We start from the raw sequence: 288,358 nt of genomic DNA, 5'->3' as shown, positions 1-288,358 counted from the left end.
GGCTGGTGTGCAGGTAACCTTACCAACTGCCCTTGTCAGGTTCTCAGCTAATAAGTGGAAAATCTGGAGAGGGCGGTTGCACGATGACCTTTATCACCTCCATTACTCCTGTTACCACCGTAAAAGGTCTGGGCCGGGATCGAAGTCGAGGTCAATATGCAAGTCGTGCAAACCACTTTGGTTAAGGTTGTAAAGCAATTGGCTTGCGATGATAGCACAGATTTTATACTGACTCATAACAGGGAAATTCAAGCAAAAAGAGATCTCTTGCTACAAACAAGATATGACAATAGCGATCAACAAAATTGTAGCAGAAGAATGGTACATATAAAACATTGTGCAAAGTTATTTGTTCCAAAAGAGTGATAGTGCCAATTTGAAAAATCGGTACAAAATTATCATTTGGCAGTTTCACAGGATTAGTAGGTGATGAAGGCTCTATAGATGAAAGAAAATACAGAGAATAAACAATGTGATCGGTGGCACCACTGTCTATGATTCATATATCATTGAATGAAGAAAAGATAGAGCCACAGAGATTACCTACGAGATTGGCCAAGTGACTTGAACTACCTGCTTGTAGCAGTTGCAGTAGTTGACGGTGTTGGTCGATTGTAAATTGAGGGGCTGTAGTGGATGTAAGTTGGCTGATAGAAAGAATTGTAGTGGTTTCAACGTTGAAGGTACGTGGCTTGTTTTGTTGTTTTGGATAGTCCACGAGTTTGAAACATAGGTCCTTTGTGCGACCATCTTTGTGAGAATAATCATATTGCAACAAGGGGCATGTACCGGTCTTATTTTGGGCAGTATTATGGTTTGCACTGGGTTTCACAGGTGCATGAGACAAAACCATAGCAAAAGTTGTAGCTTCTGGTGTAGGGATATGTAAATTGATCTCACAATATTGTTCTTCTTGAAGAACAATAGAGTAGGCTTTGGCAACAGTTGGAAGTGGATCGATGAGTGAAATGTTACTCCGCACCACATTGTAGGACTCATTATGACCCATAAAAGTCGTTCTTCTTGAAGAACAATAGAGTAGGCTTTGGCACCAGTTGGAAGTGGATCGATGAGTGAAATGTTACTTCGCACCACATTATAGGACTCATTATGACCCATAAAAAAATTGCAGAAGTCATTCTTGTTGGATATAACTGTTGAGATTTCTAAGTGCCCCACAAGAACATGGGGTAAAAGAAGTGAGAGAGGCTAACTCATCCCAATTATTTTTTTAAATTGAGTGAAGTAAGAGGCAATTGAGAATTGCTCTTGTTGGAAAGTGGCTAAAAATTTATTGATTTGAAAAAGTTGTGGGGCATTGCTAGGTGAAAATCGACCTCACAGGTAATTCCACATTCATGTGTTGTAGAGGCAAATACAACACTCTTTGTGAAATCTTTAGACAAGGCATTAAGAAGCCAAGACAATATCATGTCATTACATCTCTCTCCATAAGGAAAAAGATGAAGAAGAAGACTCTGGTTTTCAATATTTTATTGATCACCATTTCAGAGCGAACATGATCTGGATCCACAATCTAGCTATGTAACACGGATCTGTGTATGAACAATGCATCCCACAAAATGGGTTTCTAAATGATAGTGAGCAAGTGAGGTAGTTTTTTTAAGGGAAAATATCTCCATACCCCTTATTTTTAAGTTTCACTTCACAATAAACCCAAGATTTTAAAAGATATCTTGGGGCATTAAAATTGCAGATTTTATTTCTTCTTATTGCGTGAACTACTTTAAACTTGATTTGTTAGGCCAAAAAAAACTAAAAAGACATGTCTTTTCTAAAAGCCATCCTCCCAAACTTCTAGAGAGAGAGAAAGGCTTCATGGAGATAACCTCTCTAGAGAGAGAGAAGGGCTTTATAGAGGTGAGAGATTACAGGGATGAGAGCGATAGGTCTTTGGAAAAACATGAGAGGAGAGAGAGTGAGAATGTCGTTTGGGGTATATAAGTGAAAAGAGAGAAATGATGGGGTTTAGAAATAACATGTCGTTCTCACATTTGTTTAGGTTAAAAAATAGGTTTAAAGTGACTAGGGGGTTAGAAGATATCTTTTGAAATCTTGGATTTATCACGAAATAAAACTTTAAAACAGGGGATATGGAGATAATTTCCCTTTTTTTAGTAAGTGCTGATTTGTTTTTTTCTAAGTTAATATCAAGATTCAATAAAACCACCAATCAGTTTTAGAATTGCCCGAGTCATATGGGAATTGGGAGGTGGGTCGCTACACTACCTAGATTGGCCCCAATTCTTTCAATTTTCTATTAATTATAGGACATGGTTTCTATCCGGCCAGCCGCATATTGTAGAAATGCAGGCTTGGCAATAAATATACTTTTTAAGTATAATTTGATCTTAATTTTTGGAGAATATATAATCTTTAACATGAAGATCATAAATATGAAAAAAAAAATATTTTTGAAAGTAGAAATAACAATTATATCAAGGAAACACTTGGACCGTTAGTTACACTTGTTTTTAGATGGACCCACTATTTGCATCCATCTTTAAGATGGATGCTTTATACCTCTACCTCGCATACTGTAGAAATGCGGTTCAGCCTGCATGAAACAATTTTCCTTACTTCTAACTTTATTTGTTATCTGAATGCCCCAAATCCGACCATCATGATCTGAATTGGCGATCCTACTTGAGTTTTTTGTGGAGACATTGGAAACCATACTTTAGTATATGGTTATTATTAAGGTAAAAGTTTATATATAGCCAACGCTCTAAACAATCAAATTTGAACCTATCTCAAAATTTTTACTTGAAGAGGTTGTTTTGATGTTCAAATATCTTCAAATTGATCATCTCGACATCAAGAAGCATGGACATGAGAAAAAATTAGATTTCAAGTTTTGGAAATAGTGTATTTTGTAACACATTTTTGGACCGTCAATTTTCAAGATTTTCAAGTTTTCATAGATATGTCGATCTGCATTATTTTTTAAGCTTTAAACTTTATAAATAAGTATAAAAAGATATTTTAAAGTACACAAAGATTTCCAATATTGAAACCACATTTCTCGATACTATTTGAAGGTAGGCTCTAATTTGATTGTTTAGAGCCTAGGCTCTATACAAACCGCACCCTATTATTAATTCTTGGAACCTTGTTTTTTTTATTTTTTATTAAATCAGAGGTGAGAGTGTTCCAATATATACTCCTGGCCCAAATTTGCGAAGCAAAAGATATTATTGATTTCGTGAGTGCGAAAAGATTACTTGTTTGCCACTTGATTATGATACTTAGTCATCTACAAGACTACAACGCAATAATTTATTACATGGACCATCGGTAATGTTTTCCTGAATTTAGTGAATCGGACAATGAAAGTAGTACTGCACAATTTGAATTTGAGATATCAAATCATTATACACGACTCTTGAGTAGACATTGGTTGAGTTCGTAATTGCTTGAGTTGGAGTGAGCAGTGAAAGAAAAAACTTAAAGCGGAAGAAATGAGAGAGAGAGAGAGAGAGAGAGAGACAGAGGGAGGTGGAGCACGGACAAAGTTTCAAAATACTATTTTAACCGAAGTATCAAAAAATGGCTCCGTGACCCGAATTCTCTACACACATATATGTGTCAGATCGTTGGATCCGATCGGAGAATAGGCCGAATCGGTATATTTTGTGTCAAAGAAATTTTGAAAAATCATTATAAATTTTTAAAAATAATATTCTTTTAGCTTCTAAAAGAAATTGAGAGTGATGCATTATATACTTTTATTACTTTGTAAAAATAGATGAATACTAAGATGTTTTCCTGTTTGGATGTCTATATAATTATTAATTATAATTAATATTATAATGTTACATCAAAATAATTTTAAAATATTAAAAAGCACTTCCATATTATAAGATTAAAAAAATATTTTTTCATATAAAATGAAATAGTATCATATCAAAGTATCAAATAAAATAATTTTAAAATATTAAAAAGCACTTCCATATTATAAAATTAAAAAAATATTTTTTCATATAAAATGAAATAGTATCATATCAAAATATCAAATATTTATTAATTCACTTTACTCGTCTAAAATTATCACCAACCTCACTAACTATAATATTATATGTTAAAATTGAAATTGTTGGTTTATATTTTATAACTATTTTACTATACAAATAAGACAAATCTAAAATATCTTATAATATCATTTAATTTAAGAAAATTATTTTCAACTATAAGAAAAAATAAAACATTGCATAATTTAAAATACAAATAAATTAATAAAAAAAATACAAGGTTTGGTTAACAATGTATAATGATTGATATAATAAACATGATTGATAAATTATTAGAATGGGTAATAATTTTAGAAAAAATATTATAATTTTTTAAAATCTAGTTTTTTAAGTTTCTTGAAGAACTAAACTTGTTTCTTTAATCCCATGAAGGAATAGTATTTTTTTTAAAAAAAATATTGTAGTAAAAGTTGTTTTTCAAAACCCGGATTGGTACTATGGGTGGAGTTTTTATTAACTACAACGCCGTCGAGTATTTTTAGCAAGGCGGTTAGAAAGTTCGAGTGAATAAACGGATGACGTTGAGTCTAATAGTATGTATATGCATCATAGGGGTTGATTTTGTATATTAATTTTTAAAATTAAAAGTTCAAAGGAGTTTGTATTTTATTTTTAAATAATTTATATCAAATCCTTAAGTTTTTTTATGCACAATTATTTTTCTCCGTCTCTCTATCCATGACGAGCTATCTCTTTATCTCTCATTCTAGAAAAACCCTCTCGATCTCTCTCAATCTCTCTCTATGTATGTAGGTTCTTGGCGAAATAATGGATGCTCTCTCGCTGCAAAAGCTTAGGGTCTCTATGCAAAATCTTGGGTGTTCATCTCTCTTTTGGCCCGTACTCCGTTCACTCTCTCTATATATGCCTATTAGGGCTTCAAGGTGTCCAAAAAGATATAGAGACTTATAGTCTCACTGATGATATAGTTTTTTTAAAATCTAGTTTTTTAAGTTTCTTGAAGAACTAAACTTGTTTCTTTAATCCCATGAAGGAATAGTATTTTTTTTAAAAAAAATATTGTAGTAAAAGTTGTTTTTCAAAACCCGGATTGGTACTATGGGTGGAGTTTTTATTAACTACAACGCCGTCGAGTATTTTTAGCAAGGCGGTTAGAAAGTTCGAGTGAATAAACGGATGACGTTGAGTCTAATAGTATGTATATGCATCATAGGGGTTGATTTTGTATATTAATTTTTAAAATTAAAAGTTCAAAGGAGTTTGTATTTTATTTTTAAATAATTTATATCAAATCCTTAAGTTTTTTTATGCACAATTATTTTTCTCCGTCTCTCTATCCATGACGAGCTATCTCTTTATCTCTCATTCTAGAAAAACCCTCTCGATCTCTCTCAATCTCTCTCTATGTATGTAGGTTCTTGGCGAAATAATGGATGCTCTCTCGCTGCAAAAGCTTAGGGTCTCTATGCAAAATCTTGGGTGTTCATCTCTCTTTTGGCCCGTACTCCGCTCACTCTCTCTATATATGCCTATTAGGGCTTCAAGGTGTCCAAAAAGATATAGAGACTTATAGTCTCACTGATGATATAGTTTTTAATAGAGCATAATAAAGAACTAAAATTCATGTAACGGGCCCCAATTAATTAGAAAAAAGCTAAAATAATGATAATGATGAAGTCTTCAAGATGCTATTGGCTTTTCAAAGATCCGAAAGATAGGTTTTTTCGATATTTTATGTGAAAGAAATAAATTGTATTTGTGCTTGTTTTTGTAGTCCTTTGAGACTGTATTGTTTGTAGATGGGAGTACATCTTTAGAAACAAATAGGCAACTTAAATCGATGTGAGTTAACACACATTAAGGTCTGAGCGTTATCTGATCCAGATCACCTAAATCCGGATCAGAGCACCAAGTTCTTAAACACTGATTTTAGCTGTGTATTGATGGGTAAAGGAACTTATCATTTTGACCATCAAGTTAAAATACCATTTTGCTTGAGTGCCTGTATTGATTGCCCTAACTATGAGTGTGTGTATTGATTAGTTAAAGAACTTATCATTTTGACCATAAAGTTAATACTATTTTGACTGTGTGTGTATTGATTGCCCTTAGTAGTTAGTGCATTTTGCTCTCCTCTTTCTCTCTTTTGTCTCACCTCTCACTGACTCTCATCGGCTCTCGTCTCTCTCCTATTCTGTCCTTTTTCTCCCATTTGCTCTGGTATCTGTCTAACCTGTTTTCTGTCCTCTCTCTCTCATCCGCTCTCGTCTCTCTCCCCTACTCTATTTGTTCTCTCCTCTCACTTGCACATCTCCTCTCTCTTTCTCTCTGTATTTTGACCATAAGAGGGGAGCAATAGGAGTGAAGAGAGAGAAGACAAAAATACTATTTTGATGGTGGATATATGGATTTATTGCGCTCAGTACATTTGCTCTCATCTCTAAACAAGTTTTATATAGCTTAGGATAGACTTGAAGACCAAAAAAAATAATAATTAAAGTTTCTTATAAAGTTGAGAAGAGATGGAAGGAGACTATCCTGTACCATATGGGCTTGTGCTTTTCTTTAAAAACACGTTATTGTAGGGAGAGAAAATGTGTGTTATATTTCGGTTACCTTATAATAAAGTTGAACTACCTTAATGAGAGAGGTGTTGACCTCGTGCATAAAGGAGGAGTTTCTAGAGAGAGAAGTGAGCTTTTAGTGAAAAAAACAATTTTTCAATGCTTCGTATGGACAGAGTGGTTTGTTTTTTTATAGAAAAGTGATTCTCTTAAAGATTTTGGATGGCATCCCATTTGTAGAGAAAAAGTCGGTTTTACACAACCCTCATACCTCTGTATGGTGTTGTCCATAATAGTTGCCAGAAGTAAAGCGAAGGACTAGCGACATGTGTGTCAGTTAGAAAAGGAGTTTAATGATTATGCGACTAAGAAAATGTGTGTTATATTTGGGTTACCTTATAATAAAGTTGAACTACCTTATAGAGAGAGGTGTTGACCTCGTGCATAAAGGAAGAGTTTCTAGAGAGAGAAGTGAGCTTTTAGTGAAAGAAACAATTTGTCCATGCCTGGTATGGAGAGAGAGAGAGGTTTGTTTTTTTATAGAAAAGTGATTCTCTTAAAGATTTTCGATGGCATCCCATTTGTAGAGAAAAAGTCGGTTTCACATAGCTCTCACACCTCTGTATGGTGTTGTCCATAATAGTTGCCAGAAGTAAAGCGAAAGACGAGCGACATGTGTGTCAGTTAGAAGAGGAGTTTAATGATTATGCAACTGAGTTTTATCGATAGTTATTATTTTACTTTTTGTATGCCAAAATCTGTTACGTAACTCACATTGGTGTAGTGAATTTCAAATTTGTCATGCCTGTGGATATAATCACATATGTGACAAATCACATAAATTTTTATTATTTCTTTCCTATATGTTTTCTACTTGTTGGTTCCTTATTGCGGGTTTTATTTTTCCCGCTCTTTATTTTGTGAAAATTGACCCATCTGGTTTTGAAGCTTCCATACAAAACATGTATATTCCCTCTTAATAATATAAATCAGTCTGCCAGAAGGTGAATCAAACAAATAACGCTTGGAGATATCTCAACATAGAAGATCATAACAATCTCGTCGATTTATTGCACTAAAATGGTGAGCCTTCAAAGCACTAGAGTTGCCTTCATTTAGAGAGAGAAAATAATTATGAATTTTGGAGAGGAAATTAGGAGATTTTAGAGAGAGAAAATATAAGTGAAAAAATCGGATAAGGAATTGTTACTTAATAGTAATATAATGGCATATTTATTTGAAAGTGATTTGGATTGAGAGGTGCAATTCTTTATTGGGTAGTTGTGGCGGTTTAACTATCCAAGTATTATTAAACTCCACTCTCCGACCATTCATCTTTCAATCAAGGTTTGAAAAAATGGATCGGCGACCCGCATCGGCCACCCCAAAAATCATGTCAGATCAGTGGATCAGTGATCCGCTTCGAAGAATCAGGCAGATCAACGGATTTTGGGCCAAATGTTTTTAAAAAATTTCTTAAAATATTGTTTTTTGAGTTTCTAAAATAAATTGGGACTTGTGCATTATGTACTTTCATTATTTTATAAAAGTACTTGAATATTGAGACATTGTTTTCCTGTTTAGATGTATGTTAACCATTCATTCATATCACTAAAAATAAAAATAAAAGCTTATAATAATTAAGAATATAAATACAAATTTCAAAATGGAACATCTAACAACCAAATTCAACCTAATATCAAAATGAAAGCCGGTGTCATTTTCAATCTTTATCCCGTTGATACATCTTATTGAATTCTCTAGACAATTTATTGAGTCGATTCATGTAGGTCTCAAAATCTTCAATGCTGACCTGACTATACCCACTTCCCCCATGGTTAGAGAATTGCAACTCGCCTTGCCCGAAGTCCCCAAAGTTTGTCCAACCCTTGTGATGGTCCCCACTCTCTTGCTCACCCTCATACTCTTGCTCGCCCACACTCTCTTGCTGCTAGATCTTAGGCTGCGTATATCTTGTTTTAGGGTTGCCTCAAAATAATAATTTCTCTCATTTTGTGTCATACCCGCTTTCCACTCTCTTTCAACAGGTTCAGCACCGCCTACTTCCCCAACAAATTGCTCACATGTCGGTGGGGAACGTGCTCCTACTCATGCCCCTCCTCCTCCTCCTCCTTGGTCATCAACATCTTATTCTTCACACTCCTCACCGACTGCCTCGAAGAATGCTCTCTTGCCCAACAATTGCGGCTCTTCTTCCACTAACCACTGGTCGGCTGTATTTGCGATAAATATCACATCCATATCGATCGAGCTATAATCCTTAATTTTCTTACCCAAATGTCATCATCAAAGCTTGGAAATGTAATGAACGAAAACGAGCTTATGAAGTCTCTACGAAGTCAGCCGATTTCTTATAAGGGTGTGTATCCACTTGAATATACTCCAGTTCCGCTCGCATCCAGTAGCTGAACATGTCCGGGAGAGCACCTTGATTGCTATCATTTTCAAGTGAGGTGCATCTCCACCATGACTCTGCCACTATTCACCTAAAATAAGATGTAAAGTGCATCATAAGAAAGCGCAAAATATTTAATAAAGAAAATGATGTAAAAGAAGACGTAATTACATACTAAATTACCTAGATCCATCATACTACAACAAACCATGGCAAGTCTTATTGCAAACGAGCCGTTTATTTTCCTATACATAAACATATGTGAAAGACATTATGCTTTACTGCTTTAATTATGCATCAGGTGCATCAAGTTAATAGAATTTTTATGGGCTATAACAACTATTAAATGTTCCTCACTCAGTTCTGCTAATTGATGTTTATGGTTTCTTTCCATCCTCTGAATCATATATTTCACCACCTTGATTTCATATCAAACTTTCAATGTATTCCACTAGAATATAATATATTTATCTATATAAATAATGATTTGACGACCATTTGTGCAGGGGAGGGTTTTGTGGCTTGACTCTCGCCTAAATAGCAATTTGATAGGATCCATTTCTTTACCTAACATATATATATATATATATATATATATATATGTGTGTGTGTGTGTGTGTGTGTGTGTGTGTGTGTGTGTGTGTGAATATGATGGTTGCCTTACTAACTGATAGCTACAATGTTTGTCCAACGGTCCACATTAAATCAGGGTCGATTTGATGGTCATGATCTTATTTCTTAATATAATTTCAATAGTTTTCTACAAATCCACACACACACACACACACACATATATATATATATATATATATATATATATATATATATATATATATATATATATATATATATATATATGAAAAATGATGTCATGTCACTATGTCATTGTAATATAAGGAAGCCATTTTCTAGAAAACCATTTTTGGGATATTTATATGATATTAAATTGATTTTGATAAACCAAAATAATAGTAATAAATCAGTATTGGTCCAAAAAGTAGAAGGCAACGAATCGGGGCAAAACCGTGGATCGCTGATGCTTAGTTAAGTTAAATAACCGTAATATTTCAGTTTAGCTAAAAAAATTAGTGAAAAAGCAAGATAGTTAAAAATGACATATGAAAATTTATGATTTGTAATTCTTGTTGGGATATACTAAAACCTTTAAAGAATAATTTAGTGCCTTTAATTTGTATTATTTTGGGGGTCCTACTTAACAATTCTTAGTCTAAATTTAGTAAAATATAACAATAATGCTTCCTTCTTTGTTTTTATGCATTATTTGTACAGGAGCATATAGTGAAACCACAACAACAATATTAAATGCAACAATTACATTAACAAAATGACAAGAATCATAACTCAAGGTATAGGAGTGCTGATAGACAGAAAAACACCGTTAGTAGAGATTGCAATTAACAAAAATATAAAACTCAAAATATGTGAAACAATAGTCTACTCAAATTACTTTATTATATACACTATTTTTTTTTCAAGAGTGTTCGAAATTACTATAACAAATGTGTTTATTCATAAATTTATATAAGTGTTCAAATAACCCTTAGATTTCCCTAGTGATTAATTAAAAAAATAAAAAAGTTTATATAAGGTTGCAACCTTATACTATAGAAGTAAGGTGTGCCTAAAAAGTCCAATAGAAAAAAGTGTTTCGAAGTTGGAAATATCCAATTGATCATCTCGACCTCGAGATTTATGGCTATAAAAAGGAAAAAAAAATTAAGTCTTGAAAATAATGCATCTTCTAACAAGTGATTTGGACCATCTATTTTCAAGATTTTCAAGTGTTTATAGATTTACTCAATTTGTACTTTTCTCAAATTTTGAATTTCATAATTAGAATCGAACATGTCATTGATAGGTTCCAGACACCAAAATTGTACCTTCCAATCAAATTTAGAGTTGCATGTTACTTAGTATAAGGTTGGTGCCTTAAACAAACCTCAACCCTTAAAAAAAACATTTCCAGTTCAAAATTACTTAAATATGACATCCACCTAAATGGAAGGTCCAATTAAAGGCATTTATACACGTTTGAACCATTTATTAAAAAAGGAAGGACCATTTATTTTTAAAAATTAAAGCAATTTATCCTCGAGTGAGACAAAAATGATCTGAATAGTATTTGAAAAGTCAACGATATGGATCAGAATAGTGTGATGCATATCTAAAATTGTTCCAGACGATGCGTTTCCCAAAATATATTGAGAAGCAACCGTTTCTCCCCAAAACCGGCCGACTCGAGATGGTCCGACTGGTTATGTTAGAGAGGAACCAGATGCTTCAATCAGTTCCCCTGTTTTCAAGCCAGTTCCCATGTTTTTCAATTTTCTAATTTGTAGTTATTAAATTTCTCACTTTTTAAAATTAAAACAATTTATCCTCAAGTGAGATAAATTATTTGAGCAGTGTTTGAAAAAGTGACAATATAGATAAGAATCATTTGATCTAGATAAAAAACAATTATAAAAAATTTGATTCCCAAGATATAGTAAGAATTAGTTGTTTTCCCCCAAAATTAGCCAAGTTGGTTAAGTGCGTATTGAATATGTCATAGACTTCCATATTCAATCTGTCAGTCGCATCAAGCGGTTCTATTTCAAACCAGTTCTCAGGTTTTCAAATTTCAAAATTTCTAATTTGGAGTTCTTAAATTTTTAATTAAATCAGTTTTCATGTTTTCAATTTTCTAATGGAATTGTCTACAAAGAGACTATTTATCGTTTGTACAAAGAGATCATAATCATTCTTGCCCAGCAACGTTGCAGCGGTTCCCAACGCATGGTATTTAACTTCCATCCCACTTTACCTTACTCGCATATCGTTGGATTTATCACTTTTTATGAGGGCTTTAGCTTCCACTTTTCTTGAAAAAAATAAGTATTAACTAATTAGAAATTTAAAAAAATTAATATGAACTCATAGGGTATTTAAAAGGGTGTTCAAATAATGTCGATAAATATCGTTTCAATATTGAAAATCTTTGTGATAGCCTTCAAATATATTTTTATATCTAATTATAAAATTCAAAGCTTCAAAAACAATGTAGATCCAGTAGAGCTATGAAAATTTGAAAATCTTGGAAATTAACCGTCCAAAAATGTATATAAAATGCACAATTTCTAAAACTTGTAATTCATTTTTGTCTCATGTCCATGCATATTGATGTGGACATCATCATTTTGAGGATATTTGGGCCTCAAAACAATATCTTCTAGTGAATTTTTTTAGGTGCGCTATAATTTGATTGCTTAGAGCCTCTCACCTATGTGAACTTTTTCCTATTAAATAAGAAAAAAATACTTCTAGTTTATTGAATATTTAAAAAATAATAATAATAATACTAGCTCATCGAATATTTTAAAAAGAAAACAACAACACTAGCTCATGGGACACCTTTAGTCTATACACCCACTTCAAAATCGTTTTTCAATTGACTTTATCAATTATTCTACATTGCAAATATAAATTTATTTATTTATTTTTCTAATTTTATTAAAAAATTATTGCAAATTTATATTTCTAAGTTCCATATTTTTTTTGGGAAAGGGCTAAGGTCATGGTGGTAGTACCGCACACTCTAGTCACCACATTGTGGTTTCCATTCCCATCAATAACACCACCTCACTAACAACTTCAAAAAGCTAACTCCTAATATACTTGAAAAAACAGGTAGAGCTAGTCTTCCCCACTGAATTACCAAAAAAAAAAAAAAGTTCTATATATTTTTTCTATACCGATTATTACATATTAGATTTATTATTTGTGAGGGTGAAACCCTTGTTTCTCTCTCTAGCAAAAGGTCCAAAAATATTATAAACTTCTTCTTTTGGTACTATATATCGTGAGTAAGAGAGATTTATTTTATTGCAACGAGTTGCATTTCAAATTTCACTTGACTATAATTATTGCAGTGGATAATAAATACTCAGATGTAAGACAGGTTCCTAGTACTTATGTATTTTTAATAAAATAATAAAAATATAATGCAATACTACAATTTTTTTGAAAACATAAAAAAAATGGTTTGTTATTTTTAATAAATTTTAGTAATTTCTTGAAATTTTTTTAATGATGGAGCCTGCCAATTCAGCCGATTATCTGATGCAGATCACCGATCCAACCCGATTTTTAAGATGAGCGATCTGGATCATTGATGCGTCTTTTTTTAAACCTCGGAGCTAAGAGTAAATTATAATGGATCCTATTAGACGTTTAAGCAAAGATGCAATTTGTATAGAATCAAGGCTATAACAATCATGGTAAAGCACACCTTCAAATAGTGTCAAGAAATGTGGTTTAAATAGGGGAAATCTTTGTGATAGCCTTAACATATATTTTCATATCTAATTATAAAATTTAAATCTTCAAATATAATGTTGATCGAGCGGATTTTTGAAAAACTTGAAATGAAAAACTTGAAAATTGAAGGTCTAAAAATTGGAAATCTATTTTTTTCTTATGTTCATGCATCTTAAGGTCGAGATGATCAATTTGAGGATATTTGGGCATCAAAACAACATCTTCTAATAAAAATTTTGATGTGCGCCCTAATTTGATTGGTTAGAGCGTCACACTTATATAAACTTTTTCCTTTTATATATATATATATATATGAAAATGTGCTGAGATTATCCTACTAGCTCATATCTACATATGAGCCCAACGGTTCATTGTGAATCTGGGCCGACTTGACGGTCACGACCTCATTTTGTATTTTATTATTTTTTTTTTTTACAAATCCAAATCAATTGAAATTTTAGAGGTCTATTCTTCTCATCAAGGCTCAAGTGATAAAAATATTTTAAAAATAATTCGTAAGAATTATTTTTTAATATTTTTATTAGATTTTTATATTTTAAAAAAATACACGCCTAAAATTTCAAGTGATTTGGATTTGTAAAAAAAATTAAAATTAAAATACAAAATGAAGAAGTGACCATTAGATCGGCTCATATTCAATCTGGGCCGTTGGCTTATATGTAGATATGAGCTAATGTACTAACCTCAACATTTTCCTATACACACACACATACACACACACATAAGGATAACATAACATAAAGTTTTGAACCGCTTTTAGGTGGAGATATTGATTTTACCATATCATAAGGTCTTTGTCAACCATAAAGACATCCACCACAAATATTACATGTTGAAGACTGCAGATAGTGATGGTGCGCTAAAATTATAACCATGGAACGACATTGTGTCATTTATAAAATACAATTAGCCTTCATGATTTGGTATTAAGAGTCTCACTTGTTAAAGTCTTGATTTTGAGAGAGTATTTTTGCATCAGTTTGAATTGATGATGTATTTTATGGCAATAAATATTGTTAGCCTAAGTGGGAGAATGCCAGAAAATATTTTTATTTCTGATCTAACAATAATTATGAAAGGCAATATTGTACACAATTCAAGTGAATTGGTTGTGTAGTATTAAGATAGATCATTGATAATCATCTCCATTCTCTCGTAATGATAACTCCCTATGATGGATTAAGGTTAAGAAAACAAAAATAAGAAGACTATAATATGACAGTCCCAGCACTAGCTTATTCTCCATAAGAAAGCTCTCCATCAAGTTTAAAGGAGAAAAGAAGTAAAGGCGAGTTCACTTGCTCAGGGATCAAAACCAAGAGTCTTTTTCTTCATGGCAGGTACGTTAAGATCTATTATTTATATTCTTATTTTATGGTAATCATAAACATAGCTGCGACACAGATTTACATATTTTTTTAGTTTCTTAAATCCGTAAATTTGTAGTTAATTTTACATCCATGTCCATAGGGCGCCCTTATTTCACTTTGCTCTCTCTGGTGTTGAGTTTGGAGCATGCTATATAAGATAAATACAGGGTTGGAAGCTGGTGCACCTCCCATCACAATCTTATCCAAAGAGTTTGGAAGTTCATGGTTTGATTATTTAATTTTATGCTTAAAAATTGCGTAGTTAGAAGGCAGTGTGGCGTTTGTGCCTCACGTTAAGTAATTAACCTTGAAAGCAAGTAAACTATAGTTTTTTAAGTTGTATTGGCGTTTTAAAGGAATCACTAACCTTAGTCGTTATGAGATTCCATTTTGTTGCCAACGATGTTGAATGATTTAACAACAGCCATCTCATTATGTTCATTGCATATGTTTGTGAGAGAAAAAAAGTTAAGTCCATGGGATTTGGGCCCGTACCATTTGATGATAAAGGTGTCAGAGACTTAAGATTCGAAAAAAGGTACTTCAGTGGGGATTTGGTCCCTTATTTTTCGATGAGAATGACATCAAAGACTACATAGGGTTCGTTGGTACTACCACTAAAGCCCTAACCCATTCTTATTTGTTTGTGAGGGAAGCCTGAGTCTTAATTATTACTTGAGAAATTTATCGAAATATTTAGAAGGGATGTAGTATTTAATATGTTACCCATTTGCGATGATTACAAGTCAAAAGTGATGCGTATTTTTGGCGTTATTTTGAAATTAAATCGAAAAAGATGGGTAAGTTGTTATATTGTTCGCCTCCAAGAGGTTGTCATCATCTGAACTTTATCCCAATTATTTAGAGTTGGCTTTCATCTCCATATGTGATAAATTTTCCATATTACTTTTGTGGATAATAGGGACAGGCTATTATGTGCCTATTACAATCAGCTATCCCTTCACAATTAGGGCTGCCACATGGACCATGCTGGGGCATATTGGCTGGGACTAGTTTGGGGTTAAGACCAGCCACAAGCCTAGGTAGGCAGGAATTAGGGCAGGCATATGCTAGGATGAAATCGGCAATAATATCTGGGGTGGCAATGGATCCGAATCCGACTCGAGATCCATCGGGTATACTTGATATGGGTCTGTGTATGGCTCTCGTGTTTGGACTCACGAGTAGGATCCGAGTCCTACAACATGGACCCGAAAATTTTTGGGTACAGGTCTGGGTACTAGTAGACCTACCCCATATCCGATCCGGGGTACAGGTCTGGGTTCTAGTGGACCTGCCCCATATCCGACCTTGGACCCATTAGTATTTATTATTTATTTTAATTATATATTTAGTATATTAGACCTGGGGGTACAGGTCTGGGTACTAGTGGACTTGCCCCAAATCCGACCCAGGACCGATTAGTATTTATTATTTATTTTAATTATATATTTAGTATATTAAGTAGTATCCGACAGATATCCGACCCTGGGACTCATTAGTATTTATTATTTATTTTAATTATATATTAAGTAGTACCCAGACCTGCCCCATATCCGATCCGGAACCCATTAGTATTTATTATTTATTTTAATTATATATTTAGTATATTAAGTAAATAATGAATAAGTATTAATAATTATATATTTAGTATATTAAGTAAATAATGAATAAGCATTAATATAAGAAAGGGTTGGGCCTCGTCCTTCAACATATTTATTAACCAGGACCCTCTTAACGAGAAAGACTTATACATGCAGCCATGTGGGCTTTATAATCTTCTTTTATGTATTTGATCAATACAGCGATTTAGAAAACGCCGAGTCGAACCGGACTCGCCCGGTTCGACTCGGAATTCGTGAAAAGGGACCGGATCGGTTGAAAAATCGGAAATCGTCCGGTTTTAGAGAGAACTGGACGATTCCGCACAGTGACTCGCCGATTCACTGTACGGAATCAGCGAGTCCTAACAGTGAATCGGCGAGTCCGTACGGATTTTTTTTTTTTTTTTTTTTTTTTTTTGTAGTCCATGATAGATTTTTTTGTAATACTTGATCGATTTTTTTGTAATCCATGATCGAATTGTTTTTGTTTTTTTGTAATCCATGATCGAATTTTTTGGTTTTTTGTAACCCATAATAGAATTTTTTGTAATCCATGATCGAAATGTTTGTTTTTTTTTCTTGTAATCCATGATCGCTTTTTTTGTTTTTTTTTTTGTAACCCATGATAGAATTTTTTGTAATCCATGATCAAATGTTTTGTAATACATGATCGAAATGTTTGTTTTTTTTTTGTAATCCATGATCGAAATGTTTGTTTTTTTTTTGTAATCCATGATTGAATTTTTTGTTTTTTGCTTTTTTTGTAACCCATGATAGAGTTTTTTGTAATCCATGATTGAATTTTTTGTAATCCATGATCGAACTGTTTTTTTTTTTTTTTGTAATCCACGATTGAATTTTTTGTTTTTTTTTGTTTGTTTTTTTTTGTAATCCATGATCGAATTTTATGTAATCCATGATCGAATTTTATGTAATCCATTATCGAATTTTATGTAATCCATGATTGAATTTTTTGAAAATTTGTGATTTTTTTTTTTTTAATCCATGATCGAATTTTTTTTTGTAATCCATGATAGAATTTTTTGAAAATTTGCGATTTTTTTTTTTAATCCATGATCAATTTTTTTGAAAATTTGTTATTTTTTTTTTTAATCCATATTATTCAAAGAGAAAATGAGAGAGATGATGATTCTGAGGCCACCCTATCCCAGCCATATTATTCACATATCGAGTCCCAACAGCAACAGTGTAGGGATGAGCACGAAATACTGTAAATTAAATGCTGAATGGCGGTTCATGCAGGGAAAGAACATATCAATATTCGCATATTCATTCAAAAACATGAAAATTCTTAATGGAGTACCCTCATTTTTTATTGAATTCCTAAAAAATAATATTTATAATGAATTTTAATAATTTTTTCGAATTTTTTTTAAGCTTTATTCTAACCGATTCACTCGATTCTCGATTCGAATAGCCGATTCGCCAATCCGAATCGATTTTTTGAAAGCCCGATCCGAGTCACCGATCCGTTTTTTAAACCATTGGATCAATACCATCACCGTCCCTTTTACACGGCGGTGACTTTATGCGCCTCTTCCATGTAGAATTAATCTATTCGTAAAAGAGAGACATTGTATGTGGCCCAACTGCACTTATTTTGAAGTAAAAATTGACCTTTTAAGCTGTCAGTTCATCGCCTCTTCCATGTAGAATTAATCTATTCGTAAAAGAGAGACATTGGATGTGGCCCAACTGCACTTATTTTGAAGTAAAAATTGACCTTTTAAGCTGTCAGTTCATCATTAGACGATGGGACTGGTGGTGGGTTCGTTTTGGATACTACCCAAATGGAAGCATCATGACGATGCATGGAGTCACGGTGGAAGCATCATGACGATGCATGGAGTCACGGTGGAAGCATCATGACGATGCATAGAGTCACGGGGGATTGATTCCATACACGAGCATAGAGTCAGTCGGTGCGATCAAACGCACAAGGAAAGCTGTAAATACCCTGCGTACAAGTGGGTCCTGGCTCCTTAGTATCATCTAAGGAAGGGGTACGTGTACTATTTTTTTGGATCTGCCGGGTATAGGCACCGGTTTAAGTAGGGGTTTGCAAGTAATATTTCAGGTCAGGATTTAAGCTCGGCGGGACTCGACTCATACCCGACTTTTTACCACCCCTAGCTGATATGAAAAAAAGTACCCTAGCTGATATGAAAAAAAGTAGATTTATTTTGGCTGGTCATATGTAACACAGACCCATTACTGCGAAAGCATACCTTATAGTTATTCACGCTCAATACTAAGCGTGAATAACATTCTACAATATATATTCATGCAAAATGTATAAGCGTGAATAACATTCTACTGTGAAAGCATACCCTATAGTTATTCCTTGTGAGCACGTTTTTATTTGAAATTATGGGGTTTGTCTAAGAACCACCATGTGATATTTTTGAAAATCAAAAGCTGAGTCGGTCCTTAAAAAATTAGATCTTTCCCTCTAAAAATTGGATGGTCCTTATTCAATTTTTAGATGTTTATATTTCTTTTGAGCTTGAGATTTCAAGCACATTGAATGGCCGAAGCTAGACGTTTGAAAGTTGAAATCATAAAAAATTCCTCTCCATTCTCCACTAATGATGCGATTAAAGCATATTTGTGGCGAAATCGACCGCATGAGGTTCATTATCAATTAACTACTAATATAATTTAAAATAGATGCAATTTCTATAGGACCTAGGCATTCATAAAAGTAAAGTAAAGCTTTACCGTCGACTGAAAAGCACATTGGTAATCGAAAATCTCCATGATAGTTTTAAAATTAATTTAATGAAAATTTGAAGCTCAAAAAATAATATAGATCATACGGATTCATGAACAATTAGCTTTAAGCTGAAATGGACGGTTTAAATAATATGTTATAAGACATTATTTTAAAGGCTTGAATTCCTAATTTTTCTCACAATTATAATAGTTAAGGCCAAGATGATCAATTTGATGGTTGTCTAATTCTATAATTGTTAGTACTTTTTGTTTGAAAAATGCATAAGATTATTTCAAAATAACCATTTTGGTTTTATTGTTATTTCCTAAAATGCTTTGTATAGAGAGAAAGATGTGGGTTTGAGTCCCAAATTAAAGAGGAGAGGGTTTGTTGAGGTGTATTTAAGAGCACGTATTCCCATCCAATATGCTCTAACTACAAAGGAAAGAGAATGTGCATGTGCAAAGCACGAAGCGTGTAATGGGTATGGGCACATGCGTGTGCAAGGGCGAGTAACCACCTGCAACTTATATTTGTTAGGTGGTTTATGTAACCACCACAATACTAAATGGTCAACCTCTTGGTGCTCTATAACAAAGGCCCTCCTACCCATACAATTTTAAGGACTTTTAACCTCTTAACATCACACCATTCTCTACAATTCTAGCAAGCAAACCATTGGGCTAAACTCTCTCTCTGTACTTGATTTTCTCTCTTTCTCTGTGTTTCTCTCTAATACATCAAGACTGGTGTTTCATGTGTTGGGTCCAAGTCAAGTACATAGTGCTTAGGAACATTGTAAAAGACCTATGTGTTTTTTTGTATCCTGAGGACGAATTACCTTTCTTATGCATGTCCAATACTATATTAAAAGGGAGCAAATATCGTTTTGAGATAGCGCTCCTGCGTGCCCGAAAACAAGAAGAGTTCGATATCCTATTTTTGCAATCATACCATTTTCTGCCCCTATTTAACCCAAACCAATTTCCAACAATAATTGCAATTTTGAGTGATTTGTGGCGACGTTTACTTATTTTGATGAGGGTTGCAGCCAAAACATCTTCCATTTAATATAGAACCAAGAAAATTTCAAAAAAAAAGTCTATTGCCACCATCCGATGCCTATCACTAAGTTTGTTGATGGTCCAAATTTCCGCTCATCACATCCGTTCATGTAGGGAACAGTTGGTGGTCACCGGATTTTATTTGGATAAAATTAAAAAATCGATGGGGATGGAAAGGTGAGGAATTCTCCTTAACCATATAAATATAAATATAAATATACAACACAATATAATATAATATATAATATATTTTATTAATAACATATAACATAATATAATATATAATATAATGTATTCTATATATTTTATGAAAAAAGTTTATATACGAATGCAACCTTATAATGTAAAACTACGGATGCCCCTCAAAAATTTATTGAAAAAGGTAGTTTTAATGTTGAAAAACCGTTTGATTGATCATCTCGACATCGAGATGTATGACTATAAAAAATAAAAAGATTTTAATTCTCAGAAATAGTGCATTTTACAACATATTATTTACACCGTCCTTTTCAAGATTTTCATATGTTTAAAGATCTACTTGATTTTAACCATTTTTTAAATTTAAAATTTTATAATTAGATATAAAAATAGATTTTGAGATAATCCTAAGAATATTTTACATTAAAATTATATACCATAATAAAATTTGAAGTTGACCTTACCTCCACACCTACGGATGCATCAGTATGCCAACTGCAACCATATTTTATTAATGTATATAGTATTTATATTATTATTTACTGTATTCTATAATTTTTATAGCATATAATATAATTTTTATTATAATATAATATAAGATATTTATAATATGTATAATAATATAAATATTACATATTATGGTAATATTATATTATAGATATCATATCATATTATATTATAGGAAGAAATACAGGCTTGACAATAAATATATTTTTAATATAATTTAATTCCAATTATTAGAGAATATATAATCTTTAACATGTAGGTCATGAATATGAAGGGAAAAAAAAAAAAAATTGAAAACTAGACATGCTAATTATATTAAGAAAAAATTTGGACCGTTACACTTGTTTTTAGATGGACCACCTATTGGCATCCATATTTAAGATGGATTCGTTATACCTCTGGATCACATATTGTAAAGATGCGGTCCAGCCATATGAAACAAATTTTCCTTTTTAAAAATTTGAAAAAATGCTTTTAGAAAAACAAACATGCCCTTAGAGAGAAAAAGAACAGAGAGGGTTATCCTTCTCTGAGAGAGATAAAGAGAGAGAGAAAATTAGAAAGTTATCATTCTTCTTAGAGAGAAGAAAAAATGAAAGAGAGCTAGTGATTCTCTTCTAAAACATTTTCCTGGTTGAGAGAGAAAATGAGAGAAAGAGAGAATATTTTTCAAAGAGAAAGCCTCTAGCAAGAAAAAAAGTCTCCAAGAGAGAGAAGAACATCAGAGAGGAAAAACCTAAAGAGAGAAATTTCTAGAAGAAATCAGTGATCCTAAGAAAGTTTATTTCTTAAATGGCTATTGTAACTATTGAGTTAAATGTGGATTTGTCTCTTTCTCTTGTGGATGTAGCATGAAATGGTGAACCAAGTAAAATCCCAATACCAGTAAGTTATTTGCATTAATTTGCATGTTTTTCCCACTTGTACACACACATATAGACTTTGGCATATGTTTTGCGTCACATATATCTGCGTTTAATTGCACACATCCACATTCATGCGAGATGGCTCTGTCATGATCGATTGGTGAAAAATCAGCAGGGGTTTATAACATTCACAACTATTGTGCATTCATATCAACATAAACAAGCAATGAAAATAATATGGCATCAAAGCAAAAGCATGGAATGAAAAATACAGCAGCAAACAACCAGAAAAGTACAAAGATTTAACATGGTTCAGTCACAAAACGTGACCCACATCCACGGGAGAATAGTGCGAGGCTTCACTTACTAATTTCAAAAGATTACGAGAGAGATCGAGTCTCAAAGTTCCAATTTGCAACAGTTTTAACTCTTTCTAAACAAGGCCTAAAACAATGTTCAAATACTCTAGAACTGTGTATTTTTTCTCTCTACAACAGGGCTTGTAACAGGGTCCCAAAAGTTTTAACTCTCTCTAAACAAGGCCTAAAACAATGTTCAAATACACTACAAATGTGTATTGTTTCTCTCTACAATAGGGCTTATAATAGGGTCCCAAAACACCCAAGTGTATGCCCAAAAATCTCTACTTTCTCTCTCTACAAAATGGGGAAAACAAGACCAACAATAAACCCTACTTATGCTCTCATTTTCTTCCTTCTCTATCTCTTTTCTCCCTCTTAAAACAAAGAACAAAAGCCCTTTTTAAACATGAGAATCTCAATACCCCCTAGCCCTTGGATAAAAAGCCAATCCAATGGCCTAGAATAAAAGAAGAAAAATTAATACAAAATAGAAAACAAATGAAGTCCAAACCTTACATGCGTGATTTGGCTTCACACTTGCAACAATCTCCCACTTGAAGAGAAACCACTAACCCTCTAAAACAAACACCAATGTATCATTCTCCATCATCTCGAGGTTACGTCTCCTCCATGAGCATACTTTGTTCATCGTGCGTTGTGTTTGTACTTCTAATACGAACTCCACCTTCTTCAATACTTGCATCCTCGAGCTCTTGGCGCCATTCTGCATGCACACATGCTTTAGATGAACCATTGCTTATACACCTATAAGTACAACCAGTGGTTGATCTCATATTACTGAGATCCTTTGCATCAATCTCTCCCACGAAGCCTTAAAAATCTTGGCAATTCATGCCCATACTTCTTAAATTCTGAAGTATCCATTTCACTTCATTCCAACATTTTTTTCCCAATTTAAATACAAGCCAATTAAGAAAAACACAAACAAGTGAAATGACAAGTTTCATACAAATCATCGCAATGATCAAAATCAACTTTAGAGTGGGATGAAACACTCCAATCACATTAGCCATTCCTTCACTAAATTTAGAACATTGGTTCAAAATAAATTCATGAGAAGCTGTCGGCTTCACATCCTCTTGTAAGAGTTCTAATTTTTGCCAATTATCTTTATCAAGAACTTGCTTTGTAACATCAAGTTCTTCCATTGTCAAACCATGTGCCCTTTGTTGAACTTTTTCTTCTTCTACAACCAAATTTACCCTTTCGTTTATAACTGTGCACCCTAACAAGTTGTACAAGTTTCCTTCTCGGACTCCCTTCATTATTATCAGAGCCCCCTTTGAAACTTTGAGCACTCCACCTTATCCGGTAAATTTGTATCCTTCTATATCGAGAGTTGGAAGTGAAATCAAGCTCTAATTCAAGTCTGATACATGTATCACATTTTCAAATCTACGAACCATATTATCACACATTTTTATGTAAATATTTCCAATGTGCAAAATTTTACAAGCTCCATTATCATCAAGATAAACAAAGCCACCATCCAGATCTGTGTAGGATAAAAAAAATGATCTTTCTGAACAAACATGAAATGAAGCACCAGCCCTCAACTATCTTTATTAAAAAGTGTTGTGCATGCAACACTAAAAATTACCCCGTCTTCACCAGATACCGTACTCGCTTTAGCATGGCCATCAGTGCCCTTGGCCTTTTGCTTATTTTTCAAAGCATAACAATCTTTCCTTGTATGACCAGGTTTCTTGCAATACTAGCAAGTAACATGCTTGCCCCGTAACTTGGATTGGCTTTTGCTATGAGATTTACCCCTTTCATTTTCAAAGACCTCAATTATGCAGAAATTGAGTTAAATTTACTCACATGCGATCTAATTGTAGCATCTTCTTTCATTTTCAAAATAAATACTTTTTTCATTGCATGCATTTTATTTGAACTAGAGGATTGCTCAAAAGATTACTCTAGAGATTGCCAAAGCTCTTTAGATATTTTATATTGACAAACATCAAATAAAATTGATAGTAAAATACATTGACCCTTTTCCTCGAATTGGCCTTTCCAATTCTTTTCCAACATTATAATATTCTATCATCATTTTTCATATTGGCCAATTGCTTTGATTTAATTTTTCAAATTCCATTACCCTTTCCATTTTAAAGAAAAATACATCAAATAACCACAATAGCAAAAACCCTTTCTTCACAAACACAATGAAGAACAAACCCTAAGCTTTGATACTAGTTGTTATGATCGTTTGGTGAAAAATCAGCAAGAGTTTATAACATTAAGAGTCATTATGCATTCATATTAATATAAACAAACAATGGAAACTACACAATATTAAAGCAAGAACATGGAATAAAAAATCCAGCAACATGCATTCGCATAGCACAACAATTTAATGTGGTTCGGTCACAAATCGTGACCTACATCCATGGGAGAATGACGTGAGATTTACTTACTGATTTTTGAAGATTACATGGTGAAATTGAGCTAAAAAACATTAATTTCCAATAGTTCTTTCTCACTCTAAACAGAGTAAAAAAAACAAGGCACCAAGAATACTAAAAAATAAGTTCTCTATGACACTTTCTCTCACTAGAATAGGGCACACAACAAACCCACAAACTTTTTCTCTCTAAAATAAAGCATAAAATTGCCCTCAAGAGAAAGCCCAATTGCAGTCCAATCTCTATCTTTTTATTACTCTTTTCTGTCTCTAAACAAAAGGGTTCAAATCCCTTTAAAAGAGTAAAGCTCCTACAACACCGCAAATATTTGATTAGTTGCAATCCAATTGCCGCAAATAAAAGAGATAAAAGCCAAACAGAACACTCACATGTGTGATTTGTCTTCACATATGTAACATATAGACGGTGGAGGTTGGTGCATCTCCATTACAATGTTATACAGAAAGTGTGAGTTCAAGGTTTATTTATTTGATTTTATGATTAATAGTTGCGTAGTTAGTGAGGCATTTGTGCGTCACATTAAGTAATGGGGTAAGCTTTCTATGTTTTTCCTACAACATAAAACTTATGTAGTTCCCCTTATGCAACCGTCCATTCTAAATGGAGGGCTAACATTGCCCAAATCACAATGTCACGTCTCTATGCTATTTTAATTATATTTTTTTTTGTCTGTAAACTATTTTGACACCAAATTTTGGATGTCCAATCCTATATTAAACTAGCACTAGCAAAAAATATATAAAAAATATTTCCAATAAAATAAAATAACCAAAATACCTTTGAAAGTTTCAAGGGGTATTTTGATCATTATATTTTATCAAAAATTTATTTTTAATATTTTTTATAGGTACGCCCCAATGAGAAGATGCACATACCAAATATCATATTCATACAATTTGTATAAAAAAAACTACAAATAAAATACTTTTGAGAAGTCGGATCTAAGATCAAACGGTGAGTGACTCTCTTGATCAAAATTAGACGGCTAGATGATAGGAAAAACATAGATCTTCTATGCTGTAGGGGAAGTATAGAAACCTTTTCCTTAAGTAATTAACCTTGAAAACAAGTAAATTATCGCTTTCTAAGTTGTAGCCTTTGGGAAACAAAGTGTCATATTGGGCTTTTGGAAGGAATGAAGAACCTTAGCAGGTATGAGATGCGTTTTTGTAGCTAGCAAGGGTGAATGATTGAATTGCAAGATGAAGCTTAAGAAATATATTATAAGGGCTAGAGCTTCACAAAAAGGGCTATAACCCGGTATTGGTCCCGCCTAAGTAGGGTCTCAGAAGGGATGTGCTGGAAACGGTCCTAACCTTTGGCTTATGCATAAAGTGGCCACTCTCAAGACTCGAACCTGCGTTTTTGTGTAGACTACCTGAACCTTTTACCGTCACACTAAGTGATGGCTCCTTAAGGGCTAGAGCTTCATGTTTAATAAAAATTGAGGATGTAAGAAATGAAACCAAGTCTCCAAAAGGATGGAGTTGCAGTACAAAACTACGGTATTAGACAAGCTAACAAGCACTTCATTATGTTTATTGGATGTGTTTGTGAGGAACCTTTATTACATGTGTTTATTATTTAATATGTTACCCACTTGTCACTATTACAACTCAAAGTAATGTGCATTTTTGTGGTTATTTTTAAATTAGATCAAAAGAGATGGGTAAATTGTTATATTTTTCACTTCAGAGATATTGTCATCATCAGAGTCTTATCCCAGGTCTTTGAAGTCAGATTTCACTTTTATAGGTATGTGATAAATTTCCCTTCTAAAAAAGGGTTAAGGGTAGGCCCAAAAAGACATGGTTGGAAGTAGTGAGGAAAAAAATATTGAAACTTGTAGCCTTACTAAGAGTGTGGCACTTGATAAGCAGAATGACAGATCAAAAGTCGTGTAGCCGACCCCAAATAATTGAAAAAATGCTCTGATAATGATGATAATGATATGCTAAGCTCAAACAAGTTTCTGGCCACGCCAATAATTGCATTGGCCCAAACTGAACAGATATGTAATATATATTTATGCAAAATATATATGCATGTATAGCATGCTACTGTACAGGCACACCCCACAGTTATTCCTTCGGAGAAAAAAAGTTGCTGGGGAGGACATTTTTATTTGAAATTTTGGGATCGGTCCAAGAACCACCATGTGATATTTTCGAAAACCCTAAGGTGAGTGGGCTCTTGAACACTTAGATTTTTCCCTCTAAAAGTTGGAAGGTCCTTGTTCAATCTTTTCAGATGTTTATTTTTTTCAGCACATAGAGCCTATTTATGAACATAGAGTTTGTGATTTCTTTATCCTATTATTCATTATTATTCTTTTTTAAAGGTTAAGGTTCGGGTTTGAGATAGATGGTTACATCTCCAAGGCTTTTGGGCCATTTTAGCTGCGCCAAAGGTAGGATTTTTCTCATGCATACTCTCGAAAGAGTTATGGATCACTTGATGCGCTTAGGTCGCAATACGTGATACTTAAATATCCAAATTTGTTTTCAATAGTTGTACTTACAATAAGGTACTGCTCCTAAAAATTTCTTTCGAATGGCTGAAGCTAGATGTTTGAAAGTTGAAATCAGTGATTTAAAAAATGTCGGATTAGGATGGAATCGCTTGGTCCGACCTGGAAATCGGTCACATCATGCTGATTCTGTTAATGTATAAGAAATCATCGAGGGTCTAGAAGAGAACCAACAATTTGCTACATTAAAACGTCGTTTTGCTATAGTAAAAGCCCCGATTCATCGATTCAGGCCGATTTTTTGCCGGTTCACTGTTTTTGCATGCATTTTTTTCCCAGTTCACTATTTTTCCACACAGTAAGATGGCAATCCCAACCACCAATTCTCTGATCCAAACTGGTTTTTACGATGCCTGATCCTAGTCACTTATCCTTTTTTTATATTATTGGTCGAAATCATTAAAAATACTCTTTCTAGCTCTACTTCCTACTAATGATGCAATAAAAAGCATAAGGGACATAATAATATGGATATAGTTACAGCAAGGCCTAGGGTTCATAAAACAAAGTAAGGCCTCACCTAGGATCCTCATCTGAAAAACACAACACTTTGGCCATCTGAAATTTTTATGAAGGCTCTAAAATTAATTTCCAACACCAACTATGAAATCTGAAATTCAAAAAATAGTATAAGGCTTGCAGATCCATGAACAATTTGTTTTAAGGTGAAATGAACAGTTTAAATAGTACGTCATAAGACACACTATTGTTATGGCTTGAGTTCTTAATTTTTTTTTCACAACCATAATGGTTAAGGTCATGATGATCGATTTGATGGTTTTCTTGCTCCAAAATTGCAATTTTTAATGTTTTGTGGCGAGGTTTGCTTATTTTGATAGGGGCTGTAGCCCCATGAAAACATCTTCCATTTAATAAAGAACCAAGAAAATTACAAAAAAAATACTATCGCCACCATCCACTGCCAATCACAAACGCTGTTGAGGTCCGAATTTCCGCTAATCACATCCGTCCATGTAGGGAACAGATGGTGGTCACCAGATTTTATTTGGATAAATTAAAAATGGATAGAGATGGATAGGTGAGTAATTCTTTTGCTTAATATAAAGGGGAGCGAGCGAGAGAAAGAGATAGCAGGGAAGACCAGCATGTAACACCGTGCCCCAGTTATTTTGGGATGGACATCATGGCAGTGTTCGTAAAATCGTATCGGAACAGTTTGGTTAACATGGGTTTGAAAGCAATTTAACTCGTTTAACTGGTAAACCGGTTGATTCAACGCAATTTAACTCGTTTAACTGGTAAACCGGTTGATTCAACCGCTCTAACCGGGCAAGTCTTGAACGATCAAACAAGTGCTGAAAAAAATAAAAAGGCTGCAAAAAAAACTTTACTAAAATATTAAAAGCATATAAAGAATGTGATTAAAACAAAACATACTCAAATGAAGTTGAAAATTATTGAAAAAAAATGGATTTTAACAAATCGATTTGTGCCTAAGGGTATTTTTTAAATTTTCTGAAAAAGATAGGAAAGTATGAAAGTGAGTATCAATAACCACAATTTTTTTAAAACTTTACCATAATGTAAATAATATTAAAATAGTGTTAAAAAATACTTGACTAACTCTTTTTCTAAAAAAGATGAAAAAAAATTAAGTTATATACATTATAGACCATTTTTTTTGTAAATACATAGTAAATGACATATTGGTTAATAGATCTAATAGGCAACTAAATCGTATATGGTGCATTGGTTAGTGGATTTAATAAAAATAATTTCTTTACAAGAACTTTCAACTTCAATTCATGTATTTAAAAAGAAAACCGCTGATGGCTGGATTCGAATCGCAGTTCATACAAATTATAGTTGCCAGTGCTAACTAATACACTATTCAAAAATATTTGATATAAATATGAAGTAGTATTCTATTTAAACTTTAAGAAATCGGTTGGTCACCAAAACCGCCCAAACCGGAACCCCCCACTGGCCAGTTCCGATCTAACCGAGCGGTTAGCGGTTAGATCGACTGGTTTTGTGAACACTACATCATGGTAGTAACACCGTGCCCCAATTAAAAGTCACAACCTATATTCTCATTATCGCATAAGACCATTTCTAATACGGGTAGGGGCCTATAATCCCCACTTATCTAAAATAAAAAAAAGATGCTTACCAAGTACAACCAGGAGTCTATCTGGAATGCAAACACTTTTGTTATTTTGTCATATAGTATTATACTAGCAAGATTATGTGTGTTGCACATAGGAATAGAATAAGTGATCACATAAATTAACATGTGTAATAGAGAGTACATAGAAATGCAATGAGCATTCACTTAACTAATCACATAAATATGCAACATTGGAATACCTTTGTATGCAATAAGAGATAATATAGATGATCACTTGATTTGCAATGGGAGAATGCATAGGTAATGTGTGTATAAAAATAAAAATAAAAATAAAAATAAAATGTTTATTTTTCAGTTGTCCTTTATTGTCATAATATATTTATATAGGGATAATGTGGTCTACACTAAATATGTATTTATATATAAACCCTTTTGGGGTTTCATTCCTCCTTAATGAGAATTGATCGAAATTGTTTCTCACTCTCGACTTTCCTGAGTTCTTCATCTTCTCTAAATCTAATATGGTACTAGAGCTACAAAGATCTGGTCATCTCTTCTCTGTTGTCGCTCACATATCGTCTTTTTTGTGATGGTCAATAATCAGATAATTTCTTTTTTTCTTTGTGACTTCCGTTTACCTGGAAAAAATTATGCTTTGCAAATCTCATGATAAACAAAGCTTGTTGACGTTCTTGGTGGGCACCATACTCTCTCTCTCTCTCTCTCAACTCCTTTAGTTAAGCAACCTGTTTCTTTTTCCCACTTCTAAACACTTTTTATTGGGCCCCTTTTCGTGCAAATCCTGTTTCTTTTTCCCACTTCTAAACACTTTTTATTGGGCCCCTTTTCGTGCAAATCCATCCCCTTTTTCGTGTAAATCCAGCCCCTTTAATATTGTTACTTCTATAACCAGCAAACATTCTCTCTCTCTTCATATATCTTTGCTCCATCTTCTCTCTCTTGGGTCTCTTTCAATGTCTCCTCCTCTCTCAAGGGTTTCATATAACGTCTTTTCTACTTTCTCTCTCAACTTTTCTCATATTAAAGTTTTAATTGCTTTTCCACTTTCTCTCTCAACTTTCCCCATCTCGTTTATCCTTCAGAATCCTCAACATTCTCTCTCTCTCTTGTCCGCACTTATCTTTTTATTCTCTGCAAATCAAGCTCTAACATCCTCAAAAGCCTCATTTCTCAACCCACTTCTTCTTTTGTTTTTCTCTCTCTCCTACCATGGAAACCAAGAATCATACAAAGAGTGCTACGGCTTATAGTCTTTCCAGATGCGAGGCTTTCTTATACCCCAACCTACCGATGAGAATGGGCGCAATGATTGGTTTGCTATTGACAGTAGCGTTGTTACATGGATAATGAATTCATTTGATCACAAAATCGAGTGCAACATTACATATCAACCTAGTGCCAAAGCAATGTGGGATTATTTGAAGAAGATTTACTCTCAAACAAACACCGCTCGTCTCTATGCAGTTAAAATAGAAAGTGTGAAAACCACGACAAGGGGATTTCACTGTTCAAGACTATTTCAATTCACTATCGGGCCTATAGAATGAGATGGACACGATGGAGACAGAGTCACTTAACGATGCAGTTACTAAAACAAGAAATCAGACTTGTTTATTTCATTTTTTTAATGGGATTGTGATCAGAGTTCGAAAATATGTGAGCATCTATCTATCACTGCTCTCCTGCTTCATCATTAGATGGAGCCCTCCCATATCTCCTTACTGAGGAGGCTCATTTAAGCTCTCTTGAGATTTGCAAATCCAATTCACCAGACATCACTAATGTGGCTTTAGCTATACCCAATAACTCTAACAAGGGTTTCAACTTTGGCCAAGTACAATGCAACATATGTTGACAAAGAGGACACATCACTGCACATTGTAAGAAGCAGTATTTTTGCAAAAAGTTTGGTCATGTAATTGCTGATTGTCGAAAAAGACCTCGGGCTCATAGAAAGGCTTCTATACGTGGTTCTACTCAATTAGCTGTATTGGCCTCTATTCTTAGTTTAGTCACCATGGAGGATGTTGTTTCTGCTGACTCCCACTCTTCATCTACACCTACATCATCTACAGTTCTTCCATCCATTCTAGGTTTTCCCTTTATTGCTCAAATACACTTCAGCAACTTGCTTATGCCTTATCAGCCTTGGGCTTTTCAGGTAATTCAATTGCTTTTTCAAGTACTTGGAGCATCTAACCATTTGACAGGACAAATTTCTCACTTATCATCTATGACACCTCATTTTGGTAAAATGATTTATTTTACTGCTAATGGATCTCCTCTTCATGTTACCCACTTTGGTAATACCACTATCATGGTCTATCTAGTCATTCCTTGTTACTCAAGGATGTCCATCATGTTCTCAGCATTCTTCTTAATTTGATTTATGTGGGCAATTAGTTGACAATATGTGTCGTATCTCATTATCTAATAAAGGTTGTGTGGTGCAGGATCAAGCAACCGAGAAGGTGATTGGGAAAGGCACTAAGAAGGGTCATCTCTTCACAATTGACTTCAGCAACGCTCCTTCTCACCTTTCACATGCCCTACCTGTTTTCCACATTTCCCTCACTTCTCATGAAATAAGCTAATCAAATTCTCTCTGGTATGTTTGGCACTGTAGGTTAAGTCATCCATACTCTCAAAAAATTCTCTCCCTTTTGAATTCTTGACCTTTACCTGCTGTCTTTTCCAATAAAAAGGTTAATAAAGATATTTTGGGTGAGAGTTGCGAGTTGGCAAAACACTTGGCTCTACCTTTCCCCCGTAGTAATAGTAAAAGTACACACCCTTTTTTTTTAGTGCACTCTAATGTGTGGGGGCTTGCTTTTGTTCCTTCCATCAATGGTTTTTCTTATTATGTGATATTTATTGATAATTTTACTAAGTACACATGGGTTTATTTTCTCAAACTTAAATCAAGTGTGTTCAGTGTATTTAAAGACTTCCATAGTATGCTTTAAAATCAATTTGAAAAAAATATTAAAGTCTTTTGGTCAGATTCCAAGGGGGAATATCTATCCAATAAATTTCATACATATCTTCGTATACGTGACATTATTCATCAACGTTCATGCTCTCATACCCCTGAATAGAATGGAGTCACCGAAAGAAAACATCAGCATATCCTTGAAATTGCTCGCTCTCTTCTTATAAGAACTAATTCTCCAAAGAATATGTGAGCTAATGCAATCTCCACTACTGTGCAGCTTGTTAATCTTCTTCCTACTCCTGTTCTACAAAATGTTTCACCTTTACATAAGCTTTTTAAAAAATCCCTTCACTACTCACATTTATGTGCATTTGGGTGCACTTGTTTTCTTCTTCTTCCATCTCTTACACGGGATAAACTCTCACGTAAGTCTATCAAGCGCATGTTTGTAGGCTATGCAACCAATCAAATGGGATATCGCAGCTTTGATCCTACTATTAATCATGTGAGAATCTCGCGACATGTTACATTTTTTTAAATTTACCTTTTCATCAACACCATTTACACCCACCTACACCCACATATACACTTGATTTTTCAATCCTCCCTGGATTCGACATTCCTAGTCCTGAAGGTTGTCACTCAAATGAGCCAGCTCATTATATTGCTGATCATATATCATCTCCAGTTGTTGATCTTCCTACTATGCCTCAGCAGCTTCAATGGTCTCTTCGCAAGTATGTTCCTCGTAATGGTCTTAACTTGCCAGTGATCAACTCATCGCATACATGTTTTCCAACAACCACTACTAATCCCTTCTTTCATGAATCATCTTCTTATTCTCAGGCATCTAAACTCCAATGTTGGCGCATGACGATGAATGAGGAAATTGCAGTTTTAGAAGCTAACCACACTTGGAATTTAGTTACATTGCCCCCTAACAAGAATGCCATTGGTAGTGAATGGGTTTACAAGGTTAAGTTACGAGTTGATGACACTCTTGACCGACACAAAGCACGATTAGTTACACAAGGTTACGTCAAAGAATATGGCATTGATTATGAAGAAAATTTTGCACATGTTGCTAAGATGACTACAATTCGTACTCTTCTTACACTAGGATGAATTCATGACTGGCCTATCTAACAGATGGATGTCAAAAATGCTTTTATTAATGGAGAACTTCAAGAGGAAGTTTATATGCGCCAGCCACCTGGGTCTGTTGCTTAAGATACGTCATTGGTCTGTTGACTTCGTAAGGCAATATATGGTCTTAAACAAGCTCCTCGTGCATGGTTTGAGCATTTTCTGGTTGTTATTCTTACAACTAGTTTCATTCAAAGTAAACATGAGCACTCCATGTTTATTCGTACTACAAAAGATGGAATTTGCATTGTTTTACTATATGTTGATGATATTATTATCTCTGGAGACGATTTTCCTTCCATCAAATATGTGAAGCTATGATTGCAAGAAGAATTTCAAATGAAGGACGTTGAGGAAGCATCTTACTTCCTTGGCCTTGAGATCACTCGTTCTAAGCGTGATAATTATATTCATCAACAAAAATATGTTGTTGATCTTGTTTCCAATACCCGATTGAATGATGCGAAGGTTATTGCTACACCCATGAAGCTCAATGTTAAACTTTCTACATATGTTTGCGTTCCTCTTCCTGAGCTTACAATGTATCGTAAACTTGTAGGCTCCTTCATCTATCGCCCTATAATATGCCCAGATATTGTATATGATGTCTATGTGTGAGCCAATTTGTTTTAGATCCTCGACGACCACATCTCTCAGCGGTTCACCGAATTTTGTGCTATATTCGAAGCACTTCCAATCGTGGATTATTTTTTGCCTCCACATCCTCTATAGATCTCTCTACATATGCAGATGCAGATTGGGCTGGTGATCTAGACACTTGCCGTTCCATTACAAGATATTGTGTATTTTTTAGATCATCCTTAATATCATTGAAGAGCAAGACACAAGGCACAATCTCCAAATCAAGCGCTGAAGCTGAATATCATGCTATGTCATCCGTTGTTAGTGAGATTATTTGCGTTCGTGCTCTTCTCAATGACTTTGGTATTACTATTTCAAATCCCACACCGTTACATGCGGATAACCAAAATGCGATTAAAATTGCATATAATTCAGTCTTTCATGAGCGAACAAAGCAAATTAATGTGGATTTTCATTATGTTCGCAACCGCTATCTTGATGGCACATTATCTCTCCCTTGTGTTTCTTCTAGTATGGAAATGGCTGGTATTTTCACAAAATCAAACACACCATGATTTTCTAGTGGACAAGCTAATGCTTTCTTCATGTCAGCTTGGGGGGGTAATAATGTGTGTATAAAAATAAAAAATAAAATGTATATTTTTCAATTGTCGTTTATTATACAAGTATATTTGTGTAGGGTTAATGTGGTCTACATTAAATATGTGTTTGTATATAACCCTTTTAGGGTTTCATTTCTCCTTAATTAGAATTGATCAATAAAGTTTCTCTCTCTACACTTTCCTGAGTTTGACATCTTCTCTAAATCTAATATCATCATCTGAGCCTTTTCTCGACTATTTTGGGGTCAGCTACACAAATCATGGTCTACCATTCTGCTCTATCAAGGGTCATACCCTCAGTGAGGCCATAAGTCCGCATATCTTTTCTTACTACTTCCAACCATGTTCTTTAGGGCCTACCCCTTGTCTTTTTTTAGCCTTCCACGTGAACCAACTCATACCTCCTACTAGATGTTGTATCGGTCTATGCTGCACATGGTCAGCCCATCTAGGTCTACTTTCTCTTATCTCAGCACCTTTTGGATCCACCTCTAAATTCTCTGAAATGTATCCTTTCTTAATTTTATCCATTCTTGTTTTGTCACTTATCCATCTCAACATCCTTATCTCAGCTATACTCATCCTATGGATACGTTGTTTATTGACTGCAAAATATTCCACCCCATAAATCAAAGTTGGCCTCATAGTTGTCCTATAGAACTACTTCTTCAGCTTCATTAGTATGCATAGATATGCTATGAGCAATATATTTTGATTTCTGTACATGCAATGTGAAAGGAAAGTATATATTATCTACCAGATTAATATGGAAAATGTATATGTAATCAGCATATATGGGAAGGGTAAGTATCATATTGTGTATCTTTTGGTAAGTGTGGGTATAGTATAGGTGTCTATGATTTAGTTTATATTATTGCCATATGTAATTTGTCTATAAAAGACAAGTTTGTATATTTATATGTTTAATGGACACTAAGGCTCTTCGGTGAAACCAGAGACTCTTCACATAGTATCAAAGCTAAATTCATCTTAGTTGTGTCCCTTCCTCGACCCTAAAGCATTGTCGCCGATTTTCAAGACAAGTTTGTTGCTCATAAAGTTGGTGCAACTTTTGTCGAGTTGTGTTTCGACTCTCTGCTGAGTCGTGTTTCGATTCTCAAATTTGTGTCTCTACCAAGTCGTTTTCAACTCTCTGATATATTTGATCTCCTCCACTGGTTAAACTATTTTCGCTACTTTTCCTTTGCACCGTCTAAACACAAGTAGCTTTTCTCTTTTTTTGTATCGTGCAAGTTTTGTACTGTCTAAACACCATTGGCTTTCATCTTTTTTACATCCTGTAAGTTAAAAGCAAAGAAAGAAGACTTTTGTAAAACAAAAAGGAGTTTTGTTTTGCACAACCGAGGACCACATTGTTCTCGTTACAAAGTGAAGGACCATATTGTTCACCCATGCCACATGAGACTACACTTTGAATTTGATGATAAAGGAGATCCTTCCTTCCTCGAGAACCAATTATGGAACCATCAATTGCTCTCTTCAGCCCCTCAAATCTGTCTCCTCAGCCACTCAAATCTAATATGAAACCCTGTCTTTGTAAAACCACTTCTGAAAAATCCCATTGAAATCTGATCTGTGAAAAATGGCCTATGAAAACAACTGATCTGCCCTATTCGAGAAACTGCCCTCTTGCTTGTTTTTCTGAAATCTCATCCAGCCACTCTAATTTGATATTGTCATTGACCCTCTAAAACCCTTTTGAAAAACCAGCCCCAAAAAGAAAAAAATTGTATTATGCCCTTCTAGAAAACAACCCATTTGCCTTTGAAAAATCATCCACTTTCCCAGTCTAAGCCAGATCTATCTGAGTAAACCCATTGAAAAATTGTCAAAAAAGAAGAAGCATGCATTATTCTGATTTGATCTTTGCTCTGTCTCTTCTTGTTTGTAAGATCGAGTCTGTTACTCTATTATACGATCATGTTCTTTGACCATCTGAAACTCAGCCTAAAAAAAAACCTCTGAAAATTATTGTGTGATCGAGTTTTTTTATTGTTACTTGATCATGTCTGCTCTAATATGTGAGCCGCTGAATGCGTCTCAAATTCATATCGAGTTTTGTTGGCTCTTCTAAGTGCCATTCTGTTCTCCCAGTTGTCTCAACTCCTTTTATCTAGAAATTTTGTCTGATTGATCGAGCCTACTCTGATATGACCCTCAGTTCCTAAGGCTTATTGATCCGCCGTTACTTTTTGTGCTTGTTGTTCAAGCAATCTGAGCATGGCAACCACTGCTTCTACTGGTCACGCCATGTACTTGAAGATTCAACTGCTAGTTTCCACAACTTGGTGTTCAAGTTCGAGCTGCTCTCTCTCATAGCATCTTGAGTTTGAGGGGGAGTGTGAAAAGAAAATATATATTATCTATCAGGTTAATATGAAAAATGTATATATAATCAGTATATATGAGAATGGTAGGTATCATACCTTGTATCTTATAGTAAGTGTCGGTATAATATGGATGTCTATGGTTTAGTTTCTATTATTGTCATATGTAATTGTCTATAAAAGACAAGTCTATATAATCATATGATTAATGAAAACTGAGTCTCTTCAAAGATACCTGAGACTCGTCACATGCAAGTTGACAAAAATATAATAATGTTGAGTGGTAAATAACAAATAATATAAAAAATTTGGTTTATATCGATTTAATAGAGGAATATAAAAAAAAGGGAAAAGTTTATATAGAGCATTGGCTCTAAACAATCAAATTAGAGCTACCTTCAAATTTTCACTAGAAGATGTTGTATTGATGCCTAAATATCCTCAAATTGATCATCTCGACATCAAGATACATAGACTTAAAAAAGAAGTAGATTTCAAGTTTTGGAAATAATGCAACTTGTAACACATTTTTGGATTGTCAATTTTTAAGTTATTTGAGTTTTCATAGATCTGCTCGATCTACACTATTTTGTAAGCTTTAAATGCTATAATTAAAGATGAAAATATATTTTAAGACTAGTAAAAAATTTCCAGTATTGAAAGCACATTTCTTGACACTATTTGAAGGTGGGCTCTAATTTTCTTGTTTAGAGCTTGGGCTTTATACAAAACACACCCTTAAAAAAATGAAGAAACAATGTGGATAATTTTTTAAGTTGTAACAAACTAGAAGAAAAACAAAGGAATATTCAAAAGGAATAGCATTTTTTATGAATGAAATACTAAATTAGTTATTGACCTATAAATGTGCTCCAATGAAGGATTAAAAATGTTCAAAGAAAGAAAATATAGTGTATGGTACATCCATTTCATCATGGATCTTTAGGCTCCTTTTTTCATTTGGTTATCCTGGAACATCCGAGATGTTTGTTCTAGCATATATCACTGCTGTTTAGTTAGGAAAATTGTTTAGCAACTGAAGAAACGCTAGACCTTTATTGTAATCAACCCCTATGGAAAAGAGCGAGAATTAAGAAATGGACGGTTGAGATTCTTGGAAGCGCTTGCTTGACATTTGCAGCTATCAATTCATGGCATTCCTCTTTGTAGGGAGAGATATATCAATTATATATCAAGCACGTTTATCAACTACTCCAACAAGTAATTAGTGTATTTTCCATGGAACATCAAGTAATATAGACAATTATTATTTCTAAGAAGAATTCCAGCTCAACAAATATTTAAACAATTTTCCAATCAAGAAGAGATATATATGTAAAAAGTTTCAATTAAAAGTTTCCAATAGAAAGAGAATCACTAATAAATTTCCATACTTAATATAATATATTTTAGAAATATAAATAATATTTTATCTTTTATATTTCCTGATAGTTTTTTCTTTTTACACTCAAGATAATATAAACTTTATAGTATTAAAATTTCTAATTTTGATGTTTATTTTTATGAAAAAGTATAGAAAGAGACTATTTACTTGTGATACAAAAAGGTCATAATCACTATTGTATGTTAGATTTCAAATTGGGTGGTTGAAAGAGTGTTATTGATTAAACTCAAAGTTCCAAAAAAAAAAAAAAATCATACTCTGTGATACACCCCAAGATATCCAATTTGACATATAATTATGAGAAGTAATTGTTACCTCCTTGTAACAATGACAAATGGTCTCATGGTATGCTATCCGTATTTCTAAAAGATAAACAATATTGTTTTTAATAATTTCAAAATAACATAAAATATGACCTAACATATGAGGCCTATAAAATAATAAAATAGCATTAGCTCATTTTATTTAATGATCTTATTATGTATGAAGTATTTGGGATATATGGCTTCTTTTTCTTTGTTTTCTTTTTTAACGATTCATGAAACTAACGTCTAGTATATATATATATATATATATATATATATATATATATATATATATATATAGTTGTCTTCTAAATCTTCTCATTACCCACAAATATTCAATGCTTATTATATGGAAAGGCCACGCCTCCATTTCAACTAATTGTAAACTTTTTTTGTTTTTTAACCTATTTTAACCTAATCAACTTATGAATGAATAGAAATTGGACAATTGTATTCTATCATAATTATAAGGATGATACGTACATATTAAATGAAAAAGCAACGTCATAACAAACTGCTATTATATAGTCAAAACCATATTACATGCATACAATATCACAGGAAAATAAACCATATCAATAACAGCGTAACAGCGTAACAACAAGAACAATATATCAATGTATACTCTAACCATGAGATTATGAAAGAAATAAAAATAAGGAATAAATAAATAAATAAATAAATATATATATATATATATATATATATATATATATATATATATATATATATATATATATATATATATATATATATATATATATATATATATATATATGCGATAACCATCAGACCATGAAAGAAATAAATATATGTATACGATAAAAACATCAGTTAGTGCTAGGTCCAATAAACTCGAAAAAGATCTTAACACTAAAAACACTGAGAAGAAAAAAAAAAAGAAAGAAACAAAGAAAAAAGAACTCTGAATTTCTACATCAAGGTCATAGAGAATACAAAAATAAGTATAAAAAGCAAAGGGAAAAAATTACCGAATGATTAGATAATGTTATAGCCTCTTTTGTTGTTGAGCTTCAGAGAAGCTAGAGAAAAAGGGTTTCAAATAAGATATGAGAAGCCAATATGAAGATAACAGATTATTACTAATGTAGGAAACATTTGTTAAAATAATAACTTAAATTTTAGGAATTAAAAACCTTGAAAAGGGAAAATGTGTAAACGAAGCTTAAAGCATTAAAAAATCAACACTTAAATATATAAGGGAACAAAATTCTAGTTTTTACTTTCGCAATAGATATAACCTACTTTACTTGGGATACTTTTTAATTCTAAATTTTAAATTTAGAAGTTAGCAAAAAATTAAAAACTTATTCAAAAAATCCAAAAATAGCCTTTCAGCATACTTGAATTTGTAATAAAATTTAAAATTTAATGAAATTTTCGATAGTAAAATAATTAAATAAAAAAATAAAGGTATTATCTAAAAGTGCTAAGAAAAAATATTTTTTGGTGAAAAGATGAAATTACTTTTGATAACTTTAAAAATTCTTTAAAGATTAGTCATAAAATCTAGAGTTGGTTTCCTTTTTTAGTTTCTGGTAGAATATAGTTATATCCAAATATTTAAAAATTTGTAATAAAATTTAGAATATTTTGTAATTTTACAAATCATGAAAACACAAAAATAATCTTATTTTTTATAAAAATTAAATTACTAAATTACAAAAATAAAGCGAGTACTATTTAAAAGTGCTAATAAAAATGATTACTTGTGAAAAGAAAATTTAGTTTTGATGAACTTTAAAAATTCATTGAAAGATTTGTCATAAATGCAGCTAATTAGCATAGAAATTCCTTATCTATTTTATGAAGAACTTTGGTTTTAGTGATAGTTTTATGTCAAAGACAATGTTTTTTATTTAAACTTTTTAAAAACTATGTGAACAATCTTAAAAAAATCATAATCAAATCGTAATATAGGATGTAAATAACAAATTATTAGAGGAATTACCCTAAAGTCGTACTTATAATTATTTATGATTATTAATATTATTAAAACTTAAACATGTAAAATACAAGAAGAAAATTGATGAACAATAACATAAAGCATATGCACAAAGTTGGAAGATACCTTGTTATTGTATTCTAGCTCCGTTTCTCACATATGGGGAACCAAATTTCATGAACTAGAAGAAAGCTACTACTTTTACATGATGAGTCAGGATCCTTCGAATGAAGAACTTATGGTGGAAGAGAAATTTTGCACAAATACCTTGCAACAACTATTGTCTCGTGAAGAGAGCATGTGAAGACAAAAGTCTAGACAGACTTAGTTGTAGGATGAGGATTCAAATAATCATTTTCTTCATTTGTCTACCAACAACAAAAGAAGAAATGACAAGCTTTCCCTCTTGAAGGGTCAGAATGGGGTGTCTATGTCTTCTGAAGATCAAATTCAGGATCATATGGTTGGCTACTTTGAAGAATTACTGGCACAAGAAAGTAATATTGACCTCAGTTTGGATGACCTCTTTCTTCCTCTTTCGACATTTAGTGAAAATCACGGTAGGTAGCTCATAAGAGTGGTGTTAATAGAGGAAGTCAAAGCTTGTATTTGGAGAATGAAAAGTGAGAGTGCTCCAGGCCCATATGGCTTTACGGTTGAATTTTATACATTCAGTTGAGAAGTAATAAGAAAAAGATATTTTTTTAGCTCTTCATGACTTTTTCACAAAGGCAAGTTCCAAAAATAGATTAATTCTACATTTATATACCTTATTCCAAAATTCAACTCTCTTAATGTCTTGAAGGATTTTAGACCAATTGGTTTGTGTAATGTCCTCTATAAAATCATTAGCAAACTAATTTCTAATAGATTGAGAGAGGTACTGCATACTCTGATTGATCCCAAACAAGCTACATTTCTAAAGAGGAGATTGATCACTAACAATATTTTGATGGCTAATGAGTTAATTTCTATGTGCCATAGAAATTCAGCCAGGCCTAAGATGTGTCTTCAGCTTGATCTAAGTAGTACCTACGATCGAATATCTTGGGACTTTGTACTTATAAGGCTGCAAACTCTGGGTTTCTCATATCTTTTTGTATCATGGATTCGACATTGTATTACTTCCCCCTCATTCTTAATGCTTCACAATAGCTCTCCTAAAGGTTATTTCAAAGGTAAGAGAGGCTTACATTAGGGTGATCCTTTATCTCTATATCTCTTTATGTTAGTGATGGACTTTTTAAGCAGGCAACTTGATCATGCAGTGCTGCAAAGATCTCTTCCTATGACTTTTCCTTCTAGATGTGACTATAGGGTATCTCATTTGCTCTATGCTAATGATGCACTAATTTTTTGTGAGGATTCGTTAGATACAATAAGACAAATGAATTCTATTCTATCTATTTTTGAAAATTCGACAGGAAAAATTTGAATGTAAATAAAAGAAAAGTTGTTTCCTTTGAATCCTCCATGAGTGCTAAGCATGCGATTTTGAGGGAATTGAGGTTTGGCGAGGGATCCCTTTCGGTAAGATATTTGGGGTTGCCTTTGTTTCAAGATAATCTTAAACATTCTAGTTACCAAAGTCTGGTGGGGAAGTTTATTTGAAAGATTGGATCTTGGCAAGCTTTATCTCTTTCTTATGCAGGCCGGCTACAACTGTTGAAGTCAGTGCTTAGTTCATCTACAATTTTTTAGTTCTTATACTGTATATTGCGCTGGCGTACATGTAACTTGTTAGAGAGACTTCATCGGAACTTCTTATTTGCTGGTTCAACTCACAGGAAGGGTACTTACCTAGTGAAATGGAAAAATGTATACCTGTCATTGGAATAGGGGAGACTTGGGGTTCGTGATACGGTGGAATTCAATAATGCAGGTATGAAGAAGTTGGCATGGAGAATTTTGGCTAACCTGTCCTCTCTTATAGCCAAATTCTTTAAGCACAGGTATTTCAAAAATAATTCTATCTGGGAGGTGGACAAAATTATTTTTTCTATGCATGGAAGGACATCCATTTTGGGGTGTCCCTCTTGTGCCATAATGTTCATTGGATCATTGGGGATGGTATATCAGTTGACTTTTGGACAGGCCCTTAGTTATCAAAGTGATCCCTTCTAGAAGACTATGGTGCTCATATGCAAACTGACCTGGCTGGCATTGCTAAACCAAAGGTTGTAGATTATCTGTATGGCAATCCGCAAACCTGATGTGCCCCTTCTACTTCGACAGGTCATGTAGTTAGAACATGGAATCAGTGGATCAGACTTTGGAAGGAAGTGAACGATGCTACTATCCCGTTGAAACCTCAGCCAGATATTTTGGTTTGGACTCACTCTTCAAGTGGATCCTTCTCAATTCGGGAAGCTTGGAACTATATCTGTCTCAAGGGTTCCTCTTAGCCAATTTTAGGAATTTATGGTCCTCCAGGTGTCATCCCAAGGTTAAATGGATCTCCTGGCTGAGCCTTCATCATCGACTTCCTACTTCTTTCCTCATGCAATAGAAGGGCATCACCCTTTTGCTCTATATGTCCTTACTGTTTTTCTAATGATGACAATATATGTCATATGTTGCTTGACTAGCATGGTTGTTTCAACATCCACGGCATTTTAAATTAAATGTTGATGGGTCCTCACATTGAAATCCAAGGCGAGCAGGATGAGGGGGTATCATTAGAAGGGATGATGGCTCTTTCATTGTTATCTTCTCCATCCCCATGGGCACCTGCGGTTTAGAAGCAGGTGTCGATTTAGCTATTCAAATGAATTGCTTCCCTCTCCAAATTGAAAGTGATACTTCCTTGATGGTTCAAGTTATACAAGGTAGCTGTAAATCTCCATGGGTACTTCATACCAAAGTTGCTAACTACTAGTTCAGACTTGAGAATTATCCGTGGCTCATTTCCCATGTTTTTCGAGAGGCCAATATGGTGGCCGCTGCGCTGGCTAAAAAGGCTATAGTTTTCATAGAGGCCACCATTTGGCGTTCGAGGCCACCAGACTTCTTACTTCTCCTCCACTGACTTACCCAAAAAAAAAAAACTCGAATAAATTGAACACAACTAATCAACAAAGAAAAATAAATCCAAAATACAAAATCCTATAGCAATAAACAAATAGACAAGTTCAAAACAGAAAAGAATAATAGATACATATCCAATTCTCTCAAATCTCCTTGCCTTCTATTTCATAAAATTTCCTTCCATGTCCATAAAATTCTCTTAAAAACTTCTCTCCCACAGTTTTCATCTCTCTCTGTTATCCGCTATCTCATCCCACGTATATCTCTCACTCTCTTCAACATATCTCTAACTCCTTTTTCCTTCTATCTCTTTCTCTCCATCCCCCCTCTCTTTTTCATCGCTCTCTTATCCACTATCTCATCCCACATATATCTCTCTCTCTTCAACATATCTCTAACTCCCTTTTTCTTCAATCTGTTTCTCTCCATCTCCCTCTCCCTCTCCTTTAGACATTGGTATCTCTCTATGTCTTCACTTTTAAAGATGGGGGGATGTGTCACATCTATCTTACGATTTTTATAGTATTAGGGTCCCTTCTTACTTTTGTGACATATATCAACTCTTAATTTTTGCTTAATAATATAGAGATAGATATGAATGAGATTGCACGAGTGTACACATGCATTTATAAAATATTAAGTTTGACCATTTAAAAATTGTAAATCCAAATCGAAATCAATGTATCTGTATCAAGAATCAGCCCGATTCTTTGTAACTTAATTATCTTTAATAGATGGCTCTTTGCAACTATTTTGTTCTATATCTTTTTAATTTTCTACTAGATCGCCGACCTGTCCAGTAGCCAGTTCAACAGCTGACCTAGTATTTAATCTATTGTGAACATTTGTTGCAACCGATTTCATAATTGGAAGCTAGTAAATTCCTAGGATCTAGATGTTTTGAAACTCTGTAAACCAAATATTTTGATGTCTGCAACCAGAAAATATTGGTTTGATAACCTATGCAGAGTTCTCTGAAGTCTGGGAAGTCGAGTTTGATTTAGAATTCTAGAAACTTAGAATCCGGGAAATTAGTTAGATTTAACCGCTTAATTGAAATTTTGTCGAAGGTGTAAGCCAGGCAACGAAAAAGGAGCCCGATACTTCAACCAGAGGAGCGACCGGTTGGTTCACCAAACCACAACCGAGCGTCAAAATCATACGCTCAGGCATGACAACTCTTAACCAATTAGACAAACATTGGATTAAGCTACAATTTAGGCATCCATACTACTCATCCTCATGCACCTATTAAAGCAATAAAAATACTTCAAAAAATGGCCCGAATACACCGTAATCTTTGAGGGGTATCTTGGTTATCTTATTTTGTTTGAGTATCTTCTTTTCTTTTTTTTTTATTTTTTATTTTTTGATATATGCTTCGAATAAGGTGAATATGTATGAATATATGACCTAAACTTTTGCAATGACCAAATAGTCCACATTGTAGTTCAATTAAATGGTGATCAATCTCAACCATCCGATCTTGATCAAATGATTGATAGCAGATTGTAGACATCATGATCCTGATCAAGAAAAATATAAGAAAACCGGTATTCTCGAAGCATCCACCTTAAAACCTAAACCACCGCAAAACCCCAAGAACCGTACCTAGTATCGGACTGGCCGATAGAGTCTGGAACTTTGAAAATTAATTGGAGGCGCCAAAAAAAAGCCCCCAAAATAAGAAGAAATTGAAAGTAGATAGCCCTGAATGGAAGCAATGCCTATGGAAGGGATAAGGTTGTCGAGAACCCATGACTATGGTAACCCCAACGTCAATAGTCACGTTGCACAGGAGGTGACTCAAATTGCCAGATTCAAAACTCAACAGACACCAAGGAATGCGAACACCGACAAGTGATGATCAGAGGTAACGACATTGGTAGTTTGGTTCACACCATTATCACAATCAGGTTTTGATTGATTGAGAGTGTTGTCAATCGACTAACATTGGAAGGTGTAAACTGAACAATAGATTTGCCATCGTTACCCATAACGACGGTGCCCCTCTCAATGATAGTGCTGCTAGTAATGACAACTTCTGATTGGACCACGCCTAATAACGGATATCGAGAAGGCCAGATGGTGACGGGAGAAGGTCATGATTACCTCAACAAATATTGCAAATGGTGCCACAGTAGTACCACTAGCATTTAGCCCAATTTTCTCACTAAACACGCACCTAGTGAAGCCAACGATGGTTCTACTATTGTTTTGCATCTTACATGCCACCGCCCAAAAGCACGTCTGCCGTAAAATCAAGGGTCACGTGTTATACATCCCGTCCAACAAGACTGCCAATGTCGTTAAAGCGGTTAGTAGTAATGAAATAGACTGATGGTCCAGATTTGATCTCAGGTTTCACAAGCAATTAGATGGAACACTTGCCGATAAATAGGGACTCGAACCCCCACATTTAAATGATCAAATTCATAACTTTACACTTAGATTCTGTCGCAATGAAACCAGACTCTATCAAACCCCACGCTGAGCCTAGATTGAGATCTATTTCCAAGACTTGAACATCTATTTTTTCTCATGTCCATAAATCTTGAGGTTGATATGATCGAATTAAAGGTTTTTCAACATCGAAACCACCTTTTCTTGTAAATTTTTAAGGTGTGCCTTAATTTGATTGTTTAGGGCCTAGCCCTTGTATAAACTTTTTCTTTTTATTATATTATATACTAATAAGGGTTTTCAATCGCCTGGATATTATACCGATTTGGATCATCGACCACAATAGGATGACTCCTAAAATCGATAAAAAAAAAAGCTCATTAAGAAAGAAAAAAAAAAAAAGTGTAAGTTAGTGGGGATTTGGGCCTCTATCCTTTGATTAGAATGGAGTTAGAGACTTCATTATAGGGCTCGTTGGTACTACTGCTAAGGCCCTAGCCCATTCTTAAAAAAAAAAAAAAAAAAGACTCATTAAATACAATATTAAATAATTACAGGGAGAACGTATCCATAAGACCAATCGCCTATACCCCAATCCAAATCATCAGGTGTCAAACCCTAAGCTATTTGGCTTACTAAAGAAAAAATGCTATCGGTTCGAGGATTCTAACTTGGGACTGCATGAGCTCGACCTTAAAACTCTGCCCTACTAAAGAAAAAAACTTTAAAAAAGAAAAAAACAAATTCGGTCTCAAGATGCCATCCTCATATTGAGGGGCAATTTTAGAAAAAGGAAAAAATCCCATGTTGACCGACCTTTTTTGGTAATTTGGGGCTATATATGGAGGTATTTTGTATTTTCCCTAGTTTTTTTAGGGGCTACATGTAAATTACTCCTTTCATTAAAGTACAATCCAGTCATTAGACTATAATAGTCCATGCAATATCGATTCTTTTAGTAGTAAGAACTTCTTGTTTGCCTGGGTTGCAATATTTTCTCTTATTCATCGGACCGGACCAAAGTACAAGCTGGAGTAGCAACTATTAAGATTTCACAAGATTTTCTAGCCATGTTTCCTCACGTTCATATCGTGGAGTGGCGACAAGCATTAGAGGAGATTTTCTATGAATAGTAATCCCAGAGGATTCAGCCATGTCCAGACCTTGGCACCCAGAGGGAAGCTTCCAGTCGAACCAGTGCAGGAGATTCGCTACCACAAGTTCCATAGTATGCATGGCAAAAGAATATCCGGGGCATTCCCTTTGTCCGGCCCCGAATGGTATGAACTCGAAATCATGCTCTTTGAAATCAATGTCATTCTTCACAAACCTCTCAGGGAAGAACTCATCAGCTCTGTCCCATGAATCATTGTCCCTACCAATGGCCCAAGCATTTATGTAGACTCTAGTCTTAGCAGGGATATCGAATCCATCGATCCTAGTATTCTCCTGTAGTTCGCGTGGTACCAAAAGGGGGATTGGAGGATGAAGCCGAAGGGCCTCCTTGATTGCAGACTGAAGGTTTTCTAAATCATGAAGATCCTCTTCTTCAACAAATGCCTTCCCTTTTCCTCCCACCACTCGTTCCAGTTCTTCTTGCACTCTCCTCATCGCAACCGGGTTCCTGATGAGCTCAGACATCAGCCATTCTAGAGCGGTTGCAGTTGTATCTGTTCCTGCGGTAAGCATATCCTGCAGGGTGCACAAACCCATGTCAGTTAGTGATTAGGACGATATTTAACAGTGATAAGATCATATAAGCTTGTGTCCGAGCCACACCAGGATAAGAGCTTTGATGTTTTCCATGCTCAGAGGGACGCCATGGCCAGGATCTTTTTTGAGCTGCAACAAAATGTCCACAAAATCGGATTGCTGCTCGGCTGTCGGCTCGGGAACCGACTTGCCTAGGTGCTCTCTGATCACTTCATTGAGGAAGCCATTAAGGTCTTTGAAGTTTTTGTTCAGCCGGGCTCTGATCCCGGTGACGATGTCCACCCACCCCATTGAGGGAAAGAAGTCACCGGCACAGAAGACTCCCAACAACGCTGTAAATTCGCCTACAATCTTGCGAAAATTGTAGTTTCTTTGCTGTCCTCCTTCAGAGCTGTAACTCTTGCCTACTGTAACCCTGCATATTATGCTGTTAGTGAGGGTATAGAATAACTCACTCAGATCCACAGGGCCACCACCACAAGAGCAGGAGATGGCTCTAACCATGCTAGCCACCTCTTCTTCCCTTATCGGCTTAAACGACTGCACCTTCTTTATGCTGAGTAAATGTAGCACGCAGATCTTTCTTGCTTCTGTCCAGTAATCACCATATGGCGCAAAAACCACATCGGTCCTTCCATAGGATAGGCGATTAGCGGCCACAAGGGCCGGCCGACTCGCAAACGCCAAGTCTTGGGTTTTCAACACCTCCTTCGCCATTTTAGCAGAGGAAATCACTAGGGAGGGAACATGGCCTAACTGTAAGAGCATGAGTGGGCCATGTTTCCGCGACAAACTTGCTAAGGATCGATGGGGTAACGACCCTAACTGGTGCATGTTTCCGATGATCGGAAGCCTGCGAGGGCCTGGAGGGAGGTTTAGGCTTGCAGTCTCTTTGGTGCTCCTGTTCCTCAACAGGAGCAACAAGATCACTATCAATATAACAATGGCCAAGCAGGCCTGGATCCATGGCCAAAGGGCATCCATATTTTGCTTGGCTCTTGCTGGTGTTGAGTTTGGAGTTCCCAGCTGAACGATATGGAGAGAAGCAGGCCTTTATAAACAAAATAGTGAGCGAAAAATCACAAAACCCCCTGTAGTCAGCTTTCTTTACAAATTCCCCCCAAGCAAAGTTCTGTGGAAACTTTTACCTTAAAACCAGGTTTTGTAGCAAAGAACGCAAAGTAAAAAAGTCATAGTTTGAAAAATAAAAATACCTTTGTCCATACATAAAGACGCCACGTTCCTATAGAAGCTCAATCACTAAAGATGATCCAGCACATATTACTATCGAACCATAACCCATATCACATTAGCTATCGAACCGCATGCAACTTATGCCAGACCGAAACATCATAGCACCGGACCGACATAATATACTACCAGACCGCTTTAGGATTTGCCGCATCATAGGCCCTGCAAGAAATACTACCGGGCCATATAACAAATATGTTGGACCATATGGAACATAATGTCAAATCTTGTGGCAAATAGGCCCGACTGTATGGCCCATGTTACCATACCGTATTTACAAGTGCTGGACCGACGACATTCAGCAATCAAGGGGAGAGCAGTTTAATTCAAAACACTATGACTTTTTAACTTGGGTATATTTGCTATAAAAATTTGTTTTAGAATAAAACATGCTATAAAAAAAATTGGTTGAGATAAAAAGTGCAATTTGGGGTTATCAAAATTTTCCATATAATGAACTAAGGGCAGGGTTTATATAGACACAGAAGCAATAAATAATCCACAGGGCAGGGGTTTATATGACAGCGATACAAGGTAAGCTAAATTAGTGAGGATAAGAACGGGAAGCCTAACTTTAGAAGCTAATTTTGAATTGAAAGGTGAACGTTATCTGTTGAAAGGGAACAAGTGCAGCGAACCCACAGCTCATGTAACACTCTCTCTCTCTCTCTTACACATGACCTTTGTTTAGTCTAGGGGCGGTCCGAGGATTCCAACCTTTGACAGCCGCAGCATTGCCCCTAAAATTCAGGGCAGTGCCCTCCTCAAGAAATATAAAAAAAATAAAAATAAAATGCAGTCCAAAGCTGATAACCTAGGATCGAGAGGCAAATTTGAAAAAAAAAAAATGCCGTGAGTTGACAGACCTTGTTGGTCGTTCTCAAGTATTCAGGGAGCAAACTATATTTTAGTATTTATTTTAGAGGCCATACATAAATCGCTCATATAACTATGTTATTAGACATCCAACAGTCACATGTTGCATATGTGTGTGAGAGAGGCATGCGTGAACCTCTATTCTTATTCGGGAAATTTATCAAAATGCTTTTAAGGGATGGGCTATTTACCCATGTCAATTTGTTACAACACAAAACAGTATGTATTTATCAGAGGTAAATTGTTAAAGGATGTGATTTCTATAATGTTGCAGCCTTAAACAATCCAATTAACGTGCACCTCCAAATTTTATCATAATATGTATTTTTGGTATTTAAAATCCTTAGGATTATCTGAAAATCTATTTTCATATCTAATTATAAAACTTTAACGACTAAAAATGGTTAAAATGAAGTAAATTTATAAACATATGAAAATCTTGAAAAAGGGCGGTCTACATAATGTGTCGCGAAAAACACTATTTTTGGGACTCAAAATCTTTTTTTTTTTTTCAAATTCATACATTTCGATGTTGAGATGATCAAATAGAGGATTTTTTAAATTAAAGTAACTTTTTTCTGATGCATTTTGGAGATGCAGAGGTAATTCTATATTTTAAGGTTGCAACTTTATATAAACTTTTTTCCAATGCTAAATTGTTCGTCTCCAATAGATATCTTGATAAATTTCGTTATTACTTTTGCCAGTCGTTGGGTACGGCTATTATGTGCTTACTACGGTCATTTATCCCTTCACCATTTGGGTTGCCTCATGGACCAGGCGAGGGCATATTGGCTGGGACAAGTCTGGAGTTAAGACCACCCACAGGCCTAGCCATGCCCGAATTAGGCCAGGCCAGGCATATGCTAGGCTCAATCAAGTTTCTCGTCCAGCTAATGCTTGCCGAGGCCAGCCTGAAAATTTATACAAAGTAAATATTTATGCAAAATGCATAGGACATGGTTTTTATGAGTCTATGTAGAAATGAGTCTTGTAATATCTAACATGGAGATCATGAATATAAAAACATAAATAAATTTAAATAAATAAAAATAATGATTTTATGAAAAAAACATTTGGACCGCTAGTTTCAATTGTTTTAAAATGGACCACCTATTTGCATCTATCTCCAAGATTGATGCTTTATACTTTTAGAGCCTACCCTACCCTTACGCCCTAGGGGCAAAACCGCATGAAACAATTTTCCAAATGCATATGCATGTATATCATACTACTTAGAGCCTACCCTACCCTTACGCCCTAGGGGCAAAAGAGTTGTTTGGGAGGACATTCTTATTTAAAATTTTGGGATATGTTTAAGAACCACCCCATAATTTTCTAAAAATCAAAAGGTGAGTGGGCTCCTAAACACGTAGATCTTGCCCTTTAAAAATTAGATGGTCCCTGTTCGATCTTTGGAGGTTTAAATTTTTTCAAGGTTTAATTTTTTTCAAGCACATCAAGATTGTAAATTTTATACTCTGATTTATTTATTTAAACTTTCAATTTTAGGTTAGGGCGTAGGTTAAAGATCAGATTACATCTCCAAACCTTTGGGGTCCTTAAGATACTCTTAAGCTACGATGTTTACACACAAACATGCCCTAGCCCATGAGGATCCTTTTTTTTTGTACGGATCATTCGATATTTGTAATTCGCCAAATTACCTGAGATTTAAATATCCAAACATGTTTTAAATATTTTGACTTACAATAAGGTCTCGATCCTAGATAATAATTTCTTTTGAATGGCTAGTGCTAAATGTTTGGAAATTGAAATCATAGAAAAAGTTCTGTGGTCTCTACTAATGGGTTTGATAAAAGCATATTTCGGTGTCTACAGAGAAAGGGACAACATACGGTTCATCTATCAGTCAACAACTGATTTTATTTAGTATAGAACCAAGAAATTTTTTATAAGAGATTATTAACCAAACCCAAATAATTGCGATACGGTTTGGATAATAATGATGATGACATCTAATGCCCATAATGGATGAAGTTGATGGTCCAAATTTCTACTCAACCCATTTGTCCATGTTGGGAAGAAATGCTAGTAGCCGTATATTATTTGGACAAAATTTAAAAATGATAGAGATGTTATTATTATCATCATCCAAACTTTATTCCAACTATTTGGGATAAAACCGATAAGAGATTATAAGTAAAAAAATTCTCCTACTAAATATGAAAGGGTGTGAATGTGTGTCTGAGAGAGAGAGAGAAAGAAAGACCTGTCAAGTAAGAAATTTTCTTCTCAAATTTTCTTTTCAAATTTGCTTCGGAGTCTTCTTTAGTTTGATGAAAAATACAAAGCAATTCGGTGCTTTGACCAATTCGGAGAAAAACTTCGGACCTTTTTTTAATTAATATAAATAAAATAAATAATATATATACAAATAATAAAAAGTTAAAATTAAAAATTTTAAAAAATTTTAAAAAACTTATGTTTCTTTCCTTAGGTTGAAGAGGCCAAAGCTTCGGCCAAATCATTCCAAAGTGAACCTGAATCTAACTGAAGTGGCCCAAATATGAGCGAAACGGCAGCACGAGGCTTTGTTACACTTGCGATCTAGGCAATTTAAAAAATGGAAAGAAAGAGAGAGAGTCGTGGCAACCTATGCAAAGTTCTAGAAAGTTTGATATCTCGAAACAAAAAGTTAAGGAAGTTCAGGAACTCTATAAGCCAAATATTTTGATATCTCGAAACAAAAAGTACTGGTTCGACAACCTTTGCAAAGTTCTAGAAAGTTTAGGACCTTGAATTTTAGAAACCTAGAGATCTAGAAATTAATCATTTTCAATTGATTAATTGGATTTTTTAATGGGTGAGAGGTGAGGTTTGTTTAACGAATGAGAATTCAAAATCATAGGCCCATTCATGGCAGGTCTAACAAATTCGACATACATCATATTTAGCTAAAATTTAGGTACCCACACCGCTCATCCTCATGGGCCTATAAAATTAATATAAACATATTTAAAAAGAATGGTCTGAATGTTGGGTTTATATGACTATTAAAAGCCTTATGAGTGGTTATAATAAAACATTTGATATAGTGGAACATAAACTCAGTCGGAGATATTATGTAAACAGTGTTTGCAGATACCGATTTGTGCTTGATGGTCTAGCCCAATCGGTTGAAAAAAACCCATTTTACCTGGGTATAAACTATAAACCGATAAGAGTTCTAATGAGTCATCCTTTATGAGGTCGGAGTATTCCCAAATGAGTGAGCCGAGGGATTGTATGACCCTTGTGTGTGATGGTGGCCTGCAGAGACGGGGGCCAAAGCCTCATCTTTGTACCATCACATGACATGCATATTGATAGATCGTTTCGAGAAAGCAAACAACCTTTTAGGGTGAAGCGTATGCATGTGCGAGAGATACCCATATGCATCTTAGGTGCTGTGGTCACATCAAGTCTAAGTGACATTTACTCATCTCAAAGGGAGGATCTGAAATCCATATACTAGGATTGTGACCACTTGGCTTATCGGCCAGACTTTAGTGACCCGCCAATGAGCTCCTACTTGGACTATGGATCATGGGAAACACTGAGTCGGTCTGATCAAACAAATGTGGTATGTAGTCTACAGTTCAATATGGAGTGTCACATGATTTGTTGATTCAATTCCTAATATGAATGAAAGATGCAGGGAGTGGTATGAAAATATCTTCATGGAAACAAGTTCGATATTTATAGTACACCATTATCAAGACAATGATACAGAAATAGCTCCAAATTCCAAATAAAAAAGGTTATTTCTTACTAAGAATGGGGACTAGATCCTTTAAAACCAAAGGTCACCAATACTAAAGGATTTTAAATCAAATCCTATCACTACTTCGAATATATAAAGCTTGGGATGAAGTTTTTGGATACAAGAATACAAAAAATTTACATAGCTGGTATATTCAGTTTAAATTAACTAAACCAAATGAATTTCGTAATTGGTTTAAAAAGTGGTTCCTTATATGGGGAACATCAAGCAAAATCCTATCTACAAATCTACAAATTTCACAGAGAAAATTCTCTTATTACAATAGTCAAAGTCTTAAAAGAGACTATCATATATATTTTATGACCTTATATCAGGTCCTGTGAATTTTAAAATGGAATTATCAAATATCAGAAGATCCCATGGATAGGTGGGATTATATTCCCGAATTAAGGAAACATATATGCATCAAATGGTGGGACAGTTATAAAAATGAATCCCTCAGTCCAGACAAAATAAAAATGAAACTTATACCTTCAGTTTCATTTCAAAAAGGAAAAATGGAGATAGCAGAATATGTTGCAATTTTACAGCAACGAAACCCTAAGCTATCTAAAGAAGAGCTTAAAATGAAGCTTTGGAGTGCCATAGAAGATAATATGTCTACCTCCACTCAAAGTGATGAACAAGAAGACTACAGTCCAATGAACGGCGATGACTGTGCAGGTATTGAATTTTCACAGAGGGGCCTGGACGACTCCACCCATATCCAGGACATGTGTCTTGTCACCGACAGACATAATACACTTTTACTGTAGCCACTCACGTTTTTCTGTAGCCACTCACCGACAGAAACTACTTTTATTGTAGCCACTATAAAAAGCCGACTAAAGTGGATAAGCATCTTGGAAAGATTGTCGGTGCGAATTTCAAAAGATTTCAAATCCGCTTAACTCCTCTAGATATAAGAAGAAGAAGCTGCGTTGTTGAAGATCATATTTTGGCGTCCTTCTCTTTCCTCTCTCTCAGTTTATGAGTTTGTTTGTTAGTCTATAAATATGTGAAGAATTGTTGAGTGCTTAAGATAATGTGTGATTCCTCTTGGAGTACAAGCAGTTAAAGTCTTGTTGTTGCTTTTCTCGTCGAGCCTCTATATTTAAAGGCTTGTTGTTGCTTTTCTCGTCGAGCCTCTATATGTAAGTTTTTCATTGTGCTCATATTAGTGGTTTAAAAAACGGATCGATGGCCTAGATCGGGCACCCCAAAAACCCATCTGGATAGGTGAATCGACGATCCGGATTGGGAATCGGCCGAATCGGTTGGATTAAACTTTAAAAAAATCTAAAAAAGTTATTAAAATTCATTATAAATGTTTTTTTTAGAAATCGAATAAGAAATCGGGGTACTACATTATTAATTTTCATTTTTTCATCAATATGTGAATATTGAGATGTTTTTTCTCTGTATGAACTTATTTTGACTATTAAATTTATATCACACAAAAGAAAAATCATAGAATTATCATGGATGAAATATATAATCATAGATGGACTATAATAAAGAATGGTTTTAATTGATAAAAAGTGGCTACCAAAATCTCGAATTGGTGGAGAACATTATATACTGAAATTGAACTTGTTGGTTTACATTTTATAATTATTTTATTATACAAATAATAACAAATCCAACCTCTTATTTTTTTACAATAAATATTTATTGTATTACCTTTGATCTTTTTTTTTTGACAAAAACTTTTTATTTCTTATGACAATAACTTTTTATTTATTTTTTTACAAGAAATGCTAGTCGTATTACTTTTTTTTCTTTTTTTTAACAAGAACCTTTTTTTTTTTTTTTTTTACAAGGAATACTTGCTGTATAACCTTTTTTTTTTTTTTTTTACAAGAACCTTATATTTTTTTACAATAAACTTTTATTTTTTGACAAGAAAAAGAAATTTTGTTGTATTTCTTTTTCTTTTTTTTTTACAAGAACCTTAAATTTTTTTTACAATAAACTTTTATTTTTTTTGTAAAAAAAAATTATTTTGTAAAAAGGAAAAAATGAATTTGTTTGTGAAGGAATGATTGCCCTTTATCCCACGACGTCCAGCGCCCAAAGCAATGCTCTAACCACCACGTCAAATGTTAAGTTGTGATACAAAGAGGTCACTCAATAATTATATCATATTTCTTTCTGAGCTATTACCTTGGCGCAATTGTCCCACATCGAACCCACAGAACAAATTTGGTAAGGTTAAATAGTCTTCTGCTACCAAAGGTAGTTGAGCGCGAAACACACGTAACAGTGTGGGTTTGTGATGGAGCACGTGTTTTTACCAATGGGTGCTCATTGTAGCTCGAAAATTTATAAAAATGCCCCTTGTGACTCATGAAGTCATGCGCGTGCACAGAACCGGGTGAGTCATAGTGTCATCCAGCAATTCAATGTACAGAATCGCCTGTTCTTCTTTAGAATCGGGCGATTCCTGGTTTTACAAAAGAATCGACACGGGATGATCGATTCCCGGTTTGAATCGGCCAATTCCATGCCGACTCGACAATTTTAAACCACTGGCTTATACATTTAAAAGCTTGTTCATGTTTTATGATAGCTTCTAGTCTCATATTTCTCATATATGTTTTCTTCATAGAAGAAATCACAAAGAAATTTGCTGAGCATATGATATATATATACCGGGTGAGTCATGGCGTCATCCAGCGATTCAATATACAGAATTGTCGGTTCTTCTCTAAAATCGGGCGATTCCCGGTTTTACAAAAGAATCGATACGGGATGACCGATTCCCGAATCGAATCGGTCGATTCCGTGCCGACTCGACAATTTTAAACCACTGGCTTATACATTTAAAAGCTTGTTCATGTTTTATGATAGCTTCTAGTCTCATATTTCTCATATATGTTTTCTTCATAGAAGAAATCACAAAGAAATCTGCTGAGCATATGATATATATATATATATATATATATATATATATATATATATATATATATATATATATATATATATATATATAATTCCCTGCTAATCTTTCTTCTATTGGTATCAGAGCATAGTTACTTGATTGTCATTAGGAAGTCTTTTCTAATTTTGCTTGAGAATAAAATATATGGCAGCTCGTACCTTTATCTCTGAGATTAAGAACATTCTCTTATGCACCGTGACTGACTCGCATACTTTTGAATATGAGTCAATTTATATTGCAAGAGAAATCTTTGATAGACTTGAGAGAGAAAGAGTATGATGATCTCTCTCTCATAAAGCCAGTCATGGCTATGAAAAAATATAATGAATTAAAGATAACAGAGGGTACTAAGTTCGTGCACTAGTCAAATAGATGGAAGACACCGGCATGAAACCGACTGAACCCATACAAGTGATTCATCTCATGAATTCACTTCCTAACTCATGGGAGACTTTTGTGTCATCACTTTCGTCCAAAAAGAAAGCACCGAAGCTGGAACAATCAGAGAAGAATAAACCAGGAGGAACCCAAGGCAAGCACTGACAATAACTGTAAGGGAGGCCATACACATGGTAAAGCATGTGTTGTTGTAATAAGCCCGGTTGAGGTCGATCTCGCGTCATCGGATGGTGGTGACTCGGTGTGGGGTGTAATAAGCCTTGTTGAAGTAATCTCCGCTACTCTTCACTTTTATTTATTGCAATCTTATTTTTATATTCTCAAGCATAGTGCATAGTTATTTCAATGACATCAAGTTTCAAGATCTTGGTTTCATTGTTATGTTGATTTTATTTAAAACATGTGTTATTGTAAAAAGACCACTTGTAAGTGATCTTTTGCCAAAACAAGAGGGATGAAAAATACATATATATTATTCCCCGGTAAAATATCACACTGGTCTGTCTTTCACTGAATACCCCCTTAATCTTTGAGGAGTATCTTGGTCATTTTATTTTGTTTAAATTATAATTTATATATATATATTTTTTAACAGATGCTCCGAAAGAAGCATGCACAGTCCAAACTTCATCAGGATTTGATATTGAAAAAAAAAAAAAGAACGATGAATACATGAGGTGTGTGTGGGGGGGCATTGGTTATGGTTTGAAGTGGAATCCCAGGTAGCATTATACCAACATATTTGGGGTCAAAGGATGGGTCGTGAAACATAGCCCTCATCGAGAGTAAAAAGAAATTTCGCTCGTCTATCTCTTCTCTGTCCTTGGGTTATTTTGTGGGTGGGTTGTTCGTTTTATTGGATTTTGTTTCCTATTTATCCGAGCAGATAAACAAAGAATTCATCTCGAGACCATAATAATGCTAATCTTTTTTATTATGGGTGTTGTTTGTATGAGGTTGCATTTCTAAATACAGTAAGGCGTTCATCAAAATCGATGTAATTTCGGTGTCGGGAATTCTTACGACGGATCGAGAGTCTACTTTCACCTCTAATTATAAATCTTTAAACTCCAAAAATAGTTCAAATCAAGTACATTTATAAACATATGAAAAACTAGAAAATAAACAATCCACATAATTTATTGCAAGATGCACTATTTTTTTATCCCGAAATCTTTTTGTTTTACATCTATATATCTCTATGCCGAGATGATCAGTTAGAAGATTTTTCAACATCAAAACAATATTTTCCAATAGATTTTGAGGTGCATCTTAATTTATAATTTAAGGCTGCAACCTTATAATTTTTTTCCTTTTATTATATTATCCTAACAAGGGTTTTTTTCTATAAAGCTTTCTATATGCCTTTAGGTGTACGGAATTTGTATATTCTAGCCTTTTCTTAGTCGTTTGATTTGAATGGAAGGTTGAGATAGCTTCAATCACAATGCCACACTCCCAATACCATTTATTTTAAATTTTTTCTATAAATCATATTTACACCATATTTGGGGCATCACACTAACGCAATTAGTTTCTATTTTATATTCTATTATTTCTTAGGAAAAAAAAATGAGCGTTGTGATTATTTTAGATTTCTAGTTTTCTTTAAGGTTATTTTTATCTTTTTTGTTTGTAGAGATTTGAGGGGTAGAATTGAAATTTTATTTTTTAATAGGTGTAAGGGTTCATTAGGAGACAAGTTACGTCTTAGGGATTTTTTTATATATAAATAACTATTAAATTAAAAAAAAAGTAAATAGCAAATAGCTTAGTTTAGATCTTGTAAAGAGATCTTTTTGGAGTGGATTCCCTTACAATCCATGAGAGCCTATAATCTCTCTCATTTCTCTATTTTTATCTTTAGTTTGTAATTTATTTATTTATTTTCCGTCTTCTAAGCATCAAATTGGTATCTGATCAAAGATGATCCAACCGTCACAATGTCACCAAAATTTGCTCATGCGGTCGATGAGTTAATACCACACATTATGAAATATATAAAGAAAACCATTGTATCTGAAAATTGTAATAAATAAGAGGTTGGGAAGATTGGAGGAAATCATTCTTCGTGAAGAAGGTGCTCACAACCGTGAAGATCTGACACCAATTTCTACCATGAAGACGAATCAAGTCCCGGGATCGACTCGGGGTGCCAAACCCAAATATAATGAGCAAATTGTGATGCATGAACCACAATCTGAGGAACATCCACATGATCTTCGTATCAAGGTCGATCTTCCCGATTTACACAAAGAAATCAGAAAATAAGTTAAAGTTTACATCCTAAAGTTCCACTATAAGTTGTCCATAGAGTGTTTGATCAAATATTTTTGAAGAAAACAAAGTGCTCAGGCATGTGATGGGATTTCATCACAAACAATCGGAAAGGCCTATGGAAGAGGTGATGTGCACAACAAACTCGAATTCAAGCTTCTTTCAACCCCCGGAGAATGATTAGATTTTTTTTAGGAGATGAAAAATTAGGGTTTGATATTCTTCAAGATTTCTACTTTTCTTTATTTTCGTTTTTTAGTCATAGAGATTTGAGGGGTAGAATTGAAAGTTCATTGCTTAAAAAGATGAAGAGTTAGGAATTGAATGGGGTTTCGTAGGTTTTTTTTTTTTTCTATGAATATGTAGCTATTAAATAAGAAGAAATAGTAAAGAGAAAAGAGTTTATTTTGGAATTTTTTGGGCTGGAATCCCTTACAGGTTCGAAACAAGGAATAATCTCTCATCCTTTTATTTTTATTTTTTAATTTATATATTTCTTTGCCATCTTCCTTCTATCTTCGTTTTGCAGAAAAGTTATCTAGAAATAATAATAATAATAAAATTGTGAAAAGAAAAAAAACCAATTTGGACATGGACAATATTTGAAAGGACATTTTAGATCCCAAAAAATGGGGCCTCTACCGATCCACATGGTATGAATTTTGTATGAAAACGCAAATATTTAGTGGACCTTTGGCCAATTTTTTATTTTGGGGCTCATCCATTTTTCCATAGAAGTGCCTTGATCGATATTTTTGGATAGCTTGGATTATTTGGTATTTGGCAGCAAAAAAAAATAAAAGGGCGTCTATCACGGTCATTTTGCACGAGGAAGAAAAGACCTCCGTTTAAAGGATTAAATTAAAAGAAACCAATCCTTTAAGATAAATAATAACACTCGAACCCTGTGTTAGAGCCTTAGGTATTCAAGAATTTAAGATAAAATACCAACACTCGAACCCTGCCGACACTCGAACCTTATTCCTATTGTGTTGGAGCCTTAGGGATTCAAGAATTTAAGATAAAATACCAACACTCGAACCCTATTCCCATTGTGTGGGAACCCAAGGGATTCAAAAATTTAAGATAAATATCAACACTCAAACGCTATTTTCATTGTGTGGGAGCCTTAGGGATTCAAGAATTTACGATAAATACCAACACTCAAACCCTATTCCTATTGTGTGGGAGCCTAGGAGTGTGGGTTAAGATATTTTTGTGTGAAGTTCCTTTAAAGGTCTAAGTTTGATCTTGTTGGGCTTGGGATGGGGGTTGGTATGTTGTACAGAATTAATAAGAAGTGTTAGGTTTGGTTTATAACGTATGGGTTAACCAAAGGGATTTAACAAGATTTCGGGTATGGAATAGATGTAGAGAAAATGTCCTAACCATGGATAGAGTTTAAAGGAAAGGTCTCCTACCTGAGATTCTCTCCCCAAAACTCAAAAGTGATGTAGTTTCACTCTATGGCCAAAATCTTTTCGTTACAAATGCATGATGGTAAGGCACTTTCATGGACGGACCTTTTGGATTATTGAAGATTGCAATTGGCAAACTAAAACTGAAATTCAGATAAAGAGAAAAACTGATCAAAATATAACACCGTAATATTTCAATTGCCATGCCAAGTCATAACAAATGGAGCATCATCCCACACGTAAGATATGGGGCTTTTGTTATGCGCAGAAGCTCTAAATCCGATGGGTTGACTTTTAGAAAACAAAGTACGAGAAATAAATCATGAAACACATTCTATAAGAGCACAAAGATTTACGCTTTTCACCCATAATGGCAAAATCCAAGGGCACAAACTGAAATCCACTATTATAATGAAAGTTTTATCAAAATGTTTTAAATGTTTTGAGTCTTTTTTAAAAAAGACTCAAAGATTTTTTAGTCTTTTTTGGGATAGCAACCATTACTTATAATACCAGATGGAGACATGAGAGCAATGAAAAACTAACCGTTTTTCTAACTAAAAAGGAAAACAATCGAAAATCTCAATGTGAACCGCCTCGCTACAAAAAAACAAGTCTCTCAATCTTCAAAGTCTACAAGAGGCATCATCACAATGTTTCTCTCCATTAGAAGCTGAACCCTTTCATCTCATGCAGAGGAGGTCATGCCCCCTCTCTCTCTCTCTCTCTCTCTCTCTCTAGAGAAAGCCACACCCTCCCATATAGTGACCCAAATAACACACACAAATTCTCTATATTGTCATCCCATATATAAGATTAAGAATTCACATCAAATAGGAAACTTCCTATAGATGTAACATAAATCTCAAAAGCCAATAGATATATCCAACAGTTCTAATCTTTTTGGATTTCTATCTCCTTTAGAAAACTTACCGATATTAATCTCAATCCCACATAATATGAGATTTCCTAATGTGAGTGATTTTGGATAGTACCAAATCCAATACCCTTTCACTCTCGAGTCGATCAGCATCGATTTTTTTTTTTAAGCTTCCAATCATGGCCTTTTATTCCGGGCTCCATAGCAGACCGGGGCATAACAAAACCTGTAATTTATGGATTTTATTAGGGAGCCCCCCTAACTTGCAATACGAGGGTCGACAGTTTATGCCCTGAATTGAGCTTACTTTGGGGCCCGACTTCCAGTTCCACTATTTCTGGCAATTTTTCAGTGTATTTGATACCGAGATTCAATTTGTACTAGGGAAATTTTGATTTCAAGGCACCTTAGTGGCAGTACCACAAAATATCCATGCAAACATACACTCCCGAATTCAGAGATGCTACCCATCCCCATCCCCATCCCCATCCCACTAAAATCAGCATAGCACCTCAGAATGTCATTCCATAATTTCTCATTTGATTCTATGCCAGTGTTTAAAAAATCGAACCGGACCATTTAACTGGATATCGGCTTGGAAGCGGTTTAATCGCCTAACAGGTAAACCGGCCGATTCAACCACTTTAATCGGGCAAGTCCCAAGCGGTCAAAAAAATGTTGAAAAAAAAAAAGAAGTACAAAAAAAATTTACTAAAATGTGAAAATCATATAAAGAATGATTAAAACAAAACACATTCAAATGAAGTTGCAAATTAATGGAAAAATGGATTTTAACGAGTCGATTTCTGCCTAAGGGTATTTTTAAAATTTTCTTTAGAAGATGGAAAAATATAAAAGTGAGTATTAATGAACAAAACAAATTTTAATCTTTACCATAATGTAAAGATTATTAAAAAAATGCATTACAAATCCAATTCCTTATTTTTGGGAATTTATATACACTTTTTTTTTAATATCATTTTTTAAATACCGGTTGATCAACAAAACCGCCCAAAATCGAAACCGGACAGTTAACAGTTAGATCGCCCAGTTTTGGAAACATTGCTCTACCCCAAAGAAGGTTTCACTCTACAAGATAGTGAGCGGGTATTTAGCTAGAACAATATCAAGAAAACAAAAAACTAGCTAAGCCATCAAGGATGAACATCCAAAACATGGCCTGACCCATCGGCAAGATTAACAAAATTATTATCATTTTGCAATTAGCGTAACAATATCACACTAGCCCAAGATTCACAACCAATGAAATAAAAGAAAAACAATCAGGATGGGGCCAAAGAAAATTTCCCTTTAAAATAGGAAAAATAGGGTACACAACATCATTACAACTTTCATTCCAACAATATGAAAATGGAGTACACAAAGGTATTACACTTTATACACATGTAATTGATTTTCTCATCATACACCTCTCTTTAAATAGAGGTTCTTATAACCATATTTACTAAAATAACTACTCACTTGCAACAATAATTTCTAACCACCTAATAGTTTCATAACTTCTTAGTACACAAATTTACAAATACAACCTCACTACATCACTCAGAATAAAATAACTAAAGATTAATATAATTTCTAAAAAATACACTTTAGCAAATTTAACAATGTTCCTATAATTTAAGTACATCGTGGAGTGGCAACAAGCATTAGAGGAGATTTTCTATGCATAGTAAGCCCAGAGGATTCAGCCATGTCTAGACCTTGGCACCCAGAGGGAAGCTTCCAGTTAAAGCAGTGGAGGAGATTTGCCGCTGCGAGTTCCACAATTTGTAGGGCAAAATGATATCCTGGGCACCCTCTTCGTCCAGCCCCGAATGGAATGAACTCGAAATCGTGTCCTTTGAAATCAATGTCATTGTTCATAAACCTCTCAGGGAAGAACTCATCAACTCTCTCCCATGAATCATGCTGCCTACCTATGGCCCAAGCATTTATGTAGACTCTAGTATTTGCAGGGATATCGTGTCCATTAATCGTAGTCTTCTCCCTTAGTTCGCGTGGTACCAGAAGGGGAGCTGGAGGATATAGCCTAAGGGTCTCCTTGATTGTAGATTGAAGGTATTGTAACTCATGAAGATCCTCTTCTTCAACAAATACCTTGCCTTTTCCTCCCACTACTCGTTGTAATTCTTCTTGAACTGTCCTCATTACGATCGGATTCCTGATGAGCTCAGACATCAACCACTCTAAAGTGGTTGCCGACGTCTCGGTTCCTCCAGAAAACATATCCTGCAGTGTGCACAAACACAGGTTAGTTATTAGGATAAAATCTAACAACGATGGGATTGCATAGGCTTGTGTCTGAGGCTAACCAATATAATAGCTTTGATGTTGTCCATGCTCAGAGGAACATCAAGACTTGGATCCTTTTGGAGCTGCAACAAAATGTCGACAAAGTCGGACTGCTGCTTGGTTGTAGGATCAGGAACCTCCTTGCCTTGGTGCTCTGTGATCACTTCATCAAGGAAACCATCCAAGTCTTTGAAGTTGTTGTTGAGCCGGGCTCTGATCCCGGTGACGATATCCACCCACCCCATAGAGGGAAAGAAGTCACGAGCACAGAAGGCTCCCAACAACTCTGCAAATTCACCTACAATCTTGCGAAAATCGTATTTCCTTTGCTGTCCTTCAGAGTAGTAACTCTTGCCTAGTGCAACCCTGCATATTAGGTTGTTAGCGAGGGTATAAAATGCCTCACTCAGATTCACAGGGCCACCACCAAAAGAGCCAGAGATGGCTCTAACCATGCTAGCAACCTCTTCTTCCCTTACCAGCTTAAACGACTGCACCTTCTTTATGCTGAGTAATTGTAGCACACAGATCTTTCTTACTTGTCTCCAGTAATCACCATATGGTGCAAAAGCCATATCGGTGCTTCCATAACATAGGCGATTAGCAGCGACAAGGAATGGCCGACTTGCAAAAGCCAAGTCTTGTGTTTTCATCACCTCCTTAGCCATTTTGGCAGAGGAAATCACCAGGGTGGGAACACGGCCCAACTGTAAGAACATGAGCGGGCCATGTTTCCACGACAAACTTGCAAAGGATCGATGAGGTAACGATCCTAACTGGTGCAAGTTTCCGATGATTGGAAGCCCAAGAGGGCCTGGAGGGAGGTTGAGCCTTGCGGTCTCTTTGGTGCTCCTATTCCTCAGAAGGAGCCACAAGATCTCTATCAATGTAACAATGGCCAAGCAGGCTTGGATCCATGGCCAAAGGGCACCCATATTTTGCATAGCTCTTGCTGGTGTTGAGCTTGGAGTGTGCCATATATAATAAATAGAGGGTGGAAGTTGCTGCATCTCCCATCACAATCTTATAAAGAAAGTGTGAAACTCCACTACAACTGTGCAAGGTCCAATTATTTCATTTTATGCTAAAAAATTGCCTAGTTGGTGAGTGACATAAGAAAATAAAACAACGAAACCATTGAAACGTTTGTGGGAGAAAAACGAGCCGCACCTGGCTTTGCTAGGGAATTAAGAAAACCTTTTTCTTAAGAGATGACCCGTTGTATCTGGCAATGGTAATGCTTTAACAGTTAGAGGCCTTAAAAAATACCTAGTATGAGGACTAGCTTTGCATGTTTAATAAAACTTGAGGATTCCTTAAACCAATTTGTCCTCAGAAGAGGCATTTCCCATATAAAACTAGGAAAAATTTTGTATAAAGTGTCGATATTATGCGGCAAAAATCCACTTGAAAAGGTTGTTCAGATGTCAAAAAAACCCCACAATTGAATTTTTTGTCTCCAAGATGAATCTTTATTTAAAGAAAAGAATTTCAAATCTTGAAAATAGTAAATCTTGTAACATATTATTTAGAAAGTTCGTTTTCAAATTTTTCAAGCATTTATAGGTCTGATAAATATAGCTTTAAATTTTGCAATTAGGGGTTAAAATAGATTTCTGAGTCATTGTAAGGTTTCCAGCACTGGAAATACGTCTTTTAGCAGGAATAAGAGGATTGCCTTTTGAGTGTTTACGGTTGACACCTTGTATGGACCGCACCAATACAACTATGTTATGTTATGTTCATTGCATGTCTGTATGTTATGGAGAAGATCACAATGTTGGTAGAACAATGTTGGGGGTGGTGAAGACGGCTTAATTTCATTCTTTCTCATCCAACTCATGTTCAAGCCGGTGTCTGCAGCTCGTTGTTGTAGGTTGAGGATGATAGTGTTTATGGGTGTTCGTTTCCGAAGCATGTAGGAGTGGAAATGTTGGAAATGTGGCCTATTAGGCCATTTTTTTCCGAAATTTTATTTTTTAATAATGGTAAAAAATCCATATTGAAGTATATATGAAATCCTATGTGGTTAACATGAGGCAATATTGTGTATTTGGATCCATACTTGGATCTATATTGCTTTAATAGGATGTTACACTGAAGGAAACCCGCAGCGGTGTGTTTGGATTTTTTGTAAGAATTTGTTTTCATGTTATAGATACACAAAATTTATTTAATTTTCAAATATCTTTTATCAAATTACGGAAATGCTTGGATGACATCCTATTATGGGAAGTCATTAGTGGATTAATGACAGGTTTAGCTCATTACATAGGATTAACAGTTTGATGACAACTTATTAATCCTAATTCCTGCACCTAAGGGAATTTAAGCAGGAGTTATCGTTGGATCTCAACTTCTATAGACCATGAATGTGAGAGTTACAAACCAAAATAGTTCTCTATAAAAAGAGATTAACCCCTCAAGAGAAATAGGCAGCATAAAAATGCAACATCTAAGATGAATGAGACTCATCAAAGAGGACTCACAAGGTTGCATGTCACCGTATAGCTTGGTCTATAGGATTTGGTATGGAACCTTAAGTCCCTCATGTGATTTAAAGACAGATTCAAGTAAGTTGTTTATCGATTTTATTTATTTGTCTTTTTCTTATTGGGATTATTGGGATTAATAGGAAATGGATAAAAGGGCATTTGGTAAAAGAGGTAAAAGAATCTAATACACAGTGAGATTTTATATTTAAAATGAAAAAGTTTATAATAGACCATATACTTTTAATACAAGGAGGTCAAAATCATTCTTGTCTATCAACTTTCAAATTGAGCTGTTGTGATTGTATCATTAACTAAACTCAAAGTTCAAAAGGGAACTTCTCGAACTTTGTGTGCATTTTAAGCCATATAATTTGATATCTAACAGATGAGAGCAATTGTAAACTCTTTGTAACAAAGATAAATGTTCTCATAGTATACAATCCCATTTAAAATACATATGATCAATCCCTAGATAAAAGATATGGGGATTTTGAGTTCATGACATTTAGATCTTGCCTGCCCAAATTTGATAGTCCCATGTTCAATCTTTGGATATATACTTTTTTTTAGGCACATAGAGTACATGATTTTCCTTTTCTTTTTTTAGGGGGGGGGAATAAAAAAAAAGGATTGCCCTTTACAATATCACGAAATGTGTTAAAACAATATACATTACGTTGAGAGGTCTATACATTTAAATTTCTATATTAATCAAATACTTTTACGTAAAAAATATCCAAATTGCCCCTATTTGGTATTGGAAAGCCAAAATAGTTTAGGGTACTTTGATAATTTTACTCTCAAAGAGATACTTCTTTCATTCATTTAAAGCTTTTTTTGAAATAAAATTATTGAAGCATTTGTCTTTTCCAACACTGTAATTTGTAATTTTCTAACCCCTTTAATGATATTATAATAAGGAAATTATTATTTTTTTTTTTGTTGCTGAGCAAGTTAAATCCCCAAGATTTTAGGTCCTAAAGATACTCCTAAGTTGAGATTTTTCCAAAATATGTTCCCAAAAGAGCGGGGAATCTTTCCCCTCATGGGCTCAGTACGATTCAATCTTAATGTATGGATCACGTGAAACATGTGAGTCAAAAAAGACAATATTTGAACTTACAATACGCACTTGATCCTAAATAATAATTTTTTTGAATGGCTGGCTCTAGATAATAATGACATGTTTGAAATTTGAAATCATAAATAAATGCTTTAGAAATATTTAGCATATGGCGTTGGTTACAAGTTACAACAAATGATCAAATATTTAGCATAGGGCGTTGGTTACAAGTTACAACAAATGATAAAATAGGTAGGGTTTAGCTATCAATTACCTACTAATGGTAGGGTTTAGCTATCAATTACCTACTAATGGTATTAAGTATCAGAAAAAAAAGGTTGACCACATTAAAAAACTATTTTATGTATAGTAATACCCTAATAAAATCCTATTTTTTATATAAGGAGGTCAAAAAAATGATTGTGACCTTGTCCCAAAAATAAATAGCCTCATAACATAACCATATAAAACCCACATAAATGTATAGACGAGAAATTCTCCAACTAAGTCCAATGGATGGCGCTTGAGAAGGAAGTTGTTGAAAATTCTCGATTCATGTTCGGCTATATAATCATCTTTTTAACATGTGTATCGAGAAGCAAATTCAGAAATTGATGGCCTTATCAAGAAGGGAGTTGAAATGCAGACATTGCAAACGTTGATGTATTAAAAAGTTTGTATTGATCCTTTAATCAATATATAAGTAACATTGTCTTAAAAAAGGTGAAGGAAAGAGAGAGAGAGAGAGAAGCATTTCAGATGAAATTATCTTGGCAAGTGATATTAGTGAGATAGCACGCGTTTCTACATTGTTTTATTAAACATTAAGTTTTGGGCTTTAAAAATTGTCATCATTTAATGCTATTTAAGTGTATATAAGTTGGATAGCATGTATTTTCACATGTGTTTTTGTAGAACATTAAGTATTGGGTTTTAAAAAGTGTTGATCCAAATCGGAATCAGCCAACTCATAGAAGGAATCAGCCTGATTCTCTCTAATTGATATTATTCCCAATGGATGGCTATTTGCAACTATTTTATTTATGGATGCGGTTTGTATAGAGCTGAGGCTCTTGTTGATAGTTATAAAAATCAGATATTGAGTTTTCTATCATTTATATTACTCTAAATAATGTAAAGCAAACCTTCAAATAATGTCGAGAAATGTGGTTTCAATACTGAAAATCTTTATGATAGCGTTAAAATATATTTTCATTTTTAATTATAAATTTAAAGCTTCAAAAATAGTGTAGATCGAGTAGATCTATAAAAACTTGAAAATCTTGAAAATTGACGATCCAAAAATACGTTACAAGATGCACTATTTCTAAAACTTGAAATCTAATTCTTTTCTCATGTCTATGCATCTTGAATGTCCAGATGATCAATTTGAAGATATTTTAGCATCATCAAAATAACCGTTTCTAGTGAAATTTTTGAGGTGGGCTCTAATTTGATTGCTTAGAGTCTCAGCTCTATATTAAGTTTTTCCATTTATTATTTATATTTTTAATTTTCTACTGGAACATCAAATTGTTCAGTGGCCGATTAAACTGGCAAATTTTAGACCATGTGGAACACTTGTTGTGGCCTATTCGAACATCTTTGCGTATTTTCCGCCACATTCAAAGCACTAAACCTTTGGCAATCTCAAAGCGTGGCTTGTTTGAATCGTAAAATCCATGTTATTAGGAATGGGGTTGAAGTCATAGTGGTAGCACCACTCGAGCCTCAGCTTTCAGTTTAGATTTTCATTCCCACTAGAGCATTCGAAAACTAGTAACTATTTCTAAACGGGCCGTAATTCCCACTGATCTACCCAACCACAACAGAACAACCCATGTTATCGAAGAGCGCATGCTTGCCACCATTCGTTATATAGTGTTTTACACTTTATAGTCCTTTCAACTCCACATGCTTCCTACTTTTGAGTGTAGTAAATTGGTTATCTATAACATGAAGCCCATAAATAAATTTGAAAACTTCATGTATGGATCTACTGCAAAAAAATGGTCTGATTTTGTCAAAATCGATCCGTTAGCTAGTTGAACAACTTAAATTAAGTTTTAATTAAATAAAAAATAGTAAAAAGAGTTTAAAAATATGATAATGCAATTAGCTAAAATCGATCAAATATTAATATTCACTAATTTCTGACCAAAACCAGTCCTAACAGGAGTCACCATCCCACCGGTAGTGATCTAACCGGCCTATTCCAGCTCTAACCTGCCGGTTTTGCGAACATTGGGTGTAACTGGCCAGTTCCAAGTTGGATCGGCCAAGTTTGCAAATATTGTTTTACCATTTGCATACAATGGCACACGCAGCTTCCAAAAACATGTCACCTCAACACGGTGGCACACAGTGGCATACTACATGTCACCTCAACCCTCCCATGACTATAGAGAGGGTAGAGATGAATAGTTCGTCCACCCAAAGTGGAAAATTACAAGACTAGTAAAAGGATAGCAAAAGGCTGCCATCGTCAATCTTGACATCAAGATGGATGGATATGAGAAAAAAATGGATTTCAAGTTTTGGAAATAGTGGCATCAATGGCATTGAGGCCTCTCTCGCTCTTGCTCTAACTCACTTGATGAAGAACCAGAGCACCCAAAGCCATGGATCAAAGAGATTTGGGTTTCATAAAGAGAGGGGGGGGGGGGGGGGGGGAAGACAAGATGCCAAGGACACGGAGGAGTGGAGTTCGCTGAGAAGTGCACTTGGCCTAATCCTTTTTCGGCACAAACTTTCTCTCTCTAGTTTGATCTCTCCCTCTCTTTAATGGAGATATAGGGTTTTGATTGCACCTTTGAATTTGCAGATCTAGGGTGTTATAAAGCCAAGAATTAGCGTGTGTTTGTTGGAAAGGAAGTTTCCAGCCCATTTGACTAAATTTTGCTATTTTTTGCTGGTTATAGCGTTTGTGGCCAGATTTTAAAGGGACCTTGACTGGATTTATATGAGGGCCTGAATTTGGAGACATTTGGTTGGAATTTGATGCGGTTTTTGCTGGAAAAGGGGTTTTTCTATTGGATTTGAGGCAGAAATGAGATTCATTTCATTCGCAGGGAGAATCACTTTGACCTTATTTGTTGTTTTTCCAGCTCAAAGTAACATTGGTTTTTGCTTATATATATATAAAAAAGGAAGAATACGAGGAAGCTTTATCAGAGAAGAGCCCCATGGATTGAGAGTGAAGTCTAAGGTTAAGGGTGTTATTAATATACTTGGTTGTCGTGCCTTCGTTTTCTTGGTGACAAATGATGCTCGAAATTGTTGCAGGGTCATTAGATGGAGTTCGTCTTATGTGCTTAAAGTCAATATTGTGGGTGATAATAAGATCATCTTTTTTCTTCATTCGAGTAAAGATACTGCTTTAGCGTTAAGAAACAGGTGTGTTCGGGTTAGAGGGAAGTTGTTGTCTTTGGATCTTTCGAGACCCCATTCGCATCAATCATATCTTAGTAAAAGTACTGCTTGGGTTAGCTTTCTTGATATTTCTATTCATGCGTGGTCCATCTCTACTTTTCGTCTTCTTGCTAACAAATATAGAGCATTTGTGACGTAGAGAAGTTGGCTTTTTCTGGAGTTGATCTTCGATCTGTGAGGGTATGTATCTAGAGGGGTTCATCATTCCTAAATTTTTAACTTTAAAAGTGGGGTACAGTAGTTCCAGAAGTCAGGGTAGAAGGAGCCATTATTAAAAAAGTTGAGAATATTGCTACTGAGCTCAATGGTAAAAATGGATGGCAAGAAGTGGTTAGCCATCGTAGATCTATGCCGTAAAACTCAGTTCAGATTAGTTTAGGTTGGAACGACCCTGAAAGTTTAGGCACTCTAAAATTTCAAAAGTTAAAAGTAAAGAAACGGTGGATCCCAACTGGTCATTTAGCGCCTTCTACGCTTGCGTTACATTCAACGGATGTTGACTCTCCTGAAAGTCTACAAAGGTTTGTTGAGGCTCCAAGTAAGGTATGTGAGGGGCTACCGAATAAAGTCATGAAGGAAAGAGGACGTAAAGTCAGTGGGACTGATGATGAGGGAGTGGAAGGGTCATCAGGCTGTCAAGATAAAGCTACGGGTTTATCGGACTTGCTGTACTCGACAGTACTATGCAATTGGGCTTTCTTGTCATTGGCGGTAAGAGGTGGTGAATGTTCGCTATCTAAAGCATTTCTTTATCTCCCTTACTGCAACTTAGAGCCATCGGGAAGTCCAACAAAGGGGAAGCTCTTTTGAGAGAGACGCAGCGACAGGAAGTGGCATCTCAGGTAGTGTTTGTTCTTCTCGTTGCCATGTATCCATTGTGTTTTCGCAGGGTTGTCAGGAAGAAGCGCGTCTCTTAGCGACTGCCTTTTGATCCAGTTGCAATTAACCCTCTGGCCCTAGTTATTATAGAAGAGGATGTCAAGCCAATTGAGGAGATGGAGGCAAACGAGAATGTAGAACCTGTGGTGACCTCTACTGAGGAGGAGAACAATCTTTCGGAAGATGGAAATCTAGCTCTGGCTACTTTGGACTCAGAGGATGCTACCCCACTTTCTATTATCAGGGAGGAGCAGCCTCTGCTCCTTCACCTATCCAAGGTTAAGCTAGGCTTCTCAAAGGCAAATGATGATCATGCTGATGAAGGATAGGATTATGCACCAAATCCTTTGCTAGACGATGATAGCAAGGCAGCTAAAGAAGTAGTGAGTTCTATGGTGTTTGATAGCGGCATGGATTTCGACCTTCCCATAGGGGTCGTTTTTAAGGATCTTATGGAGAAATTTAAGGCGGAACAAATCCAGAGGGGCTCGTTGAAGAAGCGAAATCAAGGTACTAGAGATGGGGGTGTCTTTGATGTCACTCCCATGAAGGACGTAGCATCTAAGAAGAAGAGGGGTAAAAGCCTTATGACGCGCACGCGATCGTCTGTGATATTATTTGTGTGTGGAAAACAGGCTAATGCAAGTGGTGTGGTGACCAGAGATGTGGAAGTTGATGAGGTTGAGTCTTCTTCTTCTTCATCGTCATCGGAGGAGAGTGATGGAGAAACTGTGAAGGAGGCACTGCTGCTTGAAGAATTCTATTTTGGGCCAAAGGAGGATGGCTCAGGTTCTTCTCATCCTTAATTTCTTATGTTAGTGTTGTCTTGGAACGTGAGGGGTCTTGGTGATCCCAAAAGAAAAAAAGATGTTTTGTTTCTTGTAGGTAAATATAGACCTACTGCTCTAATTTTACAAGAAACCAAAATCCCTAGCCCTACTTTGTCTAGGGTAAGGGAGGTGTGGGGTCATAGAGCAGTAGACTTTGTGGGTATTAATGTAGTAGGACAGTCGGGGGGATTTGGATTTTATGAGACCCATCTATTTTTCTTTCCCTTTCAGTTGTTAAAGAATACTTTTTCTTACTTGTTGGCTTTGTAGGTCCTCAAGCTGATTTTCAATGGGGGCTTATAAATGTTTATGGACCACAAACTTCGGCTCAAAAAATTTGTTTTGTTTCTGATATGTCGGAGGTTATTGCATAGTTTCAATTTCCTATTTGTCTTAGGGGGGATTTTAATTTTACAAGATGGCCGGAAGAAGTCTTGTTGGGGGTTCTATTTCATCTTCGATACGTTTATTCAATTGTTTTATTGAAGAAAATGCTCTTATTGATTATCCAATAGTAGGGGCTAAATACACTTGGACCAATGGAAGCTCTATCAAGCTTTCGATATAAAAAATTGACAGGTTCTTGGTATCCCCTGAGTGGTCAGAATTTTTTCCATTGGCCTCTGTGAGAGCTCTCCCTAGACTCTCTTCTGACCATCCTCCGATTTTGTTAACCTTTAAGGGTTGCTCTCGTGGTATTAGACCTTTTCGGTTTGAAATTGCTTAGTTAAAGGCGAAAGAGGTCTCAGAAATTATAAAAAACACATGGGAGAACTCAGTCACCACTAGATCACTTGGTTATCAACTCCATAAAAAACTGGTAAATATTAAACATAAACTCTTGAAGTGGAAAAAGTAAAAGTATTCTTCCGTGAAGTGCAAGATTGATGCGCTTCTACTCTCTATAGAGGACCTGAACTTTGTGATGCATCAGAATGGTGAATGGTCTGAGGAGTTGGCGGTGGAGAGAAGTGAAAAACTCAATCAGTTACAGGAGTTTAGGAGGGTGGAAGAAGTATACTGGAGACAAAGGTCGAGGGTCAAGTGGCTTAAGGAAAGAGCATTTGAACACAAAATATTTACATTCTATTGCCAATGCAAGGAGACACCAAAACGATATTTCTGGTTTGTCTGTAAATGGGGTTGATCAAGAGGTCAGTGAGGGTATGTCCCAAGTTGTTGTTGATCACTTTCAGTGGGCATTCTCTTTGTAGGTCTCTCACGTACCCAAGTTCAGCATGGTGGGTTTTAGAGTTATCCAACCTCACTTTATTTCGACTTTAGATAGGGAGGTGTCGATGGAGTAATTAATAAAGGCGGACTTTGCCTTACCTAGTGATAAGTGGGTCGGACGGTTTCCCTCTTATCTCTTTTTATAAGTTCTGAAGTCTTATTAATTCAGAGCTTTTAAAAATGATAAGGGGGTTTTTGAGGAGAGGGGAGTTGTTCAAGGATGTGAATTCTACGTTTATTGCTCTAATACCAAAGAAATCAGTGATAGCTACTTTGGGAGATATTAGACCTATTAGTCTGCTCACGAGCCTTTACAAAATAGTGGCTAAGGCCCTGACTGTGAAACTTAAGGAGGCCCTACCTTAAATCATTTCTGGACCACAAACGACTTTTATGATGGATAGATCGATCACTGATAATGTATTAGTAGCACAAGAATGCATGCACTCTAAAATTATTGATGGTAATCCTGGAGTGGTCAATAAATTAGATATGGAGAAGGCGTATGATAGAGTAGAGTGGAAGGTTTTACTTGAAATAATGAGAAATATGGGTTTCAGTAATAAGTAGAGACAGTGAATTTTGGGATGCATTTCGTCGGCACACTTCTCGGTTATCTATAAAGGTAGTCCGATTCGTTTTTTTAAAGCCACCAGTGGACTGCGTCAAGGAGACCCTTCTCCCCATTCCTCTTTGTAATTTACGCATAATGCTTCAGTTTAACGTTCTCCAATGTAATGTGTAATGGTCATTTTGCAGGTTTTCAGCTTCCTAATGATGGCCCTTACGTTTTTCATCTTCGGTATGCAGATGACACGCTTTTGTTTTGTGGAGCTTAGAGAACTGAAGTATCCAATATTGTTGTTTTTTTGAAGTGTTGTGACAAGGCTTTAGGCTTAAAAGTAAATTTTACAAAAACTAGCATGGTGTGCCTTAATTGCATAGAAGATGATGTTTCTCTTTTAGCTCAAGAATTTGGTTGCAAGATGGATAAGTTTCATATTACGTACTTGGGTTTACCTTTATCTGTTGGTAGTCTCCCCATTGCAGTATGGGACAAAATTTTTCAGCGCATTCAAATGAAGTTAGATCTTTAGAAGTTCAAATATTTGTCTTTTGGGGGCAAAATTACGCTTGTTAAGGCATGTTTATCAAACCTGCCTATCTATCAGATGTCTATTCTTCAGATCCCTACTTCGGTGGCAAAGAAGATTGAGTCTATGAAGAGGAACTTCCTTTGAGGATCTTCGATAGATAAGAAAAAGTTCTACCTTCTGCGATGGGATAGAGTTTGTACATCAAGGGAGGAAGGAGGCCTTCGCATCAGAAAGATCAAGTTGGTTAATTATGCTCTGCTCTGCAAATGGTGGTGGAGGAGTCTGACTCTCAAAAACTATCTCTGGTACCAGGTGCTCATTTCAAAGTATAGTGTTGATAAATTCGGCATGTGGCTAGGGACAATGAGAGGAACCACAGGTATGTCAGTTTGTTGGAAGGCTATTTAGTTGTGTAAAGGATTCATCCATAGAGATATTAGATGGTGTATAAGCAATGGAAGTAATATCTCCTTTTGGCATCATAAATGGGAAGGGCATTCTCCTCTAAAATTACTTTTCCCATTGTTGTTTCAAATAGTGGTTAATCAAGATACATATGTCTCAGCCAATTATGCTCGCCGAGGTGACCAAATAGTCTGGAATATAGATCTTCCATGTAATAGAAGTCTTGATTTGCTCTTCTCTCAACTTTATGGCCTTCTTAAGATGCTGGAAGATGTTTATATTCCTTTGAATGCAAATGATGAAGTGGCGTGGGAAATTGATAAGAATGGCCTTTTTTCAGTTAAATCCATGTATTATTTGCTCTTTCATGATAGGGTAAGATAGTCTAAGCCAATTCTTGCTCGGATTTGGAAGTGGCCTCTTCCTTTGAAGTTCAAGGATTTTTGTGGTTAGCGGCCCAAGATCGAGTGCTCACTATTGATAATCTCATTAAGTGTGGAAAGATTTTACCAAATATTTGCCTATTGTGTAAGGCGGATGGGGAGTCAGGTAACCATTTGTTCCTACATTGTACATTTGCTAGCCATATTTGGAGATGGTTTTTCGCGAAGTTGGGAGTTGCATTGGTAATGCCCCTCTCAGTAGTGGGGATAATAGAGGGCCTCTCAGTTCCACTTCCGAAGCTGGGGGCTATTACTTAGCAAATTGTTAAAGGAGTCATGCTTTGGGAAACTTGGAAAGAGAGGAATAAGAGAGTCTTCAAAGGGGTGACTTTGTCTTGTGAAAAGGTCTTGGATAGAATTATGCACTGTATTTGATCTTTTCTTTCGATTACTCCAGAGGGGCAGGATATCACTGAATTAGATGTTGGAAGAAATTTAGGTGATATCTTCCACTTGAATTTCACTAAATGTAGGCCTAAAGGGAGATGGTTTCCACCACCACAGGGGGTATATAAATTAAATTTCGATGGCAGCTCGATAGGCAACCCGGGTGTATCTGGCTTTGGAGGTAAGATTCAAAATTGGGATGGAAATGTGGTTCTTTCTTATGCAGGTCCTCTTGGTATTCAGACTACTAACTTCGTTGAACTCTCTGCCCTTCTTTTTGGTCTGCGTACTATTGTGGATAGGAAATTGGGGCATGAGTTCGTTCTATAGGGGAATTCTCTTAATGTGATATTGAGGTGCAAGAAGGAACAACTTCTCTCGTGGGAACTAAAACTGTTGTTGTTGCAAGTTTTGGATTTATCCTCTTCCCTCTATGTTTCCTTTGTTCACGTTTATAGGGAGGCGAATGCCTTGGCAGATTTTCTTGCCAAAGGTGGTACTACTCTTTCTGATGTATCTGTTTCGGAATCTGTAATTTCATTCTAAAGCAATAAAATTTCATGAACTTTCAATAAAAAAAAGGCTGGCATCAACCATCAATGGTTGGCAAAAGATAGTTGAGGAGACGTATTGGGTTGGTACTTAGGGCAAGTTTTCTATGATTCCCCTGCCAAATAAAACTTATATGCTTCCCCTTATTCAACCGTCCATTCTGAATGAAGGGTTAAGATTATCCCAATCACAATGTCACATCTCTACACTATTTTATTTTTAATTTTTTATATGAAATAGTTTGACACCAAATTTTGGGCTTCCAATCCTCTATTAGACTTGCACTTGTAAAAAATATAAAAAAAATATTCCCAATAAAATAAAATAACCAAAATACCCCTGAAAGTTTTAAAGGGTATTTTGGTCATTATATTCTTTCGAAAAATCAATTTTATTATTTGGTGCGCCCCAATGAGAAGATGACACGTACCAAATTTTATATTCATATAGTTTGTACTAAAAAGAAATAAAAATAATACTCTGAGGCGTTGGATCTAGGAACAAACGACTAGTGACTCACTTGATCAAAATTGGATGGCTGGATGATAGGGGAAGCGTAGATCTTCTATGCTGTAGGGGAAGTATAGAAACCTTTCCCTAGTATTTATAAGCTACTTGTTCTATATTATAATTTGGGATTGTATACTATGAGACCCTTTATCTTTATTACAAGGAGGTAACAATTATTTATACCCATTACCTGTCAAAGTGGATGGCTTATGCAAAGTTTGATAAAAACATTTTGAACTTTGTGTCTAGTCAATGACAATCTTATAACCATCTGATTTGAAATTTGATGGACAAGAGTATTTGTGGCCTCCCAAAGTAAATTGTCTCTTTATATGCTTTTTCATATAGTTTTCCAATTGTGATTATCAAATTTCATAATTCATCATTTGCACTCTTTTCTTGTGTTTTGAGTATCAATGTGAACCTAGTAGGAATGGAACGTTAGATGTCAAGTGAAACCCGCCTCCCTGACCCCTATGCCTTGAGCGGATTGCTCATATTCATTACTTGAAAGATTATTTGATTTCCAAACCCCATTTTTCATGCTAACTATATTTTCCATTTTGCTTCCTTCTGCATTAGCAAGTACTAGATATAACACAGTCGAATTTTATGCACTTGAGACGGGTATTTCATTGGCAATGGAATGAATTATAGACCTCTTGTTATTGAAAGCGACTCCAAGCTTATTGTTGATTCTACAAGTCGTCGTTGCAGGCCTCCTTGAAGATTGCATTTAATCTTGCTCTGATACTAATGAAATAAAGACTTTATGTGTTCTTGCCGGAGTATATATATTCTTTTTTTTTTCTTCTTTTTCTATTCTTTTTCTCTTTCTTCACGGCTTAGATCACTCACAAGTAGTCCTTTTACATTAATTCAACTTCAAAAGAAATAAAAGAAATAAATTTAGGATCTCAAAACTTGATGTCACTATAAACCTTCTTTTTAATAACCAAATAAAGACACAAACTATACTTGTGAATAATAAAAGACACAATGAGTAAATATGACAAGAAACAATAAAGAGAGTGTCATAAATTATCTCAACCGGGCTTCTTATACCACACACCAAGTCATCAGCTTCCGATGGCATGGGATAAATTGTCAACCTTCAATCTCAATCTCGAGAAAGCAAGTTTAGGCCAAACCCTCTAATGGAACAAGATCTCATTTCAATCACAAATCTCAAACTTAGGTAGAACCCCTTGATAACCTAGTTGAGAGAGATATCATCTTCTTTCTACACCTTACACCGTTTAGCCCTAACTCAACTAGATAGGAGAGAGATATCAAGACACCATGAGTGCAAACCCAACAAAATGGGAGAGAGAGTTTCCATGAGAGAGAGAGAGTTTCCTTCTAAGTGGGGCGTACCCCCTATTTTTCATAAGAGAGAGAGAGAGAGAGAAATTGGTGTAGAGAATATTGGATAGGGTCCATCCCTCTATATAATGTTTCAAGTGCTTTTAGGATTTCTTAGGGTTTTTTATAGTTTGAGATTGAATATGTACCCTTGATTTTGGGTGATTTGTGGGGTGAGAGATATGAGCCCTCAATTCCATAGATAGGCCATCAAGACTATATGAAATGTGCTACAACCTTTATCTCCTATTTCTTAAACCATTTTTCTATCAATTAAAATAAATAAAGAAAATATCAATTATAATATACTCATGCATAAGCCTCTTCACACATGCCTTATTTAATTTCAAAACTTCCTCAAAGCACAAGCTTTACAAAACATAGGCTATATTTACTCTCAAGTCATAAGCTTGAACATATAAAAGGAAAGCTCCAAGAGGTGGGGCATGCCACCCATGATGGCAACTAATGGGCCCTCACCAACTTGCCACGGTGGGCCCATGTGTACAAATGGGCCCCCATGTAATTTTAAATAATTTTAAAATCAAACAAATATTTTTAGCATTTATTTGAATATTTAAATCAATGTCAAATCAATATTTCTCTTTTTATAAATCCAAATTTTATGAATAAAATACTCAGATATCTATAAAAAATTCAAATAACAATTCTAAGAATAAAATATCATAAAAAAAAAACATAATTAACTACATTTGATAGGAAAATGATCCATATAGTTTAAAAATTAATAAACAAACACTGGGACACTCCACCTTCTACTATGGACTACAATCCACACTTCCTTTCTAAAACCAACCTAGTGTTGCTCATGACCCACACAGTTCATGTAGGGGCTCACTAGTGGGTCACCAAAATCTAACCAATAGGCAAGAGGTTGTAATCCCAGTATATAGATTTCAGGTTCTCCCCTAGAGACATACCAATGCCACCTAGACCTAATGTAATCCACAGCTCTATAGTTCATAGGGATTATCTCTCACACATATACAAGTTTCACCCTGAAAAGTAGTTCACTTTCCGGAAAACAGCTATCATATGTATATGTCGTGTGATAGTACGTGGATGAGGCTTTAGCCCCCGTCTTTGAAGGCCTGCATCACACACAAGAGTCACACGGTCCCTCGGCTCACTCTTCTGGGCATACTCCGACCTCATCTAGGGATGGCTCATTATAACCCTTATCGGTTTAATCTTTATACTCATGTAACATAGTTTTTTCCCAACCGTGCTGGCCTAGCACATCAAGCTCAATCCAGTATCAGCAAACATTGTTTGCTTAGTATGGTCCATACATGACCGCACACCCACTTAGTTCATGTTCCATTATATCAAGAGTTCAATTCCAAGTACTCATAAGGCTTTTAATGACCACATATACTTAACAACCTTCACCACTCCAAAAGATTCCCATACCCAAATATATCTAAGCTGTAGTTCATTCTTAGGTATGATAGATTCATAATTATTTTTCTTTTTTTCTTTTTATGTTGAATTCAGTGTAATTATTCAACGGTGGATGAATGTACTGCAATTTGTACAATCATTTATTGAAAGCCATCTAAGTTGAAGAATAATTTTATATAATGTGGTAGAAAAGGTGTTTTTAATTTTTTTATTTTCTTTTTCTACCCCACTTAAAATGTATTTTAAAAAGAACAATAAATTTAGAAAGAAAAAAAAAAGGAGCTACGTGAAGAGAGAAACAAGTGGCTATTGAGAGGCAACATCTGACCATTCTCTATCTATAAGTATCTCTCTGAATTTCCTTCAAGTGGCTATATATGGGAAAGGGTTTGGAGAGGCTTAGGTACCTTGCACGAGCTTCTCTTTCTCTAAAACTTCTTTCTCTCTCGTAAGCTTCCTAGTGAGCTGAGCACAAGGACATACATCTCATCTCTATGAGAGCCCTCCAGCATCGTAGGATAAGATTAAGCACCGTCTTCCCTCTCACAACACTTTCTCTCTCTAGATCATTTGTTAACCCTTATTTTGCAACAAGCTTCTCTGCCCTCATCTACAATATGCTGATGGAAAACACACTCCCAATGGTTTTCTCTCTCAAATCTCTACTAATTTGGTGAATTTGTATTATGATTTTATTTATATTTTGTATCTCAAATATTAATTTAAAGTTAGGGAAAAGTTTGCATGAGCAAGGAGAAACTATAACACATCATTTTGAGGTTGTTGGTATGATTTTATGTTTAGTTTTGATGAGTATATGCTTGCTGAAAATTAGCTTAGGGTTGCTTGGATGAGGTTTTTACAATAATTGCAGTCAATTTTGGGTTTTGATTATTTTGTGCAATGATCTTTGTGCATCATTTTTAGAGTCCTAAAAAAATTACAGTAAGATTTTTTAGAATGTTTTTTATAGGAAAAGAAAGGGTTATATGTTATGTGTTTGCTGATTTTTCTAGTTGAGTTCAGAACTCAATTTGCATATCACTATAGCTCTATTTACTTTTAAAAATCAGAAAGATCCACTATATTTGGGCCAACACATAAATGATCTTGTCTATGAAGGAGAAAAACAATATTACGTTCCAGTAAGGAAATTTCACCATCATTTAATGGTGTGGTTTGTATAAGGCTGCAACCTTAAATAATTAAATTAAGGTGCACCTCCAAAGTTTATCATGAGAAGCAATTTTGGTGTCGAAATTTCTCAAGATGGCGCAAGAATCTATTTTTGTTTCTATAATAAAATTTTAAACTTCAAAAATGATTGAAATCAAGCAGATCTGTAGACACATGAAAATATTGAAAATAGACAATCTAGATATTTTGTTGCGAGATACATTATTTTTAGGTCTTGAAATCTCTCTTTTTATCCATATCTATTATATCGGTATCAAGATGATAAAGTGGATGGTTTTCACATCAAAACAACTTTTTTCCAAGGATTTTATATTTGCACCTTAACTCTACATTTTAACTGTACATTTTAAGGTGTCAACCTGATATAAACTCTTTCGTTTAATGAATCCGAGTGTTAAAGAATAATTTCACGAGATTGGTTGTGCATATTTACTATAGAAACGGAAGATACAAACAATCAAAATTATCAACTCCCTACCTCAAACCTTGGATCGGTTGTAATGAGGCCCTCAAAATGTTTAAACAAATTTATACGAGCTCTTATGTGGTTTTGCACGTTTGCAACTCGATATAGGCGGAGGACCATACATAGCTTCATCGATCTATATTTAACACTCTAAGTTAATTTGAAAACAGCAATGAACATGGATCTTGAATTTGAAGAAAGATAGTTATGTATGAGCATGTATACTATGCTCCCTCGAGAGCATACTATACATTAACTCTTTGGGCAAAACGCTTGTGTGTCTTTTTTCTTTTTTTTTTGGGGGAAATTTCAGGATCCAATTAATTATATCTAGATTTTTTTTTTTCTGAAGAAAAAGAAAATTGTATTTTGATTATTTAGGTTATCTTGGATCTATAATAATTGTTAATGAGATATACCCTTGTTATTTTTAACCTCCATCAATCACAACAAACCGTCTTCCAAAAGGGATTTACCAACCAAAATTTCCTTTGAAGCCTGCAAATATACTCCATAAGATAAAAACCCAAGATTCACTTCCAACATCTGTCTAAAGAATTATCCTGTGGATTATTTATCTTGGCATTTTGGGCTCATGAAAAAAAGACTTCAACAATATTTTCAGCAAGGATTCGCAAAAGTTCATACATGGAATGTTCCCACACATGATTACTGCTGCCATTTGCTTGTGAGTGTTCATATTGTCTTATAAATAAATTTTTGAAAGAATTGCTTATACATGCTTGTGTTGACAATATGTTGTTTTATTAGTGAAGGCAAGGTCCAATTGATAGTCATTCAGACGACCATTTAATATGAAAAACATCATTATGTTTTTATATAAATAAACCTTCTCGAGATCATGAAATCTCTATACAAAAAATCTAGGGAAACTATCTTCATATCCACTCTTTTCAAGTATCATTTCTTGATAAGCCTAATGTTTCAAAAAATATCTTTTAATTCCTGGTCACATCAAATCTATTTTTTAACTTAAACAAATGTGAGAAAGACATGTTCTTTCTAAACCCAATCATTTCTCTCTTTTCACTTATATTTTCGCATATCTCTCACCCTCTCTCTCCTCCCGTGTTTCTTGAAACACCTTACCCTCTCGTAACCTCTCACCTCCATGAAGCCTCTCTCTAGAAGTTTGGGAGGATGGGCCGTTGTGGCCAAAACTCCGACCATATTCTCATCGAAAATGTTAATTTCCGGATCGATCTTACCCTAACCCTAGTCAGGGATTTCAGCGATGGATTCCTAGCTGGAGACTCATTCTCAGGTGACCGGTGTTGAATGGTGATAAAAAAAATCACATGATATATGTTTTTGTCTTTTATCATTTGTTTGGGGCCTTTTTTATCACTGTAATTAGGTGGCTTGTATAAAAGCAAAAAACAAAAGGGTTTTTTATGACACATGATTCTTCTTGTTCTTGAACTCCTCTCTCTCTCTAGAAAAGGGGCTAGGGCTTCCAGGATTGTGTTGACAAAGGGAAGGGGGCGCAGAAGAATCTTCTTGTTCTATTTTTAGGAGAAGTGGTATGAGCGTGTGTTGCTCATGTTCTTGGGTTATTCAAAAGCAGGGTAAATCGTGTTCTTTTGGATGATCACAAGGAAGGTATTTTTTGTGATGTTTTTTCATCAATTTTCTTTTTTTAAGATAACATTGTATCCCCTTGTAAATTTCTCTTTTGATAGTGGAATACTTGCCGGCTTGCCTGTGGACATAGCCCTATGGGGTGAACCACGTTAAATTTGTGTTGTAGTTTGTCTCTCTAATTTTTTCTCATGACTATATTTTTCATCTCTAATTTATTTTCTTAAATTGTTGCACACGATCCTTAAGCTTATTATTGGATCATCGATTTTACATACTTGGCATTAAGTGTGTGATATTTGATGATTGGTTAAATTAGGGTTTCAGGTATTCGGATCTTCAACAAGTGGTATCAGAGCATTAGGTTTTGTACAATATACTTTGGAAAATGGCGAGTAATCGGTTTGAGGTGGAGAAATTAGATGGACAAAATGATTTTGAGATTTGAAAAATTCAAGTTCATGATCTTTTGGTCCAATAAGGGTTATACAAAACATTACTCGAAAAGAAAAAAAACCGGAGTTTATGAGTAATGAGGATTGGGAGGAAATGGACCTTAAGGCTATGGCTACAATTTGATTGTGCTTAACAAATAAGCTTTTATTCAATATAGTAGGAGAGAAGACGACAAAGCGCTTGTGGGAGAAATTGAAAAGTGTTTATCAAAACAAGTCTCATACGAATCATATTCTATTAAAGAAAAAATTATTTAGTTTAAGGATGAAAGAAGGGACAAAAGTTTCTGATCATTTGAATACTTTCAATAACATTATTTGCGAGCTTGATAGTGTTGGTGAAAAAATAATAGATGAGGACAATTGAGTAAGTTTGTTATGTACTTTACCGGAATCTGATGATAATTTAGTGACAACATTAAGTTGCACTAAAGAATATTCACTTGACTTAAGTACGGTGACTAGTGCTTTGCTTGCCCACGAACTCCGAAAAAAGGCATATATTGGAGAACCGGAATTGAAAGTGCACTTTTCAAGTGGTCGTTCAAGTGAGAGAGGTAATTCCTCTCGAAATTTTTATAGATCTAAGTCGAAAGGTCGATCTAAGTCTAAAGGTCGAGAAAGAAGTTTGTTTTGTTGGGGATGGAAACTAATGAGTCCAAAAATGAGGGGAATCAAGGGGAGGAATCTGCATCTAATTTTATTGAAGAATAGGTTTATGTTATGGGTAGCAATCCCAAATTCCATCAAAATTGAATTTTGGATAGTGGTGCTACACATCATATGTGTCCACACAAGTCATGGTTTAGTTCATATGAACCATGTGATGGTGGTTCCGTGTTGATGGGAAATAATCAAGTAGTAGAATAGTTGGGATTGGTATGGTGAAATTAAGGATGTATGATGGAAGTATCCGTACACTTGAGCATATTCGACATATATCGGACTTGAAGAAAAGTTTAATTTCTCTTTCTTTATTGGATTCCCATAGCTATAAATTCATCAAACAATGGGGAGTTCTCAAAGTATCTAAGGGTGCTCTTGTTGTGATCAAGGGTATTAGAGTTGGGAACTTGTATAAGCTATTGGGAAGCTCCGTTGTTGATGATGCGGTAAATTTGGTAGTAGAGAGTAATGATCTTCCACTATGCTTATGGCATATGAGGTTGGGCCACTTGAGTGAAAAGGATACGGAGATTTTGATGAAGAGGAAGCTAATTCCCACCACAAAATTTGGGGAATCCGAATTTTATGAGCATTATGTCTATGGGAACAACATAGACGAATTTTCAAAGTCGGAAGCCATACAAGTAAGAGAATACTTGATTATGTTCACTCGGATTTATGGGGGCCCTCACCTATAATGTCATATAATTGTATATTATATTTTATTTCTTTTATAGATGACTTCTCAAGGAAGGTATGGGTGGCCACTCTTAAATCAAAGAGTGATGCATTTTTGGCCTTTAAGCATTTTAAGACCGAAGTTGAGAAGAGTACGAGGCGCAACATCAAACACTTCACACCGAAAATGGGAAGGAGTACAATTCCAATGAGTTTAAAAATTTTTGTAAAGATGAAGGAATCAAGAGACAGTTCATCACAGTTTACACTCCCCAACAAAATGGTGTTCCAGAAAGGATGAATCATATATTAATGGAGCAAGCAAGAAGCATGTTGAGCAATGCCGGATTAGAACAAGAGCTATGGGCCGAAGCCGTAGCTTTGGGGGAGAAAACACTACAAAAGGTATGGTTCGGAACTCCTTGTGATTATTTTGATTTAAAGATTTTTTGTTGTGATGCTTATGTTTTAATTCCTAGTTGTCAAATAAATAAGCTTGAGCAAAAATCAAAGAAATACATTTTTGTTGTATATAGGAAAGGTGTGAAATGCTACCGGTTATGGGATCCAAGTGCTCAAAAGATAATTACAAGCCGAGATGTGGATTTTGATGAGTCATCCGTGTTGACAAGAGATATAGAAAATGAGATTAAAAAAATGAACGAATCTCATAATGACACTCAAGAAATTGATTTTCAACCTTATGTCACATCATCTAGTGACTGCTATATGCTGGAAGAAGCACCCATGAATAAGTCATTGATGAAGAAGAGCAAGTTGGTTAACCAAGTGATTCCCATGAAGAATTTGCACCATCCATGACAAGAAGGTCTACAAGAGTAATTCGTCCACCCGAATGGTTTAGGGACTATGTAGATCCTGAAGTACTAAATGCTTTGGTTATTAAGAATGAAGAACCAAGCACTTACCAAGAAGCTATGGAATGGAATGATTCCATATCTTGGAAAAAGGCCATGGAAGATGAAATGTGAACTCAAGACTTTGGGATTTTGTAGAGTTGCCAAATGGTAGAAAAGTGGTTGGTTGCATGTGGGTGTTCAAAATCAATAAAGGGTTTGATGGAAGTTTAGAAAGGTATAGGGCAAAGCTAGTTGCAAATGAGTTTGCACAAAAGGAAGGTGTCGACTTTTTTGAAATATTTGTCCCAGTTGTCAAGTTAGACTCCATAAGGTTGGTGTTTGGGCTTGTTGCATTGCATGATTTGGAACTTGAACAAATGGATGTAAAAACGACATTTTTGCATGGTAAACTTGAAGAATAAGTGTACATACAACAACCGGAAGGATTTTTTAAAAAAAGAAAAGAAATGTGAGTGTGCAAGTTGAAGAAATCCATATATGGACTCAAGCAAGCATCAAGGCAATAGTACAAGACTTTTGACATGTTCATGATTGGTGTTGGATACCATAGGAGTGATTATGACCATTGTGTTTACATAAGGATTTTTTCTGATGGTTCTTATTTAATCTTAGTCTTGTATGTTGATGATATGCTTTTGACATGCAAGGATAAAACTAGGATTGATGAGCTCAATGCATCTTTGAGCAAGAGTTTTGAAATGAAAGATCTCGGGCAGGCAAAATAAATACTTGGAATTGAAATCCAAAAAGATCGACGGAGTAAGACTTTATCACTTTCACAAAAGAGTTTTGTGGAAAGATGCTTGAAAAGTTTGGCATGAACAAGGCAAAGCCGGTGAAAACTCCATTAGCTCCTCATTTTAAGTTGTCTTCCAAGCAAAGTCTGAAGAACGTAGATGAAAAAGAGAATATGGCTAAGGTGTCATATACAAGTGTTGTGGGAAGCCTAAAGTTTGTCATGGTGTGTACTAGACTAGACATAGCATATTTGGTTGGTGTCTTGAGTCGCTTTTTGGCAAATCCCGAAAAAGGTCATTAGGAATGTGCAAAATGTGTGCTTTGTTATTTGAGAGGTACGAGTGATTATGTCATGGCATTTAGCAAAGGCTTGGGGCAGATTTAAGGCTATGTTGATGCAAATTAGACCGCTGATCTTGATAGAGGAATATCAACTACCGGCTATGTTTTCAAGTTTGGAAATGGGCCGATAAGTTAGATGTCTAAGCTTCAATCAGCGGTGGCATTGTTCACCATCGAGGTGGAATACATGGCGGCAACCGAAGTAAGAAAAGAAGCGGTTTGGCTTCAAGTCCTTATAGGAGAATTGGGTATCAATTTTAAGCCCATGGAAATACTTTGTGATAATATGAGTGTCATTAATTTGGTTAAGATTCTCGTTTATCACAAGATGACGAAGCACATACTAGTTCGATACCATTATGTTCGACAAGTTGTTGAAGATGGTTTGGTTCGTTTGGTGAAAGTTGGAACCAAGGAAAATGTGGCGGATGTGCTCACGAAGACGGTTCCAATAGAGAAGTTGGAATGGAGCCTAACTTCTCTAGGCTTCACAAATAAGTAAAAAGGGAATTATCAGCAAGGCAAATAGGTGATTTACTATCAAAGTAGAAATTGTTGAATAGTGATAGAAAAATCACATGATAGATGCTTTTGTCTTTTATCATTTGTTTGGGGGCTTTTTGGTCACTGTAATTAAGTGGCTTGTGTAAAAGCCAAAAACAAAAGGGTTTTCTATGACACACGATTCTTCTTGTTCTTGAACTCCTCTCTCTCTAGAAAAGGGGCTAGGGCTTCTTGGGTTGTGTTGAAAAAGATGCGGTGAAGAAGAATGTTTTTGTCTTATTTTTTGGAGGGATGGTATGAGCGTGTGTTGCTTATATTCTTGGATTATCCGAAGTGAGGCAGTGCATATCGTGTTCTTTTGGATGATCATAAAAAAGGTATTTTTTGTGATGGTTTTTCATCAATTTTCTCCTTTTAAGGTAACATTGTATCTCCTTGTAAATTTCTCTTTTGATAGTGAAATACTTGCCGGCTTGCCCGTGGACGTAGCCCTACGGGGTGAACCACATTAAATTGGTGTTATGGTTTGTCTTTCTAATTTTCTCTCATGACTATGTTTTTCATTTCTAATTTATTTTCTTAAATTGTTGCGCATGATCCTTGAGCTTATTATTGGATCATCGATTTTATATACTTGATATTGAGGGTGTGATATTCGATAATCGATTAAATTGAGGTTTTGGGTATTCGGATCTTCAACAATATGGAAGCCAAACACCCTGATTCTCCATCCATCAATGGCTCCACCTCTGGTTTCACGACCGGATTCAGGCCGGCGTCAATTGTTGTTGGGGAAAGAGAGCTCTTCGGCTTCAAGATTTGCAGAGACAGCGTGAGGAACCATGGCCTCTTGCGCTGCTGTTTGCAGTTGTTGTACTTGCGGCCTCGTCAATCTCTTGGTTTTAGCCATGGTCAAATTACCAGCAAGTCTATGCAAGAGAGCGTTGAGGAGAAAGAAGCGAGAGAAAAAGGGCAAGAAGGATGTGCTTATACCTAATCGATCGGAGTTGCTGGTTCACCCTATAAGACCAGCCCCAACTGGGCCAGAAAATTGGCCGGAAATTGCCGAAAATTGGCCGGAAAAGTCATCGAAAAAGCAGGTGGAGGAGATGGTGGGAGAAGATGCACACTGGTTTTTGGAGGAGTATACAGTGAAACATTGCTTTCTCTCTCTAAATATGCAGTATCCGTTGCATTTCTCTCTCTCTAAATACACCGCAATCGCCGTCCTTTTTTTTTCATGTAAGAACTATAAACATTCTTTTTGTAAGAAAAAAAGTCCGGAGGATTGCTTTTAGTAAAGGCATATCTTTTTAGATTTATTTGGCTTAAAAAATACATTTAAATTAGCTCAATGGGTTAGAAGAAATAATATCTACAATTTTTATGTCCTAAAATATCTTTTAAAACTTCAAGTCTATTGTGAAATGAAACCTTAAAAACAGAATATATAAAGATATTTTTTCAAAAATCTATAACATTTTTAGAAAAACACTTTCATACTTCTGAAAATCAACAAAATCCAAAAGTGTGTTGGAATAAGCAGTCTCCATGTCATGTAACTTACCAGTGTAACACCAGAAACTAGGAAACAGTCACCTTATTTCGCAGAAATTGTGGATTAGTAGAAAGATTGGATTGAATTACTCGAAATCCTGCCAACAGTAAAAGAAAATCTTAGAAATTGAAAACAGTTCATAGAAGTTCATTTGTAGGTTCAAGCTTTGACTTACCAGAGTCATGATTCTTAATCTGAAACCAACTCTGGCAAATCTGATTAAGCAACCCACTCGAATCTCCCTTAATAAAATACAAGATTTTTAGGACAAGTGGCCTAAGGTCCGAGTGACTTCGGTAACTTTGAGCACGAGCCAGTGATTTTCTAGTTATTGTTTTTATTGTACAAGAGGCATTTTAAAAAATTTGTTCTCTTTCTTCACTCTCTCATTGGTTAGAGTGCTCCTTATAAAGAAAAAGAGCCGGGGCTTAAATGGTTAGTGCTTGATCATATGTAATGCTACGTCCTAGGTTCAATTCTTACAAAAGATAGGGGGCCTTTGAAATAAGGATACATGTGATCTAGCCGGAATATAATAATTTTTTGTTAAAAATAATTTGTTTTTCTTAAGTCTAGATCATTTACAAGTAGTCATTTTACAATATAATAACTTTAAATAAAATAATACAATAGGATCTCAAAAACTTGAAGCTATTCAAAACTACACTTTTCATTAACAAAGAAAATATACAACATATACTTAGAAATAAAAGATATAATAAATAAATATGGAACAAATGAAAGAAAGTGTCGAAAATTACCTCAACTAGGCTCAGTACATCCTATGTCGAGTCTCCTCCTTTTAATGGTGCTCGAGATCTTTGATCGATTTCTTGATTTCTCCTTATGGCAAAACCCAAACAATGCTCATGGATTTCAATCTAGAACCACTCACCTAAGGCTTCAATGCTTAGGTATAATTCAAGCCCTTTGGCTTGATCTTTTTGAGAGATAGAAATAAAAAAAGGAATGAGAAAACTATTAGCTCGGGATGATTTTTTTTCTGCCCACAAAATCACATAACCAAATCCTAGCTTGATTTAGAACCCATGAGAGATATTCAATCTTAACCTAACGTAGCTTGGGTCTGCCTCCTTTAGGATAGTTTGTGAGATAGAGAAAGGTAGGCTAAGGTGGGGCTTCACCCCATAGGCTTCTTGAAAAAAGAGAGTAACCTATGTTGGCCGTGACCCCTTAGAGAGATTAGAGAGAGATTCTATTTTAGAGAGAGAAGAGAGAGTAAGTAAGAGGTGTAGAACAAGAGAGGAGAATGATCTTTTTTATAGATTTATCATGCATTAAGGTTTGTCATAAAATCGTAGGAGCAAATATTGACCGTCGATCTAAAGAAACTTGTAGGATGGGACATTTGAATCATCCATTCTCTAGATCCACTATCAAGTTACTAAGAAAGGTGCTATAATCCCCTTCCTAAACTTATTCCCCATCAAATACGTTACATAAAGAAAATATTTCTTTACTTTCTCTAATAGTCAATATCCATTCATTTTTTCTCAATCAAACCTTTTTTATTCTCAAGATTTTCTAAAACCGCATATGTCATTCTTTTATTGCAAGTAGGCTTCTCTCCAGAAAAGAAAAGACAACCATGAGATGCTTCTAACAATATTAACAATATTTAGTAAGAAAAAGCAATCCCCTATGGTTGGGGCATGCCACCCTTTGGTGGCTACTCATGAGCCCCATCCAATTGTTCCATGTGATTTAAATTGGCCTCCAATAATTATGGAGGGTCCCACATATTTTGGAAACAATAAAAATTGATTTTTATATTTTTTGAAATCTCTTAATTTATTTAAAGGGTGTGGTTTCCATAATGTTGCAATCTTAAACAATTGCGCACCTCCAAATTTTATTATAGCACATAATTTTGATGTAAAATTATTCTTAAGATTATCTCAAAATATATTTTAATATCTAATTATAAAATTTTAAACTTAAAAAATGATTAAAATCAAGTAAATCTATAAACATATGAAAATTTTGAAAATGAACAGTCTAAATAATGTGTTGTAAGATGTATCATTTATGAGACTCAAAATCATTTCTTTATACATAGTCACATATCTCGACATCAAGTTGATCAATTAGAGGGTTTTTCAATATTAAAATAACTTTTTCGATGGATGTTTGATATGCATCCGGTGTTCTACATTTTAAGGTTGCAACCTTATATAAACTTTTCCTTTATTTAAAACTTTAGAAATGAATTTATCTTGATTTATAAATCCAAATGACTAAACTAAAATATTAGAAGATTCGTTAAAATTCAAATAATCGTTTTAAAAATCAAATACTATAAATTAATTAAATTAAAATAATTTTAATAGGAATCAGATTCGAATAGGTCTAGGATTTAATCAACGCATAGGAGCACTTCACTTTCAACTGTGGACCACGATCTACACTAGCTTTCTCAAACTGACCCGATGGTTCCCATAACCCACAGCTACTATAGGGGCTCAGGATTGAACCGTCAAAATCAATCAATGGGCTAGGGGACATAATCCCAATATATGAATTGCAGATTCTCCCCTAGAGACAAACCATGATCCGCCAGACCATAATACAACCACGACTCTATGGTGTATAGGGATAATCTCTCGCACATGTACACACTTCACCCTCAATAGTGGATTATTATCTCAATATGGTTATCTATATACATGTCGTTTGATGATACAACGATAAAGTTTTAGTCATGTCTCTATAGACTATTCATCACACAAGAGTCACACAGTCATTCGGCTCTCATCCGGGCTACTCCGACCTCATCAAGGGCTAACCCACTAAACTCTCCTTAGTTTCATCTCTATGCCTAGGTTCCTTGGGTTTTCAATCTTGGCTGAGCTAGCACATGAAGCCTAATGTGAGTATTGACAAATTGCATTTGCTTAGTATGATCCACAAAAGGATCACACTCCCATTGAGTTTACGATTCATTATATATAATGCCCATGTAAGCTCTCATAATACCACATCAACCCATCAGCCATGTCCCCACTGACTCACCCAAAAACAAAAAAACATGGATGAGATTGTTTCATATCATTAAGCATTCGTCAGGCGATCCAACATTGGTTATTCAAAGCATTGTTTAATTACTCGAGCGAGCCAGTTCGGACTCACTCGAGTAACTCGGCAGGCCCTAGTATCCCCAAGTTGGTTGTCCAACTCGAGGATCTTAAAAAAAAAAATTCAAAAAAATCATAAAAATTTCATAAAAAAATAAAACTATTGATTATAAAGTTTTTATGTCTTCTATTATCTTGGCAAAGATTGTAAAGTGTTTTGGTCATGAATACTTGATTTTACCTTTTCCCTTCTTTTTGGATTATTACAACCATCCGATATGAAATTTGATAACTTGGATGTGTCACAAAGTTCGAGAAAATTTATTTTGAAGTTCGAACTCGATCAATGAAACAATTGCAGCCACCCAATTTCACATTCAACAGTCAGGATTAATGTGACCACTTTGTACCAAAAGTAAATGGTACCACTCATACTTTCCCTTTCTAAAATACACCAAAGCACAAATTGATTTTTTTTCAAAATTCTTTTTTTTGCTACTTTTTAACCTCATTTTAAGATATTTTCCATTTTTTAAAATTTTTTTTTTTTTCATATTTTTGTGCTTTTCAACACTTTTTGGTTTTCGCCAGCACTCACCCCAACTCAAACCGAGTTAGTCGGACACAATCCATGTACTCGGCTCGGTCCTAGACCGAGAGGCCAGCACAATTCGCTCTTTCCAACACGACTCAGAGGAAATGCGTTGATAGTATACCAAAGGCCTTGTGATTGGGACCTTGATTATGCTACTACTTTCTCCTCAAAATTTCATAAAATGACCAATTTCTAGATCGGTTGTTTCACATTTAAACCATGTAATTACCCAAAAAATTAAAAAATACTCAAAATGTTTCGAACTTTTTAATCCAACCTCTTTGCGTGTTTTCCACTACTCAAAACCAAAAACTTTTGGCAATCTCGAAGTGTAGCTTATTTGATTGCCAAAACCCCATGTTACCATATCTCGAAGTGTGCACCCATGCCAGCATTCATTATACAATCTCATTAGTTTCTATTACTTTGTAATCTTTTCAACTCCACATGCTCCCTATTTTCAGTATAGGGAAATTGCCCCAACCTTTGCAAACTCTTCATTATTTTCATACATGAAAAAGCAACGATGAAATTTATTTGGTAAAATCCCCTCTTCCATGGTGAAAGTTCGTATGGATATTAAATTAGGATTATATACTATCACACCAATTTTATTTTGTTTACAGAAATCACGGGTATCCTTAGCCATGGGATGCGAAATTTGACAGCTCAAAGTGAGTCACATAGTTGAAGAAATTTTATTTTGGTCCTTATGGCTAGTCAATGAATCGTGCCCAGCCACCCACTTTCACATCCAATAGCATATGATGATTATATAAAAAACCACCAACTATTTCAAAAAACGGGTAAGAGTATAAATGGTCTTATTGTATTCATTTCCTGTTTAATTAGTTAGTTGTAAAGTTGAAACCGATAAAGCACTTCAAATAATAGAGATTCGTATGTTTGCGCCCATTAATTCATTTAGCCATGAAAGTTTGTTTTTCTTTTCTTGTTAAGTTTGCAAAGTACAACTGTTGAGTTCTTTTGTGTTTTCTTAGGTAATTGGTCGCAAATTTCACTCAAAACTTCAGGTATGCACCTGCCACCATACGTGACGAGTTTGGTGTATTCAAAACCGGTTGGACCAGATATTAGATAAATGAAAATATTTAAAAATATAAAATATATTAAAGAAAGTTGTTCAAGCTTATTTTACTAGTCTTACAAGTCAAAACCAGCCAATCTGACATCCAAAACTAATTAAACATTGATTTTGACATATTTTTTATCAAATTCAATTTTTACTTTGGCCCAAAAGACCGAAGCATGTACAGTTCAACTGTAGCATTATTTCCATACACTTATCAATGTAGTACAGGTGTATCTATGCACGTGAGAGAGATGTACCTCCCAATCTTTGTTTTAATATAGTGTTTGTGGTTCTTAAAGTCAACTTCCCAAATGCATTCTTTATATGTTATTCAACAGTCTCCTTCCATGCATGTTGCAAATAAATTAAAACTAATAAACCAATGAAATCATGATAGAATATTGGGTTTTTGTGTCATTCGCAAAACCTACTTTTGTAAAATGCGTACTAATTTAAACAAGTCTCACTTTGATAATACTATACTTACACTAACTATAAAATATCCTTACAGTTGTCACCCATCCAGGCTAATCTTTTGGGTTTTATTCAACAGTTAATGCATTGACTTGGGTATGATGCAGTTCACTTCAAGTAAACCCAAATAAAGGTAAAGTAGCCTAAAAAATTGCCCACCCTTGGTGGAGAAATTATCACAATACCCCTATAACCTTCAAGTCTTAAATGGCCACCTTTCCAATGGACTAACACAAATATGACACTGATATACTCTCCCCTCAAAAGGATTTCATAGATCACAGATCGTTTATAACAACCCCGAAACTCCTCCCCACCATCTGCTTCAAGTAGTCATAGGACTAGTTATGAAACTATGAGAGAGACGATTTCCTTGCTTCTACTCTTCCTTCTCCTTTCATCTCCTCTTTCCTCTTCCTCCACTCTTGAGTTCAGAGACTCTCTCTCTGATCTCTCTCAACAGAGCACCCAACATTGCTCAAATTTGAAATCCACAGACAAGTTCCTTTGCGAGCTCACTGGTGCAATAGATGCTCAAGGCCCACGCTCACCCAGTGCTCCCCCACTGCTAAATTCCACTTGCAAATTCAAAGAAGATTGTGTCTATAGCACCTACTACCCCTATGCCACTCCCCCTTCTCCAGAGCTCGAGACCATTCTCGATAAGTATGTAGCCATGCGTGAACGATGTCTAGCCAAGGACTCTGATACCCTATTGGACACCTTCCATTCATCTGAGCGCCCAAATTGCCAATATGTTATATGGAGGCAAACCAACGCAGGCTTTGGTAATCGAATCATATCCTTGATCTCCACCTTCCTGTATTCAATTTTTTCAGCTCGTGTCCTTCTTGTTGATTACCCAAACTGGAACGATCTCTTCTGTGAGCCCTTTGCAAGGTCCAGCCTTAGAGTCCCTCAGGGCTATCCTTTAGACTATAGCCTCGGTGCATCATACTTGCAATATCTCGATGCCAAGTGTGGATCACCAAGGGGTAATGCTGGTAGCAGTCCATGCAACCAGACAATTGTTCATCTCATATTAGACCATGCGTCTCCTATTCGTGAGTACGACTCTGTACTGTGCCCGTTGGGCTATTCAAGACTAAGGAACATTCCCTTTGTGATGATTAGGGATAGTAACCAATACTTTGTCCCAGGTTATTATGCAAACCCTGTGCTAAGACCATTGATGGACTTGCTATTCCCTGAGAGAAACATATTTCATGTGCTCTCAAGGTTCCTGCTCTTCCCTAGTGATGCAATGTGGGGTTCTATTAGGCTCTATCTTGATGTCCATGCTAGCCGGCGTGTGGGTCTCCAAATTAGGGAGTTCAAAATAGGTAAGTACACAACAGAATATGATGACAACATAGTTAGATGCTTAAGGGAAAGGGGTGGCCTTCTACCTAAAAGATTTAGGAAGAGAGTATGTGAAGATGAGTACTTGGCCATCCATGTCGCCACTCTAGAGAAAGGTCACGTGGGAAGAATGAACGAAACAATGAAGATCATTGAGGAAGAGACTGGGAAGGAGGTCAGGGTGAAGTGGCAAGAAGTCGAGAGTCGAGAGTTGCATGATCTTACGCAACAGAAAGAAGCCCTTATAGACATGTGGGTGCTAAGTACAAGTCATGTGTTGATAACAAGCATGGAGTCCACTTTTGGTTATGTGGCCAATGGTTTGAGTGGGGTGCCCTCATATTTCATAGACAAGGAGGAGAGTGAGAGTTGTAAGGTGAACCATGGTGTAGACCTATGTTTCCATCAGGCACCAAAGATGCTAGTTTGCAGCGATGATGAGCCTGTGAGATATAGAGCATATGATCTTTCTGTCAATTCTTCATGGATACGGCCATGTGTGGATCGCCTAGTTTTTGGATGGAGTTTAGCTGGAGAAGTTTCGTATCCATTGTAGCACTTTTCTGTCAAAAATTCTGATGCTTTAAGGTGCCTCCTGTTGGACCTAATCTAGAGACTGGCAAAGATCCCTCACAATTCGTTTATGAGATTATATTCTGAGTTTGCACTGATAAATATGCAAATAAGTGACTGCCTAACTACAAATGTCGAGTATTGGCGTGATATGATGGGGCCCGTGGTCTTAATCAACCTGGCCTATCCAGCTTGGAATTCACTAGCCGAAGTCATACCGGATCGGGAGGCTAGTGATTTTAGGTCAAAGCCTCCTAGTATTCCAGTGTTTTCACCTTTTTCTGTTATCTATAGCTCAGATCGACTATGGCTTAATAAAGTCATATCAGGGGGCTCGGAATCAACCCCCTACCGAGTCAGAGCCTGATTCTAATTTTTGAGACACTAGCTTCAATATGTAAGATTTTATTGCATTTCTCTCCTGTACTACGTATATTTCCTTTTGCTGGATGTGTGTTACTCCAATCCACCTGTTTTCATGATAAAAAAATACTGGTTTATCCTTATTTTCCTTTTATGGTTTTAGTGCATTATTACAAAAAATAAAGTACTATAAGATAGTTCTAGGAATTGCATACTTTTCGTACATGTAGCTTATAAAAACATACTACATGTCACCTCAACCCTCCCTTGTCTATAGGGGAGGGCAGAGACGAATAGTTCCTCCACACAAAGTGATTATTGCACGACTTCAAGACTGGTATCAACCATCAATTGTTGACAAAGGATGGTTGAAGAGACATATAACTTAGTATTTGTAAACTACTAGTACCATAATATATAGGGAAAATATCTCCTTATCCTCTATTTTTAACCTCCATGTCTCATGAGATCCAAGAATTGAAAATATTACTTGTAAGCAAAATGTCTCCATCTTTTCTATCTTACAACCCCCTGGACCCCTTTGGTCATAAATTTTTGACCCAAACAAACACTAAATGACACCCTATTCAAACTCCATCTCTCACTCTCTCTAAAACTCCATCTCTCTCTCTTCGCTTCTCAGTGAGTTTACCCGCCAAGGGGTTTAGCTTGAGCTCGAACACGAGCACACCTTAGTTGTGAGAGAGATGGATTTTTAGAGAAAAAGAGATGGAGTTTGGGTTTTAGAGAAAGATGGAGTTTTAGAGAGAGATGGAGTTTGAGTTTTAGAGAGAGATAGAGTTTTGAGAGAGAGAGAGAGATGATGATGTGAGAGAGAGATAAGGAGTTTGGGTTTTAGAGAGAGATGGAGTTTTAGAGAGAGAGAGAGAGTCATTTCATAAGTTGTTGAGGTCAATAATACATGGTCAAATGGGTTTAGGGGGTTAGAAGATAGAAAAGATGGCGTCCTTTTGCTTACAAGTAATATTTTCAATTCTTGGGTCTGATGAGATATAAAAGTTAAAAATAAGGGATAATAGGATTTTTCCCTAATATATTTTTCCCGATTGTGATAATTAAATGTCTTAATTCACTTACATTCTTTTCTTATATTTTTTAATGTTAATTTGAAGCTGGTAGAAATGGAACTCTAGATGTCAAGGGCATCTACAAGCCTGACCACCTATGCCTAGTTCCCATTCCTTAATTTATCGCCTGAATTATGATTTAATCTTCCAGCTCCCTTGTTATAAAGTGGTACCATTTCACAAATTGTATACCAAAATTTTGACAAATCTTCCTTTTTCCTCATTGATTTCCTTCTAGGGAAATTTAAATTTGGAACAAATTTCTTCCTAGATCCAAAAATACTAATTTTAGGTTAAAATGAAACAATGAAATCTGAAAAAATGAAAACTTTTACGCTGATAAAAGTGAAAGCATATGGTGCACTTTCAATGAAGCATAAACATGCATGAGTGCATGGACATACATAAATAAAAGACATACATACACATTTGTAATCCCGCTTATAAGCAGTGCTCATAAGCACACCCTTACAATAGGTAACAACATAATGTATCAAAGGACTCAACAATATCTTACAAGATCTGCATCCTAGCTTATCCATCCAAAAATGAAAGGTAAAAGATAAGGGAATCTGTAGAGGAAAGTATGAAAGAAAAGCTTAGAGCTGAAAAGATTAGTAAAAGGTCACAATTTAACACATCAAAAGATATATTACCTTCACCTCTCCAAAAAGTTCCTATATTCAGGCAAAGTAGAGATGTGTAACTGGAATTTTATGTGATTGCCACATACCAATGAGGCTGAAGGGAAAGTTTATAGGACAGCAGTGAGATCAGCTTTGCTCTATGGGGCGGAATCTTGGGCAGACAAAAAACAATATACTCATAGAATAATTATAGCAGAGATGAGGATGTTAAGATGGATGAGTGGCAAGACAAGAAGGAATAGAATTCGAAATGAATCTATTCGAGATAATTTAGGCCTGACACCAATAGGAGATAAAATGAAAGAGAGTAGACATAGGTTGGTTGGTCATGTGTGGTAACAACCAAATACAACACCTGTTAGGAGGGACGAGTTACTTCAGGTGGAAAGACTGAAAAGAGCAAGGGGTAGGCCCAAAAGGACGTGATTGAAAATCGTCCAAAAAGATATGGTGACTTATGACTTCACTGAGGAGATGACCTTTAATAGAGCAGAATGGAGAACCAGGATTCATGCAGCCAAACCAAATTAATTGGGAAAAGGTTAAAATGATGATGACGATGATTCAAGATATTAAACTTGTATTTTATTCTTATTTATGATTGATTTAGAATACTTTTCCTTCTTTTATATGCTCAATTCAGTATGATTATTCAACAACAGATGAATGTACTCCAATAATCAAATAGAAAAGTATACAAAGAGATCATTTACTTTAATACAAAGAAGTCACAATCACTCTTGTCCATCAGATTTTAAATCGGGTGGTTGTGAGTATGTCATTGACTAGACTTAGTTCAAAAAAGAATTTCTTGAAATTTGTGGCACACCCCAAGCTATCCAATTTGACGTTTAATGGCTACCAGCAATTGTGACCTTGTAATACAAATAGATAGTCTCTTAGTATACAATTGCTAAACATATTGTACCATCATTTATCGAAGTCCAAGTGTCGAATAATTTTACATAAATGGTCTTGTCTATGAAAGAAGAAAATAACATTATGTTCCAAGCCATTGAATGTAATGCAATAAACAAATTTCACTATCATAAAAAGAATCCAAGTGTTAAAAGAATACTTTCACAAAATGGTCCTCTGTGAAGATTAAAAATAAATATATGTTCCAAGCCATCTCTCTCTCTCTCTCTCTCTCTCTCTCTCTCTCTCTCTCTCTCTCCAATCACACACAGCATGCATAGGATTCTTACTTTACACTGTCCCCAAGATGAGGTTAGCATGGTCTTGCAACACCTTCCATGCTGTGTTGACATGCCTCTCCTCTGTTAGTGGCGCTCCCACTACAAAACGCAGTACAAATCTACCCGATAGCACCTGATTCATTGCATGAAGAACCAATCGAAACAAATAATTTTCAAAACCATATAACCAATAGCTACAATCACAGGAAACGAGTCATTTATTGCTTAACTAAGAGAAACTAAGGAAGCAAACCATTTTAAGTATGCCAATTAAACTCTGTACACAAATCAAAATGATAAATCTGTTATTAGTTTGGCCTAAATAAGTAACTACAACAAATACTAAAACAAATAGAACTTATTTACATAAAAGAAACATCATTGATCGCATTTCTTTTCTTGAGTACCTAATTGAGAAACTCGAATCGTGCCAATTTTACACATCGAACTGCAAAGGAATCTCACCGTATGGGTTAAAAACATAGCACCACTGTTATTCACAGCCTCCAATAGCTTTAAATTTAGTTTTGAGGCATCATCTTGTCCATTAGGCATAGGTTTAAGGGCAAAGCATACAAGTGCAAAAACCCTAGGCACAATAATCTGCACAATTCAGAAAAACAATCCACCAAATGATGAACTTAGTCAAGACATTGTTGAAAAATGTAAAAAAGACGCAGCAATCCATCCATTTAACAAGCATATAGAACATGTGTATGAAGATGATTTTACCATGCAAGCATCAGCTGAATATCCTTCCACTTGTGTAATAAATTACGACAGAAAATGTAAATTACTATAGAAAACTCACAATACAAACAATTAAACATATCTAACTCCATACCTCAAACCTTGTATCAGTGGCAATAAGTTCCTCAAAATGTTTAGCCAAATTGATATGAGTTCTTATGTGGTTTTGCAAGTTTGCAACTCCATACATACGCAAGACCATCCATAGCTTCAAAGATCTGTATTTAGCAATCCCAGTTATTTTGGAAACAGCAATAAACATGGATCTTGAATTTCAAGAAAGATTGTTAGTTATTTTACCTTTTTTTTGGCTGTGGAGAAAACCAAAAAGAATGTAACATAATTCACATATGTTAATAACGAATTTTAAATTAAACATTCACATAAAGGAAATTTCAGATCAGGAACTCTTTTCATAAAAGATGAATGGATAATGGTCCACATGAGATCTCAAAGACGATAAGAGGTTATTAAAAAGAATGAAATTAGTTGGTAGGAAAAGGAAACACTTTAGATTATAAAACACTAAAAGGCATGCAATGGAGAGCTCTGTCATTTTATATCAAACAACGTAAGCACATAAAGTCGCATGTTGAAGGTAAAATAGTCCATCTGGTACCACATCAATCTTAGCCATTTAGTCAGTACAGTAGCTAAAGGGTGATTTAGCGATTCAAGGGTTTAGTCAAGAATGAGGAGGCCCTTATATGGAATCATTCAGAAAGCAATAGCCATTAATTATCGACAGTCAAGGGCAAACTGTGGAATAGATGAATAATTTTTCAGAAGGGATATTTCAAGGCTAAGAACATGTCTCACAGTTGGACACATTCAGGATAGTTATGGTGATAGTAATTCTACTCACTCAACATCAATGCAAAGTCTTGTATAGACATCTCAGATTGGTTTAAGAAATTTTGTTATGTTTTCAAGCGTCGGCCTTTAACAGGGAACATCCAATTACTCCATGACCATTAAACCATCCAACTTTTGAAGCATTGCCCTTGATGTCTGTGTTGATAATTTGTAGTTAGAGGTCACAGATCACTGAGCATTTTCACCAACCTCCAAAGTAGTTGCCGTACTAGGAATTCAGCTATTATTTATTGAAGAGGCAATTTCTTAACAGACTTCTTTTCGTGTACTCTAGTACTCATAATGTACTTTATACCATTTTTCCCCATATCCAGGCACAGATCTAGATGTAGAAAACCTAAATTCATACGCAAACTGCAACATGTAAGTATTTTGTGTATGCTATTAACTGTAAGGTTCTCACTCATAAATTGAGAATTCCAAATCTTGAATATCAATTTGTGTAACCAAAGGATGACAATCCAATGCTAAATCTTTATTAAGAATCAACAATCCCTAAGGAAACCAGTCTTTTATTCTTTTGCAAATCAATGTTTTTAAATATGGGAAACCATAGAAAAGATAATCCTTTTCAAAGTGCACCCAGTTATTCCCTTCAAGATGGTAGATATTATAAGTGCCAAACAATTACAACAGATCATCAATCAATTAAAGAATGAAAAATTAATTACAGTCGATCAATATTTATGGACTAAGTGTGGTAAGGAACGTCTCTAGGAAGTCAAATTTCAGACTATGGTTTCCACCTGCTTATGCCTGTGCAAAGAGCACTCTATAACACGATATATTGAAAGAGTATGTCAAAACTTCATTTGCTTGTAATCCAGGAAAGGGTAAATTCGTAGAGGGAGACTCAATTCATCAGGAATTAAAACATGAACTTATTATAAAGGGTGTATTAAGATATACCAGTTACCTAAACCGTCTTCCAAGAGGGATTTGCCAATCCTTATAATCCACAACCAAATCTTCCTCTGAAGCCTGCAAATATACCCCATAAAATCAAACAAAGAATTATACTCCATAGAACCAAAATTTCCAACATCTGTCCAAAGAATTATACTGCAGATTGCCAATATTTATCTTGGCCTTCTGGGCTGATCATAATTTCAACAGAAGAATAAAAGACTTCTTTCCAGCAAGAATTGGTAAAAGTTCATATATGGAATGTTGCCGCACATGATTATCAAATTGTGTTATAAATAAATTTGTCATACTATTTCAAACGAATTGCTTAATATTCTTGTGTTGACCACAGGGTTTTTTATTAACAAGGCTCAGTCCAAAAATTGATAGTCATTCAGTTGACCATTTTAATATGAAATATATCCTTATTTTCTCTATAATGAACCTTCACGAGATCACAAAAGCCATATGCAAAACTTCTAGAACGTTTTTTTGCAAAATAATTTCACAATTATGGAAATCAAGAAGATCCAAAAGTATGTTTGGAAAAGTAGTCTCCTTGTCATTTGAGTTCCCACTTCTACTGTACTTATAAAAACTACATGAGAAACTTGGAAATGCTAACCTTATTTCTCAGAAACTCTGGATTCGTAGACAAAGATTGGATTAAATTACTTGAATCCTGTCAAGAGTAAAAGAAAATCTCAGAATTGAAACAGCATTATTCATAGAAAAGAACAAAAACTATTTAAGGAAAAGAAAAGGATATGAATAAAGAAAATATAACCTATATGAGACAATGTTTTAAAATGCGGCCGCATTATGCGGGATATGCTCGCATTCGCATCGCGAACTGGCGCATATGCGCTTTTGACAGATGCGGCCGCATATGCACCGCATCATGGCCGCATCCCGTATCGCACCGCATCTGTTTTTGCGGAAAAAAATTTCGATTTTGCCCCTCGGGGAAGGGCAAAATGGTCTTTTTGTAGTTCCAAAGTTTAGGGAAACTATTTGGGGGGTTATTATATCCCCTAAACGAAGATTTCCAGCCACTTTTGTGGCTTTTTTTGCATCCAATCAAAGGAAAAAAAAAATTTGGAGAAAACATTTTTTTCATCCAAATCTTCGATTTGGCTGTTGTTTGATACTTGGATGTTCATTTGATACCTTTGATTGCTGATTTGGAGATGTTAAGGTGAGTTTGTGATAAGAAATTGGGGATTTCAGAGACCGTGAAGAAATTGACCACTACTTCACAGAGCCGGTAACTTTTTATTCCTTGTACAATAATATTTTTATACTTATTTTTGGGGCAATATCTTCTTCCCAATCTTCTAATAACAAGGATCCAGCTTGGAAATATACTAAACTAAAAAATATGAAAGATAGAATTTGTGTGATATGCTTGCTCTGTGGAAATACTTATATGGGTGGTATTTTTGACAAAAAGAGCATTTAGCCGGAATTTCTGGGAATGTAAGAATATGCCCACAAGCTACAGATGATATAAAAAAGGAGATTAAAGAATATTTGGATAGATTGAAAAAAGATAAAGAGAAAAAAGAAAAGAAAAGAAAGGAATTACTTGATGATATGCAAGTATTTGATGACGTTGATGATGATGATGATGATATGTCTGAAGTTGCTATGAGGTAAAGGGGTACTCATACTCCAACCTCAAGAGAGAGGGTTATAAATATTGATGGTAGTGCTGAGAGAAGAACACCTCTCTGTAAGGGGCCAATGGATTCTTTTTTCACCCTAAGCCCCGAAATTGTGGTTCAGGAGAGAAAGAAAAAAACAAAACCAACCACAATTGACAATAAATATAAGAAGAAACAAAGGAAGTCGGTATGTAAGTGGATTGCAAAGCGGATTTACATGGCCGGCATTCCTTTTAATACTATAACTCTAGATAGTTTTGCGTGTATGGTCCAAGCAATTGGGCAATATGGCCCAGGACTTATTCCTCCTTTACTACAGGAGGCTAGGGAGCCCTTGTTGAAGGATGTTATATTTGCTGTGAATAAAATTTTGATTTCTCAGAGAGAAGGGTGGGAGAAATATGAGGCCACACTGCGGCTGGGCATTTCTTGACTTTGAAAAGGAAGCATATGTTTTGGACTCCTTGTGCAGCTCGCTGTGTTAATCTTATGCTTATTAAAATGGGTACATCTTTATTTAGTGGGGTGATTTCAAGAGCTATGTTTGTTGTTGGATTTATTTACAATCACACCATAGTCCTAAGCATGATGAGGTCTTTTACAAAGAAAAGAGAATTAGTGAGACCGGGTATCACTAGATTTGCCACGTCATTTATCACTCTTCGAAGCCTAGACAAGCAAAAACGTGCCTTGAGGACCATGTTTGCTTCAAAGCAAATGGTCAAAAGCATAACGATGGGAGAAAGGCCGAAAAAATTGTTTTGAATGCATCTTTTTGGAGTCAAATAATTATTGCATTAGCGGTGGCTCGCCCTTTAATGAGAGTGCTTCGACTGGTTGATGGTGATGCGAAGCCTGCTTTGGGCTACATACATGAGGTAATGACTAGGACAATAACTGAAATAAAAGATGTTTTAAAGGATGATGAAAATATGCGCAAGGCTATACTTGAAATTATTGATAGAAGATAGGATACCCAGCTTCACAGGCACCTCCATTCAGCCGGTTATTTTCTAAACTCATCTCTTCACTACAAGCACCCATCCATTGAGTCAAATCGTGTAATAAATGGTGGGTTCTTAGATGTGCTGGAGAAGTTGGTGCCAGACAAAGATATCCAGAGCCATGAATTGATTAAGTTCAAGTTAGTCTTGGGAAACTTTGGGAGAGATATTGTCACTCGAAATGGGGGCACTATAGATCCAGGTAAAGGCCAAAAGCCCAAAAATAATCTTACTTGTCTCTTACTTTATGTTTAGTTCCATTGTTTATTTTATACCCTTAATTTTTAACTATATTCTAAATTATAAAATATTATACAGCTGCATAGTGGGCATTATATGGAAGCAAGACACCAAATCTACAATGTCTCACTATTCGAGTGTTGAATCTCACGTGTAGCTCATCTGGTTGCGAGCACAATTGGAGTGCATTTGAGCATGTAAGTCCTTTACTCCTTATTCCTTAATCCTTATTTCTTGAATTTCAATTTTCTAATCTAAGATCTAATTTATCTGATTTCAAATTTCTACCACAGCTCCATACAAAAAAAAGAAATAGGTTGGAACATAAAAAGTTAAATGATATGGTTTGTGCAGTATAACGAGTGGCTTAGGGAGATATGAAAATCGCATGAAGCTAAACCCTATTCAATTATATGAAGCTGATGGTGATTCTATATGTGAGTGGACCATGGATCTAAGACAATAACGTGTGTTTGAGCATGAGGATCTTACATGGCTTGATGTCGAGCTAGCAACAGGGGCTAATGAAGAAGATCAACCTAACACTAGAGCACAAAGGAGTAGAGGAGCTGCTGGGTCTAGTTGCACTCACACATTAGCTTCAGAGGTCGAGGAGGAAGCTGACTCAGAGGAGACCGATGAAGAAGAATACATGGAGGTTGTCGAGGATGATATTGATGATGCGCATGACGACTCTCAAGATGACTTGTCTGATTGATATTTGAAAAAATGAAGTTCATTGTATTAAGTTATTATTTATTAACTATTAACTCTTCTTGAGCTTGACTTTTGATTTTATTTTGTAATATCATTATTTTGTGCTTATGGTTGTTGATGGTTGTGCTTAATTATAATTGTGCTTATGGTGCAAATTTGTGTTGATGGTTGTTGATTGTTGAATGCTTTATGAAGCTGGTTTCAAGTTTCTAGTTTCTATCAGAGGATAGTGGATAACTGGATACAGAATCTCCGACAGCTAATAGTTTTGAAGTTAATCATTAAACTAAAATACCTACTATCACCTTCATTTTTTCTACGCATTAACTATTTTTTTAGATTTTTTAGAATTTTTTTACATTTATTGACCGCATCATCGCGATGTACCCGCATTCGGGCCGCATCGAGCTGCATCGCCGCATCGGCCCCCCACCGCATCAGGGCCGCATCCCTCATCTTAAAACACTGATATGAGAAGATATTTCGTCATGCAGATGCCTACCCAAAGGATACACAAAGTTCACAGTAAACATAAGAGCATGATACAACATAAAGAAACTAATGCTTAAAGAATGCTTACCTTCACCCATAGTGTTGAGCAGTCAAAATTTGTAAGGAGCCATTTATGGGGATTCATATTGAATGAATCTGCTTCCTCAACACCATCAATGTAATGCCGATATTCCGGACATATGCAAGCACTACCAGCATATGCAGCATCTATGTGAAACCACATGTCATTGGCCTGTTAAGAGGTCATCAACCAACCAGAATTACTATAATAAAGAATGAGAACCATACAGAATAAAATCACTGCATTAGGATGGCAGGTGGTCTATAGTGAAGAAAATGAGAGCCACGATGCGTAAGAGAAACAAATAGGAGATATATATGTCATAATCCAATGTACTATTATGAAGCCACGGTCAATTGGCTCATCACAGTCTGTTGAAATGATGGACAGTCAGAGAAAGAATGGGACCCACCAGTGTCGTCACATCTTATTCTAGTGGTGGGTCCATTATTTATATAGCTAGTGCTGAGAATACAGTTTTTACAAAGTCTGGTTAAGAATGAATGAGTATATTTAAATATATGAAGTAATAAAATCATAAAATAAAAGAAAAATAGACAATAAAAAAAGGATGATTTCAAAGCAGAATGGAAATTCAATAGAACTAAGAAAGAAAGAAAATTTAATGGGAAAGAACCCACTCCAATCCAAAAACCACTTAAATCAACCTACATACTAGTAATTACACCTACTCCTTGAGTCCAAATAGCATTTAGGTCATGAAAATTGAAGGTATCATATATACTATGCATCTGTCTCCAGCAAGGTATAATCCTTAGGTTACTCTTAATTTTTGTTACCTTAGCGAGCCTTCCCAGTGCAGCCAAGGGATCCACTGCTGTAGAAGAGGTAGTACCAACCTGATAGGAACAACAATACCCAAAAATTAATAGCAAGTAGCAATGAGATTATTGATATTATGGAAGCTCTCTTCAAACATGAAACAGCATAAAAGTACTGGGCAGAAAAAACTTGCCACAATTGACTCATACACTTAAGTAACCTTGTTACTTGTGAGTCAAGAAAGGAGAGGAGAAGTTTTCACTACAAAGACAATGGAGTCCTTTGAGTTGACACTTTCGAGGGCACTTCTTGAGTGACTAAAGGAGGGAAATCCACGGGGCTTCGAGGAAAGTCAGGCTTGGGTTTTCATACCAAGAGGTACATACAAATGGCTTTTTATGAGCACACAAAAAATATAAATTACCACTTTGTAGAGAGCATGTTTATAAGAAGAAAACAAGCGCCCCATTTTCAAGCCAAAAGATCAATTAGCTGACGTGCTCACCACCTTTCTGAGGAATTGGGAAAAGAAAATTTCAGCTATTCATAGTTCATATCCAAGCTAGGAAGAAATGTAATCATCCTCTAGTATGAAGGAAACCAGTTTATTTGATGTTAACCAATTTCGACATACAAAGCTTCATGTTTTCTCCCTTAGCCCTTTTGGAATGAATACTCAGCTACTTGCAAACCATCAGGTATTTTCTTATTTAATGTTTCTTCAATTACTCTGTTGCCTGCAAATGCTACGTAGGCCTTGGGTTTGGCAATAATGATATCTCCTAACATACCGAAACTCGCAGTCACTCCACCGGTTGTAACCATGACAAAAGTTTAAGGACTTATTGTTGGAATATTATGTATAAGACTTTTATACTGGCATATCCAAGTAGTTGAATTCCCTTCTTATTTCAATATGCATATATTTAATTACTGGAGCCCTAAATCAGTGCATGAAAAGTTACTCTTTCAATCCGTCCCTCTCAAACATTAGCGTTATCAAATAAGCAAATATGGAGATCATGAAAGCATAATTTAAATAATGACAATAGAAACATATGAGAAGTCCTTACATGAAAAACAATTAAAAGATTAAGAAAAAAAAGGTACACATAATAGAGATGATCCCTTTCTTACCGTTGCACAAAGAAAAATAGGAAGCAAGCCAGCTGCAATGTCATTACTGATGGACTCAGAGGCAACCTCAGGAGAAAGGGCATAATTTGTCATGAAAGTTGCTTGCAATAGCCTACAATTCATTGGATTGATTCCTGCTATCTGGATGCACATAAAAGAATGCGTACCTCTGTCATTCAGGCTCCAAAATTCAGATATCCAGAAAAGGAAATTTATAAACAAAGTAAATCCCAACTTTCGAAACAATATAGCAGGGAAATGATTTCTCTAGGAATTCAATACCAAAGTGAAACTCTTAAAAGAATAGAAATTTGTGCTGAGAATTAATTGTAGAAGAAAACACAAGAACAGAAGAAAGGTAGCCATTAAGAAGTCTCCAAGGAATAAACTGCATAGTTACATGTCAACTTACAAAGATGGCATGAGACAAGTCCAAATGCAACTAGCTACAATAAAAGCATTGTTGAAAAATAGCAGTGCCTCTTAATAGGGTCTTTCCTTTACACAAGCATATATTTGTATCAATAAGCTGCCAGAATAGTATTTTAAGCTTCAAAATGATGATATAGAATCATGAATATAACATCGTTCTAGAATAAAGGAACTTTCCTTCCCACAATCGCACTGAGATTTGAAAATATTTAATAAACTTAATAAACTTGATAAAAGAGAAGAGTGTTCCCAAGCAATTCATAAACCACAATATAAGAAAGTAATAGAACCATATCACCTTACAAGCCTTTATTAAAGCAGAATGTGTTTGATCTGATCCATAAACCACAAGGTTCTCCAATAAATTTTGGCCAACTCTCCTTAACGCCTTGTCTCGTGCAGCCAATAATGCAACTAACATGGCTTCACTTGCTGTCCCCTGGATCACACCACCACCTTTCCCTACATTATTTCATACATGCTTTCATTAAGTATCTGAGAAGTGGAGAGCACCTGATATGCTGTTCTGCTTTTGAGGTCATTTATGATGTAACAAAATGGATTTGCTACAAGAACAACAAAGAAGTATAACAATATTACTTTACTACTAATACAGCTCTTGGCAAAAGCCAATGAAATTAGTTACTAATGGATACAACAGATAACAGATGTCCCGTAAAGAATCAAACAAACAAATAATGTACCTGGCTAGCTGCTCCTCGTCAAGCTAAAAGGATTATTTTCATAAATTTTGCAAAGTGAAAATGAAGTTGGCAAAATATAAGGAAAATAAATGTCTAAAAGGAACAAAAGATTGCAGAGTCATAGGATACCTGAGCTTGTCCAAAGATGATTAAAACATTGCATTATCAAATAAAGAAGACTATTATATTGGCACCTGTTGAAAGAAACTGTTCAGGTAGCTTCAAGACTTTTGCAAGCCAATCCAAGACTATCACTTCCAATTCAGTTGCAGCAGGGGAAGTCACCCAACTAAACCCCACAATGTTAAAACCAGCACTAAGCATTTCCCCAAGAAAACCAGCTGTGCTGCTATTCGATGGATAATAAGCAAAATACTTTGGGCTTTGCCAATGAGTGACACCAGGAATAATCTTGTGTCGAATATCTGGACATTGGAATCAATAGAGACATTAAAGCTGCCCCGATATATTTTATGAAAAAATAAAAAAAATAAAAGTTACTGCAACACATATATACATGCATATATACAGACATAAATGCAAACATAAATTCGATACATACATATGCGCACGAGCACACATGCACACACGCACACGCACATGCACATGCAAAGGCGCAAACACACACGCACATGCGCACACGCACACACACGGTAACATTCATGCACACGAACGCACACACACAGACAGGAATATGACGTTTTTGTGTTTTAATGGGTAGTATGAGAAAATATAGATTAATACAGAAATATTAAAACTATTAACTAACAACATCATGAGAATCATGCCCTTTGTTTATAACGAAACAAATCACGTTTAATCACAAATTGTCTTTGTCTTGATAAATCCCCCAATTGAGCTGGAGATTTGTGTCTGTGATGCTGTAGAACATCGTTGAACATCATAATTGGCTTGGTGCTGATCATCCATCAGCAAGCATATCAACAATTTGAAATTCCAAAGGGTTTGCTTCACTAATGTTAATGCTCATTGATAACAAGCTTCTAGGTATGTGCATGTGTGCGAGCAGATAAGGATTAGCGCTACCTATATATACCATATAATCTTTATGCTTTTTTATATGCATGTGTTTGAAGATATTAACTTATATGCATACATAGTGCATAGTGCATAGTAAGTTGTGCACATCTGCTTTCTGTGTGCATACATATATACATATCCCTATGTTTAGTGTGTGTGGGTTTGTATGAGTCAATAAATACCCATACATGTGCATAATCCTAGATGATAGAGCAAGCCTCTGATATGAAAGGAATAATCAGTAAACAGCATAAACAATACAACAAAAGAACAGTAGGCATCATGCTTCACTATTAAAAGAGAGAAACTTCACCTTCAAGAATGCTTTCAAACGATTCAGGCATATCGGGGGCTGAATCTGGTATAAGGTTTCGTAAGTAACCAGGCTACAACCAAATGAGTTCGCATGCCAATCAAAAAGTCATATACATCAAAATTCAGTATCTCAAAAGCTATAAGCTTCAAAATTCAATGATTTAAATTTTCTCTAATCTTCACAAGAGATTTAAATTTCAAATAAGCAGCCATGTAAAATGAGCAAAAGAACTTAATTCAAGAAACCAATCAATTCATTAGAAAGACTGTAATAATAAAAACAGAGAACAGTTACAAATAAAGGCAAACATATAGAGAACAAGGAACATAAGAAAAAAAGTAATAACCAACAGATAAGTAAATGGAATCAAAATGGATACTTTTTAAAGGTGCTCAGTAAATGAATTTGTAATACAAATGAAATCAAATTGGGTAATTTGCAGAAAAAATTACAAATACGAACAAAAAGGCTAGACAGAGAGAAACCCACACTTCTTTACGAAGAAATAGGTAAGTGTGGAGAGAGAAAGAACCCATGAAAAAGAAATAAGAAAACAGGGATTCAATGAAATTGGAATAGCCATAATTGTGAGGACCTGAACTTGGCTCCGCACAGGGTAACTCTCAATCTCTTTGTAATAATCAGAAATGAAATCCACCATCCTGTGACCGTGCTCCCTGAGTTCTTCAGCATCCATTGCCCTCATACCGACTTTTTGGACTCCATTTCCACACTCTTTCCCCTCCCTACAAAATACCCACCACATTTTGAATGTTTAAAGCCATGGATGTAGAGAGAGAAGACGAAGGATTGAACTTATTACACGTTGTGCTGGAATGAGAATGTTCAAAATCATGGTGGAGTCTAGAGTGAGAAGACAGAGAATGAACGTACATTGAGTTGCAGAGGAGATGGAGAATGGAGATTGATTCAGCTTCCTGCACGCGATGAGCCCCAGTGTCTTTACCGTTTAGTTTAAATCTTCTCTAATCACTATGCATGGCCAGACACACATGTATGGATGTGGTTGTTTGTATAAGGCTGAGGCCCTAAACCATCTAAGTAAGGCGTACCTATAAATAGAGTAAAGAAATATTGGTTCAGGATTGAAAATCTTCATGAGGTCGGATAATTTATTTTTTCACCTCTAATCATAAAATTTAAAGCTCGAGTTATCTTAAACGCTTGAAAATCTTAAAAAAAAAAAAAATGACAGTATAAATAATGTATTACAAAATCCACTGCCTCAATAATTAGAAGCCCAATTTCTTTGTACATATATCTCAAAGTAGAGATGATTGAATAAGGGGGTATTTCGATAAGTTTGATAGTTTAGAGCCTCAACCTTATATAAACTTTTTCCTATATGTATTACCTAGAGCCGATATATCATACTCCAAGAGTATAGACTGTACACTCAGGCAATAACAAACTTAGGATTATTTTGCCGATCTAAATTTTGGGATTCATTGACATCGCTGCATTATTATTCCGGAGATGGAAAAACTTTATAAAAGGCATCAAATTTTACCATAAAAGTAACTTGCACATTAAAACCTAGTGAAAAGGCCACTAACAAATTAGAAAATCTTCTTGCTAATCATTAGAGCTTTTAATTAAGTCGGATATACGAATATTGGTTTGGCATTCTACTTTATCAAAAATATACCTTTAGTGAAGTTATATTTGGACATTAAAACAATCTCTTCTAATGAATTTTAAAGGTGGGTTTTAATTTGATTGTTTAGAGCCTCAGCTCTATATAGACTTTTTCTTATGCGAATACCTTTTCGATTTGGGCAAGGTTTGTATAAAGTGTCGACCTCATTCTATTGAGGTAAGATGCACATCAAAACTGTACGGACCTTTTACTAGGGAAGTAAGGCGCATATGAACATTATTTCGAAAGATGTAGACTCAATGCCAAAAAAGCTTTTTCGGGTATGAAAATCTGTTGTCACTTCTAATTATGAAATTTAAAGTTAAAAAAATTTATTTTTTATATCCATACATTTAGAGGATGAGATGATCAATTTGAGGGTTTTTTTAGCATTAAAACAAACCTTTTCCGGGTTTTTGATGTACGCCTTACTTGAATTGCATAATAAGGTGGACACCACGTACAATTTTTTTTCAATTTTATAAACATGCATTTTACCATTTTACTGCTAGAGGCATCGCTCTCATTGTTTTTTTTTTTAATAGTACTGATTATTTTATGTTTTTTTGTTTTTTTATTTTATTGTTTTGAACTTATAATATCCAACTGATTGCTTTCTTTAGAATGTTGCAACGAACCTGATATGTCCATTCAAAACCTTAAAGAAAAGGAAAAGGCTTTACTTTCAATAGTAAACTAAACTGATCAACATAAATTATATCCTTTTTCTGGACTGAAAATAGATAGATACCAATTATCATCATCTCTCACACCCACGGAAAATGCCATCCCCTTAAAGATAAGAACACTCCATTAATTTCTGGAAGAAGTTTATATAGAGCTGAGGCTCTAAACAATCAAATTAGAGCCCACCTCAAAAATTTGACTAAAAAAAATTTGTTTTGATACCCAAATATCCTCAAATAGATCATCTCGACATCAAGATGCATAGACATTAGTAAAAAAAAGCATTTCAAATTTTGAAAATAGTACATCTTGTAACGTATTTTTGGACCGTCAATTTTCAAGATTTCCAAGTTTTCATAGATTTGCTCGATCTACACTATTTTTTAAGCTTTAAATTTTATAATTAAAGATGAAAACATATTTTAAGGGTATCACAAAGTTTCCAATATTGAAACCACATTTCTAGATACTATTTGAAGGTGGGCTCTAATTCGATTGTTACAAATTGCACCATTAATTTATTTTATCTTTCCTCTTCTTCTTTCTTTTTCCTTTTTTTTATTATTTTACTTTTTTATAAAAAATACAAAAGTTAACAAGAACAACAAATTTTTTGGACTAATATGAGCGTCGCTTTGCCATTGCGCAACCATATAAAAAAAAAACGAAAGTTTCAACCAATGGTTTAAAAACCGGATCGGTGACCCGGATCGGGCTTTTCAAAAACCGATCCGGATCGACGAATCGAAGATCAGGATCGGCAAATCGACGATCCGGATTGGAATCGGGTGAATTGGTCAGAATAAAGCTTCAAAAAAATCCGAAAAAATTATTAAAATTCATTATAAATATTGATTTTTAGGAATTCAATAAAAAATGAGGGTACTCCATTAAGAATTTTCATGTTTTTGAATGAATATGCGAATATTGATATGTTCTTTCCCTGCATGAACCGCCATTCAGCATTTAATTTACAATATTTCGTGCTCATCCCTACACTGTTGCTGTTGGGACTCGATATGTGAATAATATGGCTGGGATAGGGTAGCCTCAGAATCATCATCTCTCTCGTTTTCTCTTTGAATAATATGGATTAAAAAAAAAAAAAAACAAATTTTCAAAAAAATCGATCATGGATTAAAAAAAAAATCACAAATTTTCAAAAAATTCTATCATGGATTACAAAAAAAAATTCGATCATGGATTAAACAAAAAAAATCACAAATTTTCAAAAAATTCAATCATGGATTACATAAAATTCGATCATGGATTACATAAAATTCGATCATGGATTACAAAAAAAAACAAACAAAAAAAACAAAAAATTCAATCGTGGATTACAAAAAAAGAAAAAAATAATTCGATCATGGATTACAAAAAATTCAATCATGGATTACAAAAAACTCTATCACAAAAAAAGCAAAAAACAAAAAATTCAATCATGGATTAAAAAAAAACAAACAAACATTTCGATCATGGATTATAAAAAAAAAACAAACATTTCGATCATATATTACAAAACATTCGATCATGGATTACAAAAAATTCTATCATGGGTTACAAAAAAAAAAAAAAAAACAAAAAAATCGATCATGGATTACAAGAAAAGAAAACAAACATTTCGATCATGGATTACAAAACTGTTCGGACTCGCCGATTCCGTACAGTGAATCGGCGATTCACTGTACAGAATCGTCCGGTTCTCTCTAGAACCGGACGATTTCCGATTTTTGGGCGATCCGGTTCCTTTTTCACTATTTCCGAGTCGAACCGGGCGAGTCCGGTTCGACTCGGCGTTTTTTAAAACGCTGGTTTCAACAATAAGTCGCAAATTCATCTTCCCTGAAGTGGGTTGTCATATAATTTGATTTTCATTAAGAAACGACACTCGAGGAATATCTCTAGAAAACAAGAACGTTTTCTACAGGGACCAACTCTGTAGTTGGAAACAGCTCAGAGCATCAATAACCAAACTTGTTACATGAATCATACACAATTTGCTAGAAAGCCTGCCGAAAAGATCCACAATAAACCATATTGTAGGCGAAGGATTCACATACAAAATGCAGGCAAAGACCAAGCTACACCTTAGATCAACCTTAAGCTTTTGTTGATACAGGAAAGGACAATAAAGGCTCTTTCCGAAGTAGAGAGACTTGAAATGCTCTTGGACCAGTATGTAAAGGCCTTTCAATGCCCACAGAGCCTGAGAGTACCTCCTATTTTACTGGACCAGTATGCATCACAGATGTATCTATGATGAATCACAGCTCAACCCACTAAGAGAAGATTCCAAATTCATTGATGCCTCAACTCCACACTTATTTTTCACTATAATGATTGTGAACATCTGTTTCTGAAATGAACTTAATGATCTGTCATCATTACAAGCACTCACCAATAACAAATGGGGCAATTTGCATTATTGTCCATCATATTGGAAAATTGCCTCCAGCATAACTGAAAAATGCATTCAAAAAGGAAAAGCATGAAGAAAGGAAGAAGCCCTTTGCATTTCAACTACTAGTTGGATTAATGATATAAATCACAGGCAAATACAAACTTGAAGGAGAAAAAATGACCAGCGACTACACAGCAAAACTTTTCGGTTTCCACCAACTTTTCAAGTGATCATGAAGCATTGCTTTGCGTGGAAACCACCTCTTTGATTTTTCTATGGCAGGATGGTATTTCACAAGAGAACCCAAATGGCGTGCAGATCTTAGCCCCCCATAATACCAAAACGGCCTTTGTAGGTCAAAAGATCAATCTGTAAAATCATTGGCACAAGAAGGACAAGAACATTTTCTTGACCCTCTGGCCTATCAGCTGATTGGCACATCTTCTTCACTATCACCACTTTCATCACTGCATATACCACAATCAAATAAATATGAGAAAAGAACGCTTAAATCTGGTTTATATGGAGTAGAATTTAAGGTATTGTTACCTTTGGCAGAAAATTCAAAACTTGGACAATAAGAAGAATTATACCTAGTAACCAACAAGGTTTAAAGAAAAGGATCGATGACCCGGATCGGCCATCCCAAACACAGTGTCAGATCAGTGGATTGGAGGAATCAACCGAATTTGCAAGAACCAGTATTGAAAAAATTTCAAAAAGATCACTAGAATTTCTTAAAAATCTAGTTTTTAGGTTTTCAAAAAAAATAATGGCATTGTACCATAATTTTTCATTATACATAAATTATGAGAACCTGTCTCATGTATGAGTATTTGTTATCCATCACATTCATTTTATAGTCAAAAAAATATTTAAAGTGCAACTCATTGCAACGAAATGGACCTCTATAACTAAAAAATTTATAAAAAAAAAGAACTGTACAATAGCTTCGCTCCTTTTGATTTGATTGATAGAGAGAAAACAAGCTGCTGCTTACAAGGAGCTATTGTGTTTTTATTAAACCAAAATGGCAATCAGGGAAAAGCTATGACCGTCCATTTCTGCTTTCTCACACCACATTATTTTGCTATTCTAAAGCTTTTTCTTTTCGGTTTTTTTAAACAACCTCAAATTTCACATTAGTTTTTTTTTTGAAATTGCTCATCATATTAGTTAAATCATTTCTAAAGTCTCTCGACATGGTTATAATTATCCATGGAAAAAAAATCCTCTCCATTTCATGAGATTTAGCATGCAAAAAGTATATGTTGCCAAATGAGATTTAAGGTATAGCAATTAATATGGACAGATTTATAGTATTTGGAAACATGAATTTACAATCACATTTTAATAAAATTAGAAAAATACGTAAATGGATTTATACTTGCATTAAGGAAAATGGATAGAGCAACTTGAAAACAAATGTTGAAGTGGGCATATGGACTAAAGGTCCCCCACGAACAAGTGTTATTTTTTTTTTTTTTCAATACCCCATGTCCTCTATTTATCTGGGAACTTAAAGGAACAAGAGAAAACAATGTAATGATGTGTTACAATATCGTGATCATTATGCACATAATAGAAACATTTGTCAGCTTCTTTCAAAAATATAAAATTAAGGTGGAATACATGAACTAAATTTTTTGAAGTATAAAAAGTACATAAGAATATGTTTCAAAAGTTGAGAGAGAGAGAGCGCGCCAATAAGCTATACGCTATGAAAATTTTTCAAAAGTTGAGAGAGAGAAAGAGAGAGAGCTATGGGCTCCAAATTACCCCACATCAAGGATTTAACAAAGCCAAAGCTTGTATAAAAGCTTTAGGGCTCACACAACATCGCATGAGCATTTCCACTAGCAAGCTATCCATTCCTACACGTGGGTGGACCCACGAATGACTGTTTGTAAAATGCGGCAATGAAAAAATAATTTTGCTGGGGTGGGCTGCTGCCTCTTTGTTTAAAAAAGTTTTAAATTGCACATATAGGTAAATTTTGCCCAAAAAAAACTCGGTTTAAAATGAGTATGAACCAGTTGGCCGGTTCTCATTTGACCGAAATGGTCAAAACCAGCCAGTTCTATCAAAGAGCCAGCCGGTTCAAGCGGTTACCTGGCCGATTCCCGATATATAATGGGAACCGGACCAGCTCTGACGATTTCCGATCTGGATCGGGCGGTTCTAATCCAGATCAGTGATTTATAAAACCTTGGTAACAAATAAAGAAGTACCTATGCTCTGGTAGCTTCGATATGCGCCTTGCATCTAACCCTGTCATAAACTTCTGAGCAGCTTGAACATTTTCCCCTCCTGTTTGTCCATGGTACCACAGTCATATTCATCGTTTTATTTGAGAAGTTGAAACTCAAGGGGTTCAGACTAAGGACTACAAATAACTATAAATATTTCAAAGGGCATCAAGTCTCAAATGTTCAACAAAAACCAAGCAACTTAAGGTAAAGAAATAGAAATTGGTGAACCAACTTTTAACAAAGAAAAAGTGTAAACCCAACCACAATGGATATATATGGTCTAAATTAGCTGTTCCTCTTTGTGAAATATAAACAAAGTTCATAAGAGATCCTACCTTTTGTCAATTGGAAAAGATGTAAAATGCAACGCTCAGCAGCAAGGCGGACAGGTGTGCTACCATCCTTCAAACACAAGCCAAGCACAGGTCCCATAGCCGAAAGAGAAGGTGTAACCGCAAAAACATTTGCCTACCATTCACAGGAAAAAAAAAAAAAGATTACCATAAATAAAAATAATAAGAAAGAAAGCAAAAAGGAGAAAAGCACATCATGATCCAGTGGAGTATGGTATGCGGTATAGTATAAGTCCAGTACTCCGAAGGGGCACATCTACTGTCCCTCCCAATGCCGTATAATTGTACTTGGAAGCAAAGAAGCCTGATTCCCTTTGTTGAACCGTTTAACATACTCCACTGAATTATGGTACGGACACTATAACTCAATGGAGCCTTAGAACTTCACTCCATGAGAAGCGGGGTTGACTTTACCTTGACTGTTGATTTGAGTCCAGACAATGCCCTTCTCCTAACTTCGCTTGAGTCATCTTGCAAAGCAGATATCAAGAGAGGAACGAGTTCTAATGGACCAGAGGGCTCTTCTTGAGCTTGATATACTAGAAGTCTCCCTAATGCTTTTGTTGCAGTTTCACGAATAGGGAACTGTAACCACAGAACAATCAGTACAAAAGAAACAGAAAAGTGGATTCTACCTATTGGTTTGGTGGCTAGAAAGATGGAGCTACAAGTACCAATAACCAAGTTCCAATCGCATCTTAATCCCTCATAACACCAAAGAAAAGTCCTGGACACTTGTGACAAAAATATGAAGGGAAATTGTACTATAATCCAGTGACCTATGGCAAACACAGTCCAAAGGAATCATAAATATCAAATAAAATGATGGAAGGCAATGGAGAAAATGGGATCCACCATTGGGGGGCTCATATCCTGTCCTGCTAGATCCCACTCTCCATCATCATCCTGTAACTATATTATATGGTCATAGGCCAGTAGAATTAGAATTCACAGCTGCCTTCTAAAAGCAAGATGGTACGAGTAAGGACGAGAACAAAAAGAGGAAAGAAAAAAGAATAAAAAAGCCAAAAAAAAGGAATATAAAAAAGGCAACCCCTTGCATGTTCAAATGCCAAAACAAGATAAAAGAGGATAACATAGGATGGAATTTAAATATGCAACATGAATTTTTATACCTTATCGTCTTTCAAGGCTTCTCTCAAACAATCAACAACAGATGGAAAAGCGGCTGAGTGACATACTGCAGAAGGGCAGTGCATAAACATGGATGCAAATGCTATGATGCAACCATGTCTCACGTACCAGTTCTGCGTTGAAGCTAACTCTGTCAAGGTCTGCAACAGCTCTAAGAGCTCACCATCTTCCATGTACTGTATCCACATCAGTTGGAACACAAACAATTAAATATGAATCTAACCAGATAGAATAAAAGCATATAAGAAATAAGAGAGCAACAGGGGGACAGAGCGGTTTTTTCTATTTGATAAGTAGTAAGCAGTAGAACATCATGGAGAAGCAGAAAATTGGGAAAAACAACTTTTTCTTTTTGACCGATGGGGAAAACTGCAGTAGTGTAAACGGTTTTGATCATTATCACCAAATAGCCCCTTCCTCCGCTCCTACTTATTTGCATCATTAAGCAGTAGATCATGGAGAAGCTGAAAATTAGGAAAAACAACAACTTTTTCTTCTTGATCGATGAGGAAAATTACAGTAGTGTAAATGGTTTTGATTATTATCACCAAATAGCCCCTCTTCCTCCCCTCCTACTTCTTTGTATCATTCTCTTTTTGGTGCCTAAGATTCAGAAGAGTCCTTGGAGAAAATGAAACCAAGGACCTCAGATTGCCCCTGACTATGCTTTGTTCCCTGAAGTAGGGAAGGACCATCATATGGAGCCTAAACGGAAAAAGTGAGTTTTAGAATTAAGTTGTTTATATCAAGACAAGTTAATTGACAGCCCTTAGTTGCAAAAAATGCCAGGAAAATAAAGCCCCTCCCCAGCACAAACATTCATATGGCTGGCCATTTTTGGCAACCCACTGATCACTGATCATCTGCAAGAGAGGGCCTGCAAATTCTCAATAGGTGCAATATGTGCTGGAATCTGGAAGTGAATTTTGACCATTCCTGTTGCATTGCAAAATGGTGTGGTCATATTTATCAAATCTCTTCAGTTTCAGTTGGGTGACACCAGCAACTATTAGTTCTCTATCCACAAATGGAATTCCTTACCAATTCGTCTGCTGGTCCGTTACTCTGGAGACTTGCCATGAGGGTGTAAAGGCTCAAATTATATCATCAGAGATCATCAGAAACGAATTTTGCGGGACCTCAACAACAGATGTCTTAGCCACTAGCATTTGCATGCTTGATCATACAACCCAAGAATGAAGCAAGCAACCAGGTGACTGGGATTCCCCCTCCAGATGGAAATCATCAAATTTAATTTTGATGGATGTTCCAAAGTTATAACCCAGGCCCTATCAGTATTGGGGGAGTTTTTCGCGGACATGGCAGGTGAAGTACTCATGTTCTCGGGACCAGGCAAATCAGTAGACTAAAGGAGCTAAGGGTTTAGCCTTCCATCTGGAGTTGTATTTTGAATCCAAGGTGGGTCATTCATAATAGTTGAATCAACTCCTCAAATGTTATAGCATAGGTGAAGAAAAATCTCCTATTACTTGGAGATTCAACTCCTATATCAATGAAACTTTGGACAAACTAAAAGATTTTATATATATATTTAATTAACTTCTTATTGAAGTATTGTGTACAGAAAATGACCTCCCCGAGTCAGTGAAGGCTTCAAGGGCCCACTTAAAGTGGGCTATACAAGGAACTATCACGGAACAGTATCACAGAAACTGTACAATCTCTATTGAGTACAGAAAAGGTGTGCCACTGGTTCCTAGGAGGGGTGTGGCTGATTGACCCTGTCTCTGGCCAAGGTATCTGCAGCTGTGTTTGACTCTCACCAGATGTGTCTCCAAGTGATGCACAGGTTCCCGCTTAGGTGCAAAATTTTGTCGAAAACATTGGCCAGTCTGCATGGGTATGTGGAAGCTCCGGAAGCCCAACAGATTATATTTTTGGAGTCGCCTTCGACAATCAAGGAAGTGCCCCCAGCAGGAGGGCGAGGGTTTCGGCAGTGTTGGAGTCTGATGACTAATGGACTTGGAAAAGGAGAGTCATTCCTGTACAGTCTCCAATGGAGGCTGGGCCTGGGTTGCCAAGAGAGCAACCATCAAAGTTGAATTTTATATGCCCGGAATCAGGAGGTCTCCACAGGGAAGCAGTGTGTGTGGGTCCAGTATGCAGCAACGCTACACAGTTAAGAAGGAAGTCCGAGTGGGAGAAGTGTTTGAAAAGGCTGTGATTTTTTACCCAGAATATGACAAGGTCCGTCACTTGGTATTTTAATGCTTCCGAGGTCTTGAGCTCACCAGGAAATATCCGAATGTTCCTCTTGGTCCAGATCACCCAAAGGGTGGCTGCGACTGACGCCTTTCAAAGCAGGACGCCAGCTTTAGCCCAAGGGAGTGGGTGCAATGAGGTGAAGAAATCAGGGACATTTCTCTGAGTTACCCAATACCACCCAAAGAGTTGTAGCAGGTCCCCCCACAGGTCAGTGGCCACCTTGCAATGGATGAAGAGGTGAGGGTTCGTTTCTTCGGCTGTCAAGCACATTGTGCATCTATTAGGTATGGGTAGGCCCCTCCTTTGTAGCTTGTCCACTGTCAAGGCCCGCTCAGCTAGCATTATCCAATTGAAAAACAGGTCTTCGGCATAGAGAGGGAGGGGAGGGCCGAGGGAAGGGGTGCATCTAAAAGAAAGTGATAGAATGAGGAAACTGAAAAGATGCCAGAGGCAGCAAATGACCAAACTATTCAGTCATCACCTTTGAAGGGGAGGAATACTGTTTGGATCAAGGTGGACAATGCGAGGAAGTCGTCAATCTCATGATCAGCCAGCGGTCTCCTGAAATTGAGATTCCAACATGTAGAGGGGCCCAAGGTGTCAAAGTGATCCGCTACAGTCCCCTGAGCATTGCGAGCAATGCAAAACAGTTTAGGGAACGGGTGCACAGGGTTGGCGTTACCAGGCCAGAGATCCAGTCAGAATCTCACTCTGTGGCCTGATCAAGGTAAAAATCTTATGTTAAGTTTGAAGGTGGAAAGGCTGTGGAGGATGGATCTCCATGCCCCCGAGGGCTGGCTACCAATCCTTGTGTGGGGCACCCATTCAGAGAGGAGGTGATATTTGTAGCAGACCACTTGTTGCCACAGATGGCCAACCGCCACCACCGCTTGCCAAGGAAGGCATTGTTCCTTCTTAGACTACGAATACACAACCCCCCAAGGTAGTTAGGCAAACAAACCCTATCCCAAGAGATGAGGTGCAATTTGGAGTTGTCCCCATCACCTAACTATAGAAAATTACACACAAGCTGCTTAAATCAACGGTCAATGCGTGAGGGTATACAGAAGAGGGACATTAGGAAGATGATGACATTTGATAGAGTAGCCTTGATAAGTAAATCTGCCCACAGATGAGATGGACAGAACCTTCCACCCAGTCAGCTTACATTCAAATTTATCTATGAGATGAATCCATTGCCTGTATTTTGGCTTGCCAATGCAAGGGGATGTACGATGAGGGGAGTATGTCTACCTCACAACCCTATCTTTCGGCCAAAGAGGAGATAGTATAGGCGGCCACCACAATCATGGAGGATGGATCTCCATGCCCCCGAGGGCTGGCTACCAATCCTTGTGTGGGGCACCCATTCAGAGAGGAGGTGATATTTGTAGCAGACCACTTGTTGCCACAGATGGCCAACCGCCACCACCGCTTGCCAAGGAAGGCATTGTTCCTTCTTAGACTACGAATACACAACCCCCCAAGGTAGTTAGGCAAACAAACCCTATCCCAAGAGATGAGGTGCAATTTGGAGTTGTCCCCATCACCTAACTATAGAAAATTACACACAAGCTGCTTAAATCAACGGTCAATGCGTGAGGGTATACAGAAGAGGGACATTAGGAAGATGATGACATTTGATAGAGTAGCCTTGATAAGTAAATCTGCCCACAGATGAGATGGACCGAACCTTCCACCCAGTCAGCTTACATTCAAATTTATCTATAAGATGAATCCATTGCCTGTATTTTGGCTTGCTAATGCAAAGGGATGTACGATGAGGGGAGTATGTCTACCTCACAACCCTATCTTTCGGCCAAAGAGGAGATAGTATAGGCGGCCACCACAATCATTCTGGTTTTGCCCATATTCACACTGAAACCTGTGGCCAATTCGAAACATCTGAGGAAGAGAAGCAGGCAATCAACTTGTTGGCAGTCGGCCCTGCAAAAATAGAAGATGTCATCCGCATATTGCAAGTGGGAGATAGTGGGGCCTCGGTTTCCAATTTAAAAAACCAGCGGTAAGGCCGTGGTGATACGTCTCAATGGATTTGCTAAACACTTCCCCTACTATAGCAAAAAGAAAGGGGGAGAGAAGATCTCCTTGCCTAAGACCTCTAGAAGAGGGGAAGAAGCTTTTCAGAGAACCATTGATGACGAACGAGAAGAAAGGATGAGAAATACAGCCTCGGATCCATCTTTACCAGTGGTTTCCAAAACCCATCCTAGACATTGTTTCTTCGAGAATGGCCCAGTCCACATGATCGTAGGCCTTCTCCCAGTCCAACTTGATGATGATGCCTCGCTTTTTGGAAAGGTGGTGAGAGTGTATACACACTCTTGAGGCACCAAGGCTCCATCAAGGATCAGGCAGTCCTTCATGAAGGGCCCCTGGCAAGGGGAGATGATCCAGCCAAGTACTTCTCTAAGGCAGGTGGCCAAGACTTTGGAAAGTATCTTGTAGGAGCTATTGGTGAGGCTAATAGGATGGAAGTCCTTGATTTCCTTGACACCTTCAATTTTAAGGATGAGAATAATAAGAGTGGCATTCATGGCTTTGTGAATGATGCCTCTAAAGTGAAAACTCTTCAAAGAAGGACAGAATGTCACCACGAAGAGAAGACCAGAAGGTTTTAAGGAGGGGCAACCGGGTAACCATCCAGCCCCAGGGCCCTATCTTGTCCCAGGTCCGTGATGGCTTTCGGGACTTGTTCTTCAATGAATGCACTTTCCAACCATTCTGCCTTTCCAGGGGGAATAGAGATCAAAGCTACATCTGAAATAAGGGGCCTGGGGCCCTGTGGGGCAGGAAAAAGATTTTTAAGAAGTCCATGACAGCCTGCTCCACCTGGTGGGGACTATCTAGGGAAATATTTCCCACTTTGATGGGGGTTATACTATTCTCTTGCCTTCTACAGTAGGCTGTTGTATGAAAGATGGCTGTGTTGAGAGGTCCTCATGCTTAAATCACTTTATCCTAGAATGTTGGGCCCAATAGATCTTCTCTTGGTGTAGAATGGTCTGGAATTGGCATTTGTGTTGGGTTCTCTAAAAGAGTTCGTCAGGGATTAGGGCCCCTATCCTCCTCGATCTGGTTCTAATAGACAATGTATTGAAGTAGGGCTTCTTTCGGGGACTTGAAGTTGCCTGGCTGTAGACGACTCCAATTTTTAAGGGAAGCCTTGAGGAGTTGTAATTTGCACTGCAATCGAAAACCGGCCCCACCCGTGGACTTAGCGGAGAAGGATTGCCACCAAGAGGGAATGAGAGAGCGTGTTTCGGCCCCCTCAAGGCAATAGAGTTCGAAGCAAAAGGCCTTAACACCCCTAGGGACAGGATGGGTGTCCAAAAGGATAGGACAATGGTTTGAGGTAAGTTTAGGGAGAGCTAAGGCATGTGATCCCAGGAAGATTGACTCCCATTCGGGGCTGATCAAGTAGCTATACAGCTTGAAGAGGGAAGGGGTGGAGGAGTGGTTCGACCATGTGAACTCTGCACCTTGAAAGGGTACTTCGACAAGGTTGTGGCGTGAAATGAAATCTGAGAAGTTGAGCATGCATTGGCCGATGCTGTGATTTGAGTTCCTTTCAAAGGACCACCTGGTGACATTAAAGTCACCTCCTAAACACCAAGGGGAAGGCATGTGCACTGGGATCCTATCTAGTTTCTGCCAAAGAAGATTTCTGAGTTGAGGATAGCAGGTAAGAAGGGGTGGCGGGCATGGTGGTAACAGAAGGCTACTGGTGGGTGGTTGGGGACAGGAGCATGAAGGGGAAGGTACAAAGTGTGGTGAGTGGAGGACAAGAGGGGTTAGGGAGGTCGGGAGAGAGAAGAAGATAGGATAGAGCATGGTGATAGAGGGATGTGCATGGGAATGGGGTGAGGAAGCGGAGGCACAGTAACCACAGGAGGGTTTACAACAGTAGCAGGCAGTGGGAGAGAGGAAGGCAAATAGGGGGACGACCGACCTAGAGGAAGACAGGAAGGGGGGTTGTATTATGGGAATGAGGGAGAGGCCCACTCACGGATTGGGGGTAGGGTTAGAGGGGGGACGTACAAAAGGTGGCAGGGTTGCTTCGAGAGGGGGAGCAGAGGGAGCATCGCAGGTCTTCAGGGAGGTTGAGAAAGGAGCTATGGGTGGATCGGAACTAGGGGCGATGCGGCCCAGGAGGGAAGGAGAGGAGGGGAGATCAACATATAGGAGAGGGCTGGGGATGAAGGAAGCTAAAGGACAATGGGCTGCCTCTGTCAGTTGTCCAGGCTCGAGTTGGGAGCATGCAGCATTCAAGGTGTACTATTTGGAGGTGACATGGCCGAATCAGGGAGTTATTGACACGTGAAGGCAACAGGGATGTGGAGGGTCACGGGGTGGGGGAGGGGGAGGGATGTCACTAGGTCAGCAGGTGCAGAGGAGGTGGACGCGTGTCAATGAGGAGAGGTGGGGCACGAGGACCTGTCCACGTGTTGCGCAGTAAGGGTGGGGTTAGGGGGTGACTGACCCAGAGAAAGGTGAGTGGGGGGGGGGGGGGGCGTGTGTGGGTGTGGGGCTGATGAGCTTGGGTTCTACTGTTTCAATAAAGATTTGAATGGTTCCCAGAAGGAGGTACTCGATAGATTGCCAGTGCACAGAAAGGAACGCTCCACAGGCTTTGCTAACGAGTTTGAAAGTCTGAGGGTGTCAAGCATAGCTTGCGCTTGGGACAAGCATCCAGGTTTTGTTTTTCTCGCTCTAGAGTAAGGCCTGTGCCTTTGAAAGTGGGTTTAACGTGATGCAACGCCTTGAGGGCTCCACCCTCCAACCTGAAGTTGAAGAGAACTGCTCCTGAGGAGAGCTTGCGACAGCGCAGTTCTGGTTCTACCCATTTACCCTATTTTCCGATACCTTTGATATTGTCCCTATGAGAGAAGAAACAGCCCACCAAGGAATATTGGAGCTTCTTGCGGGGTTCAACGATGAAAGGATTGTCCAGGGTTAAAACGTTAGGGGGTTTACAGTGTGAGGGTTGGGGTGAGGGTGGGCACATAAATGACATCGAATGCGAAAAGAATATACTGTTTAAACCAAAATTTTGAATGTCGATACTTGCCTGTGTTTCCCCATTACAAAACTGTTACTAATTCCTAACAAACACCAAGTAATTATAAAAAGTGTGCGGTTTGTATAGAGCCTAGGCTCCAAACAATCCAATTAGAGCCTACCTTCAAATAGTGTCGAGAATTATGGTTTTAATATTGGAAATCTTTGTGATAGCCTCAAAATATAGTTTCATATTTATTTATGAAGTTAAAAGCTTCAAAAATAGTGTAGATCGACATATCTATGAAAACCCGAAAATCTTGAAAATTAACAGTCCAAAAATGCGCTACAAAATACACCATTTCTAAAACTTGCAGTCCATTCTTTTTTCATGTCCATGCATCTTGATGTCAAAATGATCAATTTGAAGATATTTGGGCATCCAAAGAACCTCTTCTAGTGAAATTTTGGAGTTAGGCTCAAATTCGATTGTTTAGAGCCTCGGCTCTATATAAACTTTTCCCTTAAAAAAATATATGGAAATTTATTCAAACAAATAAGTGATTGATCTAAACTAATATTTTGGTCATTGCATGATACATGTAAATTCAGAGCTTCACGATCATACCTGTGATATAATACCCAATACTCTTCCTGCTGAGTTTCGAACGTGATCATCATCAAGCTGTATAAGGTCCTTGAGTAGAGTATGCACACGAGACCTAAATGCACTGCTTACACTTTTACCAGCATGCTTAAAAACTCCCTTAAGAGCAGAGAGTACAGCCTCCCGAACTCCACCATCTGATGCCTGAACATCACAGAAACTAAGTAATATTTCTTGGGGAAGCATACACTTTTCAATGGAATAGGAAAAACCATGAAACATTTGGATCATCAGGTCTGATAAAATAAAGGATAGTAATGGAGATAATGGAAGAACAAATATTGGGGCCATTTCCTGCTACAGTGGGCCCTCTAAATCACCGTCCATTTCACAGAACAGTGACTACAAATTGGACCATGATTTCCCATTGTGCAATGGATTATAGCGTACACTCCACCACGTTATTACAAAAAGGACGGAAGTATACCAACAATTACCTGTAAAGTGGAAAGGAGATCATTCACTAAAGGATCGAGTCGAGTGCTGAGGGCACTGAGTTTTCCAAGAGCCAGAGCAGCAGTTGAACGCACCGTCCTACAACAGGAAATCAAACGCATTCAGGAGGGAAGTCTCTTCAGCAAAAGTCTAAGAAACAAAATAAAGTATAACAAACCTTGTACTATCCTGGAGGCATTTGATAAAAGTTGTTTGAAGCTGGGGAAGAAATGGCTTCAATGCAATCCCTCCTTTGCTTATTATGATAACCAGTGTTGTAAGGATGGCACTTTTAACCTGCCATGGGAACCTATCTCCTATTATCCGAATAAGAGGCCTGCGAATATAATCACAGTCTGTAAATAAGCTTTTCCCTTTGATGGGAGTGAATGAGCCATAAATGGATATGATAGAGGAAATGGAAACTTCAAGCACAGATGGGCAGAATAAAACTATATCCACACCGAAAGAGAGAAGCAAAGGCGAACCAAAAAAAAAAAAGGGTCTTTTCAAAAGATTTCACAAGTGCCAAATACCCAAAGGCGAGCTACCATACATGAATTAAAATACAACACATAAGAAGTGTTGAATGCAGAACTTTAAGAAATACAGGCTTACCCAAAACTAATTGATCACAAATTCTTTTAATTTTCTTTTTTATTTCACCTTTTAGGTTTGTTCAGTAAATAACTGCAGGCAGAGGGACATGTAAACAACAGAAATAACACGTAGTCAAACTATATTTAAAATGTTGGATAATTAACGAGAAAAAGCTCGGTATCAAAAAATTGTACACAACATGAATTTAATTTATTGAAGGAATTTTGCAGGCCTATAAGTACAAATTGAGGAGAAGAACAAAGAAAACGCAGTACATAATCCATACAGTTCATGTCATTTCAGTCTTAAATGTAAACATTATAAAACCTTGTTTAGGAATTATTTTTTCTATCAACGAATGGATCTTTCTCTTGAAGTAGTCTAACAGCCATCTCAAACTATAGAAAGTGCTCCTTGCATACCCTGTAATTGGAATGACAAATTCCTTTAAAGATTTTTCACCAGTCACATCAATCAGTTCTCCCAAACCCTGCGCAGCTTGTTCCCGCAAATCAGCTGAGCCACTAATGAGACCCTGGCAACAAAGTGGACATCATATCCAAACTTCCAGAAAAAAAAATAAAGTCCAATAAAATCAAATGATATGGTAATTACTAAGGCAAAAACGGCATTGAGGTAAAGGTGGTATGGTCATTAATTGTTTTGTAGCATTGAATAAAAAGAAGAGCACTCTAAATACAATGGCCGACAACTGATGTAGTACTTGACTTGTTGAGAGGATGTAAGTGGCAGCACAGTAAATGTCTATGTTCAATCTACTACAATCAAATTTTAGAGGATATGGGGACACTATCACTGGACAATACAGCATACGAAACAAAGAAAATTATCACCACAATATTCATTTGCACAGACATATATATATATATATATATATATATATATATAATGATAAAGCTACCAAAAGGTCGCATCGATAATGAATAATAATGAAGGAATCATAGCCGTCAGATCCTCATCGGTTGTTCAAAATACAAGTCACTATCTAAATTTTAATTTTTTTTCCTAGAAATCGGATCATGATAAAATTTTGGACGTATATACTTGACACCAGCTTGCAACATATAAAAACATAAAAATTTTACTTTTAATAATTTGAAATGACCAATCATCCCCGTCATTTTTCAGGGATATATTCGTTATTTTATATTGTGAAAAATATTTGTTTACATTTGTTTCTTCTGTGCCTGTGCCCTTATTTTAGTACACACCCAAAAATTCATCACGATATGATTTCGACAAAGACAAGATTAGAATTCAAATAGTCATATGTATTTTGAACCACCCGATGAAGATCTAATGGCTAGGATTCTTCCTAGATTATTATTCATTATAAGTGCGAAGTTATTGGGAGCTTTTTCTATATATAATGATCCTGTCAGCCCATGGGCTGACACCTACAGTTTCAACCAACATCCCAGATTGAATCTGGGCTGATATGACGGTCATGGCCTTATTTCATATTTGAATTTTAATTTTTTTTCTACAAATCCAAAACACGTAAAATATTAGGTGCACATTCTAATCATCAAAACACACCTAATAAAAATATGAAAAAAATAATTTGTAAAATATAATTTACGAAAATACTCTTGAAACTTTTTGGGGGAATTTTGGTCGATTTATATTTTGCAAATTATTTTTTTATTTTGTTTAGATTCTCCAACTTTTTAAGATTAGACATTTAAATTTTAAGTGATTTGGATATGTATGAAAAAATAAAAATTCAAATACGAAATGACGTTGTGACCATTGGATTGGGCCCAGATTCAATCTGGGTCGTTGGCTGACACTGTAGCCCATAGGCTGAGACGATCCTTTTCCTATATATATATATATATGGCAGATACTACAAAACGCCGATAAGCGAAAATGAAAAGTGATTTCACCTACCCTCATCATCATCAAAACTTCATCACACGACCACAATTGTCTGGTAGTGTTTCAATTTGCATTATTTTTTTACTAATTAGAATGATCTAAAATTTGGAGCGTGTGTACATCTTAGTGAGGCGCACCTAACAAAAATATGAAAAAAATAATTTGCAAAAATTAAATTAACCAAAATATCCCAGTAAATTTTCGAGGGTATTTTGGTCAATTTATATTTTGCGAATTATTTTTTTTTATATTTTTATTAGGTGCGCCTCACTAAGATGTACACACGCTCAAAGTTTTAAGTAAAATAAAAAATGAAAATTGAAACACTACCGGACAACCATGACCATGCGATAAAGTTTGGATGGCAATGAGGGTAGGCGAAATCACTGTTCATTTTTGTCTAAAGGAGTTGGGAAGAGTTTTCCTATATATATATATATGGGAGAATCTAAAGTTAGCCCGTTAGCTGACAGCTACAGTGTTAGCCCCACGACCCCGATTTAATCTGGGCCGATCTGACAGTTACGACCTCATTTTGTAACATAATATTTATATTTTTTTACAAATCCAAATCGTCGAGGCACACTTAATAAAAATATTTTTAAAAAAATAATTAGGAAAATATAAAGTGACCAAAATACCCTTGAAAGTTTTAGGGGTATTTTGGTTAATTTAGTTTTTAATATTTTTATTAGATTATCCTATTTTTAAAGAATAGACGCTCAAAATTTAAATGCAATTGTGACAATTGGATAGATCCATATTCAATCTAGGCCATTGGGCTTACATTGTAGATGTTAGCTAGTGGGCTAACTGTATATATATATATATATATATATATATATATATATATATATATATATATATATATATATATATATATATATATATATATATGAGTAATGATCCTATGAGACCCTCCCACATCCATGTGTGTAGGACCCCCAAAGGATCACCATTAAATTTGGCACAGATTTCTAGAAAAGTTAAGTCCCACACCCATGTAATAACTTTTCTAAAGATCTGTGCCAAATTTAATGGTGATCCTTTGGGGTCCTACACACAAGGGTGTGGGAGGGTCTCAGAAGATCATTACTCTTTATATATATATATATATATATATATATATATAAAAACCTGAAAATCTATTTCCGCTCCTAATTTGAAATTTAAAGCTCCAAAAATGGTGCAACTAGAGCAGATCTATAAGCACATGAAAATATTGAAAAGGCACAGTCTAGATAATGTTCACAAGATGCACTATTTTCAGGACTCCTTATTGATTCAAGGATTTTCAAGTGTCGCAACAACCTTTTCCTGTTGGTTTTGAACAACACCTACTTCTATAATATAAGCTAACACCTTATATAAACTTTTTGCGTATACATATGATTATGACCACATACTGAACAAACTTCAGTAGTATTTCAAATGTTTTCCAATATCTAGAAAATATCTAATAGTAACTATTCCTTTTAATTTGTGTGCTTGTTTATAGAATATTTTCCTGATATTCACATCATGTTCTCTTACAAAGGAAACCCAATAAAATTTATATTATGATATAAAATATCTTTTTCCTTTCTATAAGTTTCAATTTATTTTTTGCATCCAAATTTTCCTTATGGTACCTGGAGAAATATTGGTAGCAATGGTTGAAGAGCTTTGGGAAGACAAAGCCCAGGTATAAGAACAGGTCCACCCTGCACAAGAGGAAGTTATTTAGCTTTTCAAAAGTTTTATATCTCATAGACTTAAGAGTTTCAATACACACACACACACACATATATATAAATATACACCAAACACTTGGCAGCCATATAGGTAGAACCCAACCGCTATATCTTCATCGGGTTGATCAAAATATATATTACTATCTAAATTTTAATTTGTTTTTCTATATATCATATTGACATGAAATTTGAGGTGTATATACTTGACACTACTGCGCACCATATTAAAAAAAAATACTTTCAAGAATTTAAAATGACCAAATTACCCCCATCATTTTCAAGGATATTTTGGTCATTTTATATTATGGAAAATATTTGTTTTATATTTTTCTTGCACACATGATTTTTTAGTATACATGCGCAAAATTTCATCAAAATCTGATTTCTAGGAAAAAAGCTTAAAATTTAGATAGAGATGTGCATTTTCAAAGTGCCCGATGAAGATCTGACAGCTGGGATTCCATCTATATTTCTATTCATTATAGCTGCCAAGTATTTGCTCGTGTGTGTGTATATATATATACACATATATATATATATATATAAGGCAGTGATTTCATGCAATGGTTGTATCATAGTATAATGCAACAATGTTCAAAAATCATGTTAGGGCCATTTGTTTGAATCAAAACTTGAAATATACAGTCTTTTCATTCTAATGAACAATCACAAAAAAGAAAATTTTGAAAACGGAACCTAGAAAGTATTTTTTTAGCCCAATTAACATAGGCCGTCTATTTTGATAAAATGCTTAGATCCAGGCCTTAGAATAATTTTTTCTTTTCCAATGTTTTTAGATGATTTTATTATCATTAGAAGAAAAATGTTATAAAAGAAAAAATAGAGGTTAAGAACTTGAAATTCACCAAATGAATGGTCTACATTCGCTGTTGGAGGGACTCATTTTGACCATATCTAGGGTTCAAATTGAACGTTTTTTAGGGGATTGATTATTAAGATGAAGAGAGTATATGTGCAAAATTTTGGATCATACAAATACCACAAACATGGTTTTCTAGAAGTGTGGTTGCATTATAATATGATATAATCATTGCATGATATCACTGCTTAGATATATATATATATATATATATATATATATATATATATATATATACCCACAGTAAATGAAAAACAAATCCAGAGTCATATTACTTAAACAATGTGTACATAATGTAGAACTTGAGCATCCTTATGTTATATTGACATAGAAACTATCACACCTTTCTTTTTCTTCTCTCTTTATCTCTTGCAGTAGATATGGCATCTCGAACCAATTTGATATGAGAAGGAAGTACTTCTTTGGGCAATGAACCAACAACCCTCCCCAGCGCCTCCCATGCACACTGTTATATAAAAAAAAGAAAGAAGAAAAATAAAAAATGACGACAGGGCTCAAAGTGCAGTACAATCGAATGGACTATAGAAAATCATTGTCCACTAAGGTCCTTTCCATCCAATCAAATGTGCATGTGGGAGAGTGTGAACCACCAGAACAGGGAGAGCACCCTATGGTGGGTTACATACTCTCCAACAGTATTCATCAATTGTTGGAAGGCACTGATCCCAATGGACTTATGGAATTTCGTAGTCCAGTGGGTTATCTGACTCAAATGCTCATGGCGGAGCTAACCTCAACAGTAAGAGAATCTGAATCACTCAGCAAAACTATCAGGGTAGAGATCATGTTCGGGGCCTCATCAACCAAATATAGTTTACTGTTCTTAAATAAGTAACCTATCAGATATGCACAGCCTGTTCTCATTGAAGCCTGAAACAAGAAAACCAACATTAAATCCAAAGCAAAAGGAAGCAAATAAAGCATGAAAAAAGTGACAGTTAAAAAATTCATTGGTACCACACAAACCTGGCTATCACCAACACCTTTGAGTAGCTCTGAGATCAAAGGATCAATGCCGTCCTCATCAATGACCATAACCACCGTCTCTGCAGCCCTTTTTGCCAAACCTTGAACCTCCTGATTTGCAAAACGAGGAGAAAATTTGAGAAATATCCTCACCGAGATCTCTATCTTTTCCACAACACATAATAAGAAATCAAAGTCTACGATTCATTGGCCATCTCTATTCCAATATCACAAACTATGTTGATCCCCAAGCCTCAATCTAACATATGGGTAATTACTGTCACATCCATAACTCGATGACCAATCACAAACCCCTTACTATTAGAAAACAATAAACTCATCATTATCATCCAAGTCTTATCCCAACTATTTGGGGTCGGCTAAATGAATCCCGCTCCGTCATTTTGCTGTATCAAGGGCCATACCCTCAATTAGACCAATAAGCTATTACCATTTAATTAGAAAATTAGGAAAAGAAATGTTCCCTACACAATAATCATGTAAGAATCAGAGTTTCAAAAAGCGCTAGGCGGCACCTAGGCGGTCGGGCGGCAGCTAGGCGGGTAGGCCGCCGAGCGCCTAGACTGGCACCCAGAACCTGGCCGGCGCAGTAGAATTTTTTTTTTTTTGGGTTCTCTCTCTATAATAGCCTCTAATGGGGTTTTAGGTTTCAAATGAAACTAAAACCCACAATTTTGCCCCTTTAGTATTAAAAAAATGACCCAAAATACCCTCAAGGAGCCACACTTCAGCCCCTAGGTGGGGCACAGGCCTTGGGCGGGCGCCCAGGGATATATCTGCCTAGACGGCCGCCTAGACACTGGGCGGTCAATTTTTTGAAACAGCGGTAAGAATACCACCACAATAATTAGAGCGACAGCCAACAAGGAGCTACTAAACGAGATTCCACATAATGATTCTTCTGCAGCTCTTACAAGCCAAATTTTTCTTTATGAATTATGTTCTCATTCCAAATATTGCAAGACCTACGGGTCCAAAGGCAATCCATCCAAAATTTGCTGTATCCAAACTCTTAAGAAGTGCCAGTTCTGGCCCCTCTACATATTTTACTTCTAACCTAGAGCAGAAATATTGCCTATACAAGATAGAACAATGGATCATATTGTTCTCTTAATCATGAATAACAGAAACCAGGTTAGGCTGGATTATAAGTCTGTGGTTATTACAACCCAATTTGTCCTCTATTAAACAGGAGGTGGATGGTCCAAATAAACCATGAAAACATCACAAGTTCAAGAGAATCCTAGCTATTCTCACCTCATCATCATCTCCCATTCCTGAAAGTAAGGCAGGAAGGATAGTTCCAAGGTGAAAATTAAGGCCAGGTCCAGCAACCTCAGCCAATGCTCCAAGTGCATGGGCGTTGAAGGCACTACAAAGAAGTAAATATTGGACCAACAATTTGTTAAACTCGACCTCTTGCAAAAGAAACATTAGTTGGAAAAAGTCCTCTAAAACAAAAAAAAAAAAATTTCACAAGAACTCACGAAAGAGGAAGATTAACAAGCTTCGGCAAGATATGGGGAAGAACAGCAGCGGTTCTAACACTGGAAACCACAAAACACTATTAGCACATCCAAGAATATAAGATAAGTCCCATGGATCATTCAGATTATAAAAAGATCAGTAACACAAACATACCTTAGAATTTGTTTTAGGCCATCAAGAGCAGTATCGGAGGTGTCATCATCCTCTAAAGCATGCAGAAGAGTTGGAACGATTTCATCAATTGCCAGCATTCCAGCACTCTGCATTATTACCATTAAAAGTTATCAACTGTCGCCATAGCTACATCACAAGGAGCAGCACATCAAGAAACTTTGCACATGCATAGTGCACATGAGTAATTTGTGTTGTGCGCAGCGCACAGTGCAGAAGACTGAGTACTACATGCACTTTTGTGATGCTCCATGCGCATGTGTTTTGGAGAACATACTGCACATTGCACGGTGCACGGGTGCACAATGCTCATCATACATGCAGGCAGCACACCTACACTTTACACATATATAGTGCACATTGAGTGTCCTAAAGTGTGTTATGCAGTGATCGAAGCCATCCCACAGGGTGTGAATGTAGGTGTAATGCGTGCTGCACTGTTCAACATTGTGGGTGTGCTCTGTGCATCTGCCAGATTTCTATAGTATGTTGTGCACATTGTGCTGAGTTTAGTTTGCTTTTAGTGAGTGTGGGGTGTAGTGAATGGTGTGCACACCTCTGTGCGCGGCTTTTTACATTTCATGCAGTGTGGTGTGTGGCATATTGCAAGAATTGTGCATTTGTTTGGTGATTTGCGGATTGCATGGTGCACAGTGCACAAGACCGAGTACAAAGTGCAATTTATGTACTGCTCCATGAATGTAGTGCACATTGTTTTAAAGGATTATTCATAAAACATAGTCCTGAAGATAGATGAATGGTGACAGATAGACAGTGTGACTGACCAAAACATGACCAAAAGATGATTCTCACCTTCACCCCATCAACATAAATCAGTTAAAAGGACAGTAACAGGTCAAATCACAATGATCTTTCCATAGTCCCTAGGATAATCATATAAATTTCCTACACGTAAGTACCTTATAAAGAGTGCTGAATGCTGTGCCTGCAGCTTCACGGACCTCAAGTGTGCTGTATAGTAAACAAGGGAAGTTCTATTGACCAACATTGCACACAATACCAGCAAACGGATCTTGTACAGCCTAAAGAAAAACTACCCACAAGTGAAACCTAAATACGATGTTGAGAGAAAACAAACCTATCACAGAGGGCTGCTCGAATTGTGGGGATGAGCTCTTCCATGAAATTCACCAGCTGTTGTTTACCAGCACTTGCCATCACTTCACTTAGACCAATGCAAACACCCTGATAAACAAATATTAGCCACAACTGATATAGTGAACACATCAATGGCAAATGGGCACTCCAATGCTAAATGGAAGAGGAATTCACCATAAGGAGTTCAAGATATACGTATCAGATGAAGGCGAGACGTCAATTTTAAAAATACTTAAAAAAAAGGAAAAAAAACTTTCAAGAATATCTGAGGATATCATGTTTGAGTATGGTTCTCTTGATAACAGTTCAACACTATCTAGAAATGAAGTAAGGGGAAGACTGTTTACAAGAAATTCAAATCAGTGTGTATCACAGCAGAAAGAAAATTAAAAGCTAATATGGCACATCTAATAAAATTAGGCATTGCAATATCAAATAAAAAGAACGCGGAAGTCAATGAGTCAAGAAATTTTTCAATACAATGTTTACGATGTTCATAGCCAAAATCGCTGAAAAAGACCCTTGAAAACAATAATCATCAGTATCATTTGGAGTACTTGCAGGAGTAGTCAATTACCGAAAGGTGAGTTTTGAGTCAAGTTAAATACAAAAGAAAAGCTTGAATAAATATCAGAAGACCCAAACATTAAGTCATCATCAATGTGAAGTGCATAAGAGAGATAGACGAGATCCATAAACAGTTCCCATCATATCGGAAACAACTTTACTGGACAAATTAAATTTGGAGGAAAGTACGACATATCGAAATGGATTATGTTTGCATCTGTGTAGACTCCACGACAGCAACCACCATCAAACTTTTAAGTATGATCTTTCTGATATAACTCTCACATATTTATCTAAAGCATCAAGATTTCTTGTCTTGAATGAAATAATCATGACTTAAAAACCATGCATGTTTATTGTAAGAATAGCTTAGGTTCCTTGAAAGGGCTTTCAGTCACCATAGCAAAAAAAAACTGCGTATTTTCAAAAAGGATAAAGATGAGTCATGATCTTCTCCGTTGCCCTCAATAACTATGTACAACCATATCTCAAAAGCCACATTTCTCTCCAGTACTTTGGACCCCTACACCTACCAAGTTTGTTGAGCAGGAAAAAGTTTTCTTTTTTTTTCTTTTTTACATTCTTTTTTTGTTAATTTGTAAATTGTACAAGGATGATAAAAAATGATGAAACAAGTTAACCTAGAAAGCTATGGATTTAAAACTCACTTGTCTTCTGCTAGGATCAGCATCTTTTAGCCCCTGAGACAAAATTGGGATGATCAGAGGCAAAACTCTCTCACCAAGCTTCCTTACAAGCTCACCAAGAGATCTTCCTGCAACCTGTCGTCTCTCTGAGGATGATGATGCAAGGGAAGAAATAAGTGTATTCATCAAAACAGGCATGATTTCCTTGAGAGTTTTTGGAGTATTTGCTACAATGGTCTTCCACACATGCAAGGCAGCCTGACAACAAACATCCAAAAATAAGGAACAATGTCCAGAACTGAAACATTAAATCATGCAACAATCAGAACCCTGGAAATCATAGTTGTCTAATAATCAAAAGTGATGGAGATGGAACCCAACATTAGGGTCACACCTGTTCTGGAAGACTCTCCTTTACTCTATATCTATTAATGACATTAGGGTCACATCCTGTTCTGGAGGACGCTCCTTTAGTCTCCATCTATTAATCAGACAGAGATGAACCAATGGACTATGGTTTTTCACTGTCCATTGCGCTATATTATACTTCCAAAAATTCTGCAAATTTCCACATTAACAGATGTCAAAGGAAACCATGAGTATGCAATGCAACAGATCATGCAATGATACAATCTCATTGCACAAAAAAGATTCTTAAGAAAATGTAATTACCTGACGAACAGAGAGGCTGACATCAGTGCGGACCATATAGACAGCAGCCAGTACTTCATTACGTTTATCTTTTCCCAGTACATCAATGATGGCACGCCCCTGTGCCTCTGTACTTGCACCCTCATCATCACTACCACCCTCAAGAATCGCTTTCCCTGAGGTTCCAGCAACCTTGAAAAGGCAATATTCAATCTTAATAAGTACAATGCAAACATCAAATTCCAAAGATGGGAAAATAATAATATAAAACAAAGGAGGTAGTAAAAAAAAGTCCATTGGATCATCAAAGCCCCATTGAAATGATGGGATGGTGAGCATCGATGCGACACACCAGAACAACACACAAACCTAATGGTGGCTCTCAACATCATTGCCCATATCAACGGATAGTAATGACCCAATGAACTATGGTTATACAAAATGAATTCGGTAATGTATAATTACCCTATAAAGTGTAAATAACAATTTATCAAACAGTTTGAAGGATGGCATCAACCTTGAAGAGAAGATCGCCTAAGAGTTCAACAGAACTCTGACGGATACGCCAATTGTCGCTGAAGATACCGTCTTCAACAGCAGGAAGCAAAAGAGGTAATGACCTGATTCCACAGTGGAAAGAGGAAGCCAATCAGAAAAATGTGTTTCTCCGTTAGTATCTTCTCGTTGTTTTGGCTTTATTTAGTCAACTTGACATCAAATAAATTCATTAAGATGCAGAATTGCAATACACAGGAACCCCACATCTTGAAAGCCACATCAGAACTCAGTACATGTATGGCAATCATAAATCTTTTGCATGTGTAATTGTACAACAATCAAGAAAACTGCAATGCCACATACGTTGTTGCATAATGCTCCACCAAAACATGCCCAGCACTGAGTGCAGCATCTCGTACAGATTCATTCTCATCGGCAAGGCCTGAGCATATACAAGTAAAGAGGAATGTCAGAGGAATTTGTATGTATTGAGTGTGTGTATATTATGAGAAACAGATTCATTCTCATCACCGAGTACAAATGAATTTGTTTCCTACCATCCAAAATAGCAGGTAGCACCTGTTGCAAGTAATTTTGGAATATTGCACCCAAAGACCTTGGCAGATACTGCAAAAGTGCAAATTCAGAAATATTAGTAGTCAAAGATAATGAATAAAATAAGGATGGCTAAAACAATCTTCCATCTCTATATTCACCTTGAAAAGCGTCAAGTGACCATCACGAACAGATGCCCTTTGGTGGGAACAATTGCGGATTATGTCAGGAAGAATGGATTCAAAATACTCCTTCCCTAGAGCAGCCAGGACCTGAGAAGAAAACAAGAAGCATCAGATACAATCATAGTAAAATAATAAATTAGCCCATAGGCAAAGACAGATTATTGATCAATTTAGATCAGCCATGTCAATACCATGACCAAATTCACAAAATTTCTCTTCTCCCATAGTTCTAACAAGGAGTGAAATGCATGAGAAACAAGAACCCAAGAGAATTTGGCACCATGAAAATAAAAGCACAAAGGTACTACATCTTCCCCGTTAACCAGGTCAAACTGTTGCAACATAGAAATTTTGGCAGACTCTTAACTCTGCCAAATTCTATGTTGATATGGAAACATTCCACAAACATAAGGTAAGGATCTTATTCAAAATCCAACATTTGCAAGCAGAGGTTAAATGCTAGAGTTTTGAAAATAACATCTCTTTAAAGAGCTTAGTAATGAACAAGGAAAATTTTATTACAAACAAATGAAGAAGCAAGGACAAGAGCAATTCAAAGCAAATAAAATGCATGGAAAGTTGCCTTAACTGTATTGAATACACAACAATTTAAAAGAGTCACACGAGGTATTGTTTCTGTCTCAAACATAAATTCAGTTGAGTTTTTGAACTTTCAAATCCTACAAGCTATAAAAACTAACCAAAGCATGCTTACTCATTGCCAACATAAACTGCACTATATATCCTATCATATTACATTATAGTCATAAATACATTTAAACAAGAAAAAGAACTTCAAATGAATAAACATGAACGAGCTCATATAAAATAAGAAGTTTCTCACCTCACTTAACCCTTGGGCAGCACCAGAGCGCTCAACATTACTACTGTCTGATTTAAGGGTTTCCAACAGCCAAGGCACAAGATCTGGGAAGTGTTCTTCACCCATTCCTTTAATTAGTGATCCAATAGCTCTAGCTGCAACCGATCTTACTTCAGGTATAGGATCAACGAGCACCTGTATCAATAGATCAAGTCAACAAAGTAAGTGAAGAAAATAAACTATTTCTTTCTGACAGATAATCAGGGCAAACTAGACCTTCTTGACTTCAGGAAGTAGCAACCCAATATATGGAATCATGTCCTTAGGCTCTGTCACTAATGAACACATATTTCCAACTATCTGAGCTGCTTTCTTTTTGGTGTCTGCACTCCGTTCCCTTAGTCCTCTGTGAACTATGGGCACCAACAATGCCAATGAAGGTGCATCAATTGAATTAATAAAAGTTGTCTGCAACAGATGTTGGAAAAAACACCATAAATATATGATCAAAGTTAAAAATATTTCTGTGAACTCTTAGAAAGAAATGCAAAAAAGGAAAACCTGGAGAAGAATGTCAAGTGAATGCTTCGTGTGTTCATTGGGATCTGTAAGACCCATCAAAAGGGTCGGAACAAGGGCAGATATTTCTGGATTTCTTATTACGCTCCCAACCTGTATAAATAGCACAACAATATAGACATATCTCAAAGATATGTAACACTCTTACGGCTAAGTCCTCCTTCACACCCAATCATTCCCAACATGAATCCACATAAACATGCAAATAGTATCGAGATAAGGGTCAAGAAGAATCTAATCCAAATAAAAGAAAAAGTATAACATGAGAAATTACAAGAGAAATAAAAGAAAAGCAAGCCTATTCATGCTCCATTGAGGATGAATACCCCTGAACAATATGATCAAGTAAAAAGATAAACAATAAAAGGTGGTTCAACCATTTCCTCACATGTGCATGGACACACACCCACATAGAAAATTAAGAAGTTAAACGTTTATACTTGTAGTGGCGAGTCTTAAGAATTATCTAGGCAACAAAAGGAAAAAAAGATGCCTTATGAGTCACAAACTCATGGCACAAGCGTAAGATGCCTGAGGTGTCAATCATAAAATGATGTGCAGTTGTCTGAAACACATCTCGGATAAGGTGCTCAGACCTTAGCCAAGTGACTAACTCGGGAGAGTAATGTACATTCATAAAAAAAAATACAAAAACGAAAAAATGAAGGTTACATAAACACAATTTAGTAAACATAAGCAAATGCTCTAAAGTGGCGGACTGGTATATTACCATGCACATAACGAAGGATTATGTGTTCCATTCTCCTCATGGTTAAATTTCGTTTTTCTTTTTGTTTCTCTAACTCTCTCCCCCGTTGTTTCTCTCTATAACCACCTCCAGACAACAGCCGACATGTCTGTGAAAAAAATTTGTTTCTCTCACTCTCTCTCCATTTTTTCTCTCTAACTACCTCCACACAGCACCCGGCACAAAAAAACCTCCTTGGTGAGGAAAATAAAATGGGGAAAATTTCTGAAAAATTAGGGCTATGAAGAGGAAATAATGTTGAAAATGAGTATGATTTCATGAAATTTAGGTGACAAACGGATAAAAATTTGAGCAAAATGCAGATGGGCTCAATAACACTGTGTTCTTCCACATACCTGAAATTTTAGAGCCAGATCTACCAATTTTTATGCGATAATTGAACAAATCAATATAAGGCATCTTTAAAGGATTCAAAGAGCTTCACAATGAACCTGATAACTACAAATTTGGATGAGTAAATGATCAGAAATCTAGAAGGTGGATATGGTTTAAGAACACACTGTTCTTCAGTAGACCAGAGATTCTTCAGCCAGATTTATCACTTTTTTTGCTGTAATAGAATAGATCAAGACAAGGAATATCTAAGAACTTCACAATGAACCAGATTTCAAGAGATTTGGATGAGTAAAGGATGAGAAATCTAGAAGGAGGCCGACATGGCTCAAGAACAGTGTGTGAAATATCTATTTTGGGGGAAATATGCTAGGGCAAGGGGGAGAAATGGGAGGGGAGGGGAGGGAATGATAAAGAGTGAGAAGATTTTTTATAATATTTTTAGATTTTTTTTAATTTTTTTACTTTCCCCAAGCTGTACACCCAACTCGGGGGTATTCAGCCAAGCCTACAGAGCAAAGCCAAGTTACTCAGCCAAGTCCGAATGGAATTGGCCGGGTCCAGATATGCTGATGATGTGGCATTAATGTATGCTGCAAACTTGCAATAAGTGCTATGAGAATCTGTTAATGGCATTGCTTATATAGTAGAGTGGGTGACATGATTTGAATGCCTAAGTAATGCAAGAAGCCAGACAACAACATTACTTTTGATGTGGCTTACACAAACTTAAATACAAGTATATTGGCCCAACAGCATAAACACTCAACCATGTGGCAGGGTACAAAAGAATAGTAAATGAAAAGTCAACACTTACAAAGAATCAAAATAATTAAATACTTATTTTATAGAAAAACATGCACATGCTAGCAGGACATGCATTTGAGTATCAATAGAACTGAACACGATATAACATGCCCTCATAAAGTTTTACCTGCTCCAATGCCATTTGGCCAGCTGACTGAACTTTGGGATGTGTATCAGTCAACACCTACAATAGGCATAAAAACGATTATCAACAAAGACTAAAGATTTTGAGAGAATATGCAACCCTGTAAACTACAAGAAGATATGTGATCAGAATAAACCTCTGTAAGTTTGGGAACAATTTTAGGAAGACACTGAGATAATTGTTGTGGAGCACAATAAGCCATAGCTCCAAGAAGTTGCACACTACTCTGCTTGGTTCGCCAAGCTTTATCTTCTAATCCCTAAGATGACAGACAAAAATGTGTAAGTAATCAAACAAAACAAACTGCCATCACATTGACATAAAATCCAATGATAATAATGAGATAAGAAACTAAATGCCCAAAAAGCATGCTATCCAAAGCAAGCATCATATGACATAGTGCATCTCCTAGGCAATGACAAGGACTATCCAATAGCCACTAAGATAGATTCAAAAACCTAGTGAACAAAGTAGAAATGTGCAAACTATGCTTAGAAAGTCAGAAGTGACTTGAACTTTCAAGTAAAAACCAAAGCAAATGTAGCGAACAGCAACAAAGCACACCTGCATCTGGTAGCTAAAGGTTTCAGACATGACAAAAGATTCCACCCATGAGAAGTGGAAGGTCCATTTGGTAAGATGAAAAACATATGTTTATGAAAAAGCATGGGAAGACTGGGTTTCAAAAGAAATAGGAAAGTCAACAAGGTGCTACAAAGAAACTGATCATGGATGCTAGGGACGAGGAAGGGAACCTTCTTTTTCGTTTTTCTTTTTCTCCTCCCTCCAGAAACGGAGGAAGGGAGTCCACATAGAGCGGAAATTAGAGAGAAATATAGGAGACGCAGATTCAAGAATCGTTTCAGAAGTTTGTTAAGCATGAATACACACTACAACAAGAGTTTCATCAGCGTATTTGTTTCTTAGTTGGGAATGGATCCTATCAGATAGATTTTCAATTGGAGATATTACTCAATGAGATCTTTATCCCTTGAGCCAAAATGAAATTGCTCTGGACAATGGGTCTCAGTAAGCAGCGAGCAACTGCTATCAATTATGAAATTAGGGGGAAATATGAAATTGGGGGGAAAGAACAGTGTGGTGCACAGTGTCTTGTAGAGGATTAAAGGAAAGCAGGTTCGGGGAAACTTTTATACCCAGGCTAGGGGAGGATTAAGGAATTTGCGAAGTTATGAGATATTTACTGTCAGTCCCCTTTATAGAGCATTCAGGGGTTGGAAAATAGGTGACCAAGCCGTGTAGTATGCTGTGATAAGATCCTCATGATAGATCACCTACATGATCGGGCCCTTCAAAGACCTAATACGTGGCTGCATGGGAAGGAGCAAGAAACCGGTGATTCACTCTCTTACACTGTATGGTAGCAACAGATCCTCCTCATTGAGAGCTTCTAGACTAGAGTAGGTGACCCCAGGATCGGCGACTACCTCGTTGGAAGGGAGGGTTGTCAGTGACTGCGTCCCTTATTGGAAGGTGGGGCAGACAGGCCCACTCCTATGGGTTGTGAGTGACTGCCTTGTTGGAAGGGTGGGTTCTATATGGAGAGAGAGAGAGAGAGAGAGAGAGAAAGAGAGAGAGAGAGAGAGAGAGAGAGAGAGAGAGAGCATAATGGTCCATGTGTGTGGCCTCACATCTCACACTTGGATGTCGTCTTCTTCTTTTTCTCCATCTTCTTGCATGTAGAGAGCACATGGATCCATGAGAGAAGAGGCTCACATCGAACACTTGGAGGTTCTATTCTTTATCCTTATTTTTATATGTAGAGAGATAGAAAGCGCATAGACCCATATTTATGTGTACGTGTCAGAGATAGAGAGGCCTCATATTAAACATTTCGACAATGTTCTGAAAAAGTGCCGGGCAGCACCTAGGCAGCCGGGGGAGTCTAGGCCACCCAAAACTTGGGAGGCCTAGGTTCAAAAATGGGCAAGGGATGTCCAACAATCCTGTTTTAGATCCAAATGTTGAATAAAATATGCATATTCATGGCTTTTTCATAATTCCAAACAAACAAAACACCAAAAATGCCCCACCCTATGGAAATTTTTGCACCTAGGAGCCCTGGGCACCAGCCTAGGTAACCGGTTGACTGCCTAGGCGGGGTTCTAGGCAAGCGCCTAGGGATCACCCGCTTGGGTGCGACGTGCATCGCTTTAATCAATGCACATCAAGATCGTCTTCTTCTTTTTCTTCTTATATGTAGCATAAGAGAGAGCACATGGGTCTGTGGGAAAGAGAGAGGGGATTCGCATTAAACACTTGAAGTCATCTTCCTCTTTTTCTTCTTAAAATGTAGATAGAGAGAGAGCATATTGGTTTGTGTGTGTATAGAGAGATAGAGCCTTGAAATTGACCAATTGGTGGCCATCTTTTCTTTCTTTTTATATGTATAGAGAGACCATATGGGTCCATGAAAGAAAGAGAGGTGGGGGGTAGTACATCAAACAGTGGAGGCCGTCATCTTTTTTGTCTTCTTATATGTAGAGAGTATATGGGTTCGTGTGCATGTGAGAGACAGAGAGAGACCTCATGTCAAACACTTGGAGATCGTATTCTTCTTTTTCTTCTTGCTATATATATAGAGAGAAAACATTTGGGTCGATAAGAAATAGAGAAAGAATCTCGAAAAAGAGAAAGGGGATCTCGCATCGAACATTTGAAGTTTGTCTTCCTCTTTTGCTTCTGTTTACATTTAGAGAGAGAGAGAGAGAGAGAAGGGGGGGGGGGAAGCACATGGGTCTGTGTGTGCACTCCAAGAATGTGTATGTGTGTGTGAGAGAGAGATATGACTCACATCGAACACTTGCAATCCGTTGGCGGAGGGCCTTTTTCAGGCCAAGGGCTCCATTGAGCGGCCTAGGTGGACAGGCACCCTAGGAGACATCTGGATAAGACCCTAACCTAGGGCTCATTCAGTTCGGATAGCCCCCTGGCCTGCCCAGGTGGCCAGGTTGGTAAAATTTTGTTCACTTCTTAAGGAGAACATTTGGAGGATGATCACATATCTGGTGATAGTTTGACCTCAGTATCAGAAGTTCAGAGTGGCATACCCATGAATGGGTGGGGACAGATGCCAATCATTGACCTATAGTTCAACTATATCGCAGCGAAGATCTAAGATTGGATGATTTTAACGTAATTTGAACCATCTGCAGGCACTCAAAAATGTCAAAAGTAAAAAGAGAGACAACAGGCTCTAGTGTCCGATGAAAGACCGAGACGTCACTAAACAACATCAAAGGGCTGATGTCAACTCTGTTTTATGCAACGTCCGAAACAGAGCTAAAATATGTTTTAAGGGAGGTATTCAACAGACCTAGATTTCACGGGTGCTTGCAACGCAATCCAGATCTCGCTGGTGGAGTGGAGTCTGGTGGATTCACCGAGGGGAGATCTTGTCATTTAAAGGCCCCCTTGGGGAGTTTGTGGCTACTTATGTTGAAGCAAGCATTCTTTCCAGCAGGGTGTGAATAGTTTCAACCAGGATCACTTTCTATTGGCATGGAGGCAAGAGCCACAATGTCATTCGATGGGTAAGTAAGGAGTGTCCATCACCTTAAAGAGTGGTAAACATACTGTTAGAGATATGGGAGGTGTGTGAAGATATGCTCATTTCATTTTACAATCCATGCAATTGCAAGAAGGGAATGCTATGGCTTACCGTTTGTCTAGAGAAGGTGTCAAATGTGCAACTCTTGAGATCTCACCATAGTTACTATTTTGTACTTTGAGAAGGCCTCTCTTCATCTCTCTTTATACACATTTTAAAGTCATCATTCTCAAGAAAAATGGGAAAAAAAAAGGACAATCATCATATCCAAAGGTGTGGAAAAAGAACACCCTTATGTTAGTGGTGTAAAACAGCAAGAAACCTGAGTAACAGAACATTGCTTCCTGACCAGAGCAGTGTTATGAATAACAGTCTAAGGGCAATGATGTAACTTTCGTAATATTTATTACGTATAGGGGCAGTATTTGAGGGCAAGGATGTAACTTTCGTAATATTTATTACCTATAGGGGCAGCATTTACATGTTCGTTATGTATAAGAGTAGTCTTGTAATATAATCATAACTCATTTGTAACACATATATCAATAAAATTGGATGCCCATCCTTCCAAGGTTATAGAGTTGACATCATCCCACCTCCTCATTGCTTCAGCTTCTTCTCTTGTCGCTTAGCCATAATTGAGTTTCTTCCATGAAATCACAGCAGATTAATTGATCTCTGGAGCTAGCAAGCATCAAAGTTACCCATCAAATCTTCATTCTCCCCTCATATTTCTTCTAATTAAAGACTAACAAAACCCCAAGCAAAACTTGCCTCGTAAGTAAATGAAATTCTGAGAACTACCAAAAAAATCCTACCTGAAAATCTCACAATCTACTTCTTTCGACAAAAAAAAAAAACACTAATCTCTCAAAGTCTATAAATCTGAGAATCTTTGCTTCAAAAAATCAAACAAAATAAAACTAATCTCGCAACCAGTCTTACAAATCCCATCATGCAATCTCTTAAATTACCCTTCGCAAAAACCTAATCAAAACGCTTTCTTTTCTTCTTTTTTCCTCTCAATACCCTAAACTTCTCCCTTAAAGAAAATCTCTACTAATTTTGCAAACCCTAATCTTGCAATCCCTTCACCTTCCCAACTCCCAAACAAAAAACCCTTCCTTTTTCCACTATCAAAACCGTCACTAGAAATCTCTCTTCCCCCTAATCTTGACACACTAATCTTGCAGTCTACCTTACAGAATCTACATCATGACAACTTCGATTAATACATCATTCTTGCCTCAACTTGATCCAAACAAACTTGATGCTACTAGTCTCCTGGATTGAAAAACACAAATTGCCATGTTTATTCAAGGACATGGCCTCATGGGGCATACGGGTGGATCAGATCCGTTACTGTTGGAATTTTTATCTCATGAAGAAAAATGATGTAAGGAAATTTGAGGAAGCAGTAAAAGCAACAAGAAACAAAGCCAAACACAAGTACAATTCAAAAAAAGCTAAGGTTTCTTCTCCATACCCAAGCTAGGGTTGCAAAAGCCTAAGTTTTTCTGCCTCCAATATTTAAAAATCATGTGAAATTGACCCCCTCAAGCCCCAGACACTTTTTATATATTACAACTTAATGCTCCAAGTACAAAAACACTACCAAACAAATAGCACATTGTCCCATATATCCTAACTTAATTTAAAATTCACAATGATAGTTTCTCCCTCATGAGCAGTACTCATGAACAGTAATTGTGAACAATACTCATGAAATAAATAAATATAAAAACCCTAGAATTCCAAAAAAATAACAATCCCGAGAAATAAGCCCTAAAACTATAATATACATCCTTTGAAATTGAATAGAAATAAAAAATAAAAATAATTTTCCTCCATCATTCTCCCATGGTTGGAAAAAACTCGTCCTCGAGTTTTGAAGTGTGCTAAGATGAATTCAACATCAAAAACACCTATCTTCAGCCGGCTCCTTCTTTGTTGGCTCATATATTATTCGTGGTTAAGATAATTCCTCGAGAAAGGGATCCTGATATGTATAATGAGGAATCAATGCAAATTTATCAAATACGGCTATCCTTGAACTCCTATTAAAAATCATGTAGGAAACTACAAATTCAATTTTCTGGTCTTTAGAGGTTTTCTCGACATTTATTTTATCACTTTCTGAAATCAGGGCTATAATTTGCAGTTGCGTCGACCACACTTCCACTGCACTACTCTGAATCCAAGGCCCCAAATTTTTTGAATGCTCCACCTCTTCAATATTGATGAGATATTCAAAGGCCATGATTTTGATAAGTACTCCTGCTACCTTCTCTCCAGATTCTTCACCCTCTTCCGCTTAGGGAGCAATCTCGTATTTATAAACAACATGTATATGGGAGCACAGGGGAAGCGCCCCAAATGTGTGTGTGTGTGTGTGTGTAGATATATATGCACAACTTTGATTATTTAGGGCCTCAACCTTATAGAAACCACACCCTTTAAAAATAAAAGTATAAACACAAGATAGACATAAGTGAGGCACAAAGTCCAAAGAGTACATTTTCTATTACTAATAATATGATTTATTTGAAATTAAAGAGTGATTTGTGTAAAAATATATACTATAGTAAAAAGTTTATTAAAAAAAAATCAAAGAATAGATTCAAGGAAGATTTGAAGTTAGATGTATTAAATGCTAGAAATGATACAAAATAAATTTTTAAACAATGGAAAAACATAAAGCTAAGTACGAAATCCAATAAAAGATTTTGTACTATCATCCAAAATTTTGACATGAAAATTAAGAGAATAAAATAAATTAAATGGAAAATATCATTACTTTCAAACACATTTAACTAATATAAAAACTTCGTCAATTGTAAAAAATATGAATAGCTAGATAAGAAATCTTGTTTAAAAAATAGAATCTATAAAATCTTAATAATTTAAATATCAAGAAATTGATTTTAAAGAAGAATTGAAGTGAGATGAATTAAATGCTTGACATGATATTTAATTAATAATTTACGAAATGAAAGACATTAAGGCAAGAACGAAATCCAATGAAAGACTTTGTATTATCTTAAATATCAAGAAATTGATTTAAGGGAGAATTGAAGTGAGATGCATTAAATGCTTGACATGATATTTAATTAATATTTTAGGAAATGAAAGACATGAAGGTAAGTACGAAATCCAATAAAAGATTTTGTACTATCATCCAAAATTTTGACATGAAAATTAAGAGAATAAAAAATTCAATGAAAAATATCACCACTTTAAAACATTGAATAATATAAAAAAAAACCCTCAATTGTAGAAAATATAAATCGATAGGTACGACATTTTGTTTAAAAATATTTCTATGAAATCTTAATAATTAAAAAATCAAGAAATAGATTTAAGAAGGCTTTGAAGTGAGATGCATTAAATGCTTGAAATGATATTAAATTAATTTTTCTGAGATGAAAGACATACATGTAATTACGAAATCCATAAAAGCTTTTGTGCTATAAACCAAAATTTAATCATGATAATTATGAGAAAAAATAAATAAATGAAAAATGTCATTACTTTCAAACACTTTTAAATAATATAAAATAAAAGAAACCCTCAATTGTGTAGGAACCATAAAAAGATATATAAGACATTTTGTTTAAAAAAATTAATTCATGAAATGTTAATAATTAAAAAGCCATATGCTTAGTATTCTTTATATTAAGGTACATTGGTTTAGTGGAATTAAATTAATGGTGATGTTATTACTATAAGATTTCTCATCGACTATGCTATATATTTGAAATGAGTTCATGGATTGTATACTTATTAGCATATACATAGTATTTTATGTAATAAAGTACATTGATATAGTTGATTTAAATTAATGTTGATAGTCACATAGTATTATTAGAAGATTTCTCATGGGCAATGCTACATAATTGAAATGAGTACATGGACTATAAACTCATCAATATCAGTAATACTAAAAGATTTCTCATGGACTATGAACTCATTACCATCAGGGGTAACAAGCACATGCATACAAACCCTTAAAATTGACCCGTCATATTCGAAAAGCGATCCATCTTTTGAGGAGTCATGATCCCCCATTGATAGGGATCAAGGTCCTTTGAAGTCAAGGATCAAGATCCTTTTAGATTAGGAACCGAGATCCCTTTAGATTAGGTACGAAGATCCCAATAAGTAGGGATCAAGATCCCTTTATGTGAGGAAGCAAGTACCGCTCAAGCTCCAGCTCCCGGATCGCCGTAACCAGATTCCAAGAGGGGAATGCCACCCCTTCACCAAGATCCCCGAAACTATGGCATAGAAGGCTAGATTCCATGATCTTGACCCAACAAAAGGATGTTGTTGACTTGCTCAAGCGTACAGGCATGCTAGAGTTTTAAGCCAGTGCAAACCATACCACCTTAACTATAACCTCAAAGATGACGCGAGGAACTTATTGCCCCCTCTTGAGGAATACCGCTGGAGCAATACAATTTTCTCTTTTATCAGGCCCGATATCTTGTTTTCTGTGAACCAGATTACAATAAAAACATTCACTCAGGACGAGCCATATCGAGGCTGTGAAATGCATTCTTTGGCATATCAAAGCAACAACCACCGATGGACTTGTTTATTCTTGTCCTGTCATACCCTCTTCACCAACATCTTTGCCTTAGCCGATGCAGATTGGGCAGGAGACCCCAACACTCGCCTTTCTGTCTCACAGCAATGTGTCTATGGTCAAAGCCTTCTCAAACATTGGTTTCTCAAAGCCACCGTCCATGATCTTACAACTTGCACACTTTGAGGGGGGATGTTAGGAATAAGAGTCTAAAGACAATGATGTAATTTCTGTAAAGTATAGAATGCTCCCTCGGGAGCACAGTTTACTTCTACTGCCTCTGTCAGAAGACCTACTTGGGAGGACTTTTACAATCTCAAATTTTGGGAACGACTAAAGAATGGTAGATGATTATACTCCCCAAAAAAAAAAAGCAAATTGGAATTTGAGTTTTCTAACATGTAGATTTCACCATCTACAAATTGGATCGTCTCTATACAATCTTGAGACATACATACATATTAGGGAATTTTCTTAATTGAGGTTAATCTATGGGTTGAAGATGTTACATCCCAAACTTTGGGGTCCTAAATTAATTCTAAGTGGGGTTTTACCTGATGGAGTAAATGGACATTCTACTCCCGCAGGAGTAGAATATATTTTGGCTTCTGTAACCATCATGTATAGAGGCACTATTTGAAATATTTATCATGTACAAGTGTAGTATTCTGATATGACTGACTTTTTTTTTGAAGATGTTGACTAAACTGACTCATTTGTAACACACACATACATACGCATACGCATACGCACACGCACATGCACACACACACACACACACATAGAGAGAGAGAGAGAGAGCTGGATGCCTATCCCTATGGGGTTATAGAGTTCGCCTTCAACTCCTTACTACTTCAACATGTCGTCCTGACTTTTAGACGGTTGAATTTCTTCCAGAAAGACTGCATACAAGAACACCTATGCAGTAAAAAACTTACTTGGCTTAGATTTATACCCAATACCAAGAATAATTTGCGAACAAAATAATAGGCACCCCTTGGCTGCTATCAAAACCAAATGGAAGCAACTTTACATAGGTTACAGAACTAATCTAGTCAAATTGTGATGTTCATCCCGTCCACAAATTCATCACACTCAAACTAGTTTTCGAAAGGAGTCTATGGAATCTTTGGTTGAAAGAAAAGACCAACCCTTTCTTTTATTTTTATGTCTTCTAAGCAAGACATTGCTTTGAAGACCAAACAAAATTTAAAAATAACAACCAATAAACCAAAACAAAGAACCACAAACTAAAGCCTCAACCAGAACAGTACCGCTTGATAAGTGTTATTTCTTATTAAAAAAAAAAAGGCTTTTTTACCAACAAAAAGACAAATATATAAGAAAAGCATTAATTTTCAATGACTGATCATGCAATAGACAACAACAAATTAAAGAAGGCAGCATAGATCTTCCCAGAATTAAATAGTGTACCATAAGTAGGGATGGAAGAACGAGCTTCACGCCTTGACCACTTAGTTGAGACATCATTGCACGAGCAGCACATTCTGCAGCTTCTCGAACAGCAACAACTGGATCAGAAAAAGAGACAAGAAGTAGAGGTAGCATTTGGATCACATACCTGAAACATAACCAAACAAGTCAGTCATGCAAAAGTCAGCAACGCTAAAACTAAGTAGACAAGAAGAGTAAACATACGGTTCAAATAGTCGACCAAGCTTCTCACAGAGGCATTCAAATCCAAGTAATGCTCCTTCACGCGACTTCGCCGAATTCCTGTGTATAATATCAAAGCCATTCAATACTAATTTAGTATCCAGCAGGGATTCAAGTGCAAATTTACATAAATGGTTCAGAACAATAGTCATAAATAAAATCACACAGCAATATCAGACAACATGAAAAAGTGCAAATATACCAGTATATAACTATATATCATAATAATAAATAACCATATATCATAAGATAAGACACCATGTAAATTTATTGACTTGTAAAACATAGATGTTACATGGGCAACCAATGTAACCCGCAACTTTTTCTCCTGTTATGTAGTGAAATCTGTTACAGCATAGATGCCCCAACAAAACACATCAAAGGGATCTTACAATGAGTATCATGACCATGGAGGATCTCCAATCACAACTCTACAGGAGAATTTTGCTCACTAAGGCTAGAATGTGGTCAACAAAAATAATATTACAGCCCAAAATGCATAAAAAATGTAATGAATCAAACCAACAACACATGAATCATCAAGAAAGAGAGGATCACCTTCATAATCAATGTAAAACATCACAATAACCATGCATTAGGTGCAAGAGTGGAATGTGCAATCATCCACAAGGTTGGACCAGAAATAGACAATCACATATTCACAAAAAAACTGCCTAAAAAGTATCTTAACAGCATAAAAGTGAAGACCTATTTGAGTCATATGGCATTTTCCTCTATCAATTCTGAAACGAACACTCATAGTATATACGGATTCAAATTCATGGACAGAATGAGACAACTTCTCCGATATTATAAATTTTACCTAGTCTCCCATATTTACCACCAAAATAGTACCTCCCAGTTCAACAAACTGCTTGAGGAACCTTTATAAAAATCAAAAGAACTTCTCACAGATTCCAAACCCCAATAGGCCATTGCAACAAGAAAGAATAAAAGGTTAAAGAGAAATTGCAAACCTGTCTTCAAGACCATCTCTTAAGATGGCCATGATTCCATATTTCTTCAGGCTAGAGATCCCAAAACCTTTGGTAACACCAGCGAGTCCAAATGCTGCTCCTCGTCGTTCCCCATACTTCTCACTATGCATCAAATGGTTTAAAAGCCTTGAAACAAGTTCCTGGCCATCTTCCTGTCACAGGGAAAGAGTCAACAACAAACACACCATAAATGAGATAAGAATACCAAAAAAAAAAAGGAAAAAGAAATAACCAGATACTTGTTACACTAAGCACCATACCTAGATGAGAATTCAATGAAATAATATTAACAGTTGTCCAAATAAATTAGTGAAAGTAAACAATTGGAAAAAAACAAGCAACAATGGATATATAAGACGCAATGACCCACGGCATATTTATATTTAAAATGCCAAAACCCGCACGGGCCTAACAATTCAGAAGCCATGGCTCAAGATGAAGAGCATCCACATCAGCACACTCGGTTCTGTTCCGTCCAAGAAAAACACTTCAAATCAAACTCTAAAGTTGAAGCAAGGAATCATTCAGCATTAAGAAAAAAGTCTGGACAAGGAAGAAGGGGCCAAGGTTTCTGTAAACCCCATATTGTTACAAAGAAACATAGTAATAATAATAAATTTTACTTCATTTTACATTTTCAGGTTTTTGGCATGATTTTAGTGGGTTCAAATTTATGGGGCTGTAGAAAATATTAAGCCTCCTATGCCCTACAATTAACAATGACATATTCTTTTAGTATTACTTTGGCTTGTCTTTGCAGAAATACCTAGCTGAAGAAGTCTTATTGATCAAAAAAGAAATTACATAGATTTTCATGACTGACTATGTTTCTATATATTTTCTATCCCAAATTTTTCCTTTCCACAACTAATACATTTGTTGCAGTTTTTAATTTTTCAAGTTCTTTTAGGGAAATCTTGTCCTAATTAGTAGGCCCTTCAGGAAATTCTCATAGTCCAGAAATAATCTGGGCCTAAGAAGGGTCCAGTCAGAGTCCACAACCAGCAATTGACTTGCCTCGGTGGCATTTGTTGCAGTTTTTAAGCTTTTTTTTTCAAGTTCTTTTAGGGAAATCTTGCCCTAATTAGTAGGCCATTCAGGAACTTCTCAAAGTCCAGAAATAATCTGGGCATAAGAAGGGTCCAGTAAGAGTCCACAACCAGCAATTGACTTGCCTCAGTGGAACTTCATTACTGACATTATTGCCCCAAGCGCAAAGATTTTAAGCATTTTTTAGTTAAGCCGAACTAGATTAAATGCAAATGAGTTGCATATTAGTTCGGTAAATAAGATTAAAAGTGAATGAATTGCATATAAGTCCTTTACAATTGTATTTGTCCCTCTTCCTTCATACATCTATTTTGTCAATTTCTTTTTCAAGGGCTACAATGGATTTGTTCACTTCAAGTAACGAAGCAGATGCATATAATGCATTAGATGAAAGAGAGAGCATCTACGCGATAATCAAAATCCTAACCAAAATGAGTTCATAAACACTGAAGCACCTTCAGAAACTTGAGAAGAAACAGGAAAAACAAGTTAATTAACATTTTGACTCCATTTAGATGACAGCATTAAGATGGTGTAACGAAAGAAAAGGCTAGGTCAACTTGGCTTTGTTTGGGAACAAATTTCAAGGGTTGAATCCTTGACCACCTTGATACAATCTGAGTGTGTTGATGAAATCCCACCATACAAGATGGTGTAAAAACTAATAACAATAATATTTCATATATAAATATGGTTTCCCACAGAGAATATTTGAAGTAGAGAACAATAATATGTCAAGAAGTTCCAATCATACCAAATATAGACATGCATGATAAAGCAGTGAGTTGCCCAAAGACTATAAAATATGTCAATCGACAAGCCAGAAGCAAATTGCCAAAATCAAGTTTAAACCAGAAGTGAAGAACAATAATACATAGTCATAAACAGGGATTTAAAAATCAGCGAGTCGAATCTACCCGGAATCTCCCAGGTCGACACGGGAATCGGCTACCCCGTGCCGATTCCTGTACAATATCGGAAATCGGGCGAATCTAGAGAAGAATCGGCAAGTCTGCCAGAGTCTTTACAATAAACTGCCCGGTTCTACAGGAAAACCGGCGAGTCCGACCGAGTCTCAATAGTAAACCGCCCGAGGGTATTTGGGATAATGTTTTTCAAAACATGGTTTAATCTATTATTGATAGTCACCACGACCACCAAGAGGCCCCATGCCCATGCATTTGTTATTCATAAGAGCGTCCTCAGGTCTTTTATTAACAGTACTTGAATTTTTCGTTGTGGGACAATTCCCACTGCCAATTTGAAAAGGTAATATATTCATTTAATATGAAGGCTATCACAATAAGTGGCGTGGTGCTTATCATGTCCGTTTTTTATGGTAGATGTCTCTTGTTCGAATTCTCTCGGGCATCATTTTGTTTTTAAAAAAAACATAAAACGTACCATCTTCTTATTGTTCTTGTCAAAAACAAATTTAATTTCTCAAAAAATAAAATAGAATAAAAGTACCATCTTCTTATTTTTCTTGTCAAAAAAAAATTCTTTATGTCAAAAAATAAAATAAATTCTTGTAAAAAAAAAATTCTTTTTGTCAAAAAATAAAATAAAAGGTACTAGGCAATATCATATTCTTATTTTTCTTGTCAAAAAAAAAGGAAAAGGTAATGCAACAAGTATTTCTTGTTAATAAATAAATAAAAGCTAACACAACAAGTATCATGTCTTTCAAACACGCATTTGAGCTGCGATTATCGTAAGCTTAAATTAGATATATAAAGGTAATACAATATAGGCTTGAAGCATGTTAGCTCTTTTTTTCTCTCGCATATATGAATGACTATTGTTAGAATTTTTTTTTTACTTAGGAATAAATAGCCTAATTATTTTTATTTTTTTATAACATGGTGGACTTTAACATAAATTTAGGAATATTAATTTAAAGATAGGGTATATACACTGAGGCTATTTGAAATAACTATCACTCTCTCTCTCTACTAACAAGCTCTGCCACTAAATTTATTTTAAAAACCTGAAAAACTAGATTTTTGAAAAAACATTGCATTATAAATTATGCAATGTACTATTTTTTCTTACAGTTGTCAATAATATATTTTAAATTAGATGACATTATAAGATATTTTGGATTTATTATTATTTGTTTAGTAAAATAATTATAAAATGTAAACCAACAATTTCAATTTAAGTATATATTATTACAATTAGTTAGGTTGTAATAATTTTGGATTATAGTTAGTTAGGTTGTAATAATTTGGGTTTTTTTTAGTGGATTAGGATTTTCTACCAATTCGAGATTTTGGTGGCCATTTTTTCATCGATTTAATCCATTCCTTATTGTAGTCCATGTATGATGATATATTTCATCCATGATAATTCTATGCTTATCCTTTTGTGTGATAAATTTAATGGTTAATAGTAGTTCATGCAGGGGAAAAACATCTCAATATTCGCATATTGACGAAAAAAAAATGAAAGTTCTTAATGGAGTACCCCCATTTTTTATTGGATTCCTAAAAAACATTTATAAAAATTTTTAATAATTTTTTCAGATTTTTTTTAAGACCAATTCGGCCTTTCCCGAGTCAGATCGCGGTTCACCTATCCGGAAGGGTTTTTGTGGTGTCCGATCTAGGGCACCGATCCATTTTTTAAACCACTGCTCATAAATATCATAATATGCTAAAAATTTTCATTGGTACAACAAAAAATATTCTTTTCCATCTTCATACACAGAACCAAGACACAACACTTAAAAGGAATCAAATGTATTAGCGCAGACACAACTCCAAAGAACATAACAAATAAGAAACCATTTCACTAAACAATGCTTCTGTGCTTACCTTAGAAACCAAGAACTGGAACCAAATATAAGTAAAGTGTTGTGCGTAAAAACCCTATAGAATAGTTTTTAGGCTTGGAAAGGAATACATGAGATACTTCCATCGATGAAGGAGAATACATTGGGGAAAAATTAGATTTGGTTCCAATAGGTAATAAGATGAGAGAAAGTTGACCTAAATAGGCTAGCCATGTGCAACACAGACTTAGTATGGCATCTGTTAGGAGGTGTAAGTTGGTTCAAGTGAAAGGCTCAAAGAGGGTAAGGAGTAGGCCCAAAAGGATATAGTTGAAATCAGTGAATAAAGATATGGGGACTTAAGGCCTCATTGAGGTTATGGCCCTTGATAGAGCAAAAAGGCGGACCAAAATTCGTGTAGCCAGCCTAAAAAATTGGGAAAAGACTCTGATGATGATGATGACTCTAATGGATGAAGGAAAATAGCAAATGGCTCATAGGAGATGATTCTAATATTGATTTTCTCATGAGATATCCGAGTAAGAAATTAGAAGAGATTTGGGGCTTGAAAGATCCCTAGCCACATCCCAATTTTGGGATGAGAATTCATGATAACTACCTCCATTGAGTGGGAGGAGATTGATGATAATACTAGAAAACCTTCATATAGGTAGAGTGGGAAAGAAGATGGACTCTCATCGGTGCCTAATGATGATAGGGAAATCACATTAAAAAGCACCAATGAACATACAAGAGACCACGACACTAAAAACAAAATTCTTGAGGAAATATGCGATAAACCAATTTACACCTAGCCTTGTGGTTCATATGAATAGCTTATTAATAATGTCTTCCAACCGCCGATAGTACAAAAATGGGGTTTCTATAGAGGCTGTAGGTACCTCCTGTGTAGAGCCAAAATCGAAGATCATGATCATCTCTTCACAACATGTGCCTTTGTTAGGGAGATTTGGCAATCACATATGTGGAGATTCAACATGAGCCCCATTTGATCTAAACATACGAAGTCTCTTAAATAATTGGTTCCAAAAGAAGTTCCATAACAAGATCCTAGACAAGCTTTTTGCAAAGCTTCCCCACTCTAACTTGGATCATATGGCAAGCATCATATGTGATTCAAAATGAGCCCCATTTGAAGTCTCTTAAATAATTGGTTCCAAAAGAAGTTCCATAACAAGATCCTAGACAAGCTTTTTGCAAAGCCTCCCCACTCTAACTTGGATCATATGGCAAGAAAGAAACTAGCTAGCAAAAGAAAACCATTACCAGACCATTCAAGAGGCACTAAGGCATATGGAAGATTTGAAATAGTTTCCCGGAAAGCAAGAAAATATTACCAAGAAATGAAAAAGTTAGTACTATATGAGAGATGGAAATGCAAATTTCCAATTAATCTCGAGTGAGTTCGAACAAATCCAGTGATTTCTTAATATATATAAGATATACAGAGATAGTTGCAGCGAGAATCTTTGTAGATACTAGATACTGTATCACACAAGGTCTATCTTAAATCTTGTAAACTTTCGTCTACATAAATAAAAGGGTGGACAAACCCCCACTTGTGTAGCTATAAAAGGTTTCCCTATTTGATCTATAATGATATAACATTTAGCACTTGCCTTGAAGATTCACGACTCAAGACAGCAATCACTAAAATGAAGAAGTAGCAACCAAATTGTAACCAAGTGAAAAAAAATACTTCATGACTCTAGGACAGCAATCACTAAAATGAAGAAGCAACCAAATTGTAACCAAGTCAAAAAATATGCATGATGCAAAAGGTCAAATCCAAAAACAATAATAATAATAATAATAATAATAAACCCTCACTTGTGTAGCTAAATAAAGGTTTCCCTATTTGATTTATAATGACATAACATTTAGCATTTGCCTTGAAGATTCATGACTCCAGGACAGCAATCACTAAAATGAAGAAGTAGCAACCGATTTGTAACCAAGTGAAAAAATATACATGATGGAAAAGGTCAAATCCAACAACAACAATAACAACAATACTAATGTCACAAACTACAGAGGATGCACCACAATAATAATAATAATAACAATAATAATAATAATGTCACAAACTACAGAGGACGCACCACATGATTAGAATTATGTACTGCTGCTGCTGCTGCTAAAACCACTACTACCTCCACCACCACCACCACTACCACTACCACTACTTATAATAACAATAACAACAACAACAACAATACTACTAACAACAACAATAATAATGAGAATAGTACAGTGAAAATCTCCTGTAAAAGAATAAAGAACACAATATTGCCTTTAATAGCCTAACATGAGAACAACTGACCTGTTTTGAAGGCATCAATGGCGACAGACAGTCTGAAACAGCCCGTTGGACAGCCTCAGATGGAGTGTTTAATACTTCTAACAACTTCTCAACCACAGTATGGACTTTAGGGTCATCCTGTAATGCACATTAGGAATTTCAGCTAGCCTTAGATATCTAAAAATTTACTTCAGAGCGAAAGACAGTAAATTGCTTTAGTCAGTACAAACCCTTGATAAATGTTTTGCAAGTGCTCCTGTGAAAATAACAACACCCTCACGAACTAAATCATATTTCTCCTCATCAGAAGCCTACAATTTTACAGAAAAAGTCAAAACTAAATCAATGCAGCTACATTCTCCCAGTTATGAAAAACAATCAGTTCTCGGAAAGACTAAAGGCATGACAAAATCTAAGCAATTATTAGCAATAATGAAAAATTCACATCATAAACCAGAATCATTTGAAATAAACTTTACCTTTTTATTTAAATAGTTTTCAAATATAGGAAACAACAATGCGACATTATCCTTTCCATGTTTATCGATGATCATTATACCAGCATTAATCATTCTCCCACGGACATCCATATTAGAATCAGCCTGAAATAAAAAGTACCAGACAAATCAGAAGCATTATCATCATGCCAGAATCATGCAAACGTACAAATAATAAGTGACTGACAAATTATAAGCAGCACCGTCATGCCACTATCTTTTAAACTGTGCAAAAGAAACCAGATTTATATCTACACCAACAAATGAAAACAATTCTAAACCCATCAGAAAATCGTAGTTGCCATATCCTGCAAACTTGGGAAACGAACACACCACACAAACTTCAAAATTTATAAAAGAAATATCACATAAAGATGAATAAATTTGTGCACAAGCAACTAGATGACAACTACAACTCAAAAAACTACAGAAAAATAAAATTTGAGATAAGGAAGCAGAAAACAATCAATGTTCACCACAGCAGTGGCAATTTTATAAATTAGAATTATTCACAGGTAAACTTACAAAGAATTCCCCAAACTTACCAGTGCTCTTGATATCAAAAAAGTCATCACAACAGGAAGATCCTTGGTCCTCAAGACATCAGCAGCAGAATGTAATGCCAGCGCTATACCCTGTCTTCCAATCCAGCGAGTATCCACACTATCCCCTCCAGTCGAAATATCACGAATATACAAAGAAAACAAATTTGAAAGAGTTTCCTGTCAAATGAAAAAGGCCATTGCACAAGTATAAATAAAATATAACTATTACAGAGAAACTGAAACCCTCTAAACTTACATGTGCTATCAGGAATAACATTCCAAACTTACTTGGGTTGTTTCAGGATTTTCATCAATCGCTGCAGCTAAGGCCTCAGCAGCAGCTGCACGGACACTATAGTTCACATGAGAAAGTGCTCTGTAAAGACCAGAATAGTTTGTTCCAAAATCAAAACCATAGCGATCCCAGACATCTTCTGCTGACTCTGCAATTAACTGGACAAGGGGCACTAATTAGTTTCTAAAGATAAATTGTCACTCAAGGGATTGCACTGGAGATATAGATAACCGAATAATAATAAGATATAGAAGGCAATTATAATCTGGCTGCTTCCTAGAAAAGCTCAATGATGCCTTAGACAGAGACGTAACTGTTACAATGATAGAACCATTACAAGGTTAACAAGGCAAACCCAATCCAAGTCTGATCCAGAAGTTAACTAGGAGAAGTAGTCTAGCTTCGACAAATTTGACACAACATAGAGATACAGACACTAGTGAAAATCATAGAGAAAAATATCTCTCAAGGAGGACCAATGCACAATAGAAACTGCTACCAGCAAAAGTGATGTTACAAGGATGTACAAGTGCAAGTGTATGTGTACAAATTCAATAGGGTCAGAATTTAATTACTCGATATAATTTGCAAACCACAAAAAAGAAAGTTCTTTGCAGCTTTTCTTCTCATATTAGAGCCCAAACAGAAGAGGTACACCATGACCTAACAAGGAGGTCGGCAGAATTCCATAAAGAAATTCTTAACATGATAAAATAGTTTGCTTTATGCAATTCAGAAAAGGGTATGTCAGGCTGGTTTGATCCTCTCAAAGAGAAAGCTTAGACAAAAATAGAAAGAGCGCTATAAAGAAAGAAGGCCCATCTCCATCACCACTAAACTTAATCCAATAAACCATTTTAGTGGGTCCCACTCTGATGCAAATTCCAACCAGAAAAACACGAAGATTTCTTTAAAACAACTGATGAACTGATCTGAAATTAGGGAAAGCTAACAAGCCTACCTTCAACAGCTTTACAGAATTCATAGAAACAAAGTTTCTAACCAAAACTCACATCTGAACTCATTCACAGGCACTCCAGCATTTTATACAAGTCACTCGATAGGAAATAAAATATAAACAAACAAATAAATAAAACAATAAAACCAAAGATGCTCTCTCTCTCTCTCTCTCTCTCTCTCTCTCTCTCTCTCTCTCTCTCTCTCTCTCTCTCTCTCTCTCTCTCTCTCTCTCTTACACAATTACATGCCCTTCTCTCTCTATATCTATTTTATCCAAATCCCTCGTTTTAAGGACACCAATTCTCAAACACATTCTCCTTCCTATACTCTACTCCTCTCTCTCTCTCTCTGAAGAGAGTCATGCACTTCTCTAAAACTTTGGTCTCCACATGAATATGCTCCCATCTCATATGGGTCAGGTGACATCATCTATCTTTTTCTCTCTTCTACCTAGTGACAAGTCCCACCATAACAAGATCTCAAGGTAACCCTTGATCTTAAGGAGCTCAAGGGAGCCTAGAAGGTAGAAGGTACCCAATATAATATGGAATGATTTCATTCACTGTCTCATTATAATATAATGAAATCGTTATTTCAAAAACTCATGTTCATAACATTTGCATGATCTTAAATTTTGCATATGCATTCTCTTCGTCCCAACAATCAACCTCAAAAAAAGGGAAATAAATTGAATTTGCTATTCAAAAATGTCAAAATGAGTTCCTCTCCAACAATGAGCCTAGACCGTCCATTTGGTGGACATTGGGATCAACGCCCTTAAGAAGTCAAAGTCATTTTGTTCTTTTTAAATTTCTTTGTCTATAGACGATAAGGATAAATATGGGGTAAGGAACCCTCTAAGTCCTAATTCTAATCATATGTTTTAAATGTGATGATGGTCATCAAAGCACAACAAGTAGCCACGAGTATCTTCTTTGGGAGTAACAGAATCCTCCTAATTTTCCCTTATATTTGGATGATGAAAACCCTAAGGGGACTTTTAATAAGAACAAGAAAAGTAAGAAATAGTTTCAAATTTTTTTTAAGTTTTTTAGGCTATTTCAGATTTTTTTTGTTATTTATTTCATTCCTAGACCAGTTAGGCACTTTTTAGATATTTTAATTAAGTTAGGGAGTTTATTCAAGTGGAAGGATTGAAAAGGGCAAGGGGTAGGTACAAAAGGAGTGATTGAAAGTAGTCCGAAATTATATGGGGACTTATGGCCTCACTGAGGGTATGACCTTAAACAGAGCAAAAAGGCGGACCAGGATTCGTGTAGTCGACCCCAATTAATTGGGAAAAGGCTATGATGATGATGATGATAAATTAAAGTTAGGGAGTTTAGTTTCAACTTATACTTTAAGTTAGGACCTTTTGATCAAAAGTTAATGGTATAGACAACTATTGTCCAAAACCATAAAATTTCAACATAATAAGAGAGTGGATGGGTTGAAGAGGCATTCACGTATTCCACTTTAAAGAAAAGAAAAGACTATGTCTTGGGAAAAGAAGTCAAAGGCTTGTGGCCTAGGTAGGAGAAATCCTTAGGGTTTGTAAAAAATTACATGTTTCATGGTGCTTTCTTGCTGATTTTCCATTGTTTCTTCAGGTTCTCTACACCAAATTGGTATCAGAGCCCACGCTCTACACGGATGGTACTGTAGCAATGTACGAAGTTACTGTGGCAGTGTATAGAAATTATTGTAGCAGTGTACGAAAGTTAATGTAGTAAAGTTTTTTTTTTCCCTAGATCAACAACAACGAGGGGAAGTTACAGTGGGGTCTATGGTTTTGCAGATGTTAGCCAAAGTTTAGCCAAAACAACATAAATCTTGCTGATTTCAGCAGTTTTCATTGATTAATTGCTTAGGGTTTGTGATTTTGACGAACCCATGGCAGTGAGAAGGGGTTTTCGTGGATCCCTTCCGAGATCTCAGAGATGAGAGAATTGAAGAACTTGACAGACAAGTTCAGCAACTGACACAACAATTCGCGAGCATTGTTAACCCATGGATTTAAATTCACTGCTAACCCATCTCTTTTCTTTTCCTTTCTTTTTTTTCTTTAGGGGTTTAAGTCCATGCCCCACCAAATATACAATGAGACAAAGAATGACAAGCATTTTACATAGTTCAGTAGATGATCATCAATAAGCACTTTATTGATCACCCACCAAACATGCTCTACATAATCCTCTACTTGTTATAGTAAATGATCAATAATAAGCATTTTGGTTATTGCAAGCATCCTAAATGAACATCTTACCCTGAGTTGGGGCTGCTACACAAACCTATTACCTTGAGGTGGGACTGCCACCCACTTCGTGATTTATAAATTAATAAATCTGTTAAGTAACTCGGCAGAGATTATTGTAAATGGATTCATCTCAAAAGTTTATTAAAGTTTTTTGGCTATCACAACATTACAGTTTCGAAACCCAAATCATAAGTATTTAACCTTGTAAAAATTGTAACATGATACAACAAGGGTTTTTGGAACTCCTCTGGTAACATAGAATTGATTCTTGAAAGTCCTCTGGTAACATGGAATCGGTTCCTGGAGCTCCTCCCGCAACATACAATTTGTGAATGTATTGCATTCAACATTTGCGTTTGAATCATGATACCAGGTCATTAGAACTTGATTCGATGTTGATCGAAACATTGTTTGGTGCATCAAAGAACTGAGCATCTTGATGATATAGAACTCGTTTCCAAACAACATGGATTTGCAATTCCTAAAAAATTGGAATCAGCGTCTCCCACACATTGAATCACATCGTTGTGAAACTATGAATCACAAATTCTATGATGCGTAATCTTGATTCCAACCTTCCAAAAATCGAGATTTAGAAAATATTCTAGAACGTGGTCCATGAAACTGGAAATGTGATTCCAATCTTCCAAATTCTTGTTTCATCCTGGGAACCGCGGACTCGCGATTCCAGTTCAGAATTATATCCTTAATACGCGATTCCGATACTTATATATAAAACTCTAGTTGCACATCCCCACTTCACCCACCCAACTCTAGTTATACGTGCAACAGCTTCCTCAATCTCTCAATTTTCCTAGATTATCGACTCAAGATATTAAAAGTGCACCCTTTTTGGTATTTCTTGGTCGTCAATCTTAACTACTTCATTGTCTCTACTGCTATTATTACTAATCGTGCATTCCATATACTATGTCTTAGTCCAGCTAGTTTTAAAACTTTTAGATTCTAGAGCATCTTTCCAAAGTTCTAACATTGTGTTGTCATTGTTTCAGGTCTCATTGATCAAAATTATATCATTTGTGAACAACAAGCACTACAGTACCTCATCTTGTAGGTGCCTAGTTAACTTATCCATAATTGAGACAAAGAGGTATGGGCTCAATGTTGACCCAGCATATAGACCTATTGTCACTCAAAACTTACTCGTCTCTTCAGTAGTTGTTCGTACACTACTTTACACTCCCTCGTACATATCTCTCACCAAGTCAATGTAGTGTCTGGAGGCTCCCTTCCTTCCCAACACCCACCAAGCCAAATCTTGAGGTACTTTATCATAAACTTTCTATAGACCAATAAAGACCATGTGGAGGTCTTTTCCCTTCGCACTAAACTTCTCAATTAATTGCCCAAGTAGGAAAATAGCCTCGGTTGTTGACCTCCTATGTATAAAACCTAATTGGTTTTCTGATACACTCATTTCATCCCTTAGTCATTGCTTAATTACTCACTCCAACAGCTTTATAGTGTGGTTCATAAGTTTGATCCCTCGATAGTTCACACAATTTTGTATGTCTCCTTTGTTCTTGTAAACCGCAGCACTTTTCCTCCATTCGTCTAGCATTTTCTTTATTCTCAACACCATATTGAACAACTTGGTCAACCATTCAATGTCAATCTCTCTCATGCACTTCTAAACCTCTATCAGAATCTGGTCCCAAAGCCTTTCCTATCTTCATCATCTTCAAAGCTTCTTTCACAAATATCCTAATTTTACGAATGTATCTAAAACCTCCACCCTCATTTTTGCTAATGATTTCTTCTACCGCTATATTCCTAATTTTTTTAAAATAAATTATCTATCTTTCACCAAGACTCTTTGATCCTCACTCTTAATGCATTTAATATGGCCTAGATCCCTACATTTTTTCTCTCATTTTTGCTAATTTGGAGATATTTTTTTCACCTATTCTTTTTTTTAATAAAGGTTAACTTGTATTAAAGAGAAAAAAGTTGCATATTTAGAGCAGAAGAAGACGGCAGCCTACAAGTTAGGTGCTCAGAAAACAAGGTAGAGAGAGAAAAAAGAAGATAACTAATAATGTGACTTGATAGGCGGTTGGTCGACCTCCGAGGACCATTGCAATAGCTACGTTTAGTCATTGTCCGAGCGGAGAGCCTCTGAGGACCGGTTGCATAAGTTTGATCTGGCAGCCACAGGTATAATGTGACTTGATATTCCCCTGCCGTTAGCTTTGGGGCCAATTGCAGTGGAAGAAAGGGGGAGACAGTAGAGGTTTCCTAAGAGGCTTCGGGCACTGCTTGGGGAGGGCTATCTACTATAAGCCCTACTTCATCAAAGAAAGGGCTTAGGCCGAAAAAGTTCAAACCATGCTTGGACAAGATCTTCTTCTACGAGCGCTGCTTCTTTGAAAGGCTGGCTGACATATGAAATGACAAGAATAGTCCCCCTGAGGAGCCAAGCCTTCGGCGCAGGTTGCCTGCCAAGATAGCTATACAACTGGGCAGAGTGTCTTTGGTGGAAGGCCAGTGGGTCAACTGAGCTTAAAGTTACCCAGGCAAAGATATGTGCCAGCAGAAGGAGGAGGGATGTAGTTGAGATGGTGGGAAAGAGTTGTATTTTATTTTTTTTATTTTTTTTTTGTGGGGAGAAGGAAGATGATAGAGATTACGAGTGTAAAGGGCAGGAGATATATGATACAGAGTAGGAGGGAGTAAGGTAATAAGGCGAGAAGAGAGAGAGGTTGAAAATTCAGGGGTGTGAGAAGAAAGAATACAGCCATCTTGTGAAGTACGGTGAGATGGGAGAAAAAGAGAGGAAAGAAGGATGTGTATGCAGGCGAGAGGGAGAGAGACAGGATGGGGGAGAGAAAGATGGGGAAGTTGAGTCACAAAATGGCATACCTGTGTTGTAGTGACGAGGCTAAGCTCTCCCTCTGTTGCTGAAAATTGGAACAATGTAAAGAGGTTCAGGTACCACCATTGTCAATCACCTATCACAACTACAATAATGGGTAATGGCACCAACTGAAAAGGTGTACAGAGAAAAAGGATTGAGAGAGGACATAATTTTGGGGTGGGGGGAGAGAAATGAATAGCGAGGTGGAAAAAATGTGGCAGAAAGAGAGAGAGGCTGGTGATGGGTTAACCTTAAGAGACCGGTCCCATTAGTATGCTCCTGCAAAGATCAAAGAGTTTGTTTCTGTGTTGGCTACTCCGTGGAAGTGCTTGAGAGTGAGTTGGGAGATCTGTGTTAAGAAGGTGAGAGTGGAGCAAAAATATAGGCATTGATTAAAACCACTAAAAAAAGGTCCAAGGGGGCAAGGTTTATATTCCCTTAAACCGAAAAACTTTCAAACTATCTTTTTTCTTTTTTTTTTTTTTTTTTTTTTTTTTTTTTCTTTTTCCTCTTTTTTTTCCCATATTACTGTACAGATTATCATATACCTTAAGTTTGGCCTTACTAGCTTTTTAGCTTTTTTCTGAGCATTTTTATATTCTTTAAGTTTTGATCATTTTTATTACATTGTCAAGTTTTATAATGTAATCGTTTTCGTTAATGACCTTCTGAAACTCATCAGTCCACCACCAAGTTTCTTTATTAGAATTTATTTTCCCTCTAGATTATCCTAAAACATCGTTTTTCACTTTCTTAATACAATCAACCATCTTATTCCACATAATATTGACCTCATGCTCAAAGTTCATTTTTCCTTCTTTAACTAATTATCCTTAAATAAGTCTATTTTTTTCATTTTTTAAATTCTACCACTTAGACATTGGACACCTATTAATTTCACCCTTTCTCTTCCATGTCTTTATGCAAATGTCCATAACAACAAGACTATGTTGCGTAGTCAAGCTATATCTTGGGATAACCTTATAGTCTTTACATGATGATCGATCTAACTTTTTAACTAGGAAGAAGTCTGTGCGGATTTTATATGATCTAATTTTATACATTACTAAATGTTGATCTTGTTTTTTAAATTAAGTGTTTATTATAGCTAGTTTGGAGGGCATAGCAAAATCTAGAATAACATCACCCATATAATTTCTTTTACAAAACCCGTATCCCCCATGTACACCTTCATATCCTCTATTATCCTTCCCTACATGACCATTTAAGCCCCATACTAAAAAGTCCTCTCACCATTTGGTATCTCTTGGACTGGTCCATCCATATCCTCTCAAAATTATCTCTTAATTCTATCCTCTAATCCTACATTTAGTACATAAGGGGCCATCTCTCACACACAGACCATAGTAGGGGTTCACGATTGTGCTACCAAAGTCAGCCAATAGGCAAGGGGATACAATCCCAGTCTATGGATTACAGGTTCTCCCTAGAGAGGAGTTCAAGGTCACACATATTTGATACAATCACAGCTCTATGGCCCATAGGGGCAATCTCTCTCACATGTACACGTTTCACCTTCAATAGTGATTTGCTTTCCCGATATGGCTATCATATGTACATGTCGTGTGACGATTCAGTGATGAGGCTTCGGCCCTCGTCTCTAGCGGCCAACCATCACATACAAGGATCACAGAGTTCCTTGGCTCACGCACCTGGGCAACTCCGACCTCATCAAGGGATGACCCAGAAAACCCTCATCAATTTTGTTTCATGCCCAGGAAATAGGGGCTTTCCAACTCGACTGGCTTAGCAAATCAAGTCAAGTCTGAGTATAGACAAATGCATTTGCCTATCTCGGTCCCTCTGGACCATAATCTCTTGGTCCCTTAGACCACAATCTCTTGGTCCTTTAGGACCATATTCTCTTGGTCCCTCAGAACCATACTCCCATTAGAGTTTTTTGTTCCACTATATCAGATATTAATTACATGCTCTCATAAGGCCTCTAATGGCCACATAAACCCCACAAGAAGAAGAGAGAGGGCCAACAAAGGCGCCTACAGACACCACCGCCCTAGGTGGCCACCTACGTCTAGGTGATACGCCTACGGCCTTTGCCCGAGGCAAGCAACTTTTTGAACACTGGCGACACCATGATCAAACATAATATTTGGAGGGAACACAATTTTCTATCAGAAGAACACATTGAATGTTGCAACCTTGCCATGGAAAAGAATGTCATTGGTGAAATCATGCTTTTGAACAATATTTTTAAAGTCAGAAGCTTCTTTACCCAGAAAACCATAACACGACCTCAATGATCCACAATCGTGATAGTTAACTTTGTACCGACAATGGCCTTCAACATGCCATCAAACATACTCAATATCAATCCAATATAAAGTATGGGATTTGTTACACCTGGAATTGCATTCCTCAAAAAACACAATGTAGGTATGGGCAACTAAGAAGGCATCTTCAGGTTCAACTTACTATTTCCAAGTAGATCCTTCGGAGAAAATGAAAAAAAAATGCTCATCCTCAATGTGACAAACATGATCAACACTTGCTTTCTTTCTACATACAAGTCCATGCCAAAAGTCTTCCACCAAATACTTAGCAAGTAGACACCTTATGTAGAATATCTTCGTGAAAGCACCTTGCAGCATCTTCACAAAATAGTGATTACTTACATTCATAGGAAAGGTGACCTCTTCCTCAGCATCCCATTCATGCCTTATGGATTGGACTCGAATTGAAAACTCTTGCGGTAGTGAGGTTGACTAGCTGTTCGCCTGAAAAGAAGGCCAACCAGCATCCGGGAGAGGAGATAAAGGTGGCAATGGAAGCCTTATATTTGTGGATAAGCATGCATGGGAGATAACGGGACAAAAGGCTGGCTCAAACCAGAGGCTGTTTTTTGGACACTCGCGTTGTTGAGAAGATTATGAGAAGCAAATACAATTATTAACCTTTCCTGGTGTTCGCATAATAAACAATGAAAGAGAAGACATTGAGGCAGATAAAGCAGTCATAACTTTTTTATAGAACAGGAATTCTTTAGCATTAAACCACACATCAGTAACACCTGCTGTATAGGTTCATCTATGAGAATTATGTGACCATCAGCATCAAAGGCTGCTTCATCTTCTTCTTTTTCGTACCAGGCACAATTGGCATCTCGCTCAACATTTTCCATCCCGACTTTCACTCTTATGGTATCATCATGACAACCTTCTTTAAACCAAGAATTTCTATCAAATCCATCATCTTCATCAAAGATAGGGCGTACATAAAAAAATGGGTGTATCTTTGATGATTGATTTCCCCACAAGATCTTGTTCCACATTATAAATCAGACCAACTATGGGATTAAAGAAGGCGGAGTTAAACTGAAAATGGGAAGACATAGTGATGACATACCTACAATCAAGCCTTTCTCATGTGGCTCTTCATAAAAAATAGGATCACCTACGAGATCAAGAAGGGTGATTCAATTTGAAAATCAGAAAATATGCCTCATCCTCAAAGGCAGAGACATCGTCTCTCACCTGGTTATGAAGTTGATTGAAATCCACTGAACTGACACATCACTATGATTGGAATCAAATCCTCAATTGTCATGAACAACTAAACATCTTTCAGAGCGAATGAGGCACTCCACTCAAAACTCCAATTCCTTGGCTGTCCTCTTCAAGATCTTAAAATCTTCCAGTGTTGGTACAGCACCACCACCTTGGCCATCACCAACACGTTTTCCTCTAGATTGCAGCAGGTCTATGGGCGCTTAGGGGGAGAACTAGCTCTGTAACTAGATGATGCAAATTCATAAGCTCTCTTCAATGGCTCTGAGAATTCACAAGAATTCAAGGAAATCATGATTCTAAACAAGAACTCAAATCTGAATTCATTCATGGGGCACTCCTGCCTACAAGTCACTCTATGGAAAATAAAAATAAAATAACAATAAAATCGAAGGTCTTTTCGCTCTCTTCCGATTACATGTCTTCTTTCTACTCCTATTTTCTCTCTCCCGAATCCCTCATTTTAAGGACTCCAAATCCAGTTCTTAAACACATTTTCCCTCCTATGTCCTAGGCCTCTCTCTAAAGAAAGCTACACAAGTCCCTAAATTTTGGTCTCGACATGAATATGCCTCACTTGTCCCCATCTCTTAGGAGTCACGTGACTATCTTTTATCCTTCATCCCTCTTCTAACTAGTAAAACGTCCCACCATAATAGGACCTCAATGCCACCCTTTAAGGGGTTCAAGAAACTCTAAAACCGTAGGAAATAAATTTTTACTAAATGACTACCCATGCCCGCAATTATAAATAATAATCCCATCTAATCCCCATTAGCTACTATTTCTAAATTAATAAAAATCAATAAACAAAAGTACGCCCATGTCCCTGAAAATAAACATTAAAAAAATAAAAAATACAGGTTGGCAGTTCATGCATCACATTCCCATATACCAACAATACATCGAACTTTCTTGTAATAACACTATGAACACTCAACCTCTGAATATCTAAACAAGTACCTACATGAAGTGAATGCAAAGAGGCAAACTAGTAGTTCTATGTTTCATCTAAAATATAAATATGTCCTAAATAACATAACCTGTACCAGATGCAAAAACGTTTATATTTATCACAAGAAGTGTTTCCCTTTATGTTTCCCTTTATTTCTTTCTTTTCTTTTTTGTGAGAGCATCCAGTATTCATGCAGATTAAGAATGACTGCATATGGTACACAGTTTCTGTATTCAATTAGCAGGTCTGAAAGTCTAAAATCCATATGCAAGATAAAGAACTCAGCACTCAATTTCAAGAACAATAATTCTGATAGGAAGATCATGTGTGTGTGTGTGTGCACACATTCAGGTAACATTCACATTATGTTTAAGCCAGAAAACATTCATTAGACTGTTCAAAATGCTGTGAAGCTATCAAAAAAGTCACGTATAAGGACACCTAAATGGCATGCAAAATAGAACATGCAGGAATAATGACTAAAATTCAATTTGAATCCCCATTGGCGAAGCACATAATATATACATGAGGTAGGTCGGATAATGTGGGAAGTCAAATGCGTAATAGCATATGTTCGAAGGTGATGTACAAGACCATAAGAGACCCAATAATAGAATGTTGAACTTGTCGTAAGGGAAAAAAACACTTAAATGGCCTTTCCGACAAAAAGATTGGCATGCAGCAATTTCTCTCATTATTAACTGCATGTAGATACTAACAAAATCAATCAAACAAAGCAGTAATTTTATAAAACAATCACACAGGAAATGCAAATGGCCAGACCTTTTCAGTGTCATGCAAAGCAATCCAAATGCTTGTTGCAACATCAACATCTTGCGAAAGTGAACGACCAACAACAGATGGAATACACTTCACGGCATTCAAGCAGGCAAGCCTCACATGGACATCTTTGGCATATACTCCACAAAGAGCCTAATAGGCACAGCATGAACAAACAAATATCACGACAAAACCACAATATGGTGAAGTCAATATAGTCAAAGGAAACAGACAAATTAGGGAAACTTACTTGTGCTACTTCATCTTGCTTTAGCCCTAAGCACAGTTCATTTAGCATTGGGCCAATTGACACTTGATAGGCAGGAACAACACTGAGAGCATGATAAAGGACCTGAAAAGACAAGGCCAATCCAAGTGACAAGCAGAACAGAAATTTTCGCCAACCATAAATATACCTAAAACTAAAATGTGAAGGAATTTAAAGTTTTCAGAAAGTAACTGATATCATTCGAAGCCGAGGAAGAGGTAACACAGGATCCAAGTGCATAGAAATGATTCCGAGCACATCATCATGAAGATTTGTTTTCTTCGGATACAAGAGAATCTGCTCTAAAATCTGAAAGGGATGAGAACATCCGTAAATTAGCACCACAAGACAACAAAATCAAGACCAATATTCGAGCATAAAGAAAAAACAATAGAAGAAAATTACTTATCGAGAAGGCATGCCTGCCCTCCCCCATGCAACAGGTGGCAAGCAACTTCCATTTTAAAAAAAAAAAATTATATATATATATATATATATATATATATATATATATATATATATATATATATCAGTACTCTATATTCCCATGGACAATAAAAAACCATATTCCACTGGGACATCACCATCTAATGAAATGATGATCATGGAAAGAGAGTGGACCTCTCACCTACCATTTGGGTCACACCTGTTACGGCATGTCCCCCTCAAAGATAATCATCGTTCATTGGATGGTGATGACTAACGGACTAGTATTTTACATAGCACATTAAACTCTAGCATTTTATTCCCTAAAAAGAGAGACATATAAAGAGTATAGAAGTGGGATAACTACAACAGTGTAACGCATCTCAAACAAGAAACTTTGTAGAAAGCATAAGAATGTACCGGGAAAATAAACGTGAAGGAATCTGCTGGAAGAGGTCCAGTGTTACAAGATACCACCAGACCTGCTACTATGCGCTGGAACACACCCATTGACCTTTCCTGTTTTACTTCAACTTCAACCTTCAGAAGAGCTTCTTTCAAAACAAGCACTTGCTGAGTAGTGATTATCCGATATGCTGCAGCAATTTCAGGAGCCCATTGATCCAAAGGAGGGGCAATGCATCTAGCAAGCTTCAACATGGTTTCGAATGCAACATCGCTTACTATTGGTGAATTCAGTAATGGATTTACAAATGCTACCTGTAATCACAACAAATTATGTGTATGAATTATGATCTGCAGAAATAAGTCTAATAAGTTATAGTATTCGCACTATCACTTCCCACAACTGTCAGGCATTATGTCAGAGCAGCAAGAATAAATATTCTATATGATCATACAACGTTAAGGTTAATTACTTACCAATGAGGGCAATTGACCATGTGTAAATACAGGGTTAGCTATGGCCATTTCCCCCAGAGCACCAAGAAAAACTGAGAGAATCTTCTGTACAACCATAACCTTCTCCCGGACAGAGGCTTCTTCCTTAAGCTGCAATTCACGTGCCTCTTCCTTTGGAGTCTTGCCCTTGTCTCCAACAACTATATTGAAACAGATAAAGAAAACAATTCAATACGGCATCGCACAAAGAGTAGAAAGGTCAACATGAGAAAATGAGATTGAACATGCCATTTCTTTTTGTCGCCTTCATGGAATCCTTTCTACCCATGCTGGTAGCATCTCTCTTATTTGGATCTTTCCTTCCAGGTTGGCTAGATTTCACGTTTTCCTGAAAATGAATGACGGAACAAGACCATGAGAGTCATCATTGACCGGCTTATATTGCCAAGGGAAGAGGCACATTTGGGAATTTAACAGCACAAAAGTTTTGAAATTTAAAGTCAACATAGAACATGGCCCAGTCCCAAGTCAGCTCAGGGGGTCAGAAAAGAAAAATTTACAGTCACTTAAGGAAATGTTTGGCTAGACCACTAAGCATGAATGGAAGTCATACTCTACCATACTTGCTATGGAACACTATCACAGCAGGTCAATTTCAAAAAGAAACACTATGACAGAAGATCTCACTCTCTTTCTGAACCCCGTTTATGTGAAAAATACCACAAAAACTCAGTGAAACATGACTAGGTTTAAAAAAAGCTAAAAGATTTCCTACTCCCTCGGGAGTATACTATCTGTTTAGTCCCACGGAAAACACATACTACGCTCCCGTAGAAGCGTGGTATATGTGCTCCTACAAGAGTTTTTCCTTAGTTCATGAACCATAACTCTTGAATAAAACCTCAGTGACAGACTGGGTGAAGACAACTAGGGGGCAAGTAAGTCCTTGTCCAGAAGCTTTTTAACACTGTTTGAACATACACCACTAACATGCCAACAACTTGCAACAATATCATGTTATAGACAGAAATTATCAAGATAATAATATAAGGAAAAGTATTTTTTGAGTTGGGGGACTCACTAGCCCGCACAATCACAAACGAGCCTTAAGATGAACATCCACAACTAAAAATTTCTATCCAATGGATAGGAAAAACTTCTAATAAAGATGTTTTAAATTTTTATTTTATCATATTTTATTTTGTATATTAATGATCATCATAGTGTAGATTATGGATCACTACAAATTTGGATCCAAGATCATGGTTGTTCAAGGGAGCCCACATGAAAATAGTACGAGTCGGGGGACTCATAAATACCGGGTCTATAATTTAAATACACTTCAAACTGGGATGTGATGAAGAAAATTACTTTTGTTCCATTCGTGGTAAGAGTCTCCGCAACATAAACACCTTGCTCAGTGGAGAGCATTCCTTCGGAAGTGTAAAAAATCTGGAATCATACAATAGATGATAAAACAAGAATTCAGAAGCAACCCTCATTAAAAGATTTAATGAGTAGAAAATCATATCCAAAACATAGCCAAGATCAGAAAGCACAGAATAGGGATCCATGTTACAAAAACCAAGTTAGAATTCAGATATATGGTATACAGCAAATTTCATTCTTTCACATTGCATTAGCATTTTATATAAGTGGCTACTTAGTGATATTTTCTTGTTGCTTTGGTCAAAACAGTTGAACTTCTAATTGTCATCTGATAGGTAGAATGTTCATTTGACTTTGTACGGGGTCTCCATATTGAATTTTTTGTTTCGATTTTGTTAAATTGTAAAATAACACTTACTACTTAATTCAAACCGCCATCTAAGCATATCAGAAGCTAGCAATGTCCAATATTTCCCCTCTACAAGAAAAAGCTATGAATTCATCCAAAAATCCTTTCGTATTTGTTCTATGGCAGAGGGACAAATTTGAAAATTACCCCTCCAATAGGTTCCGGTACATGCTCTGATGGGTAATTATAATCACTAGAAGCCAAACTATTTAGGCATTAAATTAGTGATCTCTTGCGATTGTTTTTGCAACTAAAACCCTAAATTTTAATAGTATATACATGACAAGGATGCCTTGAGAACATTGAGAATCATGATAGCAAAGCAAATAGATCTAAAGGGAAAATTTTATGATGCATGACAATCTCCTAACTTTCTTCACCTTGACATCATTCTCAGAAAGTGCATCGTGCAGACCTCTCTCAGGAAGATTCTTTAGAAGCTGCAAAACATAAAATAAAAATAAAGATGTGCAGCGTGAATAAGCAGAATAAATAAGATTGAATTTACACCAGGATAGCCAATGAGTATCTTTGACCTTCTCAAATTCCAGAAAGATGTCCTTGGGTATCAAAGACATCAAAGTTGATAGGGTACTTAATGCAGCACGTTGTTCCAAGGAGTTTGAACTCAGCAAGCCCCTACTTCCAAATAGAACCTGAAATTGTAAAACCTGATGCTTACACACTTCATTTAAAGCAAAACATAAGAAACCATATCAAGTGAAACAGAAGGAGACCACAAAGATTGGCTACCACAGTTTGACAGTTTACTCTATTACGAAGCTTGCAACTTATGGATTACAAACAATAAATTACAAGTATCATGTCAGCAACTTCACACAATGTAAAACATAAATATGCATGAAGTTGGGATATAACTGGAGTCTTTCATCACATCATTTCCCACTACTTTTCACCCACTTACAGAAAAACCATTGTGGGTAATAGTTACTTCTAGCTGTTACCCACAATTCCCAATGAAACTCTTCAAAGATGCCCACAGAATTAGATAGAGTAATGTAGAAAATAACCCATGAGTACCATAGACTTAAAATAATATTTCAGAAGAAGCTAATGTGCAAAATAAAATATCCCAAGCTCAAGTACACCCCAAATTGCAGCTGCAAAATCAACACTCGAAAGAATATAATATTGAAAAGGAGTTGCCAACACTCAAAAAATATAATATTGTCCTGGAAACTTCATGAACACTTCTTGGGGACAAAACCCCTCAGCATTCTCAACCAAAGTCATATGCCAAACTTTGAAATATGCTCCTTAAAAAGCACATAGCTCCGCACAAAACAATATCTCATTTGATGACCTAATCAAGGGTGTCTTGTCTGCACCCCACATGCATAATTGTAAATATAAAACACTCCTTAACATTCTGACGATGTCTACCTGCATAAAAATCTACAACATCAAATTTCCCCTTCTGGATCCATCTTGTGATTAACAAATCCTCCACAAGATACCTGGTCTTTGGAGAAAACTAATCCTTACTCCCATCTAACTCTAGCTATGAAGTATGAACAATAATCACCTTCTCAACCAATGCAATTACCTCTACCTCACTTTCTCAGGTGTCTAGATGTAATCCAAGGAGGTCCCACCATTCTTCCCACTCTTAATTAAAAATCAATAGTAACAAACAATGCTCAAAAGATACAATTTTTCATTGTCCTCTAAAAATGCCCAATCTTCCTAGCAACTTTGGAGTTATTTTACAAATCATATAACCATACCCAAAAGAGATTATTTTCGACATCTCAGGTTGATAATCTGAGAAAATGGCGAGATTGAGGAAGATGTTGCACATAAAATTAAAGGCAGGTGGGCGAAGTGGAGAAGTGCATCTAGAGTTTTATATGATCATTGCATACCAATGAAGCTGAAAAGGAAGCTCTATAGGACAGCTAGGAGACCAGCTTCGCTCTATGGGACAGAATATAGGACGGTTAAGAAACAGCATACCTATAGGATGAGTGTAGCTAAGATGAGGATGTTGAGATGGACGAGGGGCAAGATAAAAAATGACAAAATTTGAGATAAATACATTCGAGGGAACTTAGATATGGCTTCAATAGGCAATAAGATGAAGAAAAGTAAACTTAAGTGGGTGGGCCATGTGCAGCATAGACCCAATACAAAATCGGTTAGGACGTGTAATTTGCTTCAAGTGAAAGGCTCTAAAAGGGCAAGGAGAAGGCACAAAAGGACATGGATGAAAGTAGTGAAAAACGATATAGGGACTTATGATCATACTAGTCCCTAATAGAGTAGAATGGCATAACAGGATTCATATAGTCATTCCCAAATAGTTAGGATAATGCTCTGAGGATGATGATACAACCAAGTTATTGACTCTTAAAGCTAGAGAAACAAAACATACATAGAGTTAAGACACTATTGGATGACCCTATATGGGAATTAGTACCTCTTTGGCTTAGAATTCTGGTCATCAATTGCAGAAGGATAGATACACAATTAATTATGAGTTCAACTCAACAAAAATAAAGAACAAATAGTTGCTCAAGAGCATATGTGAGAATACGAAAGGGACTATAAGATATGTAATCTAGTTCTAGTTGCTGAGATAACCACCATCTACACCAATATATCAGATTAGATGACCTGCATTTGTTTGACCAAGGAAGAGAAGCACTTCGTTGTGTGTCTGCTGAACAAAAGGAAGTCAGGGTATTCTATAAAAAGGGAAGGAAAAAAAACTAACAACAAGCCAAGACATACGTCTTAGTATTTTTCATGGGGATGTTTTAATACTTGAATGAAAATAATTTTTAAGGACTCAATTTAAGGAGATTGATTGTGGATATGCTGTCCTTTATAGCAAAGTACCAATGATCAAAAGGATGAATAGGAATTTCCTTAATTTTCATTACTCGCCCACAATGACTTGCCTTGAATAGCACTCACCATTTTTTATAACTTACATGTACATTGAGGGCCCCATCAATCATGTAATTTATTTAGTTGTAAAAAGAAAAGAAACCCCAAAATAGTAGGTTTGATCCTCGTAAATAGGTCTTTAAATCCCTAAGGCCTCCTTGGACGTGCAAATAATTCACTGATGCGAAAGTCACATAACATTCATTTTTCCTCATTAGTTTGCTACATTTTTAACAGCAGATAGCTATGGTATTCTGATAGTTTCACGCAGAAAAATGGGAGTTGTAAGGACGCCATTTCTTCAAAAATCGATTTTGCTTCTTATTTGGATATGCCCACTCTGTGCAGTGCAGATCTGCACGGGCAAACGGACCCTAAATTTAGTTTTACAATACAAAGTTTCCTTAAATGGCATAAAATCTTAAAATCAGATGTTCATCTCCATACACAAATGAAATATCTTAATATCCCATAGAACTTTCACAACTATAGACCTTATTATATCGGTAAAAACTTGGCCAGATTTGTATAACTACAAACCAAGTGAGTTTTTGTAAAGCTGTTTAAAAACTCGATGTGAATTTTATCATAATTCAGTATTTATAGCACTTCAGATCAACGCCCAGGCTGCAGATTTCAAGCTCTTTGAGCCGAAAGAGAGCATATCTGAGAACGATGCACACTCATGGCACTCCGCACTGATTTCCAAACATATCAAATATCTTTTATGGTTATGAAATACCCCTTTCTCCGTAGAGGCTTAATTCAAAACATTTAAATGTCTCAATATCCATGTATAAGTCATCCCAAGGGGCAAGGTAGCTCGAGGATGCCTAAGTGGGCCCCTCGATCTTGAGATGCCCCAGCATTACACCTATGCATATGTATATTTGTATATAGTAAATACAACATATATAAATGAACAGACGCATAAATATTTAATAGAACATACATATATATGTGCATATATATTACATAATAACATATAATGCATTTAATAAACAAATAAATTAGGGATTTTATATAAAATACATGTATAATCAATTAAAGATTAAGAACTTCAGTGATAGGAAAGGCTCTGATGATGATAAAGAGTCAGTGTTTTAAAATATGGGATGCGGCCCGATGCGTTGGGGGCACCGCTGCGGCAATGCAGCCTGATGCGTTGGGGGCACCGCTGCGGCAATGCAGCCTGATGCGTTGGGGGCGCCGATGCGACGATGCAGCTTGATGAAGTCCAAATGCGAGTGCATCACGACGATGCAATCAATAAATATAAATAAATTCTAAAAATTCTAAAAACATAGGTTAATGCATAAAACATATGGAGGTGATTTATGTGATAGTAAGTATTTAATTTATTCATTAACTCCAAAAGTATCAGCTGTCAGAGATTTTGTATCCACTATTCCCTGACATAAACTAGAAACTTGAAATTAGCTTCATATAAAATATTCAACAACCATAATCACAAATTTGTAAAACACAAACTTTAAAGTCAGAAAATATAAACTAAAAATACATGAAGATTAAAGAGTTCAAAAATCAAGCTCAACACAAATCATCATCATTTCTCAAGTCTTGAGATTCTAAATTTCAAAACCTAATCAAATAAGTTATCTTGAGAGTATCCACGTGCATCATCATCATCACTATCATCCACGGCGGCCTCCACGTATTGTTCTTCTTCCTCGGTCTCCTCTAAGTCAGCCTCCTCCTCCTCCTCGACATCTGGATCTAACGTGCAACTGGACCCAGCTCTACTCCTTTGTGTTGTAGTGTTAGGCCATTCTTCATTAGCCCTTGTGGCCAACTCGACATCAAGCCAAGTAAGATCCGCATCCTCGAACACATACTCTACTCGTGGATCCATGGCCCACTTACTTGTGCAATCACCATCAGGTTCATACCATTGAATAGGGTTGAGTTTCATGCGCTTTTGAAAAACCTTACCGATTACTTGAAGCAAATATTGATTTCTTCTCAGCCCTTGAAACCCTCGATTTGTTGTCAAAACATCGCCACAACTTCCTCAAATCAACACCCAAAAGCAACCAGAGGGGATTGGGCATTAGACATTTAAGAAAACATAACCTTGCCCTTTTGGGGGAGTGGTGGTGGCGTCTCGCCACCCAATCTGAATCTTTATGGGCACAGGTTCTAAGACATAAATACAATATTCTTGTCCACTCCTGGAACCCCGTGACCAGACAATGGCCTAATGCCTCTAGGGTGTGGAGGTCTATATCTACCACACTTGAGTTATTCAAGAAACACATTAGATTTTTCCCAAGAGGTGGTTCCATTATTCGTTTCTTAACCGATCTGTGGATTGGTCAAGCCCCCCTAAAGGATTGTTATCCTTCTTTGTTCTTTTTAGCGTTGAATAGAAAGGCTACAGTTGAGGATGAGTTCAGATTGGAAGGGGGCAGAAGGCGTTAGCATCCATCCTTTAGGAGGGGTTATTTAGAAGATGAAACTCATCAATTCCTCTCTCTCTCTCATCTCTGCTCTACAACACCTTCATCCCAGCCCAGGGAGGGGACAAGCTTGTGTGGTTTCTGACCCCTTCGGGGAACTTTACAGCGCTTTCCTTCTACAAAAAGCTCATCCAACCCCCTACCTTCCCTCTCAATCCCACCTCCATCCTCTCTCAGATATGGAAGTCCATTGCACCTCCTAAAGTGCAAACCTTTAATTGGATAGCAGGTTCAAGCAAAGCTCTCACCATGGATCAACTTCAAAGAAAAGGTTTTCCTCTTCCTAATAGGTGACCCCTTCGGGGAATTTTACGGTGCTTTCCTTCTACAAAAAGCTCATCCAACCCCCTACCTTCCCTCTCAATCCCACCTCCATCCTCTCTCAGGTATGGAAGTCCATTTCACCTCCTAAAGTGCAAACCTTTAATTCGATAGCAGGTTCAAGCAAAGCTCTCACCATGGATCAACTTCAAAGAAAAGGTTTTCCTCTTCCTAATAGGTGCACAATGCGTTTGTGTCAAGAGGAATCTAACAACCATATGTTTCTACATTGCAAGGTGGATTTTGACTTATGGGGCTTTACCCCCAACGGTTAAGGACCTCCTAGCCCCCAACCTGGCTGCTCATTGGCCAAAGGCGGGTAGAATCCTCTAGAAAGCATCTGTGGCTGCTACTATTTGGACCATTTGGATTGAAAGAAATGCCCGTATCTTTCGAGGAATGGTTAACCCCGTTTCCGCACTCTTCTCTAAGGTTACCTCCTTAGTAACCTTCTAGGCATCTCAACACCGCGCTTTCAACGGCATCGCAATGGACTCCTTCCTATCCAATTGGGATCTGATCCTCCTACACAACCCGAAGAAAAACAAAGTTAGACCTCGTTGGCAACCCCCTCCTCAAGGAGCTATCAAACTAAATTTTGACGGTTGCTCTTTAGGCAACCCAGGCACCCTGGGGCAAGAGGGGTCTTTAGGGACCATAATCATAACATTCTCCTTTCCTACTCTGAACACCTCGACATCCAAGACTCGCAGTATGCTGAATCAATGGCCCTCCTTAGAGGCTTAAGGAGGTTTGATCGATCTTAAGGATTTTCTCTTTTTGTAGAGGGCGACGCAAGAAACATCATATCTTGGACTTCCAGGACTGCGTCCCCCCCTTGGTACCTTTCACCCATTTTTTATGAGATTGACTATCTTTGCATGCCAGTCTCATGGACTCATATCTCGAGGACATCGAACAGGTTCGCCGATCTGTTTGGCAAAGTCGGAGCAGCAGCCGATGATGCAGTATAGGGCCTTATTTCCTGGGTCGGGCCTTTCCAGCTCTCTACTGGTTCCCTCTCGGCCAGGGACTTGTTTTTCTCTTTCTTTCTCGTTTCCTTATTGTACATGTGCTGAATACTATTAAAGGGATTCTTTATAACCCCATTTTGTATACGGTCTTTTGACCCATTCTTTTTTACCAGGAGCCTCGGCCCTGAGGCTACCTTGGACTAACCTTGTATCTCTCATTCTTTTTATCAATACAAATGTCAACAGTTATCCCAAAAAAAACACGCAAAAGAAATAAATCAACAACTAAACATCAACCAATACGAAAATCTAATAATTTCACAAAAATAATTTTCGACCACTTTTTTTTTTGATTGATTTGATTCAAAATAAACCACGGATGTGGCTGTTTTTGGCTTTTTAGTGGGTTACCCCTTCCCCCACCCCCTCCAAAAAAAAAAAAAAAAAAACCCTTTTTTTGAGCCACAAAAAGTCAAAAATACCCCTGCTCTAAGGGTTTTTCTTCATGGATTTGTCTGGCCGCATATGCGGGCTATGTGATATATGCGGGATGCAACGCATACGCGGGCGCATCTCCCCAAATGCATATGCGGCCTCATGCGATGCGGTGCCCAGCACATAATGCATCATGCGGCCACATTTTAAAACCATGATTTGAGTGATAGGAAAAATCACCAGTTTAAAAGTAACTAGGTAAATTTTGAATCGCTTTTTCAGGCGTCCGCCTAAGGTTAGCTCGCTTAGGGGGACACCCATTGCCCTAGGCAAGGCACTTAGGCACCCGTCCATCTCGAGCCGCTGCGGCACCCTAGTTATGTTGCGTCATCCAACCTAGCACCGTTTTGCTTGCAAAACCACCTATGGCCTTAAACAAGCTCTAAGAGCATGGTTTGAAAAGTTTGACCATGTCATCACTCATGTTGGTTTATCATTGTTGGGCATCATTACTTACAAAGTAGGGATGCGTTCTACACAAGGATAATAAGGAGCAGTGAGGGAAATCATGGAGTTGCACAAGTGCACGTGGTATAAACACAATTCAAAAGTACATATAAGACTGGTGCTCATCAGCCCTCTTAAGCCAGCTGACTATTACACAGGCTCATAGGTCTCACTCATCTCACAAACAGGATGTTGATACTTCTTAGAGTTGAATGGAAAAAATTGTGAAGGCAGCGGTGGTCCAAATAAGGACCCCAAGCCAAAAATGAGAGCTGATGGGAGTTTAGTCCACTTGACAATGACTCACCTCAGTATAACCCATGCATTTGACATTGTCAGTCAGTTTATTAAGGACTTCATTCACCTGCATATGACAATCACACATAGGTGCTATTCAGTACTAAAAGAACCCGGACCATGCACTATACTTGGTCCTCCTCTCCACAAAGATACCCACACCTATATATGGAGGTTTAGCTGGGTACAGCATATCTTGCTTTTAACATTTTGTAGAAATGTACAAAGCAAGGTGGTCTCAGGTCCAATAATAAAGCTCATACCAGACCATATACCATACTTTGTGGAGGTGTACACCGGTTGCTTATTGAAAGATTTGGTATTTATTAAGTCTTCCCCCTAAACCATCACATAGAAATCACTAATGGCATCCAAATTGCAACAGATTCGTATCATATTCCATGAATGAGCTATACATACTGAAGTGAAATGCCACCCCATAACAGACCACCTCACATGAGAGAGAATTCTTTAGCCATGAGTCATCCATGCTTCCAAAGGTATAGAGACTCACCAAGACCGTGACATACTAGTAAAATCATCATCATCATCGTCAAAGCTTTTTCCTAACTAATTGGGATCAGCTACATGAATCCTGGTCCACCATTCTGCTCTATTTAGGGTCATACCCTCAGTGAGGCCATAAGTCCCATATCTTTTCTCACTACTTCAAACTATGTCCTTTGGGGCCTACTTCTTGCCATTTTTTTAGCTTTCCACTTGAGACTAACGCACACCTCTTCACAAGTGTTGTACTGGCCTTTCGCCACACATGGCCAGCCCACCTAAGTCTACTTACACTCATCTTATCGCCTATTGGTGCCACACCTAAATTTTCCCAAATGTATTCACATGCTAGTAAAATCATCAGTTCATAATTGTGAATTGATTTTCTTGGTCAGTGCTAACAAAGCAAGCATCAGCTTTCGAATGCCTACAAGCATGTCTAGCAATTTGATTACTTGATTCAAAGCCTAAGACAATACACATGCAACTGCAGCAACCAAGCACCTATATCAATACCCAATATACATAGGTAAAACAAAAGGCCTCCTGGAGATTCGCCCTTGGTTAAAGCAACCGTACTCTCGATAAGATCATGGCAAGCTAATTTTCTATAAGCAGGAACTGACAAACTATGAATTTAATAAGTAGAAGTATTCCAAAGACCAATCAAAACCAAGGGGAATTCGCCAGTCATAGGACAGAGAAACCTTATTATTGTAAACTTCCAGAGGAAAATCATAAAGTAGCATGCAAGGTATAAAATAAATCTTCATTACTCAAGTGACAATATGATATCAGTTATTTACAAAAGACAAATTAACTCCAAGTACCGAACCAAAAGCATCTTGAATTTGACTGAGCAAACCAAAAGCATATCACAGTTGATATGGAATCTCTGTTTAAATTCAACAAGATTTTCAGAACCACCTCGCAGGTTGTTCTTGATTCAGAAGCCACTATGCTAATAACATCATGCCCGTGTCTGTGCAATGTCCTCTGAAGCCTCTGCAAGTAAATCAAATGAATGCAGACGATGAATAACTTAACTGCTACAGAGAGAGAACAAACAACAAAAATCATATGAAGTGCCATTTGGAACACATTAACACCAGCATATAGCCAAAAGTTTATTTTCATGGAAGTTCAAGTAGCAGACAGTACAATTGGTTACAAACAGAGATACTCCTTGATAATTAGTTCAAGAAACTTCAAAAGTTATACATTCCACGAGTTATAGCCACATTTTTTGCAATTTCAGATATTTGAGGCAGAGACGGTTAGGTGCACAAATTACAGAAGAATCAATACAGTAGCATACTGTTCTCAAATTTCAAACAGAAATTTTCAACAACATGCTAGTCACTGTGCACACATAAAGCCATATAGGAGAAGAACCAAAGAGCACCAAGACACACACAAACAATAAAATTAGAAAGTAGTCACAAAACACGAGACCATCTCAATAGTCTTCCAGAGAGGTAGGAGTGATCCCACATAGGTGAAGAAAAACTCAATTTATGGCATAAGAAACATTCTAATAGAGACAAAAAGGAATAAAAAACATTCTAACAGTGACAAAATCCAAAAAGGAGCAAAGATATATTAAATAACTCTTCCACTGAGTATTTCAGCTAATATATCATGATAAGGTGACAGATTTATTTAAGTCGAGCAACAAATGATCCAACATAGGCAGTTGAGAGTTTCACATTTTCGTATGAAAATTTGAGACAGCAAACTAGTAGGGATGGGAATCAAAACCAGCTCATCAACCAAGTCATACCACAGTGTAGCACGTTTTAAGAAGCCATTTACCTGTCAAATGAACATATGAACTTATAGATAAGAAAAAAACTCATACTCCAATACTTTTATTTATAAAACAAACTTGCCGACTAAATGGGTTATGAGTCGACTCAGCAAGTTTTTTTTTTTTTTTTTTTTTTTTTTTGAATCAACAGGCAAGCTTTTCGAACTTGAAACAAGTTTTGTTTCTATTCATTTGCTGATTTCACCCTTCGCATGGAAGAAATAGTTTGGCTATGGAACTCATCAATGGACCAGGAAAGTGCTACTTTAATTACTCTTGCTAAGCCGGAGGACACTGAAGATGTAAAAGATTTCAGGCCTTAGTAGCTTCGCAGGCAGTGTATGCAAGATACTTGTGAAGGCTTTGCCTCAAGGCTGAGAAGCATATTAGATTTTGTAATCTCGACCTCTCAAAGTGCATATGTTTGGGGACGACAAATTCTTGACGGGGCATTGGTGGCTAATGAGTGAATTAAACCAAGATATAGGGAAGGCAATCTGTGACGAGTTTTAAAGCTCAAATTTGAAAATTCCTTTGACTATGCAGATCAGAACGCATTTAATGGATTTTGGCACGAGCAAGGTGGATTTCATGGATCAAAGAAGAGTGTCAAATGGTAACCTTTTCTATTCCTGTTCATGGCTCTCCCAATCACTTCTTCCAAAAGTTCCTAAGGGCATAGGCAAGGAGATCCACTTTCCCTCCTGATCTTCATAATTGTGGCTGAAGTCCTTGTTGAATTTGGTGGCCTTTAAAGCATAGAGAGCTTGTAAATATGATATTTTACAATGGAATATGCACTTCAGTGGGAGTGTATGTGTTGACTGACCAAGGGTTCAACAGTTTATGGCCCTAGTCATGTCCAAAACCCTTACCACTTGGTATGTGGCACTATCGAGAAGGATTTACAATGGGTCATCGTTATTGAAGTCGGGATGCCCAAGGATGATGCTTGCAAGCCAGGAGAACTGTGTGGTCTCCTATGCGCGGTTGTAGACCTGTGAGAGCAACAGTCAATGCTTCAACAAACTTCTGCACAGCATGTATACATGACAGCCACATTACTGGGAAGCAGCCCCTTAGAGGGACAAGCGTACATGTGCATAGAGAGAGAGTCCCCTTTGCACTGTGGTAACTAGTGTTAGGGGGACGTGAAATCCACAATCCAGGACTACAGTCCCACTACTTATCGTCCAATTTTGACAAGTCAATCAAGAGCCCCTGCTTTGAGACTGTGGGTCATAGGTCTCTGTTGGGTTGGATAAAAAAACAACCGTGGATTATGGTCCTTAGGGCAAGTGGAGTGCCCTTATTCTCATTATTTTTACCCATTGGTACCAATCCACTCATAGTATAATTTATTTTGGCATTAGATATATTTTTATGATTTTTATTTTTTTTTTTTTAATTTTAAAATATTACTTCTGCTAAATATTGATTAAAAGGGCAGTTCAAAAAGTTTTAGAACTTAAGATGACCTATGTGGGACCAAGGTTCCAGTCCCACATGTGTGTGTGCAAATTTTATGTCGAGCGGCGCACCAAATTTTTAGCAAATGGGGGGCAAGCCCCACTCTCTTAAATTTGTTAAGAATAATAAAATCAGTTAAAGATAGAAAATATTTTAATTTTTAAATAAGATTTTGTTTCTTATTCTATTGGGAGTTTTAAATATAGAATAGCCTTGATTTTCAAAAGATTATGGAAGATCTAAAGAATAATAAGATTTTTTATATTTTAAATTCAAATAGGAGTTGGATATGTGTCAAATTTTAAGGAGATAAAGTTCCTATTTTCCACCCAAAATCATGATGGCTGATTTGTGGGATGGATGGTTCTGATTAAATCTCTCTCACCCCATAGATTTTCTAATTATCCTAAAAGGTTAAGCTAGAAATTAGATAAGGCATTATCCAAACGGAAGATATCTCCTTATCCCCTATTTTTAAGTTTTATTTATTGATAAACCCAAGGTTTCAAAAGATATCGTCTAACCCCTTGGCCACTTTAAACCTATGTTTTAACCTAAACAAATGTGAGAAAGACATGCTCTTTCTAAACCCAATCCTTTCTCTCTCTTCACTTATATACCCTAAACTTCTCTCTTTCTCTCTCTTCCTGTGTCTCTCACTCTCTCGTCCCGTATTTCTGCAAACACCTCTCTCCTCTCAATAACCTCTCACCTTCATGAAGCCCTTCTCTCTCTCTAAAGGAGGCCATGGCCATGGCCAAAACCCTTGCAAATGCCAAAAACCGGCGAACCCTCTTCCCCATCTTGGTTCTCCCATTCTCCCTCTTCCCCATCTCTCTCTCTCTCTCTCTCTCTCTCTCTCTCTCTACTGGTCAGGATCCAGGATGAGAACCCAAGAGACACCTAAGATCAAGTCCCCAACAACCTGCCTTGACCAATCTCTAGCCAAACCTTCAAGCCTCCTCTCAAAGTAAACTCTCCAGAAAGCCATTAAAGCATGTAATAATATGCACCCCTTTGCAAAGAAGCTCTGAAATTCCCTATCCTTGACAAATGAAACCATAAACAAGACGAATCCAATTCCAAAAAGAAGCAATCCAGAAAAGGATTCGGCAGTTTGACTCAAGAGTTGTCATGTGGAGTAGATCCAAGAAGCTTGCTCGCAGTCTCACTTCCATAACCAAATACAGAGATCTCATACAAGTAAAACAACATCAGAGCTCCACAAGTTACTGCAATTGCAGAGTGAAGAAGGCAGAATACAGAGAAACTGGAACCCATCCAAAATCCTAGAGAACTCGTTGTCCTTCAATCCAAACCCAATTTCTGAGGAAAATAAGAACAAAAATGATACTAACCAGAATTACAGAACAATGAAAGCTGCACAAGAAGGAGACCACAGCTGATTTGGAATGCATTCAAAAACCTCAAGAATTACTTGCTTTTGTAGCCCTAACCCCAAATCCTAGAAGAACTGATTGTGAGAACAATGAATACATATCTCTGAAAGTTCAAGAAAAAAGATAAGTTTATGAAAGCCAAGCGTCAAACCAGTTACTGAAACCTAAATCCCTTCATAAACCCCTGAAGAAAGCTAAACAACTGAACAGGAACTCAAATTAGCGTTGATCTACACAAATAATTTCCAAATGCGTTAAATCCAATCAAAAAGAGCAAAAATCGAAATAGTAACTTTCAATTACAAATAAAGATCAATACAAAAGGAATTACATGGAGGAGACACATATATCTAGATCTTGAACCCTTATCCAAACCTACACCCTAACATTCACCATAGATACCCCAAAAAGGAAATTTTCACACAATCAGATCGGAGAATCGCCATCAACCAGCATCAACTGAAACCTAAAATCCTATCAAACCCTAAATAGGAGAATGCTCATGTAAAATGCGGGAACTGCTATAGCAATAAAGGAAACTGCTATTTAGTAGAGCTTGAATTACCATTAAAGCCACTGTTAAAAAAGGAGGCAAAGAAGAGCCAAAAGAGCTCAGATAGAGAAGCGGAAACGGGTTGAGAAAAAACGGAAATTTGCAAGAAGAAGAAGGGTCTCGAGAAGAGTGAAGAGTCATGGGGATTGCCATTTCATGCAATATCGTGGGCTCTCATTTCCATGACTGTTAACGACGAGAGAGAGAAGGGATGCGGGGCGAGAGAGAGAGAGAGAGAAGTTTGGGAGGATGGCTTTTTAGAAAAGGATTGTCTTTTTAAATTTGTTTGGCCTAAAAAAACATGTTTAAATTAGCTTAGGAGGTTTAAAGAAATAAAATCTATAATTTTTATGCCCCAAGATATCTTTTAAAACTTTGGGTCTACTGTGAAATGAAACCTAAAAATAAAAGGTATGGAGATATTTGCCCTTATCAAAATTAGAATACTATTCAAAGTAGGACATAGCTCTTGTTTCTATTTAAACAAGATTTGAGCCCCTTCTCTCATTACAACAAAACTTCTCTCTCATGCCCTAAGATCTCTCTCTCTCACACACACAACACAATTTTCTCCCTCTCTATTTTTCACTGACTCAAAAAAGAAGGGAAGGCGCCACTCTCTCATGCCAACCTTTATCTCTCCCGTATTTTCTCTCACACAAACCTCTCTCCCCCCCATAGCTTGGCACGCCATCTTTTCTCCTTCTCCAGTATGTGTGTAGTAACTCAAGAAAATAAAGGAGGAAAGATAAGACATGAAACCCTAAGCAAGGTTTGTTGTATTTTGAAGAAAGAAAGGAGAAGCCCAGCCTAGAGAAAGATCAACTCACAAATTAAGCCCTTATTGTTCCTATGAGGTTTCTACAACTAGTAGAATTTTTTAGCTCTCGAAAACCCTAGAAAAAGGTATTGCCTGAAAAAGCTTCTCTATATTAGAATTTCTAACAACACCTAAAGGACTAAAAGCGCATCATCAATTAGGGAATTGGGTGTGGAGTGTTCCAAGACCTGTGAGGCAACTCCAAGCATTTACCAGTAAAACGTCCCAGTTGATTCAATTAAGTTTCAGTAATAATTTTTAATTTTATGTAAATTTTCAAGAATATATATTCTACTAAAAATTCTAGTAGAAGTTAGTTTAAAGCTCCTGGATAGTTTATAACTTTATATTTGTTTTGACAACGAAAGTAAAGATCATAAGTTGTACCCAAGATATTATTTTTTATTTACGGCAGGATAGTATTTAGCAGCCCATGTAAGCGGAATTCAGGAATATTGAATAAAAGTAAAATGATATTTTAAAAACTCAATACCTTGAGTTCCACATATGCACTTCTTCCATTGGTACCAAAGCCTCTATATTTTTATTGTCATAGTTTAGGAGTTTTTATTTTCATCAGAAGTTTAAAAACATGACATCTAAAAGTTTCTTAACTGAGTTTATCAAGTCTAAAAGACTTGATTGGAAGAGCTACGCTAGCTGGAAGAGAAAAATAAGTTATGTCCTCTTCAAAGGACTTAGCCAATGCTTTCTGAAGACTCCCCACCTATCCTAAGAGGAAATGTTTATGAAAAGCAGTCGATAAGAGATTCTTATTCTCAATGGGAGCTCCAAAACATTCTAACGAAGCATGTGCTGCTTATGGATATGGATCACACCCATGCTCTCGAGTATGAGCACCTAAAGACTACAAAGGAGATTCATGAACGACTAGAGACCGATGATGCCTCACCTTCTCTCACTAGGAAAATAATGGATATGAAACAATATTCATATTTGAAGATGACGAAAGGAGGCAAGCTAACCAAGCATATACAGCACAACCGAGCTTTAGTTCGTGAACTCGAGGTTGTACGAGTTAAGCTGGATGAAAACATGGAAATCTGCCAGTTGTTGAACTCTATGCTGATCTCATGGTAAAGCTTCATTTCAAGCCTTACCGCAAGAGAGAGCATGTCGCAGTTGGATGAGATCATCACCAAACTTAAAGCCGAAGAAGAAAGGAGATTGCCTCGCAATACTTTAGCCTTGAATGACTCTGTAAATCTGGTAAACCTAAACCCGACTATGGTTCATTCAAGGAGAAGAAGGGCAAAGGCAAGAATCAAAATAAAACAAATAAGAATCAAAAAGGTAATAATGGATATAAGAAGAACGATTTTAAGAATACCTAGTGCTATAACTGCAAGAAATTTGGACACATTGCGAAGTATTGCAAGACACCCAAGAATACGAATTCCAAGGGTGATAGCGAGAATGCATGTGTGGCCCTTGAGACCATGTTGGCTGACCCTAAAGTAGTGTCATGGTGTTTTGACTCTAGGTCCACTGCCCATGTGTCAACACCAAGGATGGGTATAAAAATTTTAACCTTGTTGTCCCTGGGGATCAATACATCTATATGGGTGGGAATCAAACGTCTGAAATTCTGGATATCGGAGACCTTGTCCTTCAACTTGATAACCACAAATGAGGAAGAGTTTGGTTTTGGTCACTAAATTGGCTAAGGCAAGCTACTCCACCATTTTTATGAAAGAAGTGGCTATGTGGAACTCAAGGTATTGAATTTTAAAATTTCCTTTTTCTTTCATTCAATATACCTGAATTCCACTTACATTAGCCATTAACTACTTTCATAAATCAAAATTAATACCCTAGACACATCTTAAAATCAACTGGGAAGACTTACTGGTAAATGCATAGAGTTACCCTCACAGGTCTTGGAACACCCCACACCCGATTCCCTGACTGATGACACACTTTTAGTTCTTTAAGTGTTGCTAGATATTTGGAGATAGGGAAGTTTTTTCCGGCGATACCTTTTTTATAGGATTTAAGATAGCTCAAAAATTCTACTAGGGTTTGTAGATATCCCATAGCAAAAAAAAAGCCTGAATTTGTGAGTTGATCTTTCTCTAGGCTGGGCTTCTCCCTTCTTTCTTCAAAATACAACAAACCCCACTTAGGATATCATGCCTCATCTTTCTTCCTTCATTTTCTTGAGTTATTACACACATAATGGAAAAGGAGAAAAGATGGTGTGCCAAGTTATGGAGAGAGAGAGAGAGAGGTTTGTGTGAGTGAAAATATGGGAGAGAGAGAGGTTGGCGTAAGAGAGGGGGGTATCTCCCTGTTTTTTTTTAAGTGCATGCAAAACAGAGGGAGAGAATTCTGGTGTGAGAGAGAGACATCTTAGGGCAAGAGAGAGAAATCTTGTTGCAGTGAGAACTGGGGCTCAAATCTTGTTTAAATAGAAATAAGATCTATGTCCTACTTGACTAGAATTCTAATTTAGGTATGCCTTATCTAATTTCCAACTTGAACTTTTAAGATAATTAATAAACCTGTGGGATGACAAAGGTTTAATCAAAACCATCAATCCCACAAATCAGCCATCATGCTTTTGAGTAAAAAATAGGAACTTTATCCCCTTAAAATTTGACTCATATACAACTCATATTGAAATTTAAAATATAACAAATCTTATTATTATCTAGATCTCCCATTGTCTTAAGGAAATCAAGAATAATCTATATTTTAAAACCCCCACTAGAATAGAAAATCAAATCTTATTTAAAAATTAAAAGATTTCTTGTCTTTAACTAATTTTTAAAATTCATCACGAAATTAAAAGAATGGGACGTGCCCCCTATTTGCTAAAAATGTGGTGTGCCACAGTTTTAAAAAACTGGAGCGTGTCCCCCTAAGGGGATTCACATGGACTCCCCATAAAATTTGCAAATACACGTGGGCTGGATCCTTGGTCCCACATGCGTCACCTTAAGTTCTGAAAATTTCAAAAATGCCCTTTTAATGAATATTACAGCATAAATAATATTTTAAAATTCTGAAAAATATTTAAAAGTCAGAAGAATATTTTAATGCCAAAATAAAATATACTTAGAGTGGATTGGTACCAATGGATCAAAAATAATGACAATAAGGGCACTCAACTTGGCCCCAGGACCATGATCTACTATTGTTTCTTTATCTAACCCAACAAATGCTCATGAGCCACAATCTCAAAGCAGGGGCTCATAATTGGCGTATCAAAGTTGGACAATACGCAGTGAGACCATAATCTTGGATTGTGGGTTTTAGCTCCTCCCTATAAGAGCATATCTAACACTTGTCACCACAATGCAAAATGGCTCTCTATGCACAAGTACACATGCCCCTCTAAAGGGCTACTTCCTAGTAATGTAGTTGTCATGTTTATATGTCGTGCGAAAGTTTTTTAAACCTTTAGCCCATGCTCTCACAGGCCTACAACTGCATACAAGATACCACAGTTCTTCTGACCTACAAACATCATCCCTGAGCATCTCTTTGACTTCAACAAGGAATGACCCATTGTAAAACCTTTTCGGTAGTGCCACATGCCCATGGGTAAGGGTCTTGGGCATGACTAGGGCCATAAACCGCTTAACCCTTAGTTAGTCAACACACACACTCCCATTGAAATGCATATTTCACTATAAAATATCATATTTACAAGCTCTCTAGGCCTTTAAAGGCAACAAACTCCGACATCTCCCACTTAGGCTTTAATGGCCATATAATTACTCCCTGCAAATTTCTCTCAAGCCCATCCCATATACATGCTTGGTAGAAACATTTGCCACCAATCCTTTTGTCAAAGAATCTCTTAACGTTGTCTCTGTTGGGAATAAGCAAATCTGAATCTCCCCTATTCATATCTCGTTGAGAATTAGGTAGTAGCACAGTTTTATATGTTCTGATTTCTTGTAAAACCTCGGTTCTTTTGACATAAATAGCTGCCTGGTTTTCGTAGTAGATTTTGACACACAAGCACTTCATTGGAACAAATCTGAGTTCATTTAGGAACTTCTTCAACCAGACTGCTTTTTTAGCCGCAAGACAACAAACTACATACTCTGACTCCATAGTCGAGAATGCAACAACGCCCTGTTTCTTTGAGCACCAAGAAACAGCTCCACCTGCAAGCGTGAAGATATATCCGGATGTAGACTTCATCTCATCTGAAACGCCCTGATAATCTCAATCTAAATATCCTTGCATCAATATATCCAAGCCTCCTCCATAAGTGAGTGCGTAATTAACGGTTCCCTTCAAATATTGCAAAATTCTTTTGATGGCCTTCCAATGCTCCATGCCTGGATTACTCTGGAACCTGCTAATCAAATTCATGGCAAAGGATAAATCCGATCTTGTCCCTAACATAGCATACATTAGTGACCCAACTGATCTTCTGTATGGAATTATGTGCATGGCTTCCTTTATTTCTAGAGTAGTGGGACATATGGCTTGGCTAAGCTTGGTATTCTTATCAATTGGGGTCAATATGAGCCGACAATTTTCCATTTCAAATCTTTTAAGAATTTTGTTACAATATGTCTCTTAAGATAAGTGCACTAGCTCTCTCTTTTCTATTTCGGATAACTTTGATTCCAAAACATATGATGCTTCTACAAGATCCTTCATATCAAAACGTGGTGACAAGAAAGCTTTTGTCTCCAATATGAGACTCATCGAACTACTAGCAATTAACATGTCGTCCACATATAGAGCGATAAAACCACATCACTCCCACTGACCATGACATATATAGAGTAGTCCTCCTGGTTAGGTACAAAACCAGCAAATGACATGGCCTCTTAAAACTTAATATACCACTACCTGGATGCTTGTATAAGGCCATAAAGAGACCACTACCTGGTTGTCTCATATAAATTTTTTCTTCTAACTCTCCATTTAGAAATGCAGTCTTAATATCCATCTGGTGGAGTTCAAAGTCGAAATGGGATACTATGACCATTAGGATTCAAATAGAGAGAAATGTGTTTACAAGGAGAAGGTATCATCATAATCTATTCCTTCTTTCTGAGTAAACCCCTTAGCAACCAATTTGGTTTTTCTCCAATTTCCCTTCTGAATTTAATTTCTTCTTATAAATCCACTTGCAGCCTATGGACTTTCTATCAGGAGGTAGTTTCACTAGCTCCCAAATATTTGTTTTGTTCGATCGAGTTAAGTTCATCAATCATGGCTTCTTCCCATTGTGCCTTTTCATGACAGGTTATGGCTTCTTGATAGGACCAGGGTTCATGTAGGCATTCTTCTTCCATTCTCTCATAATATTCACCTAGGTAGTTGAAGAACTCAGGTTTTCTCCTAATTTAGTTACTTCTCCTAAGACGAGGTGGTACGGAATCCAAGGCCTGACTTGTACCACTATCTATCTCATGAAACTTGTCTTGTTTTAGAGTGGCACGACCATTAAAGAATTCTTCCTCAAGGGAATGAGCGTCCCTACTCTCAAGGACAACCCCTATGTCAGGATCATAAAAAACGGTATCCCTTACCATGTGGTGGGTATCCTATGACGATGGACTTAATAGTTTTGGGATTTAATTTTGTCCTATTTTAATGGGGTACTAGGACAAGGTTAAAGAGTCCCCACACTTTGATGTGATCAAGGGATAGAGGACGACCAATAAAATTCTCATGAGGAGTTAGTGGGATAGTTTTTTTGGGAATCCAATTAAGGATATAATTGATTATCAAAATAGCTTCACCCCAAAAATCTAGGGAGACTTTAGCATGTCCCATCATACTCCTCACCATCTCAATCAGGGCCTTATTCCGTCTTTCAACTACCCCATTTTGCTGAGGAGTGTACGGCATAATATATTGATGTATAATACCATATGCTCAATACATAATTCTTTAAATAGTCGTGAGGAATATTCTCCACACCTATCAAATCTGTCTTTAATTTTCTGGTTTGTTTGTATTTCTACCTCGGCCTTATACTCTTTGAAACGATCTAGGGTTTTCGATTATTCACTCAATAGACAAACATGGCCATAACAGGAGTGATCATCTATAAAAGTGATCAAATACCTCTTACAACCTTTAGGGGCAACATTATAGGTCCACAAATATCACTATGGACAACCACTAATATGTCAATAGCTCTATGAGCTTTCGCAAAAGTTCTTAACCAGCTTTCCTTAAACACATGATTCACACACACACTCTAGTTAAGTCTCCATTTAGATTATTTTGTAATCCCTCTCTCTTTAATCTCTTCATCCTTTTAGGATTTATGTGCCCTAATCTCATGTGCCATATATACGCATCATCATTGTTATCATTATAACACGAGACATAAGAAATGGAATTCTTTATTGCAACTGAAAAGAAACCATCTACAAGATGACCATTCATGACTAATTCATTCACATATTTCACTTCCCCTTTCCCTCCTCAACTTCACAATTGTGGCTGAAGTCCTAAGTCGGTTGATTTGCGATCCATGCTCTATAGGCATTTCAGAAGGCTTTGATGTGAGCCTGCATGACCCTTTAGCATCCCATCTTCAATATACAGATGAGACAATCATTTTTTGATGGGCACCCATGCAGCAAGTGGAAAGTCTATCCCTCATACTTCTTATTCTGAGATCACAACAAATCAGAGAGTTTAACATCGGCAAGAGTGCTCTGCTTGGAGTGTGCTTATTTCAGAAGAGATTTGGAACAGTTAGTGGTTGTGTTAGGGTGCAAAATGAATTCTTGTGTATATATTTGGTTCTTCCCATCGTTACTGGAATCTCTCCACCGACCTTGCGTTTCCGATTCCAAAACCCGATTCCGCGTTTCCGTTAAGGAATCTCCACGAAAACCGTTTTTCAGAACCAAGAAAACTGGATTCCTTAATTTCAGAATCTCGATTCGACACATCTTTAGAAACCTGTTTTTGGAACCAAGAAAACTCGATTTCATAATTTCGAAATCTCGATTCAACACATCTTTAGAAACCATTTATCGGAACCAAGGAAACTCGATTCCTTAATTTCAGAATCTCTATCCAACACATCTTTGAAAACTTGAACCCATTAATTGCGGATAGACGTTCCCAAATATATCGAATTTGGTTTCTGGCGAGGATTAAATCTTGTTTCCATGTCAATTGGAGTAGAAATTTTCCATCGAATGCTTCTAGTGGTTGCAGGGTTTCATTATTTTACTTGTGCCACTGGATGGCCTTTGCTTTAAATTTAAAATATAATTGATAAATACAACACATACAATTAAAAGTAAAAGCATGGCATAGACATAATCCTATTTTGTCTTTATAATAATGAAGTCAAAATCACAATTTAGGAATACTTGTCTTTTGTATATAATGACCATAAGTTCAATAGTCAACACAATCACTTTAAAATTCGAGAAACCTTCTAATAAGAGACATCCAATATAGGTTCTAAAGTTGATAAGGTTCAAGATGTGCTTGTGGCTTCTTTCTCCATAAAAATAAAATCTTCATTCCTGGTAGGGGTCGTCAAACATATTCCATAGTCCATATTATTGTAAATCTTGATCTCAAACTGGCATGGATCTCTGATTTATATACTTTAAAAACTTGATTCCAAATATGTCAGAATCACGATTCGAAACAACAACATATCTATGTTCCACATTTGCCAGAAACTCGATTCCATAGATGTTGGAAACTTGATTCTGCATATCAAAGAATCTGGACTCCCAGAGTGTCGATTCCAGGGAGATGGAAATCCCGATTTCAAAGAGGACGAAATCTCGATTCCATAGGTGGATGAAACTTAAATCCATTTCGATCAAAACAAGATCATCAAAAACTAGGAATCTCGTTCCTAGCGTTTCCTATCGTACGGACAACGATTCCTAAGACAAGAATCTTCTAGCCAGCCACGATTCCGGTTCCTAAAACGATTTGGGTTCCCAGGCATTTCCAACAACTATGGTTCCTCCTCTATCTATTAGCAAAACAACAAAGGGATCTAGGATCCAGTGATGAAAGGGTGAAAAAGAGGCTGGTCCCTTCAAAAGGAATGTTTTGACGGCTGGTAGGGTGAAATTGCTAAAGGCCGCTTTAAGTTCTATCCATGAATATATCTCTCCTTTGAGCAACATGTTTCATCGTAGAAAAGTTGGAGCAGATATAAAGGTAATTTATGTGACAAGGAAATAGCGACGCGCACAAATTTCAATTAACCAAGTAGGAAGCATTTTATAAGCCTAAGCAAACAGGTTGACTAGGGTAAAGTGCTTGAGACCAATGAATAAGACATTGCCAGAAAAATTACATTTGCATTTTGAACACAAGAAGGGCAACTAATGCCAAATATGGCAATGAAACAGCGGTGGAAAATGTATAGCATAAGAAGACAATTAAAGTTCATCAGCCGTATGACATGATATTATATTTTTTTTAGAATATTGACATCATATTATGTATAATAATAATCACAATGTTCCCCACGAGATAGGAGAGGAGGCAGCCCACATGTCAGGTAATCTACAGGGCAAAAAATTAACCAGAAAGAAATCAGCGAAGTAGTGAAAGCTACCCACATACTGTAAGGCATAATATTTCATCAGTGTCAATCATTTTAGCATGGGATTCAGATCAGAATTGGGAGCAGTGATCAGCCTTTGTTTTGTTGCAACTAATGGTGCGACACATATTTCCGAGAGCAACCTACTCTTTATTGGGTGGCCCCACAAGAGGCAAGAGTCAGTGAATGCTATAAAAAAGGCACTGAAAGGGTTGTGTAAGCCCTAATCTTTCAAAGAAACTCGGATGGATCTAGAGACTGAGAAACTATGGGCAACCTTGGACTGGGAACCCGATTTACGTACCCAGAGAAGCACCTTATCTATGTCTCATAGAGCAAGCCTCCAAATGGGGTTCTCAAGCCTAATTTCCACAGGTGCTCATTAGGCAACCAGGGCCCAACTGGTGTAGGGGAAATGTTAAAGAGACCATACGGGAGAGACTTTGATCACCTATGCAGGGCCAACAGGGGTTGGAGATGTTAGTACGGCTAAGGCCCTAGCAATTTCTCACGGGATTGCTCATATTTTTCATTCTTTCTCAGGTCCCCCACTCGTTGATGCGATTCCTAGAATGATTCGACAAGTGGGAAGGGAAGGCACACCACCATAGCGATTAGTACACACTTGGGAGGAGATATGCAACCTGTGACAAAATCCACATGTGACATTTCAACATGCCGTAAGGGTGGCCAATGAACTCGCTGACTCATTAGATTGCCCAGGCAGTTATAGTTGGGACTATTTTGTGAGTCCGGGTCACTCACCAATTTCATGTTATTTTAGTTTTAACTCTCTCTGTTTGCTTACGTCTCAAAATGTATGCTCCCTTGGGAGCAACTTCTAGAAGCTTCAATATACATATATACAAGTATATATATATGGGTTTTTCTATGGTGAACACCACATAAAATCCTTTAGGTTACATTTTGTAAGAGGTGTGAGACATTGAAATCACCTTCATTGCCCCTTTCCTTATTCCATTACCATAGGATGAGTATAGGTATTTTTATCACTAAAAAAGGTTATTATTGATATTTTCACTAAAACATAAAGCATATGTCATCTTGAGGAGGCCATTTTTTTAATATTCACTAAAACATAAGGCCTTTCATAGTAATAAAATACCTAGAGTTCCACTCAATAATTACCTTTGTCTTTTAGTGAACATATCAACAATACCCTTTCCATTGACAAAAATGCTTTTACCCTTTGCATTTCATGAGGCATTAACCACAAAAAAACCCTTTATATAAACACACATACATACATACATACATATACATATATATATATATATATATGAGCCCATATCTCTTTGTTTTGGTCATAGACGAGTTAACTAGGCATCCACAGGATGAGGTACCGTCGCGCATGTTTTTTGCATATGACATAATTTTGATTGATGAGACTAGAGGCAGCGTCAATACAAATTTAGAACTTTGGAGGGATGCACTAAAATCTAAAGTTTTTAAAATTAGCCACACTAAGACATAATATATGGAATTCTAAGTTTAATAATAATGGGAGCAGAAATAAAGAAATCGTTGAGATTGATGGCCAAGAAATACCTAAAAGAGTTTATTTTTTGGATTGATAATTCGGAAGAATTGAGAAATTGTGGACAATGTCGAGTATAGTATTAGAGCTGGGCAGGTAAAGTGGAGATGTGCATCCAGAGTTTCATATGATTGTCACATACCAATAAAACTAAAAGGAAAGTTCTATGAGATGGTTGTAAGACTAGCAACGCTTTATGGGATAGAATGTTGGGCGGTCAAGAAACAACATGTCCATAGGATGAGTGTACTTGACATGAGGATATTGAGATGGATGAGTAGCAAGACAAGAAATGATATAATTCGAAATGAATGCATCTAAGAGAACTTATGAGGGGCTCCAATAAGCAATTAGATAAGGGAAACTAGACTTAAGTGGGCTAGTCATGTGCAGCATAGACCTAATACAATACCATTCAATTTGGTTCAAATAGAAAGGCTCTAAAAAGGCAAGGGAAATGCCCAAAAGGACATGAAAAAAAGTAGCGAGAAGAGACATGGTGACTTATGGTCTAACTAAGGGTATGGCCCTGGATAGAGCAGAATGGCGGAATAGGACTCGTGTACCCAACCCCAAATAGTTGGGATAAGGCTCAAATGATATATACATACATATATATATATATATATATATATATATATATATATATAGGGGAGTGATTTCATTCAATGGTTGTATAGTAATATAATGAAATAATCTTCAAAACTATATTAGGGCCATTTGTTTAACCCAAATTTTAAAATATACACTTTTTCATTCTAATGAACAATAACAAAAAAGAAAAAATTGAAAACACAACCTAAAAAGTGTTTATTTCGCCCAATTAACATAGGTCATCCATTTTGGTGAGATGCTTAGATCTAGGCCTTAGAAAGCTCTTATTTCTTTCCAAATTTTTTAGATAACTTATTATCAATAGATTAACAATGTTAAAAAATAAAAATAAAAAAGATTTTGAATTCATAAAGGCCTAGTTCTCGAAATTCACCAAATGAACAGTCTAGATTCATTGTTGGAGAGGACCCATTTTGACCATATATAGGGTGCGAATTATTTTTATGCTTTTTTGAGATTTGATTATTGAGATGAAGAGAATGTGTGTGCAAAATTTTGGGTCATACAAATAGCACAAACATGGTTTTCTAAAAGTGTCATTTCATTATATTATAATGGCACGGTGACCTAATATCATTTCCCCATATATATATATATATATATATATGGTGTCGTTTCTATAAGGTTGCAACCTTAAACAATCCAATTAAGGCGCACTTCCAAATTTTAACATAACATATAATTTTGGAGCAGAAATTCTTAGGATTATCTGAAAAATCTATTTTCATATCTAATTATAATATTTTAAACTCCAAAAAAGGTTAAAATCAAAATTTTCTAAATCTTAAAAATGGCGGTCTAGATAATGTGTTGCAAGATGCCCTATTTCTAAATCTCAAAAAAAAAAAAAATCATATTCATACATCTTGATGTCGAGATGATCAATTAGAGGGTTTTTCAACATTAAAACAACCTTTTTCTGATGGATTTTTTAGGTGAATCTTTATATTACTATATCATCCACTTAATGAACTTCAAAAGCTGTGTTTCCACATTTTTTTAAAAAAGATATGACCTACAAATAATGCATTGCACAACATCTAAGAAAGCATTTTCTATCATTCATCAAGTGCAGGGACAAAATGGTAATACAAATCAAAGATTGACATTTATATGTCCCCAAAGCATGGCAAGTCTTCAGATGCATGGCATGTGTATTTATTTACTAATTTACTAACAAAAGCCATCCCTTATTTTAAATGGTATTCTCATCATTGCACATGATAAAAAGTAGAAAATACACCTATTCATGCCTTGGGACACATTGGTACGAGGATTTCTGTCAAAATAAATGTGGAACATGATGCACAAATTTATCACTCAAAGGGGTGTAAAAATACAGTGTCTCTTTTTGTGCATGTATACCTAGACATAGAAGTACACTCAATACACATGTACATGCATACACTCATATCTACACTAAAAATGTTTTTCTAAAAGCAAAACAAGTTGCAGTAAGCATATTTCATAACCATTTTCTCATTTTTACATAATTTAATGCTTTGTCATTCAAATCATGGAAAATGGTATGATAGGGCTACAGCCCTATAAAAATAAGTAAAGCCTCACCTCATAACTCATAGAAAATTACAATTCAAGCATTGGAAAACCTTTACATCGATCATCTTGGCTTGAACATTATGGTTGTGAAAAAAATTAGGATTTTATGCTCTAAAAGAGTGTATATTGTAGCAAATTATCTAAACCGTCTATTGCACCCTGAACATAAGTGTTCATATATCCACCAGATCTGCACCATGTTTTGAGTTCAAATTTTATTGTCGCCGTTGGAAATTGATTTTATATGCCTCATAGAGATTTCCATTGCCAAAAGTGCTTTCTGGACGAGGATTTATGGTGAGGCTTTATTTAGTTTTCATAAAGCCTAGGACTTCTAGAACCTTCATCCATTTCTAATTGAACAAATATCTACACATTTACGATAAAAATCAAGTTTTAAGTCTTGTGAACGTAGTTAGACTTTTTCCTTCCCTTTTTTAGTAGTAATTTTACATAAATAAACATAGCGTGTCAGCAGTCCCACTAGTTCGACTTTCACTGGCTTAAAATTAGAATTACTTCTGCTGTCAATAACCATTAGAAAGTCCAACTCCACAAAATAATAGATTTCTCTTTTTTCAACAATCCGAAGGACAAGGTAGATAGTAATAAAAAGCAGACCAACGCGAAAGAAAAGGTTCTCTTTCGCTTTCAGCATAAAAGAGAATCATCCAGATAACATACATCAGGGCTGACTCTGAAACAATCAACACTGACCAAATTAATAAGGTGAACTTGCCTTCCAAACCACATTTCTACGGGCACCTCTAGTGATGCAAGGATGATGTGAACAAAATATGAGCCTTGTGGAAATGCTTGTATCCCTAGCCAGAGATGTTGATGAAATCACTAGCAAAGCCTTCACTAGAACTTCTGGAGATGGAATGCTTGGTACTTGAGTGTCCATGGTTTCTGCATCACTACAGAGACATAACGTAAAAAGGTCGTACCTGCCATATAGGGGCATCAAAGAAATAGATAATAGTCTTATAGATGCCAATTCTGATATATCATTGAGTTCATGCATGTCAATGGATGACTCTTGCTGGCAAAAAGCCCACTAATCTAACAAACAGAAAGATTCACTAATATCAATGCATAAAAATCTATGAAAACCTTATTTGAGAAAGTGAAGGAGAACATAACGAAACATGTGGGGAAATATTGTAAAAAATTAGTATTTTTTCATAAACCAATGGGGACTAGAGGATGATGCAAACTTCAAAAAGAAAAGGAATGAAATATTGGATCATAATGTACAAATGAGTAAACATAGAAAATAAAAAAATAAAAAAAATCATAATGTCGTTTTTTAAGAGTCAGAACTTTAATCGTCGCTTGCAGAGGTACTAAGGCCGTCAGATATATAAAGTTTTGCCAGCTGATACTCCACCATCTTCACAGCTGCAGACAAGTGAGTTTCAAAATGGCAGAGGCAGAGGACATCGAGAAAATTCCAAAACTCTTCCATGATTTCTATAAGGAGTTTGACGTTTGCCTTTTCTTTATCATTTGCAAATTGGCATTTGCCTCCACCAAACGATTTTTTTTTTCTCTTTTTGTATCATTACTTTCATTTAGAATGATTGATGAAAAACTAAACTGGACACCAACCTTAACCCAGTCTAGAAAGATGATGTCCTTTTCAAGGTTCAAGCATACCTTGCATAAGAGAGGTACATTCTCACTCCTAGCACAGAAAGCCAATCCCTAAACTCTAGTAACAGATTGTCTGACAGCTGTGGAGTGCCAGAAAGTATTCTTTTAACAGCATCTGAAGCCACCTTGCGGACATTCCAACTTGGATGACATAACAGGTAGAGTATTAACTGCATATATGATAATGACAAAAACCAGTAAGTAACGAGTTTTTATAAAAATGGATCCTAGTAACTGCTTGAATGTTATGCACCTGTAAAAGCGATTTAACTGGCAAGGCTTCTTTCACTCTGCAGAGGAATAGAAAAGTCACTCCCATGTGAGTTAGAATCATCACTCTATGATATGCCGAAGGGAAGATAACATAATCCAATGGTTCTCATGGAAAAGAAAACCATAACTCAATGGTCTTTTGAAAAAGCTATTGTGATTTTCCTTTTGTTCATTTGATAATCGCTGTCCACTGAAGTAAAAGGAAATGATGGAGAGGATGGTACCCACTAGAAAGACATGACCCACAATGGCAGGTCCAAGCCTCTTCATCACAAAATCACAGTACATAACTAAAATAAACAGTAATGACCCAATCACATGGTTTCCCTTAGTCCACCAAAATATCATATACCTTCCCCAAGTTTTTCCTTTTTTTTTTATGATAGACTGCATTATTTTCCCGTGATTAATTTCCTGCCCAAATGTTTGTCAGTGTATCAAAGCAATTTTTTTTTTAAGCTTTAACAAACCATAAGAACAAAAGCAGCATCAAAAACAAGTAAAGACCTGGACAGATGGTCCACCAGTAGAACCTCAACAAGATCAACACATGCCAGACAATCCTCCAAGGATAATTTAGAAGCCTGTCAATAAAACAAGAAGATAAGAAGTATGAATGATAAATATAGCATAAAAGACTTGACAAGAATCAAAAGTGAACTTTCGATGATGAAATAGGCTTATAACATATTATGTATAGAAGAACAGCAGAACTAGCCAAAATCCTGTAAAATACATGGAGTAGTAGCTTGGTAAGCACTTAAGGAAAAGGTTAAAGCCGTGAGAGCAAATATTTCGGCAATTTCATCTCATGCCAAAATTGGGAAGAAAATTCAAAGTATCTTAGTTATCCCAAAACCTCATACAAAATTGGAAAAGTATTATTAAAATGATCAAATCACCTCAAAAAATCACTAAGGTTAATAAATCAAACAATTTATCCAAGTGATTACTTTATTAGGATCAATTCACTCAAGTACCCCCTCAAGTATTTCATTATAAATTGTCAAAAAATGCCCCTATTTGGGGTTTAGAACCCTATAAAAGCCGAGGTATTTTTGATAATTTGGCTCATAACACAAGTGGAGTCATATTACCAAAAGTGCCCCCGCTTGTTCTGGATTCCAAAGCTAGAACAAGAGACTCAATAGAAAATAAATGTTCGGGGTTTGGAATCTAAAACAAGTGAGGGTAGTTTCATCATTAGACTCACGTACGAATATTGGGACCCATAACAAGCAGAGATATTAATGTTATTTGACTTCGGCCAGTTAAGTTGAAAAAATTACAAAAATATCCCCAATTGTTCAACATTCAAATCCAAAATTGTGCCACTTTGTGTATTTTTTAAAAAATAGATGAGGTACTTCAGTTATGTGATGCATTAAAAGTTTACTACCATCGATACACTGGTTTATTTAAACTGGGTCATTTGACCACCCCAGTGATTTTTAGGTGTGGTTTAACAATTTTAATGATATTTTATCCAAAAAAAATTGATTTAACAATTACCAGTGAAGTAGAAATCGCTGAGGAATCACTTTGAGATATCAAGTGCCACATCTTCTCTTTCATAACAGTCTCTTCTGCAAAGACAAGATAACGCCTAATTAGTGTTGAATATGAACACTGAACCAGTGATACAAGAAATTTTACCAGCTTGATATGGCTGTTTCAATTGGTGAAATTTGAGCTAAAAATAAAATAATTCAACCATTCAAAAAATAGAGGAATGTAAATACCAGCCCTGGTATCAGCAGTCACGATTTTTGCAACCAAGACGAGAGCATATATGGCTTCCAGACGCTGTGTTACTTTGGTAAAACCATTTTTCACCATTTGGATAAGAGGATCCAGCAGGGGGAGCAACTGAGTATAGAAAATGATAGCATACAGTAAAGTGAAAAAGCAAACTGACAGATTCCAAGCAACAAGCTTAATGGCAACTCAACATATCAGCTTACCCCTGTGAGCACATCAGAATTTTTACATATAACTCTAAGACATCGAAGGTGGCCCCTTCTTAAAGTTTCTTTTTCTTTGAGACCTGCAGTAAAAAAGGTAATTGTATCTGGCCGAACAGATTCAGCAGATTTTTCCACCCAAGATGCTAATGCTGACAAAATTGAAAGCTTGACCTCTTCGCTTCCTGTATACACAGAGGGGCAAAGTGGCACACACAGGAATGCCACAAGAATTAATCAGAACCGACTGGAAAGGAATGAGAGAATTGACGAAGCACAAAATGGACACCATATGAAGAAACCCACCATCATCACGGTAACATAACAAAAGATAGCCACATATGGATGATGACAAGCCATGCACTGCTTTCCCCAGCTCAGCACCAGATAATTGCTGTAATGCATTGAACATGCCAAGCCTTTGATATGGAAATGACAATTTACCCTCCGAACCTGCAAATTTGAAGCTTTATCCATCCTCAAGCCAAGACCATGAATTCCAAAACAGGCTATCAGAAATCATGTTAAAGTATACCCAAGTTCGAGCGACTAAGGAAAAACCATATTCTGTTAGGTCCCATCCATGACCATCCATCACTTCAATAGATGGTGATGGTTGAATGGACTATGGTTTTCTTAGCCCATTCATTATTGTATGCTTTCCTATTAAATTTTCTTTTTTGATAATTAACCATTCTTTATAAGTAAAGGGTGAAGTATGCATATAGTTGCACTGAGTGCAGACACAAATAAACAGTTAGTAGCAAATTCATTTTCACGCAAGCTAAATACTAGAGGTCAGATATGAAAAGGATCACAGAGGCCAACCACCAATGACAGCTTTGATAACATTGAACATTGAGAGAAACACATCTGGATCACTAGACTTTTGGCTCAGAGAGCCTATAATGGCCAGTGCCTCGCATCTCCTGCCTTCATCAGAATGCCGTAACTGCTGTTGAACCCCCGAAAGGAGCTCAACAGCATATTTACTCAAATCAAGATTAACCGATCTCAACAAGATCCCAACTGACTCCAGGACAAGCTCCGGATTTCGCTTCAGCATTTTCACTGAGGTGGGAAGAATTACGGTTCTAAACTCTTCGTGCCTCATAAGAGTGAAAAGGGGACAAAATGCCTCACTGAGAGCCTTTGGTGGTTTCTCTCTCGCACTTAGAATCACTTTCACATAGAAATCAAGGAAAACTGGCTGCAAGAGGCACATGGCAAGAGCATCAAGTTGGACTCAAACAGAAACTAAATGGAAAATATCAAGGGAATGCTTAGAAAACTTGCATTGACATCAGTTGGTCCAGAAATGTGATCCATCCAGATGGTACCTAGAACAGTCAACTTTGTAATGACTATTTTACTGCCCTTAAGTTTACCTTCGACCACGTGTGTCTAGCATTTTAAACAGCAAACCAGGGTGAAATAGTCATATTTCAAATTTGATCGGGCTAGATTCTTGATATTTCATGCTACTGAACCACCTGGATGATCCATGTGGGTACTCCAGGTAGTATCCTGATATTATTCCAAGACTAAATATTATCGATAAACTTCCAGCTTTAAAGTTTAAGTAAAACAAATCATGCCTCAGACATGTCATAAACCTGTTTGTCACGGTTAGAATGTTTCTCACCCTGTGTTTTTCAAAGAGAGGTGGAACCGTTCTGGAATAGTCAAGCAATAACCAGATCAATTCAGCACAGTCACCGTGTGATAACCTTAAATCGTTTAACTCTTGTACGTAGATTTCATACTCATCCGCTAACTGCCATTTGAAGGAGATTAATAATTTTGTGGCATCCACAAAATATAGTAAAAGAAACAAGCAAAGTATAACTACACTAAACAGACCTCAGAAAATAGATGGTAGCATATGTGCTTGCTAGCCCTCCTCACACGGAAAGACCCCTGAAGAAGGACATGAAGCAAAGATGCTTGCAATGCAACTATCCTTGAAATGGCATTTTTTGAAATGGTAGTAAATTGACTCCATCTCAGAAGAAGGCATGACCACTTAAGAAGTCTGTAACACCCAAAAGAACTTCGAGCCTTCAACTGCTTTTCTGCTGTCTGAACCAATGCAGCAGCAAAGTGCTTCATGAAGGGGACTTCCCCTAATGCTTTGATTATCACATCATCTACTGCTTTTTGGGATGCCCGATCGTCATAGATAAATAATGTATGGAATATAATATCAACAAATAATGATGTAATATCTCCAGACGCTAGGCCTACAAAAAGTTAAGGCACAAAGCAAAATACATAAGAAAAGAAAATAACTATAACAGAACAGCATTGGAAGAAATGCTAACAAATTACGCCTAGCTACAACTTAAATTTGTTCCCACTGTAAGGAAAAACAATTTGTTGGTAAAGTAAATGTCTACTGAATAATTATTGAAAAATGTAAGAAATCCATTCATTCACTTAATATCTGCTCTAAGTGTAGTTTATATCTTAATTCATCATCATCCAAGCCTTATCCCAACTATTTGGGATCGACTACACAAATCATGTTCCGCTATTCTACTCTATCAAGGGCAATACCCTCAGTTAGACCATAAACCACCATTTCTCTTCTCACTACTTCTATCTATGTCCTTTTGGGCCTTCCCCTTGCCTTGTCAGAGGCCAAGGATGGGGCAAATAGAACTATGAATGCTATATAAATACTCATGTAAACTTGTGGCCAATTTGTTCCAAAGTTAAAATGAGAAAAAGACTGAGCTTTTTCTTTTGATGGTGTGAGACCATATGTGAAAGACTGATTCCTTCACCTCAAGGAGCGATCCTCTATTCGTTTCATAGAACAAGCTATTCTATTACTCAAACTTAGTTAGAGAGTCTCCCATTTTTCTTTCACCTTTTAGGCAGCACCAGTGTTCAAAAAAAGGCAGATGTTGTTAGGGGTTTGGATTGGATACCAAACTCCTGCAAACGAACTTATAGAACATGTACTAAAAAAAAGGACTAAATTCTTTTAGAGATCTCTTGTTTGTGCTAATTTACAAAAAACAAGTATTTATTCTAGGATGCAACAAATCAAACTCAAGGATTGAAAAAAGTAAACCGATCTAATATTTAATAATTTACAAAATAGAAACTACAAAACTTCACAAAATAAAAATCCAATAACTCATATATAAATAAAAATCCAATAACTCAAATATAAATAAAAATCCAATAATTCAAATATAAAAAAAGTCACTAATGCTACATCAAATATTAAAAATCCATAACCAAATATTTTAAAAAGAGGCAATAAAGTTGAAAAAGAAAATTCACTCCATTGCCCTTTTAAACTTAGGACAATTAAGGACTAATAATGTAGGGAAAAAAAAACAGACCTAGGATGCTTAAGTTATCGACATTTTATTAAATTAATAAAAATGTCACTGAACTCAAATGAGAACCTAATATTGAATTGGGGCCAACAATCCAAAGCCAAACTTAGAGGGAAAAAAAACCAAAATTGAAAAACTAAAGAATCAAAACACAATATTCACAACAGTCAGCAAATCCAAAACCAAAAATTGAAACAAACTAATCCAAAACCAAACTTGGCTCAAATCGATGGTCTTTGGTTGTTGAAAGGCCTATTTTATCATCACCGCGAGTCTTAAAAACTAATGGCCTTCATACTTTTCGATTTTGCAAGAAATTAAAAGTACCAAAATTTTCTCCAATCTTGGAAAAATCTCACAAATTTAATGGTTTTTGATGTCTTGTTCTCTATAAAAACACATGTACAACAGTTTTGGGCTGGTAGAATACCCCCAAAACCCTTTCTCCTTTGAAGGAGAAAATAACTATTTTTGCACTTGCTTGAGGGCTTTTTTCGGCCCTCAGGCAAGGGTAATTGAGCAGCAAGGCACCAGGTGAACGCTTTGTCACAGCCGAATTAGGCACCTGCCTAGGTCAATTCAAGTTATGGAGGGGCTCATCCACCAAGGCGGAGAGGCAAAGTGTATGACATCCCATCCAAAGATTCCCGCAACCAAATTCATTAGCCATTCAAAACATTCCATAAACCTTAGCAATACCTCTCCAACTATAAGTAAACTAGCTCAAGAGCTTACCCTAACCTTATTATCTATCCCCCATGACCTTAAAACTTAAGCTTTAACCTAACGTTGCCTAATTAAACCATAAAATCCATCTCATTCAATCCTAGAGATGCCCTAAGTGAACCCTATATTCCAGCAAGATATTCCCACTCCCTTCAACCAAAACCCAATTATTGATTTAATCATATCAAACCTTTACCCAAAGACCTACCATAAGTCCTACCTCATTCCCCTCCTAACATCCACTTTGACTTAACATGGAAGATCTCAAGTCTTCCAAAACCCTATTGTCTTGCTTATAGTTACCCGAATCGCCTATGAGGGTAACGATTCCGTTTCGGAATCTCGATTCGACGTTTTCCCGAGCGAAAGTCGATTCTAAAAGAAAGGAATCATGTTTCCATTTTTTGCGAAACGCGATTCCACCTAGTTTAGGAATCTCGATTCCTAGATTGTCGGAATCAAGACTCCATATCGAGGACTTTATGATTCTTAACTACACAAGAATGCGATTCTGGTTGTGAGAAACGTTGAATCCAAATTTTTTGGAATTGCGAATCCATGTTGTTTGGATTCAAGTTTCTATATCGCAGACATCATGATTCCTTGCTACACAACAATGTGATTCTACTTATGCTAAACATTGATTCAAAGTATTAAGGAATTGTGAATCCATGTTGTCATGAAGCAATGTGGGCATAGGGAGAGCAGAAACCCTTCGATGTGTGCTCAATCATGAGTGAGCACGACATGTATGAGAGCGTGAGAGAATTTGAAGTTGTTGCACACGGCAAGAAAATCAAAACTTAAAATGTGAGTATAGGGAGAGCATGCAGAAACCCTTCGATGTGTGCTCAATCATGAGTACACGCGACAAGTATGAGAGCGTGAGAGAATTTGAAGTTTTTGCACACGGCAATAAAATCAAAATTTAAAATATAAGTAACATGTTAATTTTTTTTTTTCTTATTTACTAATTTCCATCATTCATTCCATGTTACTTTTTAAGAACTCTTACCAGGAATAAATAATACTAAAAAAATATGTTACTTCAAATTTAATAATGCTTGGCAAATGGTGTGGGTACTAATCTACTAATGTAATAATGTTTAATATATGATACCGTCATTTCTTTAAGTTGAATAAGAGGATAAAAATGCTTTTCTTTAAGTAAAATAAGAAGATAATAAGGATACGAGTGAAGCGCCTTGTGTAGTGTTTTAGGTTAAATTAATCATTAAATATCTGAGAAATTGACTAAAAATTAAATAACTCAATTTTCAAAAGTCAAAAGACTCAAAACTACATTTGACAAAGAAGAATTACTATGTCATGTACCTATTTTATAATTCCAGAAAAGGAGATTGCACTTGTTCTCACTCCTTGTATGACGTAGACTAGCTCCAAACCTTGTAGGCATAATAGGGTTATTGGTAGACCGAGTTCATTGTATGGGATTGTCCACAATGATATCATAAAGGCTCACATTAGTACTTGGAGTCTTGGACTGAGTATATACAAACCAAAATTTGATCTTGTAATAATGGGTAAATTTATATATTTTCTAAATACTTCTCTCATATACCAAAGGGAATTGGTTCGCAATTCTATTAAGGGGAGAAAATTGATTCCAATATGAGGAGAATCACGATTCCGGAATGGTGAAAATGCTGATTCCAAGTTGATGGGGACAACGATTCTAGAATTTTAGGAATCACGATTCCTTATTTTTAGGAATCAAGATTCAGCAACCACCAAAACAAATGGGTCATATGTGATTCCATATATGTATGAAACGCGATTCCAACATGAAGGGACATCGATTCTTGCAAATAGGAAACACGATTCCTAATTTTTTGAATAGTGATTCAGAAATAGTAAGAATCAAATTTTTTTTTTTTTGAGAAAGGAAATAGTGAGAATCATTTTTCTCAAATCCAAATAGTACAGACAGCGATTCCTAGATTCCAAAACTTCTGATACACGCGATTCCACAATTCCGATTCCAGAAACGATTCGAAATTACAGACGTTTCCAATAACTATAGTCCTGCTAATAACTTTGTAACCAAGAAACCCTCTAAAACTCCTAAATCCTAACCTAATTAGAATTCTCAATCATACCCAAATCCTTTCTTTATGCGCCCAGCTTGAAATGTTACACTCATCTAAAAGCCATGCCCCATTGGCCAAATATCACATGTATCTTATAATCTTATTAGTTGAGTTATGCACAAGATCTTATATCAGGAGAGCAGGTATACTTTTCACATATATGCATATAAATGACAAGATGATAATAGGGTACACAAAGATGCATCAAAAGGAATGTAACTAAAATAGATAGAAGTAAGGAAGAGACGAGACTAGTATAACACCGAGGAGAAAAGAAATAGTCACCAATTGAGAAATTAAGAAAGAGTCACCCCAAACTCCAACCTAGGTGAAAGATTTTCCACAGTTCACTTTTATGGGAAAATGGCAAGCATATAAATCAGACAATGAAACAACAAAATAATAGTCTCTCTGCTGGACGTGAAACATCATGCACGTGTAAGGGAGATGGTAGCCAATTTTTCTAAGTTCAAATGCTAAAAGAAAAACTCATCCAACAGTTCACATTTGCTCCCAAGTGTGATGACTCTTTAGGTGATTTCTCCAAAGATGCCTATTCATGGTCCAACATGTAGTAAACTTTTAAGGTTTGCATAACTAGTCAGAGATTGCATCTTACTATTACACCATAACAAAGATTGTTGCATCTTACGATTACCAAATTTGATATTGCATATGCAATCCATTAGTTGCAGAATTAATGATATATGTGCATCATAATCATATGGTTATATGTGCAAAATAAAACCCTCCTATGATTGTAACCATCTGATAGTCAAATACCTGAACATGTCACTATGCATGGTTCCTCTTCATTCATTGACATCATTTTTTTTTTGATAAAGTCATTCATTGACATCGTTGTTGCAACTTTATATGCGCATGAAAATTGAGCCTAGTTGCCATATGAGATGTAGGATACTATAGCAGAGTAGATATCAAAAAATAATAACAATAATAATATTTATTTACCACAGGGCACAATGATTCCATTTTACACCACTGGTTATAACAATCATAAAGAAAATGATTTTACACCACTGGTTATAACTTATAACAATCACACAGAAAATGATTCGCGATAGACCATAGTTGTAATAAGCTTATTTTTACCAATTCATTTCAGTTACGCTTGATCAAAAATCACAATCTTAAGTAAATTGTATCGATGCATGAATTTGCTTAATTCAGAGACAAATGGATATATTAGAGTTATTCAGAGAGCTAAATGGATCTATTAGGGTTATGCAGCAAGGAAATCACCAGGAGATTGAAGAAGGGGCAAGAGCTCTTCATGGAAGATCTTCACTCGTAGTTTGGTGGAAGCAGTAGAGACCAGTTCAGCTGCAGAGCTCAGAATTTGCAGTGGGTTCTCCATTATTAAAATCCTGATGAAGTCTAAGTCTAATCTGACTTACTGTTTAGCTCTAAGTAAACAATGGCAAACAATTCAGTGTAAGAATGTAAAATGACCGATCGTTTTCTTAGGAATGATCCTTTTTGGTAGTGAAAGAAATGAGAAACCCTAGATCCAGAGGTACTTGGTCTTAAGGCTTCTTTGAGGCGGAGGTGTGTTTTGTAGGTAAGAAAAATGTTTTCTGGCAGCCACTGAAAAAGAGAAGAAGGGTTTTAGGTTTTAGAGCTCCGACACAATCTCTTTCTCCCTCTCAGGCGACCACATTGACAACTATGGTTATCGGGATGTTATTGGTGGGGAATTGTCGGGATAATATCGTTAGCGGCAATAAATCGGATAATTTCCGGTGCTTTGAAATATCAAATAATTTTTTAGAGAAAAGTTTATATACAGTTGCAACCTTAAAATGTAGAATTACATATGCACTTCAAAAATCTATTGAAAAGATTGTTTTAATTTTGAAAAACCCTCTATTTGATCATCTCGACATCGAGATATCTATGAATATAAAAAAAAATGTTTTTGAGTCTCGAAAATAGTGCATCTTGCAACACATTATCTAGGCCATCTATTTTAAAGATTTTCATATGTTTATAGATCTCCTTGATTTTAACTATTTTTGGAGTTTAAAATCTTCTAATTATATATGAAGATAGATTTTAAGATAATCCTAAGAATTTTTTACAACAAAATTATATGATAACATTTGGAGGTGAGCCTTAATTGGATTGTTTAAGGTTGTTCTACATTTGTGTCCCCCATAACATAAAGGGTACGGTATCCATAAGGTTGCAATCTTAAACAATCCAATTAAGGTATACCTCCAAATTTTATCATGACATGTAATTTTGGTGTGAAAAACTTTTAGGATTATCTGAAAATATATTTTCTTATATAATTATAAAACTTTAAACTCCAAAAATGGTTAACATCAAGTAGATCTTTGAACATATGAAAATCTTGAAACTGGAAGGTCTAGATAATGTATTGCAAGATGCACTATTTTTTAGACTCAAAATCTTTTTTTTTTCATATTCATACATCTCGATATCAAGATAATCAATTAAAGGGTTTTTCAACATTAAAACAACTTTTTTCAATGGATTTTTTATGTGTATCCTTAATTCTACATTTGAAGCTTGCAACCTTATATAAATTTGTTCCAAACATAAAACACCCATCTTAAAGGTGGACGCATAAGTGTAGTCCCTCTAAATAAGGTTAACACTCATAAAAACCTTGTCTTCTAAATTATTCCCAATTTATATATTTATAGTTTATAAATAATAAAGCTAGCAATAATTTGTAGGATGAGTGATTTCATGCAATGGTTATATAGTAATATAATAAATAACTTTATTATCACTAGATTAACAGCATTAAAAAAGAAATTATAGAGTTTGAATTCATAAAGGCCTAGATCTTAAAATTCTCCAAATTGACGATCTAGATTCTTTGTTGGAGATGACTTATTTGGACCATATATAATAAGGGTGCAAATTATTTTATTTTTTTCTTGTGATTGATTATTGAGATGAAGAGATTTTGTGTGAAATTTTTGGATCATACAAATACTATAAACATGGTTTCTAGAATTGTAGTTTCAGTATATCTTCTATATTTTAAGCAAGAAGAGGCCCTGCCCTATTTTTATGACATGTGTCATCTCCTTCTTTCTTTGCCACTGATAGTTATCAATATCTACTAATTATTTTGACATGTGCCCTCTATCAAAATTTGAAAATATGCAACTCCTTAAAAATCTTCTATTTTTCTCTCACGTGTCATCTCCCTCTCTTAACAACTTTTTACCAATGTTAATACTTTTATTAATACTAATAAAACATAATTACATCATCAGATATGACAAGAGAAGATAAAAAGCCCCCCCCCTCTCCCTGAGCCAAGCCATAGTTTGCTTCACATAAACATGAGTGAAGGAGACCGTAATGGTTGAAGACAAATCCATAATCTTTAGCCAGAGAGGTCGTAACTTCTAAAGAGTAAGTTGTTCCTGATTACACCACTTCACCACATTAAGAGAATCTCCTTCTATCCAACATGTATGGCCACAATTTCTCTCTCTAAAAATTTTAGAACCATTATAGAGCGCACTTAATTCAGGAAAATTTGCCGTTGCACACCCTATCGCCCCAACATAGGAAAAAAGAGTATTACCATTACAGTCTCTCAAAATACCCCAAATCCCAGCAATACCTAGAATACCAAGAGAACTTTCATCAAAGTTGAGTTTCATCGTATCAACAAGAGGCGCCATCCATAAACTTTTTGGTCTACACCTAAAGGCACCCATATGAAAAAGGTTGTTGAGGTTAGCAAAAACATCAATCTTTGTTACACCCCACCCAACCTTTGACACCGAGAGCCACGACTACAAAGATAACTTACTAGAATGAATCAGACATTCTAGAGATAGAGAAACTCCTTCAAAGGTCCTCCTGTTTTTTTCCTTCCAAACTTCCCAAATGATAACTCCTTTAGCAATCTTCCACAGCGTTTTACCTACCTCTAAAAGATGTGGTAATGAAAGTTGAGTAACAACACCCTCAACCGTCATTGGCAGAGCCAAACTAATATTAACCACACCAAACAGCGAATACCAAATTAGGGTTGTAAAAAGGCAATGTAATAAAAGATGTGCACCAAACTCCCCATCAGCTTCACACATCAAACAAACATTTGGTAAGATCTTACCCCTTTGAATCAGATTGGCAATTCGTAAAATTTTATTCATAGTTGCCAACCAAATAAAAATTTGCACTTTATGAGGAATGGGCCATTTCCAAATCTACGCAATCTGAGGGCAAGACCATCTCCAATGATCATGAAAGAGAAGATTGTAGCAAGATTTAACCATAAAGATGCCATCACTCTCCACCTCCCACACCATCTGATCCACTGCATCTGGCAAAATATAGACCGATTACAGTAAATACATCAATGCACACCATTGAGCAAATAGTATGTTATTTAGCCTCACATACAGCAAAGGAATATGCCAAGATAAAATCACCTCTTCTCTCCACCAACTCATAGACCTTACTATTGGGTCCCAAAATCACTCTGAATAGATCTTGGAAGAAAGACTTACGGGGATAATCTCCCAACCACTTATGATGCCAAAAGGAGATTTGGTCATTGCTCTCTACAGACCATCTAAAATAACCAGCAATCACAGGTCTGTAAGAAACAATATTTCTCCACATCAGAGTAGTATCCCTCCTGCTACCTCCCCCAAGCCATACTTCTGATTTATCCGACTCATATTTAGCAAAGAGTACTTGAAACCATAACTGATCTTTTAAGTGGAGACTCCTCCACCACCACTTACACAAAAGAGCTTGATTAACCATTCTAATAATTTTAATACTCAAACCCCTTTCCTTCTTGGGTGTACACACCCTATCCTATCTCAAAAGATTGAACTTCTGTTGATCATTGTTATAGCCCCACAATAAGTTCCTCATCATTTTCTCAATCTTTTTGGCAATCGAAGCAGGCATATTAATAATCGACATATGATAAACCGGAAGGTTTGCCAAGCAAGATCTTAAAAGTGTCACCCTTCCCCAAGAGATAAATACTTCGGTTTCCACATATCTAATTTACATTGAATTCTCTCAATCACTCTATCCCATATAGCTATGGAAAGTTTAGAATCAGAAATTGGTAATCCAAGGTACAGAATGAGGAAAGAGCCAGCCTTACTACCCATCACACTGGCCAAAGTCGTATACAATGCTTGAGGACAATTGATACCAACAAGGGATGATTTATGGAAGTTCACTTTAAAGCCCTTCGTAACTTCACAGATTCCAAAAAATAAAGTAATATTCTTAATGTGTAGGGGATCCGCATCATAAAAAATAATAGTGTCGTCGGCATATTGTAAATGGGAGACAACCATACTTGAATTTGTAATAGAAAACCTCGTAAAATGTTCTAGCCTTTTCACTCTGCTCAACCTCAAATTGAAACATTCAACTTAAATGGTAAAGAGGAAAGGCAAGAGGGGATCCCTTGGCACAAGCCTCCAGAGGCCTGAAAGAAGCCAATCGGGCTGCCCATGAAGAGTGCTGAGAAATGGTCAGACGAAAGGCAACCAAACATCCACTTCATCCACCTATCACCAAACCCCATACACTTCATAATATCTAGTAAAATCCCTCATTCCATACAATTATTGGCTTTTTTCATGTCCAGTTTAAGTAAAATACCAGCCTTCTTGCTCAGGACCCTCGAGTGAATGCACTCTTGTGCAATGAGAACGTTGTCTGTAATCTAACGATCCTTAGTGAAGGCAAATTGGGTGTTGGAGATTAGGGCAGGTAGTACACTCTTCAAACGTTATGCCAACACTTTTCCAATAATTTTGTAAAGGCTAGTTAAAAGATCGATAGGGTGAATATCTAACAAATTAGAAATCAAAGATTTCTTTGGGATTAAGGATAGAAACGTCGAATTTAGCACTTTATAAATCTCACCTCGGACCAAAAAAATTCTAACAAATTCCAGCAACTCACCTTTCACCAAATCCCAAAATTTATGAAAGAAACCAAGAGATAAACCGTCCGGACCATGAGCTTTATCCCTTGGCATAGCGAAAACCGCCTTTCGCAATTCTTCCATAGAAATATCCCTTTCCAAAAAAAAATTTGCTTCCTCCGTGAGAACTTTGAAATGGACTCTATTAAAGGATGGTGAAATAGTGACTTCTTTGGAGAAAGTCTTCTTAAAGTGGTCAATAACAGCCCCTTGCATATCAACTGTATCATTCGAGGCAACACCAGGAATAGACAGACCCGATATGTCATTTTGTCTTCTTCTAGCACTAACACTGGCAATAGCATGGAAAATTTTGGTGTTAAGATCTCCCTCCTTAAACCACTTCGATCTAGACCTTTGTCTCCAATATATTTCTTCTGATCTCCTGAGATCCTCCAAATCTTTAATCTTCACACCCCTCACTAGTACCAACTGCTTTGACAAAACACCATTAGTTTGAACATTATAATCTAGCAATTCTATCTCAGTACGTACACCATCTATTTTGGCCTTAATATCGAACTTATGCGCTCTCTTCCAGTCAATCAACTTATGCTTAACATTCAAAACTGTTTTGTGTAACTAAAAATCCATGGTACCCTCTATTATAGTATTGGCCATCTTTCTCCATCAGCCACCCAACATCCAGCCTAAATGGTCTAGGCCCACCATTTAAACAACCAGTAGTAAAAAATAAAGGGCAATGGTCCGAAGATACCCTGAGAAGAGCGTTGATAGAAGCAAGGGGAAACACTTCCAACCACTCCGACGTAGCCAAAAATTTATCTAATTTAGACATAGCTAAATTAGTTATTCTATTATTGGACCAAGTAAAATTGGAGCCAATGATAGGGAGCTCAACCCAAGAATTATTTTCAATAAACCTATTGAGCATTTGTATCGAAGAATTGATAGGAGTACTAGCAAGACATTCATCAGGTCGTCGGATCAAATTGAACTCCCCACCAATAAACACAGGAGAAGAACACAACAGAATTATCGAATGTAAATCATTGAGGAAAAGTTCTTTTAAGGCCGGCACACAAAGCCTATATATATTCAATAAACCTCAAGAAAAACCACTGTTCGGGTCAAAAAAACCCAAAAGCAAAAGTAGTTCTTGGCAACAACTTCAAAATTAACAAGAACCAAAGGATCCTATAGGACCCATAAACCCCCTAAACTGCCAATAGCATCAATACCAGAAAAAGTAACTGGACCAGAACCCCACACCCCTCGAGTCCCAGAAATAGTGGGACTTGGGAACTTAGTTTCTTGCAACAATAAAACAATCGGATTAATTTTAGAAACAAGAAACCTGACATCCCTTTTTCTATTCAAATGTCCCAACCCCCTAACATTCCAAGAAATAACATTCATTGAAAGACATAATTGAGATTAGAAGAGGAACCTGGTCCATCAAGACCATTGGGAAGCAGCACAGCAGCATTGAAAACCTCCTCTTTAGACGAGGATGAAGAAGTATCCATCATCTTCTCAATCTGCTTTCAAAACTCCACCGCGTGTCCTTGTGAACATTGCACTGTCACATTTCCCCGTGCCTGAAGCCTAGCAGAGGACCGCACCCCTTTCCTTGTCTCCTTGACTTTGTTCCCACAGTCACTTACACCGTGTCTAATAGGCATACCAAAAACATTGGGAACATCCCAATAATCTTTAGGGAGTCTTCCACTGATCATGTCTCTCAAAACCACTCTTCGCAACTTTCGGCTCTCCTTAATCTCTTTCATAACCTCACAAAGAGGCACATTTTCCATCCCCATATCCTTTACAAGCTTACCGACCACAAAGGCCTCAACCGCTGCTCTCTCTGCTTCCTTGCCACCGTCAACCAGCTTGCGAGGAATAGTTGACAACGACAGCTGGAAACCAACCCTTCCTCCTTGAACTTCAGCAGCTAGCCTAGGTGTTGTCATCATGGGAACCTGGGGAGCTTCAACGGTAGGAGAAACTGCTAGCCCTTCATCATCATCAAGAATCATGATCTCGCAAGGGTCAATCATCAACGGATAAACGTGGACCAAGAGGCACTGGACTCCTTCAATGATGCCCTGCGAGCTGGAAGATGATACATACTCCTTCTCAGCCAAAACAATAGCAGACCACACCAAAGGCATTGGATCTAAGAGCCAACAACAACCGTTTGTAAAAGACGAAGATACCAAAAGACCACACAGCTCCACCACGAAGAAGAAGCCTTCTTATTTTGAAGCAGGAAAGTAGAGATGGACAGGGAAGGTTTCCACACAGTCTTGTCCATCAACTGCATTGATGCCACGTTGACTGAGAGATCAAGCTGGAAGATACGGGTCCTCAGCAGGTCATCCTTGGGACATGGAGCTGCCACATCTCATTTTTTTAAATTTTCCTTGAAATATGACATCGCCAATTCTCCCAAATTTTCATCGTACCTGGGGGTATTGGGTGCACCCGCTAGACTACTAACTTTACCGATAACATAGGGAGAAGTTTTTTCGAGTGGGGAGAGATAGGCTCATCCATAACAATTGCCGAAGAAGATGGCACTCGTGCCAGAAATTTGCTGGAAAAACTTGCCGTCGAATCAGGGAAATCTTGGGAAGTTTAAATTTTTTTGAATTCCTAGTGTTACGCTTATTTTTCCTCCGTTGCTGGTTATGGGCAACGTTTTCGGCAGAGAAAATTTTCGTCATCCCTGTCTCTCTTAACAATTGATATTTATAAATATCTATTGATTATTTTGATGTGTCATCCCTCAAAATTTGAAAAGGTGCTACAACTCCTTAAAAATCTCACATTTTTCTCTCACGTATCTCTCCTATCTCTCTTTTTAATTTTTTTTTCTTTATTTTGCTCTTAAAATCTCTCATTATTATCTTTTTTATATGCCTTTTTGAGTTCGAAGTTTTTCTCTCTCAATATTTGAAAAGATACGACCCCTTAAAACGCTTTTATCACCCCTCTCATCTCTTTCCTAAATATTTTCCTTTAATTTGCTCCAAAAATCTCTCACTACCCTTTTTTTAATTTTTTGAGTTCCAAATTTCTCTCTCTTAAACTTTAAAAAGGTGTGACTCCTAAAAATTCTCTCATCCCTCAGGTGACACACCCCCTCTTATGTTCGGCACCCCTACTGTGTTCCGTCTCACGCTCTATATCCACTACTACATTATTAACCGAAGATTTAGAAATGTTATCTACTTGACCAATGTAAAAAAAATTAGAAAAGGATGTAGGGCTGGAGATGTCAATGACCGTTTTGCAAGAGAGAAAGAAGATGGATATTACTGGTAGGAAGTCTAAGAGTTGTTAGCACGAAACAAGAGAGAGAATGGACAGCTGGTAGAAAATACAAGAGAGAGAAGCCAACCCTTTTTCAACTCACAAAAATTTGGCAGGAGAGGGCTTTGAAGAAAACGAAGCGTTACAAGAGAGAATAACATAAAGATTGAGATATAAGGAACAAGAGGGAGAGAAGCCAATCATTTATTGAATGAATAAGAAAGAGAGAGATAGTAGAGAGAGACAATAAAGCGAGAGAGAGAGTAGAGAGACAATACATTACTATTGGCATAGGAGAAAGAGAATACAAGAACTAGAAGTAAAGAGATCAAAGGTCACTTATAACAAACCTCCAAATCTGCAAGAATTATTTGTTTTTTTTATTTTTGTGATGGAATTTTCAAAACTCTTTCCATGGCTCTGTAAACTCAACATTTGTTTTTTGGGTTTTTTTGGATTGGAAAATCCAGGTTCTGTGGTAGTTATATTTTCCTTTTTGGCTTAAAAAGATGCGGGGATTATATGATTTCTAGGGCTTTTTATGAGGTATAATTTATATGTTATTTTTTTTGTTGGAAAATGAGAATACAAGAGGCAAGAGCAAAGAGACGTGAGAAGAGCCAAAGAGCAAAGGTCACCGAGAAAGAACCTTCAAATGTATAATAGGAGTTATTTATTTATTTATTTTCTTGTTTTTGTGATGGAATTTTCAGATGCTTTTTCTTTTCCTTTTCTTTGGCTTAAAATTGAGGTGATTATGTGATTTGTAGGGTTTTTTATGGTGTAGTGTGTATCGATATAGGGTTTTTTGGGGATGGAATATGCAGATTCTGTAATTTCTACTATTGCCATAGGAGAGAGAATACAAGAGCGAAGAGTAAAATTTTTGTTTTAGTAATGAAATTTTTGGATGTTTCAAGAGAGATAGTAGAGAGACTATACATTACTATTGCCATAAGAGATACAAAATATAAGAGCCAAGCGTAGAGAAGTGAGGAGAACCAGATAACAATGGCCCCTATAAAAAACCTTGAAGTTTTTTTTTAAATTTTTTTGTTTTAGTAATATAATTTTTGAAACTCTCAAGAGATAGTAGACTATATATTACTAAACAAACATGAGGAGAGCCAAAGAAAACAAGCTCGTGAGAAAGAACCTTCAAGTCTGCAAGATGTATTTTTTTAAAAAAATTGTTTTAGTGATAGCATTTGTTTTTTGGTTTTTTTTGTGGGATTGTAAAATACAAGGTTTTTTTTTGGGTTTTGTGGGGCTGTAAAATACAATTTACTTTTTTTTTTTTTGCTTATAACTGCGGGGAGTTTATGATTTCTAGGTTTTTTTAAAGTGTATTGTGTTTCAGTAATTTATAGGCTTTCTTAGATGGTTTTTTTTATGTGATTTGTAGGATTTTTTGTTTAAGCGTGTTGTGTTTGAAAAATTTATAGGCTTTATTTGATGGTAATTTCCGAACTATCTCTATGGCTTTGCGCTCTAATCTCATTATATAAACTCAACATTGTTTTTTTTGGGCCTAAAAAATGCAGTAACAATTGTAAAAAAAAAACACATAAGAAAACCACATTCTATTTTCCAAAAAATATTTTAATTTAGAATCACATGCTTTTTAATATGACATACCCTGGAATAACATACTTTTTTTTGTGATTTGTTTTTTTCTTCCCCTTTTTTTCTATAAACCTTTCTAACAATTCTCTATATAATTTCCATCTAATTTGCGGTGCGAACATTCAAAAACTAAAAGTTGAAGATAAATTTGTTTAGTGAACAAAGCATGGTGATTAGAATGGAGGATAAAATATATTAGGGCATTGGAAGAGACTAAATATGTAGATGTTAAGTGTTTTTTATTTTATAGAATAAGTGTTAATATTTTAAATTTAAATAATATAATAATATTTGAGAACTGAAATATATTTATCAATGAAAAATTTCAATAAAACATGGTCTTAGAGAAAGAGAGAATTTAATGCATTTATTCTTCACAATTGAATATTTTACTAATTAATAATAAATGTAATAGTAAATATTACTTTTAACATATTATTAAGTAAAACATATACATTTGACATATAATTAAAATAATAAATATGATTTAAATTATATAAATAAAACTAATAGAGAAATTTATGCAGGATCTTACTAATGCTAATATCACATATATTACTTAAGACATTAGGTTCCATTAATGTCTATATCTAATATATTAATCCATTAAGGCATACTCAAGAAGCATTAATCTTATTATAAACAAAAGAGTGATAAAAATTTATATATATTGATAAGTACCTAATTTCAAGAATAAAAGATGGGGGAGAGATTTAAGGAAAAAGGGATTGTGAGAGAGAGGAAAGAGTGAGCGAGGGAGAGATTTAAGGGTGAAAGGTGAAAATAACACATATTTATTTTCTTAACCACATGGTTCTTATTAAAAAGAGACTTGGGAAAGTGAGATACATAAATTATCATAAATAAAAATATGTATGTTTTTTATTAAGTTTGTAGCTCTTTATTGTGCATGGGAAATAATGACTTGCATGTGAGAGAAATGTGTATTTTCAATAGGTCGTGTCTTTTATATTGTATTAACATAAGAAGTATAAAATTTATTTAAAAAATGTGAAAGAAAGAAATAATTCAGATATACTATTTATCATAAAAAAAAGACTAAATGCAACCAAAAGATTTTCAATATTATTTTAAATAGAAGAATCAAGAGGGACATAGTGCAAATGAAAAATAGTAAGAAAAAGTTACGACATATCAGTTATGAATAATTTTTAATAATTCAAAATTTTAATTAGAAAATAAAAGATATTCAAATATCAAAAAAAGCAAAGAATCAAATTTTATATATGCTGAATCACATTAAAAACATATGGTATTGTCATTAAAAAACTAATATAATGTTAAAATAGTCATAAACATATAAAAATTATAGTTAAAATACGTAAAGGGCAAAATTGAGATAGAAACAAAATTATGATTTTATTTTGCTTCTATTATTAATATTAATATTAATAATAATAATAACAATAAAAGTAATAACAATACTAACAACAATAACAATAATAATAATAACAATAACAATAACAATAACAATAACAATAACAATAACAATAACAATAACAATAACAATAACAATAACAATAACAATAACAATAACAATAACAATAACAATAACAATAACAATAACAATAACAATAACAATAACAATAACAATAACAATAACAATAATAATAATAAAAACGACAACAATAACAACAACAACTATAACTATAGTTGTTTTGTTGTTGTTATTATTACTATTATGGGAAAAGTTTACATAGAGCCGAGGCTCTAAACAATCAAATTATAGCCTACTTCAAAAATTTCACTAGAAGAGGTTGTTTTGACGCCCAAATTTCCTCAAATTGATCATCTCGATCTACACTATTTTTGAAGATTTAAACTTTATAAATAAAGATGAAAATATATTTTAAGGATATCACAAATATTTCCAGTATTGAAACCACATTTCTCGACATTATTTGAAGGTAGGCTCTAATTTGGTTGCTTAGTGCCTAGACTCTATACAAACCGCACCCTACTGTTATTGGGTATTATTATTCTTTATTTTATTGAATCATTTTATTATTATTTATTTTAATTACATATAACTTATTTATTTATGTTACTCTCTCTTCTAACTTTCTCTTGCTATTTTTCAAATGGATCCAATGGATTATGTCTCTTTGGTCGGGAAGCAATGTTTTTATTTTTATTTTGTAAGTTACTTTTATCTTATTAGGTAAGGCCCCATTGATCATAAATGCTAAAGAAAAATGGTTATTTTTTTCCTTGATTATTGCGTTAAATAATGTATCGATTTATTTTCATCTCAATTTCTCATTTCATATATCTTTTAACAAAAACAATTATATTTTAAATTTTTTATGACTATTTGAACATTAAATTGTTTTTGTAACTATAATATTATATGTCTAGCAAAAGAAAATGTGAAGTATATAAAAGAACTAATTCTCTTTTTGGGAGATACTTGAGTAATTTTATTTTTTTAATTATGAATTTGATCCCATCTCCTCTAGCTTTCTCCCACTATTTTTCATTTGCCTATATCAATCTTGATTCCACTATTTAAAATAGCATTTAAAATTTGTTGGTCTCCCTATAAGCGTATTTTATCAGAAATAATATATCTAAATTATTTATTTCTTGCATGATTTAAAAAAATCATAATTATTTTATAAAATTATTCGATTATGAAGATAATTTCAATGATCTCTAAGACCATGTTTTATTGAAAATATTTTTAATGATAAATATGTTTTAGTGATTAATATTAACTATCACGTACAACGCACATGCACATTACTAATTATAATAATATGGTGACATGGTGTCATTTTCCCATTTGTAATCTATATTGAAAGTAAAACACCGAAAACGTTATTTTACCGGTGGCTTTAATTCGTAGTAGCCCATATATGTTTATATGACATAGATGTGCAAGAGAAATAGCAGCACCGAAAATATTTAAAATTTAAAAAGCATTATGCAACCAAAGTTGATGCTATTCACTGGAAGGAGACAACAACTTTTTAATCATAATAAAAGATTTGGAGAAATTTTAATTGAAAAGCAAAGCTCAAAAAAATGGTATTGATCATACGAAATTTGGAACTAGGGAGTAGAGGTCGTTTTTTTCTTTTTTCTTTTTGGGGTAAAAAAAAGTATTATTCTCATTAATTATTAATAGGTATACTAAACGGTATAAAGCTTTGAATACCAAAAAAAAGAAAAAAAAAATATAATCTTGACAACAACATAATATTTTTAAAAGCACCCTGACATCTATTGGAAAGTAATTATAAACGAAATTAAAGACAACCCCAACCGTGCCCTCCAAGAGGGAAAAGGCTTTTAATATCCCAAATCCTTGTATTCTTTCTCTCTGTCCACGTGCCATCTTTCTCTTGCTCCCTTTCTCTTACCGTTCTTGCTCTACCTCTATCTCCCCACCTGCCACAACCCCATTTCTCTATGAAACCTCTTCCCTCTTCTTTTTTTCCCATTATCACTCTCTCTCCAAAGGCCAAGTGTTCCTAGTTCTCTTCTCCCAAGCTCACATATTTCTTCATACCTCTAGCACTTTTTTTCTCTTCATGCAAGTAAGAAAACTGCATTTTTTCTTCATGCAACTAAGAAAAATGTCATTTTAGAGTGATAAACAAGGCAAGCTACTTTGCAGCAGTAGAGAAGAAAGTGGTGGCACAATGAATAGGGAGAGAAGGAGACAAAGAAGGAGAGATAAGGAGCAGGTAAAAATTTAAAAACAACAGAGTGATGCATTGAGAGAGATGGAATCTGACGAGGTAGAGCGAGGAGGTTAAGAAATGCGAAGACAACAAAGGGAAGAGAGAAATTTGGTGGCTAAAAGAGAAGAGAGGTAGATATCTGGGCTTCAGCTTTTTTTTTGCTGGTCAGCCCCTTGGCTTCCTCCTCTCTTTGTTGGGTTGTTTTAGTTCTCTTTATTGTTACGTCATGGGGTATTCCTCTTAGTCTCCTTCCAAGTGGTAATTGTGGAAATCTCTGGTGATGTTTCTTCCGAGTGATGATGGTGAAAATCTCCAGTGATGTTTCTTCCTATGCATGCATATGCTCCATGTCCATCCTCCCCAATCTAGAATCTCCTCTCTTGATCTTATCAATGAGAAATTAGAGTGAATCATTGGATATTCAATTTTAGAGAGAAAGATATGTGTAAACTGATTTGATGAGATGGGTGAGTTTTGAGGAGAGAAAAGAGTTGCAAGAGAGGAAACTGAAGTTGGAAAGCCAGTCACAGGTGTAGATTCAAACCCTAGAATAATAGAGAGCAAGTGGAAAAGCTAAAGGGTAGAAGGTTACCCTAGAATTCGTGGAAAAGCTTAAAGGGTAGAAGGATGAGTTTGTTTAGGCATTTAGAGGGTTGGAGCACATGCCACCAGGCTTTCATGTCCATTATTCTATACCAAAATTCATAATCCTAGAGAGACGGGAAGAGAAAACATTTCATTTGCTTTAAATGATACACATAAAGATAGCAAAGTATATACAGAAGAGGAGAGAGAAGATTCAAAATATCAGTTTTTTATGCACAAACTCACCCATTTATAGAGAGAGATTCTTAAATGGTTGTCATTTAACTAGTTAGAAGATCAAAACTCAATTTAATGGAGCTTAGATGAGAGGAGAGAGAAGATTCAAAATATCAGCTTTTTATGCACAAAATCATCGATTTATAGAGAGAGATTCTTAAATGGTTGCCATTTAACTAGTTAGAAGATCAAAACCCAATTTAATGGAGCTTTGAGGAGATAGAAAATTGGGGCGAGAAATTGGCTTGCTCAGGACTGATAGAAATTAGAGACGACGGTGGCTGGTAGAAACTAAAGACAAAGAGTGGGATTGGGAAATGTGACAGAGAGAGAAATAAAGAGGTTTTTTATTTTTTTGATTTCTTTACATCACCGGCTGACAGGATCACTAGGTAACATTTTTGTTAACTTGACAGCTCATTGTGATCTAACGGTTGCAAATTGGGGTCTCATGCCATCCGTATGTTCCGTATGTGTGAGGTCCTATAGGATTATTACTCTTTGAATAATTGAAGGGATATTACTAATAATCTCCTTCAATTAATTTTAAAGCAAGAAAGTAATAATGAGATTCATTATTATTATGTCATTATTTTGTCATAAATTATAAATAATAAATATGTTATTCATTATTGTTTATGATAGTTGTCATCATCGTCGTCATATTTCTTATTAGATCAAATGATAATATTAAATTAATAAGTAATAAATAATGTTATCGTAAAATCATAATAATCATACTTCTAATAATTCTATAATAATTATTAGATAATAATTGTTAGATATTTTTATATTATTAATTGCGTATTGATAGCCTTTTTTCGATTATGATCTAGATAATAATAGTAAATTAAAGAATAATAATAACAATGACAACAATAATTAATTTGATTTAAAACTATATTTAAAAAGGAGTTATTATGATTATTAACTCAACATTATAAGAAACTCCAAATACTTGATATACTATTTTGATAATAAATAAAATGATCTTACGTAATTTATAAGTATCGTCATGATCATATGAGCTTTATCCCAACTACTTGGAGTCGGCTAGATGAATCTTGTTTTGTCATTTTACTCTATCAATGGCCATAACATCAGTCATATCATATGTTACAAATATATCTTTTCACTACCTCTATCCATGTCTTTTTCGACCTCCCCTTGCGCTTTTGAAGTATTCTACTTGAACCAAATCATCCTTCTTAACTAGCATTATTCTAAGTCAATGCTGCATATGTCCAGTCTACTTGAGTCTACTTTCTCTTATCTTATTGCATGTTGAAGCTGCCCCTAAGTTCCCTCGGGTGTATTTATTCTGAATTCTATCCCTTCTTATCTTGCTATTCATCCATCTCAACATCAACATCCTAGCTACACACGTTTCATGGATATGTTGTTTTTTGACCACCCAACATTCTATCCTATAAAGTATGACTGGTCTTACAACCATCCTATAGAGCTTCTCTTTAGTTTTATTGATATATGTGACAATTACATAAAGGAATTATTTACAAAGAAACCAGTTATCTTTTGTACATGGAGGTCACAATCATTCTTGTTATTTGAATTTTAAATTGGGTGGTTGTTAGAGTGTCATTGAATAGACACAAAGTTCCAAAAATAATTCTCGGACTTCTTAACTCTTCTCAAGCCATCCAATTTGACATATAATAGATGGGAATAATCATGAACTCTTTGTACAAAAGATAAATGGTCCCTTTGTAGACAATCTTTTACATAAAACTCGAGAAGCACATCTTCACTTCATCCACCCAGCTCTAGTTCTAAATGTGATAATAACATCATTATAATTATATATAAATTATAGTATATTAGTTACTATTTTGTATATTTTACATCTAAATCTATGGATACTTCCCTCTGTTGTTGTTAATGTTCTATTCGTCTATCTTTATCTCCCTATATTATACGGCATCTTTCTCTATCTTAAAGATTGGAACAGTTTGCCTAACTCACTCGACTTCTATGGGCTTGCACTATGTAGTGATATCCACCCCTTAACTATGACATAATAATATCGCATAGGTAATTATTAGTAATTATTTGCAATGGCTCTTTCCTATTTGTGATCAAACTTAAATTGGTCAAAAGATTATACATTCTCGTGGGTATATCCTCCCTTGGGTAAAAATCCAATTTAGGATTGTGCTTATTTGGAGATTTAACGCCTTTGTGACCAAACCAAAAAAAAAAAATGTTTTATTCATACTAGAATAAATCCTAATAGTGAATATTAAATGGAGACTGTCTGATTTTTGGACAGTTAGATGTAATTGTTTAAATACGTGAAGCTAATTTTATTTTCTAAAAATGCTCACTTCATTCATGGATCCCTAAATTTTAGATCAAGAAGTACTAGCTAGTAAGTGGCATGCCTAAGGGAATAACTGCATTGTGTGTTCCTGTGGAAACATGCTAATACACTTACTTATTATATATGACTTTTTGTACATACTGAAAGGAAAATTTTATTGAGTATTCGCCTATTCAAATGTGATTTCTTTTTGAAAAATGTATATTAGATACAGATTTAGGATTTGAAATGCATTTAATATGATTTCTTTTTTAAAAATGTATATTAGATACAGATTTAGGATTTGAAATGCATTTAAAGTCAATCTGATTACAATTTTGATTTAGATTCATGATCTTGCTACTCACAGGGATAATGCGGTCTACTGATCTACGAAGAATTAAAAATAACACTCAAAAAACAAGGTCTAAAATAAATTGTTTTTAAGATTCATAACCTTTTTTTCTCTATTTCATGTTCGAGGTGGTCAAGATTATGGACCTGTAAAATTATTGGGCCAGATCTAATATGGAGTTTTGGAATGGACTACATCAAAATAGGTGTATTGATTAAAGCTATAAAACCCGACCCTTATTGAATTAACCAATTTTTTTTTTCTTTTACTGTATCAAAATCACTAATCCTCCTTTAAGACTATTTTGGGCACTAATAAATAGTTGAATTAATTTCTTAATTCTAGTCTACAGATATATCAACAAATAATAACATAATAAGTACTTAAAAATGAAAACTAAGCATGAAAACAATTTAAAGAGTGAACAAGAAAAAAAAACTCTGGTCTATACATATGAGGTAGAATAATCAAAATTTTAATGCAAAATTTGAAAAATCTCTTTCGCTTTCTCACTCTCTAACTCTCATCCCTGAATTCTTTTTACCAAATTATTTATTTTATTTGTTCATTACATGAAATTAATAAAGTTGCCAAAAATTCATGTGCATGCCTCCTTAAAAATCTTTGCTACACTTCATCACAATCACGAATTTAGAAAATATAATGTGTTATGCAGAAGGAATAACTGAATAATAGCGAGCATAATTTTTTTTTTTTTAATGAAAAACTTAGGAAGGCCATGACTATTATTCTTCCGAAAAATTAAAATTTCTATGCGATTATTTAGACTATCAAACAGAGAACTTATGGAGAAAATTAGATAAAATATTAGACAAAAGAGCTATAAAATAACATTAAGAACAAGCAAAAATATGAATAAGAAATATTTTTAATAACTTTTTTATCCTATCTCTTTGCAAGAGTATCATGCTGGACACATACATTTAGCTATTTTTTTCTAATTCATAACTATAAGAACTCAAACTCTCATAGTTTAGGTATAAGTTGACACCTTCAAAATCTACAAGATTCTAACAACTTATGTTCACTTTAAATACAAAAGAAAAAAATTCATGCTTACTTCGCTTAAAATATATGAAAAAAAAAACAAAAGACTAAGGTACGTTAAAAAGAAGAAAAAAAAAAAACCCGAATGGAGGGAAATCACGCGATATTTTATAGAATATATCTATTTCTTAGAGATACACCGGTGCTAAAATAAAGTGAGAATCATGGAGATATTTACCATCGGCTTTATCTGGGAGATATTAAGTAATATAACCATTTTTGAAAAAATTGTGCTAAATAAAGTAAAACGTGGAGATGATTGCCATTAGGGTTGTTGGAAGAGCCATTACAGATCAATTCACTTGGTTTATCATGCTTTGTAAAATAGGTTAAATATGATACTAATTGACATTGTCTTTTTATCTTTTGTGATTAAGCTGTATATTAAGTTTATGGAATAAGTTTTTTTTTTTTCGTGTGTGAATATGTGTTTTGTGTAAATAGAAAGCAAGTGCTTTAATAACTTGCAGAAAGTAATAAGAATTAATAATGAAAATAATTGAATATCAAAACATAATAAAGTTCATATTCTCATTAAAGTTAAGGAAAATAATATTGCAAATACAATTCAATTTAGCGTGTGCAATGATTCAATTTGTCAAAAGATGTGCAACTTGAGTCATTCACTTTTTCATCTAAGCTCTAACACTTGCAGGTTATTTAAGAACTTTTTGGTATTAACTATAACTCATACAAGGGTCATCATTACCAGCCAATCTCTTAATAGTAAAATAATTATTTTTTTGTTTCCTTAGGAATTTTGTTAAGGTAGTGGGGGATTGTATACAAGGAGATCATTCACCTTTTCTACAAGGAGATCACAATTATTTACAACATTTAATTTGAAATCTGATAGTTTAGGTGTGTCACAAAATTCAAAAAAATTTATTTAAAACTTTGAGTTTGATCAATGAAATAAATACAGCCACCCAATTTCACATCTAATGGTCAAGATTATTTGTGACCACATTGTACCAAAAATAAATAGTCTCATTATATACTTTCTCAAGTAATTTTTGTTCTTATACATCTCTCTCTTACATCAATACTTTGAAATATGATCCACGTTGTTATCATGGCCCAATGACAATGTGGTTCTCACCCATTTGGGCCAATGATAGAGGGTGATTAGGGACTTCAGTTGAATATCTTCATTCCTATCAATCCCATAGATTGCATGATTACAAACTACATGATCATAGTTGTGAATATGGCTATGTGGTTTATATAATAGTTTTCCTTATGTTCTATTGGTCAGCATTGATTGTGCTAAGACATTTGAGTCATATAGTCAGATTCTCTATACTAAATGATCCCTGTAAGCCATTTTCTATAGCCCAAATGATATTTATAAACCAATGACTAGGATGTTAACACAAGTTAAAACCTTTTCCAGGAGTAGTTTTAAGAACAAACACATTTTTAAGTTATATATGTATATAGAAAAACTAATATCCTAAGGTCGAAAAGAGTATGGAATTCTTTTATAATCTCAATGTGCATAATAGAAAAAGAGATGAAGTTATCTCCAATAAGTTTGAATGTTTAAGCTAGAAATTTTATCTTTCAAACGCATGTATAAATAAAAATTCATTTGTATAACCTTACTAGATTTCCCACTATAATATCTTTTCTTTGTTAAGTATATTATCTAAATATGGTTGTACGCATCAATGTAGAATCTACAGAATAAAGAGTACTTTATAACAAAATCAGGTAAATTTTACTCATAAGTAATGGTTTTAGTAAAGGCTATTTTTAAAACGTATGAGTTTAAGCCTATAAATTGGGGAAGTAGTTTTTGCTTAAAATGATTTATAATGCTTTTGGGAAAATAAAGTTTATTTATGGTGGCATAAATTAGTTAAAAATAATAAAATAGGTCTTAGTTGAAAAAGTTATAAAATAAGATATTATAGATATCAGACTTTCAAAGATATGTTTTAAGAACATAAACCACACCTAACTCCACATCACTTCCACCAGACACGTTTCTATACATTGGAGAGATATGGCCCTATTTGAAATGGCGACTCGAGTGGGGTATTATTTGGAGTTGCGCACCGGTGTGCAACTTCAAATCGTCCTCCCCTCCTAAGTCCCATAGATGGGGCGCTGCTTAGAGTTGTGCACCAGGGTGCAACTTCATGTCATACATTATTTTTTAGCTCCCACTGATAAGGCGTTATTCAGCACTTGGGCATACTTGTCGTGCCTTTTTTTTTGGCTAGCCATATATGAGGTGCTATTTGAAGTTGTCCCTTCCTGTGGCATTATTCGAATATCATTCGCCACATGTCTCATTTGTCGGGGCTATGTCCTGTAGTTTAACATGGGATACCTGTCATCATTGCATCAATTGCAAACATGTTGCAGCACTTTGGAGCCCATGTTTTTGCATGCAAACAAACATGTTTAAAAAAATGTAACTTGGAATCGCAGATCGAGGCACGACTTCAATTCACACCCTATTTTTAGCCAAATAATGGTGCAACTGCCATTAATGCCTTGACTAGTTAGCTAGTTGTTAGGACACTTATTTCATTTCAAGAAATTGTACATTTGTTAAGGCCTTGGAAAGCCCACTTTCTGTATGGGCTTATCTTCATAGTGGAACTTGGAATCACGTACTGCGATTTGAAGTTGTGTCCTTTTTACTAGGATATTCTTTTCGCTCGAATTTTTAAGCTCTACCATTTTAAAACTCTATAAATAGCCTCACCCACAACTTTTTACCTACATTTTAGGAGACTAGACCAAGATTATGCTAGAATTTTGTGAGAAGAGAGAGAATTCTGCAAGGTATGTGCTTACCAGGTCCATATTGCTACCTATTGCTGATTCAGAGCGAAAAGAAGGCAACACTTTGTTTATTTAGCACCTTATGTTTTACTCTTAGTTATTTTCATCATTCTTTTTTCTTCCTCCAAAGGTTAATTTTCATAGTTATATTTCAATTCACTTACAATTTTCATATTACATTTCATGATTCTCTTAAAAGAAAATTGCAGCCCCTTGTCATGAGTATAAAATCACCTTCTAGATGTTAAGAGTATCGTCAGGTCCTTTAGGTATCCATCTTAAAATTCGCCTTATACTTGGAGTTTTAAGTGAATTACATAACTTGCTTCTTATCCACATTATGCATATGCAAGTTTATTGACTTATATAAACATAATCATGGATCCCATAGCCTCTTCCAAGGGTAGCAATTGTAATTCGAGTAATTTTTCCTTCTTTAACTAGTCTTCCAAGGGTAGCGATTGTAATTTGAGTATTTTTTTCCTCTCTAACTAGTTTGTACAACATCCGAAAGGTATTGGCCTCGTTACGCACCTCTATGCTCTCTCTCAAATTATAAATTTAGGAAATGAGTACTTCAATATGCAACAAATTAATTTAAAAGAAACTGAATGAAGTTCTATTTGATGGTGTGTACCCTTAGATTCCTCTGTGTTGATTTTGGAAAATCCTTGAACAGATCATCTTAACCTCGAGAAGTACAAATGCGAGGAAAAAAAAAATTTCAAGTCTTAAAAATAGTACATCATATAACAAGTTATCTGGACCTTCTATTTTAAGATTTTAGGTGTTTATAGAGCTACTCAATTTGTACTTTTTTTGTAATTTCAAATTTCAAAAGTAGGAATGAAATTAAATTTCAAACCATCATATGGTTTGTAAAACTGAAACTACATCTCGAGGCAAAATTTAACACCTTATTTCTACCGTTTAAGGAGGGTGCCTAATACAAATCTCACCCTTATTTAATAATATAAAAGTTATAATAACAAATGCAACATGAGTAATTTGATTTGGGAAAGCTTTTCTATGTTCCCACTACAACATAGAAGTTCTATCCTCCCCCTTATCCAACCGTCCATGTTTTAATGGAGGGCTAAGATTGCCCCAATCACAATGTCACTTCTCTACACTATTTTATTTATTTATTTTTTTTATAAAATATTTTGACACCAAATTGTAGATGTTCATTCCTCTATTAAACTCGCACTAACGAAAAATATATAAAAAAAAATTTCAATAAAATAAAATAACCAAAATACCCTTGAAAATTTCAAGGGGTATTTTGGTCATTATTTTTATCAAAAAATTATTGTTAATGTTTTTTATAGATGCGCCCCAATGAGAAGATGGCACATACCAAATTTTATATTCAAAAAATTTGTATTAAAAAAATTAAAAATAAAATACTTTGAGACGTCGGATTTAAGATCAAACGATGAGTGGCTTTCTCGATAAAAAATAGACGGTTGGATGGTGGGGAGAGGATAGAACTTCTATGTTGTAGGGAGAACATAGCAAGCTTTCTAACCACAAACAGTTGCTGCTGGAGTAATTTGATTTAGTGATATGCTTCTTTGTGATGGATAAATAACAAGTCACAAAAACCACAAACAGTCGTTGCCAACCTCAAAATTTAGAGGATTACAGCTGATACCAAGTTCATGCAACTAAGTTGTGCACGCATGAAATATACAATCAACAATTAAAATTGGAAATTGACCAAATGAAAATTGGGTCGAATGTAATTGTGGTGGGTCGAATGTAATTGTGGGTGCTTATTTTATCCAGGGCGCTTCTCCGCTCCTTTGATCTCTGGTGCCAATTAAGGGGGGGAGGTGTTTGCAGATTTTTGAATTATAATTTGTTATTACATGGCTTGATGTTGATGGTGACAGTGATGGTGTGATAGTGGTAATACATTGTGTGATATTGGTGATGATATCGATGCAATGGTAGTGATGGTGTGATAGTGGTAATACATTGTGTGATATTGGTGATGATATCGATGCAATGATGGTGTTGTTGGAAAAATAGATTAGTCGCAATGTTGGAGCAAGTGGTGGTAGAGGTGGGAGTGTTGTATTGGTGGTGGTAAGGTGACGGTGGTAGGGTGATGTTGGCAGCCAAGTAGCACTGGTGGGACCAGCAGTAGGGGTGTGACAGCAGTGTGGTGTGGTGCGATGGTGGTGGGGGCGTCGGAGCAGCGTGGTGTGGTGTTGTGCGATGGTGGTGGTGGTGGTGGCAGCAGCAACAGAAGTAACGGTGACTGGTAGAATAACGGTGCAATAAATTATGTTGGCGATGAGCAAATTGAACTTAAATCTTGATGTAGTTATTGCAATTTAGCAAAAAATTCAATTTGGCGTTCCAATTGCATTAGGTAATTAATTTAAATTTGCAAATCAAAATCACCTGAAGTCAAATTGCCGGCGAAATTTTTTTAAACATACTCAAATTACAATTTGGTTGGAAAATCAAATGGCGCCTCACCTCTTTCAATAATATTGATGGTTTTTTAGGCTCCAAATCTGTTTTTTGATCTTCAATAATAGGATGATCCGAATATCATCTGCTTCCATATATGCCGATGTAAACTCCAAAAACTCGCAGGCTCTACAGTCATTGGGGTGATTACATAAAAGTAGCCCCTACAGACATCCAAGTTAAAAGATAAATACATTCCCTTTTTTCCTATGGTACATAGATTTCCTATAGTGCATAAATTTTCTTGTAGTCTTCATTGAAGAGTTCTGAGTCAGAGACCACAGATAGAGACCACGACCTTGACCTACTCTCTGATGACTTCCTTATTCTCCTTGAACTTGAAGCTTCAATCCTATGTTGGATTACACAATAGCTCATGATGCCAAGAGTGCCCACCATGATCAAGCTGCCTATCACGGTCACAGCCACAGCGAGCCCCCAAGCATGGTGGCCCACCACAATGTAGGATAGCGCCACAAAGGCCACTGATATTTGAACACATGCTATCCACATGAGCTTGTTAATCACAAACATTAATTGCTTCTTTGCCTTTTGCTCGATCACCACTATAGAGGTTTGGACCACCACAACGGCTAGAGAGATAAAGAGAGCTATCGAATCTGATATGAAAAAGATGAGGAAAGATGCACTTTGAGCTATGTGGGCTTGGCCTAGAGAGTAACCAACCTCATCCTTACTCTCTGCATATTGACCAGGAACCGTGAAAATAGCTGCAAAAGCAACTGTAGCAATTAGGACTGCAACCACTGTTGCAGAGTTTATTGCGTTATTAAGGCCCCCAATATGGAGCTTCTTCACTCTTTTGGCAATTTTTTGGACCCGTTTCCCTGTTTGACGAGTTTGTTGGAGCTGAGAGTGGACCTCATGCTTTATGTCACTAACTGTTTGCTTTAGTTGGCGGGTAGGGTTTGGGGGGTTAGAGTGTTCTCTAGCGGTCAGGGCGCCGGCTCCCCTCAGTAGGGAAATGATCTCAGCTTGTGAGGATTTCTCAGCAATGTCAAGAGCAGTTTCACCCGCCTTATTGAGTGCATTGACATCGACACCCTCAACCGTCAATAAAGTTTGCAAAATCTGCAATGGAAAAAAAAAAGATGTGTTACTTCTGTTTGTTTTCTCTTTCCTTTTTACTTGGAATGGGTACCTTTTTACTTGGAATGGATGTAATATGATCCGATGGACTATGTAGTACCATACATCGCTGTGATCAACAATATCCAATAAAATGATGCCGATGGACTATGTAGTACCATACATCGCTGTGATCAACAATATCCAATAAAATGATGGAACCCCCTTAAGAGACGGTGGGACCCACTAAATAATGATATGAACCAAATGATGGTCCCTATTTTCTCTCCATTACCATCCATCTCATTGGACAGAGATGACCAATGGACTATGGTCCTCCACATTCAATCAGATAGTATTCCTTTTTCATTGGAAATTAAACATGTTACAGATAAGAATTGGATGCTATGAAAGAGATTTCATTATTCATGAAATGACAAAAATCAATGCAGTTCAAAGCATTCCAAATAAAAGAATTGGATTCAAAAGATTTGCATGTGCTGTAGTTCCTTTGTGGAAATCTAAAGTTGAATTGGGGATATCAAACAAAAAGATGATTTCTTACTTTCATAAGGGCATGAGATAATACATTATATACACCATGTGCATATAAAATGGACATAAATTATATGGAAAGAATTCTTAGGCATTCAAGAAATTTAGGGCATTGGCATCAGAATAGTGCATCGGAAGTGTGGTTGACTCATAATCGCAAATACCATGTGCCGTAAACAGTTGTCATGTCTGACAAATACAAATTACGGGTAACTTAGTGAATGTGTCATGATTTGTTATACATTTGTAAGTCATTACAATGTCATGGACTACATTCCACTATACCCCTTTTTAATTGTACCAGGGTTTGTAGACCTCTCTCACTCCTCCTTTTGCTTTCTAACTCACCAAGGCTGGGATAGGTTGGTTTGGACTCCCTCTGCCTCAGGAGTCTTCTCTGTCTCTTCCTTCTACTTGTTTCTCTCTCAACCCCTAACTTTCCCTTTGAATCCTACCTCTCGAGTGTCGCAAGCATGGAACTCTTTCGCCCCTCCAAGATTACAGGTTTTTTCATGGATAGTGCTCTCTTCAAAAGCCTTAACAGTAGACCAACTACAAAAGGAGAGGTTTCTCCATTCCTAATCGTGGTTCTATGTGCCTCAAAGACAAGGAATCTAACGCCCTGCTTTTCTTGTCTTGCCCTTTCGCTTTTGAAGTGTGGGGCAAATACTCTCTCTTCAAAACTCAGTGGGTCACTCCCAAAGAGGCTCCACAAATGGTCGGTGCTATTGAACCGTTCCCTTGGCCCAAATCAGGTATCCAACTGTGGAAAACGGCAGTAGCAGCAACTTTTTGGGCGCTCTGGATTGAGTGCAATCAGAGGATCTTTAGAGAAGCTTCCTCAACCCCAAACCTCATCTTCACCAAAATTAAAACAAAGCTGATTTTTTGGGCATCCAACCACAAATACTTCAAAGGTGTGGCTCCATCAGCCTACCACCAGAATTGGAATGCGATACTTCACCATTCCAAAAGAAAAGAACTAAGAGCCTCAAACTGGTGCCCGCCTGACCTCGGACACTTCAAACTCAACTTCGATGGGTGTTCCTTTAGGGAACCCAGGTCGTCCATGAATATGTGTCATCCTTAGGAATCATTTGGGGAATCCGATAGCAACTATCTCCAAATTCATTGGTCACAAGGAATCCATGGAGGCAGAAGCTTTGGCACTACTTGAGGGTATGAGGCTTCTCTCACTACATAGGATTGAGATGGTAACAGTAGAGGGAGATTCCAAGAATGTGATCACCTGTGCCCAGGACTTTTCTTCCATTCCTTGGCCTCTGTTTCACATCTTTCACGAAATATCCCACCGTCGCAGGGGAATTCGAGTCTTTTGGAAGCACACATGGAGGGAAGCAAACCACGACGCAGACACCCTGGCCAAAGCAGCAACTACCGCTGAAGGAGTTCTTTGATTTAGATAGGCTCTCTTCATGAAGGATTACTTGCATTTTTTGGATGGGTTTCTTTTTGTTGGTTGCCTTGTTATCAATGTAACCATCTAAAAAAGATGGCCTTTTAATTCTGTCTACTCTCCTTCCCCTCTCTCTCTCTCCCCCTTGCACCTCTGCTAGCCTCCTGTGGCTAGGTTCTACTATCTTACCGTGTTGGGACCCTTTACTATATATTAACATTCTCAAAAACTTGTACCAGGGTCACTGGAACAGGGGATTACTCTTTGATTATCACAAAGGGGATCGTCCTTTGCTGGGGATCACAAAGGTCACCGGTGCCAAAACCATACATTGAACAGCCAAGGTTAACTGCATATAATCAATATAGCACTTCGAGAAAAAAAGGCCGTATGTGACATGTGTTTTTTCATATAGGAGAACGTATCATTCGCCCCACCAATGTTTTGCCCTATCAGCTCATGCTCCCATGACTTTTATTGGACAAAGGAATTGCTAAATGATAGCTAATTATCTAGCAACATATGAAGTTTGGATGAGTTCAAGATACAAATAAGAATGAAGAACAAGTGAACAAAGAGTTCATGTCCAGGTGAAGCACAGATAATCGTAAAGAAAACCAGGTTGTCATTTGCTTATTTTTCACCCATTCAAAGTTTTAAAATTTTATTTTATTGCCTTATGCAATTATATTTTGTTCACATAAACAATCACAACTCATTTGTAATTTGCCTCAAACAAGCATATTTTGTTCATAAGCAATAGAAAAAAATAGTTTGTTTCAAAACTCTACATTTTTATCAATGCAAATAGGTGTAAGGGGTCATTCACGCAGTTTGTAGATCCATAAATTATGCTCCATAATCCAGCTCATACACCATATAAGTAAAACGAGACAATCGATTCACTTATAACACTGGGGGGAGAGAGAGAGAGGAGGGAAGGGGTGTTGGAGGTAGAGAGGAGAGAGAGGGACGGGAGGGGAGTTGGAGGGAGAGAGGAGATAGAGAGGAAACAATGGACCGATAATAAGTACAAAAAGTAAAGGCCATGGAATCATAGTACAGAACACAAACAATATATAGGATGTTAGGCAAACAAGGATTCATGGTAGCCATAACTAATCATAGAGCTAGAAATCAATGAACAACTACTAAATAGATACATACAAAGGGTTATGTTAGGGTGCTCACACTATAGAGTAATTTATCATTAATTTTAGACACTTATATACCCTTGTTTTGTACATGGAGCTTAATATTCTACGTGGGTGATGTCACACCCCCTGTGGATAATATCACATCGCTCCTAATGACAAAAAATACCCTTGTTAAAAAAATATTTCATGTACTGAAAAAAAGGTATATAAGTCTCCAAAATTTGTTGAGTACAATGATAAATTACTCTAGAGTGTGAGCACCCTAACATAACCTATATATATATATATATATATATATATATATATATATATATATATGGAAAAAGCTCCTGTCAGCCCATGGGCTGATAAAACAGTGTAAGCCCAACGGCACGGATTGAATCTGGGCCAATCCAATAATCACAATTGTATTTTGTAATTGAATTTTAATTTTTTTCTACAAATCCAAATCACTTGAAATTTGGTACATCTATTCTTCAAAAATATTGGATTCTGATAAAAATATCAAAAAAATAATTCGCATAAAATAAATTGACCAAAATACCTCAATTTATTTTATGTGAATTATTTCTTTAATATTTTTATTAGGTGCGCCTTGATGAGAAGAGTTGAGGCTCCAAATTTCATGTTATTTGGATTTATGTAAAAAATATTACCGAAATATAGTCCTGACTGTCAGATCGGCCGAGATTCAATCTGGGCCATTGGGCTTATCCTATTTCATCAACTGGTGGGCTAACCCTAGCATCTTTCTATATATATATATATATACATAGCGAGATATATATATATCTAGCGAGAGATAGAGATAGAGAGAGAGAGATAGAGTAAAGAATAATGAATAATAATCCTTCAACACAATACCTGTGTCCGGCACTTCCTTGTCGCAATGTGCAAGGCAGTGTTATCCTTGTTATCCGCCAAGCTGATCATTGATGCATTGCGTTTAAGTAATTCCTCCACAACCTCCACACTCTGGCCCTTCACAGCCATGTGAAGAGCAGTTTGGCCCTTTGTATCAGTCCTAAGACCTATGCTTGGCTCCTTGGTCAAGAGGGCCCTCACCACTTGCGCATGCCCCATTCTTGAGGCAGAATGAACAGCAGTTTTCCCATTACTTTTTGCGATCTTTGCCAAGCTTGCATCAGTTTGCAGCAATAGATTGACCACATCAGTGTGGCCTCGGGTTGAAGCAGTGTGTAAAGCAGTGGAATTCGAAGGATCTGTGGTCATGGCCAATTCGGGAAGAGAGTTGAGTAGCACTTTCAGGACCTCTACAAAACCCCAAAACAAAACACCAGTCTTGTAAGAGATAGGACACTCACGATTCATGAAACCTAAAGTGTTGCATTGTTATTTGTTTTGAATAAGTAGAGATGTAATCATAATATATGGTGCGCTTATGAAAATCCTAAAATTTCTATCATAGAAAAAGGAAAAGAAAAGGTAAGAAAAAATGAAACCAAGTTCAAAGGAAGAGCTAAGTAGCACTTTAAATGTCTGTACAAGTTAGGTCTTCAAGACTTTGATGACTAATGAAACCTAAGAACAGTTCTTTCTATTGATTTTTTTAAATTAGTTGGAAATGGACTTTAGTTCTTGTAAGCAAGCCTACACATAATGTAAGCTACTCATATGAAAAACTTATCCTACTGAACAGGCAGAAGCAACAAAAGAAAGAAAAATCCTGCTTTTGATGCAAGTTCAAAGACATAGACCCTAAACCACACAATTTGAATCCCAACACCATAAAACGGAAAAGTTTCTTCAGTCCCATTGGTTTCACATGATTATTGAATCTAAGAACACTCTGAATTTCCCAGAAGAAACAGCCAAAATGAAAAAAGCGAAAAGAAAAACTAGCACAAATGTACTGATACTGAGTTGGAAAGTACAGCATCTATTTAGAACTCTGATAAACCGTGGAGAATAAAAAAAAATTGTTTTGATAATTAAACTTCAGATAATCGATTGATCAATGCCATACCAAGAAAGCCCACCTCTCACCCAATTATAAAAGTTCAGATATTTAGTGAACCTTGACTAGTTTCTCTACCACTGCATAGAATCACAAAATTAAACACTAAAAATCAAGAAGCCCTTGATTCTAAAATGTTCATGATCCATGGCCCCTGCAAAACCTAGAAGAAAGCTAAGACAAACAACACTTACATAAATTCAAATAATAGAGCAGAATGGAGAACCGGGATTCATATACCCGACCCCAATTAATTGGGAAATGGTTAAAATGATGATGAGGAGTGGTTCCCCCCACCATGCGTTTGCCCGGATCAGAATCCCCAGGCCTGTGTTCTAGCAAAATTCAACTATGCGGACCAATTAATCAGAAGAAACATGGCTGTATCATTCTCAATTAAGGAAACGACATACAAACAAGGATGATCAGCAGCAAGAAGCTCAAATTACTTGGTATTTATACAACATAAAAATGAAAATAACAAGCCAGTTTAGAAATCTATGAACTACTCTGTAAGCACACTAAGAAGAACAAATTTGCAGGAACCCCCGAAAAAAAGAAACAGATTTTGATATCCAATTTAGTCAGATGATCAGATGAATTACATAGAAAAAATTCAAGATAATTCAGAAAACCAATACATGGAGAATACTATACAAGCTAACTAACAAATAATTTCTTCTTAATTCTTTGCAAGACTTCAAAAGGAAAATTTCAGATTTTGATAGATACTTCAGCCAGATGATCGCACTTTTCAAAACAAAAATTAGCCAGATCATTACCTATGTGGTCTTGCTTCGCTGCAATATGAAACGCGTCATATCCGTTCCTTGCCTTGATCGCAGCTGACCCAACATCCGAAAACTTCAAAATCTCTTTCACGACTTCTGAGTGTCCATTTTCAGCTGCAACATAAATTGGGGTCTCCCCTGCTTGGTTTTGATTCAACAACAAACCCTTCAAAACAACTTCACCAGATTCTCCATCGCTGGGATCACGCAGAATTTCTTGAGCCAGAGCCAAGTTTCCAGCCCTAGCAGCCATGTGAAGAGGGGAATCATCCCTCTTACCAGAGAGCTCCTTATTCATCTTCTTCTTCACTTCCATGCCGCAAAGCCCAATTTTCTTTGCTTCTTTGGCTATAAGAGAGAAACCCACTTCAGTTCCACAGTGCTTTAATGGCTATGAAGATATTCACACCAGTTCTTCTATAAAAAAGCTTTGATCAAGTGGATTGGGACCTCAAAGTCTAAAAGCTTATTTTACCACCAAGTACAAAAATCCCAGAAACATGGCTCAAAAGGCCTGGTTCAAAAACAGAAGATGGGTCGTAATGTTCTTTAGACAAACCCTGATTCAGCAACTTGGGTTTCACAACAACCCATCTCATTTACAGTCTGAAAAGCCTTAATTCCTGCCCAAAAACTTGGCTGTAGGGAAATGGAGGTGGTCATTTTTTTACATGAAACACTAGTTTGTTTCAAAAAACCATGGCTTCAGCAGGAGTTCAGGCCGATAGCCCTGAAACCATTGCCTGGATAAGTGGCTGCTAATTGACAGATGGGTCTTTTCACATGGATGGGTAATAATGTAATCGGACTTGAGACAGTGACTGCCGGCCATTGAAGTTAAATTTGGAGGGACAGAAGCTTTACGCAGATGGTGGGACCAAGAGAGATTCTAGAAGAGAGAGAGAGAGAGAGAGGAGTGAGAAAAAGTGAGGTGCAAAAAAAAGGAGGGGGAGAGCAAACAGAGGAGTGAGAAAGAGTGAGGTATCCAAAAAGGAGAGAGAGAGACTCACCAAACAGAGGAGTGAGAAAGAGCGAGGTACCCAAAAAGGAGAGAGAGACTCACTAAACAGAGGAGAGAGAGGAAAGAGGAGAAAGGAGAGAGAGGAGATATGAGAGCGTGTGGGTCCAAAGGAAAGAGAGTGAGAGGAGAATCCAACAAGGAGTGAGAGGAGATAGTCAACATAAAGATTGACAAAAGGAGTGGAGCGATAAAGGAAGGAGGAGAGAGAAGGAAATGAATGGAGGAGAGAGAAAATGGGAGGGGCCGTAGGAGAGATAAAGAGGGAAAGAGAAAGGCTGCCACACGCTACGAAACTTATCCTTTCTATTGACCAAAATTATTTGATATTTGAAAAACTTGTATACGGACTAAATTTTTATGTTGTAAATTTGTAATAATAAAAAGGATCGGCCGTTATTACTTCCAATATTTTTTATTTTTTATTTTTCATTTTTGTCAAGTTTGTCTTGTGTCCGATTTTTCAATCGGCGAATCGCTTGCTAATTCGGACATCTTTTTATTTTTTTTTACCATCGGGTCGATTGTAAGTTAAATAAGCGGTCGAAATGAGAGGTAAACGTGCTGTTTAGAGTATTAATTTTCTGTATAATAAGTTGAGTGATGAGGTTTATCTTCAATAGAATGCCTTGATGGGTATTTTGGACTCGACTTATATTTTATTGGAGGTATTAGATAAAGTGATTTGGGAAGTTGAATGCTATAGGGTTTTTTCGATTAAGTCTTGTTATAGGTTTTTTATTTTTTTCACGATTGTTGGAGAAGGTATTTAGTTGTTGTTGCCAAAGTGTAGAAATGACCTATCCCCATAACGTGTCATTTTTTTTTGTGGTTAGCTATCCAAAATAAAATTTTGACAGTAGACAATTTGATTAAGAGGGTAAAATCTTACCCAACATTTGCTTGATATGTAAAGAAGATGAGGAATCCAGCAATCAGCTTTTTATCCACTCCCATGTTGCTTCTAGAATTTAGTATTTGTTGTTTGGGCTTCTTGGGTTTCACGCTTCTCTTCCTTGATATATTGGGCTTAGTGTCTTATTTAGCCTTTAATCATCTACCTACTATGGGTATTTTAGTTTGGCAAATAGAGAGAGGGGCTACTCTTTGGGAACTCTGGAAAGGAAGAAATAGGCATACATTTGAAGATAAGAGTCTTTCTTTTGACATATTACTCAGTAATGTCAAACTGTCTATTTGGTCTTGGTTCTCGGTTATTAAGGATGGTTGGGGTATTTCACAACATGATGTTTTATTGAATTTGTCGAACCTGTTTTTGATGGGTAGAGTTAAGATGAGACCAAGGTAATATTTGGGTGGCACCAGAGTGTGGGGATTTTAAGTTAAATTTTGATGGGAGCTCTCTGGGTAATCCAGATTTGGTTGGTGTTGGGGTGTGGTGCATGATTGTTTTGGAGATGTTATCTTCTCATATGTTGGCTCTATTGGTGTAGCCACCGTTAACTAAGCAGAGTTATTGGCACTATTGCAAGGGATTTAAATTTTGATTGTTAGAAATTTATGGGGTAATTGCATCATTGAAAGGCATTCATTGAATGTTATTAAATGGTGTAAGAAGGAACAACGTATTCCTTGGAAGCCGAGGTCTTCCTGGTTGCAGATCATGGAACTGGTGGCTCCTTTTTCAGTCTTGTTCTATCATGTCTATCATGAGGCGAACACCTTGGCTGACTTTCCAGCTAAAGGAAGGGCGTCTTTGCCTGCTCATGTTATTTCCTTTGATATAATTTCATTTGAGTAGATTTATTTTAAAAAGTAAGGAACATTTGTTAAAAAAAAATATATCGGACCGAAGTTTGTTGAATTTTGTACATGACCTAAGCAGTCAGATATTAGAACCATCAGACCGCATAGTGTTATGCAGTGGTTTAAAAAGCAGATCGGTGACTCGGATCGGGTGTCTCAAAAACCTATCCGGATCGGTGAATCAGCTATCCGAATGGGGAATCGACTGAATCGGTCGGTTTAAACCTTAAAAACAATCCGAAAAAATTATTAAAATTCATTATAATTGTTGTTTTTTAGGAATTCAATAAGAAATGAGGGTACTCCATTAAGAATTTTCATTTTTTTGCATGAATATGCGAATATTAATATGTTCTTTCCCTGCATGAACTACTATTTACCATTTAATTTAAATCACACAAAAGGATAAACATAGAATTATCATGGATTAAGTATATCATCATACATGGACTACAATAAAGCATACAATTCGTAACAACGATATAAAAATAAAATGACAGATGACGTCGTTTTTCATCTTGGTCACGCTGGTGCCATTAATTGAATTCGCGTGATGATTCATTGACTCGTTCTAAAAATAAATCATCCAAATTAGTGGGCACTTGACTATACCCAAATCCCTGAGTGTTAGTGTTTTGTTGTGGTCCTAATCCAAAATCCCCGAGGCTTGTCCATCCTTCATGCTCACCTACATTATCGTGTTCATCCCTACCCTCTTGTTGTTGGGACTCGATATATGAATAATTTGGCTAGGATTGGGTGGCCTCAGAATCATCATCTATCTCATTTTCCCTTAGACCCCCTTTCCACTCTCCCTCATTAGGTGCAATATCACCGGCATCTCCGACAAATAGTTAATATGTTGGTGGGCTGCTTCCTCTTTCATGCTGCTCATCACCTTTTTCAAAATCTTCCTCACCGATAGCCTCAATGAACGCTCTCTTGTGCAACACTTGCTCTTCTTCTTCTACTACCCATTGTTCTGCTGTGTCTGTGACAAATATTGTGTCCAAGTTTATCGGCCTATAGTCTACAAGCTTCCTTCTTATTTGTCGCTCTCAGAGGTTTAAGTTGTGATAAACGTAGACTAGTTTATGAAGCTTCTCAGAAGCGAGTCGATTCCTCCTAGTACTGTACAACCATTGGAATGTACTCCAGTTTCGCTCACAGCCAGTAGCAGAACATGTCTGGGAGAGCACTTTGATTGCTATCCTCTTTAGGTGAGGCGCATCACTACCATATATCTCCCACCATTCAGCTGGATTAAAATGTAAAAAGCATTGTAAGGGCAAGAACAATTCATAAGATTAAACATATGAATGAAAAAAATATTAGTTAGGGGATAACCTGGATCAATCTTAGTTCGAGAATTCCTAGCAAGTCTAGTTCCGAAGGATCCTATAGCATCCCTATACATAGCAAGCTGAAACAAAATATTTCGTTTTAGTGCATTATTCCTCACAAATATGACAACTCAATCAAGTTCTTACCAAAATATTAAATAATACCTCTTGTATTGCTGGTATCTGGTTTCGATGGCTTCTCTCCAACCTGGCAATAATGTATCTGACCCCTTCCATAATCTTGTGGGGATGTTCAGGTGTTAAATAGAAAAATTTTGGGTTGAAGTAGTAACTTAGAAATATATAGATACAGAAATGGCATTTAAAATTTCATAAAAAAATAATTTAAAATGAAACATTCTAATGATATAAATATATATTTACCTGCATAATGAATTGGACGTCCAAGTTTGGTGTTTTTTCTAAAATCTCGATCACTTTACTAACAAAACTATACTTTTCCCCAATAGTTGATTTGACCCTCTCGATACCTTCATAAAGGATGCTCATGATAGCTTTCTTGTCAGCATCTACCATTCTTTACACCGTGACCAAAGGGGCAGTGGCCTCTACGATACTGGAACATCGAGACCAGAACCTCCTATTTGAGACTATGCCGTCCACTTTTAACCCGGTACTGGACTTTGAGAGGCGATCATTTAACCACTCTTCACTGGTAAACAATCTCTTTAATACACCTTCAGATTCCCGAATGGAGTCCACAGCCCAGTAATTTGTCGCAAAGCGGGTTATGACAGGCCGGGTTATCTCTTTTTTCTTAGACTGTTCTCTGAACAAAAATAAAATTTTAGAATGGTTATATATAAATCTTGACAAAAACCTCGCTTCCTGTAGAGTCTCCTTCACAATTTTAATTTTACCGATCTCCTCTAACATAAGATCGATGCTGTGTGCAGCACACAGGGTTCATACTAGATGTTTCCTCTTATCGATCAACTTACGTATTGTCCGTAATAAACTGGACTACATGCTTATCTCCCACCTCCTCCACTATCTAATCATATAGTTGTACGAAGAAGTTTGCATCCTTCTTCATCCTTGATACGTCTTTGCTAGACAAAAAAGCTGTACCTTTTGGGGAATAGGCCAAGAAGTTTAAAAACTCCTTTTTGCTAACTTTATTCAACCAACCATCACTCATGAGAGTAATGCTTGTTCTTGGCCAACTCTGTTTATATTCTTCAATCTACTTTCTAACTTCCTTCACCTTTTTATCCAATATTGGCCCACTGAGCTCATATACCGTAAGAGGTTTTACCTAGGGCCCGGCTCTCTGGATTGTGTTGACCATAGGTGGAAAATATGGACTATTGACTGTATCAAAGGGGATCCCTTTATCGTAGAACTATTACCAACATATCTGCCCAACATGTTTCTCGTACCTTTCACCATGCCTTTGAGGGTCATCTGTTCTGACTTAGGCTTTGAGAGAAACGGGTCTATACGATCATGACCTGCAATACTGGCACTCCTAGATAAGCTAGAAACAATTTTTTCAACGTCTGATTCCTTTTGATACATATTGCCACCAACCCCTCCATATATATTTGAGTTGGGCCCACCATACATGCTCGAGCTGGGCCCGCCATGCATGCCTGAGCTAGGCCCACCATGTATGTCTGAGCTAGGCTCACCATGAATGCCCATGTCATAACCACCAGGCATTCTAAACTCGCGTTCCCTCTGATATGTTTCCTGTAAACTCATTCGTGTGGCCATCTCCAAGTCATTATTATATTGTTCTTCTTGATTATTCCCGCTTGATGACGTATATAAATTAGCTATCTCATCATCTATTCTCGGCTTTGCAATTTTTTTACATTTGGTAACCTTGAGAAATGTCATCATCTGCTTTCTTACATTATTAGGGACACTATTGTACGCAGAAACTTCTCCCTTAACCCCTGCCAAGTGTTGCTTGAACCTATATACCCTACTACTTATCGCTCTTTGACAGTAATTACAAATGATTTTGTCTTTTTTGTTAAGATCAAGTCTGACACCATATTGCCATGCAGAGTCTTCTACAAATCTTGTCATGGTTCAACTGTTTTAATATGTAAAAAGTTATAAATTAACCTGACATTTCAACATGAAAAATAATCACCATGTGTATTGATAGTATGTAGGGGTAGTTCATGAAGCTATATTTGTTGTTAATCCAAAATATCTCTATTGACAAAAATATTTTAGTTCTTACTGAGAAAAATAATTTATTTATGCAACATTATAGATAAAAATAGCCTATACCAGCCACTACATATAGAACAAAAAATTTACAGTGATATAGTATCAATAAAAAATATTTACAATGGTATAGTAATTCACAATGCCAATACATATGGACTTCTCACAAATCTTCATTTCGACAAACATGAATTAGTTCTTACTGAGAAAAAAAAAATATATGCAACATTATAGATAAAAAAAGGTCTGTATAAGTCACACTTAGAATCAAGAAAAAAATTATAATAATATAGTCATCCATAATGCCACTACACGTACATTTGACACAAAAACATTTACAATGATGTAGTCATTCACAATGCCACAAATAAAATTTACAATAATATAGTGTGCATAATCCCAACTCAATTGAAATGATCACAAATAGTCGTACATCTCAATTACAATATATGCAAGATAATATAATAAAAAATGCAAGCTCCAAACATGGCTACAACTCAATTATTAAGAACATACATTTTTTGCATTAAAAATTTAATAATAAAATTGAAAAATGCAAGATAATATAATTATCATATATGCCACGATTTTTTTACAATGATATTCACTTTAATTCCTCATGATAATACAGTTTAACAACATGTATTTTTTGCATTAAAAATTTAAAAAGTTAAAAATACATTTTTAATGCTAAACTGCATTAAAAATATAATACAGTTTAAATACATGTATTTGTTAATGTATTTTCTTGCATTAACAACAAATTAAAAAATACAATTTTGCATTAAAAATATAATAACATGTATTTTTTTGCATAAATAATCTATCAACGTGCAATTTTTTGAACTAAAAATTTAACAATAAAAATTAAAAATATTGTTTAATTCCTCATGATAATAAAAAGCTGGTCACAATTTTTCGAAAAATCAAGATTTTTCAAAAAAATTGATCATGAATTAAAAAAAAAAAACCAATTCTTCACAGACCCACCTAACATCAGTCATTCCAACTCAAAAATCCACCTCAAATCGGATAAATTACATCAAATTGAATACGTGTTTTGATAAACAACACTGTAAGGAATCAAAGTCCTATAATATTAATACATTATTATCAAAATATTAAATAAAATCGATTGAATTGAGCAAAAAGAAAAAAAAAAATGCAGTTCTTCACACCCATCAGTTATTCAATCTAAAAAATCAAGCTCAAATTGAATAAATCAGATCAAATTGAATACATGTGATGATAAACAACACTATATCAAAACCCTATAAATTTAACACATTATTTGTAAAATATTGAGTAAAATTGATAGAATGGAGTAAAAAAAAAAAAAACCGCAATCCATTTTTTATTCACAGACATCAGTCTTTTTTTTTTTTTTTCAAAAATCAAGCTCAAATTGAATAAATAAAATCAAATTGAATACATGTGATGATAAACAACACTATAACGAATCAAAACCCCATAAATTTAACATATTATTTGTAAAATATTGAGTGAAATTGATAGAATGGCGAAAAAAAAAATGCAGTCCATTTTTTCTTCACATACATCAATCTTTTTTTCTCAAAAATCAAGCTCAAATTGAATAAATAAAATCAAATTGAATATATGTGATGATAAACAACACTATAATGAATCAAAAACCTATAAATTTAACATATTATTTGTAAAATATTGAGTGAATTTGATAGATTGGCAGAAAAAAAAAAAAAAAAAAAACGTAGTTCTTACTTGTTTTTCGTGCATCCATGGCTTCAAATTCAAATTTGATATGTATTCGTCCAAAATACTCACAAATTATAAATAAAAACTTCTGAATAACACTCTTATGATCAATAACCCTTATATGTTACAAAAAATGATGTCCTCTTTTGCTTGTATCAAAGAAATGGCGGAACCCTAAATGTTTTTAGTGTTCTTCACAGATCCAAATTTTTTTATCAAAATCGGTGATTTTTACTACCTTTTATTGACTGAAATGACTGAAAATTTTAAAATAAAGCCTGCAAGATTCGATTATAAAGCTGAAAAAGATGAAAAATGATAAGAAAATGACAAAAAACCATGCAAATCGTGAATAACACTGTGCAGCCCGTGTTCTTGGACGAGTCACTGTTGAGACTCGGCGATTCACTATTGGGAATCGCCTGGTTCTCTCTAGACACGGGCGATTCCCGGTATTGTAGTGGAATCGGCACGGGGTCTGCCGATTCCCGAGTCGAACTAGACGAGTTTGGTTCGACTCGCCGAGTTTTCAAACCCTGGTGTTATGACATTTTTTTATAAAAATTAAGTGGTCCGATGGTTCTAACATTAGACCACAATATGTTGAATTTTTTAAATTAATCAAATAGTTTGATATTAGAACTATTAGACCGTATTTTGTTTGACATTTTTTATGAAAATCAAGCGGTCCAATGGTTCTAACATCGAACCACATTCTATTGAATTTTCTAGGTTAACCAAGCGGTTTTGACCGCATTCTATTGAATTTTTTATGAAAATCAAATGGTCTGACGTTTGTAAAATCAGACCTGGGGTAAATTTGGCAAAAAATAAAAAAAATCAGGGATCTGTTCTTCCAGATAATAACGACTTATTTTCGGGCCATTCCATTATAACGGTATAAACACCCGGTCCATCCGTAAATTCCCCTTGATATTTTGATGAGATATTCCAATATTTAAAAAAACGGTCCAGTGACCCAAATCGTCCACCTAAGAAATAGTGTTGGATTTGTGGCTTGGAGAATCATCGATCAACAAGAGCCGATGTTAAAAACATTTCTAGAAAATCACTAGAATTGTTTTAAAATATAGTATTTTAGATTTCCAAAAAAAAAAAAAAAATGTTGCGTTATAATTTTTTTATTTTACTAGAAATACATAAATTATGAGAGCCTGTCTCATGAGCACAAAGCCAAATATTTATTTAGTGTTAGGAAAAAAGTATTAATATATTCCTTTTCAAAGCATTCTTTGAACAATTGATTGTGTGGCTTTCTAATAAAAAATCATGAGATTTCTATTTTCAACATGTTTCATGTTTTTCAAAATTAATTGTTGGGCTTTTAATTTCATAGTATTAATTGTCATTTTTGTGTGTGGTTTCTCTCTCAAACACACATTATTAGAGCTTCTCTGTCACACATGCAAAAAGCAACACCCACGCAAAAAATAAATTTTGAATTTGGACCACTTTGTAAAATGGCCATGCGAGTCACCGATTGTTTACTTCAGAAAAAGCCAATAATTTTTTAAATTTCATCGTTTCCCTACCTATGAGGTGCTGTGTCATTATAGTTCTCGCCCAAACACCCCAAGTTTTTTCAAATTCTCCTCCATAAGTAAAAACTAACATGTCACTCTCCCTCGATCTCTCGTTCTCTCTAAAAAAAAACATCTCTCTCTCTCTCTCTCTCACAAACGTCTCTATCTCTAAAACGATGCACTCTCTCAAAACAAAATAATGCGCACTCTCTCTCCCTATCAAACATTCAAACTCTCTAAATAAATAGGACCATCGCACTCTAAAAATAAAGAAAAAAGTTTATATAAGGTTGCAACTAGAAGTAAAGGTACTTCTAAAAAATCTATCAGAAAATGTTTTTTTAATGTTGAAAAGCCCCCTAATTGATCATCTCGACATCGAGATGTATAAATATGAAAAAAAAAAAAAGATTTTTAGTCCCAAAGTTCGTGCATATTGCAACACATTATCTTGACCGTCTATTTTCAAGATTTTCATATGTTTATTGATCTACTTGATTTTAACCATTTTTGAAGTTTAAAATTTTATAATTAGAGATGAAAATAGATTTCAAGATAATCCTAATAACGTTTTATACGAAAGTTATATGATAAAATTTGGAAGTGCACCTTACTTGCTTGGATTGTTTAATGTGGCAACCTTATAGAAACCGCATCCAAAAATAAATAGCGCTGTCTCTCTCTCTTCAGTAAATTTCCTATGTTCATGAGCTGGGTCTTTCATTTCTCGCATGGGAAAAAAGGAAAACAAAGTCCACATAGGGCCAACAAAGTAACTAGGAAATATAAAATGGAAAAGTTTATACATAACTGAGGTTCTAAACAATCAAATTTGAGCCGACCTAAAAAATTTTGCCAGATGAGGTTGTTTTGTTGCCCGAATATCCTCAAATTGATCATTTCAACATCAAGATTTATGGACATGAGAAAAAAAATAAACTTCAAGTTTGAGAAATAATGTATTTTGTAACACATTTTTGGACCGTCAATTTTTAAGATTTTCAAGATTTCATAGATCTATCAATATATACTATTTTTTAAGCTTTAAACTTTATAAATATAGATGAAAATATATTTTAAGGCTATTCTAGTATTGAAACCACATTTCTCGATACTATTTGAAGGTAGGCTCTAATTTGATTGCTTAGAGCCTAGGCTCTATAAAAACCGCACCCAATATAAAAAGGGTCGCAAGAGTGAATCGAGTGAAGCGCGTATCGGTGGTACTACCACGATGAATATTGGTGAACCAGCACCTCTCTTTTTTATTTAATAGAATTTGCGAATGCAAATAAAAAAGGGAAAAGTTTATATAAGGTTGCAACTTTAAATGTAGAATCACAGATGCACCTCAAAAATCTATCGGAAAGGTTGTTTTAATGTTTAAAAACCCTCTAATTGATCATCTTAACATTGAGATGTATGAATATTTAAAAAAAAACGTTTTTGAGTCCCAAAAATAGTGTATCTTGCAACACATTATCTAAATCGTCCATTTTCAAGATTTTCCTATATTTATAGATCTACTTGATTTTAACCAATTTTGGAGTTTAAAATTTTCTAATTAGATATGAAAATAGTTTTTAAGATAATCCTAAAAAAAATTTACAACAAAATTATATGTTACGATAAAATTTGGGGGCACGCCTTAATTGGATTGTTTAAGGTTGCAACCTTATAGAAACTACACCTGGAAAAGGTTTTTATACTTCCCCTACAACATAGAAGATCTTTGCTTCCCCTACCATCCAACTGTCCAATTTTGATCAAGAGATCGACTCACTGTTTGATCTTAGATTCGATGTCTCAAAGTATTTTATTTTTAGTTTTTTTTATACAATTTGTATGAATATGAAATTTGGTACGTGTCATATTCTCATTGGGTGTGCACCTCTAAAAAATATTAAAAATACTTTTTCGATAAAATATAATAACCAAAATACACCTTGAAACTTTCAGGGGTATTTTGATCATTTTGTTTTATTGGAAATATGTTTTTAATATTTTTTGCTAGTGCGAATTTAATAGAGGATTGGACATCCAACTTTTTGTGTCAAAATAATTTATATAAAATAATTAAAATTAAAATAGTGTAGAAACTTGACATTGTGATTGGGGTAATCTTAGCCCTCCATTCAGAATAGATGGTTGGATAAGGGGAAGTATATAAGTTTTATGCTGTAGGGAAAGCATAGAAAACTTGCTCATAAAAAAATATGGGGAAAAACACGCAAAAGCACCAGTTTGCTTGGGGACTATGACTTAAAGCCGGTATGAGCCGGTCCAAACTAGTCAGCTTTAGGGGGGCTCGACCGGATCTTGATGAGCGATTTTTTAAATGTTTGGATACCCCAACAGAAATTACTCTGATTAGAGTGAGTAGATTGATATTTTGTCTGGGTAAAAGAGGTGGGTTGTGTTTAGTAGATAGTCAATCCAAATGTGCTATGTACATTGATTTTTAATGTGATACCCAATAGAATTGATTTATATTGGAGCGAATAGATTGATATTTTGATGGGATCCTCCAATAGAAATGATTTATATTAGAGTGAGTAGAATGCTAAAGCAGTATTAGGATTCCTTAACCTTGATTAGGGCTTGGACTTGAGTGGTTAGTCGTCGATATTTGAATTTTTTAAAAGGGGTGCGGTTTCTATAAGGTTGCAACCTTAAACAATCCAATTAAGCCGTACCTCCAAATTTTATCATAACATGTAATTCTGTTGTAAATTTTTTTTAGGATAATCTTAAAAACTATTTGCATATCTAATTAGAAAATTTTAAACTCCAAAAATGGTTAAAATTAAGAAGCTCTATAAACATATGAAAATATTGAAAATTGACGGTCTAGATAATGTGTTGCAAGATGTACTATTTTTGGGACTCAAAAACGTTTTTTTTTTTTTTAATATTCATACATCTCGATGTCGAGATGATCAATTAGAGGGTTTTCGAACATTAAAACAGCCTTTCTGATAGATTTTTAAAGTGCATATGTGACATTTTAAGGTTGAAACCTTATATAAATTTTTCCCTTTTAAAAGTATGTTTTTTATGTTTAAACTTTGTTATTTTTTATTTTTTTCTAGAAGTTTCAAATTTGAGTCTCAGGTATAGGAAAACTTCGAATTTGAGTCTCAAGTTTCAGGCATTCATGGTCTAAATGAGAAAACACTTGTTTTTCTGGAATGAGATCCCAAGGTTAGATTTCGGGCAACTTTTGACCTTGACAATGTTGGACTTTAATGAGAAAAACGTACTTATAAGATTCCAATTTGAGGTTCCAAACAACTTTAGACCTTCACGATCAAGGTCTAAAGTTCTTCAACATCTCAAGTCGAAGGAGTCCCAAACTCAACTTAGGTGAGGTGTGATATAGGGATAATTTGAAAAAAATAAAAAAGATAAAAAAGATATGAATTTTATAATTTTTTTAAATTTTTTTTGAAGGACAGATATTTAGAGGGATACCCACATAAATTTTTATTATAAAATTATACGCAGCCGTTACTATCATGAAAGTACTCTATCTCAGTTCAAGGAGGTGAGATCACTCTTTTCGTCCTAACCTCGAAAACGTCGTGTTATTTGACCTTGGTAATACGAAATAGTTTGCTTCATTAAAGCACCTAAAAAATAGCTTGCTTTCAATCGTCCACTTAACACGTCCATTGGCTATAATAATTGGAAAAAGGTTTCTATAGTTTCTCTACAGCGGGAAGATATCTATTCCCCCATCCAGCAGTCTAATTTAGATCAAGTGAGCAACTGACTATTTGATCTAGATCCGATAACTCAAAGTATTTAATTTTTAGGTGTTATTTTTTCAATGTGGTGCACCTAAAAAGATATTAAGTTTTCTAACCAAAATAAGGGTGGCGATATAAACTTTCCTTTGATTCCCTCAATGTTTAAAAAATGCCGATCGAAATCAATACCTAACTAGGCCAAAATTCCCTTATGGAATCAGGAATCGCCCAATTCTTCCTAATTTACTATCTAAAGCTTTTGAAGATGGGGTTTGTCGCTCTTTCAAGTGTAAATAGGATGCTCTTGTAGGAGTATATACCTACTCCCTCATTTAAAACATGTACTTGGGATACTTTTTGCAATTTGAAAATTTAAGAACTGCTTAAGAATATTTTTCAAAAGAAAAAAAAACTGAATTTTGAGTTTTTTTAACACTTAGATCTCACCGTCAAAGAATTGGATTGTCTTTGTTCAACCTTTAGACATTACTTTTTTTAGTATCATTTAGAAATGTTTTTAATTGAACTTAGTAAAATGGATTGAAGAGTTTATATCCCCAAAATTTAGGGTCTTAAAACTTATTCCTACATTAAGTTTTACCCAAAAGAGTAAATGGATAATATACTCCTATAGAATTATGAAATGTCATGGCTTTTCACAAACCAATCCAAATTTTGCTCATTTCTCTCTATCTTTCATCAAATTTATTTCATGGTCCTTCTATTGAATCTACAAGAGATCTTTTTTGGGATCAAAATAGCGTTTGGACAAGATTCAAGAGATAAAAAATTCATCGTGTTTGAGCTCTAAATGCCCGATCCACCTTTTTTTTTTTTGTGAGGTTGAGGATTGTATAAAGTGCTTATCTTATACTTTACAAGTAAGGAGCACCTCTAAATTTTATTAGAAGATGCAATTTCAGTGTCAAAAACTTTTTGATGGCTTGAAAATCTATGTCAAGCCAAATTATTAAATTTAAAATTTAAAAAACAGTACAGATCAAGCAGATCTATAAACACTTGAAAAATCGTGAAACTAGATTGTCAAGAAAACTTGTTACAAGATCCACCTTTTGTAAGACTTGAATTTTTTTTTTTGCCTTCTTTATATCCATCTATCCAAGGTAGAGATGACCAATTGGAAGGTTTTCCAACTATGGAATACTTTTCCACTGGATTTTTGAGGCGCAACTTACTTCTAAAGTAGAAGCTTACAAACTTATACAAAAAATTCCTCATATAAATATATATATATATATAAATATATATATATATATATATATATATATATATATATATATATATATATATATATATATATATATATATATATATATTATCCATCACTTCTCCCCCATTTCCTTACAAATTTATCTCAAAATCTTTGTTTTTGGAGTCCTCTATCATATCTGAAGCAAAGATTGCACATCAAAATATTTTTTGGTATTTAAAATCGTCAATATTTGAGTTATAGGATTTTTTTTATTGTTTATATCAAATCTGTTTGATTTGTAGTTTTATTTGTTTACCAAAATTTGAAAAAAGGAAATTTTGTCCATCATTTTTTAAAATTGTTTAAATATGAATTTTTTATTTACAATTTTTTTAATAGAAAATTTTCATTCTTTTTAGATTGCACAATTTGGCCATTCGATTCACCTGTTGGGCCGATCCAGATCGGTTTAACGAAGGGCTCATCCAAATCCCGATCCTGGCTTTAAAAAGTTAATTGTTGCTAGCCATGTTGGGTGAATTATAATGGCAAGCTTTCTATGCTTCCCCTACAACATAAAACTTATATACTTCCCCTTATCCAACTGTCCATTCTAAATGGATGGCTAAAATTGCCCCAATGACAATGTCAGGTCTCGACATTATTTTATTTTTAATTTTTTTTCAACAAACTATTTTAACAACAAATTTTGCATGTCCAATTATGTATTAAACTCGCACCCGCGAAAAATATTTTAAATTTTTTTTTAATAATATAAAATGACCAAAATACCTCTAAAAGATTTAAAGGGTCTAAAAGATTTAAAGGGTATTTTGATCATTATATTTTATCAAAAAATTATTTTTAATATTTTTTATTGGTGCGCTCCAATGAGAAGATGATACGTACCAAATTTCATACTCATACAATTTGTATAAAAAATCCTAAAATTAAAATACTTTAAGACGTCAGATCTAAGATCAAACGATGAGTGACTCTCTTTATCAAAATTGAACGGTGGATGGTAGGGGAAGCATAGAAACCTTTCCCGAATTATAAAAGGCATATCTATTGAATCACACTTGAAATATCAGTTCCATAAACATTTTACAGTTTGCACCATCTACCAAATCATACCTAAATACTATTCTAACTCATGATTATATATTCTTTGATAGGAGTATTGAAATTAAACAAAAAAAGAAAAGAAATGGTTGGGTTAAATCGTTCATCTCATGTGTAACGTTTAATAAATTTAGTAGATAAATGATTGATCATACTTTTCGTAATAAATTTGTATCCTCACATAAGGTATGCTTTTTCTCTCTTGGGAACGTTTGAACAATGAATAATAAATCTAAATAAAGGCCCCTTTGCATTGGGTGTCCCGTCCCATGAGGGAGGGGCACAGGTGACAGTCCCCAATTTTGGGAGGCTCTCATTGGAAGTCAAATTAATGACTTCTATTATAAGTCGAAATGTTTTTACACAAAGTAACATCACGGTAGTAGGTTGCAGGCTTCTCAAAAGAGAAACTCCTCGTGTGGTCCTCACATTAGATAAGAGATAAGATAAAATAAAGATGGTTAAAAATTATCACTCTTTTAAATAGAACAAATTAAAAGCCTATATAAAAGGGATAAGCTTTTTATGCTTCCCTTACAACATAAAACTTATAGAGAAAAGATAGGATTAGCCCATTAGTTCACATGAACATACAAGCCCAATGTTCGATATTGATTATGGGCGGATCTGATGATCACAGATGTTTGATAGTATTTGAAATTTAGTTTTTTTTTCTACAAATCCAAATCACTTGAAATTTTAGACATGTGTTTATTAAAAATAAGTGAATCTTTGAAAAATATCAAAAAAGTATTTTATATGAAATAAATTGACCAAAATACCGCTGAAATGATTTGAGAGGTATTTTGGTCTTTTCTTATTCACGAATAATCATTTTTATATTTTTTTTGGTACGTCTTGATGAGAAGAACACACACCTAAAATTTCAAATTATTGGAATATGTAGAAAAATAAATAAAATTCAAGCATTACTGAACATCTGTGATCGTTAGCTCCGCTCAGATTCAATCTGGGCCGTTGGGCTCATATGTTCATATGAGCTAGTGGGTTAATCCCATATTTTCCCAAATTTAGGGAAAATATGAGATTAACCCACTAGCTCATATGAACATATGAGCCTAATGTCCCAAGGGCCGATCTGACGATCATAGATGTCCGATAGTGTTTGAATTTTATTTTATTTTTTACAAATCCAAATCACTTGATCAAGGCGCACCTAATAAAAATACAAAAAAAACTATCCGTAAACAATAAAATGACTAAAATACCTCCCAAAATATTTGAGGGGTATTTTAATCAATGTTTTTCAAGTAAAATATTTTTTTGATATTTTTAAAAGATTCATCTATTTTTGATGAACACATACCTAAAATTTCAAGTGATTTGTATTTGTAAGAAAAAACCTAAAATTTAAATATTACCGGACATCTGTGATGGTCAGATCGGCCCAGATTCAATATGAGAAGTTGGGTTCATATATTCATATGAGATAGTGGGCTAATCCCAACTTTATATATATATATATATATATATATATATATATATATATATATATATATATGGAAAAGTCTTCCCAAAGCGAAAATGAACAGTGATTTTGCCTACCCTCATCACCGTCCAAAGTTCATCACACGGTCACGATTGTCCGATAATGTTTTATTTTTCATTTTTTTACAAATCGGAATTATCTAAAATTTGGAGCCTGTATACATCTTAGTGAGGCGCACCTAATAAAAATATAAAAAAAATAATTCGTGAAAAAAATTTGATCAAAATACCCTCGAAATTTATCAGAGGTATTTTGATCAATGTTTTTCATGTAAAATATTTTTTTGATATTTTTAATAGATTCACCTATTTTTTTTATGAACACACGGTATAAATTTCATATTATTCCTATTTGTAGAAAAAAAATGAAATATAAAACGATACCAAACAATCGTGACCGTGTAATGAACTTTGGACGGTGATGAGGGTAGGCGAAATCATTGTTCATTTTCGCCTATAGGCGTTTATGTAGTATCTTCATATATATATATGCAACTGTTGTATTATAATATATATATATATAAAGCAATGATCCAATGCAACTGCAACTGTTGTATCATAGTATAATGCAATGACACTTCTAGAAAACCATGTTTGTGGTATTTGTATGAACCCAAATTTTGCACACACACTCTTCATCTCAGTAATCAATCTCCCCTCAAAAAAACGAATCTAGACTATTCATTTTATGAATTTCAAGATCTGTTTCTTTGTTAACAATGTTCATCTAATGATAATAAAGCCATAAAAAAAAATTGAAAATGAAAAAATCCTTCTAATGCCTAGATCTACGCATCTCACTAAAATGAACGGCCTATGTTAATTGGGCCAAAAAAATACTTTCTAGATTATGTTTTCAATTTTTTCTTTTTTTGTGATTGTTCATTAGAATGAAAAGAGTGTATATTTCAAAATTTGGATCAAACAAATGACCATGGTTTTGTAAGGCTGTGGTATCATATTACTATACAACGGTTGCATGAAATCATTACTCATACATATATATATATATATATATATATATATATATATATATATGGATATTTCAGTGAGTTTGCTTCGGTAGTTTGAGGATAGATATATTTAGATAACTTGTTATAAGATACACTATTTTTAGGCCTTGAAATTCTTCTTTTCTTTGAATTTAGACATCTTAATATCGAGATGATCAATTGGAGGTCTTTCAAACTTTGAAGCACTCTCTTTAGAGGATTTTTGATCAATAGGTCATAACTTTGAAGAGATTCCTTGAGTGCTTTTAGGTCGTGACCGGGCAAAAGTTAATCTACAAAAGACTCAAGCCATTGGTGTAGCCTATAGAGATGATAAGATAAGGAGTTGTGCTCAAATGATAGGATGTGGTGTAGGAAATCTCCCAATCAAATATTTGGGGTTGCCCTTAACAGCAAATGTGAAACCCACTGCTTTATGAAATCCTTTAATATAAAGGATGTAATACAAGTTGGATTCTTGAAAATTGAAATTGTTATAATTGGGGGGAAGATTGACTTTAGTAAAGGTAGCTCTTGCAAATTTGCCCATCTATTATATGTCTCTATTTCAATTACCAAATAAGTCAATGAGAAAATTGGAGAAGATTATGAGGGACTTTTTGTGGGGAAGGAATGAAGATAAGAAAGTTTTCATTTTGGTAAAATGGGACGAAGTATGCATACCCACTTGTGATGGAGGTATGGGAGTAAAGAAACTTAAAATGATGAATGGTGCCCTTTTGACAAAGTGGTGGTGGAGATGTGCAACAAAGAAAGATCGGTTTTAGAGATGCATTCTGTCAGAAAAATATGGTGTGGATATAGAAAATGGCTTGGTTGCAAAAGGTTCTAATAAGAAAGGAAAATAAAAAATGTGGAGACATATTGTATCTTATAGAAATTTTTTTCTTAGTAATTCAAGAATGACGGTAGGATAAAGTGAAATTTTGGCACCAACATTGGATAGGTAATATGCCTTTGAAAGCACAGTTTCCAAATCTGTTTACAAAGGTAACATCAAAGAGCACAATGGTAAATGAGATAGTGGAGGGCATACGATTCAATGCTTGATGTAATATTAGATGCAGTTATAGGAGAGTAAGTAATCAAGTTTCAGAAGAATAGATACAATGTATAAGTATGTTACAGTAGTTTTTCTATAGTCCCAGTATTGATGACAGAGTGGTATGAGAACCAAGCAAAAGTGGAAATTTTCGGTTCAATCAAGTTATACACTGCTTTATTATGACAGAAACAGATGGAAGGATGATGACTGTGCTAAAATATGGAAATGGCTTATTCCTCAAAAAGTCAGATGTTTTATAGGGCTGGTTCATTTGAATAAGATTTTAACTGTAGATATGCTAAGGTAGAGAGGTAAAATTATGCCTAATATTTGTATCATATGTAAATGTGATGAGGAATCTGTAGATCATTGTATTTTAAATTGCAGGTTTGCTAGAGCTATATGGAGTTGGGTGATGTCTTGGTTGGACAAACAAATGAACATTCTAGACAAACAAATGAACATTCTATCTTAGGCTACTCATATTATCAATCACTGGAATATTTAAGGAATTGGACAAAGGGAAAGATTATATGGAAAGTAATTAAAGGAATAGTGGTTTGGGAGATCTGGAAAGAGAGAAATAGAAGAATATTTGAGAACTTGAGCAAATCGGCTTATGATATTTGAGATATTATGAAGGTATCAGTATCAGAATAGCTAGCATTACGAGATGAATGGTGGGGGGTTAATAGATTTGATATTATGTATAACATTCATGAGTTACTAAAAAAAAGAACGATGAAGAAGATTAGACTTGGAATTTGGAAAACTCCTGATATGGGATGGATTAAACTAAAATTTGATGGAAGCTCGGTTGGGAATCCAGGTCCAGCCGAAATATATGAGATAATTAGAGATTGTGGGGGTAATGTATTGTTGAAATTCTCAGGGCCTTTGGGAAGAGGAACTGCAAATGAAGCAGAAATGCGAGCTTTGCTCCAAGGACAGAAGTTAGTTAAAGAGTTTAACATACCCGTGATTGTGGAGGGTGACTTACTAAATGTTATACAGTGGATGGAGAAAGAGAAAGACTGCTCATGGATTTTATAGGAGCTGATTAATGAAACAAAAATTATATGTAGAGATATGGAAGTATCTTTTAAGCATATTTATAGAGAAAGGAACATGGAGGCTGATCGACTGGCTAAAGATGGAGTTGCTGCTACTAAACTAACTATTTCTTGATTGTTTTTAGTTAGTATTTGTTATGTTTTTTGCTTTAATTGTATCCGGTCTATAGATTTTGGACTTGTTGTCTTTATGTCTAGTTTTCCTTTTTTATCTCTTTGTGTAAGTCTGTTTTTTTTCCTTGAGTTTATCAGGATAACTGTGATTTAATTATGGTAAAGTTCAGAACGCGATGTTACTATTTCTCAGAAAAAAGAAAAGAAAAAAAGAGGTGCATTTTCACTTCAATAGTAGAAGCCATACACCTTATATAACATTTTTCCATAAAAAGTACTTCCTTTCGGAATTACAAGATGTGCTGTACACATTATATACCAAAGTTGCCAAAGAAAAAGACATCCAAATAGTAAAAAAAAAATGCTCCTATGATGATGACCAAAGACATCCATTATCTTTGCAAAAATATAATGAAAGGGCATCTAGCCACTTTGGCACCCACCAAGGGATAATCTTTTAGAAGTCCTTCGAGGTTCAAGAAACTATTAATGTAACGTTTGTTACAACTGTTAACCAACCGCCCTCGCCCGTTATATCAAAAGGCCTGTCGTTTTTAAATATGGCAGGCACTCTATGATGACATAATGGCGTTAAAAATTATGTGTCATCCGTTCTTAAATAACACCAATTATATCCCTCGTAATAATTTCAGTTATATTTAAAAAAGAAAAAGCTTTCTATTCGCCACTAGGAATAAATAATTTATATATACCACGCCTCTCCTAGCCATTTGATTTCAATAGATGGTTGAGATGACTCCAATAATACTATCATACCTAAATACTATTTTTTATGTTTTACACAACTTATTGATTCCAAAATTTAGGTATCTAATCTTTTGATAGGCTTGCACCTACAAACGTCATAAAAAAGTATTTTATAAAAAATAAAGTGATCAAAATACTCGTGAAATTTTTAAAAATAGTTTAGTCATTTTTTTCAAAAATATTTTTAATATATTTTTTTAATTGTGCTCCCCATTGAGATGATCACGTATACCCAAATTTCTTATTCATTAGTTTTGTAGAAAAATATTAAAAATAAAATATTCTTGAGCCATCATATCAAGATCAAATGGTCAATGCTCATTTGTGACGTTATGGCCGAAGGTATCCAAACCATTCATTCAAATCCGACGATTAGTAGAGAGTTGCATATATAACTTCTTACCACTCTCTTTAAAAAAGTTTAGTTAGAATTGATCACAAATAACACAATACTCGTCTTATATCCATCACAACTAAATCCTAAGACCAAATGCCACCTATTTTTTTTTTTTGGGAACTCGGGGAATATTGCGTTTCAACATTGAAACCCCAGATCCAAGCAGGAAAAGTTCAACTTTTTCTATTATCTACCCAAGAAAATAAATTAGGAAAAGTTCAACAAGAATGTGAGTATGACCCATACCAGAATTTCCTTTTGACTATGATACAACATTGACCCAAAAGTATATAAAGCGTGGATGATGGTTATTTAAATGGATCCAAATAAAATATTTTTAAAAGTTACCCATCTTTGCACGTGCTTATATATGGCAGTAAATGTTTTGATAAAAGATAGCCTCTTTGGTTTTAAAAAGCATAAATTCACGTGCATTCACATGGGTTAGTGCAATAAATTAATGTAGGAAAATGTTCAAATTGGATAATTTCTTAATTTATCATAGGTTTTGAAACGCTTCTTATTTTTTCACTTTTTTTTTTTTTTATTACAAAGGGGCCCACGTATCGACACCCTAGGTGGAGAGCCTCACTGCTATACGTTGTCTTTTATTGGGTAGGCAACACCGAGTTTTGTATCGAGTATAGGGGTGAGAATGGGTCGGATGGGGTCTGAATCCACCTTGATAAGGATAATAGAGGGAAAATATTTTTATATTATCTATTTTTAAGTTTCATGTTTTGATAAATCCAAAGTTTCAAAAGATATCTTTTAACCACTTACCAGTTTAAGTTTAAGACTGGAGCGTCTCTCTATATCTATGCATTTGGGAAGAGAGAGAGATGAGAAACATAAAGAGAGAGTAGGAGGAGAGAGAAAAAGACTAGGGTGTCTTTGTGTATATTGTGTATTGTATTTGGGAGAAGAGAGAGGGGAGAGAGATGAGAAACATGGAAAGAGAAAGGGAGGAGAGAGAGTGAAAAAGACTGAGGTGTCTCTTTGTATATTATGTATTCAAGAGAACAGAGAGGGGAGAGAGATGAGAAATATATAGAAAGAATGGGAAGAGAGAGATGGGAAACATGGATAGAGAATGGGAGGAGAGAAAGTGAGGGGAGAGAGATGGGAAAGATGGAGAGAGTGAAAGGGTGTGGGGAGGGAAGAGAGAGGGGAGAGATAGAAACAAAGAGAGAATGAAAGGAGAGAGAGTCAGAAAGATGGGGTGTCTCTATGTATATTTAGGAGGAAAGAGAGAGAAGAGAGATGGGAAATATGGAGAGAGAAAATGGGACGAGAGATAGATGAGAAATATGGAGAGAGAGAATGGGAGGAGAGAGAGTGAAAGGAGAGATAGAAAATATGAAGAGAGAGAACGTGAGGGGAGAGAGATGGAAAAGGCAGAGAGAAGCGGTACGGGAAGAGAGATAAAGAGAGAAGTTTGGAAGGAAGGCTTTTAGAAAGGGCATGTGTTTTTATATTTATTTGGCCTAAAAAAACATGTTTAAATTAGTTTAGGGGTTAAAAGAAATAAAATCTACAATTTTTATGCCTTAAGGTATTTTTTAAAACTTTGGGTTTATTGTGAAACAAAACCTAGAAATAAAAGTTATGAAGATATTTTCTCAATAATATATATCGGATTCTGATCCGGATCTGATCGGATCTTGAATTTCCAGATCTGGATTCAGATCCAAATCCAAAAAGTTATATAGAATCCAATTCCAATTCCAAATCCAGATCTGGATTTGCTTCCACATTGATATTGGGTCTTTGGGTTTCTCTCTCTATGGTGAGGTGTGATGGGCTCTATTAATGGAGCAAATCCGAGACATGGTACGCGGTTCTGCTTTCTCTTTCTAGAACTATAAGGTGGTTCAAGACATGGGGCTACAACTTGCGAAGTGGGTTTGGGAGCTGGAAATCGCAAGGCAGGGGTCCGTGAGGTGAAGAAGAGAGGGAAACAGGGAGAAAAGACCATGCCTCTTAAACTTCCACCAGAAAAAATTCTAACAAAAGAAAAAACACAATCCTATTATCCAAACAAAGATTAACCATAATAGAAATTAAAAACGAATGAAGAATATACCTGAATCTCTTCAATGATATGAAGGGATAGAGCAAAATGTGACTTCAAATTAGGGAATATAAGAACTAGAAACAACGACACAACAACTAAGACATTTTTTTTTTCCCTGTACCACATAACGTTTCTCCTCAACACACCACTATCTACATGATTCAATTAGGAATATAAGAACTCCAAATTAGACCAGTGTTCAAGAACAAAAAAATAAAAGACAAGCATGAAACAGAGAGCCATACAGATAACACAATGGTATTAAGCTTGTCTCCATCACTATCACAAGATGGCATGACACGTATGCTTGTGTCCCTTCCCAGCACGATATGGGAGAGAATCTATCCACAAATATAAAGTTACAACCAGTGTAGTGTTCGCAAAATCAAATCGGAACGGTTAACCGTACATGGGTTTGGAAGCTGTTTAACCGGCCTAATCGGTAAATCGATCGATTTAACCGCTCTAACCAGGCAAGTCCCGGCATTAAAAAATGTGTTGAAAAAAAAAAACTAAAATATGAAAAACATAAAAAGAATGATTAAAACAAAACTCATTCAAATGAAGTTGAAAATTAATGAAAAAAAATGGATTTTAATCCATTTTATATTTTTCAAGGGCTATTTTTAAAATTTTCTAAAAAAGATGGGAAAATATAAAAGTGAGTATTAATGATCAAAACAATTTTTAATCTTTACCATAATGCAAAAAATATTTAAAAGTGTATTACAAATCAAATTTTTTATTTATGAGAATTTATATATAAATATTTAAAAGTGTATTACAAATCAAATTTTTTATTTATGAGAATTTATATATATATTTTTTTGAAATTTATTTTGTAAAATACCGATTGATTACCCTAACCACCCAAAACACCTCTCCGATCTAACCGGGCGGTTAGCGATTAGATCGGGCGATTTTTGCAAACAATGGGTACACTACAAGAACAATGATGTCGGAAACCTGGCGACTCATAAAGTGCCGGAAGAGATCAAGCACGTACAAGTGTTCCAAACCCCGCAAAACAAAGGAGCAACACCAAATGGTCAACAGTAGATGATCTGCACGCGTCCTGTAGCTGGTTGTGACATTGTTTCCCTCAACAATAGAACAGAGAGAGCTTCGGTAAGGGCTAGAAAGACAGAGTACGGGTTTAGGTTTTGAGAGCTTGGGGCTGTAAAGGACGAGAGAGGAGAGCAAATGGTGGCTTGGCGCAGAGGAATGGCACAACGGCGATCGTCTGTGTTTTGTTAGGGAGAGAACCGAGATGGCTTGGTAGTAGGCACAACAATGGCGTAGGGATTGATGGGCCATGGGTTTACAGAGCTCAGCAATGGCGGAGGGATGGAGGATGGCCATGGGTTTACTGTAAAATCAGATTCGGATTTTAATTCAGATCTGATTTTTGTACCTGGATCCGATTTTGGGTCCACATCGGGATCCGAATAGGGTCCAAAATCTAGATTTTAGATTTAGATAGGGTAAATTCTCACCCCTCCTTGAGTATCTATAGGGGTGGCAATGAATCCGACCATATCAGAGACCCGACCTCCAGTCCGGGAATAAGGCTAATTTTTGGACTCCATGGGTCAGGTGTAGGTCCAAAACCTGAATCCAAATACTATTCGGGTCTGGGTCTAGGTCCAGCTAGACATGATCCATACTTGTAAACCATTGGAGATATATTATAAGCCCTAGTCGTTTGGGTGTATTAAGTATCGTATTTAATAAGAATTGTAGTCGTCTTTAGCTATTAAACGAAAACTCAGACGGCTTTAAATCTAATGGCGGGTGATTGTGACATTGTTGCCAATAATATAAGCATATAATGGTAAAAAAAAGGGCAAAAAAAAAGAGCTCATAGTCATAAAGTGGCAATAGACCCAACCGGTATTGGAAGCTCGTGGGCTTTAGGAGTGAATGGAGGTAGTGGATTATGGGTTGTTTATTTTCTACCACTTTTATGATTCTCATCAACAGAAGTGTGAAAGATTTCTTTTAGGGATTCTAGGGAATTAGGCAAGGCCACCGTTTCTCTTTCTTCTTTGTTATTGTGGTTGAGTCATAATTATCATTATCATCATTATAGCTTTTTTCTAACTATTTGATATCAGTTACATGAATCCTGATCCGTCATTCTGCTTTACTAAGGATCATACTTTCAGTGAGGTCATAGTCCTCATATCTTTTCTCATTTTTTCCATCCATGTTCTTTTAGCTCTATCATGTTATTGTGGTTGAGTCATATGTCATTTATCCAATAAGTGAACTCAAGAGAAATCCCCATTGGATATAAAATGGATGTTAGGAGATCAACGATTTCACATCTGCAATATAGAATTGATACCCTGATATTTTGTAATGCCTAAAAAGACAAACAAACAACTTGTGGTTATTTCTCTAGTGCTTCAAGTGATCTCTAGGTTGAAGGTCAACTTGAGGAAGATGAAATTATTGACACGTATGGCCATGAAGCCTCATGCTGTCTTGTCTACAATTGTGGGCTTGGAGGAATCCCATGTTTCATTATAGTTATCCATTCATAAAAGTATAAACAATTATTTATATTATAAAGCTCGTTTCTCCAACTTTCATATGGGTGAGTTGGATGAGTATCTCTGAGATCAGAGAAGACTTTTTTTTAGAGACCCATTGGAGAAAGATAAACGTTGGCCCATCTTTTCCATGTATATATGGGATGCTAGAGATAAGGAGATATTGGAAAAACATGGCTAATTATAGAGTGTAGACACCCCATTTTAAAACGGGTAAATTATGTGATATTCCTAAACCCTTAGGACCACACTGTCCCAGTGAATCCTCAGATCATAGGCTACCATAGTCCATAAACTTGCCATGCGATCCAGAATCTTGTAAAATGCCCCATTTTAGTAAAATAATAATTAAAAATAACAAAACACCTCGTTTTGACCCAAACTTTGGCAAGCAGCATCACAAGAGCCCCTAGATCCCTCAAAACTAGAAATTTGTCATTTTGGGCAGTTTTGGTCTGGGTGACACCAGTAGTGTCGCCCCGCCCAGACCTATCCAAATTGGCTGATTTTTGGCAGGTAGCATCTTGATAGCCCCTAGATCCCTCAAGAACTGGAAATTTTCCATTTTGGGCAGTTTTGATTTGGGCGACTCTAGCAATGTCGCTTAGGCGGCTCCAGTAGTGTCTCCCAGCCCAGACTGACCCAAATCAAATGATTTTTGATAGGCAGCATCCCGACGACCCCAAAATCAACTTAGACTGGAATATGTCGATTTTGAGCAGATTTAGTCTGGGCGATGCTGCTAGTGTCGCCCAGACCCAATAGCTCCAAATTGACAGTTTCTGCATGCAAACCCCTCCTGGATCATTTTTCGTCAGGTTCAATGAACCTAGACCATTTTGGTCTGGGAGATGCTCCCAATGTCGCCCAGGCCTCAGACCACCAAAACAACAGTTCAGGTTGGGAAATCTTCTTGTTAGGGTATGTTACCCATTCCATACGATTTTTAGCTTATAAAATATTATTTCGAAACCTCTTGAACGTTAGGAGACTCTTTAGACTCTGGAGACTCTAGAGACTCTTTAGACCTGATTAACTCTTCTGCCCAGAGAAAGCTTAGAGATTATCTGACCTAAAAACCTAGACTTAGGAAAACATTAGCTTTAGGTCACTTGCAATCCTTAGATCAAAGAAATCCATCCAACCAGGCCAATGCATGGTCAAAACCTAAAGGGAGACAAAGAGGACGTACGTCATGAACTCGATCGGTCTTGATATGGGTGAGGCCTCGAAGCCTCAGGAGTCCTGGGCCAACTGGCCCGGTCTGGTACATTTCTACTCTTTTTTGTGTTTGTTTATATTTTTGTTTATTTTACTAGAATTAAATTAGTTTTATTACTTTTTATATAGTATTTCGTATTTCGGATCAATGCTGGTTCTGCCACTGATCTAAGAGCAGATCTGTTCACTTTTGAGTAGATCTGACCTCAGATTAGAATTTGATTATCCTACTTTCTATCACAATTTTTGTTTTTTTTAAATCAATTTGTAGTGTTCAGATTTTCCTTTTCCCTTTTTTGTGCTTGTTTGGTAATTGCTGTCGGAGGTTCACATAGGGGTCAAAAAATGTTTTTGGTTAGCTGTTGCTTTTCATTTCTTAAAAGGTACCACCGTAAGTGTCGACAACAAGGGGTGGCATCTTGTCTCTCTATTTCTCATTTAATTTATATGGGTTTTATCTTGTCTGCCTCAAACTATTTTATTTTCTCTCACTAAAAAACGGTTATAGTTGTAGAAGGGAAACACTCAATTCGTTCGGCTGCTCTTGTATCCCAACCAATGGTTTAAAAAACGGATTGATGTTCTGGATCAGGCACTCCAAAAACCCATTCGAATTGGTGAATCGACGATTCAGATCGAGAATTGGCTGAATCGGTCCGATTAAGCCTTAAAAATATCCAAAAAAATTATTAAAATTTATTATAAATATTTTTTTTAAGATTCCAATAAGAAATACGAGTATCACATTATTAACTTTCATTTTTTTATCAATTTGTGAATATTGAGATATTCTTTCCTGTATGAACTTAAGTTAACCATTAAATTTACATCACAAAAAACAAAAAACATAGAATTATCATGGATAAAGTATATAATCATACATAGACTATAAGAAATAATGGATTAAATCGATGAAAAAATGGCCACTAAAATCTCGAATTGGCAAAAACCCTAATCCGCTAAAAAAAGTTTAAATTATTACAGCCTAACTAACTATAATCCAAAATTATTTAAACCTAACTAACTACAATATTATATATTGAAATAAAAATTGTTGGTTTACATTTTATTATATAAATAATAACAAATTCAAAATATCTTATAATATCATTTAATTTTAAATGTATTATAAACAACTGTAAGAAAAATAGTACATTACAAGATTTATAATGCAAATAAATAAATAAAATATTTGGTTATCAATATAGAAATTATTAGAATGTGCATTAATTTTCAAAATAACACTTCAATTTTTCAAAAATATAAGTTTTTAGATTTATGGAATAAATTTAGTGGAAGAGATTGTTAGAGACAGAGAGATATTTCAAATGGTCTCATTGTATGAATCCTATCTTAAAGTTAATATTCCTAAATTTATGTTAAAGATTACCATATTACAAAAATAAAGATTATAATTTGATCAATTATTCTTAGTTTGTACTAAAAAATATTTATTGTATTAAGAAATACCTTTTATTTTTTGACATAAAATACTTGTTGTATTTTTTTTTTTTTTTTTTCTTGACGAGAAAATATGATACTTGTTGTATTACCTTTTATTTATTTATTTGACAAGAAAAAAAAGAGATGTTATATTACCTTTTTTTTTGTTTGTTGTATTACTTTTTATTTTTTTACAAGAAAATAAAAAACTGATGATGCCAGTACCTTTGATTTTTTATACCTTTTATTTTGTTTTTTTGACAAGAAATATTTGTTTTATTACCTTTTTTTTTTACAAGAAAAAAAGAAGATATATTGTCCTTTTTGTTTTTAGCAAGAAATGCTTGTTGTATTATTTTTTATTTATTTATGTTGTTTTGATGATATTATTATTATTTTTTATTTTTTTTGAAGACAAAAATAAAAAATTTATTCTTGGGACATCCCAAGATGAAACATTATTGCTAACCACCACAACCCATTGTGCATTGTTGAATACTTTTCTACAATAATTGTTCATATTGAATAACTTTTGAAATTTGAACATTATATCACTGACGCAATCCCACATTGAAGAATCAAAGAAAGTTTACGTGCTATAAATACCTGTACAATAGCGTTTATGTCAGTGCGATCGAGAGACGGGGTACACCAGCGGTTCTATGTTTTGAATTAAATTACTAAAATATCCTCAGCTAGTGACTCGCCTACCTGTGACGTCACAAACAGTTTGGAATTGCTATTTATGACGTCATATGAACGATTCACTGTTCAAAATGTCCGGTTCTCCTCTAGGTTAGGGCGATTCTCGATTTTACACAAGAGTCGATATGGGTAGAATCGACACGGGGTGATCGATTATTGTGTCGACTCGAGCGAGTCTAGGATAGGGCAATTCTCGATTTTACACAAGAATCAACATGGGGTGACCGATTCCCGTGTTGACTCGGACGAGTCTGTTGCGACTCGCCGATTTTTAAAACCTTAATCCCAACAAACTTTTTAGTGAATGAGTGAAAACTGAGTTCCCTCTTTCTAACTTTTCTCAAGGAAAACCCACAAAAATAGAATATTATTGGATTTTATTTTTCTATTTTTTGTGGACTAGTGTTTGACTACACGCTCTGTTTTTCCTGCCTAATCTAGCTGGACACAATTGCATTAATATTTTATTTTGGCTCATGCTTTTTTGACATCAAAATAAATTTGCTAATACTCTCATTGAGATTGCTCTTTTTGTATTGTTGATATTGTTCACACATACTTGAGATATTGCTCATGCACCCCAAATAAATAAAATAAAAGGGAATTTATATTATCTTTGATAATTGTAGTGCTCACTTATAGATTAGTAGATTGCCTATTTCATAATTTTTTTTTTAAGACATCCCTTAATAATTGATATTGTTTGTGAAATAATTGCAGTTCTCTCTGTACATGTATTAACCACATAATAAAATTATTGGTGGCTTATTTAGCTTCTTTAGAACTTAGAAAGTATTAGGTTGCTCCCACATAAACTAGTCCCATGGCTAGTAGAACTGTAATGGCTGAGTTTTCTAGAGTTGAAAATTTGAATGGAACCAATTTTCGTATGTGGAAGAGGAAGATGAAATATCTCATCATCCAAGATAGAATCATATATGTATTAAATGATGATCTGCCAGTAGTTGGTGATAAACCAATTGAATAACAAAAGAAAAAGTTTGAAATTTTTTTAGAAGATGACCCCATAGCACAAACATCTATGTTAACTTTTATGCAAGATGACCTTATTAAGGTTTTTGAACATCATGAAATATCTAAAAAAATGTTGGAGGCAATAAAAACAAAATATGACACAACCTCTGAAACACACCTCCAATTGCTATTAGAGTAATATAACTCATTTTAAATGAAGAAGGTTAATAATGTAGTGGAACATGCAAAAAGATGCTTATTATGGCTAAGTCTTTAGCCATTGCTGGAAATGAAGTCCCTGAGCGCATGCAAGTTTCCACAATCTTAATAGCCTTTCCACCTTCATGGAAGATGGTAACAATTGCATTTGAGTTGAATGCCAAATCTCTTACATTAGGGAACCTACCTATGCAACTAGCCTTAAAACAGGAACACGTGAGCAAAGATAAAAAGAGTAAGCTCATTCTTGCTCAAGGCTCTCCCAAATCTAGCCAACCCAAAGCTAACGACCAGAAATTTTAAGGGAAGTACAAAACCAATTGGGTGAGAACATCAAAGTTCTTAGAATTGATAGCGGAGGTGAATATACATCTGAAGTTTTAAATACTTATTACCAAAAATATGGTATTAAAAGACATTGTTCCTTGTACGCCACAACAAAATGGATGTAAAGTCAGCATTCATGAATGACGAATTAAAAGAAACCATCTACATGAATGAACTTGAGGGATTCATAATTAAAGCCAAGAAAATAAAATATATAAATTAAATAAGTTGTTATATGGTTTAAATAATCTTCAAGGCAATGGTACTTAACATTTCATGATGCCATTCTATAGATGAGATATGAAGTAAATAGATTGGACCATTGTGTGTATGTTGTGAAGAGTGAGACTAAATTCACAATACACTCATTATATGTAGATTATATATTATTAGCTGGAAATGGCTTAGAAATGATTGATAAGAGACTAAGTCATGGCTTTCTTGTCAGTTTGAGATGAAAGATATGTGAGTATGTCCTAGGCATAAAAATAACTAGAGACAAAATAAAAAATGTTGTGCTTGAGTCAAGAGAAATATCTTGACTCTGTTCACAAAAGATTTCAACTGAAAAATTATAAACCACTGTCTCTTCCTGTTGAAAAGGGAGTAAAGTTGTATAGGAAGGATTGTCCAGTGGAATGATAAGAAAAGCCTAACATTCCCTATGCACAAGCTATTGGTATATGCAGTAAGATGTACAAGACCAAATTTGAGCTATGTCGTAGGTCTTGTTAGTTGATATCAAAGTAATCCATACATAGTTCATTGGAAAGCGGTAAAGAAAATTATAAGGTACATTAAGGGAGCAAAACATCTAAAATTGTGTTTTCAAGCATAAAAACTTGAAGTTATAGGATATTCAGATGCCGATTTGTTAGGGATAAGAACGATAGTAAGTCCATCTTAGTACATGGTTCTTCTTTGGAAGGGCAGTTGTTTTTTGCTTTAGTAAGAAACAATGGTGTGTAGCTAGGTACACACAAGAAGCATAATATATTGTAAGCTGAATACATTGCATAGAGCATTGCATGTACTTTTTTCGTCTGGATAAAGTACTTCATAGATGACTTAAAGCTGCAAATAATCGACGGACCAATCTAAATATTTTGTGATAATCAAACTATAATTAAATTAATACAAAGTGGAACAAATAGCTCCAAAGGAAGACATATAGATGTCCAATATCACTATATTCAAGATGTAGTTGAGAAAAATGAAGTAATTGATAATTACTTGCCCTCATCAGATATAATCGCTGACCCATTAATAAAAGGTCTAAGTGTTGAACTACTGCCTAAGCACATTAGTTTAATGAGACTTAAAATGTTTAAGTCAGTCAGTTTTCATGAGTGACAAATCTACATTAGCGTGAAAATCCTCATGATGTAAATTTGTTACGAGAGGTATATCCGCGAAAGCGTGAGAAATACCTCATGACAAGATATTGTCTTAAAGGTCATACTCAAAAGTGAGAGTATGCCTGTGACTTATTATTATGCTCGGTCGTTATGGCCAAGTGGGAGATGTTAACACATATGGCCATGAAGCCTGATGTGGTTTTGTCTGCAATTGTGGACTTGGAAGAATCCCATGTTTTATTACAATTATCCATTCATAAAAGTGTAAATAATTATTTATATTATAAAGCCATTTTTTCCAACATTCATATGGATGATTTGGATGAGTATCCTTGAAATCAAGGAATACTTTTTATGAGAGACTAGTTGGAGAAAGGTCAACGTTGGCCCATCTTCTCCCTATAAATATGGGAAGTTAGAGATAAGGAGATACAGAAAAAACACGATAACCTTCTATTTATTGGGTAGTTCTTAATTAAAATCTGGGGTCTACGATCATCAGTTTCACGGTACCCTCCCCTCTCTGATCTCGGGTTTCGGTCTCATCCGTGCTCCATCAATTTTTTGTATTAACAAAAATTAATAGAGATTGCTTGGCAAGAACACAAGTTCTTTGGTCATTAAAAATTGTGGGGTACAGATGCATCATTTTCCATGCTAATGTCTGGGCTTACTGTTCTCTAGTGAAGTTCTGAGGTTTGTGTGTGATGTAGTGATAAAGAAAATCCAAAGCAAAGTAGACATTTGAAAAACTAAGTTCTTATCACGTGCTGGCTAAATCACATTAATAAATTTGTACTAGCAAATCTTTCGATGTACTTTGTATCCCATTTTAAGAGTTCTTGCTTCACTAGCCAATGTACTTAGAATTCTTAATAAGAAGATCATTAAAGGGAAAACATTGAAAAAAAAGAAGAAAAAAGGTGCTCGGTCCATTAAAAACAAGACACGGTTTCTAGGAGTTTATTATATAAAAATGAGTCACTTCTTAAAAATTTATTTTTGAGATGGATTTTTGGACTTAATTTTTAAAGACATGTAATCTCTAACATGGAGATCATGAGTACAAAATAAATAAAATTTGAAAATTAAAAATAATAATTCTAGTAAAAAAACATTTGGACCATTAGTTTCAATTGTTTTTAGATGAACCACCTATTTGTATCCATAAAGATAGATGTTTTATACCTTGAGACTAAAAACGTGATCCAGCCCACGTGAAAGAATTTTCCTTAAAAAAATAAAAAACAAATGACCCTTAAGGGAAAAGGATGACTAAGATTTTCTTTGTAAGATGGTAAAAGGGTTGCGCCCCAAAGATACGGATTATATATCCAAAGATCCATGCTACTGAAAGATAGACTCCTTGTAGAATTGAGGTAGCAGCAGTGTAGGAAACCACGACTCGGGCACCGTACCTAGCTTTGGGCAGGGTCCAAGTAACCGAGACCAATTCGAGTAACAAAGTCCTAGTAAACCTTAGGAGGCCCCAAAATATTAGAAAGCCCTCGAAATTAGACCCTAATACCTAGACTTTGCACACATTATGCCTCAACTAGAGGGAAAATATGAAAGTTTAGGATGACTCTAGACATTTCCGAGAGATTATTGGTTGGTTTCTTCATCGAATTTTGACAGGTCAAACCCTATCAAAACCAATTGCTAAAAGAATATTCCTTGAAAGATTCTTAAATCTAGAGCCTATATAAACCCCTTAGCCCTCTATAATAAACCACCCAAAAAAAACCACAGAAAAATCCTTGGAAAATGAAAAAAATATCCCAGCGTTTCCTAAAACATGTTAGGAAAATATCTTGAAAATTAAGAGCCAAACATCCTAGAAAATCGCCATAAATTCCACAGAAATTCCATTTGGCCATTTGGCAGAAGGAAATCCCAGACCTAAAAAAATCCCTGAAAAACCTTAGGTTGAATTCTAAGCCAAATCCCTCCAAAATCTCTACAAATCTCCAAATCAATCAAAACCCTGTAAAGCCAACTCTTCATGAGAGAAAGAGAGACATCAAACGTGCAAATCAACCCCTGCTGCTTATGCTTGGTGGAGTAGTCAGAACAATATATTGCGATGTTCTCCACCATGGAACCCGGATACGTGATCAGGTTGTCAAGCTGCGAAAGAAGTAGCATGGTTAAAGAACTTCTTCAAGCTACTGACATACAACCCAATGTAATGAGGGTTAGCGAAAATCTTCTACAGCAACAAGTCCTTCGTTTTATTCCTAAAAGATAAACATTGGACAAGAAGGCCAATGACGTCCAAATGGACTATTGCCACAATTAGGATGAAATTTGAGTACCACATATATAGGCTTTTTATCCGGTATCGAGGTTGTAATAGTGGATCCTTAATGAAAGGATTGGTGGCATAGTTTGCCACTATATGAGAGAGTAAGTGGGATATGCTTGAGAGAGAGATTGTAATAGGGGATGAGAGTGTGTGAGGAATAGGTTATAAGGCCTAAGGTAAAAGAGATCTTCTTGAAAGATTTTATGTATTCAAGTTTTTAGGATCCAACTAAGAACAATTATTGATTGTTCAATTTCAAACAAAAAAAACAAAAGGATTTTGAGTTCTTCATTTCCTAGTTCTTGTCCTTCAAAAATTAGACGTTCTTTGTTCAATAACATGGGATCTGAAAATTTCCTTTTTTGATATTGATCTCTACACCTAGAAGGTTTATATTTTCAAAATTTGTGGTCCAAAAATATTTCTAGCTTGAGATTTACCTAAGGATGCAAATGGATAAAATTATATGGGAGGAGCGGCTTTTGGCTCTCCAAATTTCTCAAAAATAAGTTGCAACTATTGTTTCTATAAAATGCAAACAAGGGAGGGAGGTCAGGCTCTCTTATGGTTTCCCTCTCACTCCACCTCTTGTCACTCCTAAACAATAGGGTTTTAGTTGTGGTGTTCAAAACCATGACACGGGCCGACTATTTGGCCCATGCTTTAGCGGAGTATTTGGCCCGAGTCGGAGTGATTGGGCCCGAGTAGGGCCATGTATTGTAGCAGCAAAAAAACTTTTTAAAAATAAAACAATATAAAAATCCCAAAAAAAAATATTTAAAATAAAAGTAGTCAAAATATAGTTAAAAGAGTAGCAAAAAAATGGGTTTTGAAAACCTCAATTTCTAATTGAGGGTATTTTAGAAATAATTCAAAAAAAAGAGAAAAATATAAAAATAAGTATCCATGGCTAAAACACTTGCCCTCTTTGTCAAAATGATAGAGAACATAAAAAAAATATCTCACAAATAAATTTCTTACTTTTTGGAGTTTTTTATATATTTTTTTTAATATCCCTGAGTGGGACACCCAGAAAACTCGGGTTTGCTAGGTGGTGAGGTCGAGTAGTCGGAACTCCGGCCCAGTGGTCGAACACTGTACTAAGTAGTTCGTTGTTCATTTTCATCTCTCTCTCCTTTCTGTTTTTTTTTGCGCCACATGGAGATTTTCAATACAACTTCTCTTGGAAACTGAGAGTGCAGTCATTGTTTTCCACACCCGGAGCTACCTGCCATACTGCTAGACCCTGACAATCTGCTATGGTTAACGGCCCTTTTTTTTTTTTTTTTTTTGACAGGAAGGTAACCGCTGTTTTTATTTATTCCTTTTTGGTTTCTTTCATTATAACCGACAATTCGATATTGCTAAGCATGCTTTCTCTTAAAGTTCCAGAAATCTATTTTCACCTATGCTTTCTCCTATAGTTGCAGAAATCTCTCTCTGGCCGGGTATATCCAAGTCAAATCATTAAATTGGCCAGGTCAGTAGCTTTAGAATAATCAATAATATTAGTGTGATCATTCGGTTTCAACCAAACACTTATGTCGGGTGATGACTTAAGATATCTAAGAATCCTTTTGACCGCCTTCATATTATATGATATAGGAGCATGCATAAATTGACTCACGAGACTAACCGCATAAATTATATCTGGTTGTGTCACAATCAAATAAATCAATCTGTCTACAAGTCTCTTGAAGCGGCCCACATCTTCAAGAGGTTTTTCATTTGTTGAATTAATTTTACAATTAATATCAACAGGAGTGTCAACAGGTTTGACTCCTAGTTTTTTAGTTTCTTTCAACAAATCTAATACATATTTCCTTTGAGAAATGAAGAGTCCAGTTTTTGAATGTGCTGCTTCAATGTTGATAAAATACTTTAGTTAACCAAGATCCTTGATGTCAAATTTCTAATGAAGATAATTTGTAAGTTTCATGATTGTAATGATAATATCGTCAACATAATTTAGTACAACTATTTTACCTAAAGTTCCCCTTTTTGTGAACATAGAAGAACCAATTGAACCCCTATGAAACCCAACACTCATCAAGGTTGTGCTGAGTTTGGTGTACCATGCATGAAATGATTGTTTAAGTATATACAAAGCCTTCTTTAATTTGTATACAAGACATTTCTCATTTTCTTTAGAATGGTCTAGAGGAAGACTCATATAGACTTCTTCTTCAAGATCGCTATGTAAGAAGACATTTTTAACATTCATAGATAAAAGAATATGAACAATATTCATCTTGGCAACTGGTGAAAAGTCTCTTTATAGTCTACTCCATATGTTTGAGTAAATCCTTTGGCCACCAACCTGGCCTTATGTCTCTCAACAGATCTATCATTATTATATTTGATTTTATAAACCCATCTACATCCAACTGTGATTTTATAAACCCATCTACATCCAACTGTTTTCTTCCTTTTAGGTAGCTTCACAATATCTCAAGTATGGTTCTTGTCAAGTGCATGAAGTTCATCTTTTATGGTTTTCCTCTACATAGGTTGAGGAATAATATTTTGAAAATCGGTTGGCTTAAAATTATTAGAAATAGAACTAAAAAAAAGAAAAAAGCTAGGAGAGATATTTTCACAAGAAATATGATTTTGAAAGGGATAAGAAATTTCATGGTAAGTAAAAAAATCTTGAAGTCTAGATGAACGTTGAGAGATACGAGAAAACCTACGCAAGGAGGGATACGGTAGGGCCACAACAACAACAGAGTCTTCTTCTTCTAAATTAGTTTGGTGAGTTTCAGAGGTATCTTCAGCTTCGGCTTGATCATCATAATTTGTTCCGAGTGTATTGGACACATCACTGGTATTAATATTAGGTAAGGGCAAACAACATCTTAAACACTCTTCTTGAGTCATATTTTCCAAATCATTCTCCAATGTGTCATGAAAATAGGAATCTGTTTCAACAAATAGAGCATCTATAGAAATATGTATTTTCTGGTTGTGGGATCATAACATTTGTATCCGTTTTGAGTGGAAGAGTATCCAATAAAGATACATTTGTTGGAACGTTTATGAAGTTTATCTCAGTTGTGGTAGTCACATAAACATACGACACACATCTAAATACTTGCAAATGAGACAAATCAATTTTTTTATTTTTCAAAATTCAAGGGGATATTTATCGTTAAGAAATTTACCTGGAAATCTGTTAATCAAATAGCAAGGAGTTAAAACAGCTTCAGACCAATAAATTTTTGGGTCATGCATCTAAAACATCAAAGACCGTGTAGCTTCTAAAAGGTGTGTATTTTTCCTTTCAACAACTCCATTCTGCTAAGGTGTTCTAACTCACGATGTTTGATGTATAATACCAAGATTATATAAATGCTCAGAAAAGCTTTGTTCATATACTCTATGCCATTATCTGTTTGTAGAATTCTAATCTTCCCATTATATTGAGAAAAAATCAGTTTGGAAAATTTTTTGAACATAGGAAAAACTCTTGCTTTTTATTTCAATAAATATACCCAAATAACACAAGACCAATTATCAATAAAAATAATAAAATATTTAAAGTCAGCATGAGAATCAGTTGGGGCGGGTCCCCATACATTAGAATGTATCAAACAAAATGGTTCATTTGAAACAAGCATATAAAACTGAAAAGAAAGTCTTGTTTGTTTTGAGAATTTGCGAACTTTACAAGAATGACAGTTTAAAGATAAGATGACATTAAGATTTTTAAAACTTTATCTGAAGAGCGTCTAAATCTCCAATATCACAATTTATTAATATCAGAATTAGTTTGATTGGCAACCAAAGCCTTATTATTCTAATAAAATATATATAGTCCATGAGACAATGTTCATTCACTAATCTTCCTCCCCGTGGCTCAGTCTTGGAAAGTCACAGAGTTGAAAAAAAAAATAATATTGCAATTCATGCTTTGAGTAATTCTACTAACATACATCAAGTTAGAGGAAAATAATGACATAAAAAGAACTTCAAAGTTATGAGATTTAGAAAGGAATTTAATTTGACTAACACCATGGACAAAAATCAAGGAACCATTAGTAATAGGTACAAGGTTCATAATTTCATTATTTTTGAAGTTGAATAGACACTATAAGTTACTAGTTATACAATTTGTAGCCTTTGGGTCTATTATCCATGAAAAAGTGCCCCAGGAATACATAAAAGCATAAGGGTTACTTATGTTAGGGAATGAAGAAGAAGGATCTTATGTGGATGAAGAAATAGTGTTGTTTCTTGGTTGTTCTTAATGATCACAATTGTAGTAATGGCTTTGAGTTTGAGTGATTGCTGTCTGAGCGGTTAATCTCTTGGTTGTCATGTTATTAATAGGTCCAAAGCATGAGTATAATACCCAACACCTATCATTCACATGTCCTATATTGTTGCAATAATCACATTTAAGATGTCATCTATTGCTATGACACGTTCTACCATCGTAATAATTCAAAACCAAAATTCATGATTTTTTTCCTAGTCATGTTGCCAAGTTTAGATTTTTCAAAAAGAGTACGAGAAACAACTCTCAACCAAACAAGATAATTAAGTCCATTCAAATGAACAATAGTCAATTTTTTTATTGGAGTACTGACCTGATCATTAGCAAGGGCAATTAAAGAACATAAGACGCCTCAATAAAAACCGACTGAAGATCCCAATGATAGGTATAGTTTCTCTCTCAAAATTGCCAATGTGCATCACACTATTTGTTATCACATAATAGTTAGGACAATGCAATGCAACGAGCCAAAAATCCCTTAGAAAAATCGGGCAACTTTCTTTTGCAGCAAAAAAGTTGTAATAGGTTTGCAAAAAAATATATTGCAAAGAGATTGATGGACTCCCAAGTTTGCAACCAACAATTTACAAAGAGTTCAACGGCATATGCTTGATGGAACTTCTTGCGAAGGGTTTGACGGAAAAAGCTTGATGGAACTTCTTGCAAAGGGTTTGATGGAAAAAGCTTGATGGAACTTGTTGCAAGTAGATTAACGGAACTCCCAAGTTTCCAACGATCAACTAGCAAAGAGTTTGACGGCGAAAGCTTAACGGAAGGTATGAGGAACTTGCGTTTTTGTAATGGAGAATGAAAACAAACCCAAAGAAGATTGATCCTTGAAAAACCAGAATATATCGACTATAGTGATTTTTTTATATAAGTCTAGACTTTTGCTCTGATACCATATTAAAGTTTTCGATAAAAGAAATAGCAAAGAAAAAGGAATATATTAACACAATATATACGTGGTTCAACTTATAGTCCTTTTGTAGTATATATATAGGAACGTACTACAAAACACCTGTAAGAAAAAATGAATAGTGATTTCGCTTACTCTCATTACCATCCAAACTTCATTGCATGGTCATAGTTGTTCGGTAGTGTTTCAATTTTCATTTTTTTTATTAATAAGAATTATTTGAAATTTGGAGTTTGTGTACATATTAGTGAAGCGCACCTAATAAAAATATGAAAAAAACAATTCTCCAAATATAAATTGACCAAATACACCCATAAAATTTTGGGGGTATTTTGGTCAATTTATAGTTTACGAATTTTTTTTTTTTTCATATTTTTATTAGGTGCGCCTCACTAAGATGTACATGCGCTCTAAATTTTAAGTAATTTGGATCTGTAAAAAAAATAATGAAAATTGAAACACTATTGGACAATTGTGACCGTGCAATGAAGTTTGGATGGTGATGAGAGTAGATGAAATCACTATTTATTTTCACCTATAGGCATTGGGAAGAGTTTTCCATATATATATATATATATATATATATGGGAAAGGTTTCTATATTTCCTCTACAACATAGAAGATCTATACTTCCCCTACCATCCAGCGATCCAATTTTGATCATGATAGCCATTCATCGTTTGATCTTAGATCCGAAGTCTCAAAGTATTTTATGTTTAGTTTTTTTATACAAATTGTATGAATATGAAATTTGGTACGTGTCATCTTCTCATTGGGGCACATCTATAAAAAATATTAAAAATAAGTTTTCAATAAAATATAATGACCAAAATACATTAACGAGGCTTAGAAATTCATAAAATTATATTTGAATAATTAAATCAATGTAAAATCAATATTTCCGTTTTTACAAATCCAAAATTGATAAATAAAATTTCCAGAGATTTAGAAAACTTCAAATAACAATTCTAAAAATCATATATCATTAAAGTAAATACAATTAAATTCTTTAATGAGAAAATGATTCATATGGTCTAGGCATAAATATACACTAGGGCACTCCACCTTCTATTATGGACCACGGTCCATGGTTGCTTTCTCAAACTGACCTAGCGTTGCATATGACCCACAGTCCATACAAGAGATCATTAATGGGTCACCAAAGTTTAGCTAATAGGCAAGAAGTTGTAGTATCAGTCTATGAATTTCAGGTTCTACCCTTCGAGATAAAACTAAAATCACCAATACCTGATGCAGTCCATTACTCGATGGTGTATAGTGGTTATCCCTCACACATGCATACACTTCATCATGAAAAGTTGTTCGCCTTCTAGAAAGCGGCTATCATCGTGTATGCTATGTGATGGTACGCAGACAAGATTTTGGCCCCATCTTCGAGAGCCTCCATCACACACATGAGTCATACAGTCCCTCCGCTCACTCTTCCGAGCATACTCTGACCTTATCAAATGATGATCCATCATATCCCTTATTGATTTATTCTCTATACATAGGTAACATGTGTTTTTCCCAACCAGACTGGCGTAGCTTATAAAGGTTAGTTTGGTATAAGCAAATGTCATTTTAGTATGGTCCACACTTTACCACACGTCACTAAGTTCACGTTCCATTATATTAATAAGTTCCTGTACAGCACTATGACCATACACACCCAACGATAAAGTATCCATCTTAAATATAGATGCAAATAGGTGGTCCATCTAAAAACAATTGTAACTAATGGTCCAAATGATTTCTCAATTTAACTATTATTTATAAGTTTAATTTTTTCTTTTTCATGTTCATGATCTCCATGTTAAACATTATATATTCACTAATAATTAGGATCAAATACTTTCTTAACTCATTTCTACAGTATGCGGGCTGACTGCATGCTAACCGCGTCCATATTTTATATACCCCAATATCTATTTTCTATTGATATACTATTGATATATAGTTAAGGAAATGACATGCAAAGAGAGAGTGTGTATAAGGAAAGTGTCTTATAAAGAGCAGGGAAAAGTTTCTATACTTCCCTTATACATAGAAGATCTATGCTTCCCCTACCATCTAGCCATCTAATTTTATTCAAGTAAGCCACTCAACGTTTGATGTTGGATCCGACACCTCAGAGTATTTTATTTTTAATTTTTTTTATACAAATTCTATAATTATGAAATTTGATAGGTGTCATCTTCTTATTGGGGCGCACTTATAAAAAATATTAAAAATAAATTTTCGATAAAATATAATGATTAAAATACCCTTTGAAATTTTAAAGGGTATTTTGATTTTTTTTTATTGGGAATATTTTTTTTAATATTTTTTTACAAGTGCGAGTTCAATAAAGGATTAGATGCCCAAAATTGGTATGAAAATAATTTATATAAAAAAAATTAAAAATAAAAAAGTGTAGATATGTGACATTGTGATTAGGGCAATCTTAGCCCTCCATTTAAAATGGACGGTTGGATAAGGGGAAGTACATAAGTTTTATGTTGTAGGGAAAGTATAGAAATGTTGTCCTAAAGAGAAAGAGATTGTATACTACAAAATAATTTACTTCTTTTAGGAATTGAGATGGAGCTTGAATAGTTAAAGAATAAATAAATAAAAAATTCAACTTATTTTTGGTTAAGAATATCATAATCACCCTTGATTGTTTAATATGAAATTTGCTGATTAAGGATATGTCACAAAGTTTGAAAATTTTTTGCGAACTTTGAACTTGGTCAATCTCGCATCCACAATGGCTGATTTCTCTCTAATAGATCCATTGTATGGTAAAAGAGAGGGAAACTGGCCTGTGTTTTAACGATCCTTAATAGATAGATCCACTAGAGATCTAGACAGAATATGTTAAGAGAGAGGGAAATTTGGTCGTGTTTTAACAATCCTTCTATAAATAGGTCCATTAGAGATCATGGCAGAATAGGAAACGCTTTATTTTTAAATATAGAAAAGGTTTATATAAGGTTGACACTTTAAAATGTAGAATTAAGTGTTGTAAAAATAAATTGTCAATAAAATGTAGAATTAAGGCGCACCCCTAAAATTCTTCAATTACGTGGTAAAAATATCTAATTAATATTCTTGACATCGAGATGTATAAATATGAAAAAAAATAGTACATCTTGCAACACATTATCTAGACCGTCAATTTTCAAGATTTTCATGCGTTTATAAATCGCCTTGATTTGAACTAGTTTTTGGAGTACAAAATTTTATAATTACAGATAAAAATAGATTCTCACACCATCCGGAGAATCTTCGACACCAAAGTTGCATCTCATGACAAAGTTTGAAGGTCAACCTTAATTTGATTGTTTAAAGTTGCAACGTTATGCAAACCACACCGATATTTGGATATCTTTCCAAGGTTGAGAGGTTATTTTTCATAATTTACACATAAATATTTGAGCCAAGAAAGAGAAAAATAGGCTAAGAGAGATTGGATCCTAACTTCCCAATATACATTTACCTATCACTGTAAAAAAAGATGATCATGCATGCCTTTACGTTATATTAACTCGTATTATGTATATGCGATGCACATTATATGATTCACTTAGAGGTCGTTTGGATACCTGGAAATATATTGTCTGTGAAATATATTACTGTCATAATATATGAGAAAGCTTTTTATGTTTCCCATATTTTATCTATGTTAGAAATCTTAAATGCTGTAAATTCTTAGAAAAATAAATTTATTTATTTTTCTTGTCTATTGTTAGAAAATTTTAGATACTGTAAAATTATTAGAAATAAATGTGATATTTTTGCTTTTAGTAAAATTGTGAGATTTCTTTCTACTGTTTTGAATATTTAGACATTGTAAAATTCATGTGCAAATGACTGCCTTATTATTTGAAAACTGATATTTTTGCATTTGATTATAGCATTGTCTGTGAAATGTTTATTGGCAAATTGACATCTCATAAATTATGATAATTTTGTATTCTTGAATTTCTATAAGACTTTTTCTATACATATTAGATTGGCAATTATACTAAAATATCTTTACGAACTGCTACATTTCTAAATTTGAGATCAAAATATTTGACTGGTTATTTTTGAGATGTTATTGAAAGTGATTGTTATTAATGGTTTCAATGAAATTCATA

At 35.6% G+C, this 288,358-nt stretch overlaps 6 protein-coding genes, 1 long non-coding RNA gene and 1 other non-coding gene across 13 annotated transcripts; 2 read left to right on the top strand and 6 right to left on the bottom strand.

Moving 5' to 3' along the window:
- Nucleotides 1-46,922: 46,922 nt before the first annotated feature.
- On the bottom strand, nucleotides 46,923-48,518 carry LOC18444143 (cytochrome P450 71A1). Its single transcript, XM_006854321.2, has 2 exons — nucleotides 47,658-48,518; nucleotides 46,923-47,570 (listed from the first exon to the last, which is right to left on the bottom strand). The coding sequence occupies exons 1-2, from the start codon at nucleotides 48,423-48,425 to the stop codon at nucleotides 46,923-46,925; spliced, it is 1,416 nt and encodes a 471-aa protein (XP_006854383.2). The 5' UTR covers nucleotides 48,426-48,518.
- Nucleotides 48,519-62,730: 14,212 nt separating this feature from the next.
- On the bottom strand, nucleotides 62,731-64,666 carry LOC18444144 (cytochrome P450 71A1). The gene is made up of 2 exons (XM_006854322.4): nucleotides 63,736-64,666; nucleotides 62,731-63,652 (listed from the first exon to the last, which is right to left on the bottom strand). Exons 1-2 carry the CDS (start codon nucleotides 64,657-64,659, stop codon nucleotides 63,041-63,043), a joined length of 1,536 nt encoding a protein of 511 aa, XP_006854384.2. The 5' UTR covers nucleotides 64,660-64,666; the 3' UTR covers nucleotides 62,731-63,040.
- A 22,873-nt stretch (nucleotides 64,667-87,539) lies between these two features.
- On the top strand, nucleotides 87,540-88,757 carry LOC110008102 (uncharacterized). Its single transcript, XR_016060027.1, has 2 exons — nucleotides 87,540-87,737; nucleotides 88,037-88,757. It is a non-coding gene; the product is annotated as an uncharacterized LOC110008102 (long non-coding RNA).
- A 4,794-nt stretch (nucleotides 88,758-93,551) lies between these two features.
- On the top strand, nucleotides 93,552-96,575 carry LOC18444146 (galactoside 2-alpha-L-fucosyltransferase). The gene has a single exon (XM_006854324.2). The coding sequence runs from the start codon at nucleotides 94,531-94,533 to the stop codon at nucleotides 96,091-96,093; it is 1,563 nt and encodes a 520-aa protein (XP_006854386.1). The 5' UTR covers nucleotides 93,552-94,530; the 3' UTR covers nucleotides 96,094-96,575.
- Nucleotides 96,576-99,228: 2,653 nt separating this feature from the next.
- Nucleotides 99,229-111,498, bottom strand: AAS (Pyridoxal phosphate (PLP)-dependent transferases superfamily protein). 4 transcript variants are annotated; one of them, XR_016060026.1, is made up of 13 exons: nucleotides 111,449-111,498; nucleotides 111,150-111,300; nucleotides 110,552-110,624; nucleotides 109,392-109,622; nucleotides 108,792-108,955; nucleotides 108,062-108,202; nucleotides 106,942-107,001; nucleotides 106,148-106,312; nucleotides 102,565-102,621; nucleotides 101,943-102,014; nucleotides 100,252-100,375; nucleotides 99,815-100,010; nucleotides 99,229-99,540 (listed from the first exon to the last, which is right to left on the bottom strand). XR_016060026.1 is itself a non-coding variant. In XM_088872951.1 (13 exons), coding segments are annotated over exons 1-13 (1,443 nt in total). In that variant the 5' UTR covers nucleotides 111,451-111,498; the 3' UTR covers nucleotides 99,229-99,526. The 4 variants fall into 4 exon arrangements, 2 of the variants coding, with proteins under 2 accessions (XP_088729077.1, XP_006854387.3); XR_016060025.1 differs by having other exon boundaries at nucleotides 99,873-100,010; XM_088872951.1 differs by having other exon boundaries at nucleotides 101,950-102,014.
- A 3,704-nt stretch (nucleotides 111,499-115,202) lies between these two features.
- On the bottom strand, nucleotides 115,203-214,497 carry ILA (putative protein kinase regulator ILITHYIA). Of its 3 annotated transcripts, XM_020673523.2 has the most exons (59): nucleotides 214,041-214,497; nucleotides 208,448-208,827; nucleotides 208,230-208,361; nucleotides 207,413-207,794; nucleotides 206,891-207,037; nucleotides 206,585-206,769; nucleotides 206,363-206,489; nucleotides 206,133-206,206; nucleotides 205,128-205,204; nucleotides 204,601-204,637; nucleotides 204,351-204,517; nucleotides 203,428-203,608; nucleotides 185,282-185,359; nucleotides 176,457-176,576; nucleotides 176,301-176,360; nucleotides 175,494-175,574; nucleotides 174,411-174,510; nucleotides 174,144-174,322; nucleotides 173,682-173,981; nucleotides 173,028-173,144; nucleotides 172,818-172,919; nucleotides 172,571-172,720; nucleotides 161,186-161,350; nucleotides 160,898-161,074; nucleotides 160,335-160,457; nucleotides 160,086-160,166; nucleotides 159,877-159,993; nucleotides 153,686-153,858; nucleotides 152,691-152,768; nucleotides 152,466-152,613; nucleotides 143,009-143,131; nucleotides 142,855-142,911; nucleotides 140,801-140,911; nucleotides 140,516-140,707; nucleotides 140,261-140,434; nucleotides 139,393-139,503; nucleotides 139,234-139,303; nucleotides 139,040-139,118; nucleotides 138,696-138,798; nucleotides 138,200-138,370; nucleotides 137,549-137,785; nucleotides 136,294-136,400; nucleotides 136,115-136,166; nucleotides 135,177-135,283; nucleotides 135,023-135,082; nucleotides 134,793-134,907; nucleotides 133,515-133,625; nucleotides 133,281-133,418; nucleotides 132,871-132,993; nucleotides 131,546-131,617; nucleotides 128,435-128,547; nucleotides 127,591-127,749; nucleotides 127,415-127,511; nucleotides 126,939-127,121; nucleotides 119,044-119,238; nucleotides 118,322-118,492; nucleotides 117,890-118,022; nucleotides 117,534-117,612; nucleotides 115,203-115,769 (listed from the first exon to the last, which is right to left on the bottom strand). In XM_020673523.2, the coding sequence occupies exons 1-59, from the start codon at nucleotides 214,153-214,155 to the stop codon at nucleotides 115,727-115,729; spliced, it is 7,839 nt and encodes a 2,612-aa protein (XP_020529182.1). In that variant the 5' UTR covers nucleotides 214,156-214,497; the 3' UTR covers nucleotides 115,203-115,726. The 3 variants fall into 3 exon arrangements, with proteins under 3 accessions (XP_020529182.1, XP_088729075.1, XP_088729076.1); XM_088872949.1 differs by lacking the exon at nucleotides 214,041-214,497 and having other exon boundaries at nucleotides 203,428-203,600; nucleotides 208,448-208,564; XM_088872950.1 differs by lacking the exons at nucleotides 115,203-115,769; nucleotides 117,534-117,612; nucleotides 117,890-118,022; ... (24 more) ...; nucleotides 142,855-142,911; nucleotides 143,009-143,131 and adding an exon at nucleotides 146,210-146,448.
- On the bottom strand, nucleotides 154,784-154,927 carry LOC148781232 (U4 spliceosomal RNA). The gene has a single exon (XR_016060054.1). It is a non-coding gene; the product is annotated as a U4 spliceosomal RNA (small nuclear RNA).
- A 22,561-nt stretch (nucleotides 214,498-237,058) lies between the features above and the next one.
- Nucleotides 237,059-244,968, bottom strand: LOC18444151 (ankyrin repeat-containing protein At5g02620). The gene is made up of 3 exons (XM_006854329.4): nucleotides 244,211-244,968; nucleotides 242,315-242,724; nucleotides 237,059-238,324 (listed from the first exon to the last, which is right to left on the bottom strand). The coding sequence occupies exons 1-3, from the start codon at nucleotides 244,533-244,535 to the stop codon at nucleotides 237,458-237,460; spliced, it is 1,602 nt and encodes a 533-aa protein (XP_006854391.1). The 5' UTR covers nucleotides 244,536-244,968; the 3' UTR covers nucleotides 237,059-237,457.
- Nucleotides 244,969-288,358: the final 43,390 nt, after the last annotated feature.

Source organism: Amborella trichopoda, chromosome 7 (genome assembly GCF_054954075.1).
Source record: "Amborella trichopoda isolate Santa Cruz 75 chromosome 7, AtrichopodaSantaCruz75HAP2 v2.0, whole genome shotgun sequence".
Taxonomy (NCBI): domain Eukaryota; kingdom Viridiplantae; phylum Streptophyta; class Magnoliopsida; order Amborellales; family Amborellaceae; genus Amborella; species Amborella trichopoda.
This window is presented reverse-complemented; position numbering and strand designations above follow the sequence as displayed.

Bases quoted from the DNA above. Each gene is read 5' to 3' on its own strand.
- AAS (XM_006854325.4), bottom strand. The intron at 108,203-108,791 runs GTGATATGGTTC...ATGTGCATCCAG, and splicing joins CTTTAATAAAGGCTTGTAAG to ATAGCAGGAATCAATCCAAT. The intron at 106,313-106,941 runs GTAACAAAAATT...ACCTCTTAACAG, and splicing joins CACTGGGAAGGCTCGCTAAG to GCCAATGACATGTGGTTTCA.
- LOC18444146 (XM_006854324.2), top strand. From the start codon at position 94,531: ATGAGAGAGACGATTTCCTTGCTTCTACTCTTCCTTCTCCTTTCATCT.
- LOC18444151 (XM_006854329.4), bottom strand. From the start codon at position 244,535: ATGGAAGTGAAGAAGAAGATGAATAAGGAGCTCTCTGGTAAGAGGGAT. The intron at 242,725-244,210 runs GTAATGATCTGG...GGGGTTTTGTAG, and splicing joins AGCGAAGCAAGACCACATAG to AGGTCCTGAAAGTGCTACTC. The intron at 238,325-242,314 runs GTATTGTGTTGA...TTTCCATTGCAG, and splicing joins CAAGGAAGTGCCGGACACAG to ATTTTGCAAACTTTATTGAC.
- LOC18444143 (XM_006854321.2), bottom strand. From the start codon at position 48,425: ATGCACCAGTTAGGGTCGTTACCCCATCGATCCTTAGCAAGTTTGTCG. The intron at 47,571-47,657 runs GTGTGGCTCGGA...TGCACCCTGCAG, and splicing joins ACATCAAAGCTCTTATCCTG to GATATGCTTACCGCAGGAAC.
- LOC18444144 (XM_006854322.4), bottom strand. From the start codon at position 64,659: ATGCAAAATATGGGTGCCCTTTGGCCATGGATCCAAGCCTGCTTGGCC. The intron at 63,653-63,735 runs GTTAGCCTCAGA...TGCACACTGCAG, and splicing joins ACATCAAAGCTATTATATTG to GATATGTTTTCTGGAGGAAC.
- ILA (XM_020673523.2), bottom strand. From the start codon at position 214,155: ATGGAGAACCCACTGCAAATTCTGAGCTCTGCAGCTGAACTGGTCTCT. The intron at 208,828-214,040 runs GTGATTTCCTTG...AACTTTTTGTAG, and splicing joins GCCCCTTCTTCAATCTCCTG to GCCTAGCGTCTGGAGATATT. The intron at 152,614-152,690 runs GTATGTTTACTC...GTTATGTTTCAG, and splicing joins CTTGGTCGACTATTTGAACC to GTATGTGATCCAAATGCTAC.